This window comes from Bufo bufo, chromosome 3 (genome assembly GCF_905171765.1).
Source record: "Bufo bufo chromosome 3, aBufBuf1.1, whole genome shotgun sequence".
In the NCBI taxonomy this organism is placed as follows: domain Eukaryota; kingdom Metazoa; phylum Chordata; class Amphibia; order Anura; family Bufonidae; genus Bufo; species Bufo bufo.
In genome coordinates, this window is record NC_053391.1 from 599,827,429 (window position 1) to 600,086,007 (window position 258,579).

The 258,579-nt window shown below is 44.8% G+C and overlaps 2 protein-coding genes across 2 annotated transcripts; one reads left to right on the top strand and one right to left on the bottom strand.

Moving 5' to 3' along the window:
- Nucleotides 1-15,123: 15,123 nt before the first annotated feature.
- On the top strand, nt 15,124-137,481 carry POU6F1 (POU class 6 homeobox 1). Its single transcript, XM_040425920.1, has 12 exons — nt 15,124-15,514; nt 52,331-52,420; nt 53,455-53,542; nt 55,940-56,120; nt 57,028-57,137; nt 84,311-84,536; nt 91,459-91,709; nt 99,403-99,531; nt 101,809-102,027; nt 109,000-109,141; nt 110,310-110,478; nt 136,460-137,481. Exons 3-12 carry the CDS (start codon nt 53,456-53,458, stop codon nt 136,803-136,805), a joined length of 1,860 nt encoding a protein of 619 aa, XP_040281854.1. The 5' UTR covers nt 15,124-15,514; nt 52,331-52,420; nt 53,455; the 3' UTR covers nt 136,806-137,481.
- A 7,210-nt stretch (nt 137,482-144,691) lies between these two features.
- Nucleotides 144,692-146,381, bottom strand: LOC120996167 (histone-binding protein N1/N2-like). The gene is made up of 2 exons (XM_040425921.1): nt 145,489-146,381; nt 144,692-145,458 (listed from the first exon to the last, which is right to left on the bottom strand). Exons 1-2 carry the CDS (start codon nt 146,206-146,208, stop codon nt 145,294-145,296), a joined length of 885 nt encoding a protein of 294 aa, XP_040281855.1. The 5' UTR covers nt 146,209-146,381; the 3' UTR covers nt 144,692-145,293.
- Nucleotides 146,382-258,579: the final 112,198 nt, after the last annotated feature.

Sequence of the window (258,579 nt, forward strand, 5' to 3'; positions counted from 1 at the left end):
GTCCAAAACTGTTTTGCGTTCCGCAAATCATGGACACCGTCCATGTGCGGACCGCACATGGCCAGCACTATAATAGAAATGCCTTTTCTTGTCTGTGTCTGCGGGGCCGCGGAACGGAAGTGCGGATGCGGACAGCACACTGTGTGCTGTCCGCATCTTTTGCGGCCCCATTGAAAATTAATGGTACGCTTCCATTCCGCAAAATTGCGGAACGGATGCGGACCCATTTTGCGGGTCCCTTAGAGCAAAAGCATGCGTTTATTTGGGAAAATCAAATAACTGAAAGGAGGCTCTAGTTTCCTGTTGGGCCGAATGTAGCCTGGATAGAAGATGAGATATGGTTGGTCATGGAGGCATTCAAGCAGGGCTGTATTTACAAGGCACATGCCTAGGATGTCGGGAAGGAAAGGGGGTGGCACTTCACAGAGAAAAGTTATGATTTATGTTGATTTTTTCACTTGCTTCTCATGTCTAGCTATCACTAACTGTTATTGTAGCTACAAGTCAGGAGAGTTACCTCTCACACTGATTACCTACAGCTAACATAACAGGTATCTCTTCAGGAAGGCTGTGTAAGACCTCTTGCACACGAACGTTGTGTATCCGTTCCATGCATTGGGGACCGCAATTTGCAACGTCCGTGCGACGGCCAGGACGGATCGAGACCCATTCAACTTGAATAGGTCCGTGATCTGTCCGCACCACAAAAACTTTTTTGCTGTGTGGAGGCACGGACAGAAACACTCCGAAAGCAATCCGTAGTGCTTCTGTGGGGTTCCGATCCACACAACGTTCGTGTGCAAGAGGCCTAAGGATTAAATCCCCGGGCTTGGTGCTGTAGTTAACAAAGGTGATAAGGAGAAAGATGAAGTCAGTATATGACCCATATGTACACTGCCAACTAGCAGAGAGGAATTCTCTGCCTGTCACATAACAGATCATTCGATAATCCACTCACTGACACAAAAATAGTAAAACTCCTCAGTATAAAAACAAACTATGACATAGTGGGAATAACTGAGACATATGACATAGTGGGAATATGACATAGTGGGAATAACTGAGACATGGCTGGATGATAGCTATGACTGGGCAGTTAATGCACAAGGTTACAGTCTGTTTAGAAAGGATCGTCAAAACCGGAGAGGGGGAGGGGTTTGCCTTTATGTAAAGTCTTGTCTAAAGCCCACACTCCGTGAAGATATAAGTGAGGGACATGAACATGTGGAGTCACTGTGGGTAGAGATACATGGAGCTAAAAACAACAATAAATTACTAATAGGAGTTTACTATAAACCACCTAATATACCAGTCCACAGAAAATCTACTACTAAACGAGATTGACGAGGCGGCAAATCATAATGAGGTGGTCATTATGGGGGACTTCAACTACCCAGATAAAGACTGGGAAACTGAATCTTGTATATCTCATAAGGGAAACAGGTTCTTGGCAATAACCAAAGACAAATACCTCACCCAACTGGTTCAGGACCCGACTAGAGGGACGGCCATACTGGACTTAGTATTAACCAATAGGCCTGACAGAACAACAGACGTGCAGGTTGGTGGACACCTGGGAAATAGTGACCATAAAGTAATAACCTTCCAATTATCATTCAAAAGAGCGTTTCTACAGGGAGGAACAAAAATACCAAACTTCAAAAAAGCTAAATTTAGCCAACTAAGAGAGGCCATAGGCCTAACTAACTGGGACAAAGTCCTCAAAAATAAAAATACAGCCACAAAATGGGATATCTTTAAAAACATCCTAAAATCTCATTGTGAGAGGTACATACCGTATGGGAATAAAAGGTTAAGGAACAAAAAGAAACCAATGTGGATAAATAGAACTGTAAAGAAAGAAATAAATGACAAAAAGAAAGCATATAAATCACTAAAACAGGAGGGTAGCACGGGAGCACTGAAAAACTATAAGGAAAAAAATTGAACATGTAAAAAACAAATAAAAGCGGCCAAACTAGAGACCGAGAGATTAATTGCCAAAGAGAGTAAAACTAACCCTAAAATGTTCTTCAATTATATAAATGTTACAAAGTATAAATCTGAAGGTGTCGGCCCTTTAAAGAGTGATGAGGAGGTAGTCGCAGAGAGCGACAAGGAGAAAGCAAAGCTGTAAAATATTTTTTTCTCCAATGTATTCACTGATGAAAATAAACTGGCAGATGACATGGAGAATGTAAAAATAAATTCCCCATTAAAAGTGTCCTGTCTGACCCAGGAAGAAGTACATCAGCGACTTAAAAAGATTAAAATAGACAAATCGCCAGGACCGGATGGCATACACCCCCGTATCCTAAGGGAATTAAGTAATGTCATAGCCAGACCCTTATTTCTGATATTTGCGGACTCTATACTGACAGGGAATGTTCCACAGGATTAGCGCATGGCAAATGTGGTGGCAATATTCAAAAAGGGTCCAAAAACAGAGCCTGGAAACTATAGGCCGGTAAGTTTAACATCTGTTGTGGGTAAACTGTTTGAAGGTTTTCTGAGAGATGCCATCTTAGAGCATCTCAACGGAAATAAGCAAATAACGCCATATCAGCATGGCTTCGTGAGGGATCGGTCATGCCAAACTAATTTAATCAGTTTCTATGAGGAGGTAAGTTCTAGACTTGACAGCGGCGAATCAATGGATGTCGTATATCTGGACTTCTCCAAAGCATTTGACACAACCACATAAAAGGTTAGTATATAAAATGAGAATGCTCGGACTGGGAGAAAACGTCTGTATGTGGGTGAGTAACTGGCTCAATGATAGAAAACAGATGGTGGTTATTAACGGTACACACTCAGATTGGGTCACTGTCACTAGTGGGGTACCTCAGGGGTCAGTATTGGGCCCTATTCTCTTCAATATATTTATTAATGATCTTGTAGAAGGCTTGCATAGTAAAGTATCAATTTTCGCAGATGACACTAAACTGTGTAAAGTAGAACAATATACTACTACAGAGGGATCTGGATAGATTGGATGCTTGGGCAGATAAGTGGCAGATGAGGTTTAACACTGACAAATGTAAAGTTATGCACATGGGAAGGAATAATGCAAGTCACCCGTACATACTAAATGATAAAACACTCGGTAACACTGACATGGAAAAGGATCTAGGAATTTTAATAAACAGCAAACTAAGCTGCAAAAAACAGTGTCAGGCAGCTGCTGCCAAGGCCAATAAGATAATGGGTGGCATCAGAAGGGGCATAGATGCCCGTGATAAGAACATAGTCCTACCACTTTACAAATCGCTAGTCAGACCACACATGGAGTACTGTGTACAGTTCTGGGCTCCTGTAAACAAGCCAGACATAGCAGAGCTGGAGAGGGTCCAGAGGAGGGCAACTAAAGTAATAACTGGAATGGGGCAACTACAGTACCCTGAAAGATTATCAAAATTAGGGTTATTCACTTTAGAAAAAAGACGACTGAGGGGAGATCTAATTAATATGTATAAATACACTCACCTAAAGAATTATTAGGAACATCTGTTCTATTTCTCATTAATGCAATTATCTAGTCAACCAATCACATGGCAGTTGCTTCAATGCATTTAGGGGTGTGGTCCTGGTCAAGACAATCTCCTGAACTCCAAACTGAATGTCAGAATGGGAAAGAAAGGTGATTTAAGCAATTTTGAGCGTAGCATGGTTGTTGGTGCCAGACGGGCCGGTCTGAGTATTTCACAATCTGCTCAGTTACTGGGATTTTCACGCAAAACCATTTCTAGGGTTTACAAAGAATGGTGTGAAAAGGGAAAAACATCCAGTATGCGGCAGTCCTGCGGGCAAAAATGCCTTGTGGATGCTAGAGGTCAGAGGAGAATGGGCTGACTGATTCAAGCTGATAGAAGAGCAACGTTGACTGAAATAACCACTCGTTACAACCGAGGTATGCAGCAAAGCATTTGTGAAGCCACAACACGCACAACCTTGAGGCGGATGGGCTACAACAGCAGAAGACCCCACCGGGTACCACTCATCTCCACTACAAATAGGAAAAAGAGGCTACAATTTGCACGAGCTCACCAAAATTGGACTGTTGAAGACTGGAAAAATGTTGCCTGGTCTGATGAGTCTCGATTTCTGTTGAGACATTCAAATGGTAGAGTCCGAATTTGGCGTAAACAGAATGAGAACATGTATCCATCCTCTGATGGCTACTTCCAGCAGGATAATGCACCATGTCACAAAGCTCGAATCATTTCAAATTGGTTTCTTGAACATGACAATGAGTTCACTGTACTAAAATGGCCCCCACAGTCACCAGATCTCAACCCAATAGAGCATCTTTGGGATGTGGTGGAACGGGAGCTTCGTGCCCTGGATGTGCATCCCTCAAATCTCCATCAACTGCAAGATGCTATCCTATCAATATGGGCCAACATTTCTAAAGAATGCTATCAGCACCTTGTTGAATCAATGCCACGTAGAATTAAGGCAGTTCTGAAGGCAAAAGGGGGTCCAACACCGTATTAGTATGGCGTTCCTAATAATTCTTTAGGTGAGTGTATATCAGGGGTCAGTATAGAGATCTATCCCATCATCTATTTATTCCCAGAACTGTGACTGTGACGAGGGGACATCCTCTGCGTCTGGAGGAAAGAAGGTTTGTACACAAACATAGAAAAGGATTCTTTACGGTAAGAGCAGTGAGACTATGGAACTCTCTGCCTGAGGAGGTGGTGATGGTGAGTACAATAAAGGAATTCAAGAGGGGCCTGGATGTATTTCTGGAGTGTAATAATATTACAGGCTATAGCTACTAGAGAGGGGTCGTTGATCCAGGGAGTTATTCTGATTGCCTGATTGGAGTCGGGAAGGAATTTTTTATTCCCCTAAAGTGGGGAAAATTGGCTTCTACCTCACAGGGTTTTTTTTTGCCTTCCTCTGGATCAACTTGCAGGATAACAGGCCGAACTGGATGGACAAATGTCTTTTTTCGGCCTTATGTACTGTGGCGAAACCGACCTCGCCACTGGGTTTTCGAGAGGACTGGCTGCTGGCCTCTTGCCCCAGGATTATGGGCCATATACTAACTTTTAAACCCCTGAACCGATTCAAGTGAATTTTGGATAGGTTTGTCCCCAAGTTATACTGTTTAAATTGATGTAAGTTATATGTATGGCCAATGTAAACTCACAAAGTTGTAACAATTTATAATAAGTGTAACTTGTCAGCTTGGGAGGAAAATGCTGGGTGTGTTTCTATTGTGCCATTGTCCCATTGTGTGTTTAAAGGGTGATGTCTGTCCTATTGTCTGCACATGTGTATTGGTGACTTCTCTTTGTCTTGAGAGATAATTGGATTACGCCTCGGTTGTCTCCGGGACAGAGGGGAGGAAACCATGATGCATTGTGGGGATATGTTGTATCATTGTATGTGTTGTAAATTACTGATTGGTTATATTTCAAACCCCTGTGGGCAGTACTATGTTTGTGGTTTATGAATAAAAGAGGCTGTACGTGAAGTACAGTCAGACCACTGCTTGACCCTCAACACGGAGCCTTGTCTCGTTATTGGGGGGATTCACTGTATGCTGTTACAGACTGATTGCTAGGAGTGTAAGCTGATTCCTGTTCGTCTGCTAGCAGCTATTCGTGAGGTTCCAGTTTGGAGTGCTACTTTGTATCCAGTTCGGGAGGTTGGTGTCCTGCAGTAGCTGTGCCTGTCTCTCAGAAAAGGGGCATATCGCCTAAACTGATTTTAACCCCTTGTCTGCTGAAACGGTCCGTTACATGTACTATGTTACTATGTTACACCTAACAAAAATTAGGGCTCATTCAGATAAGTGAAGGTCAACTAATTTGTGCTCTGCGCCCTCTGAACATGGACACATTTTTATACAAACCACTCACAGATGATGTCTCATCCTGTTTTTCACTTGTGTGAATGAATCTTGAGGGGCTTGTTGGTTCATGCTATGATTTTTCCAAATAAAACTTGAAGGGGTATTACCAACTGAAATACTGTATTTATGACATATTGAACATAATGTTTATATCATAAATGTCTAGTTACACTTCTAGTACTCCCATCTAATGGAAAAATACATGAAAGATACATGTGAGCAGCCACAAGATATACATGTCTGTTAGTAGATGGTTGGGGGCCACACAGAATGTCAGGATCCCGAAAAGAAATATGAAGGGATCCTCATGGGATTATAATCATCCCAGAGTTCTTACATTTAGGAGTTTTGGCGGGACCTATGGAATCACGTTGCCAGGCAGAATGTAGTAGGGATGCCCGGCAACAGGTATAGGATTGGGTGGGAGTTCTGGGCTGGGACCAGGCTAGGGTTATAAGTAGCGGTGTCTGTTACCCGTGTGCTGCCAGACGAGTACCTGAGGAAAGATTGCTGCCCGTTTCTGCCTGCTGCTCTCTCCCTGTGAAGGATTGGTGTCTGTTCCTGCCTGCTGCTCTTTACCTGATGGAGTATTTCGTCGCGGAACTTAGGAGGCGTGCTGGAGATGGCGACACAGCGTTATGGCTTGAGTCCTGCCTGGCTGAGATGTCTTCCCCTTCAGCGGCCCCTGCAGTGGTCGTCGATTCTAGTGCGGTTTCTGAACAGTCAGCGGTGGTGGCTGACGATCCGGGTGCTCCCTTCATGTTGCCTGCGCTGCGCTCTTCTGGAAGGGAGAAGAGGCAGCGCACACGTTTTTCTCCTTCCCCACGCAGGTCCGGTCAGGAGAGGAAGAGGCTTGAGAGACGCGGTTCCTCTACAAATGAGTGCGCCGGAAGCAGCAGCAGCTTGATGACGTCGGTGGTGCGTCTGGAATTGGTGTCCCCGGAAATCTCGGTCCAGATTTTCAGTTCCTCCTGCGATCCTCAGCGTTCGGGTTCGGCTCCAGAGATATCTTCGGCAGGGAGAGCTTCCACTGATGCCACCAACGTTCCGGTCCAGTCAAGGAGGCGAGGAAGGCGCAGAGATGGAAGGCGGCCTGTGCAGCATTCCTTCCAGCAGCTCCACTTAGGTGTTGAGCGCCAGGGCAGTGCGTGCCTGGAAGATGGACCACAGCTACTGGACTTCCGTAGATCCTCTGCAGGTGTCCAGGCTTCTGCTTCTGAGGGTGGTGAGTGCACCAGTGGTCTGAGTACTGTCATTGCCTCTTTGTCTTCTGTACTTTCTTCCTTAAAGAACTTTGTCGTCCCCCCTCCGCCTCCTCCTGAGCCGGCTGGTGTGGCAGGTGATTTTTTTGGACGCTTGGCGGTTTTTCGGTCAGGAGGTGGGTAGGGATTCAGATAGTGAGGAATCTCTCCCCAGGCCAGTGGTTGCGAAACGCAAAGGTGTTTCCGAAATGTGTTATAAAGAAATGTTGCCATGTGAATTATCTCCTTTAGGTTTTCATCTCTCCATGTCGGTGAAAGAGAAGATATGGAGAAATGAATTTGTAGATATGTTATCTCTTCTTCCCGCTTCTAAGGATTTTGTTACAAAACTAGAGAAGCAGGAAGATAAGTCTGAGGAAGACAGAAGATGTCCTATTCCCCGGACTTTTAATAATTGGCTCCAAGCATACTGTATTTTTTGTAGCGTGATGGGAGAGAAATTTCCTATGAAGTGTTCTGGCCTTTTTCAGCATTTAGATAATGTGTTAGAAACATATGAAAATTTTTGGGGAATTCGATGGTTTGTATATGATGAAGGTTTCAGGCAAAGGCTGTCGGTGTACCCCAGCATGTGTTGGGGCGCAAAGGATGTTGGTCTGTGGCTGAACTTATTGTTACCGCAGCGTTCATCCTTTGCTGCTGCAAGGCAACAGTCAACTCCGTCAGCCTCGCATTCGCAGTTATTTAAGAAAGGCACTTGCTTTGCATTTAATGAATCGCAGTGCAGATGGCCTGCATCTTGCAAGTACCGTCATGAGTGTGCTTTTTGTGGAGGTAGCCATCCGCTGGTTCGGTGTTATAAAAGAGCTAACATGCCGACCCAGCCTTCCACAAAAGAGTATGTGGCTAAGAGCTTGGACGCCAGTAAATCTGGAGAACATGTGTCCTTGGCTCGAGCGATACCCAAATTTCATGATGGCGGAGTTGCTTCTGGATAGTTTTGCTTTTGGTTTTCGGTTACCGTTATTTTCTGGTTTGGGTTGTAATTGGGTTAATAATTTGTCTTCTGTTGATTAGTTCCCTTCAGTTGTTCAATCCAAATTAGCAAAGGAATTGGCTTTAGGTAGGATTACAGGTCCTTTTTCCTCTCCTCCTTTTGCTAATTTTCGCCTTTCTCTATTAGGGGTGGTCCCTAAAAAGGAGCCTAATGCTTATCGTTTAATTCACCACTTGTCCTTTCCTCATGGGGCATCATTGAATGATGAAATCGATAAGGCATTAAGCTCTGTTAAATATGCCACCTTTGATTCTGCTGTAGATTTTGTGCGGAGCTGTGGCAAAGGCGCTTTAATGGCGAAAGCGGACATTCAGTCCGCGTTTCGCTTGATGCCGGTTCATCCTTCATGTTTTAATTCTTTAGGTTTTCATTTTAACGGTTTATTTTAGTTTGATAGATGTCTCCCTATGGGATGTTCTTTATCATGTTTTTATTTTGAAGTTTTTTCCTCTTTTCTTGAATGGACGGTATCGATAAAGTGTATGCGAGGAGCAGTGACGCATTATTTGGATGATTTTTTGTTCATTGGTCCGGCAGGCTCTTCGGTGTGTTCTGAATTGTTGGAGTCTTTCTTTGCAGTATGTTCTGAGTTTGGTGTTCCGCTGGCAGAGGATAAGACTGTTTGCCCTGTTAATCGTTTAGAGTAATGGGAATAGTCATTGATTCCAAAAAGGGTGTGTGTTATCTCCCATTGCAAAAGGTTACCAAGATATGCGCGGTTTTGTCTGATTTGTTGAAAAGGCGTAAAGCTACGGTGAGAGAGATTCAGTCGATTTAAGGCATGTTAGTCTTTGCTAGTAGAGTAATGCCGATGGGGCGAGTATTTTGCAGGAGGTTGTCTTCAAAAATTTCAGGCATTAGGAATCCAGCTTTTCATATTCGTTTGTGCAGAGAGGTTAAAGAAGATTTTGTGGTTTGGTTGGAATTTTTTCAGCAGTATAATGGTAGGTCGTATTGGCAGGATGATTTTGTTGTGGCTTCATCCTTGGATTTATTTACTGATGCTGCCGGTTCGTGTGGTTTCGGTGCATATTGGAATGGGCATTGGTGTGCTGCAGAGTGGCATCCGGCATGGGTGTCGAATGGGGTCACTAAGAATATTGTTCTATTGGAGCTGTTCCCTGTAGTGGTAGCTTTAGTTTTGTGGGGTAGTATTTTCTCTAATAAAAGGATTATTTTGCATTCTGATAATAAGGGTGTTTTGTTTGCAGTTAATTGTTTGTCTTCTAAGTGTCCGTTGGTAGTTAAGTTGTTACGTCATTTAGTTCTTTTGTGTTTGAAGTTAAATATTTGGCTGAAGGCTCGTCATGTTCCTGGAATAGATAACTCCATTGCTGATTCATTGTCCCGTTTTCAGTTTCAGAGATTTCATCGGCTAGCGGAAAGGGCCGACCCGGAGGGGGAGCTATGCCCCGAGCATCTGTGGAATCTGATTTGGTCCTAGGCATGTCGTACTTGCAGTCGTCGGTGGCTCCTGCAACGTGGTTGGATTACGTTCGGTCTTGGGGTCGTTGGTGTCGCTTTGCTGCTGGTAGAGGTTGGTCCCCTTATGTCTGTGGCGAGGTTTCGGCTTTAGCTTTTTGCTTAACGTTATTTCAGGATGGTTTGGCTTATGCTACAGTTTTGAGAGTTTTGTCTGGGATTTCCTTTTTTCTTCGAATTTAATGTTCCCCTTTCGTTTAGATTATTTCTTGATCAAGCAGGTTTTGAAAGGATACAGGCGAGGTAAATGTTTTCCTGACAGTAGGTGTCCTATTTCGCCGGTGTTGTTGGGGGCATTATGTCACGCTACTTCTAAGGTTTGCTTGGATGATTTCGAAGCATTGCTTTTTTCCACTGCGTTTTGTTGTATGTTTTGTGGTGCGTTTAGAATTGGTGAGTTGTTTCCTAAGAATGGCAGGTCAAGTTTAGGCTTGGAGTCTCAGCACGTTCATATTCATGTTAACTATGTTTTAATTTTTCTTCCATCATCCAAAGTGGATCAATCAGGTAAGGGTACCTGGATTCGTATGGACAAGGTCAGGTCGGGTTCTATTTGTCTGGTGAGTATGTTATCTCGGTATGGGCATGTCAGACCGGTGGGTGGTAGCAGGTTTTTTATTCATGCGAATGCTTCTCCATTGACACAGTATCAGTTCAGGTCTGTTCTTTCAAGATGTTTAAGGGATTTGGGACTTGATGGTTTTCGCCTCACGTCGCATTCCTTTCGGATCGGTGCTGCCACGTCGGCAGCGGAGTCTGGTTTGAGTACGTCCGTAATAAAGAGTATTGGTAGATGGTCATTTAATCGTTTTAAACTATATATTCGTCCTGATTTTACAGTTGTTTAATTCTCTTTTGTTTATAGCTTTCACAGGGCTCACCGTATGGATCATCGGCCATTCTTTCGTGCATTGGGCCCATAGAAGAGCTTTGGAAAGATCGTACGGTGACAATCTGTCCTGGTCTACAGACATATTTAGAGTATATTGGAATGGAGTTAGGGGTTTGCGATGGGAGGGTTTATTGGATATACACTCACCTAAAGAATTATTAGGAACACCTGTTCTATTTCTCATTAATGCGATTATCTAGTCAACCAATCACATGGCAGTTGCTTCAATGCATGTAGGGTTGTGGTCCTGGTCAAGACAATCTCCTGAACTCCAAACTGAATGTCAGAATGGGAAAGAAAGGTGATTTAAGCAATTTTGAGCGTGGCATGGTTGTTGGTGCCAGACGGGCCGGTCTGAGTATTTCACAATCTGCTCAGTTACTGGGATTTTCACGCACAACCATTTCTAGGGTTTACAAAGAATGGTGTGAAAAGGGAAAAACATCCAGTATGCGGCAGTCCTGTGGGCGAAAATGCCTTGTTGATGCTAGAGGTCAGAGGAGAATGGGCCGACTGATTCAAGCTGATAGAAGAGCAACGTTGACTGAAATAACCACTCATTACAACCGAGGTATGCAGCAAAGCATTTGTGAAGCCACAACACGCACAACCTTGAGGCGGATGGGCTACAACAGCAGAAGACCCCACCGGGTACCACTCATCTCCACTACAAATAGGAAAAAGAGGTTACAATTTGCACGAGCTCACCAAAATTGGACTGTTGAAGACTGGAAAAATGGTTTCTTGAACATGACAATGAGTTCACTGTACTAAAATGGCCCCCACAGTCACCAGATCTCAACCCAATAGAGCATCTTTGGGATATGGTAGAACGGGAGCTTCGTGCCCTGGATGTGCATCCCTCAAATCTCCATCGACTGCAAGATGCTATCCTATCAATATGGGCCAACATTTCTAAAGAATGCTATCAGCACCTTGTTGAATCAATGCCACGTAGAATTAAGGCAGTTCTGAAGGCAAAAGGGGGTCCAACACCGTATTAGTATGGTGTTCCTAATAATTCTTTAGGTGAGTGTAGTTTTAGAGATGTGTTCGTTATACCCAGACCCTGATGTTATTATTTTTCATGCAGGAGCCAATGATGTGGGCAAGTTCAGAACCATTGAGTTGGCCTTTTGTATGAAGAGTACTATGGTCAGAACAAGGCGGTTGTTTCCTGACGCCAGTCTTGTTTTTTCCGAAATAATTCCTCGTTTGCTATGGTTGTCTTATCCAAACTTTAAGTACTTGGATAGGATTAGGATTCGAATTAATAGGATTATGGCTCGTTTTATGCCGCTAGTCTGGGGATTCTCTTTTCGTCACGTGGACCTTGAAGGTGGTTTGCCCGGCCTTTATTTTTCGGATAAAATCCATTTGTCAGCAATTGGTTTGGATATTTTTTATTTAAACTTGCAGACGATGATTGAGTTAGCAGTTGGTGGGGTGGGGCCCATGCCGCCTGTTTAGTCGGCATGTTCCGGTGGGTAAAAGTCGCTCACTGATAAGGTGAGTGGACGAGTTGAGTCAGTAGTTTAGGCCGAGCTTATGGCTGGTCTAATTATTGGTTTGTTAATAAGATATTGATGATGAGTTAATTCATTGATGATTTATTTTTATGATGATTTATTGTTAATTAACTTTAAGCTAATCTTTAATAAAGATGGCCGTGGCCTTATTTATTCCACCCATTTAAGGTGTCCACGTGTATTTTGTATTCATTAAGCTATTGGGTATTTGGTTATAGGGTTTGGGTATGATTTATAATCCCATGTCAGAATCCCGAAAAGAAATATGGAGGGATCCTCATGGGATTACAATCATCCCAGAGTTCTTACATTTAGGAGTTTTGGCGGGAGACCGGGCAGAGTAGCAGAGGTAATTGATTGGGTCAGGGAGGGACCTATGGAATCACGTTGCCGGGCAGAATGGAGTAGGGATGCCCGGCAACAGGTATAGGATTGGGTGGGAGTCCTGGGCTAGGACCAGGCTAGGGTTATAAGTAGCGGTGTCTGCCAGCCGTGTGCTGCCAGACGAGTACCTGGGGAAAGATTGCTGCCCCTGCCCGCCCTTCCCTCTTTATTTTTGTCACGGCTGCTTTATTAGAAGGAGGGTAAAAGTCGCTCACTGATAAGGTGAGCGGACGAGTTGAGTCAGTAGTTTAGGCCGAGCTTATGGCTGGTCTAATTATTGGTTTGTTAATAAGATATTGATGATGAGTTAATTCATTGATGATTTATTTTTATGATGAATTATTGTTAATTAACTTTAAGCTAAACTTTAATAAAGATGGCCGTGGCCTTTTTTATTCCACCCATTTAAGGTGTCCACGTGTATTTTGTATTCATTAAGCTATTGGGTATTTGGTTATAGGGTTTAAGTATGATTTATAATCCCATGGTATCGAGGGCTGCAGGTTGTGCATCCCTGCTATATAGCAAAGGCAGGATTAAAGTGCTCATCACAAGGCCTCCATATTCCAACCAGACCATAGTGGGATCCCAACCAGAACCTCGATAAGCGCTTGAAAATGGTAGAGACAGGGGGGTGTAATGAAGGTGCCATCTGTGTATGGATGGTGGACAACAAAATTGTGAGAGCTGCTCGTGTTTGTTGGCGAATCAAACGATCCTCTGTGCTGTTGGTCTATTTAGGCCGCCCGAAGCCTGTTCACGGTCTGTGCAGTGATGGAACCAGTGCTCCCAACACCTCCTATCAACCAGGTCAGAACGACCCTGTGATGGCTAACCTCCGGCACTCCCTCTGTGGTAAAACTACAACTCCCAAGATGTACACTTGCTTGGCTGTTCTCAGAACTCCATAGAAATGAATGGTGCATGCTGGGAGTCGTAGTTTGACCCCAGCTGGAGTGCCAGAGGTTAGCCATTAATTTGTTGAAATGACCATCCTGCTTCTCTCAGTTCAGTGATGCCCCCTCTCATAATCTATCAAATGGGCAAAATGTCTTCGGGTGCATCGTAGAGGCATGTCTAGCTGACAACAATCTCTCACCCAGAGGTACACTACCCAAAAGTAGCCTCTGAGAGGCTTTTTACACTTTTACACCCTCTTGTGGTAAGACCCAGTGTCTAACAGAGCACACCCGTAATCATTTACATATCTGCCGGAGACATAACGGCATGCCGCGTTTTGCAGCAATCTGACCTTTCTATCTGCACACGTTAGTTAGGGTACTTTCACAATTCCGGCAGGCAGTTCAGTCGTCGCTGGAACTGCCTGCCGGATCAGTTCCGGCGACGATGGAACTGCCTGCGGGAATCGTGAAAGTACCCTAATGGCAATCCGGACGCAAACGGATGGCATTTGTCAGACGGATCTGTCTGACAAATGCATTGAAATACCGGATCCGTCTGCCTGGTGTCATCCGGAAAAACGGATCCGGTATTTATTTTTTTCACAGATTTAAAGGTCTGCGCATGCGTGGACCAGAATAATGGATCAGTTTTGCCGAAACACTTGGGGTCTGCATTTCAATGGAAGTTAGTGCCGTATCCGACAAGTGATCAGTATTTCTGGCCGGAGAGAAAACTGCAGCATGCTGCAGTATTTTTTCCGTCCAAAAAACGTAAGAGGGACTGAACTGGAATGTTCTCCATTCAGAATGCATTAGGATAAAACTGATCAGTTCTTTTCCGGTATTGAGCCCCTAGGACGGAACTCAGTGCCGGAAAAGAAAAACGGTAGTGTGAAAGTACCCTTATTTACTTGTGAGGCAGCGAGTGCACTCCTTCCTGCTGGTTGCACCTCTGACTTTGGCTAAAAAACCTGCCTCAAAACATCTACCAAAAAAACTTGGCTGGGTTTTTTTTCTGCACGCACTTTCACCTGCAAATTACACACCAGCACCAACAAGCATTTGAGATTTGCAGTCTGAAGGCATGTCGGGGTAGTTTATGGCAGCAGTACAGCCCCCACTTGTGCACCTATCTTTCTTCAGGAACACTCTCTAAATGGAGAGGCTTCTGTCACACTGTCTCCTGCACCTGTCTTCTGCAGGAACACTCTATAAGGAAGAGAGGTTTCTGTCACACGGTCTCCTGCACCTATCTTTTTCAGGAACACTCTCTAAATTGAGAGGTTTCTGTCACACTGTCTCCTGCACCTATCTTCTGCAGGAACACTCTATAAGGAAGAGAGGTTTCTGTCACACTGTGTCCTGCACCTATCTTCTGGAAGGAACACTCTAAATGGAGAGGCTTCTGTCACACTGTCTCCTGCACCTATCTTCTTCAGGAACACTCTCTAAATGGAGAGGTTTCTGTCACACGGTCTCCTGCAGGAACACTCTCTAAATGGAGAGGTTTCTGTCACACTGTCTCCTGCACCTATCTTCTTCAGGAACACTCTATAAGGAAGAGAGGTTTCTGTCACACTGTCTCCTGCACCTATCTTCTGGAAGGAACACTCTAAATGGAGAGGCTTCTGTCACACGGTCTCCTGCAGGAACACTCTCTAAATGGAGAGGCTTCTGTCACACTGTCTCCTGCACCTATCTTCTGCAGGAACACTCTAAATGGAGAGGCTTCTGTCACACCATACCTCAGCAGTCCAGAAAAAGGAGCCGTGGCTCTTTAAGAGAAGCAGCACTCCCCCTAGCTCCTCACTCCATATTCAGCCTCAGTATGCAGCGCTCGTCGTCCTGCATATATTATGTTCATGACGCAGCTGCAAAAAAAATGTTCATGTAAAAACTGCATTCAACTTTATAAGACGAGACGGCGGATTTGTGTAGTTCCTTGTGTAACATTACACGGCATGAGCCTCCCGCCGCCGGTGTCCGCCGCGCAAGTCGGGGGCAGCGGATGATTACATATTAATAAGCGGTGTCCCTGCTCCGCACCGAGCCCTCGTTATTCATGCAAATGGGCCCATTGTGCGGAGCCCCGGCTACAAGTGGGGAATTTATAATGAGCCGTCCCGGGTCACCGGAGCCGTGAGACCGCCACAAAGACGGACGAATGTAAATCCCGCCGCCCGGAGCCGCCAGACCGGTGAGTAACAGTCCGCTCCTAGCTGAACGGCCTTTACGGCTTATTACCTGTGACTAGGAAGAAAAAAAAGGTCGAGGGAGAAAAAAAAAACCGTCTAGTTTTTTTTTTTTTGTTATTTTATTTTTTTATTAATATGCAATGTTGTTAATTAGCATAATTTATATATTTATGATAAGGGGATGGGGCGGGGAGCACAGGCCGCCGTTTTGCATGGGTCGTGTTGTGACTGCAGGACACGGGGGAGAAGTGATGAGGGAGGGGGCGGGGGATAGAATACAAGCACTGTGGAAAAAAAAAAAAAAGTAGCGCCCGGCAGCCGTCGCGCGGAGGGATACCTGCGTTATGTGGTCGCGCTATTTTCTCTCTCACCTAAGCGATGCGCTGTGGCATGGATGGCATTAAAGTACTAAATGCTGCAGAGCAGTTACTCAGGGTGGGGTCTTATTACAGTGCTGTTTTAACTCTTTCTCTTCCTGAGCATAGAGTCCAGTTATTTTAGTTGCGCTTTGTAGGATAATGGATAGGTGACCGAACACCAGTGATCCAAAGACAGTATAGGGACCTTAGGGTGTGAGCCCTATTGGGGACAGTTGGATGCTAATGTCTGTAAAGTGCTGTGGGATATAGTAGCGCTATATAAGTGCATATAATAATAATAATATATAAATGTGTTACTTAGGCCTCTTTCACACTTGCGTTGTTGGGATCCGGCATGCACTTCCGTTGCCGGAGGTGCCTGCTGGATCCGTAACAACGCAAGTGTACTGAAAGCATTTGAAGACGGAACCGTCTTCCAAATGCTTTCAGTGTTACTATGGCACCCAGGACGCTATTAAAGTCCTGGTTGCCATAGTAGGAGCGGGGAGCGGTATACTTACAGTCCGTGCGGCTCCCCGGGCGCTCCAGAATGACGTCAGAGCGCCCCATGCGCATGGATGACGTGATCCATGTGATCACGTGATCCATGCGCTTGGGGCGCCCTGACGTCACTCTGGAGCGCCCGGGGAGCCGCACGGACGGTAAGTATGCTGCTCCCCCGCTCCCCGCTACACTTTACCATGGCTGTCAGGACTTTAGCGTCCCGGTAGCCATGGTAACTATTCAGAAAAAGCTAAACGTCGGGTCCGGCAATGCGCCGAAACGACGTTTAGCTTAAGGCCGGATCCGGATCAATGCCTTTCAATGGGCATTGATCCCGGATCCGGCCTTGCGGCAAGTCTTCAGGATTTTTGGCCGGAGCAAAAAGCGCAGCATGCTGCGGTATTTTCTCCGGCCAAAAAACGTTCCGTACCGGAACTGAAGACATCCTGATGCATCCTGAACGGATTACTCTCCATTCAGAATGCATTAGGATAATCCTGATCAGTATGCTTCCGGCATAGAGTCCCGACGACGGAACTCTATGCCGGAAGACAATAACGCAAGTGTGAAAGAGCCCTAAGTGCATCGGCATTTGGCGGCGGACTGCAACTTGCGCAAAGTGGACGCTTCCATGGTGACGGCGCGACTCTCCCGACAATATTATGGAAGCCTCTGGTTTTTGGACTGGAGGGAGAAGCACGACTACCCATGAAAACCCACGGGAGAGCGTATATTTATGGCGCCACAAGAATTCTAGCCTCTAGGCCCTAATGTACAGCGTGTATGGGAAGAAAAATACTCCTTCCGATCTTTTACTCTGGGCATCAGGCGCCTCACTTCTCTCCGTAGCCCCTTCCTGAGGGTGAGCGCTAGTTGTCACCCTCCTATGTTGAGTAGTGTGCGGGGAAGCAGGAGTTAATGCTGAGGGGGAGTGGTGGTGGAGGATGCGGGGAGAGGTCTGCAAAGCCAGCTATAAATTATGAGCTCCTGGGCGGTTGGGGGGGGTGAGAGGAGTCCTGCGCTGCACGGCTCAGGTCTGATTATGTATTCCTGAAGGGCTGAGCTATCATTAGCATGCTACTTACACTGGAGCCAACAGCTCGGAGTCTGCCCCATAAAATGCTGATGTGCGACGGGGCGTGCCCCCCTCGCACTGAGATCACAGCACATTTCGACGTTGCCGAATGGGTTGTCTAAAACCATGTTAGATGTTTACAAGCCCCATTACAGGTCATGGCAGCCCAGGCTTTTTCTGCGTCTGTGCGCTCTGGATTAACTGTAGCTTTTGTACGAGGCAATAAGGACGTTTCGGCTCTTTCTCCTTTAAGTATTAAGGTTCATAGTCGTGGCGTGAATGGCAAACCAGTTCTCGTTGTCTGTGGAAGTCTTAGACCTTTTATTACAGCAGATTCTGATTGAAAAATATGGCAGAAGTGAGATGTCGGTGACCGCTGACATGCCATAATTAAAGGGGTTGTGCCTCAGAAAATATGCTACATTTTTCAAACCAGCACCTGGATGTGAATACTTTTGTAATTGCATGTCATTGAAAATTTAGTATAGCCACTGAGTTATTCACTGAAGCCTGTGTGTATAGCGCCACCTGCTGTTTGCACTTTCTCTGATTTCTCTGTCCAGCTCACTGAGGTGGTCGCACATGCTCAGTTCCACCCTCCAACTGCCACCAGCTGCAGCAGAAAGGACACACCCTCTAAGAAAGTACACGGCCCCTAAACTGCCAGCTTGAAAAAAATCTCTTAGAGCAATGAATGAGGAGATCTCCGGATCCATGTGAGGTACAGGGCTGGTTCTAGCTTTGTTAGAAAGAGATTGTCGTGTAGTATAGGGTATTGTTCTTTCATTTTTTTACATTGATTATGGAATAACCACTATAAATAATTCTGCAGACTGTTTGATATTACAGGAAATGTATCATCAGAAAATGACATTGTTTAAAAAAAATGTAAGTTTATTTTTCTTCTGATGTTTGATATTGATAACCTATTCTCAGCATAGGTCATCAATATCTGATTGGTGGGGGTCCGACACCCGGCACCCCCGCCAATTAGCTGTTTTAAAGAGGTGCCAACTCTCCTTGAAGACTAGGGCGAGTTTACTTTTCCGTTCTTCCGATCTGTTAGAAGAACAGAAAAATAACAAATCCTGAGTAGGGATGAGCGAATCGACTTTGGATGCTTCATCCGAAGTCGATTCACATAAAACGTTGTTGTAATACTGTACAGAGCAGGAGCATTTCATGCGATGAAGCATCCGAAGTTGATTCGCTCATCCCTAGTCCTGAGCATCACTTATGCTCATGTGGTATCCGTTTTAGGCATTTCCGTCTGTCGCCATATAGCCCTAGCCTAAAAACAAAGGTTTTGGCGGGTTTGCTGGTCTGGAACATTCAGGTGTTTGTTAACACAATGTCAAGGAGGAGGAACATCAGCAATGATCTTAGAGAAACAATTGTTGCTGCCCATCAATCTGGGAAGGGTTGTCAGGACATTTCCAAACCATCTGAAGTCCATCATTCTACAGTGAGAAAGATGATTTACAAGTGGAAAACATTCAAGACCTCTGACAAAAGAACATGGCAACACTGCTTAAGGGTTTTCCATTATTTTATAACTGATCTCCTCGGAATAGCTCATCAGAATATGATCAGTGGGGGTCCAACACCAGAGGGTCATCAGTAGTAAAAACGTCGGAAAACCCCTTTTAAGTTTGCAGAGTTGAATCTGAACAAACCACAAGACTTCTGGGGCATCTTTTATTACAGGCTTCAATTACTTGAAATCAGGAGAAGGATGGTTGATCCAGGGAGTTATTCTGACTGGAGTCAGGAAGGAATTTTCCCCGCAAAATGAGGAAAATTGGCTTCTACCTCCGAAGTTATTTTTTATTTTTCTTCCTCTGGATGAACTTTGCAGGATAAGAGGCTGAACCTATGTCTTTTTTCAGCCTATGTTTCTGTTATCATCTTTTGGACAGACAAGACCAGAGTGGAAATATTTGACCACATTTGGCGATTACCAAACGCAGCATATCAGCAAATACACCTCATACCAGCTGTCCAGCACAAAGGTGATGATTTGGGCTTCTTTTGTAACCACGTAACCTGGGCATCTTGTAGTCATTGACGATAACTCTTCTATAACCAGAGTATTCTAAAGTCAAATGTGAGGCCATCTATCCAACGGCTAAAGCTGGACCGAAACTTGGTCATGTAACAACAATGATCCCAAGCACCCGCAAATTTACAACAGAATGGCTGAAAAAGAAAAGAATCAAGGTGTTGCAATGGCCAAGTCAAAGTCCAGACTAAATTGAAATGCAGTGGCTGAACCTTAAAGAGGTTGTCTGGGTTCAGAGCTGAACCCGGACATACCCATATTTTCACGCAGGCAGCCCCACTAAGATCACTATCGGAGCATTTCATGGTCCGATGCTCTCCTTTGCCCTGCGCTGAATCTTGCAGGGCAAAGGCATTTTCAGGAGATCCAGTGATGTAACGGGCTCCCCATAGGGCTGCCTGGCGGAGGCTTCCACCCAGCAGCGAGCCCGCCCCCGTGACGTCACCGGCACTGATGGACGGGCTTTAATGCTGCCCTAGCCTGTAAAGCAGCTAGGGCAGCTCTAAAGCCCGCCCATCAGAGTCTGTGACGTCACCGGGCTCACTGCTGGGCGGAAGCCTCCACCCAGCAGTGTGTTGTAGTAAATAGAAGAGCCCTTGCCCTGTGGGATCCAGCGCAGGGCAAGGTAGAGCATCGGAGCATGAACTGCTCCGAAGCTAAGATCGGGGGGGGCTGCCTGGGTGAAATACTGGGTATGTTCGGGTTCAGCTCTGAACCCAGACAACCCCTTTAAGAGAGCTATGCCCACAAACCTCAATGAACTAGAGTAATATTGTAAAGACTAGTTGGCCAGAATTCCTGCAGAATGATGTGAGAGACATACAGAAAACGATGACTTCAAATTATTGCTGCTAAAGGTGGTTCTACAAGATATTGATTCATGGGGTGTACTTAGTTTGTGACACATGGTTTTATATTGTGGTTTTAGTCTTGTTAAATAAGTAGTGAAACTATGGAATCTGTAGTGTGTTGTTCATCTGAGGTTGTATTTCCCTAATTTTAAGACATTCTAAGGACAGGATTTTCTAATGACCTGATACATAAAATCATAGAATTCAAAGAGGGTGTTTTTTTTTCATGACTAAGAAAAACACAACTATTTTAGTTTTCACACTTTGTTCTGGCACATTCTTGTTTTCTGCAGCTCGCTAGTCAGCTTTGCTGTGTAGCCTGGGTCATCCCATTACAATTTGAGGGTGTGGGATTAAAGACTTGTAACAGCTTTATTGTACTACTGAATGCCTATATAAGGCAGGATAGCCACACTGTACAAACAGATAAAGCTATGTTTACATCTTCTCTTCTATAGGCCGAGCTCTGGGAGAGAGGGCTGTACCTAAAAGGGTTTTCCAGATGATTTATCCTCAAAATAGGTCACTATATCTGATTGGTGGGGGTCCGACACCTGGGACACCTGCCAGTCTGCTGTTTTAAGAAGTCAACGGCACTCCCATCCCGCTCTCCGTGCTTACCAAGCACAGTGTCGTACATTGTATTGCATCTGTGCTTGGTATCGCACTCAGTCCCATTGAAGTGAATGGGGCTGAGCTGCTCCTAGGCCACGTGACAAATGAACGTTTCATCACTCAGCCTAGGAAAAGCAGAGAGAAGGCCGCTGCGCTCACATGAGTGCCAGTGCCTTCTCAAACAGGTGATCGGCGGGGGTCCTGGGTGTTGGACCCCACCGATCAGTATAAAAATCTTGGAAAACCCATTTAATTTCTTCCTGCAGACTGTATGAATTAAAGGGAAGAACTTCTGGGTGCTGCTCATGTTGAACATTTATAGCATATCCTGTGGATATGCCATATATGTCCAAATGGGAATAACTAGGGCTGGGCAATTTGGGCAAAAAAAAAAAAAATCTCCATTATTTCAACTTTTTGGCCGATTATCAATTTATAATCTCGATTATTATTTTTTCTTGTTATATTAACTGAAAAAACTTCCAACTAGCCTGGCTACAGTCAAGGTTGCCACTTTCATAACCCAAAAAAAGGAGGACATTACATCTCCAAAAGGAGGACATCTTACCCAGGTCACCCAGTGGGTGACGATACAACACACAGAATGGAAACCATAATCTATATAACAGCGGCAGACAAATTAAAGTAGAAATCTACTATATAAATTATTGTTTTTGTAATGACCGGCGTCACGCACAGGGAGGGAAAAGGGAAAGCCCTGCCCAAGGGAGAGGGAAAGGTGGTGACCCCTGACTCACCTTGCGGCTGGCACCTGACTGCCCTGACGTCCCTAGACAGGTTCCTCACCCGTGCGGCGATCACGTGCCTAAACCCTGGCTTTCCCTAGAATGAGCCCTAGATAGTGAACGGGCCGGTGGGATCGCTAGTCTGCACCACTGACACTAAGAGGGAAACACCAGGGAGAGGACAGACAATACAGACAAACACATACACCCAGGTGGGCGACCACAGCAGACCACAAAGGTCCAACAGGGATCCGGAGGGTAGCGTTCTGGACCAACTACCAGAGAACGCAGCAACACAGCTCCAGAGGGTCAGAATAGATGTCCAGGCAGGAAGTTCTATATCTGGCAACCAGAGAAGTGAGAGAGGGGAATATAAGGAGGTTGGGAGTGCTGGACAAGGAACAGCTGAGGAGAAGGAGCTACGGATCCCTGAGTGAGCCAAAAAGGGTTGCAAAGCAAACCCAGAAAGCTACCATAAGGAAACAGCCCTATCTTAAATAGAGCGCGCAGCCGACTGCTGTGACTTCCTGACCCCGGGTATAACGGAGTCAGGCGTGGGTCTTGACACCCTCGTAACAGTTTTACTAACCAAACTTGGTGCCTCCTGTGACATTTAATTCCTTTCCTTGCTGCCTCCAAGACATTGCTACTAGACATTACAGAAATGGCTGGTATTATACGCAGAGAACATTACAAGGAGGAGGTATAAGTGGAGAGAACTACAACTCCCAACATGTCCAGACTGTTATTATGTGATACCAGAGGACATTACAGGGAGGAAGTATAAAAGGAACTACAACTCCCAGTATTTCCTTGGCTCTCACACCGAATCCATAACTTCTCTGGCCCTCATGTCACATGACATCATCACAGGTCCTTCCCCACCACTTCTCCAGTCCACTTCAGAGCTCCGCCCCTCCTGTACTGATTGCATGATGAGGTCATCACAGGTCCTTCAGCTCTTGTGCAGCACTATACCAGTGCAGCCTGTGCAGGGTCTCTTCAGTCCCTGCTGCCTTCACCAGGATTATAATTATACGAGTATGTCAATAGTGATAGAGGCTCACCCGTATGGTAGCGTGGATACGGTGCTCTTGCCGTATTGACTCACCCAGTCAAAGAAAGAAACAAATGAAAATTAAAAAGGTACGACAGGCACTCGCCATCTGAGACCACCCAGAGATGGAGAGTTAATATTTATTAACGCCTAATAGCAACATACAATAAAATTAAAAAATTACAGACCATTGATTAAAAAGTACAGTGAATAATGGAATAATAAATTAAAACATGAAAAGAATGAATGAAAAAAGACTGGCGTTTCTTATTGACAGTTTTCTGCACGAGATTGTGTATATTGTATGTACGTGGGCCCACCAACAATTAGATAGCCATCGGCCATACAGTTCACACTCACACTAGTTAGGTTCTTCCCTAAGGCTGGGTTCAGACCTGAGCGTTCGGGATGGAGCGCTCTGTATGCGCGATTGTACCAGCGTTTACAATCGCGCATACAGAGACAAGCGAACGCCCATTGTCGCGCGTTCCCGAAAGTCTATGTACGGGAACGCGCGACAAAACGCCCCAAAGAAGCTCAAAAACTTTTTTGAGCGTCGGGCGTTTTACAGCGCGATCGTACACGCTGTAAAACGCTCAGGTGAGAACCCTTCCCATAGGGAAACATTGGTTCTTGCCTGTTGAGCGTTTTACAGCGCGTAGGAACGCGCTGTAAAACGCTCAGGTGTGACCCCAGCCTAAGTCCATCGCAATGTGAAACCGTAAGTGACCTTATATCCTCAATACATAAATAAAATTCACAGTACCATCTTAATGTAATGTCATAACTGCATGAGTAAAATTGTTACCACCGCCCTATTCACTTCTATAGGGCTTACGGCTTAACAGCCGGACAGTCCCATAGAAATGAATGGAGGTCAGCCTCGCATGTGCGGTGCACATATCAGACACTGGGAGCATATCCTAGAGATATGACCCCAATGTCCCAGATGGGAAACCCCCTGTATTTTCCAGAGCATCTCCTGTCAGTGGTCAGCAAAAAACAGACCAAATACAGATGCCATCCAAGTTGTGTCAGTGATTTTTGATGGACCCATAGACTATAATGAGTCGGCATCACGGACTAAAATAGTGCATGTCTCAGATTTTTTTTCACTAACCAAAATATACTGATATGTGAATAGACACATTTAGGCCTCTTTCACACGGGCGTGTCCGGATTAGGCCCGGATGCGTCCCGGTGCATTGTGGCAAACCCGCGCGAGTAGGTACGCAATTGCAGTCAGTTTTGACTGCGATTGCGTTCCGATGTTCAGTTTTTATCGCGCTGGTGCAATGTGTTTTGCACGCGCGTGATAAAAAGCCGACTGTGGTACCCAGACCCGAACTTCTTCACAAAAGTTCAGGTTTGGGTTAGTTGTAGTGTAGATTGTATTATTTCCCCTTATAACATGGTTATAAGGGAAAATAATAGCATTCTGAATACAGAATGCATAGTACAATAGGGCTGGGGGGGGTTAAAAAAATAAAAATAATAATTTAACTCACCTTAATCCACTTGTTCGCGCAGCCGGCATCTCTTCTATCTTCATCTGTGAGGAAAAGGTCCTTTGATGACGTCACTACGCTCATCACATGATCCATCACCATGGTGATGGATCATGTGACGGACCATGTGATGAACGCAGTGACGTCATCAAAGGTCCTATTGCTCACAGATGAAGACAGAAGAGATGCCGGCTGCGCGAACAAGTGGATTAAGGTGAGTTAAAAATTGTTTTTTTTGTTTTTGTTTTTTTTAACCCCTCCAGCCCTATTTTACTTGCTTGCGGATGCTCACGCAACACCATTAATTTCTATGGGGCCTGCGTTACGTAAAAAACACACAAAGAGGAGCATGCTGCGATTTTCACGCAACGCACAAGTGATGCGTGAAAATCACCGCTCATGTGCACTGCCCCATAGAAATGAATGGGTCCGGATTCAGGGCGGGTGCAATGCGTTCACCTCACGCATTGCACCCGCGCGGAAAACTCGCCCGTGTGAAAGGGGACTAAGGCCTCCTGCAGACGAACATGTGCACCCCATGGTCGTGCTGCGTGCCACAATACACGAACACCGAACTTGGGGCAGCCGCAGCGGATTGTGGACCCATTCACTTTAATAGGTCCACGATCTGCTAGTTCTGCAAAAAGATAGGACATGTTCTATCTTTTTGCGGAACGGAAGTACGGGACGAAACCCCACGGAAGCACTCCGTAGTGCTTCCGTAGGGTTCTGTTCCGTGCCGCACCATTCCGCATCTCCGGATTTGCGGACCCATTGAAGTGAATGGGTCCGCATCAGTGATGCGTAATGCCCACCGAACGGCACCAGTGTATTGCGGATCCGCAAATGCGGTCCGCAATACGGCAATGGGCAGCACATGTTCGTGTGCAGGAGGCTTAAGGGCTCATGCACACAAACGTATTTTCTTTCCGTGTCCATTCCGTTTTTTTGCGGACCGTATACGGAACCATTCATTTCAATGTGTCTGCAAAGAAAATGGAAGTTACTCCGTGTGCATTCAGTTTCCGTATGTCCGTTCCGCAAAAAAAATAGAACATGTCCTATTATTGTCCGCATTACGGACAAGGATAGTACTGTTCTATTAGGGGCCAGCTGTTCTGTTCCGCAAAATACGGAATGCACACGGACGTCATCCGATTTTTTGCGGATCCATTTTTTGCGGACTGCAAAATACATACGGTCGTGTGCATGAGGCCTAAAATCAATGGGTACGTGTGCTATCCACAGAAAAGCTATATGTGACAATACCGTTAAAATGGGGGTTGTCCACTATTTTTATATTGATGGCCTATCCTCAAGATAGGCACTTCAGCTGTGGTAAAACTACAACTGCCAAGATGCACACTTGCTTGATGTTCTCAGAACTCCATAGAAATGAATTGAGCATGCTGGGAGTCGTAGTTTCACCAGAGCTGGAGTGCCGGGGGTTAGCCATCACTGAGATAGGCCATCAGTATCTGATCGGGGTGGCCCTGGTGCCAGAAGTAGCTACACGGCTCTTTCCATTGTGTCATGGAGCTGATAACTGCATTCACCTCAGTGGGAGCAGCGCTGCAGTTACACACTGCGCAGGGCGCTGGGGTTTTGGTACCGACTTCTGACACCATAGCTACTGCAGAACAGCTGATCGGTGGGGTCCCGGGTGTCAGACCTACACCTGTCGGATATTGTTGGCCTGTCCTGAGAGTAGACCGTCAGTAATGAAATCCTGGAAAATAAATTCCTGGAGAATCCATTTCACACGCGGGAAAATATTTATCTGAGCTTGTGAGACAGCATTTGAAGAAGTCTTTATCCTGCAGGATAATAGACCGGTACTGCAGTCCTGCAATGAAATAAACACTCATATATTTAGTATGTAAAAGACAGCACTTCCCTGCAGGTTGCAGATACGCCTGGGAGCTCTATATGATGCAAAGAGACTAATTAGAGGAGACGTCTTTCGGCAGGCATTTTCTAAGGTCATGCAATAAAATTTAATTGTGCTCCAAGATTTATCTTGGGAGTCATCTCTGCAAAGTTCTGGCGCTCCATTTGATCTCATTTTTGTTCCTAAATATATGTGCACTGTTCATTTCCTATACTCTGCTTCCAGGGAAAGAACTATTGAATCCAGGACTGATTGGGCCATACCATTTTTTTTTTTATAAGAAAGGATGTAAATAGTTAGTATTGTAAAAACAGAGGTTTAAAGTGGACCCGTCAGCACTCCGGACCTGTACTCTCCATAAAATAACAATCCTGAAGCATCTTTTCTTAGGCTACTTTCACACTTGTGGCAGAGTAATCCGGCAAGCAGTTCAGTCGCCGGATCAGGCAATCTGCATGCAAACAGACAGCATTTGTAGACTGATCCGGATGGTGATCTGTCTCACAAATGCATTGCAAGAACGGATCAGTTTCTATTTTATTTTTACCGGTCTGCGCATGCGCAGACCTGGAAGGACAGATCCGACATTGCGGTATTTTTTATTTCAATGTAAATAAATGCCGGATCGGGCATTCTGGCAACTGATCCGGAATTTTGGACGGAGATAATACCGCAGCATGCTGCGGTATTTCCTCCGTCCAAAACGCCATTCAGTGACTGAACTGATGCATCCTGAACAGGTTTCTCTCCATTCAGAATGCATTAGAATAAAACTGATCATTTTTTCCCCGGTATTGAGCCCCTGTGACGGAACTCAGTGCCGGAAAAGAAAACCGCTAGTGTGAAAGTACCCTTACAACTCTGCATTGTGCCGTTCCTCTGTTATTCCTCTTAGAAATTTATGAATACATTGACAACTGAGAGTCAATACCAATGTGACCCAACACAGTCCGACTTTGTCAGCATGGAGTGGACAATGTCATTTTGCAGGGATATGCCCTCAACTGGTATCAAGCAGATGTCAATTCAGACTAGGGCTACACAACGACTTTTGGGTGTGGGATGCGGACAGAGATCACAATGTTTTGTGTGGGCATGACGACCTGTTAGTTGGCAGACATCCGGCAGGTTTGGATATCTGGAGACTAATGTGTCATTGCAACTTGCATTTAATTTCCTTGTGTTGTGATGTAGCATTTGATACTGGGATCATTTTATGTGGCCAAAGTGTACACACAGCCATAGGCCTCATGCACACGGTCCGCAAAAAATATGGATGGTGTCAGTGTGCATTCTGTATTTTGCGAAACGAATAGGACATGTTATAATTTTTTGCGGAACAGAAATATGGACATACGGAAATGTAATGCACACGGAGTACAAGGAAAGAAAATATGTTTGTGTGCATGAGCCCTTAAGCCTGATTCATGCATTCTAGGAGTAATAACAGAGGATCATCACAGCACTTATAAGAAAAGAGGCTCTAGAATTGTTGTGCTGTGTATACATAAACAGATTGTTAGGATGGAAAACAGGTCCCCTGCAGGATATGTCCACACAGGACGTCCACAACAAAGGTTACATGGAGATTTTGTAGATATAGCTGCAGATTTGCCACAGATTTCCCCTTTTGCATTGCAACATAAATTTACATTTTGCAGATTTCAAATCAACACCCCTTCAGTTTCTGTCTGACTTTTTACATGCCCACTTAGCTGCTGCAGTAAAATGCTGCAGACACTGCATGTTAGGGATCATACACACGACCGTAGCCTATTTTACGGTCCCCAAATTGAGAGCCTGCAGATATTCTTTTCACTCCTTCACAAATGTCCTGTCCTTGTCCACAAAACGGATAAGAATAAGACATGTTCTATCCTCTTTGCTGGGCCACAGAACGGACATACTGTTGTGGACTGGACAGCACACAGTATGCTGTCCGCATTTTTTGCGGCCCCATTGAAGTGAATGGGTCCACATCTGACCCCCAAAAAAATTTGCATTGCACTTAAAGGGAACCTGTCACCGGGATTTTGTGTATAGAGCTGAGGACATAGGTTGCTGGATGGCCGCTAGCACATCCGCAATATCCAGTCCCCATAGCTCTGTGTGCTTTTATTGTGTAAAAAAAACGATTTGATACATATGCAAATTAATCTGAGATGAGTCCAGCGTGAAGGAGCCCAGGAGTGCCCACATCCTCAGAATCTCCTCCTTGCTCCCTGACATCAGAAAGCTAGAACGCCGTAATCTCGCGATGCGCAGTTCGTTCCCTGAGGCTGATGCCAGCACAGGGAAGGAACACTATGACGACACTGTGCATGCGCTAGCTCGCGCATCGAGAGATTACGTCGGGGAGCAAGAAGGAGATTCTGAGGATGCTGGGCTCCTTCACGCTGGACTCATCTCAGGTAAATTTGCATATGTATCAAATATATATTTTTTTTTACACAATAAAAGCACACAGAGCTATGGGTACTGGGTATTGCGAATGTGCTAGCGGCCATCTAGCAACCCATGTCCTCAGCTCTATACACAAAATCCCGGTGACAGGTTCCCTTTAACCTGTTGCGGACACATGACGTAGCGGTACGGCATGATGTCCCGGTACTTAAGGACACATGACGTACCAGTACGTCATGTGTAGTCCCGATCACCGCCGCCCGGCGGGCGGGCGGTGATCGGAACAAGGTGCCTGCTCAAATCATTAAGCAGGCACCCGGGGACAATGCGCGGGGGGGGGGGGGGGGGGGGGGGGTCCAGGCACTGCGATTTGCGGCTGTATGAGTAATACACACTATTACTTATATAGCTAATGCATTCCAATACAGAAGTATTGGAATGCATTGTAAAGGGGATTAGATCCCTAAAAGTTGAAGTCCCAAAGTGGAACAAAAGATAGATTGAAAAAAAAGTTGAAAAAATAAAGTTTCAAGTAAAAATAAACAAAAATGTCATTTTCCCCAAATAAAAGAAAAAAATTTTGGGTAAAAATTAGAAAAAAATGTATAAAGTTGACATATTAGGTATCACCGCGTCCGTATCGACCGGCTCTATAAACATATCACATGACCTAACCCCTCAGATGAACACCTTAAAAAATAAAAACTGTGCTAAAATAAACCATTTTTTTTGTCACCTTACATCAAAAAAAGTACAACAGCAAGCGATCAAAAAGGCGTATGCCCACCAAAATAGTACCAATCTAACAGTCACCTCATCCCGCAAAAAATGAGCCCCTACCTGAGACAATCGCCCAAAAAATAAAAAACTATGGCTCTCAGACTATGGAGACACTAAAACATGATTTTTTTTGTTTCAAAAATGAAATCAGTGTAAAACTTACATAAATAAAAAAAATAGTATACATATTAGGTATCGCCGCGTCCGTGACAACCTGGTCTATAAAAATACCACATGATCTAACCTGTCAGATAAATGTTGTAAACAAAAAATTAAAACGGTGCCAAAAACAGCTATTTCTTGTTACCTTGCCTCACAAAAAGTGTAATATAGAGCAGCCAAAAATCATATGTACCCTAAACTAGTACCAACAATACTGCCACCCTATCCCGTAGTTTCTAAAATGGGGTCACTTTTTTGGAGTTTCTACTCTAGGGGTGCATCAGGGGGGGCTTCAAATGGGACATGGTGTCAAAAAACCAGTCCAGCAAAATCTGCCTTGCAAAAACCGTATGGCATTCCTTTACTTCTGCGCCCTGCCGTGTGCCCGTACAGCAGTTTACGACCACATATAGGGCGTTTCTGTAAACTGTAGAATCAGAGCCATATTGAGTTTAGTTTGGCTGTTAACCCTTGCTTTGTAACGGGAATTTTTTCCATTAATTCTTGTGGAACACCTAAAGGGTTAACGACGTTTGTAAAATCAGTTTTGAATACCTTGAGGGGTGTAGTTTCTAGAATGGGGTCATTTTTGGGTGGTTTCTATTATGTGAGCCTCACAAAGTGACTTCAGACCTGAACTGGTCCCTAACCGCCTCCGGACCGCTTAACGCAGGATTGCGTTCCGGAGGCGGTCGATTCATTCCTTTTCGAACCGCCGGCGCGTCATCTCACGAGACGCGAGATTTCCTGTGAACGCGCGCACACAGGAGCGCGTGTTCACAGGGACTGCAGGTAAACAAGCTGATCTACAGCCTGCCAGCGGCGATCATTCGCTGGCAGGCTGTAGATGCGATTGTTTTAACCCCTGAAAGGTATATTAGACGCTGTTTTGGTGGTCCTAGTCCTCTGGTGGTCCCTTTTGCTTGGATCGACCACCAGAGGACACAGGCAGCTCTGTAAAGTAGCACCAAACACCACTACACCCCCCCCCCCCCCCCGTCACTTATTAACCCCTTATTAACCCCTGATCACCCCATATTAGACTCCCTGATCACCCCCGTCATTGATCACCCCCCTGTAAGGCTCCATTCAGACGTCCGTATGTGTTTTGCGGATCCACGGACCGGATCCGCAAAACACATACGGACGTCTGAATGGAGCCTCACAGGGGGGTGATCAATGACAGGGGGGTGATCACCCCATATAGACTCCCTGATCACCCCCCTGTAAGGCTTCATTCAGACGCCCGTATGTGATTTGCGGATCCGCAAAACACGGACACCGGCAATGTGCTTTCCGCATTTTGCGGATCCGCACATTGCCAGAACTATATAGAAAATGCCTTTTCTTGTCCGCAATTGTGGACAAGAATAGGACATGTTCTATAGGCTCTACAAAAAACGCAGTGTTCGCCCGATCAGGCCTGATCTTGTGCGCACACTTGCGTTCAGACCGCCCCACCGCAGTGACAGAAATAATTTATTTATTTTTTTTCTCACAAAGTCTCCCTTTCCGCTAACTTGTGACAAAAAGTTCAATCTTTCATGGACTCAATATGCCCCTCAGCGAATACCTTGGGGTGTCTACTTTCCGAAATGGGGTCATTTGTGGGGTGTGTTTACTGTTCTGGCATTTTGGGCGGGGCTAAATTGTGAGCAACCCTGTAAAGCCTAAAGGTACTCGTTAGACTTTCGGCCCCTTTGCGCACCTAGGCTGCAAAAAAGTGTCACACATGTGGTTTCGCCGTACTCAGGAGAAGTAGGGCAATGTGTTTTGGGGTGTCTTTTTACATATACCCATGCTGGGTGAGAGAAATATCTCTGTAAAATGACAACTTTGTATAAAAAAATGGGAAAAGTTGCCTTTTACAGAAATATTAATCACACAGTATGGGTATATGTAAAAATACACCCCAAAACACATTGTCCTACTTCTCCTGAGTACGGCGATACCACGTGTGTGACACTTTTTTGCAGCCTAGGTGCGCAAAGGGGCCCAAATTCCAAAGAGTATCTTTACAATTTCACAGGGCATTTTTTAGGCATTTGGATTCCAGACTTCTTCTCACGCTTTAGGTCCCCTAAAATGCGAGGGCAGTATAAATACCCCACAAGTGACCCCATTTTGGAAAGAAGACACCCCAAGGTATTTCGTGATGCGCATAGTGAGTTCATGGAAGTTTTTATTTTTTGTCACAAGTTAGTGGAATATGAGACTTTGTAAGAAAAAAAAAAAAATAATCATTTTCCGCTAACTTGTGACAAAAAATAAAAACTTCTATGAACTCACTATGCCCATCAGCGAATACCTTAGGGTGTCTACTTTCCGAAATGGGGTCATTTGTGGGGTGTTTTTACTTTCTGGGCATTGTAGAACCTCAGGAAACATGACAGGTGCTCAGAAAGTCAGAGCTGCTTCAAAATGCGGAAATTCACATTTTTGTACCATAGTTTGTAAACGCTATAACTTTTGCACAAACCAATAAATATACACTTATTGCATTTTTTTATCAAAGACATGTAGAACAATAAATTTAGAGAAAAAATTATATAGAAATGTAGTTTTATTTGAAAAATTTACAACTAAAAAGTGAAAAATATAATTTTTTTGCAAAAATTTCGGTCAATTTCGATTAATAACAAAAAAGTAAAAATGTCAGCAGCAATGAAATACCACCAAATGAAAGCTCTATTAGTGAGAAGAAAAGGAGGTAAAATTAATTTGGGTGGTAAGTTGTATGACCGCGCAATAAACTGTGAAACTAGTGTAGTGCAGAATTGTAAAAAGTGGTCTGGTCATTAAGGGGGTTTAAGCTAGGGGAGCTGAGGTGGTTAAAAAGTTGTTTTTTGAAAATTTCTGAGAAATTTCAAGATTTGCTTCTAAACTTCTAAGCCTTGTAAAATGTCATTCCCAAAATGATCCTAACATGAAGTAGACATATGTAATGTAGAATGTAAAGTAATAACTATTTTTGGAGGTATTACTATTAGGGATCGACCGATTATCGGTTTTACCGATATTATCGGCCGATATTGAGGATTTTGACAGTTATCGGTATCGGCATCTATTTTGCCGATATTCCGATAACGTATTGGGAACACAGAACGCGCTGCTCTCAGCGCTCTCCGTGTTCCCTCCGCAGCACAGGGAAGAGGGAAGCAGTGTCTCCCTCCCCCTGTGCTGCTGCTGCCGCCAATTAGAGGAGGGAGGACAAGAGGAGGGGCGGGGCTGTGGCCACCGCTCCACCAATGAAGATAACTCTTTCATTAATTCATATACAGGAGGCGGGAGCTGGCTGCAGAATCACATAGCCGTCTCCCGACCTCTATGAGCGGTAGCTGCGATCTGCGGTAGTTAACCCCTTAGGTGCCGCGGATCGCAGCTACCGCTCATAGAGGTCGGGAGCCGGCTATGTGATTCTGCAGCCAGCTCCCGCCTCCTGTATATGCATTAATGAGAGATTTCTCTTCATTGGTTGCGCAGTGCGCCCCCCCAAGCCCCCCAGTATTAATCATTGGTGGCGCAGTGCGCCCCCCAGTATTAATCATTGGTGGCAGTGGCCACAGGATCCCCTCTCCCCTGCTCCTCCAATTGGAGCCCCAGCAGTGTAATCCTGGGGCTCCGATCGGTTACCATGGCAGCCAGGACGCTATTGAAGCCCTGGCTGCCATAGTCTGCTCCCTGCTGCTGTGTGCACAAAGCACAGAGCAGTAGGGACAGTGTGAGATCCTATTCACCCTGATAGATCTCTATCAGGGTGAATAGGACAAGGGTTCTAGTCCCTAAGGGGGCTAAAAGTTAGTAAAAAAAATAAATAAATATTAAGTATAAATGAAAAAGAAAGATTTACAAAAAAATAAAATAAATACACGTTAACAATAAACATATTAATTTTCAGCAGATTTGTGTAGGAAATATTTTTTTTCCAAAAATGAAAATTCCCAGAATATCGGTATAAATTATCGGCTATCGGCCTGAAAGTTCACAAATTATCGGTATCGGCCCTAAAAAATCTATATCGGTCGATCCCTGATTACTATGTATTATAGAAGTAGAGAAATTGAAACTTGGAAATGTGCAAATTTTTCCAAATTTGGTATTTTTTTTATAAATAAAAATGATTGTTTTTGACTCAATTTTACCAGTGTCATGAAGTACAATATGTGACGAAAAAAACTATCGCAGAATGGCCTGGATAAGTCAGAGTTTTAAAGTTATCACCACATAAAGTGACACTGGTCAGATTTGCAAAAAATGGCCTGGTCCTTAAGGTGAAAATGAGCCCGGTCCCTAAGGGGTTAAAGGGGTTATGAAAATCATACATCATACAGTACATGACAATGTCTTTCTAACAAAGCTAGAACCTGCCCTGTACCTCACATGGATCCAGAGATCTCCACATTCATTGCTCCAATTGCTCTGCTAGATTCTCTTCAGCCTCACAGCTCAGGGGTGTGCCCTTTCTGCTGCAGCTCTCTAACTGTACTGCACAGCTTCTAACAGACCATATGGCTGGTGACAGTTGACAAGATTTAAACTGAGTATGCTCGACCAGCTCAGTGAGACAGACAAAAAATAAGGAAAAGAACAAACAGCAGGGGGCGCTATACAGATACATTTTATTGAATAGCTCAGTGGTTATACTAATGCAATTACAAAAGTATTCAGACCCAGGTGCTGGTTTGAAAAATGTACACTAGGTTTTGTGACACATCCCCTATAATGCTGACATCTAATGGAAAGGGGTATGTGAATCATGGTGAAATGGGTACAGTGATGACTCTGCAAGGCTTTAGCACCACCCTGATCTGCATACAGAATGCTGTTCTTTTATTGCAAAAAGGTCAATGAGGACATGGCTGGAATACTATTTAAATATAATTCCTATAAAGTCCTTCAGCACCAAGCCATCCATAAAGGCACATTCAGACTACCGTAGGTGTTTTGCAGTATGCAAATTGCAGATCTGCAAAACACGGATACCAGCCATGTGCATTCCACATTTTGCGTAAAGGAACGGCCAGCCCTATGATAGCACACATCCTATTCTAGTCCGCAATTGCGGACAAGAATAGGACGTGTTCTATCTTTTTTGTGGGGCCACGAAGCAGAAGTATCTTTTGTGCAGAACGGATGCGGACTCAAATATACGTTTGTGTGAATGAGTCCTAAAGATGAAAATTCTGATAACGTTTACCCCCACCCCTGCCAATCGGCTGTCCTGCAGTAGGATGGAACTGGTTACCGCAGCTCTGCTTCCATTTATTTCAGTGGGAGCAGCACTACAATAACCAGTAATATCCACTACACCAGAGATGCCCAACCTGCGGCCCCTTCAGCTGTTGCAAAACTACAACTTCCAGCATGCCCGGACAGTCTACAGCTATCATCCTACAGCAGGGCATGATAGATGGGAGTTGTAGTTTTACAACAGCTGGAGGGCCGCAGGTTGAGCATCCCTGCCCTACACCATGGACAGAAGAAGTAGTAGTAGTAGTACCAGTAGGTGAAAGCACAGCAGTTTGCTGCAGATTGCCAGGGTTTCTTGGCAAGAGCAGGTGAAGCACATAACATGTACCTCACCTGTCCTCATCGAGAAAGGGGTTTTGCCACGCAGCACACCAGCACTCCGTGAACGCTACCTGAAAACCCAGCCTGTAGCTTAGGCCCGGTTCACAGTTGCGTTTGGAATCTAGTAGCCGGATCCGGCTGAGGCTCACCAGATCTGGCATTGCTGGATACGACCATGTACTGCAAGATCCCTGTTGACTATAATGGGATCCGGCTGCTCCCTGGTCGCTGCACACAATGATTTTTGTCCAGCTGATCCCTGGAATATATGCCGGAAAGTGGCTGGATCCCATTAAAGAATGAAGTATTAAAAGGTCGGCGGCTCTACCTGAATCCCAGATAAATGGACTGGTGCACACCTCACGGTTTTATCATTGTTTGATGTGATATACTAATTTGATATTTTTATTATGGTTTGATGTGCTATATTGATTTGATATTTTTATTCATTTTAAACAATTAAAGGGTTTTATATACACTGCTCAAAAAAATAAAGGGAACACTTAAACAACACAATGTAACTCCAAGTCAATCACACTTCTGTGAAATCAAACTGTCCACTTAGGAAGCAACACTGAGTGACAATCAATTTCACATGCTGTTGTGCAAAAGGGATAGACAACAGGTGGAAATTATAGGAAATTAGCAAGACACCCCCAAAAAAGGAGTGGTTCTGCAGGTGGTTACCACAGACCACTTCTCAGTTCCTATGCTTCCTGGCTGATGTTTTGGTCACTTTTGAATGCTGGCGGTGCTTTCACTCTAGTGGTAGCATGAGACGGAGTCTACAACCCACACAAGTGGCTCAGGTAGTGCAGCTTATCCAGGATGGCACATTAATGCGAGCTGTGGCAAGAAGGTTTGCTGTGTCTGTCAGCGTAGTGTCCAGAGCATGGAGGCGCTACCAGGAGACAGGCCAGTACATCAGGAGACGTGGAGGAGGCCGTAGGAGGGCAACAACCCAGCAGCAGGACCGGTACCTCCGCCTTTGTGCAAGGAGGAACAGGTGGAGCACTGCTAGAGCCCTGCAAAATGACCTCCAGCAGGCCACAAATGTGCATGTGTCTGCTCAAATGGTCAGAAACAGACTCCATGAGGGCCCGACGTCCATAGGTGGGGGTTGTGCTTACAGCCCAACACCGTGCAGGACGTTTGGCATTTGCCAGAGAACACCAAGATTGCCAAATTCGCCACTGGCGCCCTGTGCTCTTCACAGATGAAAGCAGGTTCACACTGAGCACATGTGACAGATGTGACAGAGTCTGGAGACGCCGTGGAGAACGTTCTGCTGCCTGCAACATCCTCCAGCATGACCGGTTTGGCATTGGGTCAGTAATGGTGTGGGGTGGCATTTCTTTTGGAGGGCCGCACAGCCCTCCATGAGCTCGCCAGAGGTAGCCTGACTGCCATTAGGTACCGAGATGAGATCCTCAGACCCCTTGTGAGACCATATGCTGGTGCGGTTGGCCCTGGGTTCCTCCTAATGCAAGACAATGCTAGACCTCATGTGGCTGGAGTGTGTCAGCAGTTCCTGCAAGACGAAGGCATTGATGCTATGGACTGGCCCGCCCGTTCCCCAGACCTGAATCCAATTGAGCACATCTGGGACATCATGTCTCGCTCTATCCACCAACGTCACGTTGCACCACAGACTGTCCAGGAGTTGGCAGATGCTTTAGTCCAGGTCTGGGAGGAGATCCCTCAGGAGACCGTCCGCCACCTCATCAGGAGCATGCACAGGCGTTGTAGGGAGGTCATACAGGCACGTGGAGGCCACACACACTACTGAGCCTCATTTTGACTTGTTTTAAGGACATTACATCAAAGTTGGATCAGCCTGTAGTGTGTTTTTCCACTTTAATTTTGAGTGTGACTCCAAATCCAGACCTCCATGGGTTAAAAATTTGATTTCCATTTTTTTTATTTTTGTGTGATTTTGTTGTCAGCACATTCAACTATGTAAAGAACAAAGTATTTCTGAAGAATTTTTAATTAACTCAGATCTAGGATGTGTTATTTTTGTGTTCCCTTTATTTTTTTGAGCAGTGTAGTTGATTTTTGCTTAGGTCCATGCACTTCTAGTTACAGAGTGCCCCTCAGTTTACCATTTAATTACTCACTTTTTTTACGGATCCCATTATAGTCAATGGGGATGCAGCGGTACACAGTCTTATCTGGCAATGCTGCATCCGGTGATCTCCAGTAGCCTGATCCGGCTGCAAATCTGAATGGGGTCTAAGTTTGATTTAACTCTTTCTATAACACAGTTGATCAGAGGAAATGTTAGGAAAGTCTTACTTCTGTAACTGCACCTCAGAAATGAATATTATGCCTGAAAATTGTTTTTGGGCAGTCATTAACAGATGGCACATTTCTGTTTTGTGCTCCGGCAGTATGATAGAAGATAAACACCCTTTTCTCTCATATATACTGGGGAAATGTAGCATCCTTTCGAGCAGTTCCCTAGGTAACGTTGTACATGCACTGCTAAAATATACAATAGGTGAAATGTATGCATGCAATAATTAGGATCTGAATGTCATCCAAGCTGGTGATTCAGGATGCCAAAGAAGTAAAAATAACACAAGGGCAGCTCTAATGGAATTAACAGCTTCAGCAACCAGAAAACTGAAGCCGAGCAGACCGCAGACAATAAAAGTGACGCTTCAGGCGGGAAGTACTGGATGTGAGGCAATACACATTTCTAAACACTTATTCACTATTGTGTAAGAATGAGCATTATAGATGTAGCAAATGACTGACTATCACTGCCGAGGTCACACGATGATTGCTTAGGGTGCTGTCACACAACGCAGTTGTGATGCAGTTGAAAACTACGTTCATTTGACTGCATTCATCCCGTAGTCGAGCACGACGAAAAAAATTGTCTAAGACATGAGATACAACATTTTGCACCAAAATTGCAGACAGAATAGAGGCGTGGAGTCATTAGTGAATATGGCCCACATTTGCAGTCAGTTGAATCAAGAAACATGCATTCAAAGCGCAGTGAGGGGATGTTTACATGACGGCTTTTACCGCACAGCCACGCCAAAATTCCACCGATAACCAACCAGTGGGTGCATCCTTTCTGCCTCCCATACATCTCAATGGGAGGCAGCACTAAGGATCAATGTATCCGACATAGCCGGATAAGGCCGTGAACTGCTTGACCCCAATGACTATAATAGGACCTGCAGGGATTTAGCCGGATTCAGTGAGGAAATGATCCAGATCCCCGCTGGATCACATTATAGCCAATGGGCTCAGGTGATAAACGGCTGTATCCAGCTAGGTGGAAACTAGACAAAAAAAAAAAAATCACTGAAAAAACTAAGATAAAAACATCCTGCACGGTATGATATATAAATGTGCGGATGTCCCTGGCCATATTATTGAAGAAAATCACAGAAATAAGATAATAATGCACTTAGTGGACAAAGTATTCACTCTGATATGATAATATCTGAGACACTTAGCCAATATATTTTGATCAAAACACATCTGAGCCCGCCTACCAAGCGCCAAGGTGGTCTCAGGTCAGGCGGGTCCTACGCTAAACCTACCTAATCCATTGGGCTTCTATGTTCAGGAGCGCAGACGCCGCACATATGGTGTGCCGCTCCTAGTCACCTCCATGTGCATCAAGCAACCGATGGGGGGAGGAGGAGCAAGCACACCCATATGTACCACCTAATCACGGCGCTCTATTGGATAGGAAGGGCAAAAGTGCAGAGGAATGCTACTCCCAAGATAAAATAGGTGGAAACTAGCCTTAGACTGCCTGAAATTCGTGCAGGACAAGCTCCGACGGATGATAAACACATCCATCAGCACTCGTTTGCTCTGGCCTCTACAGAAGCCGTTGCAAAGTGAATGTGGGAGGAACTATTGCTACCGCAGTCATTTCACCCTCATTCAGTTCTGCCAATTGTCGACAGCACATCCCTGATTACACGGAGATGTGCTGCCTATAAGCGAGCATCTTTCATCCTGATGAATGATGCCCATCAACCGACAAACGACTGTTTGCTTGTTCATCGGCTGCATGATTTTACGAGCCAGCTATCAGACACTTATTCACAATAATTGGCCCGAATATACTTCAGTCTAATAGGGAAGGTAGGTAAACCTATAAACGAACACTGAGAATTGATGAGCTATAAAAGTATTATTTTATTGAAGTACATGATTAAAACATACAAAGGGAGATGACAGACAAATCCATAATTGAAAAAGTGCGGTACAATCCTGGGAGAATTTATAGAGTGGATATAGAGTAATAAATCCACAGGAAGACCGCACACCCCAACGCGCGTTTCGGTAGAAACCTTCCTCTGGGGGTACCCCCAGAGGAAGGTTTCTACCGAAACGCGTGTTGGGGTGTGCGGTCTTCCTGTGGATTTATTACCTTTAAAACTACGGTATGTGACCTTTTCTGCTTATCTGGTATACACCATTTTTGTTGAGCCTTTTTGAATAAGTCTTTACCATGCTTTTATGCCACTTGGTTGTGGCCTGCACATGCACTTTATTATGGTATCTGCTGCACTTGACTAAATAGATGTCTGTTCAATCAATGATTTATGTACTTGCAGAGCTGCTATTTCTTACTGCTTATACCGCAGTTTGCACTTGCACTTTATAATTATTGGCACCTTTACTCTCATTGATTGAGACATCTATATGTACATACAATTTTTATGCAGCAGTATTTGGTCTGTAGGCTCCATTGTTTAGGTCACTTGTTTTATCCTACCTTTGTACTCTATAAATTGTCCCAGGATTGTACCGCACTTTTTCAATTATGGATTTGTCTGTCATCTCCCTTTGTATGTTTTAATCATGTACTTCAATAAAATAATACTTTTATAGCTCATCAATTCTCAGTGTTCGTTTATAGGTTTCTCTAGTTATCTCTGAGTTAGCTCTCTTTGTTGAGGGGCTCCTTTTGCTACGTTGTTGCTTTACGCACTTCTTTACGTAACCTATTTTGTATATAACTAGGGAAGGTAGGTGCAGAGTAGTTGGATTAGATAGTTTGATAGGCCTACCTAAAAAGTTGTATGTTGCTGATGTCATCTTCCTGGCTGCAGCAGTGCTGTTCCATAAATTGGCCTGTTTCTAAGAACTTTCACCTTCTGTGAATCAACAATTGTAAGCTAAATTTCTTCTTTTCAACATCACTCTTTTTTCCCTGGTTGTACCTTACATGTCAGTGTCCATAGGCATGTGGTTGTACTTGGTGCTTCAGCCTCTATACTTGAATGGGCTCAGCTCCAGTACCAGGCACAGTTGCAGCCTTATAAATATCAGTGTCAGGTATTGCAGTCATGGGGTTGTGCCACTCCAGAATGAGCCATCATTGGAAAATTCTATAAAGCCAGTATTGCAAGAACAAAACATATTAAAGGGGTTGTCTCGCTTCAGCAAATATCATTTATCATGTAGAGAAAGTTTATACAAGACACTTACTAATGTATTGTTATTATCCATATTGCTTCCTTTGCTGGCTGGATTCATTTTTCCATCACTGCTTGTTTCCATAGGCTAAAAGCACTAGCCTATGTGCGGTCCCACGGTCTCTGTCACCAGAGAGGCTGTTGCTTTTTCCTATTGTGTGCAAGCACGACCACCACTGATGGATTGCAGGGTGGTCATAACCATGAAAATGAGCAGTGTATAATGTGATGGAAAAATGAATTCAGCCAGCAAAGGAGACAATATGGACAATCACAATATATTAGTAAGTTGTCAGGGATATTAAGCAAATGCTTTATATAAAAGAAAGGCTCAAAGGGAATTGATCCTAGAGGTGGACATATGAAACACCTCAAAAATAGTTTATCGTTAAAGGGGTTGTCCGGAATCAAACTTATTTTTTTTTAAAACAGCTTACTCACCGTTAAGCCGAGTCTATGTTTCTCAGATGTTTTTATGTAGCTTTTATACTGCAGCATGGCTCCTACAGTCCCCAACAGATATCTGTTTATCTGTGCGATCACTTCCTGCCGCACTCCACTGTGGGTCCCAGCGCGGCATCTCCCATTTTCTATATTCTAACATCGCATCCCTGCACCCGCCCCCCTCATACATATTCATGCCTCATGCACATTACATGGGAGGAGTTTTCTATGCTAACTAGCATAGTGATCTGCCTCCATTCATTATAAAGCTCCATGCCCGGTGAGGTCACCGGAGGGGCAGGGCTTAGCGCGATGTCGGCCGGCCTAGTTACCGCCCCTCCATCCACTCTGCATAATTACTTAGGCTGTCAGTGACGTCACCAGGCTCCCTGAGCAGCAGAAGAGGAGGCTTTGCTCGCCTGCAAGTGACCTGGTACGTCAATGAGTACAAGAACACAGTCACTTCCGGCCAAGAATTAACTGGATAAAAACGGGGCTTGAGAAATATGTGCAAAAGGTAGTACATGCATGTTTGTAATGTGTAAGGCAGTCTAGTACTATTAGACCAATGTCCCCAATCCCAGACAACCACTTTAATTTAATTATATTGTGCAATCAGTAAAACCTGGTACAAGCGTCGATGAAAAAATATAAATGATTTATTATACAATAACTTATAATACAATCAAAGCTTAATCAATATAAAATTCTATAATATGCAATAGCACGCAGTAATATGTAGTGCCCTAAATTTGCCACTAGATGGCTCTAACACAAAATGCTTATTCCTTATTACCTCTCAAACATAAAAGGTAATACAACCGTCTCAACCACAATTATGAGATATACTCTCAGTTGACACAGTATACCCAATAGTGATTAGGGTAGATACGAACCTTTGCTCTGCTCAAACTATGACCAATCTTGGATATCTGGTAGTATTGGGACACAACTTATAAATTATCAGGCCTGATATTGACTATGGAATGTGAATATTCCAATCAGAGAGTTTCTCCGATATAAATTTTCGATCTTTTATGTAGTAATATGCATCTTTACTGAATAGTGATAATATTGATGTAGCACTTTTAACATTATACATTCACACTAAAGTGAGAAGTTACTAAATATCAGGCCAATTAATTCAATCAGTACTACACATAATAAAGTTATACGTTACCCGAGAATGCAGATGATATGCAGAGTCTAAGGGAAGTCAGCTCTAAAGTCCGTTCTGATCATTGGGATTTTTCTCCTGGGGTCTCTCCTTTCTTTTATTCTCTTTGTGTGTGTTTTATTATCAAAAACATATCAGTTAGACACACCATCCCAACTTGGAGTTTTCCAATCATTGTCGGTTAGGCGTGTACATATGATAATGACTGTTATGTCACTGTATCACCCAGAATCCATTTCTGTTGTTAGTGTAATATTTATACCTAGGTGGCACTATTGCATAAGCTATTAGCATCATTACCAGTAAGGGTTGAATGTCCAGGTCTGACTTCATCTTACATTCCATACACATAACATATGGAATCCTAAATCAATATAAAATACATATGTCCTATTGATTATCTTATACTAAAAAAACTAAGGTTCATTATATGTGCATACAGACACTACAGATTTTCTGCTTCACCAATAGACATCAACTTGAGGGGTAATTAGTACCAGATATGTCTAGAGAATATCCTTATCTCAGTCATAAATCTATAAGGAGACAAGAATGACTTCTGAGACTGGTACATCTATTGAAGAAACCTTATGAACAGGGTCCTTTTCATGAACCTCTCTCGGCCGACTTTAAAATACACACAATGGTGAATATATCACAGTATGGCCTCATATATAATCAAATCCACTATAATTATGATATTTAGATATAAATGTTATATACCTATGACAAAGCACAGCAAAGTGTCTTGTATTAACTTTCTCTACATGATAAATACCACTTGCTGAAGGGAGACACCCCCTTTAATTATTCCATAGTCCTGATCAAAAGTTTAAGACCACTTGAAAAATGGCAAAAAATCATATTTTACATTGTTGGATCTTAACAAGGTTCCAAGTACAGCTTCAACATGCAACAAGAAGAAATGAGAGTGAGACAAAACATTTTTTGAGCATTATTGAAAATAATGATTAAACTGAAACAGGCTGTTTTTCAGCTGAAAGTTAGGACCACATGCCTTTAAAAGGCCAAATCTGTGCAAAGATGTGGATTCATTGTCATTTTCTGTCAGGTAGTCACACGTTGTGATGGCAAAGGCCAAAAACCTCCCTTTTTGAACGTGGTCGGGTTGTTGAACTGCATAAGCAGGGTCTCTCACAGCTCACCATTGCTGCTGAGGTGGGACGCAGTAATTTCAGTTGGAATTTCTTAAATGATCCTGAGGGTTATGGAACAAAAAAGTAAAGTGGAAGACCCCAAAAAATTTCATCAGCACTGAGCCGGAGGATCCAATTGGCTGTCCGTCAAGACACTGGGCGATCCTCGACCCAAATTAAGTGTCACGGCCATGGCTATGACCGTGACTCCTGAACCGCATGCGGTTGTCAGCGGTTTTCATTGGTGTTCAATCACAGGTGAGGGCTGTGGTATTGGCCTCACCTGTGGTTGCCGCTGGCAACAGTATGTATGTGGCAGCGTAGCAGGCTGAGCTGTGCCATGCAGCTCGCTACGCTGCGCATGCGGTTTTGTGTGTGATGTGTGGATGTGTGCACTGTGTTTTATGTTATTGTGTGCACGTTCCCTTTAAGTGGTGTTTTCCCTTCCCTGGTGTTGGAAGGGTTAATCCCCTTCCTAGTGTGTGTGTGCACTGGGTGTGTCCGACTGTGGGGTGTGGCTTCTTGGCCTATAAAGCCTCACTGCTTTTGCAGGCCTTCAGGTTGCTTCAGCCATGCTTAGCTGAGAGCAGCCTCATGTATTTATTACCTGCCAGTAAGAGCCACCCCTGTGGTCATAAACCTTAATGTCATAACCATATTGTGCTTTAGTTATTTCCAGTTATGTGTGATGTCCGTGTGATGTTTTATATGTGATTTTGTGCAGCTATGGATCTGGGTCCCTGTGTAGGGATGCGCTTGTGATCTGCACCCTGCTAACACAGGGATCCAGTCAGCAAGGCTGTGGCAGGTAGGTGGAACTCTTTGTTCACCTGCCATATCCATAGAGCTGTTTATGTCTCCCCTTTTCCTGCAGCTTGGCCGTTGAGACTCCTGCTCCTCCGTGTCTAGGAGGAGTGGGCTTGTCTTACTCAGCTCCTAGGTGAGGGTCATCTTGAGGGCTAGCAGGGACCTTTAGGTTCCGGAGCATGGGCCCTCCTACCATCAAGGTTGGCTCATGTAGCTAGGAGCCAGGGTCAGGTTAGGGATGCGTTTAGGAGGTGACCTGCTCCCTAATCCTGTCTTCATGGCCAAGCAGCCGTAACATCACCGGGCTCCTCACGGCTGAGGATTTCCCCCATCCTCAGCCATGACAGTATGACCACAGTCGCTTCTTACGTGGCGCTCCCTCGAAAGAGGGTAAAGCATGCACCGCTATCTGCGGATGGGGTGCATGCGCGTTCTCCGGAGGGAGAGCGTTATGGGGCTCACCATTTACGGCACGGTGAGTGGCATTCCCCGCCATTCCCAGCTCACCGTTGTCCGTGTTGGTGTCCCCTTTTTGTTTGTCTTTCCCCTCCCCCCCTCCCACTGTTTTTTATGCCTCACCAACTTTCCCCTTTTGTTGTTGGGAGGGGCTTTGAGGGGTGGGAGTATGCATTCCCTCGAAAGAGGGTGAAGCATGTACCGCCGTCTGCGGAAGGGGTACATGCGCGCTCTTCGGAGGGAGAGCGTTCTGGGGGTTTCGCCTCTGACGGCGCGGTGAGTGGCGTTTCCCCGCAATCATCGTTGCCTCGTTTGGCGTTCCCCCTGATTTTAGTTACACGTGGTGTGTGTCTGGTATGCGGTATGCATACCTTCGAAAGAGGGTGCAGCATGCAGTGCCATATCCTTGTGGCCTGCATGCGCGTTCTCCGGAGGGAGAGCGTTCCTGGGGGTTCTCCGTTAACGGCACGGTTGGTGGCGTATTCCCCGCCACCTCACCTTCCGTGTCCGTGTTGGGGATCCCTCGTCCCTCTCCATGTTCCCATCTCTGGTCGTTTGCTGGCAGCACTCCGTAAGTAGTCCAGCTGCGTGCTGGTTAGGGGTGTCTGCTGGCAGCGACTGGAGTGGGGACGTGAGTGGAGAGTCCCCTCGTCCATCTCTCAGTGGTTCTTTTCTCTTTGTTGCTGGTGCGGGCTGCAGTCCTCGTCGGACTGGCTAGTGTGAGCCGGGAGAGGATGCAGCTGACAGCGACCCCTTTTTAGAACCGGCACTGAGAGTGGACGTCCCCTTCTCCTATCCCCTTGTCTGAGTCCCTCACGTGTCTTTTTTTGGTGGGGGGGCTTTGAGGGGTGGGAGTGTCACGGCCATGGCTATGACCGTGACTCCTGAACCGCATGCGGTTGTCAGCGGTTTTCATTGGTGTTCAATCACAGGTGAGGGCTGTGGTATTGGCCTCACCTGTGGTTGCCGCTGGCAACAGTATGTATGTGGCAGCGTAGCAGGCTGAGCTGTGCCATGCAGCTCGCTACGCTGCGCATGCGGTTTTGTGTGTGATGTGTGGATGTGTGCACTGTGTTTTATGTTATTGTGTGCACGTTCCCTTTAAGTGGTGTTTTCCCTTCCCTGGTGTTGGAAGGGTTAATCCCCTTCCTAGTGTGTGTGTGCACTGGGTGTGTCCGACTGTGGGGTGTGGCTTCTTGGCCTATAAAGCCTCACTGCTTTTGCAGGCCTTCAGGTTGCTTCAGCCATGCTTAGCTGAGAGCAGCCTCATGTATTTATTACCTGCCAGTAAGAGCCACCCCTGTGGTCATAAACCTTAATGTCATAACCATATTGTGCTTTAGTTATTTCCAGTTATGTGTGATGTCCGTGTGATGTTTTATATGTGATTTTGTGCAGCTATGGATCTGGGTCCCTGTGTAGGGATGCGCTTGTGATCTGCACCCTGCTAACACAGGGATCCAGTCAGCAAGGCTGTGGCAGGTAGGTGGAACTCTTTGTTCACCTGCCATATCCATAGAGCTGTTTATGTCTCCCCTTTTCCTGCAGCTTGGCCGTTGAGACTCCTGCTCCTCTGTGTCTAGGAGGAGTGGGCTTGTCTTACTTAGCTCCTAGGTGAGGGTCATCTTGAGGGCTAGCAGGGACTTTTAGGTTCCGGAGCATGGGCCCTCCTACCATCAAGGTTGGCCCATGCAGCTAGGAGCTAGGGTCAGGTTAGGGATGCCTTAGGAGGTGACCTGCTCCCTAATCCTGTCTTCATGGCCAAGCAGCCGAAACATCACCGGGCTCCTCACGGCTGAGGATTTCCCCCATCCTCAGCCGTGACATTAAGGCCCTTACTGGTGCTGACTGCAGCCCCATAACCATCAGACGGCATCTGAGACTGAAGGGCTTCAAAAACAAAAAACATCTTCAAAGACCTCGTCTCCTTGAACGCCACAGAACTGCTCATTTGGACTTTGCAAGAGATCACCAAACATGGGACATTCAAAGGTGGAAGAAAGTTGTATTCTCTGATGAGAATTTTTTTTAACCTTGATGGTCCTGATGGTTTCCAATGTTACTGGCATGACAAGCAGATCCCACCTGAGATTTTTTCTACACGCCACAGTGGAGGGGGCGCCATAATGGTCTGGCGTGCTTTTTCCTTCAGTGGAACAATGGAGCTTCAGGAAGTGCAGGGGCGTCAAACGGCCGCTGGCTATGTCCAGATGTTGCAGAGAGCATTGCTCATGACTGAGGGCCCTCGTCTGTGTGGTAACGACTGGGTTTTTCAACTGGACAACACTACAGTACACAATGCCCGCAGGACAAGGGACTTCTTCCAGGAGAATAACATCACTCTTTTGGCCCATCCTGCGTGTTCCCCTGATCTAAATCCAATTGAGAACCTTTGGGGATGGATGGCAAGGGAAGTTTACAAAAATGGACAACAGTTCCAGACAGTAGATGGCCTTCGTGCGGCCGTCTTCACCACTTGAAGAAATGTTCCCACTCACCTCATGGAAACACTTGCATCAAGCATGCCGAAACAAATTTTTGAAGTGATAAACAATAACGGCGGAGCTACTCATTACGGAGTTCATGTTTGGAAGTTGGATTTCTGTTTTTGGGGGGGGGGGGGTTCGGTTTTCTTTTGGAGGTGTGGTCCTAAACTTTTGATCAGCTGAAAAACGGTCTGTTTCAGTTTATTCGTTGTTTTCATTAAATTGAATGCTCAAAAAATGTTTTGTCTCACTCCCATTTCTTCTTGTTGCATGTTGAAGCTCTACTTGGAACCTTGTTAAGATCCAGCCATGCTAAATATGATTTTTTGCAATTTTTCAAGTGGTCTTAAACTTTTGATCAGGACTGTATTATATGTCCAAAGGCGTAAAAAAAGAGGGGAGGTGGCTGCACTTGCGAGGTGCACTTCCCATTCATTTCTATTGAACTTCCAAAAATAGCCAAGCATGCCGCTCAGCTATTTTCGGGATTCCAATAGAAATTAATGGAAACTGTTCTAAAAAGGAGGATAGTCGACTACCACAAAATTTCTACTTTGTCACAAAAGTGTTGAATAAGGGCTCATGCACACCCATTGAGGTGAATGGTTCCGCATACAATCCACACAAAAAACGGAACGGACACTGAAATAAAATGCGATCGTGTGCATGAGCCCTAAAGGTGGTGCCATGGATATCTCCTATCTAGATAGCAGCAAAGCCTTTCATACAGCCCCACATAAAGATCTGATACGTTATTAAAAACTGTATTTAATCCCTGGACAGTTCAGTGGATTTTCAGTTGTATATTTATGATTGTCATTATTGGTGGGCACTCTGAAGAGACACTAGTGGAGTACCACAGGGGTCTGGGCCCTGTTCTCTTTAAAATGTTTGTAAGGAGAGGGTTAAAGCTGCCATATTCAGCACAGTGAGATCATAGAAGCCACACAGCCAAAATAAATTGCGGTAATCAGGGCTGGATGATTATGACGAAAAGCGTGATTAATTGGACATTTTACATAAATTACGATTAATGAACAATTATTTCTCTTTTGTTTTGTTTTTTGTCCTCCACAGCAGAATTCTGTGCGGAAAATCCACAGCATTGGAAGTAGCAGCATGTAGATGTGATTTTCAGAAATTACATCCACATGTTCCAGAGAAAACCGCAGCGTAAACTGACTTTTGCTGCAGTTTTTAATCTGCAGAATATCAGTTTATGCTTTGGGTTTACCTGCAGCTTCCAACCTTTTGGGCAAAGTCTAACTTCTGTGATCCCACCAATAATGCAGTCTTTTGCCTAAATCTGCTGCCTAAGCATGGCTCTTCACTCCACCTGTTACTTGTCCTCCTCAATGTGCTTGTGACCTGCCCTCTTCTCACTACACACCTTTACTGGAGGAGATCATGCAGGTTTAGGAAAGAGATGAGAGCTGATTCTGCCCTAATCACGGACTTTGGTGAGCGTGGCCTCTTGGATGGCTGCAGTGATAACACCCGATAAAAAAAGGAGGCAACTGATGCACCATTTCATGGGCTTTCATGGCTCCTCCTGTCATTCAAAAAATTGTATTGTTAGTTTCTTGTACCCACTGGAAATGTTCGGGTCTAGTAGACAGCTGCGAACCACACAGCAGGGGTTTGCCAGTCTCATGTGGCTCGCAAGTTATGGCCTAGGAGAGTGGTGGCGAACCGCTTAGAGGCTGAGTGTCCAACTGCAACCCAAAACCCACTTATTTAGCACAAAGTGCCAACACAGCAATTTACCCTGAATACTACAGTCCAATATAGTATATCTTCCATGTACCTTATCATTTAGCTATAATAGCCTGCCTGTATTCAGTGCGCTGCCTGTGCTGTTCATAGTGCGCCCTGCGCTGATAAATGGCAGTCTAAGGCATATTGGTACACCACAGACTTTTTCCAGGGCATGGGTGCCCTCAGAGGGCTCTGAGTGCCACCTCTGGCACCCGTGCCATAGGTTCGCCACCACTGGCCTAGGAGAAAGGGGGGACATGATCCAAACCCTTAAATACGTTGGGTTAAACAGGTATTTGTAATGAGAAAGTAGACTGCAGAACAATGGAACACAATCTAAAATTCATTGCGGGAAGATGGGAAGCAATGTTAGATAAACTTCCATCAGACTTGGATGGAAATTAATGAATGTGAACCTGTCTTAGATATATACATACACTACTGTGTAGATGCTCCCTGGCCCATGCAAGATGATGACGCCTGTGCCTGTTGGTGTGGCCAGGTACCCTTGCAGTTCATCTATCACGCAGACCACGCTGATGTAAATGGTTTCGAATGGTCTGCCGAAACACTTGGGTGCCTCTCGCCTCCTTTAAATGTGCCTAGTGTGGCATTCATCATCCGGTTCCGCAGGTGTTTTTTCACAATGAAGCGGTCATCAGTGTGGGATGTGGCCAAAGGACGTCCACTTCTATGCCTTTCTGTGACTCTCCTAGTCTCTGTATCTCTGATACAACCTGCTGATGACACTCTGACACTCTAAGCTCAGTTGCCTCTTCTGTCTTAGAGCATCCTGCTTGAAACCTCGCAATGGGGAGGTACTGTTGATCAATTGTTAGGTTTCATCTTGGTCTCATGATGTCAATGTGAACAGCATGATGAGGAGGAATGTTTAAATACCAATTCTAATTGAACCAGGAAATGTATTGGGCGATTCATGGATCAAACACCTGTTGTGAATTTTGCCGTTAAGCTCCTTGTTAGAGAACAGCAAGTTGTGCAAAAAGTACTGAAACATTGAACAGTTAGACATGTGCATTCAAAAGTTTAGAGAAGGTCACTAAGTTCACCTGTAAAGGTTAGGGTCCATTTTACATTCATCCTGAAATTTCACCCACAAGTCAAATATCCCTAACTTTTTGTGAGTAGCATATATCTATCCTAAGATAAAAATGAAATGGAAATCCTATAAGGACAGACTAGATTGATGATGTGCTCTTTTTTCTGCTGACATTCTTATATGTTACTAGTAAAATACAAAAAAATACATACAGTATATATAAAAACAAAAATATATACATAAAGCCAAACATTTAAAGGGGTTCTCTGGGAATTTTAGGAAATCAGTCCTCTGTACTGTCCTGTGGAAGAAGGATCATTTAGTTAGTATTTACCCATCCCTTGCTCTGCCGATGCTGCCGTCTCCACTGCACTCACACAGGCTGGTGACAGATTCCTCTTAAATGCGCCAGAATTATTATAGAAGCTTAGTTTGGATGATAAATATGGTGTATCTCTAGATTACCTGTCTAAAAGTCTTACTTTCTTTCAGGTTTTTCCAAGAAATTTTGGCAAAAAAGTTGCCTTTTTGCCACGCCTTCTTTCCAATTAATACCCCCTAGTCGAGAATGACAAAAAATGGTCTAAAACATGTCATGTGACCAACACCCTGACAAAGCGTCTTGTGTGGACAGGAAGTCTTTTTTTCGGTTTGTTCCTATTGGAGCCTTGATGTCATAGGAATAAATTGTGCACCTGACTTCCTGTCCACACGTAAGACGTTAGTTGGAGAGTCAGGGTGTCTGTCACATGACACAGCTGAGGACCAGAAGGCAGTGGATAACTCACAGCTACAGCCTCCATCAAGAAGACTACCTTCGGCACAATTTACATCATGTAGTTTTCTAACGAGACAGAAAATAAAAAACAAATTGTGCTGATGCTTCTCTAAGATTACTGAATAAGGGTACATTCACACAAGCACATGTATTTTGTGCAAACCGCAGATCTTCAAAAATGGATATCCATGTGGCATCTGCATTTTTGTGGACCCATTGACTTCAAAGGGACCTTGGTCCGCATTTTGCGGACATATTCTGTCTTTTTGTGGAACGGACATACTCATGCGGAAAGCGCACGGATGATCCATATACTTTGTGCATCCCTACTGTATGTACGTTCCATAGAACATGTCCTATTCTTGGTCACAAATGCGGTCCACGGACTGATTGTGGGTACACAAAAAATGCGGATGCCACTGTTAAATATCGTCCAGCATTTCTTAATCTTGTAAGAAATGCTTAAGAAGGAGCCCAACAAAATATGAAGAATTCTTGATGAAAGATAAAAGGATTTAATTTGCATAAAAAGAAAAAAGGTCAAAAAATTTGGGAAGAGAAAGATAAATGAAGCTTAACAAAAGAATCTCCAAAAAGAAACAAGCAAACAATCAAATTAGAATGAGTGAAAGAAAAATTCCTGAAATAAAAGTGTATGTGTGAATGTGTATGTAGAGAGCAACAGGTGCTCTCCCAATGCCATGAGGCGAAGCCTTTTTAAAGTCTGAATATCCATAGAGTTACATTGTATCCTATATTTAACATCCTAACATACGTATATAGTTAACAAGTAAAACCCCTTACATCATGATTTTCTAAGTGATCCTTATATGTGAAGCTAATAACGATATGCTGAGGTAGGAGGGTTCCTAACCTTTCAAATACTATTGACGTCTCAAGATCTGTCAAAGGTTGACAATCAACACAAGTGCTGGCCTCACATGGTCCTTAAAATAAACCTAGCTTACTAAAAAGTGTTAGGGTCCATTCACACGTCAGTATTTGTTTTGCGAATCCGCAAAACACGGACATCGCCGGCACTTAATAGAAAATGCCTATTCTTGTCCGCAATTGCGGACAAGAATAGAACATGTTCTATTTTTTTCGGGATCGAAATTGCGGACCCGCAATTCTGGATCCGGCCAGCACATCATGCTGCCCCATAGAAATGAATGGGTCCGCAATTCCGTTCTGCAAAATGCGGAACGAAATTGCGGACGTGTGAATGGACCCTTAGTATGTTATTTTACAGCCACACGGACAGTATCCATATTTTTCTGATCTGCAGTTGGGTGGGTGAATGTACCCTACACAACTTAGGGTACTTTCACACTTTTAGCAGAGGATTGTTCCAGTGCAATCCGGACGCAATTGGATGCATTTGTGAGACAGATCTGGATGCGGAGCCGTCTGACAAATGCATTGAAAAAAGACATTTGTCCATCCAGTTGCCTGTTATCTTGCAAGTTGATCCAGAGGAAGGCAAAAAAAAACCCTGTGAGGTAGAAGCCAATTTTCCTCATTTTGGGGGAAAAAAAAATTCCTTCCTGACTCCATCAGGCAGTCAAAATAACTCCCTGGATCAACGACCCCTCTCTAGTAACTATAACCTATTTAATGACCTTTTTATTTGTATTTTTTTTTTGCAGTAGTTAAATTCAGTTCTTTGCGGTGAAATGGATATTACAGCGCATCAAGAGAAAAATATAGAAGTCATATCAAGCACTGAGAATCACTAGGTAAGTACTGAATAAAACAAAATGATACTAAGGAGGAGATTTAGCAAAGACCAGTGTTTTACCTCGGTCTGCTGGACGATGCACTTAATTTATGAAGCATCATCCAGCAGGCCGTGCACCAGAATTAAAGAGGACTTTTCATGGGTTTGTAGTAAGTGAGCTAAATATCTGTACCTGCGGGGCATCTGTACCTGATGAAAATAGAGAAGGTGATGCCCACAGAGAGAGACTGAGTCTCCTCCCCATTGCTCCGATACTCACTATTAGCATACTGAGCGCAAAATTTGCGGGGGGGCCATAACTGGGCACAGGAGCGCTATTTTAAAAAAACAGGCATGGTGGCAGCACAGGGTGGGGGGCGGTGGGTACGCCGCAGGTGCAGATATTTATCTCACTTACTACAAACCCATGAAAGGTCCTCTTTAAATATATGGCAGCTCGGAGCTGTCGTAGATTTCTGTTTTCATTTGCACCTACTTCCCTCTATGTCAAGTCCATTTGGAAACGTAAATGGTGTCTTGGAAGAGCTGTGAAGTGTTCTGGATATTTGCTTCATACATGCACTCTCGGGTCATGTATCCTAGTTTCATCGGTCATAACCCTGCCAGGTTTAAAACTGCTGTTTTTTGAGGCTCAGTTAGTGGATAGTGGAACACCCTCTCTGAAAAGGGCAACCCTATTGACACTATGTATTACCTACCACTGAGAAATCAAAGCCCTGAACATCTAGTTAGTGGGTTTTGCTATGTAAATCTAATTGTGTGGTATATTTCTGTATCAGACACTGCTGTCATTCCCTACCTCTCTTTTTTCTACAAAATGTATGTAACTAATGGAAAGGGCTTCAGAATTCTTAGGCCCAGCTAAGAAGTTGAATCTGTGGAACACTGGTATTGTACACCCTTCAAGTGACAGATAATTGGGGGGACGCATGGCAAATATACAGTTTTTTTTCTAAATGTACAGGGTTTTGAGCACACTAGGTTAATATAGCTTGGTTCACTGATTGATACATACATTTTCTTGTTTCTCAGCATGCAGGAGGGGCGAGGGACACCATTAGACACTATGGATACTGGTACTGTCAAAAAACATAATTCGTCACTTACAGTCAACGAACAGGTATTAACATTTCATTATTAATAATGTCATCATCATTTAACATCTATCTTGTTCACAAATAGTCCCAAATGATTATTAACACGGAGGTAAAATTCTGCATTCTGCTTCCAGTTTGTTATGTACATATACGTATTTATATAGTTACTACTAGAAATTATTGGTAATACTTAGCGTTTAAAATGTTTTTTCCTCAGGACAGGTCATCGATATCAGATTGGTGGGGGTCTGACTCTCGGGGACCCCACGCCAATCAGCTGTTTAAGGGGGCTGCAGCGCTCATATGAGTCCCGTGGCTTGATCTTGTTCACGTGAATGCAACAACGCTGCAATATACTGCACCGCCACTACTAACCAGACATCGTGCAGGTAGATGGGCAATGAAGCGTACACATAGCTCACACCATGCCCCTGCAAGCAGCTAATCGCCAGGTGTATCTGTGGTCAGAAGTCCACCCATCTGATGTTGGCCAGTCCAGACGATGGGCAATCAGTATTCGGATACCACTTCTAAACCACTATGTCACTGCCGCAAAAATAACTTATGTTTAATCTAATATTATAAGATTAATGGGTTATAATTATATACTTAATAAACCTATATACGTAATTCTAAAAATAGTGCACAGCATTTATTCACATTAGTTTAGAAAAGTGGTGGGGCTTCCCTCAGCTTCCCTGGATTTACTATAATGTACATAATAAACTGATGCAAGTTATAGCTCAGATCTGCTCCAACCTCTGGCTGGTGTAGATTTCAGATTCTGGCGCACAGAGGGCCAGAGATGCACCCAATTTATTAAAAGGCACCTGGCATTTCACTCCGGCGCACAGGGGATGAAGACTAGTGTATGGGAACGCCAGCCTTGATAAATCGCCCCATAGTTTATTTTTTCTAATAGATCTAAACTGATCTGATGTTCAGTTGGATTAGTTTAATAGAAATCGAATTGGCCCACATTTATTTTTCAGTTTACCCCTGATTTTGGGGGAAAAGTTAAAAAGTAAAATCCAAAACACATATTTAAAGGGGTTGTCCCATCTGCACATTTCAATATATGCCTGGAATGGCCAGTAAGTGAGGTCCCATGTCTGGTTCCACACATGTGAGCTGCCACTCCATTCAACTCTATTGACTGCCAGAGACAGTCAAGCAATGTAGTCGGCTTCTCTTCGGCAGTTCCATGAAGTTGAATAGAGTGGCCATGCTCATGTATGAATGCTGCTGCATTAACTCCTTCTAGTGATTGCTGGAGGCCCCAGCAGATGTACATCCACCGATCAGAAGCTGATTCGCCATCTTGTAGATGCTGGCTTGATTAATTTTTCCATCACATTATACGCTGCTCGTTTCCAGTGGTTATGACCACCCTGCAATCCAGCAGCGGTGGTCGTGCTTGCACACTATAGGAAAAAGCACTAGCCTCTCTGGTGACCGGGACCGTGGGAATGCACACAGGCACCCATGTGCAGTAGCTCCAGTCCCGGCCACCACATATCTGCGCTGCAGAGGTAGCCGTAACCCCTGGATATGAGCAGTGTATAATGTGATGGAAAAATGAATCCAGCCAGCAAAGGAGGCGATATGGACAATCACAATACATTAGTAAGCGCCTTGTATTAACTTTTTTTACATTGAAAAATGCCATTTGCTGAAGTGAGACAATCTCTAACAAATTTGACAGAAAAGGACCAATCATTGACTAATATTATTTTGGAGATGATTCATAGGGATTTAGAAAATTGTATGCTTTCAGCTTTGGGGGAAGATCCATTCCTGCCTTAGCATGACTGTGCTGAAGGTTGATGGGGTGATCCGAGTAATGGCCAGCAATACTGCATGTGGAGGGGGGAGGGGGGGGGGTGACAGAATGCATTTCAGACACAGCACCCCTCTTGTATATAGGTGTTTTGTCTGGTGTTACATTTATTGCCAATTGGGCATTGGGAACCAGCTAGGATGCCAGCTTCAGCAGCCTACAAGTGTGCAGGATCTACAGGTGCAACTACTGTTGGTTAAGTTGCTGCAGGATACCTAACAGAACCTGTAGGCCTCCATGTCCAGCCGTATCTCATCCTGTATCCAGGCCAAAGCCGGCCCAACAGGGGACTAGAGCCGCCTTTTAATTGTACAGTTTTCACTTACATCTATCATCATGACATTCACACATAGAAAGTTTCATTTGATTCCAACAACTTCTTCCTGGTGCATTGTTTTTTTGTCAGTGAGTGTACAAGCTTATGTTGGAACAACACTTTTAAGGTTTGTGAATGCACTAGACTTGAGATTTCTGGAAGGCGGTCTGGATACTGTATGTGAATTATTCCATTACTAATGGTTTCTTGCATTATATTATGTCTTCTTGGGAATCTCTCCACATACGTGTTCTTGTCTTACAGGTGATTGTGATGTCTGGTCATGAGACTATTCGGGTGTTAGAAGTAGGTGTGGATACGCCAACAAACCCTGAAGAGTCTGGAAAGTCTGTGGATCCTCCAGTAACTGAAGCTTCAGTTACTAATAATTCAACAAGGGACACAGTGCTGTGCCAAGTGGAGAATTCAAGTGTAGAGTCTGTAGGTATGGACATGATGAAAGTGGATGTAAACCATCTATCCGAAGAACATTGGGGCACATTAATTAAGACCAGCGTTTTAGACGCAGGTCTTAATAAAGGCCCATCGCTGGCCTAAGTGTAAGAAAGCTTCCTTGCACTCTTACATTTTAGACCATTTTCTACACCTAAAACAGCCATAGAAAATGATGAATGAGACGGGCCTGCTGGAGCTTCCCCGCCCACAATTTTATAACCGTTGTGCCGCCATCTGCTCCTGAAATACGCCTAATTTAGGCGTTTTCAGATTAGTAAATGACCATCATTTTTACAGTTCTATATAATAGCTATATACTACATGATGGTTGGAGGTCTGATTGCTTTCACCACTAGCAATCCTGAGAATGAAGGAGCCACATTGCTAGTTAACTGCTTCTGCACAGATGTCACTGCTGTTAACCCCAAGGTCCCACTCACACAAAAAGCAAGGAGGCTGATATGGTGAGATGTTTGTGGAGACCTGATGCCGGAGAGCTGCTTTTACTGTGTCTGCCTGTGACATGGAGGAAAAACTATATGTAGCGGATATTATCTATCCCAACTTACTATATAACTGCTCTGCAGGGTCAAATCTAGATTTTTTGAGACTTGGCAAAGCAATTTTGTTCCTCCATGTAACATGGAGACCCAGGAGCATATCTCAGTATCATGAGGACCTGCTAGTGGGACAATGTAGGAAAGTCATATGGGGGCAACAGTTACTCCAGATTTATTTTTCTGATTTTGACTGAAGTTAACCTTTGAAATTCATCAAATTTTTGTTTAGCAGATATGACGTTTTTCCCCATTTTCTATTCACAACTCAGTCGCTCACTAGACTGATTATGTTTTCTTTCCCCTTTTTCATTATATTTTTGCTCTTTGGATGAAAAGTGAAATCTTCAGCTGGACTAGTCTCCCCGTCTCTGCCATCTTTTTTCACTCATGCCTCAAACCATCCTCAAGCGACCCTTGCGTCTTTCGCTTTACAGACTGCCCCCCAGGTAAGGCTTTGACCCTTTTCCCCTGTGTAGGTTGTAAATGGACATTTATTGGTAATATATGCTAGTGAGATTTTCAAGTAAATTGTGTCCATGCATTACATGAAATATTTGGATGTTTACTATCTTACATTTTTGAATGTTCATAAATGTTATAATTGTATATAGTTATTTTCTTTAAAAAATAAACAACGTTACAGGTAACATACCGCAAGTAAACCTCGTGACACTCTGCTTACTCTTCCTGGGAGTCGGGTTCCCACCCCGGATGTATATATAAACGAGAAACTCCCAGAATTTTGATGAAAACTTGTGAAACTTTATTTGGAAATGCGGCTATATAAATCCGGTGTAACGTTTCGCCCTCACTCGGCCTTTATCAAACTACAGCAAAGCATCAGAAAACATAATGTCAATGAGTGTGAAATAAACCACGGCAGTGTGTTACAATACAATGCATACAACAATGGTGTCTACAAGATATCACATGAAATCAATCGCACAGTGTGATCTGAAGACATCTCCATTATACAATAATGGTCTATGGGACGGTCCCGTTCCTTCATTGTATATGGAGATGGTGCTGTACCGCTGAATAGATGGGACCTGGTAGGGAATAGAAGATCATAAGGAATATTTGGATCAGAGGGTGGTCATGCGGATTGCATGGCTAGTACACCCCCGGGTTAATGTGATAAATAGCATATTGTAACGGTCGCGTACACACACACACAGGGGGGGAGGGAAGTGACCACTGCGCTCCACCCTTACCCCTGGCCCTGCCTACTTGCCTCGCGAGTCCTAGTGACAGGGGACAACTGGACGGCAATCCCTAACTTGGAATAAGTGCAGGGATGACAGACAGACAAACAACAGGACGTGAACGGACCGAGTCAATACCAGGAAAGCTACAAAGTACAAAGGATTAAGCAAAGAATGGTCAGGAGAAGCCGGGTTCAAATACCAGGAGAGCAGAGAAGTACAAGAGGAGTCCTAAGAGAGTAGTCAGGTGGGAGCCGAGGTCACAATACCAGGACGGATGCGCAGTACAGGAGGATCATGCAAAAGGATGGTCAAGGAACAGGATCAGGTAAGTATTCAGCAGTCCAACAAATAGCCAGGAACCTAGAAATTAACAGGCAACCTGTAGCCAGCAGGCTGCCTGTATTTATAGTGGGGAGTGAGGGTCATGTGACGTGGCCAGCGTCACATGACCGACAGACCAACCAGTCGAGCACCGAGTGATCAGCTCGGCGCTCAAGGCAGACTTAGGAGCAGGGAGCCACCCAGCTAGTAAAGCCGCCCTGGGAATGAGGTCAAACACAGATCCTCATTCCCAAAGCTAAGCAACAGTTCTGCGGGCGATGGGGGACCGAGTGCACCTTCGGAACCCCGTGACACATATATTCCTAAGGTACACAAGAAGAATACTTAACGAGAAGTGCCATAAATCCTGGGGTGACCTTGGTAATACAAATGACTGTAGTAATACACATGACTCTGGTAATACAAATGACTCCATCTTCTACCCTAGCAAAATACATGATTTGGATAAATGAAGATCCTATGCATGTGACAGTCCATCGTTAGATAACAGGGCTATGGTATGAGAGGTATATGTATATAAGCAAGTTATCTGGTGCCGCTGATAAGTTTATGTGCAGAGCTGCGCTGAAGGAATAGTGCCGTTGCACAGTTAGGAGATGCGCCACGTGGAGCGGATCGCGCACCCTTTAAAAAGGATCCGTCGGCTGTGGAGATAGTGTTGCGCATGCGCAGTGGCACCCAAGCGTGTCAAGCCTCGCTCTGAGGGAAGCCAGGGCCGATACATTCCTGCAGGGATGCTGAAAGTAACTAGAAGTGGATGGTGTCAGTATAGTGGAGGTGGTATTGGGATTGCATTGTAATATTGATCATATATAACAAGTCAGTGTGTGCTATATGCGAATTAAAGGATAACTGTCACACTTAGACCCTAATTTCAATTTTTATATATGTAGTTACTAATAACATGATATTCCAGAATCAGTTACTATTAGACTGACTTACCCCATATTTAATAAGATTCAGCCCTTAGCAACTAGTCTGCATAAAACTGCAATTTCACTATTCAGTTAAGATGGCCGCCACTGCCCTCACCCTGAGGCTAATCCCGCCTGCCCTCACTAGCCAGTAACAATAGCCCCCCAAAAGTGTCAGTAACCAGAGCCCTCCCCCCCTAAAGGGTTAATCTCCTGCAGCACAAAGGGGTCCTCTTACCACATGTTGCTTTCATTTATACACTGAGCAGACGGCAGATCTCCCTTCCCTGCTCTGCGCTGCTCCAACTCTACTTCTCCTGATCTGCTGAGTGAGGGAGCGTCTGCCAAGTGCAGGGACAGGGAGAAGTGCACACAGCCCAGGCACTGTTATCAGCTGCTGGGGAGGACCTGGCTTTAATCATTTACTTACAGTCCCTGGCTGTCAGTAATCTGACCTTGCACGCAGCCTGCTTCTGCGTCCCCCGTCCTGAAGGACGGACCATGCCTAGCAACCCTATTTTAACCACAGGTAAAAGTAGGCAGTACAGGGAACAAAAATGTGGAATTAAGGGGAAATTGAATACACAGTGAAAAGTTTAAATAGGGCCACCAAGGAGATATCACCACAATCCAGTACTCAAAAAAATAAAATAAAAATATGACAGTTATAATTTAAAACTGTAGAGATAATGGAGATATTGAACAAAGAAATAATGAATAAAATAATAGAACCAAATTGTACACTAGCATCTAGTTATTTTCTATATGGGGAGTGAATGACTATAAAGGATACTATAGGCTATACCTGGTGACAATGGGGTTCCCCCATTATATCTGTAAAAGAGAAAACATTATAGCATATTAAAATTAGGATTATGTACCATGGTAGAGAAACATGTACATTATATACATTCAACAATTTCATAGAGGAACCTGCCCATTGGATACTTTAGACAAGGATCGTATTCGTATAATGTCCCCAGTGTGGACCTATCGCAATGTCAGCGGCACGCTATTATCATGTTAGAGTTGGGAACATATACATGAGTGGAGGATCATGTATATAGAGAATCATAGACATTGTCAATAACATTATATGGCTAAAGCCATAGGGGGGACGCCCCAGACGCCAGCTCTACAACTAATACCCAGTTCTCAGGGAGACTCTAGGTATATTCAGATCTGATGAGCCGTCCCATTGACTGCAAACATATGATTGATACTGATCACTGCTTTGACACTTTGTCACTTTTTCTGACCATCTCGACATTTTGTATATATTTTTTTGGCACTGATTTGCGATATATTTTTTCACATTTGTGGGATTAGACTTTTGGAACACTTATACGTATTGTTCATATTTGTTGTACTATAGTTGTATATCATACATACTATTTTTCTTTGATAAGGAGCACAATATGTTGTTTATCACTTAATCATATTACTTTTTATAATATTAGTTTTTTATAATATATCTTCCAACCTAATATTGCAGCAATCCAGCAAAAAGAAATCAGGGGTTCATACTATATACTATTTATTTTATTATATTTATTTAATAAGATATTTTAATTCTCATACCAGATGGTGAGTGCTTGTTCTTATTTTGCATATATGTTACATCATGTTTGCGATCAACAGGTATTAGATTAGACCATGAATCTTGTATTCTCTGTTCATTCCTATTGGTTCCAAACTGTCCAGTTTATGGATCCAAAAGTCTTCCCTAGTTTTGAGTTGTCTGATTTTGTCACCACCTCTCCTGCTCGTTTTTATCTGTTCAATTAGTTGAAATTTCAATTGTGCTAGGTTGTGTCCTGCTGTGGCAAAGTGCGCTGGTACAGGTTGGAGAAGATTCTTTCGTCTGATATTGGACCTTTGTTGACATATTGTAGAATAACGTCCTGCATTTCTCTATTTTTCAAGAAATGCTTTAGAAGGAGCCCAACAAAATGTGCAAAGTTCGTGATGAAAGATAAAATTAGAAGGATTTAATTCTCATAAAAAGAAAGTTACAAAGTTTAGAAAGAGAAAAATATAGCACAGCAATAAGTCTTGAAAGGTTACAAGCAAGCAATAAAACAATTAAAATAAGTGAAAAAGCTTATTTCCCCAAAATAACGTGTATGTGTGAATCTGTGTGTGTGTGTGTAGAGAGCAACAGGTGTCCGTGCAAGAATGCTCTGCCTATGTCATGAAACAAAGCCATTTTATAGGTTGACTCTTCATAGAGTTACATTGTATCCTAAATTTACCATTCTAACAGACATATATGGTTAACAAGTAAATTCCCTTGCATCATGGTTTTCTATGTATACCTTATTTGTAAAGCTAATAATAATATGCTGAAGTAGGAGAATTCCTAACCTTCCCAAATGCTATTGTCGTCTCAACCTGTCAAAATTGACACTTCAACACAAGTGCTGCCCTTGCATGGTCCTTGAAATAACCCTATCCTACTAAAAAAGTGTTAGTTTTATTATTTTACATTTCCCCCTGATTATGATTTGAAATATAAATCTTCAATCATAACCTCCTAATCTAATGCAATTACTCATCATTTGTATCTCATTCGTATCACATTCACTCATTGACCATGTTATAGCACTTGGTTGTTTGATCCATTTTTGATTCAGTATTCCATATAGAATTGGTATACTGAGTTCTTTTTAACATTTCTTTCAAAATGTTATCTCCTTTGTTAATTTCTTTCTTTATATTACTATATGTTTTCTTGATCCTATACATAACAAAAACTTGATAGATAATACACAAAAATATAATAATAAATATAATAATAATAGGATGGGATAACGTATTCTCAACTGCTGTTTGTGTAGAAGATTTTGACCACATATTTACAGATTTCTTCAATTTTCCCCACCAAGATGTTCCGGACATGATATTCCATTCATGTTCTATTTCTGATAATTGTCCTTGTTTATGATTAAATGCAATTTCTGCTTCTTTTATTTGTTCACTTAATATTTTTAAAAGACCTTTATCTTTTTTAATTTCTTTAGTCCACTCATCCCACGGAAATTTGTCAATTTGAGTGAGATTAAATTTCATTGGAAGGATTTTCAATTGGGTTGTATTTATGGAAGAAATATTGAGTCTTCCTAAATTCATAGAGATTGCTCTCCAGTCTCCTTCCAAACAATATAAACCCTTGGTTAAATTCTCGTGATGTACACAAGAAGAAAAGAATGCTACAACCTTTTCTTTCTCAGACATCACTTGTACACAAACTTTGTTTGGACCAACTTGAGTTACCAAATCATGAATTGAGTATACATTCTCAATTCGTGCATGGCAAGAAGTTTGATTATGGAAACAAGAATGATAAATCTCCTTATCTTGTTCCGGTAAACAGATTATTTTAGAAACAAAGTGTAAACATGAAGAAAGATCCAATTGTTCTATATGAGTACCATCATATGCAAATTCCGTATATTGCAATTGATAAAAAATCAACTGTGTTTCACTCACGGGAACTCCTAAAACAGTTACTGGAACTACCATTTGTTCTCTTCCAGCTACTGGAATCAATGAGGTAGCTATACATGTGTTCTTATTACATCCTAACCACTTACTTACCCATAAATCTATATGTCTCATACTATCTCCAATTTTCCACCCAATTTTCATCAACTTTTCCTGTTATGGGAAAAATTTATGAATCCATTCTTTTTACATAATTCTGGGTTTGAAACCAAATTCCCTCTCGAGATTTTCCCACTTTTCCTAATGCTATCTTATCATTTGTGAGATCTCCGGACCATGTAGCTGACTCATTTCCTTTTATCACAATACTCCAGTATAATACATCTATTGATGTACATTCCCATGAACCAGTTCTATTATCATGTATGAATGTTCCTTGTAATTGTGTGAACTTTGGTTTGGGTCCTGCTGTTGCATGTAATTCAATGTGTGTATCATGTCTGAAGTGTATTTCAATACAACAGTTAACGCCATAACCCATACAAAGACTTCCGGAAATGTCTCTGGAATTGTCCTGAATTTGTTCTTCCAGAAAATCCTCAAGACGAAATCCTCTTCTTCTTCGTGCAAGGATTGAAGTCTATTTGTCATGATTACTCTTTTTATCATCAAGGAATTGTGCGAACGTAGCAGTTGTAAATATCATCATCAACAATGACATTCCCATCATGAAACAGCTTTTCCGAAGATATTCTTGTTTGTTGTGGATTGTGTATAACGTGAAGATTTTCATTCCCTGTGAAGAAAAGCAGTATCATTATTTTGGTACATACAATTTACACTGATCAACATGTACCCACAGTTTTTGTTGTCTGCGAGTATTCTTTGAAGCATTTGGTGCTCTTTGAACCAAAATCATTACTTGTCCCCTAGTGTCAATTATTTCGAAGGGACCTTCCCAATTGCTTTCCCAAGGTCCACTCTTCCTGAAGGTCTTAATCATTACAAAAGCACCTTTTACAAATTTAGAAGAGTGAGGTGGTATCATGCGTTGCATTTTAGATGCAGCATATGGAAGAATTGTACTTAAATTCTCCTGCAATAACTGTAACCACCTGGACCTTGCTATTGCATCTTTTTGAGGTGTAGACAAGAATGGATCGTTTGGGAATATTAATGGCATTGTTCTTCCCGTCATTAATTCAAATGGAGTATACTGTGTTGTAGAGGAAACGGTTCCTCTTATACTCATAAGAACAAAGGGTACTGCATCAACCCATGTATTTCCTTTATCTAATAACATTTTTGCAATTCTTGTCTTAATTGTTCGGTTCATTCTTTCCACAATGCCTGCTGATTGTGGGTGATACGCTACATGGAACTGTTGTTGTACTCCTAGAATAGTACAAACAGTTTGCATGATTTTTCCTGTAAAATGACTTCCTCTGTCAGAGGTAATCATTCTTGGGATCCCCCAAGTACAAAACACATGATTTACCAATGCCCTTGCTGTAGACAGAGCATCATCTTTCCTGACAGGTAAGATCTCTACCCATTTTGAAAATACATCCACCACCACTAATGCATACCTGAGTCCATGTTTACCTGAAGGTAGAGGACCAATGTAGTCTATCTGTAATGTAGACCAAGGACCATCAGCAGGTGCAATTCGTAAAAGTGGAGGTTTTTGTCCTTTAGGTCGTGGGTTGACTTGAGCACAAATGAGACATGACTGAACAACATCTTGAACAGTCCTCTCCATTTTGTCCCAATAAAATTTCTCTTTGAGAACTCCTAACAATTTTTCCTGACCCAAATGACCTAAACTCTCATGATTGTATTTGGTGAATTCCATTTGTAAATGTTTTGGGACAACAGGACGCAATTCCCCCTGACAGTCATGACACAAAACCCCGTTTTCACAAACAAAGGGAGGTTTTGGATCAACCTGAGAAGCAGCAAGGGACGAATCCTTCGCTTGTTCTTCTGCAAAAGAAGGAAAATGCGTGTCTGTTTTCCTCACTGGTAAAGCTTTCAAAGATTCAATTTCTTCCTTCAATTCTCCTGTCATAGCTGCTTCCTTAGCCAATGTGTCTACAGTGTTGTTTCCAATAACTAACTCATGTTTGCCTTTCCTATGTGCTGGGACTTTGACTATAGCATAGCTATTAGGATGTTTTGAAGCTATTTTGAATATGTCCTTGAGTGTATCACTATGCACTAGGACCTTGTTAGAGGAATCTACAAATCCTCTCCTCTCCCACACTGGCAAATAGTCTGTCAGTGATCTCACGACATATGAGCTGTCACTATAAATGACCAATGGATTCTTGTTTTCTTTCTCATCCATTGTCAGTACAGTCTTGACTGCTTCTAACTCTGCTCTCTGAGCTGAATAGTGTCCTGGCAGTCTATGCTGAACTGCATATCCTCTTTCAGGATACAAGATAGCATAACCTGTATAATACTTTCCCCCTGAACAAAATCTTGAACCATCAACAAATACTGGTTCATCACTGTTCTCTGCATCTCTCCTAAACAAGCTAGGATAGGATTCATAAAATGTTTCTGAACATTCATGAGTTTTCCCTTCATACTGCATTAATTGAGGAAGTACATACTTGGCCTTGTGATCAATCTCAATTTGTTTTGATGATAAGGACAACAACCAATGTGCAAATCTTTGATTTGACACACCTGGGAGGTTTTTCTCAAGGAGAAGTTTTAGTGTGGAGTGAGGAGTCTGCAGAATGATTTTGTTAAATCCAACAATGTGTTCTGTTGCCTTAACAGCAAAATAAACACCCACCAAATGTTTTGCACAAATTTCAAACCCTTTTTCCACAGGTGTGAGAAGCTTAGAGAAATAGCCCAAAATCCGCCATTCTCCCCCCTGCAACTGCAAGAGTACAGCTGACACAGCCGTGTCTGAGGTGTGAACCTGCAAAGCAAAAGGTGCCTGAGTCATTGCTGTTGACAATGCTGGAGACTTTTGCATACTTCGCTTTAGAAGTTCAAATGCCTTCTGTTGTTCCTCTTCCCATGGTCCAAAAGAGTCATCATCATTATTTTTCAAGAGATCATAAAGAGGTTTAGCTTTTTCTGCAAAGCCTTCTATGAATTCTCTGGAAAAGTTTACCAGACCCAAGAAATGTCTCAGAGCCTTGTGTGATGTTGGAATGGGAAGAGAAGCAATAGCCTCAATCCTATCTTGAAGTGGCTGTCTCTTTCCATGACTGATTAACACTCCAAGATATCTCACTTCAGTCTGTAAAAGTTTGACTTTCTTGGTGTTCAATTTCAAACCTGCTTCGTGCATCAACGAAAATAATTCTGCTAAGAGAGATAAATGCAACTCTCTATCCTCAGTGGCTAAAAGAATATCATCAACATATTGCAACAGACAATCGGGTCTTGAAAATTTGGACAATACTTTTGCAACTGCCTGATGAAATATGCTAGGTGATAAATGTGCTCCTTGAGGTAATCTGCAAAATACATATTGTTCATCCATGAAACAAAATGCAAATTTGTACTGACAGCTCTTTGCAAGAGAAATGCTGAAAAAACCATTACTGATGTCTAAAACAGAGAAAAACTTTGCCTTAGCATTCAGTCGTGCCATTATGTCATGAGTATCTGCAACAATGGGTGCCACATTTGGGGTATACTTATTCAGCAATCTTAGGTCCAATAACATTCGGTATGAACCATCAGACTTCACAGTACACCACAGTGGATTGTTTGTTACTGAATTTGCCTTTCTAATGACACCTTGATCAAGCAGTTCCTGTATGATTTTAGACATGGGACCAATTGATTCAGGTGGCAATTTGTACTGCTTTTGGGGAGGAGGGTCTCTCCCCTCCACATTGACTAATACATCTTTCATTGTGCCCACATCATTCCTGAATTGTGCCCACAAAGAAGGAGTATATTGTACAATTTCTTTTAGAACTTCATCATCACCAGTTTCTGGCCACAAATGTTCAGAAGAAACAACTTCGGTTAGGCAAACAGTACCAACATGACTGTATTCAGTGGGATCAATGACTACAGGTTTAGATCCATCAACATCTTTCCAGATCACCTTATTTCCTAAGTCAATGACCCAACCCCATTTTTTCATTAGGTCAGTTCCTATGATGTTTTCAGAATTAGTACTATGCCAAATGTCTATTTTAGATTTCAGATAGCCTGGTATTTCTAAATTAACATTCTGTGCTAAAATTGCCTTAGTGCCGCTTTTCCTACTAAAACCAACAATTGTACAAACAGGTGCATTTGGAGTTAGAGGCAAATCCTCTTTAGTCACACTTAATTGAGCTCCTGTGTCAATGAGAAATGTCACCTCTTGGCCCTGTAAAGATCCCCTTACAAATGGTCTCCCACACTCATCTAATGAAACTGGAGCTACTAATTCCAAAGGACGAGAGGTCATAGTTCGTCCTAGTCATGGGGAAGGTAACAAACCAGCTGTCTCCTCAATTTTATTACCATAAGATTTCCCCTTGTACGAATTATTCAATGTTAATTCTCTAATTTGTCTTATTAAAGGTGCATATGGTGATTGTGACTGATCCTGCTCTGGAGAAGGAGCAGTTGGCACAAAACCATTTTCTTTCCCTGCATTCTGTGACTCATTTAGGAATTTCCTACATTGCCATTTTAAATGTCCTATTTTACCACAATAATAACAAGTAACTTGTCCTCTTTGAAATGACACCTTTCCTTTCTGTTTATATTGGTCTCTTTTCATGGGAGGGTTTGATTTAGGACGATTTGAATTTGTTACCTGATTTTCATCCTTTTTTTGGACTGCAGCAACTTTGACCCTTATACTACTTTGTTTTATGGATCTCCTTATTTGATCAATAAATGTTGCCGCTTCCTGTAACGTAGGCTTTCCTAGTGCTAACTCCCTGGAGACTGGATCAAGATATTTGAACCGTTTTACAAATGACTTTATCATTGCAGTGGGTTCAGAATCATCCTCAATTTCCATGACCATTCTATACGCCTGTTCAAATTTTATCAAGAACGCAAATGGATCATCCTGTAAAGTGGGCTTTAACATGTCAAGGATTTCAAATGTAGGAGTAGATTCTCCAGTAGTAAATAAAAGTAGTTGCCTCAATCGATCTGCTGGGGAACTATGTATTATTTCACGTTCATCATTTACTCTTGGTGTAGTCTCTAATCTCCTTGCCATATATGAGGGAAGCCATAATTTAAATACTTTGTTTTTCTGTTCATTATTTAGATTGAACTTATCAGCATTAGATTCAAAGATATCAGCATTGTGAAATGCATCCATCTTATCCGTATAAGCTGGGATATCTTTACAAATTTTTATCAACTGATCATGTATTTTTAAATTTAACTTGGCTGTCCTGTCATGTAATTTCCTCCTCCTGACTTCCTCAGTCTCTATGTTTTCATTTACATCAGCTGGACTAGTGTCTGGAATGTAGGACGCACCCGTATCTATGCCACTTTTTGTAATAATAGAAACTTTTTTCGTACGATGGCATAATTTTGATATGAGCTGTGTCCTAATTTCCATCTGATCCTCCAAATCTTCTATGTGTTGTGCCAAAATTTGACACTTTGGACAATCATTAAAATCATCCTCTTCTATGTGTTCCTGAGTGTCTGTATCATGTGTGTCCTTATTATTCACACATATACTATGTGTCTGAGTCTGTGGCTGCCTGTCTTCAAGAACTAATGTATTGAATATTTTCACCATATGTAATACATTCCTGAGCTTCTTCTGCAATTTATCCATACACAACAACTTTTTGTCAATTGTTATGTTTTCTTCTTCACATTGACTATATAAACTTGCCCATAATTGTGCATTAGTATGACTACTTACAACTTTAAACTCCAATTTACTTTTATCTGAATAAGAATTAAGAAATTCCATTACTTACTCAGGTACCGTATCCTTGATGTCTCCTTCTTACGTCTTCTTCCCACAGTCAATGGAAGGATCTCTGTGTAGTTTCTTCACAAGCCTCCGTCTGTAATACGTCTGGGAAGTGACACTTGCAACAGATGTATGGCTCAACTTCTTCTTTCTTTAGATTCGTTGTTGTTGTTTTCCTGAAGCTTGTAATAATAGTAATTACTCTCTTGGGCCCACCTCTTTACAAACTGAAGGAATTCAACAAAAATCCGCTGGCTCGCCAATGTAGAATAACGTCCTGCATTTCTCTATTTTTCAAGAAATGCTTTAGAAGGAGCCCAACAAAATGTGCAAAGTTCGTGATGAAAGATAAAATTAGAAGGATTTAATTCTCATAAAAAGAAAGTTACAAAGTTTAGAAAGAGAAAAATATAGCACAGCAATAAGTCTTGAAAGGTTACAAGCAAGCAATAAAACAATTAAAATAAGTGAAAAAGCTTATTTCCCCAAAATAACGTGTATGTGTGAATCTGTGTGTGTGTGTGTAGAGAGCAACAGGTGTCCGTGCAAGAATGCTCTGCCTATGTCATGAAACAAAGCCATTTTATAGGTTGACTCTTCATAGAGTTACATTGTATCCTAAATTTACCATTCTAACAGACATATATGGTTAACAAGTAAATTCCCTTGCATCATGGTTTTCTATGTATACCTTATTTGTAAAGCTAATAATAATATGCTGAAGTAGGAGAATTCCTAACCTTCCCAAATGCTATTGTCGTCTCAACCTGTCAAAATTGACACTTCAACACAAGTGCTGCCCTTGCATGGTCCTTGAAATAACCCTATCCTACTAAAAAAGTGTTAGTTTTATTATTTTACACATATCCGATCTCGGAGATATATGACAAATGAGAAGTCACAAGTGAAAAAAACTTGGATCGGGAAGCTTTTACCTGATTGGGGATAGTAGAAATGGGACCCCTTCATGACGTTTGAGCATTGCATGCAATGTATGCAAGGAAATATGCCTCTTTTTTGTATGCTAAGGAACGTCTGTGTTGGGGTAGTTCTGACCGACCCAATATCTGCTCACACTAGTAGGTCCCGTAGGTTTTTAGGGCGACGTGTACATGCTAGTATAGGGTTTTTGAACTCTGCTACTTCAGGGTAGGCCTTTTGTAAAATAGGCCATTTGATTCCTGATGCTATTCAGAACCTTGTTAGTACTCGGATGGAATGTGTGTACGAACAGAATTCGTGCTGTTTTCTGTTTAGGTTTGGAGTTACGTGGTGTGTCTGAAACATCAAGAAGGCGTTGTGGGTAGCCTCTTTCTAAGAAGCGTTGTCTCATTTCGGAGAGTCTGTTCTGTCTGAGGTCTGTTTTAACAATCCGGCGGATTCGTTCGTATTGACTGTAGGGGAGGGACCTTTTCGTATTATGTGGATGGAAACTTGAAGTGTAAAAGATTATTCCGGTCCGTGGATTTTTTGTATAAGTTATTCCTGAGTGTGCCCGATTGGACTTTGATCACCATAGTGTCTAGGAAACTGATTGTGTTGGGATCATGGTGAACTGAAGTTCAGGATAAATGGAATTGAGAAATGTGTTAAATTCTAGTGAGGATCAGTTCTAGCAACTTCATATAGAAGTCGATATGTGTTGGTTCCATGTTCGTGGACCAGCGACACACAAAGGGCAGAAGGGGACAGAGGGGAGGCCCTATGACGCAAGCCTCCACACAGATGTCCACAAGATCCCAGGTACAATCACAGTGAACATCTCATCATACACATTAAGCCCAGCCTAGATAACTTTACTAGAGAAGGGACTCTCTTTCTGTCCATCCGGTCAGCTGGACACCGTTCAACTTTACCTGGATTTACAGACACTATTTAGGAATATCCGTCTGAAAGTACATTTCTCCATAAACTCTGACACCATTAACAATAGGGTGGTACACCTTAGTTCTCTAATCTCAAACGTCACGAAAGGGTCCCATTTCTACCATCCCCAATCAGATAAAAGCTTCCCGATCCAAGGTTTTTTCCCTTGTGACTCCTCATTTGTCATATATCTCCTAAAATGCCCTTGTGGCAAAATTTACAAGGGCGAAACACAGAAGATTTGAGATCGTATATGTCAACATAAGTCCAAGACAAAAGAATCTTCTCCAACCTGTACCAGCGCACTTTGCCACAGCAGGACACAACCTTGCACAATTGAAATTTCAAGTAATTGAACAGATAAAAACGAGCAGGAGAGGTGGCGACAAAATCCGACAACTCAGAACTAGGGAAGCCTTATGGATCCATAAACTGGACAGTTTGGAACCAATAGGAATGAACAGAGAATACAAGATTCAGGGTCTCATCTAATACCTGTTGATCGGAAACATGATGTAACATATACAGTGAGAGTTTATCGCTACGTTTTACGAGAACAGTGGGGAAAAATAAGTCATATGTTGTATACAATGAATAGGATCCTCGCTTTAGCCATATAATGTTATTGACAAGGTCTATGATTCTCTATATACAGTCGTGGCCAAAAGTTTTGAGAATGACAAAAATATTGGAAATTGGAAAAGTTGCTGCTTAAGTTTTTATAATAGCAATTTGCATATATTCCAGAATGTTATGAAGAGTGATGATCAGATGAATTGCATAGTCCTTTGCCATGAAAATTAACTTAATCCCAAAATAAACTTTCCACTGCATTTCATTGCTGTCATTAAAGGACCTGCTGAGATCATTTCAGTAATCGTCTTGTTAACTCAGGTGAGAATGTTGACGAGCACAAGGCTGGAGATTATTATGTCAGGCTGATTGGGTTAAAATGGCAGACTTGACATGTTAAAAGGAGGATGATGCTTGAAATCATTGTTCTTCCATTGTTAACCATGGTGACCTGCAAAGAAACACGTGCAGCCATCATTGCGTTGCATAAAAATGGCTTCACAGGCAAGGATATTGTGGCTACTAAGATTGCACCTCAATCAACAATTTATAGGATCATCAAGAACTTCAAGGAAAGAGGTTTAATTCTTGTTAAGAAGGCTTCAGGGCATCCAAGAAAGTCCAGCAAGCGCCAGGATCGTCTCCTAAAGAGGATTCAGCTGCGGGATCGGAGTGCCACCAGTGCAGAGCTTGCTCAGAAATGGCAGCAGGCAGGTGTGAGCGCATCTGCACGCACAGTGAGGCGAAGACTTTTGGAAGATGGCCTGGTGTCAAGAAGGGCAGCAAAGAAGCCACTTCTCTCCAAAAAAAACATCAGGGACAGATTGATCTTCTGCAGAAAGTATGGTGAATGGACTGCTGAGGACTGGGGCAAAGTCATATTCTCCGATGAAGCCTCTTTCCCATTGTTTGGGGCATCTGGAAAAAGGCTTGTCCGGAGAAGAAAAGGTGAGCGTTACCATCAGTCCTGTGTCATGCCAACAGTAAAGCATCCTGAGACCATTCATGTGTGGGGTTGCTTCTCATCCAAGGGAGTGGGCTCACTCACAATTTTGCCCAAAAACACAGCCATGAATAAAGAATGGTACCAAAACACCCTCCAACAGCAACTTCTTCCAACAATCCAACAACAGTTTGGTGAAGAACAATGCATTTTCCAGCACGATGGAGCACCGTGCCATAAGGCAAAAGTGATAACTAAGTGGCTTGGGGACCAGAACGTTGACATTTTGGGGCCATGGCCTGGAAACTCCCCAGATCTTAATCCCATTGAGAACTTGTGGTCAATTCTCAAGAGGCGGGTGGACAAACAAAAACCCACTAATTCTGACAAACTCCAAGAAGTGATTATGAAAGAGTGGGTTGCTATCAGTCAGGAATTGGCCCAGAAGTTGATTGAGAGCATGCCCAGTCGAATTGCAGAGGTCCTGAAAAAGAAGGGCCAACACTGCAAATACTGACTCTTTGCATAAATGTCATGTAATTGTCGATAAAAGCCTTTGAAACGTATGAAGTGCGTGTAATTATATTTCACTACATCACAGAAACAACTGAAACAAAGATCTAAAAGCAGTTTAGCAGCAAACTTTGTGAATACTAATATTTTTGTCATTCTCAAAACTTTTGGCCACGACTGTACATGATCTTCCACTCATGTATACAGGGAGTGCAGAATTATTAGGCAAGTTGTATTTTTGAGGATTAATTTTATTATTGAACAACAACCATGTTCTCAATGAACCCAAAAAACTGTGCATAATTATTAGGCAACTTAACAAAAAACAAATATATACCCATTGCAATTATTTATTTTTACCAGTGAAACCAATATAACATCTCAACATTCACAAATATACATTTCTGACATTCAAAAACAAAACAAAAACAAATCAGTGACCAATATAGCCACCTTTCTTTGCAAGGACACTCAAAAGCCTGCCATCCATGGATTCTGTCAGTGTTTTGATCTGTTCACCATCAACATTGCGTGCAGCAGCAACCACAGCCTCCCAGACACTGTTCAGAGAGGTGTACTGTTTTCCCTCCTTGTAAATCTCACATTTGATGATGGACCACAGGTTCTCAATGGGGTTCAGATCAGGTGAACAAGGAGGCCATGTCATTAGATTTTCTTCTTTTATACCCTTTCTTGCCAGCCACGCTGTGGAGTACTTGGACGCGTGTGATGGAGCATTGTCCTGCATGAAAATCATGTTTTTCTTGAAGGATACAGACTTCTTCCTGTACTACTGCTTGAAGAAGGTGTCTTCCAGAAACTGGCAGTCGGACTGGGAGTTAAGCTTGACTCCATCCTCAACCCGAAAAGGCCCCACAAGCTCATCTTTGATGATACCAGCCCAAACCAGTACTCCACCTCCACCTTGCTGGCGTCTGAGTCGGACTGGAGCTCTCTGCCCTTTACCAATCCAGCCACGGGCCCATCCATCTGGCCCATCAAGACTCACTCTCATTTCATCAGTCCATAAAACCTTAGAAAAATCAGTCATGAGATATTTCTTGGCCCAGTCTTGACGTTTCAGCTTGTGTGTCTTGTTCAGTGGTGGTCGTCTTTCAGCCTTTCTTACCTTGGCCATGTCTCTGAGTATTGCACACCTTGTGCTTTTGGGCACTCCAGTGATGTTGCAGCTCTGAAATATGGCCAAACTGGTGGCAAGTGGCATCTTGGCAGCTGCACGCTTGACTTTTCTCAGTTCATGGGCAGTTATTTTGCGCCTTGGTTTTTCCACACGCTTCTTGCGACCCTGTTGACTATTTTGAATGAAACGCTTGATTGTTCGATGATCACGCTTCAGAAGCTTTGCAATTTTAAGAGTGCTGCATCCCTCTGCAAGATATCTCACTATTTTTTACTTTTCTGAGCCTGTCAAGTCCTTCTTTTGACCCATTTTGCCAAAGGAAAGGAAGTTGCCTAATAATTATGCACACCTAATATAGGGTGTTGATGTCATTAGACCACACCCCTTCTCATTACAGAGATGCACATCACCTAATATGCTTAATTGGTAGTAGGCTTTCGAGCCTATACAGCTTGGAGTAAGACAACATGCATAAAGAGGATGATGTGGTCAAAATACTCATTTGCCTAATAATTCTGCACGCAGTGTATGTTCCCAACTCTAACATGATAATAGCGTGCCGCTGACATTGCGATAGGTCCACACTGGGGACATTGTACGAATACGATCTTTGTCCAAAGTATCCAATGGGCAGGTTCCTCTATGAAATTGTTGAATGTATATAATGTACATGATTCTCTACCATGGTACATAATCCTAATTTTGATATGCTATAATGTTTTCTCTTTTACAGATATAATGGGGAACCCTATTGTCACCAGGTATAGCCTATAGTATCCGTTATAGTCATTCACTCCCCATATAGAAAATAACTAGATGCTAGTGTACAATTTGGCTCTATTATTTTATTCAGTATTTCTTTGATGTTCAATATCTCCGTTATCTCTAAAGTTTTAATCCGCATTTAGCACACACTGACTTGTTATATATGATCAATATTACAATGCAATCCCAATACCACCTCCACTATACTGACGCCATCCACTTCTGGTTACTTTCAGCATCCCTGCAGGAATGTATCGGCCCTGGCTTCCCTCAGAGCGAGGCTTGACACGCTTGGGTGCCACTCTGCATGTGCAACACGATCTCCACAGCAAGCGCATCCTTTTTAAAGGGCGCGCTTCCTGCTCCACGTGGCGCATATCATAACTGTGCAACGGCACTATTTCTTCAGCGCAGCTCTGCACATAAACTTATCAGCGGCACCAGCTAACTTGCTTATATACATATACCTCTCATACCATAGCCCTGTTATCTAACAATGGACTGTCACATATATAGGATCTTCATTTATCCAAATCATGTATTTAGCTAGGGTAGAAGATGGAGTCATTTGTATTACCAGAGTCATGTGTATTACTACAGTCATTTGTATTACCAAGGTCACCCCAGGATTTATGGCACTTCTCGTTAAGTATTCTTTGTGTACCTTTGGAATATATGCTATTTATCACATTAACATTCCTTATGATCTTATATTCCTTACCAGGTCGCATATATTCAGCCTACAGCACCATCTCCATATACAATGAAGGAACGGGACCGTCCCATAGACCATTATTGTATAATGGAGATGTCTTCAGATCACACTGTGCGATTGATTTCATGTGATATTTTGTAGACACTATTGTTGTATGGATTGTATTGTAACACACTGCCGTGGTTTATTTCACACTCATTGACATTATGTTTTCTGATGCTTTGCTGTAGTTTGATAAAGGCCGAGTGAGGGCGAAATGTTACACTGGAATTATACAGCCGCATTTCCAAATAAAGTTTCACAAGTTTTCATCAAAATTCCGGGAGTTTCTCGGTTATATACAGGTAACATACCTTCACAAATTGTCTCTGGCAGCGGGACTAATATACGACATGTATTAAACCTGTAATACTATTACATATCCCTTGTATCAGCCATTGTAGGGAAAGTGGGGCACATTTACTAAGACTGGCTTGTTATGCCGGTTTTAGTTTTCCCCTCTGTGCTGCCGTAAGGTGTGTGCCTTATCATAAATTTGGTGCATCTGCCGGCAGTCCGTGCACCTAGAGTAAAAACTACACCAACACGTGTGTCGGTTGTGCTGTGCACTGGGGCCCACAAATTGCAATCCTTAATGCACAGGCACCGTCCGTGTGGCCTGCACTGGCGGATGCAAACACATTCAACCGCAATCAATCCGCACCGCAAGAAATCGTGCATGTTCTATTTTTTGCGGTGCAGAGGCAGAGACCGAAATGCCACAAATGGACTCCGTATTGCTTCCATGGCCTTACGATCAGTATCTTCCAGATTGCACAATTGGCACACGTTTGTGTGCATAAGCCCTTAGATTGTGGATTTTGGTGCAGATTGCTCTGGTCTTGGCCTCTGAAGTGTGAATATTACCCTATTGATATGTTTAACATACCCAATAAAAAACGAATTGATGTAATGTGAACAGGGCCTAACTGACTGTAAAGATCCAACAGCCAACATAGCCCTGTGCTCTGCATCCTGGACATCCATAGCAAACAGCAAGCCTCCCTGTGCTGATACCATAGTAAGGGTACTTTCACACTAGCGTTATTCTTTTCCGGTATTCTGTCACAGGGGCTCAATAGCGTAAAAAAAACGCTTCAGTTTTGTCCTAATGCATTCTGAATGGAAAGCATTCCGTTCAGTATGCATCAGGATGTCTTCAGTTTAGTCCCTTTATGGTATTTGGCCAGCGAAAATACCGCAGCATGCTGCGGTATTTTCTCCGGCCAAAATTCCGGAAAATATGCCGGATCCGGCATTAATTACCATTGAAATGTACTAATGCCGAATCCGGTACCAAGTTGTCACGATCAGTGTGGGGGAAAAACTCCACAATAAACACAGGAGAGAAGGGGAACAGTAACTGGGCCTGGAAACTAGGGAAGGAACAGGTCACCTCCTAAACAACCCTAATCCGGGCCCTAACTACCTATCAATATGAATAGATCTTGAAGGTAGGAATATTCATATGCTGTATACCTAGGCCCTTATATCCCTAAAAGGCCCTGGAATGAGGTTAGGACCAGAGACAACCCATTCCTACCTAGATGGACGAATGGAAGTCTCTGTCTCAGGCCCAGATACAAACAACAGGGAATATAACACACACAAAACAATAAGAAAATACAAGACTTATCTGAAAGTAGAAAACTGGCAACTCCAGAAGCATCACAGAGTACAACCAACCAGCTAGTTAGAAGGCAGGAAGAAAATCTATAGACTGCTCCTCCAAGAGTGAGAAACGGCTACTTATGGGAAAAGTAAATTACCAACAAGCAACACCTGAAGCAAGAGGTGTGGCATTCACCAAAACACAGACACAATAAGATCCACAGTGAACTTGTCAATTTAACCAACAAGTTGCCAGTCTCTCCAGTCTCCTGGTACCTGCCACAGGAACGTCCGTGACACAAGTCTGCATGCGCAGACCTTTAAAAATGCGGAAAAAAAAATACTGGATCCGTTTTTCCAGATGACACCGGAGAGACAGATACGGAATTTCAATGCATTTGTCAGATGGATCCGAAACCGTCTACAAATGCTATCCGTTTGCATACGGATTTCCGGATCCGGCAGGCAGTTCCGGAGACGGAACTGCCTGCCGGATCCTGACAACACAAGTGTGAAAGTACCCTAATGAATATGATCTTTGACCCTTCGGTGCTGCTGGAACTTTACTGTCAGTTAGGGCTCATGCACATGACCTGCAAAAAACAGATACCAATTGTGTGCATTTTGCAGAACAGGACTTTCTGGCCTCTATAGAACCGTCCTATCCTTGTCCGCAAAACGAACAAGAATAGGACATGCTCTATTTTCTGCAGGTGTCACAGAACGGACATACAGATGTCGACAGCACATGGCGGGCTGTCTGCATCTTTTGCAGCCCCATTGAAGTGAATGGGTCCGCATCCGACCCACACAAAATGCGGATTGGATGCGGAAAAAAAAAAATGTTGGTGTGCATGAGCCTTTACAGGAGGGTACAGTCTGGGTTTCTGTGCGGCTGGAGCTCAGAAAGGAGAACTTTGCTAATGGGTTACATTGCAAGCTCATAGTAAGTACTGAAGCAAATGATTTTTCATAACTTCACCGGTACTTTAAAGGGTCATCCGCATCAAAAGACGTTCATTCCCTATAATTGCCTGCTCGTCAGGGACTTCAAGTCTGACACATTTACTAATTGCCCCAGTTGGGCAGTTAGGCTTATCTACAGGCATATTTATGGGCGTCACAAAAACAGCCAAGTAATTGTCACTACCAGAGTTTTGAGACGTTCTCACAGCTCTGTTTCTCCACCCCTGTGATGATGTCACTACTAGAGCTTGGAGGAGTCCTCCCAGCTGTTCCTCCTGCGTTTGATTTCCCTCCCTTTAAATCACCCCTCCTCCTTTCTAGGCTGTGGATTATAGTTCTCATTTGAGTTGTAGCTCTTGCTTGAGTATCTTCACTTGTTAGCTTTCATTTCACTGGACCTGTGTTCTGCTGCAGCAAGCACTCCGGATATTGCCAGCTGTCTTTGGATCCGTCTTCTCTGCGGCTGCAGCCCCTTCAGCTAAGTGTGCAGACATTATTGTGTACCTGTTTATTTTCTGACTGGATCTGAGGCGGCCACGGTTCCCTCCATATACTGAGCAGGGCACCGGTGGCCGTGCCCCTTCCACTATTGTAGGGGTTACAGTGGTCATCAGTCTTAGGTACGTGGGCATGCCCCGTTCCACCTTTTGGATCCGGGCATGTGCTTTAGCAGCATAGGGAGAGCTTTGAGGGTCTGACAGGGGTCACCCTTTATCCTCCCTAATTTGGGTCCGGTTAGTAGCTCTATTAACTGTGTATGCTCTTGTTGCTCACATACAGCCGTGACATTATAATCCACCAAAACCGTCCTTTTTGACATGGATCCGCTTTCTGGCCTGGTTGACCGCATGCAGGGTCTTTCTTTTGAAGTAGCGGATCTCCGTCAATCTATGTCTCAGCTTCAAGCATTGGGCTCTGCTCCGGCTCATGGAGTCTGTTGCGAGCCAAAGGTCTCACTTCCGGAAACGTTCTCCGGGGGCAGTGAGAATTTTGTTCGCTTCAGAGAGGCATGCAAACTCCATTTTTGCTTGTGTCCCCACTCCTCTGGTAATGAAGAGCAGAGGGTGAGGATTGTCATCTCCCTGCTCAGGGGTAATGCTCAGACTTGGGCTTTTTCGCTGCCATCAGGGGATCCCTCCCTTCGATCCGTGGAAAGATTTTTTGTGGCCCTGGGGCAGATATATGATGACCCGGATCGTGTTGCTCCGGCCGAATCTAACTTACGTGTTTTATGCCAGAACAAACTGTCTGCGGAGCGTTATTGTTCTGAATTTCGGAGATGGGCAGCTGATTCAGGTTGGAATGATGCTGCGCTCCGGAGTCAGTTCTGTCATGGTCTCTCAGAGAGATTGAAAGATGCGTTTGCTTTCCATGAGAGACCAACGTCCTTAGAGTCTGCCATGTCATTGGCGGTACGCCTTGACAGGCGTCTAAGAGAAAGAAACGAGACCTCTCTGTCCAGCCATTGTCAGTCTAGGGGCAGTGGTGCGGACTCATTCAGTGTGCAGAGGCCTCATCCTGTCTCGGTCCCCTCTGAGGAGGAGCCCATGCAGCTAGGTCGGCTTGCCCCTGATAAAAGAGGATTTAGTCCTCAGAGTATGGTGTGTTTTTGTTGTGGGGGCATAGCTCATTTGGCAAATGTTTGTCCGTCTAGGAGATTCTTGAACTGTACTAAGAGCAATAATAAGAGAAATACCTCAAAAGGTAAATCATCAAATTCTGCTTCATCTGCTACTTTGGGCAAAGTTGATGTAGAAATTGATGCTTTTCCTCTGACCTGCAGTTCCCGTTTTCTCCTGTCTGCCAGGGTGGCGCTAGAGAGCAAAGTCATTTCTTGTGAGATTTTTGTCGATAGTGGAGCGGCCGTCAATCTTATTGACACTCAATTTGTAGCCATGCATGGTTTTCAGGTTTGCACATTAGAAAAGGATATACCTGTTTTTGCTATTGACTCTGCTCCACTCTCACAGAGATCCCTGAAGGGCATTGTTCACAATATCCGGCTAGCTGTAGGTGACACTCATGTGGAGGATATATCTTGTTTTGTCCTTAACGGATTGCCTTCTCCTCTAGTTTTGGGGTTACCCTGGCTCACTAGACATAACCCCACTATTGATTGGCAAGGAAGGCAAATAAATGAGTGGAGTGACTTTTGTAGAGAAAATTGTCTCACAGCAACTTTTGCAGAGGTGTCTACTAAAACTGTGCCATCATTTCTCTCTGATTTCTCGGACGTGTTTTCCGAGAGCGGTGTTCAGGAGCTACCTCCTCACCGGGAGTTTGACTGTCCCATTAACCTCATTCCCGGCGCCAAGCTGCCAAAAGCACACCTCTACAATCTCTCACAACCGGAAAGAATCGCAATGCGAACCTATATCTCCGAGAGTCTCGATAAGGGGCATATTCGTCCCTCAAAATCACCTGTTGCCGCGGGTTTTTTTTTTGTTAAAAAAAAAGATGGCTCTCTGAGACCTTGCCTAGATTTTAGGGAGCTGAACCGTATCACGATTCGTGATCCCTATCCCCTTCCTCTGATCCCGGACCTCTTCAACCAAATTGTTGGGGCCAAGGTTTTTTCCAAATTGGATTTAAGAGGCGCGTACAACCTGGTCAGGGTCAGGGAGGGGGATGAATGGAAAACGGCCTTTAATACTCCTAACGGGCATTTCGAGAATCTCGTTATGCCTTTCGGCCTGATGAATGCTCCGGCCGTCTTTCAGCATTTTGTTAATAGTATTTTCTACCATTTAATGGGGAAATTTGTATTGGTGTATCTTGATGATATTTTGATTTTTTCCCCTGATGTTCAGACCCATCAGGATCATCTTTTTCAGGTTCTGCAGATTCTGCGGGGAAATAAATTGTACGCCAAGCTGGAGAAATGTCTTTTTATGGTATCGGAGATTCAATTTCTGGGTTTTCTCCTCTCTGCTTCTGGTTTTCGCATGGATCCGGAGAAGGTCCGTGCTGTACTTGAGTGGGAGCTTCCTGAGAATCAGAAGGCATTGATGCGCTTTCTGGGTTTTGCGAACTATTACAGAAAGTTCATTTTGAATTATTCCTCTGTTGTCAAACCCCTTACTGACATGACAAAAAAGGGGGCGGATTTTTCCTCTTGGTCAGAGGAGGCGCTTGCAGCTTTTTCTAAGATTAAAGAGAGTTTTGCGTCTGCTCCCGTCTTGGTGCATCCCGATGTTTCCTTACCTTTTATTGTTGAGGTGGATGCTTCCGAGGTGGGTGTGGGTGCGGTTTTGTCCCAGGGCCCTTCTCCTGCCAAATGGCTACCCTGTGCCTTTTTCTCTAAAAAACTCTCCCCGGCAGAGAGAAACTATGATGTGGGAGATAGGGAGTTGTTGGCCATCAAGTTGGCTTTCGAGGAATGGCGCCATTGGTTGGAGGGGGCCAGGCACCCTATCACCGTTTTTACAGACCATAAGAATCTGGCATACTTGGAGTCGGCCAGGCGTATGAATCCGAGACAGGCCAGATGGTCTCTGTTCTTCTCCAGATTCAATTTTGTCGTTACATTCCGCCCTGGGATCAAAAATGTGAAGGCTGATGCTCTCTCTCGCTGTTTTCCGGGAGGAGGAAACTCCGAGGACCCGGGTCCCATTTTGGCGGAGGGGGTAGTTGTTTCTGCTCTATATTCCAATTTGGAGGCCGAGGTCCAGGCTGCCCAGACTGAGGCACCTGCCCGTTGTCCTTCTGGGAAGTTGTTTGTGCCTCCTGAGCTACGTCACAAACTCTTCAAGGAGCATCATGATACTGTTCTTGCTGGTCACCCCGGGAGTAGAGACACGGTAGATCTCATTGCTCGAAGATTTTGGTGGCCGGCTCTTCGTAAGTCGGTGGAGGGTTTAGTGGCTGCTTGTGAGACGTGCGCTCGCGCTAAGGTCCCTCGTTCACGGCCTTCAGGTTCCCTTCTCCCGTTACCCATACCTTCCCGTCCTTGGACACACCTGTCCATGGACTTTATCACAGATCTTCCTCGTTCCTCAGGGAAGTCGGTGATCCTGGTGGTGGTGGACCATTTTAGCAAGATGGCTCATTTCGTACCTTTCCCTGGTTTACCCAATGCTAAAACGTTGGCGCAAGCTTTTGTCGACCATATTGTTAAATTGCACTGCATTCCCTCTGATATTGTTTCCGATAGAGGCACGCAGTTTGTGTCCAGGTTCTGGAAGGCTTTCTGTTCTCGCCTGGGGGTTCGGCTGTCCTTCTCTTCTGCTTTTCACCCGCAGTCGAATGGTCAGACTGAGCGCCTCAATCAGAATCTGGAGACATATTTGCGCTGTTTTGTGGCAGAGAACCAGGAGGATTGGTGTTCATTTCTCCCTCTTGCTGAGTTTGCTCTGAACAACCGTCGTCAGGAATCTTCTGATAAGTCACCATTCTTTGGTGCATATGGGTTCCATCCGCAGTTTGGGACATTCTCGGGAGGGGCTCTTTCTGGTTTACCTGAGGAGGAGAGATTTTCCTCGTCTTTGTCTACCATTTGGCAAAAGATTCAGAGTAATCTTAGAAAGATGAGTGAGAAGTATAAGCGTGTGGCTAATAAGAGACGTGTGCCTGGTCCGGACCTGAATGTTGGTGATCAGGTGTGGTTGTCTACAAGAAATATTAAACTGAAGGTTCCCTCCTGGAAATTGGGTCCCAAGTTTATTGGGCCTTATAAAATCTTGTCAGTCATCAATCCTGTTGCCTTCCGTCTTGATCTTCCACGGGTTTGGAAGATACATAATGTATTTCACAGATCTCTCTTAAAACCATATGTCCAGCCCACGGTACCCTCCTCTTTGCCTCCTCCTCCGATTTTGGTTGATGGCAATCTGGAGTTTGAGGTTTCCAGAATTGTGGACTCTCGCATTGTCCGCGGTTCTCTTCAGTACCTCGTTCATTGGAAGGGTTATGGTCCTGAGGAGAGGATGTGGGTTCCGGTGTCGGACATTAAAGCCACTCGCCTCATCAGGGCATTTCATAGGGCTCATCCTGAGAAGGTGGGTCCTGGGGGTCCGGAGTCCACTTGTAGAGGGGGGGGGTACTGTCACTACCAGAGTTTTGAGACGTTCTCACAGCTCTGTTTCTCCACCCCTGTGATGATGTCACTACTAGAGCTTGGAGGAGTCCTCCCAGCTGTTCCTCCTGCGTTTGATTTCCCTCCCTTTTAATCACCCCTCCTCCTTTCTAGGCTGTGGATTATAGTTCTAATTTGAGTTGTAGCTCTTGCTTGAGTATCTTCACTTGTTAGATTTCATTTCACTGGACCTGTGTTCTGCTGCAGCAAGCACTCCAGATATTGCCAGCTGTCTTTGGATCCGTCTTCTCTGCGGCTGCAGCCCCTTCAGCTAAGTGTGCAGACATTGTTGTGTACCTGTTTATTTTCTGACTGGATCTGAGGCGGCCACGGTTCCCTCCATATACTGAGCAGGGCACCGGTGGCCGTGCCCCTTCCACTATTGTAGGGGTTACAGTGGTCATCAGTCTTAGGTACGTGGGCATGCCCCGTTCCACCTTTTGGATCCGGGCATGTGCTTTAGCAGCATAGGGAGAGCTTTGAGGGTCTGACAGGGGTCACCCTTTATCCTCCCTAGTTTGGGTCCGGTTAGTAGCTCTATTAACTGTGTATGCTCTTGTTGCTCACATACAGCCGTGACAGTAATGTCCTCAGGGACCTGCCACTTTCAGATGCGGATGTGCTATAAATGTTTATGATGGAATAACCCTTTCCAGGCGTAAATGTAACCAAATTTAGAAGGGCCCCCCCCCCCCCTCCCCCATTCCGCCCAGCTGCGGAGTACGGCATGAAACTATCCATGCAACTAAATATTGTCGCACGGCTGATTCAAAAGGGACCCCCGACAATTTTTTTTGACTAAAATAGTTGCAAGTCCCTTAATAAATGACCCCAGTGTATCTTCGTTGTGGTACGCATGGTGGTAGAGCAGACCTTTACCCTCATTTTTGGATGAAGTATATAAACTATGTGTATGTCCAGCTTGGTGTACTTTGCACCAAATTTACCAAATTTACCAAATGTTGTTTGTTAAATTTGGAACAACCTTTAGGCTTTTGTCACGTAACATATTTTATAATGCTAGTCTATGGTGTCGCCCTATGACATACTGCGGATGTTTTTTTTCCGACTGCCGTGTCGCAGTGCAACACCATAGACTAGCATTTTAAAATATGTTGCACTACATTACTGCAACTAATAGTCGTGTGACAAATGTCATTGTGTAGCCCTAGCTTAACCTAACATTTTTGTCTAGAAATGCTACTCCAGTTTTCTACACCGCCTCCTACCGGAGTGAGCTTGCTATTCTTTTTGGAGAAAAGCTTATTAACATGGCTAAACCACATCCACTTTTCACAAATTTTTCAAAACAGGAGTGAGTGTTGAAGATATATAAAAAAGGCGCTAACTTTTTGAGTGACTTTTTTAAGACAGAATTCTGGAGGGTAACGTGTGAGAAATTCCCCCCTGAGTATTTTAAATGCATGACTTATATTTCTAGGCAACATTGTTCTAGCAGGAAATACTGCTAGAACAATGTTGAACGATGAACTATAATAGTAATGAACCACACCTTCAGCAAAGTTTTTTTTTAAATTCAATGTAAAATGAAACTTTTTGTTTTCAGGTCTTGACTCAGGAAAACTTAACAACGCTTTTCACAGGGGTAATGGCTCCCACAGGAGCGGTAAGTCAACCTGTTCTTATCCCCATCACTATTCCTGGTCAAGTGGCAGGTCAGCAGGGTCTGGCTGTTTGGAACTTCCCCACTGCAACGCTAGCCACCATTCCTGGATTAGCAGCTACTCCCCCTGCTGGTGGAATGTTTAAACTGCCTCTAGCAAACCTGCAAGGTAAGATGACTATGAAACCTATTGGGGGTCATTTACTAATGCCAGTTTGGTGTAAAAAAATAAAAATAAATCACAAGTCCACTTTTTCCAACTGTGGAGTGGTGGGGCCGGGCCATTGGCTTTGGCAAATTCACTTAACAATTATGTCTGGAAAAAGGCATAAATGATGTCAGAAATGTACTCCAGTCTAGGACTGAAATAGAGTTCATTTCAGGTGCATTGACTGCCGGAGAATGCGCCTGTGTCTTGTCATCCTCCAGCAGCACAGGGGTATCTAAGACCAGGGTAAAACGGCAGTCTTTGATAAATTTTTCTTGCTCATATTCATTGGGGGACACAGGAACCGTGGGTATAGCCATGTCCTCTAGGAGGCGTTGACACTAGTAAAAGCTGTTAGCTCCTCCCCCGGCAGCTATACCCCCTCCAGCCTGGAGAGAGAGCTTCAGTTTTTTCTAGTGTCAATAGGAGGCAAGACCTCCCTGCTCTGCAGGGATCTCCTGAAGATTTTTTATTTTAGTTAATTTTTTCCCTTCTTTTTCAGATGGGAAAACAGTGGACGCCTCGCCTCCCTGTTCTCCCGGGGTCGAGTTGCGCCAGTGCTAGTCACCCGCACTGCTGCCTCCCCCACAGAAGACAAGGTGGACCAGGGCAGCCTCGCTCCCCTGCATCCCACCAGCCAAGGGGTCACCCATCCAAGCCCCCTTTTCCAGCGTCCTGCCACTACGGTGCCAGTAGCTGAAGGGGTGACCCTGCTGGACCAGAGGAGGGGTGAAGATGGCAACAGGGAAGTGAAGAGAGGTGAGGTCGCTCCCTCCCTCTCTACCTGGTGGCAGTAATACAGAGGTTAACAGGGCACATTGCTTCAATAGCCCAGCACCCTGCAGCCATTCCCTTCTTCCCCCTCTGGCAGTTTTTATTCATTGCCTAGCAGGACAAGAAATTACCAGGTGCATACTTCGGCACATAGGGGGTTAATATAGGTGGAACCAACTGGCAGGCATTTTTCTATGGCGGGAGTCCGAGCACACGGCCGGACGTGCTGTGCTCTCAATGCAGTGGATGTGGAGCGATTCACTAATCGAACTATGGACCTTACCGCCATGACCAGAGTTCCAGAGCGGACGCTGAGCGCGCCGCTCCAGAAGGGGTTAACAGCATCAGGAACAATTCGGCCGTGCCCGCGGGGTGGAGCCTCCGTCCGTTGAGGGGGCGTGGCAACAGCCAGGGCGGGCTCATATCGCGGTGCTTGGTCCCTCTGCGGTCCGGCCGATGCACTATTCGGCTGTGCGCAGGGGCCTTGGATTGCCGTCTTGCGGCTTGCTGAAGGGCCGCACTTCATCCCCCTGGGGGGGGATGTGCTCTCCGGCGCGAAAACTTCGTGCCCTTCTTCCCCCTCCCCAGAAACCTGCTAGCTCTGCCCCCGGTCATGAAGATGACCTTAACCCTTCCTGGCCGGCCGTGGCCGGCATATCTGAAGAAAGATAGAGTTCTAAGGGGGCATGGCACTCCCAGTGCAATGTTCCTCATGTGGAGGAATTTAACCCTTCCTGCCTCTTGTCATTGAGGCTATCATCTTAGTTAAAAAAAAGAGATGTGCGTCAATACGGCCCTCTCCACACCCCTCATTACCGCAAGACCATCCTGTCTGCGCGGTACCACACTAGGCCCGTGTCCTATCTCAGATAACGAGCACCTCTCATAGTTCCCAATCCGCCCTCCGAGCCCTTTGGTTGATAATTCTCCTCATCTGCAAATCCCGTGGAGGACAGCTGATGTTCCCAATCAACCCTTCGGGTCGTTTGGTTGATAATTCCACCTGCGCAATTTAGTGCTGGACCTCTGAAGGATTCCAATCCATCCTCTGTGGCCGTTGATGATTCTCACCTCCGCATTACAGTGGAGAGCCCTCCGGGTCGATTGGTTGATAATTCTGCGCCTGCGGAATTCAATAGCGGGCCTCTGACATTCCCAATTTACTCTCCGGGGTCGTTTGGTTGATAATTCTCCACCAGCGCATTCAATAAAGGACCCCTGACATTCCCAATCTACCCTCCGGGGTCGCTGGGTTGATAATTCTTCACCAGCGCATTCAGTAAGGGACCTCTGACTTCCCAATCCACCCTCCTGGGTCGTTTGGTTGATAATTCCCCACCTGCGTAATCCAGTAGGGGTCCGCTGGGACTCCCAGTCCACCCTCTGGGGTCATTTGGTTGATAATTCCTCGCCGGCGCCATTCAATTAAGGACCTCTGACCTTCCCAATCCACCCTCCCGGGTCGTTTGGGGGATAATTCTCCACCTATGCAATCTACCTCCGGAGTCGCTTGATTGATACTACACCGCCTGCGCAATCTGGAAGACGGACCTCTACAAGCTCCCATCCCACCCCCTGGGTAGTTTGGTTGATAAGTCCCCACCTACGCAGTCCACAACTGCCAGGGGCGAGATTCTGAGGAGTAGACCTACGCGCGAGCGGAACACAGCGCATCTTTTCTCCTCGCAACCCCACCCTCCCTCCCTGTGTTTTACGCTCAGACACACCCTCCCTCACAGGGGAGGGTCCGTCCGGAGAGGAGGGGGGGAAAGAGAATCACTGATTCAGACCCTGACATGAGTCCGAAGCAATCTCCTAAGATTGCGTCTAAGGTGGCCAGTAGTACTTGTCATATGCATTAACCCTTCCTTAGGTGGAGTAATTGCACTACTTCGGGATACAGCACCTGCCTTATACATTATCCCCTGCCATAGGCGGACTAAGTACAATGACATGGGGTTCGGGACCTGCCATATGCAGATCCATTCATGGCACGATGACATTATCACTGGTTACAATGTGTGCTGTATGCATTACCCCCGTACTTAGGTGCAACAATTGCACTCCCACGGGGTACAGGACTCGCCATATGCACTACTTCTCGCCGTGTGCATTCGCCTCGTGGGGTATTCTCCCTACGACTGGCTAGTACTTGCCGTATGCTTACACCTTCCTTAGGTAGCTAATTGCACTACCATTGAATACGGTTCCGACTGTCGCACTATCCGTCCATAGGCGTGCTTCTGTTGCATTACCCCCTTCCGCAAGTGATCCAATAGCGGGGAATAACTAAACATCTTCGGATGCTGCAATTCTGCGGCACCACGGCTCTTGGTCCCTTCGCTTATTTCCAAGGGGGCGTGGCAACAGTCGGTACTCGCAGGTGCCTGGCACTCTTACCCTGGTGCTATATGGGTGCCACCAGTGGACACGGTGGCTATTCCTTCCTTTGGTGCTGGTTTCGCGCATGATTATAACATCCTCTGTCTTCTCAGTGGGTTCCTAGCATCACTTTATGTCCTAGAGATCCCCCATCTCCATGGGCCTCCGTTGTTCCAGTCGGTCATGGTTTTGTCCGCATCAATACGTAGTGCATACACCATTGCACATATACGGGAAGTACGTTCCAGCGAATCGAGTGTTTTCACTGACTCCGTATTCTCTATCCACCACTCCCCTTTCCCTGGGAAAGTGCTTATGCTGGCACTCAGGTTTAGCTCCTACAGCTTGTTCTACTCCACAGGTGCAGCTTTTCTAATGCTCGAGTTCGTGGTCGCTCCAGTGGGACATCCCCCTCAGGTAGGGGTCCTACCCTGGCGCTTGCTTGGCAGTTGCGCCTGTTCTGCGCCCTTCCAGGTAGAGTTTTAAGGTTAGCTCTACTTAACTGGGGCAGTATGGTACGTGGCTTCTACAGATAGTCTCAGGCCTCCCCCTCAGTTTTGTGCTGACGGGGCAAGCGCTGGCTACTACTGTGGGAGCGGTGTTGCTCACAGCTCTGCACAGCTCTTTCGTCAGGCGGTGGACTCTCTTAACACTGAATTCGGTGGCCTCTGCGGGTGACCCCCTCCTCTGCGGGGGTATGGGGCTAGCAATACAGTGTGACTCCCCTTGCCTGGCTTCCTCCTCAGGCGGAGTTTTTTTGCACAGCCCCTTAATCCTTGGCTACTTTTGTATAGCGCCGGTCTCAGACGGGGAATGGGCTTAAACCTAGCCTATTCTTCTCCTGTCTTTTCCTCCTCTGGCTCAAGGTTCATAGCCATTACGCATGACTTGGTAGTTCCTACGTTGCTACCTTCCCTCATCTGCATTTGCACAGGGTATTAGTTTGGTGGCCTTCCATTCCAGGCACGATCCGGTCCGACTGGTGGGCTGTGGCACCCTCCACATTCCTTCTTCTACAGAGACTCTTCCATTGGTCTGGGTGTGCTAACGATATTTACACGAAAGCTTCCCACCTTTCTCTCCAGAGCCAGAGTTCCGGAAGCATGCGACGTAGACCCCCTGATTCTTCTTGGAGGGAGTTCTCCCCCCTTACGTGTTTCTTCTCCTCCTTCCCAGGGTTCTACGGAGGATCCGGATGGAGGACATTCCGACAAATCCTAGTCGCTCCGAGTTGACCCCGTCGCGCGTGGTATGCTGACCTCGTTCTCCTTTCTGGAGACGTCCCTTGGTCACTGCCACTCAGAGACGACCTTCTTTCGGGGTCCGGTCTTACATCAACTGTTGATGACGGTGTGGCTATTAAAACCTCCATTCTGACGTGGAGAGGCTTTTCAGCGGATGTCTTCCGCACTATGATTCGGGCCAGGAAGTCTGCATCGCCCAGGATCTATTGTGGGACCTGGAGGTCCTTCCTGGGCTCTGTGAAAGCCGGGACATCCCCTCCTTTCCTGTTTTTTCGCTCCCCACGGTCCTATCCTTCTACATTCAGGGTTGGACCTTGGTTTAGCCTTAGTTCCTTGATGGGTCAGGTGTTGGCGCTTCTGTCCTGGGGCAGCTTCCAGTGTACTCTGGTTTCCCTGGTGCCCATGGGGACCTTCCTTCTGGGAGGGGCACATACGGTTCCTTTGTACCGTCCTTACAGCCTTGGGGTCTGTATGTGGTTCTCTCAGCCTTTCCAGTCTTCTCCACTTGAGCCCTTGCGGGAGTTCTTACTCCGGCTCCTGTCCTAGCGGTAGTTTTTTTTGTGGCTATCACATCCATCAGGCGGTTGTCTAAGTTGGGTGTGCTCTCTTGCAAGATTCCCTTCCTGGTTCTTCTCAATGATACAGCAGTTCTCCGGCTCATTCCTTCTTCCGAAGGTGGTCTCTGACTTCCATATCAATGACGAAATTGTCCTTCCTTCACTGTCCCTTCCTTCGCACCCTACGGAAGGGAGTTACATTATGGACGTGGTCAGAGCTCTACTCATTGTTAGCAGCCTCCAGTCCCTCTCGGCGTACGGACCCCCTTTTCCTTCCGGAAGGTCCTCGCTAGGGATTGACGGCCTCCAATGGGCGATTGCATGTTAGATTCGGTCTGCAAGTGCTGACTCATACCGCGCCCGGAGCAGGGTTCCACCCTTAGGTGTCACGGCTCGCTCTCCCAGAGCGGTGAGCGCTTCTTGGGCTAGGCGGAATCGCACTTTGGCTGCACAGTTGTGTAAGGCGGTTCCGGTCCTCCTTACACATGTTCACAAGAAATTACCAGGTGCATACTTATGCATCGACGGTCGCTGCGTGGGTCGCGGGTTTTGCAGGCGACAGTTCTTAGATGCCTGCAGGGACGATTGCTTCCATGGGTCTGTGGCTTTTTCCCTTCCTGTGGACTGCTTTCGGACGTCCCACGGTTCCTGTGTCCCCCAATGAATATGGGCAAGAAAAGGAGATTTTTGTATAACTTATCAGTAAAATCTCTTTCTCGCTCTTCATTGGGGCACACAGCACCCACCCAATATTGTTGTCCGGCCACAGTTGTAGCTGTTGCTGGTTTGGACCCAGTTGGGTCCTTTGGCATGGTTGGTGTTCCATGTTTTCTCTTTGGTTGGCTTGCTTCTCTTACGGCTTGTACACAAACTGAAGCTCTCTCTCCAGGCTGGAGGGGGTATAGCTGCCGGGGGAGGAGCTAACAGCTTTTACTAGTGTCAACGCCTCCTAGAGGACATGGCTATACCCATGGTTCTCGTGTCCCCCAATGAAGAGCGAGAAAGAGATTTTACTGGTAAGTTATACAAAAATCTCCTTTTTTTGATTAAGCTGAATATATGTTAAAAAAACAACAAGATAATTATCTTGCAAATCATCCTCCATACCAATAGTTCCCTGGTCCTCTACAATCTTTGCTTACACCACTGCATGAATGATGACTTGTTCCGACATTTCACTGCAGCAGTCAATCCCTGTCCTCAGCAGTCAGTAAAGTCAACAGATTAACCTTTCTCGACACAGATTGGCATCCGTGGTTTTTGTTATTTGACCACATATCCAGCTTATTTGAAAATGTCTAAAAATCCTGGAAAATCACAATTAGGGCTCATGCACTTGAACGTAATTTTTGTCCATTCTGTTTTTTTGCAGCCCTTATACGGAACCATTCATTTTAATGGGGCCGCAAAAAACAGAAATGACTCTGTGTGCCATGTCCACATGTCCGTTCTGCAAAAAAATAGAACATGTCCTATTCTTGTCTGTTCTGCGGACAAAAACAGGCATTGTTACAATGGATCCGCAAAAAAAAAAAAAAAAAACGGATGCAACATGGACGTCACACTGATGTCATTCGTTATTTTTTTTTGCAGATCCGTGTTTTGCGGACCGCAAAATCCATACGGTCGTGTGCATGAGCCCTTAGAGGCATGTTCCCATTCATAGTCTCTGCCTATTAGAGTTGCATTAAGTTATTGACCTCCTGCTGGGCAGGAGAGTACGCCTGGCAGTACAGTTTAGGCTGGGCAGGAGAGTACACCTGGCAGTACAGTTTAGGCTGGGCAGGAGAGTACGCCTGGCAGTACAGTTTAGGCTGGGCAGGAGAGTACACCTTGCAATACAGTTTACAAATGCAATGGTCTTTTGTGCTATCTTAAGTGGCATAAACTTCTGTATTATTATTAATTTTATATTAATTTTTATAGCAGCATCAGTCTTGAATACTGCCCTACAAACCCCGGTTCAGGCAGCTCCAGCCATCCAGACCGTTTATCAGGCACAGCCAGCAGTTCAGACGCAAGCTGCGCTACAGGCCGCTGTACAGCCACAGGCGGCACTGCAGGTCCCAACAGCTCTACAGGCCCAAACAGCCATGGTGTCCAGTAATGTAGCCAAAGCAGAACCTCAGACACATCTCACTGTCCAGCCAGCAAGTTTCACTTTCAATCCAGCTATTGTAAGTATGTTATGAATATCAGTGCGTATAGTAATTACACATTAAAATAATGGAACAGGTGTAAAACTTCGGGTTGGCTCTGATAACTTTAGTGATTTCCCTAAAATGATAACAGAACTGCTCCATTTGACATTGAGGGCATTCAAATAATACATATATAAAGGCCCGCTTTACATGGGCTAACACAGAAAGCAAATCTCGGGACCAAACAGTTGGTTCCTGATAATTGCCTGCTTGTCAAAAGAGGTGAGAGCTGCATTCTCATGCCGCAATCATTTTCTCGGTATGGAGACTAGTGATCGCTCACCCCTATACAAATCCATTGTTTTTAGGCATCAGAAACAGTGATCTAGGTGTCTGCATGAGCAGTGCTTTCATCTGATGAATGAGCGGTGATCAGCGTCACTTTTACAAGGGGCAATTATTGGTAACAAACATTCCTCAATTGTTAGCCTCCCTAAAAGGGCCATAAAGACACCTTTCCTGACATGTCTGTTTCAGTAAATACGAATATTCTCCATAAAATTCTGGAGCATCTTCTTTTATAACTCTATGTTGTTCCCTTCCTCTATTATTGTTCCTAGAAATGTATAAATAGATTGCCAAGTAGATGTCAGCAGGTGGGGATGTTTCATTGCACAGTCTCACACTGTCCAATCAGTACTGCCAGTGTAGGAACACATCCCTACACTGGCAATTTAGACATAATTTTCTAGGAGAAATAACAGAGGAACAGCACAACTCAGAGTTAAAGGAAAAGATCTTCTGAATTGTTATTATATGGGGAAGATGAATATTCAGTAAAACAGAAATGTTAGAAATTGTGGCAGATCTTCTTTGAGCCTGGTTGGATTATGATAGGCTACAGTACATAGGAGGGCCTTGCACCTATCTCTAGAACGGAGCCCGCAAAGTGAAGGAAAGCTGACCATGCATGCGCAGCCGGCCAACATTAATTTCTATGGGATTGCTGAAATAGCTGGGCCAGCTATTTCTTTCAGCCCCATAGAAGTGAATGGAGCAGTGGCCGTGCTTGCACAGTTCGCTTCCCATTCATTTCGATGGGGCTTCTGAAAATAGCCGAGCGTGCCGCTAGCGATATGCCACCAGTTTATGAGATGACACAACTCCTTTAAGCTGGCCATACACATTAGATAGAAGTTGGTTGATGGTTGAACATCAGTTGAACAAACATCCGGTGAAAGATCTGTTCCAAGAAACGGCCATACACATTTTAGTCCACATTGGACATTACTGTTCAGACAGGCCATACATGTTCAATGAAGTCAAGAGATGGACGAAAGATCTTTTGGGAACACTCTTTCAAAGAAAGATCTTTCATCTAATCTTTTCTTGAAGGAAATATCTTTAGTTTGGCTGTACTTTTAGTCTCACTGCTCTTACAGTAAAGAATGTATGTGGGTGTAGAGACTTTGTTTCCTCTGTATGAATTGGATGCTATTGTTCTAGTTACAGACCATGGTTTATGTACTGTCTATTGATATTATATATCATATTATACATATTGATGAGATCACCCACGAGCCATATTTCCAAGATAATTAACCACAATTTTTCTGGGAACAAAGTTTTATCTAATTATAACCAGAAAAAATGGTTTCTACACCAGGATAGATGGAGATTCTTTACTGTAAGAGCAGTGAGACTAAGGACCTCTCTGCCAGAGGATGCTGTTTTATTTAAAGGGGTTTCCCAGGAGTAGAGTAGGATAGGTCATCAATATCTGATTGGTGGGGGTCTGACTCCTGATCTGTTTGAACAGTCATGTTCACAAATGTCACGTTCATTAATCACATGCATGGGTGTAGGAACCCCCAAAAATCTGGGGGGGACAGCATTTTTGCTCGCCGGGTATATTCTTATTCAGTAAACGGCGAGTTGTTTATATCGTTAAATTTTAAGTGTGTGTGTGTGCGCGTGTGTGAAAAACCTCACAACAAAAAAATATGCAAAATGAACAGTTCTTTGTTTATCAGGTATATATTTCAGTTATTCCGGGGTACTTTCTCTGCCCCCCCCCCCCCCCCCCCCCGCCAAAACAATAATCTCCCCTTATATATAATTTACTTACAGTTCTGAAGACTCAGGGGTGCTGGCTGGCTTGGCCGGGCAGAAGGAGTGTGGGAGACTGTGAGGCCTTTTTCTCCAAGCTGCTCTGGATCAGTGCTCTGGGCAGCTGGGCTCCGGGCTGGAAGTGGGCACAATAAGAAAAAAATATTTTTCATTACACCTCAGGTCAGACCACCAATCAGACCCCCAGTGTTTATCAGACCTCAGCTAACAGCCCCAATAAGATCCCCAATGTTAATAAGACCTCAGATCACACTTCAGCTCAGACCCCAATATGAATGACCCCCAATCAGACCTCAGATAAGAGCCCCATGCCTCATAGCACCCCCTAGTGCCTCTCCAGCAGCCCCCAGTGCCTCTCATCAGCCCCCCAGTGCCTCTCATCAGCCCCCCCAGCGCCTCTCATCAGACAGTAATAACAGCCCCCCCAATCATGTGCCAGTAATAACAGGCCCCCCCCCCATTATGTGCCAGTAATAACAGGCCCCCCCCAATCATGTGCCAGTAATAACAGGGCCCCCCCCCCCATTATGTGCCAGTAATAACAGGGCCCCCCCAATCATGTGGCAGTAATAACAGGGCCCCCCCAATCATGTGCCAGTAATAACAGCCCCCCCAATCATGTGCCAGTAATAACAGCCCCCCCCATTATGTGCCAGTAATAACAGTGCCCCCCCCCCCCCATTATGTGCCAGTAATAACAGGCCCCCCCCAATCATGTGCCAGTAATAACAGGCCCCCCCCCCCCCCATTATGTGCCAGTAATAACAGGGCCCCCCCAATCATGTGGCAGTAATAACAGGGCCCCCCCAATCATGTGCCAGTAATAACAGCCCCCCCAATCATGTGCCAGTAATAACAGCCCCCCCCCATTATGTGCCAGTAATAACAGGCCCCCCCCAATCATGTGCCAGTAATAACAGGCCCCCCCCCCATTATGTGCCAGTAATAACAGGGCCCCCCCAATCATGTGCCAGTAATAACAGGCCCCCCCATTATGTGCCAGTAATAACAGGGCCCCCCCCCCCCAATCATGTGCCAGTAATAACAGGGCCCCCCGCCCCCCCCATTATGTGCCAGTAATACCAGGCCCCCCCCATTATGTGCCAGTAAGTATTGTATATATTTGAAAAAAAATGAACACTTATACTTACCTCTTTGGAGCGATGCGATGCAGGCCTCTTCCGGCCTGTGTCTCGACTCCAGCGCTGTACGGCTCAGGCTGCCTAGTAGTGCCGGCAGCCTATCAGAGGAACAGGAAAGGGACACACCTCCCTGCCCTGCTCCTCCGCACAGCCTTCTGTTTGTATCGCTGTCCTGAGGACAGCGATACAAACAGATCACTATGGAGATGAGCGCTTCGCTTCCACAATGGAAGCGCTCATCTCAGTGCCTGCCCCGCCGCACACATTGCCCCGCGGCCGCTGGGGGGGATTTGACCATACCTGTCCTTCCCCATCCCCCGCATTATTTCCTGGGGGGGATCCGTGTCCCCTGTCCTTCCCGCTTCCTACACCCATGATCACATGGTCTGTTACAACCACAGGCGCTATATAATGTACTGCACTGTGCTTGCTATGCTGTGAGGAGGCCGCAGCTCTTATAGTAACAGTGGTCTCCTCAAACAGTGGAGCGGCAGTGCTGAGAGTCAGGCTCCTACCAATCAGATATTTCTACTCCTTGAAAACCCCCTTAAAGGAAATCTATCATCAGATACCTTCTTATAAATCCATCTGCCGTGCAAGATGCGTGCTTGTTATGACGTTCATTTGATCCTAGTTCGATCTGTGTCCCCATTGTGGAGAAATTATCCTTTTTATTTTATGTAAATTAGCCATTGGGTGCAAGGAGGGCATTGCCATTGGACCTGAGGCTCTGCTTCTTTTCACTCCGCCCCTTCATCATTTTCACTGATAACCAGGCAGTGAAGACGTACTCACACCTGGCCCTGAAGTCTTGCAGCAGCGTGTTTAGCGTACGCACTGTACATGGCTGGAGATCAACAGACAGAGATTCCATTTGCCCTCCCATCTGTAGCCTGTACTGCGTGTGTGCTGAATGCACTGCTGTGCCAGGTATGAGTAAGTCTTCACAAAATTATGGGAGTGCAGCCTTGAATAAAACCTGAGCCTCGGGTGCAAGGAGGTGCAATGGCAACGGCCTCCTTGCACCCAGGGGCTAATTTGCATAAAATAGAAAGACTAATTTTTCCACAATGGGGCATGGATCAATAGAGGACCAAGAGTGTTTGAATGTCGTGACAAGCACGCATCTCTCATGGCCGATGGATTTATAACAAGGTGTTGCTCACAGATTCCCGTTAATTAAAGGCTATGTACACTTTTTCGAGGCAATTATTGTTTATGATTGCATTTCACTCATTTTTGGCTAAAAATCATATTTTCAATTGGCCTTTAAAAATATTGAGCCGTTCTGTCACAAAAGGGTTGACTGTTTTTCTAACTGTGTGACTGGTACTTTCACTTTCACTTTGCGCTGGTCATCTAATAACCCTTATCTGTAAACTCCTAAGAGATCATAAACGCTTATTTAAGCCACATTCTTATCAGTAAGATAAGGATTGAGATTTAATGAGTGTTTTTTTATGTCAGAGAGCAGAGATAAGGAGCCCGTCAGCTCCCCAACTGATGGAAAAGACAGAAAATCCACAGGCTGCCACTGCACCATGTCGCTATGTACACAAAAAAGGACTTTATATTTTTAATAAAGACCAATTGAAAAAAATGACTTTTAGTGCAAAATAAGTACAATGCAATAATAAAAAAGTTGCCCCCAAAGGTGTAAAAAAAGTCATTTTTTTAGCCTTTATTTGGAAGGGTTTAAAAGGGACCTGGACACCTTTCTTGAGAGTAACAATAGTGTAAGGCTACTTTCACACCTGCGTTAGGTGCGGATCCGTCTGGTATCTGCACAGACGGATCCGCACCTATAATGCAAACGCTTAGATCCGTTCAGAACGGATCCGTTTGCATTACCATGAACAAAAAAAAAATAAAAAAATTTTTTTTTTGTTCATGATAATGCAAACGGATCCGTTTTGACTTTACATTGAAAGTCAATGGGGGACGGATCCGTTTGAAAATTGAGCCATATTGTGTCATCTTCAAACGGATCCGTCCCCATTGACTTACATTGTAAGTGTGGACGGATCCGTTTGCCTCCGCACGGCCAGGCGGACACCCGAACGCTGCAAGCTGCGTTCAGGTGTCCGCCTGCTGAGCAGAGCGGAGGACAAACGGTGCCAGACTGAGGCATTCTGAGCGGATCCGCATCCACTCAGAATGCATTAGGGCTGGACGGATCCGTTCGGGGCCGCTTGTGAGAGCCTTCAAACGGAGCTCACAAGCGGAGCCCCAAACGCTAGTGTGAAAGTAGCCTTAGATGTACTAGATTAGGGTACTTTCACACTAGTGTTATTCTTTTCCGGTATTGAGTTCCGTCCTAGGGGCTCAATACTGGGAAAAAACTGATCAGTTTTATCCTAATGCATTCTGAATGGAGAGTAATCCGTTCAGTATGCATCAGGATGTCTTCAGTTCAGTCACTCTTACGGTATTTTCTCCGTCCAAAATTCCGGAACACTTGCCGGAAAGCCGGATCCAGCATTATTTTTCATTGAAATGCAATAATGCCGGATCCGGCACCAAGTGTTCCGGCAAAACGGATCCGGTTTTCTGGTCTGCGCATGTACAGACCTTTAAAAATGCTGAAAAAATTCATACCGGATCCGTTTTTCCGGATGACACCGGAGAGACGGATCCGGTGTTTCAATGCATTTGTTAGACAGATCCGCACACGGATTTCCGGATCCGGCAGGCAGTTCCGGCGACGGAACTGCCGCCCGGGTCTTCACAACGCAAGTGTGAAAGTACCTTTACTGAGATCATTGATTCAGTTACTATATGTTATTGTGGTCCATACATGGCACTGGTTGCTACAGTTCAGTATCTAGTCCTTTTCTATGTCTGTTTACTGTGTAGTGTTCCATAACCTTAAATTTATCTGTGTTAAACTTTATTTTCCACCGCTTTGTCATCTACTGTGTTCAATACCGTACACACCATTGTATCATCGGCATACATTTATATTGTGCAGCTGAAACGTGTATATGTTGTGACATTTTCATAATCTCCTCCTATGTAAATGTCGCTGCAGTTGCCATGTTTACTGATTGAAGTCATATGGTTAGCACAATCCAAGGAAAACATATCATTGACTTAGGCCTCATGCACACGACTGTTGTGTGTTTTGCAGTCCGCAAATTGCGGATCCGTAAAACACGGATGGCGTTCGTGTGCGTTCCGCAATTTGCGGTACGGCACGGACAGCCATTGATATAACTGTCTATTCTTGTCCGCAAAATGGACAAGAATAGGACAGGTTATATTTTTTTTTGCGTACCACGGAACGGAGCAACGGATGTGGACAGCACACAGAGTGCTGTCCGCATCTTTTGCGGCCCCATTGAAGTGAATGGGTCCAAACAACGGTCGTGTGCATGAGGCCTTACAATGAGCGACTTGCCATTCTTATAGCTGATCCTTCAACTATTTTTTTCATAATCCTCTACACAAATCCCAGTGCTCCCAGTGGTAATTGTCAGATATAACTTTGGTCTCTTTCACCCAAATGTATTTGCAGTCTGTGTATGGCGCGTATTTTGTTTATCAGAATCCGCTGCTAATGTTAATGAATAGGGGTATTCACATGGGCGTATAATTTCCATCAGTATTTGAAATCCACACCATGTCCGAGTTTTGTGCTTCCAAATCCTCCCATTATAGTCTATGGGAGGTTCATCATGAATGCAGGAAGGAAGGAATACGCATTAAATCCGGATGAATTACTGAAGCAATACTGATGATAATCTGGATGGTATTTCATCCAGGATCTGTATATTGCAGAGCAGGGTTATGGATGGATTTTGATAATACTCGTGTGAAAGTGGCCTTTCTCTCTTATCACCTATCCACAAGGGCCCCTGTTGTTGTGATCAGTTGGAACCCTAAGGCTGGGTTCACACTTGAGCGTTTTACAGCGCGTTCAAACGCGCTGTAAAACGCTCAACACATGAAAACCAATGCTTCCCTATGGCCCTGGTTCTCACTTGAGCGTTTTACAGCGCGTTTGAACGCGCTGAAAAACGCCCTTCGCTCAAACAAGTTCTTGAGCTTCTTTGGGGCGTTTTGACGCGCGTTTGTGGCCATAGGACACTGCAGTCAATCACACAAACGCGCGTCAAACGCGCATTTACTATTGCAAAAAACTCGCATAAAAACGCGCGACAAAAACGCGCGTTAAACGCGCATATCAAATACGCTCAGGTCTGAACCCAGCCTAAATTATCAGACATTTATCTACCACCGTGTCGGTACGAGGTGATAAGTGTTGATCATAGGAAAATCACTTTAACAAGCCAAATGACCAAACCAGTAACCCCTTTAAAGAGGCCCTGCCAGTGAACCGATGCTTACTGCGCATGCGCCGTTGCACTGTGTGCATTTTTACCAGGTGAGAGAAATGTGATTTTTGTGAAAATTTGTGTTATTTCTTCTATTATTATCATGTTTTACTTTTCCAGATCAGCGCAGCGTCAATAGGAGGTCAAACCCAGTTACTGAACTCTCTGGCTGCAGCTCCTATTATTGCTAATGCTATTCCTGGAGTACAAGGCATCACTAGCCAGATTATAACTAATGCTCAGGGTCAGGCAAGTACTGCCTTCACTTTTACTATTTCAGTTCATTTTGTATTAATTTGTTTGCAAAGGTTAGTGCTAATATGGTAGATACACAAACCTACAAAAATTACCAGACCACACGCAATTTACAAAAATTGGGGTTTACAAAAAATGTGACATCATTGGAGGAAGAGGGACGCAGACAGGACTGGCAATATTAGCTGTATGCATGTATGTAAAACAGAGATTTGCTTATGCACATAAAAGGCTAATCATAAAGTGCAGAAGCCTAATAAAATGATCTGCAAGTGTTTATACCAAATCAAATATAGTTCAAAAGAGAGCCATTACCCATACTCCAAGATGGCGCCTTCTTTTTTTTAAACTCGTTTTATTGAAAAAGAGTAACAAGGCATGTTTGTGGTACATTCAGATGAACATAAAACAATAGTATGCAGTATACAATGTCAAACAGTACAAGAATATCGTCTGTACTTAGGCAATTCAAGGCAAGAAGCAAATAAAAGTTTCCTTGCATATACGGTGAGAATACAATAAATTGAGCCAAAACAGTGAAATCTTGTGAGGTTTGTGTATCCTGACACCTTTAAGGATCAATGGAGACCGCGGATCTAGCTGAAGTGGTTAAATGTGATTCACACCAGAGACTCCATACTTTCTGGAGTTTGTCAGGGCATTTCCTATTTATATAGATCACATTTTCAAAAGGTATTACTTGATTCACTAGCCTTTTACAGACCCCTATTGTAGGTAGATCATCCGCCATCCATTTAAGAGCGATTACCTTTCGGGCTAGAAACAGAGTTTCGCTCAGGAATATTTTATTGTCGTGAGGCCAACCGTCATTATCCAGAATACCCAATAAGCATACCTTGGGACATAATGGTATTGGATCTATACCCAAAGATGAAAGTACCCCTAGCACTTCCTGCCAATAAGATCTAATGTGCGTGCATTCCCACATCATGTGCCAAAAATCAGCGCTAATATGAGAGCACCTTAGGCAACTGGGTTGGGGCAATCTCCCCATCTTGTGCAGTCTAGATGGCACCTTCTTAGAGTAGGCGCCATCTTGGAGTATGGGTTTTGTAGGTTTGTGCATGTAATCATAACCATAGGCACGAATCATTGTGTGGCCTAAAAGGAATAATGCAAAATATGGTATAGTTTGTTGTTGTTTTTGGTTTATGTAAGAATCTTTCTAATATAGTAGATGTTCTCTAAGTAGATGTTCTCTAATTACTTCTATTGGTGCACTTAAAGTTTTATAGACTACAACTGTAGGTCCATTACTGTTGTCAGGATCATAACTAGAAAAGACTGGGTCCCAAAGCAAATTTTTTAATGGCCCACCATCCACAAAGCAACTTCCCTGTAACACCCCTTACCCCTCCTGTGGCTAGTCAAGACCACCCACACGCCATATAACCCCCACCCACACAGTAGTTACGTCCCCTTAGTGCACACACAGTAGTTATGCCTCCTTAGTGCCCCAACATAGTAATATTGCCCCTTCACAGTAGATTTGCTCCCACACAATAGTGCTCCCCTTCAGTGTCCCCACACAGTAATACTCCCCTTCAGTGTCCACACACAGTAATGCTCCCCTTCAGTGTCCCCACACAGTAATGCTCCCCTTCAGTGTCCCCACACAGTAATGCTCCCCCTTAGTGCCCCTACACAATAGTGCTCCCCTTCAGTGTCCCCACACAGTAATGCTCCCCCTTAGTGTCCCCACACAGTAATGCTCCCCCTTAGTGCCCCTACACAATAGTGCTCCCCTTCAGTGTCCCCACACAGTAATGCTCCCCTTAGTGTCCCCACACAGTAATGCTCCCCCTTAGTGCCCCCACACAATAGTGCTCCCCTTCAGTGTCCCCACACAGTAATGCTCCCCCTCAGTGCCCCCACACAATAGTGCTCCCCTTCAGTGTCCACACAGAGTAATTCTCCCCTTCAGTGTCCCCACACAGTAATGCTCCCCTTCAGTGTCCCCACACAGTAATGCTCCCCCTTAATGCCACCTTGTATTAGTGAAGCCCTGTATCGTTAATACTCATCATGCAAGCCGGGGAGGGCACAGGACAGGAAATGAGGCCTGGGCTGTAATGGATGGCAGACATCCATGATTGTCCGGTTCCCCCTTGCCACTGTGGGTCCCATAGCTGCTACAGTGGTAGTTCCACCCCTGACTCTTCTATAGCTAGACAGGCATGCAAAAAATGTTGTTAATTGGTTCTAACATTATATGACACTCCTCTATTAATTTTTTCATCTGTGTCATAGGTTATTGGCGCACTCCCATGGTTGTTGAACTCACCAGGGATCACCGCAGGTGCTGCGGCAGCTGCCATATCCGCCCCAAATTTTGTGCAAGCTGTAACTCCCCAGCTTCTATTAAACGCCCAAGGACAGATAATTGCCACTCTGGCTAGCAGTGCCATCCAGCAAGCAGCAGTACGGAAGCAAGCATCCCAGGACGTACCGGCTAAGACAGAGCATCAGGTAATATTGTATGTGAGGATGCAAGTAATCTAGTAGTAACTGTAAGGCATGTGGACATGTCAGAACAGGTTAGAATAGATCAGGTACACACGTGATGGATACACAGCAGATTTTTCATTGCGGACTTTCGTGTGGTAAATCCACAGCATTGTACAGTTTCAGCAATGTGGGTGAGATTTTAAAGGGAATGTGTCATCAGAAAATGACCCATTGTTTAAATCATATTTTTATGTTAAACATAAATATTTTTAGAATTTTTACATTTTTTTTAATATTTCATGTCACTATCGTTAAAGAAAAATGATATACCGATTGGCCATAGACCCTACAGGGAAATTTCCTGATGGGCCGATGCTTGGAGGGCCACCCAAGCCCTCCTCACGGCTGCCAGCTGGGTTCATAATGATCCAAATCTCTCTTATGTACCTGGTCAGCAGCCGCAGGTGTCCACCTGAGTTCAACTGTATTGATGTCCTCGGGACAGCGATAAAGTTGATTACTGTGGCGGAGAGCGGAGGTGGCAGTATTTTCTATATTGCTCTGCACTAATGTGTTGCCGGCCCTGCCTACTTCTGTTGTCCTGCCTTCTGTCATTTTGGACCCACCTACAACATGGGGCAACTTTTACCTTTTTTTCCACAGCCACTTTTAGTTCCCAGTCCGCCCCTGTATAATCCTGCAGTTTTCACACTGGTCACTAGGCCTAAAATATGTAAAGACTTCCTGTCTTTGAGAGCAGCTACATGGGCCACAAACACAATGGACAGGAGTTGACCCCCATCAACTTTTATGGGATATTTTCTAGGCACGCTCTGTGACCTGTGCAGAGGTCAGGAGGGAGCAGATAAGCTGTGATATTCCCTACTGGGAATGCTGGATCCTGTGTTATCTATATAGGTGTTACTTGTCATTGTAATTCTGCCTGCAGAGATGATGACTACTGAGACGTTACCTGCAGAACAGGAAATCATGACAAAGTATTAGACCTAATGGCCAGTGTGAAAACTGCAAGATTATATATGTTTTTGAAATATACTGTTGATAGTGAAATGGAAAATAAACAAAAAAAAGTTATTCAAAAATTCAAAAAAATATATAAATTGTTTAGCATAAAAATGTGATTTAAACTATAGGAGGGAGATTTATCAAAACTGGTGTAAAGTAGAACTGGCTTAGTTGCCCATAGCAACCAATCAGATTCCACCTTTCATTTTCCAAAGGAGCTCTGAAAAATGAAAGGTGGAATCTGATTGCTTACTATGAGCAGTCAGTTTTCTTCTTCTTTTTTTATTACACATTCCCTTTAAAGTCAATGGGAAAACTGTTGGCGGAGTTTTGAATGTAGATTTAGCAGTGGGATACACCGGTTTTCCGCTGTTGAATCAGTAACGGATATTAGCTGTGTGAACATACCCTAACAGTGTATGAGCGCATAATTTGCATAATCAAGAACAATCATAGCAAGTGCATATTAAAGATTACTGCTGATATTACAGTCAGAAATATTGAGACAGCAACAATCCAGTGGTCCAGCCAAATATACTAAACATCTGCAATCTACACAATCTGGTCATAGACTAAAAAGGGGTTATTAATATGTGACAACTCATACACACAAGCGTGTGTGCCCCGTGCCCGTATTGCGGACCGCAAACAGTGGGTCTGCAATATACTGGCACCGTCACTGTACATTTCGTATCTGGAATGTGGACCCATTGATTTGAATGGGTTCAGAATCCCCAAGATATGGAGAGGAAATCCACGGATGCACTAAAAAGCGCATCCATGGGACATGTCCTATTTTTTGCGGTGCGGACCATCTCTTGCGGATGCGGACCCATTGACCTGAATGGGTCCGTGATCCAGAAGTGGTGTGCACAGGGATAGTGCCGTGCATTGCGGACCGCACACGCTTGTGTGCATGGGCCCTAATAGGGGTGGTCCTATTTCTCAAGAAATCATTGTGGCACATTTACTAGTGTTTCCGTCTGTTTTTAGTCTAAAAAATACTGTTTTAGACATTCTTATTTTTTTTTTTGTCACAATTACTACGAAAAATAGCGTCAGTTTTGCAGGATTTTGCGGCTTATTCGCCTATTTTGATTTTCAAGACTACAGGTGGAACTCGAAAAATGTGAATATCGTGCAAAGTTCATTTATTTCAGTAATGTAACTTAAAAGGTAAAACTAACATATGAGATAGACTCTTTACATGCAAAGCGGGATATTTCAAGCCTATATTTGTTATAATTAGGATGATTATGGCTTATAGCTTATGAAACCCCAAAGTCACAATCTCAGGTACCCTTTGCTCAGGGATATGGATTATTTAGCTGACTAGAGTGTGACACTTTGAGCCTAGAATATTGAACCTTTTCACAAAATTCTAATTTTAAGCTGCATTAATGCAATTTCTTTTAATGTGCATTACTAAAATAAATGGACTTTTGCACGATATTCTAATTTTTCGAGTTTCACCTGTAATTCAGAAGTTTTCTAACTTCTGCAACATTTTTCCGACCGATTTATGTAGGTGCGCCTTTTTTGTCACAAAACCAGTCTAATTTCTACTCCACTCGAGGGCTGTTGTACTTGTCTTCGTTTGTTTTCAGTGGTAAAGTGCAATTTATAATTTTTTGGGCATTGAAAGTTTCTGCTTATTTTCCGAGAGACACGTGACTTTTCTTCACAAAGATGCAACTTTTTTCCTGTGCAAATAAATTAGACCAGTCTAAGTGAATATGAACCTGTCTAACCAAAAAACGATGGTAAGGTGTGTCTTTTTGCTGATGACACAAAGATTTGTAACAGGGTTGATGTTCCTGTAGGGATACACCAAATGGAAAAGGATTTAGGAAAACTAGAGGAATGGTGAAAAATCTGGCAACTAAAATGTAATGTTGATAAGTGCAAGATAATGCACCTGGGGCGTAAAAACCCAAGAGCAGAATATAAAATCTCTGAGGAACGGGATTTAGGGGTCATTATTTAAGAAGACTTAAAGGTAGGCAGACAATGTCATAGAGCAGCAGGAAATGCTAGCAGAATGCTTGGCTGTATAGGGAGAGGAATTACTAGTAGAAAGAGGGAGGTGCTCATGCCGCTCTACAGAGCACTAGTGAGACCTCATTTGGAGTATTGTGCGCAGTACTGGAGACCATATCTCCAGAAGGATATTGATACTTTGGAGAGAGTTCAGAGAAGAGCTACTAAACTAGTACATGGATTGCAGGATAAAACTTACCAGGAAAGATTAAAGGACCTTAACATGTATAGCTTGGAAGAAAGACGAGACAGAGGGGATATGATAGAAACTTTTAAATACATAAAGGGAATCAACAAGGTAAAAGAGGAGAGAATATTTAAAAGAAGAAAAAAATGCTACAAGAGGACATAGTTTTAAATTAGAGGGGCAAAGGTTTAAAAGTAATATCAGGAAGTATTACTTTACTGAGAGAGTAGTGGATGCATGGAATAGCCTTCCTGCAGAAGTGGTAGCTGCAAATACAGTGAAGGAGTTTAGGCATGCATGGGATAGGCATAAGTCCATCCTTCACATAAGATAGGGCCAGGGGCTTTTCATAGTATTCAGTATATTGGGCAGACTAGATGGGCCAAATGGTTCTTATCTGCCGACACATTCTATGTTTCTATGTAAACAACCACCAGAGGTCAGACTAAGGCCCCTTTCACAAGGGCGAGTTTTCTGTGCGGGTGTGATGCGTCAAGTGAAAGCATAGCACCCGCACTGAATCCTGACTAATACATTTTTTTTTTTCCACGCATCAGTTCTGCATTGCTTGAGAATCGCAGCATGTTCTATATTCCGCGTTTTTCATGCAGCCCTGGCCCCATAGAAGTGAAAGGGGCTTTAGTGAAAAACATATTGCATCCGGATGCAGTCCGGGTGCAATGCGTTTTTGACTGATGGTTGCTAGAAGATGTTGTTTGTAAACGTGCGTGAAAACTGCATCAGAACGCATTGCACCCGCACAGAAAAAACTGAATGCAATTGCAGACAAAACTGACTGAACTTCTGAACTTGCTTGCATAATTGTGCGATTTTCACTGAACTCATCCCGAGAGAATCCGTATCGTTCGTGTGAAAGAGGCCTAATAGCAATACGCCAAGTCTAATTCATCAACAGTAAGACTTTTAATAAATACTGCAAAAGAAAGACAGCTGAATGAAATACTTATGTCTAATTTTATGGCCAAAAACAGCCAAGCTTGTTTAAGGTCCCCCGTTGACTTCAAAATGTGAACGGTAATGAGCGGGGAGTTGCAGAGAGCGATGAGAAGAAAGCAAAGCTATTAAATAAACTGTCATTTGAAATGCAGAATGTAAAAATGTAGAATGTAATCCTGTCTGACCCAGGATGAAGTACAGAGGCGTCTTAAAAAGATTAAAATAGACAAATCGCCAGGACCAGATGGCATACAACCCCGTATCCTAAGAGAATTAGGTAATGTCATAGCCAGACCCTTATTTATGATATTTAAGGACTCTATACTGACAGGGAGTGTTCCACGGGATTGGTGCATAGCAAATGTAGTGCCAATATTCAAAAAGGGTAAAAAAACAGAGCCCGGAAACTATAGGCCAGTAAGTTTAACACCTGTCATGGGTAAACTGTTTGAAGGTTTTCTAAGAGATGCTATCTTGGAGTACCTCAAGGAAAATAAGCAAATAACGCCATATCAGCATGGCTTCATGAGGGATTGGTCATGTCAAACTAATTTAATCAGTTTCTATGAGGAGGTAAGTTCTAGACTTGACAGCCGCGAATCAATGGATGTCGTATATCTGGGCTTCTCCAAAGCATTTGACACTGTACCGCATAAAAGGTTAGTATATAAAATGAGAATGCTCGGACTGGGAGAAAACGTCTGTATGTGGGTAAGTAACTCAATGATAGAAAACAGAGGGTGGTTATTAACAGTACACATTCAGATTGGGTCACTGTCACTAGTGGAGTACCTCAGGGGTCAGAATTGGACCCTATTCTCTTCAATATATTTATTAATGATCTTGTAGAAGGCTTGCACAGTAAAATATCAGTTTTTGCAGATGACACTAAACTGTGTAAAGTAATTGACATGGAAGAGGACAGTATACTGCTACAAATGGATCTGGATAGATTGGCTGCAAATGTAAGATTATGCACATAGGAAGTAATAATGCAAGTCACCCGTATATACTAAATGGTAAAACACTGGGTAACACTGACATGGAAAAGGACCTAGGAATTTTAGTGAACAGCAAACAAATAGAGCTGTAGAAACCAGTGTCAGGCAGCTGCTGCCAAGGCCAATAAGCTAATGAGTTGCATCAAAAGGGGCATATATGCCCGTGATGAGAACATAGTCGTACCACTTTACGAATGACTAGTCAAACCACACATGGAGTACTGTGTACAGTTGTGGTCTCCTGTGAACACACAGACATAGCAGAGCTGGAGAGGGTACAGAGGAGGGCAACTAAAGGAATAACTGGAATGGGAGGACTACAGTACCCTAAAAGATTATCAACATTAGGGTTATTCACTTTAGAAAAAAGACGACTGAGGGGAGATCTAATTACTATGTATAAATATATCAGGGGTCAGTACAGAGATCTCTCCCATCATCTATTTATCCCCAGGACTGTGACGAGGGGACATCCTCTGCGTCTGGAGGAAAGAAGGTTTGTACACAAACATCGAAGAGGATTCTTTACGGTAAGAGCAGTGAGACTATAGAACTCTCTGCCTGAGGAGGTGGTGATGGTGAGTACAATAAAGGAATTCAAGAGGGGCCTGGATGTATTTCTGGAGTGTAATAATATTACAGGCTATAGCTACTAGAGAGGGGTCGTTGATCCAGGGAGTTATTCTGATTGGAGTCGGGAAGGAATTTTTTTCCCCTTAAGTGGGAGAAATTGCCTTCTACCTCAAAGGGTTTTTTGCCTTCCTCTGGATCAACTTGCAGGATAACAGGCCGAACTGGATGGACAAATGTCTTTTTTCGGCCTTATATACTATGTTACTATGTAAAGAAGCTGGCTGCAAAAATAACAGGGGACCCCTAATTAGTCACAAAATCTGCTCATAGAAATCAGTGAGACTTCAGGTGGCTGCTGTAAAGCAAATCTCTGAATGCTGTTAACAGCAGATAAGATGGCCCCCACAATCATGTACAGAAAACAAAATCAAAAATCTACAATAAGAAAATAAAAGCAGATTATCAGTAGCTGATTTTAATTAGTAAAATAAATAGATACACTTGATACATCCCGTTGGAATGGATTGTCTCTGCTTGCTATCAGTGAATGGAAGCATTCTAGGACAATAATCGGTGTCAGTGTAAGTAACCGCTTATTATCCTAGAGTTCAGGACAGAAGAGATGTGATGGGTTGCTCAGAGAGGATACGGATAGCATACCTGTGCTGGTGCACGGTCATTTAGCTGGGAACAGCCAAATCAATGTCTCAGAATGTCCCCATTCACTCACAGCAAGTGACTGAAAATAGTCCATATGAGCAATGTAGGCTGCAGAAGGCTGCAGTTTTTTATGAAACCTGTTAAAGGCCCTACAGTAAGACCTAATCACCTATCGACACGATAGGGGATAAGGATCTGATAGAAATGGAGCCGGAGTCCCCAGAGCCAGCCACGCATGCATGCTGACGCTCCATTCGACTTTATGGGCTTGCAGAAGGTAGCTGAGCTCTTTAATCGGCTTCTCTTCGGCAGTCCCACGCAGTTGAATGGAACGGCAGCGCACACGCGAGTCCATTGCTCCACTCAGTTCAGGGACTCTGCCACCTCATTCTTGTGATTGGTGGAGTCCCAGTGGTCCGACTCCCACTGATGAGATGCTTATTTCCTAGCCTTAAAGTTCTTATGGTGGGACGACTCCGTTAGTGAATATGTCAGCCCATGAGTTCTTTGACCAGGAACAGGTTTTCCTTTCTTTCTTCTCATATCCAGCCTGTCCAGCAAATCCAACCTGCTCCTACTATAACACAGCCATCAGTGGTTGTCACAAATCCTTCTCCAGCCAACACATCTACTTCTACGCAAGTCCATGTCAGCTGTCCAGAGCCCCCAACTGTAGGCCAGCTTGTGTCAAGTAAGTACACTACATTATCTACCAAAGTGCATGCTACATAATTTAGGTCTAATCATCTGTACATACTTAGCCCCTGCCTGCCCTGCACCATGCTTTAAATGGGTTCTGTCATCAGATACATTGCAATAAAACCGTCTCACAGGGATCCAGTGAAGAAATTGGCAGAGAGGGAGGCAGAGGAGAAACGAGGGGAAAGGTGGATTAGTTGGGCAGCAGAGTTGAGAATAGATTAGAGGGGAGCAAGATTGTTAGAGGGGAGTCCACAGAGGAGAATGTTGCAGTAGTCCAGGCAGGAATTGATGAGTGCATGCACCAGCATTTTTGTTGACTTAGCGGTGAGAAAGGAGTGAATATGAAAGATGTTCTTTAAAAGTGGCAGGTGGCTTAAAGTACAGGGCAGAATCAAATGTTATCCTCAGGCAATGGACCTGCAAGACTGGAGAAGGCGTTGTGCTATTATCTGTAATGGATAGGTCAGGTAGGGGTGCTGAGTGACATGGGGGAAAGGTAATGAATTAAGTTTTCTACATGTTGAGTTTTAGGAAGCGGGAGAAGAAGAATGAACATATTCCCAACATACATGCTGAGATTCTGGATAGCAGGGAAGTGAAATCTGGGCCAGAGAGGTAGATTTAGGTGTCATGAGCATAGAGGTAGTCTTTCAAGCCATGGAACTCAATGAGCTGTCCCAGGCCAAATGTATAAATGGAGAAAGGTGGGGGACCCAGGACAGAGCCTTAAGGAACACCAACAGAGAGGGGATGTGATGAGGAGGTGGTGTATGAATGTGAAACACTGAAGGTTCTGTTGATGAGATACGAGGAGATCCACGAGACGGACAGATCTTTGATGCCAAGGGAAGAAAGGATTTGTAACAAGAGAGAGTGGTCAACTGTATCAAAGGAAGAAGACAGGTCAAGGAAGAGTAGCACAGAATAGTGATTTTTAGCTTTGGAAGTTAGCAGATCGCTGGCGACTTTGGTTAGGGCAGTTTTAGTGGAGTGATTGGGTCTGAAGCCAGGTTGCAGCTTATCAAAAAGTGAGTGGGATCAGAGGTGGGAGGATGGTTTGAGATGGATACATATTAGCATCACAATAAACTACGGTGAACAGTGTATGGCTTTGCAGCAGCACCGCATTTTAAATATTATTATTTTTCAATGTTTAGAGTCACACTCTGGAACCTACGACGAGGATGGCATAAACTTGGAAGAAATCCGTGAATTTGCTAAGGATTTTAAGATCCGACGTTTATCCCTTGGTCTGACGCAGACACAGGTGGGTCAAGCACTGACTGCCACAGAAGGACCAGCATACAGTCAGTCTGCCATCTGCCGGTAAGATTGAAGTTTCACCAATTAACTTGCGCTAGTTTTGATGAGTTACAGTACAATGCCTGCTGATATAGTGAATGGAATACAGTGAAGAAGGTATACAAATGAGCTCTTAGAAAGCACTGCCTCTAATGCCATCAGATGTAAGGTAACTATCCTATATGTCAATGTTTGACCATTTTAACAGGCCTTGAGATATGACTTGGATTCCAGAAGACTGTTGCCTGGCCTATAAGACTCCTCCATAAGGGGATATAGTATCTCCCAAATATTGACTTAGGTCTCTCACCCAGTTTAGCCAGTACTCTCTGCTCTGCGCTGATGACGGGCAATCACCCCGAAACAGCTGTCTGCAGATGAGATGCTGGCTTATTTATTATCCAAGTCATTTCTAGAAGGTCAAACATCAACTTTTAAGATATCTGCCTTACATCTGGTGGCATCAGAGGCATAGCTTGCTAAGAGTTCATTTGCATTATCTCTTCACAGAATTCCAGAGGAACGTTTCCTGGCCTATAAGACTCATTATGTGCTCTCCATAAAGAGATATAGTATCCCCCTAAAGTGTTAGAGTATAATCGATACAATTGAAACAGCATGTGCTCTATCTGCTCAGTGTACTGTAATTTTACATAATAAACTTTAATTCTCCACACAAGAACACTAAAGTAGGTAGGTACCATGGATAATATCCCTATTGGTTACATAGTTAATACGGTTGAAAAAAGACATAATTAGGGGTACTGTCCCTAACTAGTTTAGATACTGTCCCTAATTGTTGTGGATATTGCATCTAATTAGTGTAGATAGTGTCGCTAACTAGCTGTCCATGACAATTGGGGACAGAATTGAGGCTAGTTATGGACACTATACCATGTGCTTCTTTGCCTTAGGGTTAGGGTTTGTTGTGTGGAGAGTTAAAGAGTTGTGCAGTGTGATGATATTGATAGGTCATGAATGTCACGGGTGAAGTTGCAGAGAGCTGGAACTAATAAATAAATGACTGACTGGCTTGATCCCAAACTATGGAGCATATAGGTGAGCCCTATAAAACCCTAAGAGCTCTCCCTGACTCCTATGCACATGAAAGGGTCTCAATGGTAGACGATTGCATGCCCACGTACCTAAGACTGTGTGACACCTGAAAACCCTATAATAGTGAGGAGATACGACCACCGGCTCCCTGCACTTAATACGGACTGAGTCAGGGTCACCTAGAATCAAGCCAGCAAGGAAACACAATAAAGGAAAAGACTTATCTGAGCAAACAGCAGTAGCAGCCTCCAGCAGTGAAGAGAAATAATGGAAAGATTCAGACTCCAGCACTCACTTTTTTGAAGTGTCAAGTTCTCCGTCTTTATTTAGCAATTGTGCACAGACAATACAGGACTCAAATTCTCTCTGGTGTAGGCTGTTGACGCATTTCGAAAGATTCTTATTCGTAACAGTGGTGTGCGTCTGATGTTCTCAGGTATAAGTAGGAGCTCAAATGTGTGTAATTAGCGCTGTAGTCACTCCCACCTATGACTGTGCAGAGGGTGGAGAGAGAGAATAGCATGGGGCAATTGAAATTCCTCCCCTTTGCGCAACACATGTCTCAAATAGTTATCACCTGGAGCATCAGAATCATTCCATTGGAATATCTGACATGCAGAGATTTACATAATGTTACTTTAAAAACAAGCTTGTTTCTATACATACAGATTATCTCTTCTAACATAGTAAAAGTTACATAACAACAAATAAAATGGAAAAATGGGAAAAGAAGAGGGACAAATGCGGAAAAAACTCTGCTAGCAAATCCGCTGCATTAGATAGGTATCCATTCACATTATGTTCGCGTTACTTCTCAGTTTGATTTTTGGTTTTTCAGAGAGTGTTGCTGGATATTTTGATAGAAAATATACATAATTATTCGGCATACGTGCCATGAACAAACAGGGAAAATTGTAGAAACTATAAAGCAACATTTAATAAAAATGCATAATTTCCCTTCTCAGATTTAAACCCTTTGGATATCTTGTCTCCAGTTTAAATATCCAGCAGTGAACACTTCATCCAGGAACTAGTATAAACCGCAAAGTGAGGCAGTATGGGAGGGAATATAAAGGAAGACGATTAGTCTAAATAAGTGACACCTGGCAGAAGGAAAAGAGATGACAAAGTTAAACCAAAACAAAGAACATCATACAAGAGGTAGAGAAGAACGTCTGTCAGACCTTCTCACAGAACTGGCGGTGAGAGTACTCCTCCCTCTACAGGTGGACTCCGGACACTCAGAGCCCACCTTCTCAGGATGAGACCTATGGAAAGCCCTGATGAGACGAGTGGCCTTAATGTCCGCCACTGGGACCCACATCCTCTCCTCAGGACCATAACCCTCCCAATGAACGAGGTACTGAAGAGAACCGCGGATAATGCGAGAATCCACAATCCTAGAGACCTGAAATTCAAGATTACATCAACAAAAATCGGAGGAGGAGGCAAAGAGTACAGTGGGTTGGACATAAGGTTTTAATAGGGACCTGTGTAAAACATTATGGATCTTCCAAGTCTGAGGAAGATCAAGACAGAAGACAACGGGATTGATGACGGACAAGATCTTGTAAGACCTAATAAACTTAGGACCCAACTTCCAGGAGGGAACCTTCAATTTGATATTCTTTGTAGACAACCACACCAGATCACCCACATTCAGGTCCGGAACAGGCACACGTCTCTTATCCGCCACACGCTTATTTCTCTCACTCATTCTTTTCAGATTACCCAGAATCTTTTGCCAAATAAATGGTAAAGACGAGGAAAATCTCTCCTCATCAGGTAAACCAGAAGACCCCTCTCCAGAGAATGTCCCAAACTGCGGATGAAACCCATATGCACCAAAAAATTGTGACTTATAAGAGGACTCCTGGTGACGGTTATTTAAAGCAAACTCAGCAAGGGACAAAAAAGAATACCAATCCTCCTGATTCTCCGCCACAAAACAGCGCAGATATGTCTCCAGATTCTGATTGACGCGTTCGGTCTGACAATTCGACTGCGGGTGAATAGCAGAAGAGAACGACAACCGAACCCCCAAGCGAGAAAAGAAGGCCTTCCAGAAACGATGTCTGCAATTTAACAATGTGATCAACAAACGCTTGCGCCAGCGTCTTAGCATTGGGTAACCCAAGAAAGGGAATGAAATGCGCCATTTTGCTAAAACGGTCAACTACCACCAGAATCACAGTCTTCCCCGAGGAACGAGGCAGGTCCGTAATGAAGTCCATGGACAGATGCGTCTAAGGACGGGAAGGAATGGGTAACAGGATGAGAGAACCCGATGGCCGTGAATGAGGGACCTTGGCACGAGCGCAGGTCTCGCAGGCTGCCACAAAACCCTCAACCGTCTTACGAAGAGCCGGCCACCAGAATCTCCGAGCAATGAGATCCACTGTGGCTCTACTCCCCGGGTGCCCAGCAAGGACAGTATCGTGGTGCTCCTTAAAAACCTTGTGTCGTAAAGCGGGAGGCACAAACAACCTCCCAGGAGGACAAAGATCAGGAGCCTCTGCCTGGGCTGCCTGAACCTCTGCCTCCAAATCAGGATAAAGAGCAGAGACAACCACCCCATCAGCCAAAATGGGACCTGGATCTTCAAAGTTCCCCCCTCCCGGAAAACAACAAGACAGGGCATCTGCCTTCACATTTTTAACCCCAGGGCGGAACGTAACAACAAAATTAAACCTAGAAAATAACAAAGACCATCTGGCCTGTCTCGGGTTTAGACGATTGGACGATTCCAAGTAGGCCAGATTCTTATGGTCGGTAAACACGGTAATCGGGTGTCTGGCTCCCTTTAACCAATGGCGCCATTCCTCAAAAGCTAATTTGATGGCCAACAACTCCCTATCTCCCACATCGTAATTTCTCTCTGCAGAGGGGAGTTTCCTTGAAAAAGGCACACGGTCGCCATTTGGCAGGAGACGGACCCTGAGAAAAGACTGCACCCAACACCCACCTCAGAAGCATCCACCTCAACAATAAAAGGTAGATAGACATCAGGTTGTACCAAAATGGGAGCGGAAGCAAAACTCTCTTTGATACTAGAAAAGGCCCTAAGCGCATCTACCGACCACGAGGAAAAATCCACCCCCTTTTTAGTCATATCAGTGAGTGGCTTAACAACAGAGGAATAATTCTAAAATGAACTTTCTGTAATAATTGGCAAAACCCAAAAACTGCATCAGCGCCTTCTGATTCTCAGGAAGCTCCCAATCAAGCACAGCGTGGACCTTCTCAGGGTCCATCCGAAACCCAGAAGCGGAGAGAAGAAAACCCAAGAAATTGAATCTCCGGAACCGCAAACACACATTTTTCCAGTTTAGCGTACAATTTATTCTCCCGCAGAATGAGCAAGACCTGACGTAGGTGGTCCCGATGAGTCTTGAAATCAGGAGAAAAAATCTAAATGTCATCTAGATACACCAGTACAAATTTCCCCATTAAATGATAAAAAATGCTGTTCACAAAATGTTGGAAGACGGCCGGAGCATTCATCAAACCAAAGGGCATAACCAAATTCTCGAAATGACCCTCAGGAGTATTGAAGGGCATCTTCCATTCGTCCCCTTCCCTGACCCTGACTAGGTTGTATGCCCCTCTTAAATCCAACTTAGAAAAAACTTTAGCCCCAACAATCTGGTTAACCACTTCCCATCTGGGCCCTTTGCCCCCTTCCTGACCAGGCCAAATTTTGCAAAACTGACATATCTCACTTTATGTGGTAATAACTTTGGAACGCCTTTATTTATCCAAGTCATTCAGAGATTGTTTTCTCGTGACACATTGTACTTCATGATAGTCATAAATTTGAGTCAAAATATTTCACCTTTATTTATGAAAAAATCCCAAATTTACCCAAAAATTTGAAAAATTCGCAATTTTCTAAATTTCAATTTCTCTGCTTTTAAAACGGAAAGTGATACCTCATAAAATATTTATTATTTAACATTCCCCATATGTCTACTTTATGTTGGCATCATTTTGGAAATGTCATTTTATTTTTTTAGGACGTTAGAAGGCTTAGAAGTTTAGAAGGAATTCTTCAAATTTTTAAGAAAATTGCCAAAATCCACTTTATAAGGACCAGTTCAGGTCTGAAGTCACTTTGTGGGGCCTACATAGTGGATACCCCCATAAATGACCCCATTGTAGAAACTACACCCCTCAAGGTATTCAAAACCGATTTTACAAACTTTGTTAACTCTTTAGGCGTTCCACAAGAATTAAAGGAAAATGGAGATCAAATTTTTAAATTTCACTTTTTTGGCAGATTTTCCATTTGAATCAATTTTTTTCTTTAACACATCGATGGTTAACAGCCAAACAAAACTCAATATTTATTACCCAGATTCTGCGGTTTACAGAAACACCCCATATGTGGTCATAAACTGCTGTATGGGCACACGGCAGGGCGCAGAAGAAAAGGAACTCCACATGGTTTTTAGATGCCATGTCCCATTTGAAGCCCCCTGATGCACCCTTACAGTAGAAACTCCCAAGAAGTGACCCCATTTTGGAAACTAGGGGATAAGGTGCCAGTTTTATTAGTACTATTTTTGGGTACATATGATTTTTTGATCATTCATTATAACACTTTATGGGGCAAGGTGACCAAAAAATTGGTTGTTTTAGCACAGTTTCTATTTATTTATTTTTACAGCGTTCACCTGAGGGGTTCAGTCAAGTGACATTTTTATAGAGCAGATTGTTACGGACGTGGCGATACCTAATATGTATACTTTTTCTCATTTATTAAAGTTTTACACAATAATAGCATTTTTGAAACAAAAAAATTATGTTTTAATGTGTCCATGTTCTGAGAGCTATAGTTTTTTTATTTTTTGAGAGATTTTCTTATGTAGGGGCTCATTTTTTGCGGGATGAGGTGACGGTTTTATTGGTACTATTTTGTGGGACATACGCGTTTTTGATCACTTGGTGTTGCACCTTTTGTGATGCAAGGTGACAAAAATTGCTTGTTTTGACACAGTTTTTTTTTTTTTTTTTTTTTTTTTTTTTTTACGGTGTTCACCGGAGGGGTTAGGTCATGTGATATTTTTATAGAGCTGGTTTTTACGGACGCGGCGATACCTAATATGTATACTTTTTTTTATTTTTTCTATTTTTAACTTTTTTTTTTCATTCCTTACTTGGGGACTTTTTTTTTTTTACATGTGAAACTTTTTTTTATTTTTTTATTTTCAACCTTTTATTTTTATTTTTTTTATTTTACACTTTTCGTCCCCCATAAGGTCATACAAGACCTCTGGGGGACATTTACTTCACTTTTTCTTTTTTTTTTCACTGTTGATTTCTCCTGTAACTGGGGCTGACATAGTAGCCCCAGTTACAGGACAAATGCACCCCTATAGAGGCTGTACAGCAGCAATCCAGCGCTGTACAGCCTCAGAGCAGGGCTGATCGAGGTCTCTGAGAGACCTCACACAGCCCCTGCACTCTCCGGTCATGGCGGTCACAGCGCTTCCTTCTCTGCAGACACAGCGCTCGGTGAGCGCTGTGTCTGCAGCGATCGTGAAGGCAGGGACACCTGGGAACTGTCCCTGCCTTGTCTTAGGGTTGCCCTGCTGTCACTGACAGCGGGCAACCCGATCAGCAGCTGCACGATTAGCGTGCAGCTGCTATTTCTGACAGGACGTTTTAAAACGTGCTGTCAGAAATAGACGTCCACCCATAGGACGTTTATAGTCTATGGGCGGACGTGAGGCGGTTAAACAGGTCCGGGATCAGAGGAAGCGGATATGGGTCACGAATCGTGATACGGTTAAGCTCCCTGAAATCCAGACAAGGTCTTAAAGAAGCATCTTTTTTCTTAACAAAAAAAACCCCAGCGGCAACAGCTGACTTCGAGGGTCGTATGTGTCCCTTTCTCAGGCTCTCAGAGATATAAGTACGCATAGCGACTCTTTCAGGTTGGGAGAGATTGTATAATCGTGATTTTGGCAGCTTGGCGCCTGGGATGAGATTAATAGGGCAGTCGTACTCCCGGTGAGGGGGCAACTCCTGGACACCACTCTCGGAAAACACATCAGAAAATTCAGAGAGTAAAGATGGTACAGTCTTGGTAGAAACCTCTGAAAGAGACGCTGTGAGGCAATTCTCTCTGCAAAACTCACTCCAACCATTTATTTGCCTTGCTTGCCAATCAATGGTGGGGTTATGTTTAGTGAGCCAGGGTAGCCCCAACACTAGAGGAGTAGGTAATCCGCTTAAGACGAAACATGACATATTCTCAACATGAGCGTCACCCACAGTCTAACGGATATTGTGAACTATGCCCTTTAACGATCTTTGAGAAAGTGGAGCGGAATCGATAGCAAAAACAGGTATATCCTTTTCCAAAGTGCATACCTGGAAACCATGCGTTGTTGCAAATTGATTATCAATGAGATTGACAGCTGCTCCACTATCTACAAAAATCTCACAAACAATGTTCTTGCTGTCTAGCGCCACCCTGGCAGGTAGGAGAAAACGGGAACTACAAGCAAATGGCAAACCTTCAATTTCCGCATCAACATTGCCAATAGTAGCAAATGGAAAGTTTTTAGAGTTTTTTTTATTACCCTCAGAAAACTCCCTGAACCTCCTAGAGGGGCAAACATTAGCCAAATAATTTATACCCCCACAACAAGAACAAACCCTCCTCTGAGAGCTGAATCCTCTACTATCAGAGGCAAGCAAACCCAGCTGCATGGCCTCCTCCTCAGAGGGGATTGAGACAGACTGAGACCCCTGCGCACTGAATGAGACAGCCCCACTGTCCTTGGTTTTAATAGTGCAGGCACATACAGGCTCACACACATAAGCTGTGTGCATAGCATAGCTTGTCAGAAGTGAGAGTAGTGAAGATGGACACTTTATGACTGCAGAGTTTTTCTAAATGTCCTATATGTCAAAATTTGCTTAGTATCTAGGAGGCAGACGTAAGCAAAGACTAGAATGAACTGTTTCATGCACACGGCTCTAAGGCCAGTTTACATTGATCTTAATTGAACTTTTATCTTTTCAGCAGTTAAAAAAAATAATAGCTATGCGCTGGTTGGTTACTATGGACAATACAAGTCCATTTTTAGACAGTTTTTCTGGTATTAAAGCTACTTGTGCTAATTCAGAAAGCCCTCAATTACATGCTGATGTGAAATCCACAGACACCAATCAGTTGAACAATGTAAAGTAAAAGCTAACGTCCTCACAGTTACTATGGTTATCACTATATTAATTTGCTGACTCATTTTCCTCCTTCTTCCTGGATGTGATTATGTATAATTACTCCCACATACAATAGATGAGTTTATGGCTACACTGCCCAGCAGATAATAAAGCTCAGTATGATGTTGTTAAAGCAGTGGGACTGATGTCAAATGAGCACTAGCCACTGCTTATTTATGTACACTAAACCCTTGCTAATACACTACTCACAAAAAGTTTGGGATATATAGGATAGATGCATGCTTTCGGGTGAAATTTATGGAAAAAGTAAAATGTTCACGCTACATGGATATTATATCATGAAAGTAGAAGCATGCAGTGGTGATTTCCTCATCTCAAACAATTTATTGAAATAAAATCCAACAACAGTGGTGTTTATATCCCCACCAAAAATGGCATTGTCTCAAAAACTTGTCATGTGGCCTTAAGCATCAATTACAGCTTGACAACAACGTATCATGCTGTTCACAGGTGGACTTATCGTCTGCTGAGGCATGGCACCCTACTGTTCTTGAAGGGCGGCCCTCAGGTCATTGAGGTTCTGGGGTACAGAGTTACGAGCCTCTACACAGCGACTCTGCTGATCCCATAGGTTTTCAATGGGATACAGCTCTGGAAAAAGTGCAGGCCACTACATTTGAGGTACCCCAGTCTTCAGCAGCCGTTCCCTAATGATGCGACCTCAATCAGTTGGTGCTTTGTCATCAATGAAGAAGCACATTGACTGGATTAATGATGTTATTCAAGTAGTATGGGCTTGTCCTGTACCAATCACAAAGTGTAGGGCAGTTCTGTATTGCCTAGACACACCTGCCGACACTGTAACACCACCACCAAAGGCAAACAGTGGCTGATGCATAACGCTCTCCTTGACGTCTCCAACATTGTTGGCGGCCATCATTTCTGCTCAGTGTGAATCGGCTTTCATCAGTGAACAGTACTGAGGCCCACTGGTACCTCTTCCAGCGTAGAACTCCCTGGCGATGACGATGACGCCTCTGCCTGGTGGTGTGGTCAGGTACCCTTGCAGGTCGTTTAGCACACAGACCACGCTGATGTAAACAGTTTCAAATGGTCTGACGTTACACTTGGGTGCCTCTCACCCCCCTTAAATGTGCCTGGAGTTGTGTGGCATTCATCATCCGGTAACGCAGGGCATTGTTCACAATGAAGCGGTCACCAGAAAGGACGTCCCCTTCTATACCTTTCTGTGACTCTTCCAGTCTCTCTGTATCTCTGTTGCAACCTGCTGATGACACTACGTGACACTCCAAGCTAGGGCTGCAACGATTAATCAAAGTTTTCGATGACGGGATTCGTTGTCAACAAATCCCGTTATCGAATAATCGGCCGATTCGTTGCTGAGCGGGCGGTTTACTTTAACTTTAAATCAACACATCTTTATTACCTTACAATGAAGCTCCAGTAACAGGCAGAGTGGGCGGCGGCGTAACGTCACTTACTAACCTGACGCGCCTGCTCCGCCTACTTCATTCATAAAGTGGGCGGAGCAGGCGCGTAACGTGAGTGAGTGACGTTACGCCGCCGCCCCCTCTGCCTGTTACCGGAGCTTCATTGTAAGGTAATAAAGATGCGCTGAACCTGATTTAAAGTTAAAGTAAAAGTTACTGCCAGGCCGGGGCTGTTATGGGGCGGGGGATCTATGGATGGCACTGTTATGGGGGGGATCTGTGGATAGCGCTGTTATGGGGGGATCTGTGGATGGCACTGTTATGGGGGGGGATCTGTGGATGGCGCTGTTATGGGGGGATCTGTGGATGGCGCTGTTATGGGGAGGGGGATCTGTGGATGGCGCTGTTATGGGGGATCTGTGGATGGTGCTGTTATGGGGGGGATCTGTGGATGACACATATAGCATAAGATGCTATATAGTGTCATCCATAGATCCCCCCATAGCATGGTCATCCACAGATCCCCTCCATAACAGTGTCATCCACAGGTCCCCCTCCCCATAACAGTGTCATCCACAGGTCCCCCTCCCATAACAGTGTCATCCAAAGATCCCCCTCCCCATAACAGTGCCATCCACAGATCCCCCTCCATAACAGTGCCATCCACAGATCCCCCTCCCCATAACAGTGCCATCCACAGATCCCCCTCCCCATAACAGTGCCATCCACAGATCCCCTCCATAACAGTGTCATCCACAGATCCCCCATAACAGTGTCATCCACAGATCCCCCATAACAGTGTCATCCACAGGTCCCCCATAACAGTGTCATCCACAGATCCCCCATAACAGTGTCATCCACAGATCCCCCATAACAGTGTCATCCACAGATCCCCCATAACAGTGTCATCCACAGATCCCCCATAACAGTGTTATTCACAGATCCCCCATAAGTGTCATCCACAGATCCCCCATAACAGTGTCATCCACAGATCCCCCCCCATAACAGCACCATCCACAGATCCCCCATAACAGTGCCATCCACAGATCCCCTCCATAACAGCGCCATCCACAGATCCCCCTCCCATAACAGCACCATCCACAGATCCCCCATAACCGTGTCATCCACAGATCCCCATAATAGTGTGTCATCCACAGATTCCCCATAACAGTGTCATCCACAATTTGTTTTAATATGGCCTTTGAACATAATCTTTTAAGTATAATCATATAAACCCCTTTATTTAATGCAGAGTGTGTGCATTATATACACACACACTCTGCATTAAATACAGGGAGCCATCCACAGATCTCCCCCCTAACAGTGTCATCCACAATTTGTTTTAATATGGCCTTTGAACATAATCTTTTAAGTATAATCATATAAACCCCTTTATTTGTCATTTTGGTGTTTTTTCCCGATTAATCGATGAAATTATCGACAACTAATCGATTATTCAAATAATTGTTAGCTGCAGCCCTACTCTAAGCTCAGTGGCCACTTCCATCTGAGAACATCCTGCTTGAAGCCTCGCAATAGCAAGGTACTGTTGATTAATTGTTAGGTGTCATCTTGGTCTCATGATGTCAAGATGTGAACAGCATGATGAGGAGGACTGTTTAAATACCAATTCTAATTGAACCAGGACATGCCATGCAGGTAATCTGCTGTGTGAAAGAGTGCCAAGCCCCGTTCCGGACAGCAGAGACACGGAGCATTAACGTGATTAATAATGCCCCATGCCTCTCTGTGACCTTTTTACTACAAAATCACAGTGAGATAAAGTTGTCACTGTGATTTTGTAGTAAAAAGGTCACAGAGAGGCAAAGAGCATTATCAATCATGTTAATGGTCCGTGTCTCTGCTGTCCGAAACGGGGCTTGGCACTTTTTCACGCACTGGATCCCACGCACGGGATCCGCTCGTGTGAAAGAGCCCTTATGGGGGGGATTCCTGGATCAAACACCTGTTGTGAATTTCGCCATTAAGCTCCTTGTTAGAGAACGGCTAGTTGTGCAAAAAGTACTGAAACACTGAACAGTTGGACATGTGCATTCAGAAGTTTAGAGAAGGTCACATTAAGTTCACCTGTAAAGGTTAGAGTGCATTCTGAAATTTCACCCACAAGCAAAATATCCCTTTTTGGGAGTAGTGTATATAGTATACAGCAGGAAGCCAGCTGCCACGCAGGCGAATATTGGGTTCCTGGCAGTCAGAGACCCTGGAGAGAAGGCTGAAGCGTTATGAACAAGCCATAAAAATAAAAAGGAAAGCATTTTTTTAAACTGTAAGCTTAAAAACTCAAAAAAAGGTAAAGTGATGTGAATAAAAATGATAAAAACCCACTCTGCTCATTAAGAAAAGCCACAGAAATATAAAGAAATAAAAAAAGTTATAGCCACCAAGCTAACATGATAAAACGGCTAAACTAAAAACCACTAAATACCCTGGACCTGAACTGGTTTATGGGAACATTTTGTTGGTCATGTACGAAGTTCTATACCAGTTTTTTGGCACAGAAAATTCGGACATTTTATCACAAGTGCTGTTTTGCAGACACCGCTGCCACTTTTCCAAAAAGTGTGAGAGGTGTGGGACAGCAGAAGACGCAACAAATTTATTAAGAGGCATTCACTACTTAAATCGTCCGGATCTTCTGTCAGCAAGGTTTTTAAGTAGACCGCCGTGTAAAATGCAAGTCTTTAGTAAATGACTCCCCTTATAGTTTTTTTTGCCTTTGAGGGACTATTTAGAAAATATCGGGAACATCATAATAGGCTTAGGCTAGGTTCACATCATGTTTTTGCCATATGTTTAACATATACAAAAACAGATGCCTCAGACAATTGCCGTACAGTATATCCATCACCATAGCATTCCACTGTAAAAAAATATAAAAAAGTATACATTAAAGGGATTGTCCAACAAAAAATATTCTACAGTTTCCAAACCAGCATCTGGATCTGAATACTTTTGTTATTACATGTAATTAAAAATTTACCATAGCCACTGAGTTATTTAATAAAATGTATCTGTATAGCGCCACCTGCTGTTTGTTACATAGTTAATACGGTTGAAAAAAGACATACCGTATATACTCGAGTATAAGCAGACCCGAGTATAAGCCGAGGCCCCTAATTTTACCCCAAAAAAATGGGAAAAATTATTGACTCGAGTATAAGACTAGGGTGGGAAATGCAGCTATAATGCAGAGTGTATGTGTATATAATGCACACACTCTACATTATATACACACATCTGCAAGAGGGTGACTCCCTGTATTTAATGCAGAGTGTGTGCATTATATACACACACACTCTGCATTAAATACAGGGAGCCATCCACAGATCTCCCCCCTAAACAGTGCCATCCACAGATCTCCCCCCTAAACAGTGCCATCCACAGATCCCCCCCTAAACAGTGCCATCCACAGATCCCCCCTAAACAGTGCCATCCACAGATCCCCCCTCCCCTAAACAGTGCCATGATGGCACTGTTTAGGGGAGGGGGGATCTGTGGATGGCACTGTAGGGGGATCTGTGGATGGCACTGCCATCCACAGATCCCCCTACAGTGCCATCCACAGATCCCCCTACAGTGCCATCCACAGATCCCCCTACAGTGCCATCCACAGATCCCCCTACAGTGCCATCCACAGATCCCCCTACAGTGCCATCCACAGATCCCCCTCCCCGACGCTCACAGCAGTATATTTAAACTAATCAGTAACCTTTAACTTTGGATATCTTACTTTGTCTTTGCTCCGGTAATAGCAGGCAGTGCGGGGAGCGGCGCTCACTCACTGACGTCACGCGCCTGCTCCCACTAGGCGGCGCAGGCGCGTGACGTCAGTGAGTGAGCGCCGCCCCCCGCACTGCCTGCTATTACCGGAGCTAAGACCTAGACTCGAGTATAAGACGAGGGGGCTTTTTGAGCACAAAAATATGTGCCAATAAACTCGTCTTATACTCGAGTATATACGGTAAGTCCATCAAGTTCAACCAAGGGATGGGTGGGGACGCGAATCCCAGAAGGAAGTGAGACTCAGATTTCTACACATTTTCATAAGCATTAATGTCATTTACTTTTAAGAATTCATCTAAACCCTTTTTAAAACTGTCCACTGTTCCTGCTGTGACCACGTCCTGAGGTAGTCTATTCCACAGATTCACAGTTCTTACAGTAAAGAAGCTTTGCCGCTTCTGGAGACCTGAACTTTTTCTTCTCCAGTTAGAGGCAGTGCCCCCTTGTCTTTTGAGGACATTTTACATGGAACAGTTTTTCACCGTATTTTTTGTATGGCCCATGTATATATTTGTATAGGTTTATCATGTCCCCCCTTAGACGTCTCTTCTCAAGACTAAGTAAATTCAATTCTTATAATCTTTTTTCATAACTAAGACTCTCCATGCCCCTTATCAGTTTAGTCGCTCTCCTTTGTACTTTTTCCGGCTGCAGAGCGTTCTTTTTATGAACTGGTGCCCAGAACTGAGCTGCATATTCCAGCTGAGGCTGCACCAACGCTTTGTAAAGTGGTAATATTACATCCCTGCCCCGCTAGTCCATGCCTCGTTTAATGCACAATAATATCCTGGTAGCCTTAGAAGCAGCTGATTGACATTGTGCTGTTATTTAATCTACCATCTACAAGGACACCCAAATCCTTCTCTATAAGTGACTCTCCCAGTGTTACATCCCCTAGGACATATGAAGCACAGAGATTATTACTACCAAGATGCATAACTTTACATTTATCCACATTGAACCTACTTTGCCAAATTGATGCCCAATAACTCAGAGTGTTCAAGTCAGCTTGTAGTTTATGGACATCCTCCATAGACTGCACAGTTCTACATAGCTTAGTGTCATCTGCAAAAATAGAAATGGTGCTATTAATCCTGTCCTCGATATCATTAATAAATAAATCAAATAATAGAGGACCCAGCACTGAACCTTGGGGTACACCACTTATAACTCGGGACCATTCTGAATAGGAATCATTGACCACAACTCTCTGGACATGGTCCTTCAGCCAGTTTTCAATCCAATTACAAACGATACTTTCCAAGCTTATAGGTCTATAATTACCTGTGGAGGACCTAGATCCTTTTTTTTATTTTTTATTTCAATATACTTTATTAAGAGTTTTCAAGAAAATAGTTTACAAATAGGCATTTACACATGACTATATAAAGTATCATAAACATTACACATCCACATAGACTTGTCAGGAGAGTGTCCAGACCCTCCCCTGCCCACATATTTGAAGGTTCCGATGTAAGTGTGAAACATGAAGTATTTCCTGCTTACAATCATTTATGAATCTTTATTACAAAAGTAAGCAAGGTCTACGTGAAGTGTGAGATGAAGATGAGCAGCATTGTAAAATGTACAATAATAAACACAAACTAAACAGACAAACAAACAATAGGTCTCAGGTGCCCCTATAGATGTAGATCCGATAGGGTGGGGTTGGTTGAAGAAAAGTGTGATAACCACGAGCCCCATCGAAGTGTAAATTTGTCTATATTATGCTCCTTATATGCTAGGACTTTTTCATAAGAACTAGTGGTATGGACACTCGACAGAATCTCTGCTACTGTAAGGATTGTAGTAGATTTCCAATATCTAGTGATCGCTCATTTAGTCGTTAGAAACCGGAATGCTACTGGGATCCGGTTACGTGCAGGTAAAGTATTGATATCTTTAAAGAAAAGGGCCTTATTTGGGGACCCTTCGAATACTATGTCACTGAATTTTGAGGCTATTCCAAAGATCTCCTCCCATAGATGTGTTAAGAGAGGGCACGCCCATAAAACATGTAAGAGGGTACCCCTTCCACCACAACCCCGCCAGCAGAGATGTGAAGCTCCAGGATATATCCTGCTTAGTTTGTCAGGGGTAAAGTACCATCTTAAACAAGTCTTGATGGCTGCTTCTAAAAGAGAGGTACTGCGAAAAGTAGATGTTATAAATTTAAATGTTAACAGCCATTCCGAATCTGGGATTGTACACTGGAGCTCTCTGTTCCATGCAATGAGGGGGGAGGATTTTGAAAAGGTAGATTTTTTTTCCCTAGAGTTGGATATAGAGGTTTGATGCCTCGCTTAGAAGGAGAATGAGTTAGGGCTGTCCACATTTCTAGAGTGTCTGTATTAGCGATCACCTGATAGGGGGCTTTAGAGGTCAAAAGGTGGCGTACTTGCAAGTACTTAAAGATGTCTTCCCTAGGTATCTTCTTTTTGAAGCTGTAGGAAAGATTTTAGATTACCTTTTATTTAGAGTCCCTCCATGTACCTAGCTCCGTTTCTCGGAGGTGTAATTCCAAAAGCTGGATAGGAGAGGTACTCAATAGAGATACAGAGGTATGGGTGCTTTTTTGATGGAATGTACGGTAGTGAAATACTGCGGCGTCCATTAGAGCAGGGAGTTTAGGGGTTTCTATTGGCGACTTGCTGATAGTGTTTATCAGTAAAGACCTGAGATATTTGGTGGGGGCTTGTATGGTCTCTTTTTGAACCCAGGGGGTTGTAATCACTGGTGACCACCAATTTCTTTAATCTTGGGCTCTCCTAAAGAACTGGTTGGGGATTTTAATTGGGACCGTTCTGAATATGAACAAGAGTTTCGGCAGTATTAGGATCTGAAAAGACGCAATGCGGCCAATCCAAGAGATCTCAAACTTGTTATAGTCAATAGTGTCCCGTCTGATCGTATCCAACAGGGGAATATAATTAAGCTGGGAAAGGCGAGAAATAGATGGGGAATATGTATTCCCAAATATTGGATGCTCTCCCATCTCCAGTCCAAGGGGAAGTCATGTTTTAAAGAAGACAATACTTGGCTTGGGATATTCAATGGCAAGATTTGGGACTTAGCCTCATTGACTTTATAGAACGACACAAGGCTGTATTCCTCAATCACCGAAAATGCAGCAGGTAAAGCTCTCTGGGGGGAGGATAAAGATAAAAGTACGTCATCTGCATACAGCGATATGCAATGGTTCTTACCTCCAATTTGAATACCCGTTATGTCCGGGTGCAGTCTAATGGCCTGAGCTAACGGCTCTATGGCCATAATAAATATTAAAGGTGCTTAGATCCGTTAGTTAGCTTGAATGTCGATGACAGAGCCCGATTTATAATTACCTTGGCAGAAGGTTTAAAATAAAGTGCTTGAACTGCAGTCACAAATGCTGTCCCTAGGCCCATTGTACGCAACACCGAGAATGCAAATTACCAATTCAGGCGGTCAAACGCCACTAGTAGGGTCTGTTCCTTCCTACGATTAACATAATCTATCAAATTCAGGACCCTACGAGTATTGTCTGTAATTTGCCTACTTTTAACGAATCCCGTTTGATCTGAGTCAATTAGGAGGGGGAGAACATTTGATAACCTATTAGCCACGATTTTAGCATACAGTTTTAGATCGGTGTTCAAAAGGGAAATGGGCCTGTAATTTTGGGGTTTATCTGTAGGTTTACCGGGCTTCTGTAACGCCACAATTGTGGCCGAAGGCATTTCCTCTGGGAATGAGCCCTCCTGGAAAGCTTTATTGAACACTCTGTTTAGGTATGGTGAGGGTAGATCTTGAAAGGTCTTGTAGTAAAGGTTAGATAGTCCGTCTGGGCCCGGTGACTTATGCAAAGGAAGGGAGGCTATGGTCTTTCTGAGTTTTAATTGGGTGATAGGTGAGGACAATGCTTCCCTCTGACTGGGAGTCCGGGACGGGAGGTTAATTTTATTCAAAAATGCATCGATATCAGATGGGGTGGCAATATGAGTGCCAGGAGAGTCTTTAAGGTTATATAAGGCTGAATAATAATCCGCAAATTGATCAGCTATGGCTTTCGGGTCATATATTTTGGAAAAGTTAGTTGGGTGCATCAATGAATGGGGAGAGCTGTGTCTTTTGTTCCCTCTGTTTTTTAGCTTGGTGGCCTAGTTTGATAAATGTGCCTCGAAGAACCGTCTTGTGCGCATTCCACAGACTATACGAACAGGAGACAGAAAGATCATTCAATGAGAAATATTCCAAAATAGTCTTACCTTATTCTTTTCTATAGGTTGGATTGGATATGATATACGGGCTACACCGCCAAAGGGTATCTCTGCGATTAAAAGATTCTCTGATTAAGAGAGTAATGGCGGCGTGATCGGACCACTTGATCACTCCAATGGTGAAATGGGTAGCCAGTTGGAGAAGTGATCTGCTAACAAGAAATAGATCGTTGCGTGAGTAGGTGTTATGTAACTGCAAATAAAAAGTAATATCGCGTTCAGATGCATGGTGCAGTCTCCAAATGTCATACAGCTCTTCGCATAACAATAGGGGATGCATAGTGGGATAAAGGCCATAGAATCTGCTGCAGCCTCAGGTACGATATTGAAATCCCCAAAGATAATAAGGTGACCTTTTTTCACCTTGTTCACTTTGGCTAATACCTTGTTAAAAAAAATTATTTGATGTTTGTTGGGAGCGTATAGCGCCACCACTGTATATTCAATATTGTTCACTGAACATACTTGGATAATAAACCTTTCATTGGGATGAATGATTGAAGTGCTAGGAGTAAAGGTGTCAGGGGTATAAGTTCAGTTTCAAACCATATTTTTAACGTGTGCTCCCATGCACATAGAACAGAGAGTAGTATTCAGTGTTTCTTACCCCTTTTGGCTCCAACAGTATGCCATTTAGAAGACAGGGGTTGTAGTCGAGATGAATCGTTCGTCTCCACGGCCAGTACAGGGATATTCCAAGATTGCAATAAGCGACGACCCTCTTCTATTGATGCGATGACATGCATCTTGTCTTGGTGGGTGAGCAAAAGTTTGAACGGGAAGCCCCATTTGTAGGCTATCTTGTGGTCTCTCAAAGCTGAGGTAATTGGAGCAAGTGAGCGCCTTTGGCGTAATGTGATAGCTGAGAGATCAGCGTAGAGGAGTTTCATCTCTTGATAAGGTGCTGGCAGTTCCGAAAGATGGCGCACAGCTGCCAGGGCAACCTCTTTAGTTTGGAAAAAATGTATTCGGGGCAGGGTATCTCTTGGGGCAGTCTCACGTAGATGCTTGGGCCTGGGAATTCTATGTGCCCGGACAATTGTCAGGTGTCTGGCAGCGCTAGATGGTAAAAGCTTCTGTAAGAGGGCCTGGATATACTCCATAAGGTCAGAGGGTCTAATGTCCTCCGGTATGCCCCGGAATTTAATATTGTTTCGCCTGGAGCGATCCTCTAGGTCAGTGATGGCTAACCTTGGCACTCCAGCTGTGGTTAAACTACGACTCCCAGCATGCTCCATTTATTTCTATAGAGTTCTGAGAGCAGCCAAGCAAGGGGGGCATCTTGGGAGTTGTAGTTTTACCACAGCTGGAGTGCCAAGGTTAGCCATCACTGCTCTAGGTTGTTCAGTTTGGCTTTAATTCTTTCAATATCAGAGGACAGGACTTCATGACTGTCTATTAGTTGATTGTGAGATGTAGCAAATTCCCCCATTTTCGTTTCTACATGTAGGACCCTACTATTTAGGCCCGTAATGGAGGCTTGGAGAGGTGCCACTAGAGAAGAGAAGTCCTTATGTAAGGCAGCGCTGGAGGCAATCAGCATGTCTTTGAGGAGATTCCCTGAGGCCGGCTGATCTGAGGTGGGAAACCCCTGTAAGATAGCAGAAGTGGGGAAGGCTGCTGGGGGCCCTGGGCTCACCTCTCCTGTTGCAGCAGGAATCAGCTTGGGCCTCTGCTTGTCGGGACTCGTGCCCGGGGAAGATGGCGCCTGTGTTTCCACCAGATCCAGTGATGACCGCCCTGTTGAGGTCAGATGCGGGGATCTGCACGTGGAGAGGATCTGGTGCGCTGCTGTAGCGGCGGGGAGGAGGAAGCCGCTTCTGAAGATGGCGGGGAAGAAGAAGTTTCCTCCAGGGTCTGCTGTGTGCCGTCCATTTCTGTTTCGAAATAGAAATCCAGCTTTCCCTGCTTAACGTTGGCTCTTTTGCTTCTGGGCATCGTAGGTGCTGTGAAGGCGGCACTTTCGTGAGTGCAGGTTGCTAAGGAAGGGGGTAAAACACGCTGTGCTAGTCGCCAAGTGCTGGAGCTGAGCGATCAAGCGGCCATCATGCTCGGCAGCCAAGCCACGCCCCGACCTAGATCCTTTTTTGAATATGGGTTCCACATTTGCCTTGTGCCAATCACTTAGCACTGTACCAGTACCTAGAGAATCTTTAAAAATTATAAACAGGGGTACAGCAATGACTGAACTGAGCTCTTTAAGCACTCTTACGTGTAATCCATCTGGACTCGGAGACTTGTTCACATTTACCTTATTTAACTTAACTTGGACCATATCTACAGTTAGCCAATTGAGTATATTACTGGATGTACTAACAGCCCCAGCACCACAGATATCAGCTCCTTTCTCTTCTTTTGTATAAAATTTTGTTTCTTATTTCTTTGTCCTGCTTCTGAGATGGCCGCACATGCTCAGTTTCATCCTTTAACTGCCTCCTGAGCTGTAATAGGTAGAGCATGGACACGCCCCCTTAGCTGCAGCAGAAAAGACACTCCCCTTGAGCTGTTAGATTGATATAAATCCAGCAGAGCAATGAATGGGGAGATCTTTGGATCCATGTGAGGTACAGGGCTGGTTCTAGCTTTGTTAGAAAGAGACTGTCGTGTACTATCTGATTTTAATTTTTTACATGGGATAACCCCTTTAACATATACATTTTTTGCAGGACTTTGCAGAATGGAAAAGCGTAGTGTACCACACTTTTCCATCCTGTAAAGTCCAGCATAAACATGTACACATTTTTTTAGATGATGGAACTCTATGGCAACGGAGGCTTCAATTAACATATACATTTTGTATATGTTAAACATATGACAGAAACATGATGTGCACCTAGCCTTATCATTGTAGCAATAAAGGAAATCTGAAAATAGAGTAGAGCAGCCTTGTATGTGAAAAAATCCTTACTATTGGCTGCTTGACAGTCTGTACGTCACTTGGCATTCACAGACTGGCTAAGCACTTAAATTATCACTTGTGGTCAGCAGATTGTGCTGTCTAAACAGCACTCTGCAGCTGGCAAACAATGATTCTCTAGGGGACAAGCAATGGCATTAGCGATCGCTCCTCCCCATACTGTGGAGGAGATCTTTCATGGAAATGCAGTGCTTCACCTCCACTGACGAGCAGGTGATTGTCTGCTCCATTGCGCAGAGCAAATGGGTGGATTGGCCATAAACCTTGCAGGGAAATTTGGGGTGATATAATGTGTTGGGGTGATATAATGTGCCACAATATGGTATTACTGGCCCTGCCTTCCATCAATTTTGACCCAACTACAAAACAGACACTTTTAGTATTTTTTCCAGGGCCACTTTAACTTTCCAGTCCACCCCTGATTACAGTGTACAGTACAATACGCTCTGCTGGATCATAAAGGAAGGAGTCAGGGAGGTCTGACACTGCTAGCGCACCCTGGCTGCAATCTATAAGACGCTGGCACTTTTAAGCAAGTTTTTTCCTGCTAAAAAGTGAGTCTTGTCCAAAAAATACTACTCCCTCTCTCTGTATAATTTCCTCTGCACAAGACACAGGGCATTCCTAGAAAACTCATAGATGTCAAGGGAGCATCTTCAGTCTATTGTGCCCACAGTGGCTCAAGCAGGAGGGCTTCCCCTATAACAGAATATTAACAACTTACCGTCACACTAACGCCGAAAGGCGTCATTTCTGCGGCGCTCCCAGGTCACACTAACGCCGATTGGCGTCATCTCGCGTGAGCCGAGATTTCCTGTGAACGCGCGCACACAGGCGCGCGCGTTCACAGGAACGGAAGGTAAGAGAGTGGATCTCCAGCCTAACAGCGGCGATCGTTCGCTGGCAGGCTGGAGATGTGATTTTTTTTTAACCCCTAACAGGTATATTAGACGCTGTTATGATAACAGCGTCTAATATACCTGCTACCTGGTCCTCTGGTGGTCCCCTTTGTTTGGATCGACCACCAGAGGACACAGGTAGCTCAGTAAAGTAGCACCAAGCACCACTACACTACACTACACCCCCCCCCCGTCACTTATTAACCCCTTATTAGCCCCTGATCACCCCATATAGACTCCCTGATCACCCCCCTGTCATTGATTACCCCCATGTCATTGATCACCCCCCTGTAAAGCTCCATTCAGACGTCCGCATGATTTTTACGGATCCACTGATAGATGGATCGGATCCGCAAAACGCACACTGACGTCTGAATGGAGCCTTACAGGGGCGTGATCAATGACTGTGTTGATCACCCTATATAGACTCCCTCATCACCCCCCTGTCATTGATCACACCCCTGTAAAGCTCCATTCAGACGTCCGCATGATTTTTTCGGATCCGCAAAACGCACACGGACGTCTGAATGGAGCCTTACAGGGGCGTGATCAATGACTGTGGTGATCACCCCATATAGACTCCCTGATCACCCCCCTGTCATTGATTACCCCCCTGTCATTGATCACACCCCTGTAAAGCTCCATTCAGACGTCCGCATGATTTTTACGGATCCACTGATAGATGAATCGGATCCGCAAAACGCACACGGACGTCTAAAGGGAGCCTTACAGGGGCGTGATCAATGACTGTGGTGATCACCCCATATAGACTCCCTGATCACCCCCCTGTCATTGATTACCCCCCTGTCATTGATCACACCCCTGTAAAGCTCCATTCAGACGTCCGCATGATTTTTACGGATCCACTGATGGATCGGATCCTCAAAACACATACAGGCGTCTCCCTGGAGCCTTCCAGGGGGGGTGATCACCCCATATAGACTCCCTGATCACCCCCCTGTCATTGATCACTGCCCCTGTCATTGATCACCCCCCCCCCTGTCAGGCTGCATTCAGATGTCCGTATGATTTTTACGGATCCACGGATACATGGATCGGATCCGCAAAACACATACGGACATCTGAATGGAGCCTTATAGGGGGGTGATCAATGACAGGGGGGTGATCACCCCATATAGACTCCCTGATCACCCCCCTGTCATTGATCACCCCCCTGTCATTGATCACCCCCCTGTCATTGATCACCCCCCTGTCATTGATCACCCCCCTGTAAGGCTCCATTCAGACATTTTTTTGGCCCAAGTTAGCGGAAATTATTATTTTTTTCTTACAAAGTCTCATATTCCACTAACTTGTGTCAAAAAATTAAATCTCACATGAACTCACCGTACCCCTCACGGAATCCAAATGCGTAAAATTTTTTAGACATTTATATTCCAGACTTCTTCTCACGCTTTAGGGCCCCTAGAATGCCAGGGCAGTATAAATACCCCACATGTGACCCCATTTCGGAAAGAAGACACCCCCAGGTATTCCGTGAGGGGCATATTGAGTCCATGAAAGATTGAAATTTTTGTCCCAAGTTAGCGGAAAGGGAGACTTTGTGAGAAAAAAATAAAAAATATCAATTTCCGCTAACTTGTGCCAAAAAAAAAAAATTCTATGAACTCGCCATGCCCCTCATTGAATACCTTGGGGTGTCTTCTTTCCAAAATGGGGTCACATGTGGGGTATTTATACTGCCCTGGTATTCTAGGGGCCCCAAAGCGTGAGAAGAAGTCTGGTATCCAAATGTCTAAAAATGCCCTCCTAAAAGGAATTTGGGCACCTTTGCGCATCTAGGCTGCAAAAAAAGTGTCACACATCTGGTATCGCCGTACTCAGGAGAAGTTGGGGAATGTGTTTTGGGGTGTCATTTTACATATACCCATGCTGGGTGAGAGAAATATCTTGGTCAAATGCCAACTTTGTATAAAAAAATGGGAAAAGTTGTCTTTTGCCAAGATATTTCTCTCACCCAGCATGGGTATATGTAAAATGACACCCCAAAACACATTCCCCAACTTCTCCTGAATACGGCGATACCACATGTGTGACACTTTTTTGCAGCCTAGGTGGGCAAAGGGGCCCATATTCCAAAGAGCACCTTTCGGATTTCACTGGCCATTTTTTACAGAATTTGATTTCAAACTCCTTACCACACATTTGGGCCCCTAGAATGCCAGGGCAGTATAACTACCCCACAAGTGACCCCATTTTGGAAAGAAGAGACCCCAAGGTATTCGCTGATGGGCATAGTGAGTTCATGGAAGTTTTTATTTTTTGTCAAAAGTTAGTGGAAAATGATGATTTTTTATTTATTTTTTTCTTACAAAGTCTCATATTCCACTAACTTGTGACAAAAAATAAAAACTTCCATGAACTCACTATGCCCATCAGCGAATACCTTGGGGTGTCTTCTTTCCAAAATGGGGTCACTTGTGGGGTAGTTATACTGCCCTGGCATTCTAGCGCCCCAAATGTGTGGTAAGGAGTTTGAAATCAAATTCTGTAAAAAATGACCAGTGAAATCCGAAAGGTGCTCTTTGGAATATGGGCCCCTTTGCCCACCTAGGCTGCAAAAAAGTGTCACACATGTGGTATCTCCGTATTCAGGAGAAGTTGGGGAATGTGTTTTGGGGTGTCATTTTACATATTCCCATGCTGGGTGAGAGAAATATCTTGGCAAAAGACAACTTTTACCATTTTTTTATACAAAGTTGTCTTTTGCCAAGATATTTCTCTCACCCAGCATGGGTATATGTAAAATGACACCCCAAAACACATTCCCCAACTTCTCCTGAATACGGAGATACCACATGTGTGACACTTTTTTGCAGCCTAGGTGGGCAAAGGGGCCCATATTCCAAAGAGCACCTTTCGGATTTCACTGGTCATTTTTTACAGAATTTGATTTCAAACTCCTTACCACACATTTGGGCCCCTAGAATGCCAGGGCAGTATAACTACCCCACAAGTGACCCCATTTTGGAAAGAAGACATCCCAAGGTATTCGCTGATGGGCATAGTGAGTTCATGGAAGCTTTTATTTTTTGTCACAAGTTAGTGGAATATGAGACTTTGCAAGAAAAAAAAAAAAATCATAATTTTCCGCTAACTTGTGACAAAAAATAAAAAGTTCTATGAACTCACTATGCCCATCAGCGAATACCTTAGGGTGTCTACTTTCCGAAATGGGGTCATTTGTGGGGTGTTTGTACTGTCTGGGCATTGTAGAACCTCAGGAAACATGACAGGTGCTCAGAAAGTCAGAGCTGCTTCAAAAAGCGGAAATTCACATTTTTGTACAATAGTTTGTAAACGCTATAACTTTTACCCAAACCATTTTTTTTTTACCCAAACATTTTTTTTTATCAAAGACATGTAGAACAATAAATTTAGAGCAAAATTTATATATGGATGTCGAGCAATAAACAGCTAAAGTTGTGGAGTGCCGATTTGTAAAAAAGGGCCTGGTCTTTAGGGGGGTATAAACCTGTGGTCCTTAAGTGGTTAAAGGGCTTCTGTCAGCCCACTAAACAGTTTTTTTTTTTTTTGTTTATTAATAATCCCTACACTGCGAGCTCTGCATACATAAGTTAAATAATAATTTTTGTTCAGTAGAATTTGATAAAAAGCGATTTTTAAAATATGCAAATTACCTTGCTACCAGCAAGTAGGGCGGCTACTTGCTGGTAGCAGCCGCATCCTCCGACCCTAATGACGCCCCCTCCGCATTGTGATTGACAGGGCCAGGGAACAGAATCGTTCTCTGCTGGCCCTGCCTGTTAGCATTCAAAATCTGGCGCCTGCGCTGCGGCCGTACGTATCTTCAATTTGCGCAGGCGCACTGAGAGGCGGCCGCTCTCTCCTCAATGCGCCTGCGCCGGGTGTAGATGTGACATCATCGGCGCAGGCGCATTGAGGATGGAGCGGCCGAGCGAGTGGGCCTGCGCCTGCGCCTTAGTGCGCCTGCGCAGATTGAAGATAGGTACGGCCGCGGCGCAGGCGCCAGATTTTGAATGCTAACAAGCAGGGCCAGCAGAGAACGATTCCGTTCCCTGGCCCTGTCAATCACAATGCGGAGGGGGCGTCATTAGGGTCGGAGGATGCGGCTGCTACCAGCAAGTAGCCGCCCTACTTGCTGGTAGCAAGGTAATTTGCATATTTTAAAAATCGCTTTTTATCAAATTCTACTGAACAAAAATGATTATTTAACTTATGTATGCAGAGCTCGCAGTGTGGGGATTATTAGTAAACAAAAAAAATGGTTTAGTGGGCTGACATAAGCCCTTTAAATCTACAATCAGAAAATAAAATAGAAAAAAGTGTCATTGTCTTGTTTTAATTCGTTTAAAAAAAAGATCATCCCTTTTAAAAATATAAACTTTTTTGATTTGTTTTTTCAAATTCCTTCCACAGGTTTGAAAAGCTGGACATAACACCGAAGAGTGCCCAGAAACTGAAACCAGTCCTAGAGAAATGGTTAAATGAGGCAGAAATGAGAAACCAGGAGGGACAACAAAATTTGATGGAATTTGTAGGTGGTGAACCATCAAAGAAGCGGAAAAGGCGCACATCTTTTACACCTCAAGCTGTGGAGGCCCTAAACACTTACTTTGAGAAGAATGCCCTGCCCACTGGCCAGGAGATCACAGATATTGCTAAGGAGTTGAACTATGACCGTGAAGTGGTGAGGGTATGGTTTTGTAACAGACGCCAGACTCTCAAAAACACCAGCAAGCTTAACATCTTTCAGATCCCCTAAGGGAGATGACGACCTCTACCACCACTATGTCGGCAGTACTTCATCCTCCCCACATATGGTTGTGACATTCATCTGCGAAGCACTTTTGTGGCTGTATATATGCTTTATCCATACTATGGGCAGCCGTTCTACTTCCCTTGCCCCATGTTTTTATATGACAGAAGCCTAATGTGGTAAAAGCCATCACAGCCCAGTCTATCTTTTGACATGTTACACACGTTTGATACCATAAAGCCAGATTGATTCCCTATACAGTGAGACAGGAATTGTGGACGTCTTTTACAAACTTACCCATAATTGTTGCTGAAGTTGATGTGTGATTATGTGGAGTGCCACATTCAGCTTTGTGTATGTACAGTATATTCCTGATCCAAGTCCTGGGACGCTAACAAACATTTTTTTTAATACCAGAAACCTTTGATTTACCCGTTTACTCATTTACATATTGACATCATCATGCTGTGGATTTCATTCTATTGCATCATTTTGTTTTATGTATTATTCTATGTATTTATTACTTTTTAATATTTTTTTTAACTGCAGCATATTCAACTTAAAAGGGTTGGCCGGGACTTAACGTATTTTTCACCCTATAAGACGCACCGGCCTATAAGACGCACCTAGGTTTTAAAGGAAGACAATAAGAAAAAAAGATTTTTCATTAGACCTCAGGTCAGACCCCCAATGTTAATCAGACCTCAGCTGACAGCCCCAATGTTAATGACCCCCAATCAGACCTCAGAAAAGAGCTCCATGCCTCTCATCAGCCCCCATTTCCTCATATCAGCCCCCATGCCTCTCATAAGCTTCCATTCCTCTCATCAGCCCCCATGCCTCCCATCAGCTTCCATATTCGCCCCCATGTCTCTCATCAGCCCCCATATAAGCCCCCATGTCTCTCATTAGCCCCCATATGAGCCTCCATGCCTCTCATCAGCTTCCATATCAGCCCCATATGAGCACCCATGCCTCTCATCAGCCCCCATGCCACAGAAAACATAAAATAAAAAAACACTAACATCTCCTGCTCCGGACACCGCCGCTGCTCACCTCCAGCGCTCTCTTCTTCTTCCTGCTGTCGGCTGTGCTGTGAACTGGCGCGTACACTTGCAGGATAACAGGTGAACTGGATGGACAGATGTATTTCCAGCCCTATAAACTATGTTACACTGTGCGCAGCCACAGCACAGCTGACAGCCGAGGACCAGGAAGCGATGAGTACAGAGCCTTCACCGCTTCCTGGTCCTCTGGTACTAATGAGCGCTTCCATAATGGAAGCGCTCATTAGTATTCGCCCCATAAGACGCTGGGGCATTATTCCCCAACTTTTCGGAATATTGCTACATTAGTCTTATATCGCTTCACCCTTGTTTTGATACATATACATACGCTTATGCTGTTGGTATATACTAGGTTTGAGCCTTGAATGCTTAAAGGGGTTGTCTCACTTCAGCAAATAGCATTTATTATGTAGCGGAAGTTAATACAAGGCACTTACTAATGTATTGTGAGTGTTTTTTTTTTTTTTTCAAAAATCTCTTTATTGGATTGAGAAATCAGTTGTACAGCATTGGGTATAGAAACAATACAATACAGGAAATTTGCATCAAAGCACAGTTGTGCAAGCAGTTTGGAAAATAAGATTTCTCAATACACATTTTACCATAATATTCCCCAACTCCCCTCCCCCCCTCAACCTCCCGCCCCCCTCCCTACCCCTGAACACCAATCTAAGCTTTTTGGACTTGAAGTGGTTCACCCGCAGTACCCCCTCCTCCGCCCTGGATGATTCCCTCGCCTACCAGTCGAACTAATGGGCCAATCTCCCCAGCCTATCTGCCAGCTGAGCCTCTAGATACCACCCTGTGAGTTTAAATGGGGCCATAAGTTCCTGAATTTCAATAACCGAAAGTTGTTTCTCTATGAACCCCCTCCATTTTTTAATAAACTTCTCGACCAAGCGTTCTTTATCTTGTTCTACCTCCAGCCTTTCTAAGTAAAGAACATTCTTCATCACCCCTATGACCTCCTCCCACACTGGAACTTCCTTTTCTAGCCAGTGTCGTAGGAGAGACTTTTTAACCGACATCAACAGAAGATGTACACCTGGCTTCGCAACCAGCGATCCCATTTCCTCCTCCTGATTTTTAGGTATGTAATGGAATACGCACTGTTGTGGTGTGGTACCCACCGTATCACCCCAAATGTCATCAATAGCTTCTATGGCCTGTTTCCACAACGGTTGCACTTTCGGGCACTCCCAAATGGCATGTAATAGACCCGCCTTCTGAAGGCTACACTTCGGACACTCACGAAGATAATGGGCAGGGGCGTCACGATAGGACAAATTGAAAGCATACGTCGCTCGATGCATGAGTCTTAATTGTGTCTCTCTCCACTGCTCATTATATGTCGCCCGTCTGACCAATTCCATGCCTTCCCTCATCTTTTTTGTTATGTTCGGGTCAGATAGCTCTCTCTCCCAGGGCTTGTAGGCCCCTTTTACCAGGCCGATCGTCTGGATACTATGAAGCCTGCGTTGTAATTCAGAGAGGGGCATGTGAGAGCCATCCTTGCCTAGCAAGGCCACAAACCATGCTAACCTATCAGCATCCCCAACAGAAGATGCCTGGGCACTACAATAGCTTTTTATTTGCTGGTAGGGAAGATAGTGGGCATCCTGAAAATCAAATTGTACCTTAACCTGATCCCAATCTAACCAGTGGAGACCAGAAGTATGAAGCAGGTCTTCAAGTCTCAGTATATTTTTCTCCCTCCATGCCTGAAACATACTATTCTCCCTACCTTGGGGGAACGCCGGTAGCGACCATAATGGTAATCTGGGTGACAGGTAACAAGGTAGGCCATAGATTTTCCTGATCGCCTTCCACGCCATTATGGTGTCTTTCAAAAGAATGCACTGCCTTATTGACACCGGTATGTCTTTTATCCTGGTATGTAATAGGGCCTCCAAGTTTTCTCCATCAGCTAACTCCCTTTCGAATGTAATAGCCCGTGCCCCACACCCAGTCCCGCACATGCCTGAAGAGCGCCGCCAAGTTATAGTGGCGAATATTCGGCAATTGCAACCCCCCTTCATATTTCAGCATCGTTAATTTAGCATAAGCGATGCGAGGTCTCTTAGTTTTCCAGAGGAAACGGTTAAACGCCCTTTGCATCCTAACCACATCCACGTGTTTTATCAATAATGGAATTGTCTGAAGCGGGTAGAGAAGCTTTGGGAAGCTCACCATTTTGATTAAGTGAGCCCTCCCACACACTGACAAGGGCAAGTCCTGCCATTTCTCCAATTCATTCTCTATTTTAAGGAAGAGAGGGGGGTAATTCAGAGTGTATAATGACGCTGGAGTGCGGCCTATCTTGATGCCCAAATAGGTCAGGTAATCCCTCCGGACCTCCACACTATTCTGTAGATGTTTAGCTGCCGGAGACTGATGATCAAGAAACAGTAACTGGCTTTTTTCCACGTTGACCCTATACCCTGTGGCCCTGCCGTAGATATTCAAGGCCTCAAGAGTCCTTTCCAAGTGGAGCTCCGGGGACCCAAAATATAGTAGCATGTCATCTGCGAAGCAACTAACCTTCAGCACTTTGCCCCCTATCCTAACCCCTTCAAACGTTTCCGACTTAACTAGCCATCTTGCCAAGGGCTCCATTGCTAAGTTGAAAAGCAACGGAGACAAGGGACAACCCTGTCTCGTGCCCTTCTCCAGCGTAATTGGTTTGGATAGAAAGCCCGGTACATTCACCCGTGCCTGGGGGTTGGTATAGAGTGCGGTCAAGAAATTCCGGAAGCGTCCCGTAATGTTAACCCTGTCCAGTACCCTACCCAACCATTGCCAATTGACATTATCGAATGCCTTCTCGGCATCCACTGCCAACAACGCCGGAGAAGGCTTACCTTTGGGGTCTCTATATCTGCTAAGAACGGTTAGAACCTTGCGCACATTAGTCACTGCTGATCTACCCTTCATGAACCCTACCTGATGTGAACCAATGAGATTCGGTATGCAAATGGCTAACCTATTGGCTAAAAGCTTTGCCAGAATTTTAATATCTTGATTGATCAGGGAGATCGGTCTATACGCGCTGGGTTGAGTCAAATCTCTGCCCATTTTCGGGAGAATTTTAATGTATGCCATCTTGCCCGAGTCCGGTAAACTACCCCCGGCCATTATGTTGTTGAACAGACTAGTCAGCGTCGGGGAGAGATCTGGGATCATGGCCTTGTAAAACTCCGCCGGGAATCCGTCGGGTCCCGGGGCTTTACAATTTGATAGCGACTTAATTGTTGTCCCTAACTCCTAATCACTAACGTCTTGACATAACGTTTCCACCGCCTCAGTGGAAAGGCGCGGTAAATCCACCCTGTCTAAAAGGTCCCTTGCCTCCTGGGGGCGGGGGGGATCCCCTGAATATAATGTTTGGAAATATTCTCTTAATATCTCCACTATGTCCTTCGGCTGAGAGCACAAATTTCCCGACCTATCCTTCAGGGGATGCAAGGCCGTTTGTTTCACAAATGGGCGCGTTAGATTTGCTAAAAGCCGGCCCGCCTTATTGCCTACACGAAAAAGCTTAGCCTTTTGGTAGTCTCCAAACCACTTTTCCTTTCCTTCCTGACAGTAGTCAAAACTATGTTTGGCCGTGACCCATAGAACCTTATTGGGAACTGAGGGGTTTTGCAGGAATTGAGTGTACATCTCCCGCACCTTTTGGGTAGCTTCCTCAAACTTTTTACTCGCTTCCCTCTTCTTCCCTATCGAATATGATATTATTCGACCCCGCAGGACCGCCTTGGCCGCGTCCCAAAATAAATTCTGGTTCGATGCCTGTTCCACATTATCCTGGGAGTATTCCCACCACCACCCTTTTAGCTTATCCAGAAATTCCTTATCTTTGAGTAAGTGTTGCGGCATTCTCCACGTAACATCCGGCCCCCTGGGGACTGAGTCCATCATTTCCATAACCACTGGGGCATGATCCGAGATTAACAAGTCCAGTATTTCTACTAGCTTGACTTTTGACAACATTCTCTGAGATGTCAGGAGGTAGTCAATCCGGGACCATGACCCCCGGGCATGAGAAAAATGAGTATATTCGCGTTCCACTGGATGGTGGTATCTCCAGGAATCACAAAGACCTGTATTGCGTATCAAAGGGAGCAGCGTCTGGGTCTGTCTTTGCGGGGTAACGTTTTCCAAAGCCCCTCTCTTCCTATCTTCCTGCTCGTTATGTACCCTATTAAAATCACCCCCCACCAGCAGCATCTGTGAGTCTTCTTCCAAAATGTCTTTCTCCAACGACCTGTAAAAGTCAGTCTGAGCGGTGTTTGGGGCATAGACATTTTGTAGAACTATCTGACCAACCGGAGAGTCCATGTTTATTCGCATCCACCTCCCCTGAGTGTCAATGGACATGGAGCGAATCTCGTATTGCAAGCGTTTGTGAAACAAGACCATAACACCCGCCTTTTTGCCAACTGAGGGTGAACCTATTACTTGTCCCACCCATAGTCTGCGCATCCGGAAAAAATCAGCCTCTTCTAAGTGGGTCTCCTGCAGGAGCGCCACATCTACTTTTAATTTTTTAAGATGTCGCAACACCGCCATACGTTTAGTAGGGGATCGTAGGCCCTTGACATTCCACGTGATTACACGCATAGTAATTTCACTATGTGTTCGCCCTCTGCAGGAGAAGCCACCAAGAACTGGTCAACACAGAATATCACAGATTGGTACCAAGGTATCTGCATCCTAACCACATACAATTTAGTGTTCACTCCCCTCCCTCCCCCCCACCCATGACCCCCCAACCCGCCCCACAACTTAGATAAAACAAATGTCGACTTCACTTTTTTCGCGCATCTAACAGTGTAGTAGTTGTCACTACCTTCTTCAAGCATCATTAGCTATCCCTAAACATAAACCGTTCCCCGGCCCATAGTACTCGGCATAATCAATGCGTTTTAACATGTTAACATAAATGAACACAAAGTCCAATGCTATCTCACGTGACTCTCCAGGATGGCCTACTCATATTCCAACGATACCCGGTGCTGTCCATATTCAACCTGGAGTCGCCCCCAGGTGTTCTGGCTCTGCAGATCTGGACCCCCCTCTCCCCGACTTCTGGGTAGCTCCTCTCCCTCTGACCGAGGAAGTTGATCGCTGGGAAGATGTATGCATCAAATCAGAGAATAGGGGATCCGAGTCCAGCGAACCCAAAGCTTCTCCCGGCGAAAGGAACGTGTCAACCGTCCCGTCTGGACGAAAAATCCGCAGGGTTGCAGGGTAAAGTAAGGCGAACTTGACCTTGTTGCGAGCAAGAGCCGAGCACACTTGCGAAAATTCCCTCCTGCGCTTAGCCACTTCTGCTGAGTAGTCGCTGAATAGGAGGATCTTGTTGCCCCTAATCGTCAGCGGCCTCCCATTGCGCCGAAATTTTGCTAGTATTGCTTCTTTGGCGGCATAGTTCAAATATTTGGCTATGGCTGCTCTAGGCTTCATGTTGTTGGAGCGTGAACTTGCTGGCAACGACGGCCCCAAACGGTGCGCCCTCTCCACTGTACAATTGCCGCGCAGCCCCAGTGCTTGTGGGATCTCTACCTCACAGATGTCCATCAATTGGGTCGGCGAAATCGACTCCGGAAGGCCGATGATCCGCAGATTGCTTCTCCTGGATCGGTTCTCCAGGTCGTCTAACTTCTCCTTCAGGTACTGGTTATCTCGCAGGAGGTCACTGATACTCCTCTGGGCACTCCCCAGATCCTCTTCCACCACTACCACTCTTTGTTCCACCTCAGCTATCTGTGATGTATGTTGCGCCACATCAGACTGCAGTTGTTGCAGGGCCGTGGAGACCGTGGCTTCCAGGGAGGCTTTTATGTCTGGTGCCAGCAGTTTAGCCACTTCTATGGCCATAGATTTACAAGAGGCTGTTAATTCATCAGCCGATGTTAGACAGCTCTCTCCCTCTTCCTCCTCTGACCCCGATGCCTCCGCACTCCTCTGGGTTGATTGCGAGGACGAACGGGTAAGTCTGTGCCGCTTCTCAGCCGCCGGCGCCATTTTGCCCCTGGCCTTCAGGTCTTCACCTGCCGAGAGTGGTGTCCGCGGTTCTTTCTGGGAGCCGCCTCTGACTACGAACTTTTCCATGGGCGCTCCCTACAGTACACGGGAGGACTGAGGGTACCTTTCGGACCCGGGATGCGGCGGCTCTCTAGGTTATCGGGCCGATCGAACGGAGAGCCTCTCACTCGCGCCTCTCCATGCGCGCGCCGGAACCGGAAGTGTATTGTGAGTGTTGTTGTGAGGGTTCACTCTCTCCCAGGGGGTCGCACTCACAGACGTCTTCATGGACACCAGGTTTAAGGTCCAAACTTGTGCTTTATTGAGGCACATCAACACAAAACACAGCACTCCAAACAGAACCAAAATAAACACCTGCCTGTCTAGGCACTACCTAAACAAATAACGTCCCTACCTCACTTGTACAGCCCTGTTCACACGTTCAAGTACCGTAGGTCCGGCTTTGCACAGCAAAACGGTCCACACACAGGGAAGGAATCAGGCATCACACAGCCTTGTGGCCCCTCAGCCCACGTGACTGAGACCAAACAGAGCCTCCACAGGTCTCTGTATCACAATCCTCTCCTCCCCTTGACTGACACACTGAGGGTGGATTTATGCCAGACTGATTACAGCAGGCTTCACCTGCGATATCCTCAGGTTAGGGAAAACCATGCCCTGGAATGAGGTGGATTGGGAAGGTCCCACTACCAAACCTACCTTCCCAATCCAAATAAAATCCACCCCTTGATTTACTAAAGAAAATTAGCTCCAGCAACTCCCCCTTCTCCATACCGGAGGTCTGGGCATTTTTCCACATTGTACTATGCACTCTGGAAGATGTGGCCAATGTCACCTTTTTTCCTTTATTTTGCCATACCCAGGCCAGCAGAGCTCGGTTTGTTACAAACACAGATTTTCTACCCAGTAGATAATATCTAACGGACTCTAGTGCCCCTCCAATGGCCAGATACACTGTTTTTATTCTTTCACGAACTACGATAATATGCTCTCGCACTCTCTGATCTCGCTCTTTTTGTTTCTTTATTTCATCAAAAGATAGCATCTTTTTATTTTACTCTCAGCGTTTCGATCTTGGCCTCTGGATCCTTTTCCAGGAGATATTTTTTTCCAACCGACAGGCTTTCTCTTTAACTTTTCTGGCTCTCGCACATGCTCAGGTCCTTTCTTGGACTGCTGCAGCTCTTGACTGAACTGTTCACACAGTTGTTCCCAGTCATGGTTGTGTCCAGACCCTATCTCTCTTGCTTTGCAGAGCTCTTTCAGCAGAGCATGCTTGTCGCCGCTCGCTCCTTTGAAGCGCATCTGGTTCACTTCTTCCTTGGCAACTCGCCGTTTCCTTTCCAGGGACCTCCATTTTGTCGCCACTTCTTTTTTTACAGTTTTTTCAGCATTTCTGCTTCTAGATTTGCTCGTTCTGGAACGATCATGAGTTCCATCTCAACTCTCTTCGCTCTCTTCAGCAGTGGTTTCCTCAGATTTGGCAGCAGTTTCAGAGACCTCTGCTTCTTCAGTGGCTTTTTCCACTTCGGCAGGCTCTCCTTCAGGCTCTTCTTTGATCTCGGCAGTGTCTCCCACTCCAACTCATCGGCCTTAACTTCTTCAGCCTTTGTCTCTTTGGAGTCTCCAATCTCTTTGCTAGCCTTCTCATCCTTCTCAGACATGGCATCATATACTGGCACTCTTAACTCCTCCTCCTCTTTCTCATCGAGGTTGGAGGCACTGGGGTCTTTAACAGACTCTTCTTCTGGCATTCCCTCCTGATTGTCAGCCAGGGCCTTGTTCTCCATTCGTGCAAGCTCCAGGAGAGCCCTCCCACCGTAGTAGACAGAATCTGCATGATGGTCGTCTGTCTCCTCGTATTTCTTCCCCAGAAGGCTGCCGGCTTCCTGGAAAGCGTTGACGACGGAGCACATTTTTTTCACGGCCAGGTCCTGGCTACTCACTGCCATGAATCCTTTGGCTTCTGCATCCAAATCAGCCCCATCAACTTGTTCAGAAGAGACATCTTCCATCTTCTTTGCCTCTGCCGTTACCGCAGCGCCACCATCTCCAGAACCATTTATAACAGGTTCTGGCTTGTACTTCTTGGCATCTTTCAGAGGATTCTCCCCTTCAGGTTTCTCATTTTCCTTTGATTGAGCAAATATGTCATCTCGAGAAGCTCTTGCCTCTATCTCTTCAAGCAGAGTCCTCATTTCTTCCACCGGCTGCTCGAGAGTACGCTTAGACTTCTCCAACTCATGGACGTTCTTCTCAACGTCATCCTTTGAGCTCATGAGATCCTCCATCTCTGCTCTAAGTTGCTTGTTCAGCCTCTCCAATTCATCTCAAGCCTCAAGCACTTCTTCAGGGGCCCTAGTCAGAGAGAGGGCCTTAGTCTCCTTCTCCTGAACATTGGCAGACACAGGAGTACCCACATTTTCTTTTGGCAACCCTGTGGGAGTTCCACTCAGGGACTCTTCAAGCCCTTTGTCGATGTAGTCCTTTGTGTTTTCCTGGAGTCTTTACTCTTCTCCTGGACATCAGGCAGTAGACCATTCAGTTCACTCATCTCTTTCTGGGTCTCCTCCTTTGACCCCTCTGAAGCCTCCCTCAGTTGCTCGTGTGGAGAGAGGGAAATCTTCCTCCTGATTGTAGCTGTACTGACATGTCAGGTCACCTATCACTGCCTGGGCATGGGTCTCAGACACTAGGCTGACGTCTCCCCACTTAACTCTTATCTCATCAGATATAACTGTCATCTGGTCGCTACTAGTAACCACCTTAGTTTCACAGGACCTTGACATGGTAGCTTAACTCTCTGAGTTGCTATCGGTCACAGCACATACGTCACATTTACCGCTCGTGTCATTATTAATCCTGACCTCTAGGGGCACAGATGAGCTAATCCCCACCTGGGACATTTCCTTATTAAACATAGAACACTAGAGAGACTGCACACTCTCCTTTGGTACGTGTGGTACATACGCTAGCACTGCCCCACTTTCCCACACATATATCACAGTGGGTTCCCTCAGCTGTGTGCCCATAACATTTATCAGCATTTCTACATCATTTGCATTTTTACCAGCAGGGGGAGCTTCTTCCCCAATCACAGCCTGCAAGGGAAAAGGCATGTCATCATCATCACACATTGCACATAAATCCACATTGTCATTATGTATTTCAGACAACTTTGCATATTCACTTTGCATCGTATCGGCACCACTGTTTCCAATGGTCACTTCACTTAAAAGGATCAGTACATGTTCTGCAGGAGTTTCGTCACTGGCTGCAGAAGTGTCTCCACTTCCCCACAACTTCCATAATAAGGGTAAATCACGGCCCAGCATTTCATCATGCATGAGCGTATTTGTAACATCGAGTTCATAAGTCCCAGTTCTCACGGGAGTCTCACACTCAGTGAGAGGCCCCGGATAGTCCTTGATATCTGCACGAGTGTCCCGCACCCTTAATATTTTGTCCATCACACAATCCCCAGCTACCAAGCTGGCAGGCACCTGGCTCCCTGCGTCCACCAATGCTGGGACTGGACTGCCCTTCACCATAATGTTGCACACTGTTGGCGCAGTCTCTAGTCCTACTGGCCTCACAACTTGAAACGCTTTCTCCACTCCACAGCTGCCAAAATAACGGAATGTCCTTGCCCAGCACACATTCCACTCTCAGGGTCTCACATTTAAAGATCTCCCATTGTAAAGAGCCATAGTCCGTTGCAAAGGTCAGTCACGGTGGTATCTGTCTCTGACTCCCCCTTTATGAACTCGAGGACCTCTGGCATGACACGAGAAACTTGCTGGCGGGAATCTACAATGACCCCCCAGTGGTAGTCCTCCAATCATCAAGTCGCAGTGTCTTTCATATATTTTGTTAACTCTCCTGGCCAACCACTCATTCATGTCACAGTCCTCCAGTTGGCAACCTTCCCACCAATACATGGTAGCACCTGGTGGATTCCCCTCCACTTGCTGGGGTTCAGCCACAGCAGACTCTTTATTCTGTGCAGTGGCCTGCATCAGCTGCTCGGCGAGATCCTCAAACCACCTCATAGCAACAGGCAGTCTGGTAACAACACGGTTCACGTTAATTTGGGCTCCTAGCCCTTTCAATCACCGCACAGCAACACAGCAGTATTCAGCAGCACCTGCTCTTTCTGTCTTGTCGTTGCCCTTAGCAGCACTTTGTGTCCTTTATGCATGTACATTTCCTGGTGCACGCATTCTCCACCAATTGTGAGGGATTGCTCTCTCCCAGGGGGTCGCACTCACAGACGTCTTCACGGACACCAGGTTTAAGGTCCAAACTTGTGCTTTCTTCAGGCACATCAACACAAAACACAGCACTCCAAACAGAACCAAAATAAACACCTGCCTGTCTAGGCACTACCTAAACAAATAACATCCCTACCTCACTTGTAGAGCCCTGTTCACACCAAGTAGGTATGGATTTGTACAGCCAAACAGTCCACACACAGGGAAGGTATCAGGCGTCACATAGCCTTGTGGCCCCTCAGCCCACGTGACTGAGACCAAACAGAGCCTCCACAGGTCTCTGTTTCACAATCCTCTCCTCCAATTGACTGACACACTGAGGGTGGATTTATGCCAGACTGATTACAGCAGGCTTCACCTGCGATATCCTCAGGTTAGGGAAAACCATGCCCTGGAATGTGGTGGATTGGGAAGGTCTCACTACCAAACCTACCTTCCCAATCCAAATAAAATCCAGCCCTTGATGTACTAAAGAAAATTAGCTTCAGCAACTATGTTCACTGAAGCCAGCACCATCCTGGATCTTACTAATCTCACCCAGTTGAGGAACCTGGATAAGATATACACCCCTTCCAGGACTTTTCTCATACATTTTACTGTTCATCTTACCACAGTGTCCATATTGTCTCATTTGCTGGCTTGTTTAATTTTTCCATCCCAATATATACTGCTTGTTTCCATGGTTATGACCACCCTGCAATCCAGCAGCGCTAGCCGTGCTTGCACACTATAGGAAAAAGCATCAGCCTATGGGCAGTCCCACAGTCCCGGTCGCCAGAGAGGCTGGCGCTTTTTCTTATAGTGTGCAAGCACGACTACTGCTCATGGATTAGAAGGTGGTCGTAACCCCTCAAAAAGAGCAGTGTATAATATGATGGAAAAATGAATCTACCAGCAAAGAAAGCAATATGGATAATAACAATACATTAGTAAGTGCCCTGTATTAACTTTCTCTACATGATAAACCCCTTTAGACTGACTGATGTTCGGGCAGATTATTGCTAACAAGCGTTCATACGAACAATAACCTGCCAGTATAAAGGTGCCCCCGATGAACAAGCAAAATGCTCATTCATCGGGTAATAGATTATTGGCGCGGTCACCTTAATCATAATTTGCTGGAAGCAGATCATACCCTTTAAACAATGATTCAGTATGGGGACGAGCGATACTGTGGAGAAGATCGCTGCATGTAAATACAGCAGTCTCCTTCACTGGCGAGCAGGCGATTGTTAGTTTGTTAGATTGATAGTTCACTTAAATTAACCAGTGGTATTTGCTTGCTGTGCAACTGCTTGAAATCAGCAATTTTTGCACAACTTCATATAGTAGTTAATTATATAGATTGTAATTATGTAGTTACTGGCCAACCCCTTTAAGAGACGCCACGAGATATCTATCTTTTTACTGTTATTACATACACCGCTCCTATTTATTTTTATACATTATCCAAACCAATGTCTTTTTAAATGGTCTGGCATATATAGAAGATAACATTGTTTGTAGTGTTAAATCAAGTATTTATTCTGAAAGTCCTGAAACATTTTTCCAATGCAGCATAAGAGTAGCCTGCCTCTGTATCTTAGTACAATAATTCCGTTAGATTTACAATATGTGGTGTCCTGTGCAGCAAAAGCAGGTGAAGCGTTATCCACTAGCATTTAGCACGGCTCTGTATTTTTATATATATATATATATATATATATATATAAAAAAGGACCCCGCTTCCCTTGTGTGGTTTGTACAGGATAATGCTAATCGTACTTCATTCATTAAGGGTACTTTCACACTATCGTTAGAAGAATCCGGCAGGCAGTTCCGTTGCCGGTACTGCCTGCCTGATCCAGAAATCCGTATGCAAACTGATATCATTTGTTTCCGGATCCGAATGCGGATCCGTCTGACAATTGCATTACAATACCGGATCCGTCTCTCCGGTGTCATCCGGAAAAACGGATTCGATTCAGTGCAGGGCAAAGAGGAGCATCGGTGCATGAAATGCTCATCAGGGGGGCTGCCTGGGTGAAAATATGGGTATGTCCGGGTTCGTACGGTTTTTGATGCCCATCGCAACCAATCAGGCCCATCGTATCCTCGTAGTGTTGTGTGAGTGGGTCCAGGATGCTGTATTTGATTCAACAATGAATTGTGATAGTGGAGGCACACACAGGCTCATTCAATGAAACACAGACTGTTTTGCTGGTCATTTTCTGGATCTTCTAGATCCAGAAAAAAGCAGTATACATAGTTCGGTGCAAAAGTGGTGTAACACAGGATCTGTGTCCGATGGCAAAAAAAAAAAATTGACAACCACATGTCCGGACAGCCAGGAGAGGATTATAAGTAAGCCCGAGGAAATCAATGTGAACTGTGTATGTGTACTGAAACTGCTTCACCTGAAGCCATACCGAGTGAGTAGGGGAGAGACAGAACGTGTGGCGTATTGTCAGTGACTAATGGATCTGATCGTAGACGGACACGTGGACCCCCAGAAATACATCTTGTATGATGAAGTGTGGTTCCATCTAACCAGGTTTTTAATTAGCAGAATAAGGCTACATGCACGTTGTTTGTTTCCGTGTTCGTTCTGTTTTTTTTACGGATAGGATGCGGACCCGTTCATTTCAATGGCAAAAAATGCGGACATCACACCGTGTGCTGTCCGCATCAGTATGTCCGTTCCGTAGCCCCGCAAAAAAAATAGAACATGTCCTATTCTTGTCCGTTTTAGGCATTGTTACAATGGATCCGCAATAAAAAAACAGATGGCATATGGATGTCATCCTTTTTTTTTTTTTTGCGGACCACAAAACACATACGGTCGTGTGCATGTAGCCTTATAGAGACTGGCACACAGAAAATTCACATGAACTGCACCAAAAGCCAATTCATGATCTAAAAATCAGCATTTAGTGAATAGCTATGATTATGCAGATTGTGGGTCAAATATTTGTTGATGAAAATGTGAACGCAGCCGTGTACATGAACATCTGTGACCGATTCCTTACAGTTAACTGATTCCGAATGTGAGTATTGTTTCTTCCAGCAAGACTTGCCGTACGTTGCTCATGTCCCTGTGCCAAGTACATGCAACATTCACAAATGTGCGGTCAACAAAGTAAGCCCGACACAAGACCTAACGATATGCAACGTTTATATGTGGGGTTACCTGAAGGGTAGGGTTCTGAAAGTTATCACTAGACTATGCCTGAAAGAGAAAATTTTAATTTGTGTCCAGAATATAGAAAGTGTGGTGTGGCAGAAGGTGTTCCTGAACATAAGATGGGCACAACTTTATATAGTCGCTGTCAGGAAGCACTTCCAGCATCTTCTGTTATCCTGTACAAACCACATAAAGGAAACAGGCCTCTAGTTTTCATGGCCCACCCTCTACAAATATGTATGTGTGTGTGTATATATATATATATATATATATATATATATATATATATATATAATGCATTTGGAAAGTCTTCAGACCGTTCCACTTTTTTCACATTTCCCCCATCATTCTGCACTCAATATCCCATAATGAGAAAGTGATAACAGAATGTTCGAAATTTTTGTTAATTTATTGAACAGGAAAAACTAAAATCTTGCATTGACATAAGTGTTCAGACCCTTTACTCAGGACTTAGTTGAAGCAGTGATTACAGCCTCCAGTCTTCTTGGGTATGATGCCACATGGTTTGCATTTGAATTTCTGCCATTCTTATCTTCAGATCCTCTAAAGCTCTGTCAGGTTGGATGGGGCCTGTCATTGGGCAGCCATTTTCACGTTTCTCCAGAGATGCTTTATGGGTTTCTAGTCAGGTCGCTGGCTGGGCAAGAGTGGTCCCTAAGCCACGTCTGTGTTTTCTTGGCTGTGTGCATTTGTCATTGTCTGAGGTCCAGAGCACTCCGGATCAGGATTTCATTTTAATTCATTCAATTATGGACGCCATTGTGCTCTTGGGAACTTTCAGTGCAGCAGAATTTTTTTGGTACCCTTCTCCAGATCTGTGTCTCCACACAATCCTGTCTCCGAACTCTACAGGCAGTACTTGCCTCGTTATGGTTTGGTTTTTGCTCTGATATGCATTGTCAGCTGTGAGGCCCTATATATACAGGGCTGCATCTTTACAAATCATGTCCATGATGCCTCATTCATTCATCAGTGTTTGGTCAGTGATTTCAATTATTTGAAAACCAAGTGCGGCTCTAAACACAGGACATGTGCAGATCTTTCCCTTATACCTTATGTCTGTGGAGGCTCCAATCCTGGTTTTGGCTAACAATCACTGATGGAAATCACTGACATGTGAATGAGGCTTTAAACTGAATTTACCACCGATGGACTCAATCAAGGTGTAGAAACATCTCAAGGATGATCAGATAAATTGTTGGCTATCAGAGCTAAATTTCAAGTGTCATAGCAAAGGGTCTGAATACTTATGTCCATGTGAAATGTGTCTTTTTCCTCTATAATAAATTAGCAAGAACTTCTAAAATTCTGTTTTCACTTTGTCATTATGGAGTATTAAGTGTAGATTAATGGAGGAATATGTAATGACTTAGACAATATGTATAGGAAATTACCTAAAGGGTACCAGCCATCAATTCCCATTTACATTTCTGAATCCAGAGCATGTGACTATACAATATGTTTACATTTCCAGCATGCTATGGCTGCACAATTTCTTTAATATTTAAACGTATTGCATAACATCATGATATTAACCCTTTATTTTCGGTCACCTTTAATGATGAGCATCAGACAGTAATCAGCCCATTTACTGACCAGAGCACATCACTGTGCACGTAAGAGACTTTTACTATCATTCAGTGGCTATTTTGCAATGTCTTGAGAACTCGTACATTTACCAACATGTAATTGAAATAATGTTTTATAAAAACAAAAAGATGATGCAACTTTATAGCTGTTTCTTTCATTTATAGTTTTACTTGGATTTATTCTATGACTTTTTACACCAGTATGCTGTAACACAGAAACATTTTACTCCAACCAGTTTAGTATTTGTACTGCTTGTTTTATTAGAAAGTTGACACATTTAAAATATATATTGGTATCCGTTATACACTGTTGCAACCAAGTGTAATTACTGCAGAGCAACTAAAGTCTGTATTACACCGGCCGATAATTAGCGATCATCTTGCAGTGTAATACTGTTCATCGGGCAAATCTGATTATTAAAGAGGACCTTTCACCTGAAAATGCAAGTTAAACTAAATATATACCCTTACTTGCCGGCCCCCAGTGGTGCTTATTCAGTTCTTCATTTTGCACTCAGTGCCCTCGTTTGTCCGCGGTGCCCCCCACAATATTTCCTGCCTTCTATGCTAATGAGCCATCCGGCTCAACTGGGCGGGCCTGCAAAAGTTCTCCCGGGCGTGTCTTTCTTCTCCCTGGCACGGAGCGCATCCAATCAGCGCGCTCCGCTCTTAGCCAGGGAGAAGAAGCTCCAGTTCACGCGAGATTCGCGAGAACTGGAGCGATTTCATCCATCCTGAGCCGCCGCCTCCAACACTGCTCTAATGCTCTCCGCGGGAATCCAAGATGGCGCCGGCTCAGGATGGATGAAATCGCTCCAGTTCTAGCGAATCTCGCGAGAACTGGAGCTTCTTCTCTCTGGCTAAGAGTGGAGCGCGCTGATTGGATGCGCTCCGTGCCAGGGAGAAGAAAGACACGCCCAAGAGAACTTTTGCAGGCCCGCCCAGTTGAGCCGGATGGCTCATTAGCATAGAAGGCAGAAAATATTGCAGGGGGCACCGCGGACAAACGGGGGCACTGAGTGCAAAATGAAGAACTGAATAAGCACCACTGGGGGCCGGCAAGTAAGGGTATATATTTAGTTTAACTTGCATTTTCAGGTGAAAGGTCCTCTTTAATAATCAGATTTGCCCGATGAACAATATTACACTGCAAGATGATCGCTAATTATCGGCCGTTGTAATACAGACTTTAGTTGCTCTGCAGTAATTACACTTGGTTGCAACAGTGTATAACGGATACCAATATATATATTTTAAATGTGTCAACTTTCTAATAAAACAAGCAGTACAAATACTAAATGTTTCTGTGTTACAGCATACTGGGGGGCACCGCGGACAAACGGGGGCACTGAGTGCAAAATGAAGAACTGAATAAGCACCACTGGGGGCCGGCAAGTAAGGGTATATCTTTAGTTTAAATTTCATTTTCAGGTGAAAGGTCCTCTATAACCATGCTTAAAAATCAGAACTTGCCGGCAGCAAATCATACTGCCTAATAGCGATCTGCCGCCGGGAAACCACTAGACAGTATGGGGATGAGCGATGACATAGTGATCACTCCTTCCCATGCAGTTACATTATTGGTTGCAAAATAGTAAATGGCCTTTAAATGTAAAGAATTCGATTTCCTAACCAAGTATTATAATTGAAAACATGTAAACTAACATATATATCATATATATATATATATATATATATAGAAGATTATGCTTTTCTGGATAAGCCTTGACACAACAGATAGCAGTGAAATCGACAATATTTCTAATAATTTGAATGCATTGAGTGAAATATGTGTGTAATTTTCTCCATTGAGTTTCTGTAATTTTTTATGAGAACTTGCCACTGGGTGCTCAGGGTAATATGTTTGCTTTAGGCCTCTTTCCCACGGCCGTGTGCGCCCTGTGGTCGTGCTGCGGCCTGCAAAATGCGGGCCGCAATGCACGAGCACAGTCCGTGGGGCAGCCGCAGCGGATCGCGGACCTATTCTCTTGAATGGGTCCGCGATCCGGCCGTTCCGCAAAAAGATAGGACATGTTCTATCTTTTTGCGGAACGGAAGTACGGGACGAAACCCCACGGAAGCACTCAGTAGTGCTTCCGTAGGGTTTCGTTCCGCACCATTCCGCATCTCCTGATTTGCTGACCCATTGAAGTGAATGGGTCCGCATCCGTGATGCGAAATGCCCACGGAACGGCGCCAGTGTATTGCGGATACGCAAATGCGATCCACAATACGCCAACGGTGCGCACACGCCTGTGGGAAAGAGGCCTTACAAATAGCATGTATATTGAAGTATGTGTAATGCGAACACTATCTCTTTAGAAAAGACTTTGGCTACATGCATCAGAATCTGTCAGTTGTTACTACCATAAAGTGGATTTTTAAACTATTATAATATGTACTATAAACAATATTTAGCCTGTACCAACCAGGACGATCAATTTTCCTCAAGGTTACGTCTTTATTACTGTTGAGCGTGCACTTTACACTGGAGAAGTACAGTATTAAAGGATAACTGTCATTTTTATTTATTTTTTTGCTAGTTTATTAGAGCTGGGCATGTATACCTGAGTTAGTCTGTCAATGATTGCCAAAAGATCTGTAATTACCTTATAATAACAGCTTTCATTAATGTTTCCTGTCCCTTTCCACTGCTCCCTTAAAAGACCGTTGCTATGGCTCATGTCTCTGGCTAGGAAGACAGAGGGGCGGTCCTTCACACTGCATGCCTGCATTAGGCTTCAGAGTGAGGAGGTGTGTCTCTCAGTAATCCAATCTGATTGGGTGGCAGGAAGCTGCTGGCTATATATAGCAAGTTTGTATGTGACCTGAGGGAAGGCAGTTTTGGCCTCAGAGAATTTGCAGAAGAGCCATCTTGAGAAGGTCCTCATAATGTAGGATCAGGGGGGGCTCTATAATAAGGCAGACCAAGCGGCTGCTTGAGGGCGCAGAGAAGGGGGGGTGCGGCGCCTGGGCGGAATTAAAAAAAAATAAAAATTCTTTTTTAAATGCATAACTTGCGGACTTGCCTCGCCAGGACCGGCCACCCGCCGCAGCCTGCAGGTGTGCCGTGCAGCCCCGGCCCTCATTTCCTCACAGAGCAGCATGCAGGCTCAGCAGCAGCACGGCATCAGCAACTCAGACAGTCACGGGGTCAGGGGGGTATGACTGTCGAGTGGCGCTGCGGCGGCGGGCAGCAGGCAGCAGCAACTGGTGTAGACTGGGGAGTGGAGATCTGGAGACTGGAGGTGGAGCTGTTGGTGGTGAGTAACTGTGTGGACAAATGTCTCTAAGTAGTCTGTCTGTGCGGCCCGCAGGGAGAAATGTATGTGGCATGGGGGGGTGAAATGGACATGATGGAGGGGGGAGAAATGTGACAACATGGATGGAGGGGGAGAGAAATGTGACAACATGGATGGAAGGAGGGAAATATGGCAACATGGATGGAGGGGGAGAAATGGGACATGGAGGGGGAGAAATGTGACAACATGGATGGAGGGGGAGAGAAATGTGACAACATGGATGGAAGGGGGGAAATATGGCAACCTGGATGGAGGGGGAGAAATGTGGCAACATGGATGGAGGGGAGAGAAATGTGACAACATGGATGGAAGGGGGGAAATATGGCAACATGGATGGAGGGGGAGAAATGTGGCAACATGGATGGAGGGGAGAGAAATGTGACAACAAGGATGGTGGGGGAGAAATGTGGCAACATGGATGTAGGGGGGAGAAATGTGAGGGCTAATGTGACATAGGTGATTTGACATATGCTAAAGTAGATTTTTTGATGAAAATATGGCAGTTATCTATTGAAGGGGGAGAAATGTGACATGGAGGGCTTGAGGGGGAGAAATGTGACATGGGGGGGTGATGGGTGACATGGGGGGGGTGATGGCTGACATGGGGGCATGATGGCTGACATGGGGGCATAATGGCTGACATGGGGGCTGATGGCTGACATGGGGGGCTGATGGCTGACATGGGGGTCTGATCTGAGGCATTGGAGGTCTGATCTGAGGTCTGAATTACATTGGGGGTCTGATTGCTGGTCTGACCTGAGGTGTAATGGAAAAAAAAAATATCTTATTATCCTCCTCTAAAACTACAGGGAGTGCAGAATTATTAGGCAAGTTGTATTTTTGAGGATTAATTTTATTATTGAACAACAACCATGTTCTCAATGAACCCAAAAAACTCATTAATATCAAAGCTGAATATTTTTGGAAGTAGTTTTTAGTTTGTTTTTAGTTTTAGCTATTTTAGGGGGATATCTGTGTGTGCAGGTGACTATTACTGTGCATAATTATTAGGCAACTTAACAAAAAACAAATATATACCCATTTCAATTATTTATTTTTACCAGTGAAACCAATATAACATCTCAACATTCACAAATATACATTTCTGACATTCAAAAACAAAACAAATCAGTGACCAATATAGCCACCTTTCTTTGCAAGGACACTCAAAAGCCTGCCATCCATGGATTCTGTCAGTGTTTTGATCTGTTCACCATCAACATTGCGTGCAGCAGCAACCACAGCCTCCCAGACACTGTTCAGAGAGGTGTACTGTTTTCCCTCCTTGTAAATCTCACATTTGATGATGGACCACAGGTTCTCAATGGGGTTCAGATCAGGTGAACAAGGAGGCCATGTCATTAGATTTTCTTCTTTTATACCCTTTCTTGCCAGCAACGCTGTGGAGTACTTGGACGCGTGTGATGGAGCATTGTCCTGCATGAAAATCATGTTTTTCTTGAAGGATGCAGACTTCTTCCTGTACCACTGCTTGAAGAAGGTGTCTTCCAGAAACTGGCAGTAGGACTGGGAGTTGAGCTTGACTCCATCCTCAACCCGAAAAGGCCCCACAAGCTCATCTTTGATGATACCAGCCCAAACCAGTACTCCACCTCCACCTTGCTGGTGTCTGAGTCGGACTGGAGCTCTCTGCCCTTTACCAATCCAGCCACGGGCCCATCCATCTGGCCCATCAAGACTCACTCTCATTTCATCAGTCCATAAAACCTTAGAAAAATCAGTCTTGAGATATTTCTTGGCCCAGTCTTGACGTTTCAGCTTGTGTGTCTTGTTCAGTGGTGGTCGTCTTTCAGCCTTTCTTACCTTGGCCATGTCTCTGAGTATTGCACACCTTGTGCTTTTGGGCACTCCAGTGATGTTGCAGCTCTGAAATATGGCCAAACTGGTGGCAAGTGGCATCTTGGCAGCTGCACGCTTGACTTTTCTCAGTTCATGGGCAGTTATTTTGCGCCTTGGTTTTTCCACACGCTTCTTGCGACCCTGTTGACTATTTTGAATGAAACGCTTGATTGTTCGATGATCACGCTTCAGAAGCTTTGCAATTTTAAGAGTGCTGCATCCCTCTGCAAGATATCTCACTATTTTTGACTTTTCTGAGCCTGTCAAGTCCTTCTTTTGACCCATTTTTCCAAAGGAAAGGAAGTTGCCTAATAATTATGCACACCTAATATAGGGTGTTGATGTCATTAGACCACACCCCTTCTCATTACAGAGATGCACATCACCTAATATGCTTAATTGGTAGTAGGCTTTCGAGCCTATACAGCTTGGAGTAAGACAACATGCATAAAGAGGATGATGTGGTCAAAATACTCATTTGCCTAATAATTCTGCACGCAGTGTAGGTGCGTCTTATGGGCCTGTGTGTCTTATAGGGTGAAAAATCCGGTCCTCAAACCAGCGATTGTCTGAAGCAGAGCGAAGATACCAGGACCACACAGAGGAGAAGCCAGCTGATGCAGACGGGATCAGGGCTGAGCTGTGGGGGGGGCGCCAAAATGCAGCTTCGCTTGTGTTGGCAAAAATCCTTGCACCGGCCCTGTGTAGGATTCAAAACAGCCGTAACTAAGGGTGAAAACTCAAGGAAAACCGTGGTAAGTGAAGAAACTAAAGATTGCTTTATGCATAATGCTGCTGCAGAAGTAACTTATGCTAAAGTAGATTTTTTGATGAAAATATGACAGTTGTCCTTTAAGGCTATCTAAAGGGAACCTATCGCGTTGAACATAGTTTGTGATTTGCCAGCAACATGTTATAGAGCAAGAGAAGCTGAGCAGATTGAGATATATATATATATATACATTTTTTTTTTTTTATGGGGAAATATTCTGTATAACTCTTATTTTATTCATTTAAAAGGACACGTCTGGTGGCAGCTTATCTTCTGGTTCGCCCGATTCTTCTCTCCTCCAACATCATCTATCAGGGGAGAGTTGGGAGCTTACCTTACACATTAAACGGCTTGACAGACAATAACTTATGTTTCTTCTTATGCTTGAGTCCAGTGGTGGTCCTGGAATCCTAAGCATAGAAAGAGAAGAGATTTGAATGCATCAAATACAAGTTAGCTCTCAGTCACACGACCATATGAATGGGTCTGCATCAGTTCCACAATTTTACGGGTGCGGACCCATTCATTTCATTGGGGCCCCAAAAGATGCGGACATTTCTATAATGGGCCGCCCATTCCATTCCGCAAATTCTGGAATGCACACGGATGGCATCCGTGTTTTGTGGACCGCAAAACACGGTGCGGTCGTGTGAATGCGCCTTTACAGTCAATAACCCCTTAAGGATCTACGCCGTATATGTACGCCAGAAGTCCGGTCCCCAAACATGGCGCCCGCTCGCGCAGGCGCCATAGCCGCGGGTTTCTGCTATTTTAAATAGAAGAGACCCACGGCACATGTATGTGGTCAGTCATAAGGCTGATCGCATACATTTTCCCCTTCCGATGCCGTGGTCAAATGTGACCACGGCATCTGATCAGCTTCCGCTCCGGTAACAGCGTTCCCCGACTGACATCAGGGAACCTGTTACATGCCTGAAATAGACCGAAGCCTGCTTGAGGCTTCGGTTTCTATTTCAGGAATACACCAATACAGGCCACTAGGTGGCAGCATTGTATTGGTATAGTGCAAATGATGTTTTCAATGATGGCTATTTAGCCATCAATGAACACAATGGGCAATCTAATGATTGCCAGTTATTGTCACCCAAGGTAACTTAAAAAAAGTTTTTACAAATATAAAAAAAAAAAGTTCAAATCACCCCCCTTTCCTTAAAATAAAAATAAGTAAACAATAAAAAAAATAAACTTCATTGGCATCGCCGAATGCGAAAAAATGCCCATACAATTAAAATATAACAATATTAATGGAATACGGCAAATGGCGTAACGGGAAAAAATATAAAACAGCCAATTTGCAATTTTTTGTCACTTCAACTACCCAATAATTTTTTTTATAAAAAGTGATCAAAAAGTCGCACACACTTCAAATTGGTATCACTGAAAAGAGCCGATCGTCCCGCAAAAAATGAGCTCCGTACACATAACTACACATCACACAGCCCCGTACACATAACTACAAAAAAGTTATAGGGGTCAGAATATGGTCTTTAAGGGCTCTTTCACACCTGCGTTATTGTCTTCCGGCATAGAGTTCCGTCGTCGGGGCTCTATGCCGGAAGAATCCTGATCAGGATTATCCTAATGCATTCTGAATGGAGAGTAATCCGTTCAGGATGCATCAGGATGTCTTCAGTTCCGGTACGGAACGTTTGTTGGCCGGAGAAAATACAGCAGCATGCTGCGCTTTTTGCTCCGGCCAAAAATCCGGAACACTTGCCGCAAGGCCGGATCCGGAATTAATGCCCATTGGAAGGCATTGATCCGGATCCGGCCTTAAGCTAAACGTCGTTTCGGCGCATTGCCGGAGCCGACATTTAGCTTTTTCAGAGTGGTTACCATGGCTGCCGGGACGCTAAAGTCCTGACAGCCATGGTAAGTGTAGCGGGGAGCGGGGGAGCAGTGTACTTACCGTCCGTGCGGCTCCCCGGGCGCTCCAGAGTGACGTCAGGGCGCCCCAAGCGCATGGATCACGTGATCGCATGGATCACGTCATCCATGCGCATGGGGCGCTCTGACGTCATTCTGGAGCGCCCCGGGAGCCGCACGGACTGTAAGTATACCGCTCCCCCGCTCCCCACTACTACTATGGCAACCAGGACTTTAATAGCGTCCTGGGTGCCATAGTAACACTGAAAGCATTTGGAAGACGGTTCCGTCTTCAAATGCTTTCAGTACACTTGCGTTTTTCCGGATCCGGAGTGTAATTCCGGCAAGTGGAGTACACGCCGGATCCGGACAACGCAAGTGTGAAAGAGGCCTTAATCAGTATTAAAACGAAAGAAAAATTATACAAGTATGGTATCATTGTAACCGAGTTATGGCTCAAGGAAGATATGGAAGAAAAATTTAAATGAAAAAATGAAAAAACCTGGTATACCAAGGGTTAAATGATTCCTAGTTTTCATAACAATAAATTATATGTCTGAATGGGCCTTTAGTGATACTAGTTCCTAGACATCCCTCTGGACATGTGCTGCATATACTGTAGGAGAGGACTTAATTTTTGCTTACAGAGAATAAAGTGCAAAGCAAAATGACTGAACTCTGAATCAACAGGGTCAATTCTTTTTAATGTTAAAAATATATTCCCGTTACAGGAATAATAATAGATACAGATAAGGCTACTCATGCTTACTCTCCATTGCAATAAAACGGAGTTCCCTTAGGCCCCTTTCACACGAGCAAGTTTTTCGGCGCGGGTGCAATGCGTGACGAGAACGCATAGCACCCGCACTGAATCCTGACGCATTCATTTCAATGGGTCTGTGTACATGAGCGTAGTTTCTCACGCATCACTTGTGCGTTGCACGAAAATTGCAGCATGTTCTATATTCTGTGTTTTTCACCCAGCCCTGGCCCCATAGAACTGAATGGGGCTGTGTGAAAAATGCATTGCATCTGGATGCACTGCGTTGCTTTGTAAACGCAAGTAACTTAGCAACAGTGAAGGGATTTAGGACAGGAAGTTGCGTTTCACAGCGTGTGGCTCCAGGCAGTGTATGAGAGAGGAGTGTTTGGTGAAGTTTATAATGCCCTTGCGGAGCTATTTGGATTATGCTGAAGGCACCCAAAGCCATGGATGTGGAGAGGCTCATTCTCCTTGTCCAGGAGAGGCCCTGCATTTGGGACACAAGGTCGGGGGATTACCATGACCGCTACAAGAAGGAGGCAGCATGGGTGGACATAGCTCAGGAGTTGTTCACAGCTATGTGGGAGAACACTAAAGGCCAGAATCGCCAGAGTTTGGGTAAGTGGCCAATCTATACGTGTGTGATCCTTGCTGTCCTCTCTAGAATAGCACAAGTCATACGTTGTCCTCTGTAGGATTGTATTGTTTGGTAACATTTTGTTTCTTGTATTTTTATTACAAAGTTGATGAAGTCAAGAATCGTTGGCGGAGCTGGAGGGACCAGTTCCGGAAGGAAATGCAGCATCAAGGCCACAGTGGGTAGGGCCCATCCAAGAAAAGGACCTATATGTTTAGCGACCAGCTGATGTTCCTGCGTCAGTACATGGAACTGCGTCCGTAAGTTATTAATAAACAATGACCACTACATGTTTATCAATACACACTGTATGTTGACTATGTGGGTAATGTAATTTGTAACAATGTGTAAATGAGAAATGTCATAGTTGGCGATAGCAACCAAGCCGAATCCTCCTTTTATTTGCAAAAGTAGGTGAACAACATTACATCGGATTATCTGCTATGGCCAGCTATGCCACTTCTATTTTCCCTAATGTTGCTACATGACCACATATGTAATATGTAGGTTAGTTAAAGAAGACCTGTCAACACTCCTGACATGTCTGTTTTAATAGTTTCATGAATTCCCCATGTAATAACAAATATGGAGCATCTATTCTTATAACTCTATGTTGTGCTGTTCCTTTATTATTCCTGCTAGAAGTTATAATGGAATTACTATTTGCCTACAATGAGCGTACAGAGGGGTGGTAACAATTTTGGGGGGGAAGGTGTACCTGCACAGACTCCTTCAATCCAAACAGTGCTGCTTTGTTTATGTGTGCAGGTAGGTGTCCCCCCCCCCCCACTTTTCAAAACCCCTCTGTATCCTTACTTACTGAAGGCTATTAGCACTTCATTCATAACTTCTAGTAGAAATAATAAAGGAAGGGCACAACATAGAGCCATAATACATGAAGTAATTTAAGAAGACATGTCAGGAGTGGTGAAAGGTCCTCTTTAATGTAGTACTATATGATAATTGTCTTTTGCTGATGATAATATGTGACTTGACTATTTAAAAAAAAAAAAAGTGTGTTCATATAATTTACATGTCTGTTTGGTCAATAGCCAGGTCCTGGACTATTTGGCTAGAGCCCGGAAGGAGGACCATTTGGATTTATATGCCAGAAGTCTGGCCCATCATTTGTGGAGTCTGCCTCCAGAACGATTGCTGAGAACCAAAGGGCTCTCGGAATCGTTCTGGATGCAGCCGCTCCATCAAATGATCCCACCGAAATGTTTGTGGCCCTGGAAAATTGGTGCACCCATGGGCACATGTCTGGCCCCTGCCCAATGCCAATTCCCCAGGGTTCACAGGGTCCGCCACATTTTCCGAGTACAAAGGAACATTATAGCCAACCAAGTCGGCCATATGGCCAACCATATCAGGGGGAAAGTTCCTATGGCCAACCTGTCCCCTCCTCATCCCAAGCTGGGCCATCTCTGCACTCTGGCCCCCATTCACAAACCTCCTACCATGGCCCTCAGTTTCAGGGTCTCCCATTGCCACCTGGGCGTTTCTTTAATTTGTAATTTTTCTTTTGTATAATTTATTTATGTTATTAGTGATTAAAAAAAAGGTCCAGTTGACTCATCTATGTTTGAATAAACAGAGTTTTATTTTCATGAATTTTATTGTTTGTTCTCTTTATTATATATAGTGCATAATGATATCTATGTAGCACAAACATATAGACCACATTAATAATTGTAAATATTTAATTTACATTAATATAACCCAAATACACTTACTATATAAACATGATTTCTCTAACATTTACACACAATAATATTAATTTGGTTATAAACTATATCAACAAATTTAAACACTTTATTCAATATATTTTTATTAATAATGCATATCTTCAAAAAATTTAAAAACAGATATAATGCCCATTATGCACACAATAGTAAACACAATACAGATGGAGTTTAGTGACATGGCACATGTAATAATAGTTTTTATTAGGTCATAATGAGGCCAACTACAACTTTATTAATGATGGTGAAACATGCATACATTTAGTGCGAAAAATTTCATGTTAAATTATTGAGGTATTAGTACATATTTCCTAGACCGTGTTCTAAACAATATATGTAAGCAAAATATGTAAGCTCGCAACCCACGTCAAGGGTCCTCATTATCTTGCGAGTCCCTAACTATCTAAAAAATCCAAAAACAAAACTCACAAAACAGCCAAACTACCAAATCCCCCTAAAAAATTGAGCTGTGCAAAAAACCAATGCATGCTGGGGGTATTTATATGTGTTTGCAGTAACAGGTAAATCTAGAGGATGGATCAGTTTTTTTCACGCGTGTTAAAAACGCATGCAATCCGCATGTCACCCTCGTGGGAAAAAAACGCAATAACGCAACGCAATCACATACAAAACTGACTGCACACGCAAGCAAAATCGTGTGATTATCACTAAACGCACCCTGAACGCATCCGGACCTAATCTGTCACGCTCGTGTGAAAGAGGCCTTAGCCACACTTGCTTACTGCATGGGCACTTCTCTTTTGATGACAAGCAAGTAATCAGAAGGTAGACCTCCACCAATTTTTGTCCTATTGAAAAGTCATATATTTTATATCACTGCTAATGAGCTGCAACCTGATGTACCGAATAAAGGAAAGATATTGAAGACACTGCTGTTGCCATCATAGTCGTCAGAAACTCTGGATATGAATGTATTCAATATATTGACACTGTACATAAAGCCATGATTGGGTGAGTTTGGTATGGAAGAACCTGACTGGCCACACAGAGCCCTGACCTCAATCCCCTCCAACACCTTTAGGATGACCTAGAACAGGGACTGCAAGCCAGGTCTTCAGGTCATCTAATGAGTGTCTGATCTCAGAAATGCTCTTCTGAAAGAATGGGCAAAAATTTCTCCAGACACACTCCAAAATCTTGTAGAAAGTTTTCCCAGAAGAGTGGAGGCTCTTAAGCTTTAAAGTTGGGAGTCAACTCCAGATTAATGTCTATGGATAATTATAAGGGATATACAGAGCTCCAAATCCAATGATTACTGTAATGGCAGTTGGTGTAAAACCACTATGTCAACAAACAGATTTGGCTTTGGACTACCCCCTTGTCACGAACCAGCAGGTGTGAACCCACTGTGCCACGTGTCCTACCTCCTCTAAGGGCGTTGTCTAAGTAAACCCTTTGTTCTTCACAGTACAGCTGATGGTGGGGATAGACTTTCCCAAGGGGAACGCCAGGTTGCTACCTCTTGAGGAGGATTGGCACACAAGGCTGCTGGTCCAGACGGACCAGGAGGTACCTGAGCAGCTGGAGTTCTGGAGGTTGCTGAACCCCTAAGGCCCCTTGCAGATGAGCGTGAGCAGAATAGGTCCGGATGCGTTGCGAATGTGTTCAGTGAAAAATGCGCAATTTCGCAAACAAGTTCATTCAGTTTTGTATGCGATCGCTTTCAGTTCAGTTTTTATCGCGCAGGTGCAATGCTTTTTAATGCGTTTTGCACGAGCGTGATAAAATACTGAAGTTATACAAACAACATCTCTTAGCAACCATCCGTTAAAATCGCATCCGCACTTGCTTGCAGATGCGATGCGATTTTCGCGCAGCCCCATTCACTTTTATGGGGCCAGCGTTGCGTGAAAACCTCAGAATATAGAACATGCTGAGATTTTGAAAACCAACGCTCATGTACACAGCCCCATTGAAATGAATGGGTCCAGATTCCGTGCGGGCGCAATGCGTTCGCATCACGCATTGCACCTGTGGGTGCCTGTATTGTGTCCGAGTATCGCAGTGCAGCAGGACTGCCATAGAATTGAATGGGGTGGCAACCCGACTTGCACGTTTGCTGCTACCGCGACACAAAAAATCCAGCAGTATTGGATTTTTTGTGATCCTCTGCAAACATGCAATTCGCACTGCAAGCCCATTCATTCCTATGGGATACCTCTACACTGCAATACTTGGGCGCGGCACGTGTTACGCCTAAAATAGCTCTGTAGCTGTGGCCTTACAAGAGTCTATTCACACTGCAGTAACTATTCAATGTATTTGCTGGGAAAAGTGCCTGGCACCTATGCAGAACATATCCATAGGACCCTATTCACCTGACAAACTCCTTATTTTCAAATGTATGGAATAGCATAGACGACTCTGCTATTCCATATAAAGGCACCCTGAAAAAAAATGCTTTTAAAATGTATTTCTTGCTTGATTATTTTTATTAGTAAAAAATTGTTCCTGCCAGTGTCCTAACAAAGCTTTCTAAATGCCAGCTGTACTGCATGATTGTACAGACTCTGAGAAGTCAAAGGCTCTTTACTGTCAATTGTTTATGGAAGTGGAATGAATTTACAACAAATCTCCATAAACCATGTCCCTAATCCAATGCATCATGCAGGACATGAATGGTTATGACTATGTTCCCACAACTGCAGTGTCAGTTCCATCACATCACAACAAGAATAGCCCAGCATACCAGAAACCACTATGACCTCATTATAAGTCAAGGTGATCCATTAGACTTATATGACAGATCTGGTACTTGGTACTGTCCACTATAGTTTATTTTTGCTGTGATCTGAAGATAAAATCTGACAATAAAATCCAACCATGACTTTTGGGTTGGCCCAACTTAGACACTCATGACATATTGCTTGTCACATGGGTGCAGTTCCAATCTCTGGACCCGCTCCTATCTCCAGAACAGCATGTGCGGTCACCCTCAGTTTACTGCTACGAGACTTCCAAAAACTGCTGAGCAAGCTATTTTGGAACTCCCATTGCGATAAGTGGAGAGGACGGTCTCCTTTCCTTCACTTTGGGGCTCCGTTTGCACCTATCTGACGTTGATGGTCTATCCTAGTGAGGAGTTGAGTTGTGTCAGGACACAGAGCTTGATACCGGTATAACTTACTGCAGAGGTCCGCAAACATTGCCACTCCAGATTTTGTGAAACTACTACTCCCAGCATGCATACTTGATTGGCTCTCTTTCTACAAGTCCATAGAAGTGAATGGAGCATACTGGGAGCAGTAGTTTGACAATAGCTGTTCTGGAGGTTGCTGACCCCAGAGATGCCCCTGAGATAGACCAACTGTTCTGCCTGCGCTATAACCTATGGTTACCCCTGACACAGTGATGTTATTGGAACATAACAAATAAGGGCAAAAGTAGTAAAACATGGAAAAAATATCTAAATTTGGTATCATTGTAATTGTTGGTAGAAAAATTCAAAAAAATGAAAAGATGCAAAAAAAAAATTGCTATATCCTAAAGGGGTTAAAATGAATAACAAAAGTTATTACTCAAGTTGGAGATTATTACTAATGTAGAAAACATGTTATTCCTATCAATCTATGGAAATAATTGACCTGAGTCCACGTTCCATAGGGCAGCAGCTACAGGCTCAGTTTTCTATGGATTCAAGCTTCAATCAAGATGTAAAGAATTTTTAACCAAAAGAAAATGATTTTCTTGAATGACCAGTCCTTCCTGATTTCTCAGCTTTGAAGAAACAGAAACCTGAATGATCTACTGATAAAGTTCATGTATCTGCTGATGCATCTGGACAACGTCTGCACGTGACTACTAGTGCTATGCTGTGACTATAGGGGGTGCAGTGACTGTAGTCAGACCCGGCCCAAGTGCCTGTTAGAACAGAAAGGCCCCTATTCCACATGATTTAGTTTTTGTTCTACCCACATCTTCTTGCTTCAAAGGCACTGGTGTGAACAGGTCCTAAGAAGAGCCAAGAGAGCTCCTTCTGCCTGCTCATATTGCATACTATACAGTCATTCTCTCCTCCCGTTCCCAGTTGTAAGTTCAGAGGCCATTATTGGATAAAGTGCAATGACTGAAAGATTAAGGCTAGGTCTACACGACGACATTTGTCAAGCAACATTTTGTTGCACCAATGTCATGCGACAATTTTTATAATGGCAGTCTATGGTGTCGCACTGCAACATGCGACATGCTGCGACGCAACAGTCGCAGAAAATCCATTCGAGATGGATTTTTCTGCGACTATCGCAGTCGCAGCATGTCGCATGTTGCAGTGCGACACCATAGACTGCCATTATAAAAATTGTCGCACGACATTGGTGCAACAAAATGTCGCGCGACAAATGTTGCAGTGTAGTTGTGCCCTATCTGTCGTGCGACAAATGTCGTCGTGTAGACCTAGCCTAAAAGGCTACAAGCAACTAAACCAGCAGTGAGAAGAAGTAAATTAATAGAAAACTGCTGTACATATGAGCCTCAGTAAGGGATTGTCCAAGTGTTTTATACTGATGACCTATCCTCAGGATAGGTCCTCAGTATGTGATCAGTGGGGATGATGCCTGACATCCCCACTCATCAGTTGTTTGAAGAGACTGAGTGCTGTGGCCTCCTCCTAGGCTGGCGACTTTAGGGTCCATTCACACGTCCGTAGTGTATTGTGGATCCGCAATACACCCGGCCAGCACTCCCCATAGAACTGCCTATTCTTGTCTGCAATTGCGGACAAGGATAGGATATGTTCTATTATTTTTTTGCGGGGCCAAAGCCCGAAAGTTCGGGGCCGCACTCCGGAAATGCAGATGCGGAGAGCACATAGTGTGCTCTCCGCATCTCTTCCGGCCCCGTAGAGAATTAATGGGTCCGCACCCGTTCCCTGATATTGCGGAACAGATACGGACCCATTTGCGGACGTGTGAATGAACCCTTAAAGGGGTTGTCTCACTTCATTAAGTGGCATTTATCATGTAGAGGAAGTTATTACAAGCCACTTACTAATGTATTGTGATTGTCCATATTGCTTCCTTTGCTGGCTGGATTCATTTTTCCATTACATTATACACTGTTCGTTTCCATGGTTACAGACCACTCTGCAATCCATCAGTGGTGGTCGTGATTGCACATTATAGGAAAAAGCATTAGCCTATGTGCACTCCTGTGGTCCCCGCCACCAGAGAGGGCAGCGCTTTTTCATATAGTGTGCAAGCACGACCACCACTGATGATTTACAGGGTGGTCTGTAACCATGGAAACGAGCAGTGTATAATGTAATGGAAAAATAAATCCAGCCAGCAAAGGAAGCAATATGGACAATCACAATACATTAGTAAGTGGTTTGTATTAACTTTCTCTACATGATAAATGCCATTTGCTGAAGTGAGACAGCCACTTTAAGTTTATCGGTCACATGACTTAGGCCCAGCTCAGTCCCATTCAAGTGAGCACAGCTCTGTGCTTTGTAAGCTGCAAGGAGGCCTCTTCAAACAGCTGATGGGCAGAGGTGCCAGGTGTCAGGCCCCATTGACCACATACTAATGACCTATCCTGTGGATACGGGATTGGTATAAAACACTCAGAAAACACCTTTGAAGGGGTTGTCTGAGATTTTGATATTGATAACCTATCCTTACCTGTTTAAAAGAGGCCACAGCGCTCCAGCGAGCTCTGCAGCCTCTCCCTAGGCCAGCTTCCTAATGGACCTGAGCTGCAATACCAAGCAATACCAAGCACAGCAACTATCCAATGGTGCGCTGCAGCCTCCTCAGACAGGTCTTCTGGCATTTGCCAAACCCAGATTCGTCCATCAGGCTGCCTAGTAGATAAGCGTGTTTCATCACTCCACAGAACATGTTTCCACTGCTCCAGAGTCCAGAGCTGGCATGCTTTACACCACTCCATCTGATGCCTGCCATTGTGTTTGGTGATGTAAGACTTGCATGCAGCTGCTCGGCCATGGAAACCCGTGCCATGGAGCTCCCGACACATAGTCTTTGTGCTGCTGATGTTGAAACCAGGGAAGGTCTGCGGGTATGGAGGCAGCAGATAGTTGGCTTCTTTCATGCACTATGTACCTCAGCACTTGATGACCCTGCCCTGTAACTTTACGTGGTCTCCACTTCATGGATGAGTTGCTGTGGTTCCTAAGCTCTTCCGCTTTACAATAATATCATTCTCAGTTGATGGTGGAATATCTAGGAAGGAAGAAATTTCCTGAACTGACTTGTTACAATGGAATTCACGGAGCTCTGTAGAAAGAGCCATTCTTTCACAAATGTTTGTAAAAGCAGACAGCATGGCGAGGAGCTGGATTTTATACACCTGTGGCAATGGGACTGAATGTAACACCTGAACTCAATGATTAATACTTTTGTCCATATAGCGTATATGTAATAAGCATTAACTTGGCACCAACAGATAGCACCCTATAGGGCCATATTATTCTTGTTTATGTCCCATATTTCATAAGTCTTTCTGCCAGATTCCTTATAAATGCAGCATAAAATAATAGTACAGTACTAGATTTAGTACTAGATTTTTTTTCTGGAAGCATTGCTATTGGGGTTCATGCTCATGAACATATTTTCTATCCGCATTCAGATCCGCATTTTTTGCGGGTCGGATGTGGACCTATTCACTTCAGCAGGCCGCAAAAGATGCAAACAGCACACGGTGTGCTGTCCGCATCCGTATGTCTGTTCTGTGCCATCAGCAAAAATATAGAACATGTCCTATTCTTGTCCGTATTACGGACGTTCCATTCTGCAAATTGTGGAACATACACGGCCAGTATCAGTGTTTTGCAGACCACAAAACAACCTACGGCCGTGTGTATAAGTACTTAGGGGGGAAATAAACCTGCACTAGAGCACAGTTTGAAGTACAATATAGTAGCACATGGAGTGCAGACTACTTCACACTGATAAATGTTGCACTGTGTGACACAGTGAGGGGTTGTGTCTGGCAAGGCAGGTATTTTCCTCCCAGCATGTGCGGCTGGGCTGGTTTCCAGCCAGGTGAGGTCAAATACCGGACCAGAGTTTAAGTGCCGGTCCGGGTTTTGGCAGCACTTGGCTGTCCTTAAATAGGCAGCTGGGCTCAGTAGAGATGTCTCTCAGTTTTTGGGATCTGAGGCTTTATGCCGTGCTGGAGGTCTGAGAGCCGCATGCTGGGGAAACAGGCACCTAAAGCCTGCTGTGGACTACTGGAGGCAGAACTGCCAGCAAGGTGACTTGTGTTATACATGAACTTTCCATTGTGTGTGAATTAACACCAAGACTGCAAAGTTACGTGCTGTTTTGTGCAATTGCCTCAAGTGTAAATAAACACTGACATTTTGAGTTAAGAACTTGTATTTTGCCGCTGTACTGCGCCCGCTTGTCCAGAGCGAAACCCCACAATTGGTGGAGGATGCGGGCAAGAGCAGTGAGGCTGGCGTGAACGCAGATATTTTTGGTTTCTGCCTTTTTCAGGCACGGTTGTATGTCGTACATTAAACTAGCTGTATTACAACCAGTGGCCCACCACAAAATGGAGGCTGTTGCCAGTGGCGTACCGCCAATATAGGCAGACCACCCATCTGCTATGGGGTCCATGCTGAGGGGGGGCCCGGAGTGGATAGAAGACCCCGCCCCCTACAATGTCTCCAGTTGTGTGTTATGCCATTGCCACAGCCCTATCTGCGGTTCAGACGAGCCCTGCTTCCCTCTCTGCTCGAGCCCCCCTCCTCCCTTACATACATTGTGTGCACAACACAGTGCACAGACAGCGATGTCCCTGACAGCCAGCCCTGCAGCCAGGTGAGCGCTCGCTCTCCTCTGTCTGCTGGGGACTGCACTGGCCAATCAGCATTTAGCAGGGCTAAGCTCCTGCTGCTGATTGGCCAATGTATCGCAGCAGCAGACAGAACTGAGTGGGCGGGACACGGCACTCTGCAATGTGATACTGCACTGCCTTGCTCAGTGAAGCCACTGCACTCCAGCACCCAGTGTCGCCGGCAAGTTTCACTGCGTGCCACAAAGTGAGTTGTGAGAAATGAGTGCCTTTATGTTTAAAAAAAAGTAAGTGGGTGGATGGTTAGTGTGGGGAAGTGGTGGCTCTGCTGGGGCAGAAGCAAGCAGAGTTCCTGAGCGGGGGTAGGGGGGGTTGGTCACTCTGTTCTGTATAAAAGGCTTATCATATAAAGAACAGTGTGTCCCTCCCTCCAAGAACTCTGCTTGCCGTTCATACTCATATGGAGGACAGTGTGCCATAGGGCAGTCTCCCCTCACCATGAACTGTGTGGGGGTGGGGGGCTGGTGCACACTAGTATCAGCAGCAAAAATCTTCAGATGTGGGGGGATGGTCTATGTCAGGCTTTAGCACAGTGGGCACAGGCAGGAGGAGCGATGTGTATGCGGGCCCCTGGGCCCTGCACTCGCTCAGCTGTGCTCGCATACATATGGCTCCCTGTGCCCACTCTGCTAAAACCTGACATAGCCCATCTTATGCCGGGGTTCTGCCAGATTTCTATACCTTGCCAAAATGCTATACCGGAAGTGACGCGGCCGCACAGGAATCAGCTGGAGGAGGGTGTGTGCGGCGCTGCGCAAGCGCACATCCTCTGGATTAGCAAAAAATCATTGCAGCGCCACGGGAGAAGGACCTCATGCGCATGCGCGAAACCGTACACTGCGCGTGCGCACTTAGGGGTAGGTAGATTTTCCAACGCAAAATGTTCCATCAGATCTCCCTAACCCTGAGTGCGCACATGCGCGCACAAATCATAAGGAGCAGTTCATCCTTACCGCAGAGCTGAGTGCAGAATATCGAGGTCACCACATAGCAGAGCTGAGTGCGGGATATTGGGGTAATCCAGTGGATGTGCGCTTGTGCAGCGCCGTACACACCCTTCTCCAGCTGATTCCTGTGCGGTCACGTCACTTCCGGTATAGCATTTTGGCAAGGTATAGAAATCTGGCAGAACACCGGTTCTACCAAAGCAGACAGGCAGGAGCAGTGATGTGTGCAGTACATGGCTCACTGCACCCCAGTGAGATCCTTACTCCCATACACCAGTGTAATATCAGTGGTTTATGAGACTACGGATTATAAAGCGTTATACGCACCTGAATTCAGCGCCTATTTCACATAGAGAAAAAAATTGTTAGAAAATGTCTTACAACAAAAGGCACTTACAATAGGGTTTAATAAACTGTATTTAAAAGTTTAAATACATTTTGTCAGGGATACCCAACCCCCAGCTGGTGCAAAACTAAACCTTCTTGCCTGCACTCCCTTGTAGTTGCAATAGCTGGAGGGCCGTAGGTTGGATATTCCCGCTTTAAAGGGGTAGTCCAGTTGTTTGAAGTTATCCCCTAGCCACTGGAAAAAGAGGGTGTGGCGGGGGAGGAGCCAGGGCAGTTACTGGGATGGGCAAAAGGTGGTGGTGGGCGGAGCTGGGGGCCCAAATCAGACTCTTGCTATAGGGCCCAATGATTTCTATGTACGCCCCTGGCTGTTGCTCTCATGGAAGCTAATTTGCAGAAGCGATAGACAAACCTGCAGCAAAGTGAGGCTAATAAGCAGCAGCAGGAGACTAACCAGTTGCTGCTACAACACGTGATGGCTTTGCAGACAGCAGGAGCAACCCCGATCATCCACGATGCCCGGAAAGCAGTCCGTGCCACGATTCCTAAGATGACCCCCACAGACGACATCGAAACCTACCTACTGTAGCAATGTACGAGAAAGTGACTATCAGGGAAAAGCTACCCCGTTACCAGTGGTCTGAGGTCGTCTTATTTAGACTTGCCGGACGATCAAGCGTCCGACTACCAAAAAGTAAAGAGTGAGATTTTGCCAAGACTGGGGGGGAATGTGTTGGTCCAGGCCCAGCGCGTACATCAGTGGGGGTTTAAGCCGGCTGAGCCACCTCTTGCAAAAATGGCTACAGCCTGATGTAGTCCCAAGGCTATGCTGGATAGACTATTGGCTGATATGTTCTGGAGAGCTCTGCCACCCCCTCTCCAGCACTGGATCGACCAGGTGTCTCCTGGCAATGCCCTAGAAATGGTGGACCTGGTGGAGAGCTACGAGGCTACTAAGACTGTTACAGGGGGTTCTTTTGGGAGGGGGCAGTCAACCCTGTAAATCTCCATCCCAGACCCAGGGACTTGTACCAACCAAACCCATCCGGGGTGTACCCTCTATGGACCTGGCTCCGATAGTCTGCTGGCGGTGTCAGGAGCTGGGCCATGTAAGAGCTGACTGTCCCCATCAGGTAGAACCTATGGATACTAAATATGGCTACTGTCAGTTGCTATATGCCAGGAAGCTGTGTGCAGCAGGTACCCCAAAAACTCTAAACCACCTGTGCCAGGTGGAGGTAGGAGACACTCCAGAAGAGGCTCTGCTGGACTAGTAAGGGCTCCCCTGGTACGTTCAGCGGAGTATACTGGCCGGAAAGTCGGGGTCATGTGCATCCATAGAGACTTAAAAGACTATCCCACCGCCCTGGTGTCTCTAATCACAGGGGCTGGCAGATGGACTCACGAAGTGGCAGTTGCCCCAAATTTACACTACGAACTTATACTAGGGAGAGACTTCCCGGGCTTCCCAGCACTGTGGCCGGCTATGAGAGTGACTGATACCCATGAGACAGGGGTAACCCTAGTAGAGTGGCCCGGCTCATGGGGGAGAACAGAACCCTGGGAACCTGGGACCGAATGGCCAGTGGTAGGGGTGACCGCCACTTCGGTGGAAGAGGGGGAGACAACCCCGCTAAGTGTGATGGTGGGAGACGTGGAGGACTTGCCGCCGGGTCCTGAATTGGCAGACCTCAATGTCTCCCGGGATAATTTTGGTACCGCCCAACGTCGGGACCCAACCTTATCCGGCACCTGGGAAAATGTGTTATTAGTAGATGGTGAACCACAACAACCTGGGACAGAGTCAGTGTGTTTCCCCGTTTTGTGCTTCTTCAGGAGTTGTATTGGGTAAACCAACTACGGGGTGAGCCTATTGAACAGTTGGTGGTCCCTAAGGCTAATCGCAAGCTTGTGTTAGATCTAGCCCACCAACACATTCTCGGGGGTCACCTGGGGCTGCATAAAACCTCAGGATCGTATTCTACAGCGGTTTTACTGGCCCAGCATATTCAAAGAAGTCGAAGAGTTTTGTAAGTCTTGCCCGACCTGCCAGATATCTAGCCCCCAGCCACATTTCCGTAGTCCCCTAGTACCTCTCCCGATTATCGAAGTACCATTTGACCGAATAGCTATGGACCTCATAGTCCCAGTACCGAAGTCCGCCAGAGGGCATCAACACATCTTAGTCATTCTAGACTACGCCACTCGGTACCCGGAGGCTGTGCCACTGTGACATACCTTGGCCAAACTCATAGTTAAGGAGTCAATGGAGATGTTTTCCCGAGTGGGACTACCTAAGGAGGTTCTGACCGACCAAGGGACCCCTTTTATGTCCAAGGTGATGAGGGAACTCTGTAAGTTGCTGCACATAAAACAACTACGGACATCTGTTTACCATCCGCAAATGGACGGTCTGGTAGAACGGTTTAACCAAACATTAAAAAATATGTTGAAAAAGGTAGTGTCTAAAAATTGGAAGGACTGGGACCTCCTTCTGCCCTATCTCATGTTCGCACTGTGAGAAGTACCCCAGGCCTCTACTGGGTTCTCGTCCTTCGAACTGCTATATGGCAGACACCCTCACGGACTCTTGGACGTGGCCAAAGAGGCGTGGGAACAACAACCCACTCCACATAAAAGTGTCATTGAGTACGTTACCCAGATGCAAGATCGGATAGAGACAGTGTTGCCTCTTGTTAGGGAGCATATGGAGGCAGCTCAGCGAGCCCAGTCGGGTCTATAATCGGCAGGCTTGGGTCCGGATCTTTAACCCGGGTGATCGGGTTTTGGTTCTGGTGCCGACTGTTTCTAGCTAGGTGGCAGGGCCCCTACGAGGTACTCGAGAAAATTGGAGATGTAAACTACAAGGTACACTAGCCAAGGCGGCGAAAGCCGGAGCAGGTTTACCATGTGAATTTACTCAAACCGTGGAAACATAGGGAAACCTGTACAGAATACAGCCCGCGGCCGGGTTTTCTAGGGGAAGAGGTTCCAGCAGCTCTGTCTGATGCAAGAGAGACCGCTGCCACTGTAAAAATTGGTGACAACCTCTCCTTTAAACAGACTCAGGAGGCCAGGGAGTTCATTAGTCGGAACACGGATGTGTTCTTGGACCTCCCTGGACGCACTTCCATAATCCAGCATGACATTGTCACTGAGCCTCAGGCAAAAGTCCAATTAAAACCATACCGGGTCCCCGAGGAGCGGCGACAAGCCATATTGGAGGAGGTGCAGCTAAGGTAGCAGCTAGACGTCATTGAGGAGTCAAAAAGTGAGTGGGTCAGTCCTACAGTATTGATACTCAAGCCGGACGGGATGTTGCAGTTTTTTTGTAATGACTTTAGAAAACTTAACAAGGTTTTCAAATTCGATGCGTATCCCATGCCTCGGGTGGATGAGCTCATCGAGAGATTAGGACAAGCACGGTATTTTTCTGTTTTGGACCTCACCAAAGGGAACTGGCAGGTGACCTTAACGAAGGCTGCCAAAAATTAAAACTGCCTTCATCACACCTGAGGGGCTGTATCATTATAAGGTGTTACCATTTGGTCTGCATGGCGCCCCCGCCACTTTTCAGCGACTAATGGACATTGTGCTTCGTCCACATTGTCGGTACGCTTCGGCTTACCTGGTCGATATTGTAATCCACAGTACCGACTGGGAAAGTCACCTACCCAAAGTTCAGGCTGTAGTGGACTCCCTTCGGAAAGCTGGCCTAACCGCTAACCCAAAAAAATGTGCGATAGGGTTAAAGAGACTAAGTACCTGGGGTATGTAATTGGGCGCGGAGTCTTCAAACCCCAAGTGAACAAAATGGAAGTGATACGGAATTGGCACCGACCTGTCACCAATAGGCAAATAAAGTCATTCCTGGGATTGGTGGGCTATTACATGAGGTTTGTTCACCACTTTGCTACTCTAGCTGCACCCTTGACAGGGCTCTTGAAGGGATGAAAATCAGTGATGGTTCGCTGGGATGATCGGGCGGAAGAGGCTTTTGCTGCTTTGAAGTCGGCCCTGTGTGGGTCACTGGTTTTGGTGATGCCCGACTTCAAGAGGGATTTCGGGGTACAAATGGATGCCTCCGAAGTAGGCCTCGGTCCTGTACTGTTTCAGGAAGTCAACGGGGAGGAGCATCTTGTTGTCTTCCTAAGCCGCAAGCTTACCCCAGCCGAAATCAGGTACAGTATAGTGGAGAGAGATTGCCTGGCTATCAAGTGGGCACTTGAGTCTCTCCGCTGCTATTTGTTGGGGAGAAAGTTCCGCCTGGTGACCGACCACTCCCCTCTCAAGTGGATGAGCCAGGCCAAAGACAGGAATGCCCTCGTCACCAGATGGTTTTTGTCTCTGCAGAACTTTAAGTTCTTTGTAGAACACAGAGCAGGCCGCTTGCAGGGAAACGCGGATGCCCTGTCCCGGGTGCATTGTCTGGCGTGTGTCCACCCCCTCAGGGTTGAACAAGGGGGGGTATGTGACACAGTGAGGGGTTGTGTCTGGCAAGGCAGGTATTTTCCTCCCAGCATGTGCGGCTGGGCTGGTTTCCAGCCAGGTGAGGTCAAATACCGGACCGGATTTTAAGTGCCGGTCCGGGTATTGGCAGCACCTGGCTGTCCTTAAATAGGCAGCTGGGCTCAGCAGAGATGTCTCTCTGTTTTTGGGATCTGAGGCTTTGTGCCGTGCTGGAGGGCTGAGAGCCGCATGCTGGGGAAACAGGCCCCCTAAAGCCTGCTGTGGACTACTGGAGGCAGAACTGCCAGCAAGGTGACTTGTGTTATACATGAACTTTCCATTGTGTGTGAATTAACACCAAGACTGCAAAGTTACGTGCTGTTTTGTGCAATTGCCTCAAGTGTGAATAAACACTGACATTTTGAGTTAAGAACTTGTATTTTGCCTCAATACTGTGCCCGCTTGTCCTGTCTACAAGAGCGAAACCCCACAACTGATAGTGATGCATCACATCACAATTGTTGACATGGGACAGCATCACAACTGCCAAAACTTGCAGTTGACAATATGTAATGACATCACACTATGTGCTCCACTGCTTTTTGACACTACCACAGAATGTAAATGGAGCAGTTAAAAGCACGCTGTACTGCCACGCCAATTAAACTCCTCCTTCTTGCCATAATGCTGTTGGGGGTTTGAATATCTCAAAAGTCAGACCCCCAATAAATCTAACATTTATCACCTATCTAGTGAATACTGGTGTGGGGACTGGAGGTTAGTTTCTATGCAAGCCTCTGAGAGGCTCAATGTGAATGTCACAGACATACGGACAGATCAGCTTTCAATCCTCGCAGAAGACGCTGTATGATTCATGTAGTCTGTGTCCAGGTCATGTGAGGTAATGGTAGACTCAAACGCTGCTTTAATTATGCAATTAAAGGGATATTCCGGTAATTTCAAGTTATCCCCTATCCACAGGGAACAAGGAACTCGCCATGCCCCTCACGGAATACCTTGGGGTGTCTTCTTTCCAAAATTGGGTCACTTGTGGAGTATTTATACTGCCCTGGCATTTTAGGGGCCCTAATGCGTGAGAAGTAGTTTGAAATCCAAATGTGTTAAAAATGCCCTGTGAAATCCTAAAGGTGCTCTTTAGAATTTGGGCCCCTTTGCCCACCTAGGCTGCAAAAAAGTGTCACACATGTGGTATTGCCGTACTCAGAAGAAGTAGGGCAATGTGTTTTGGGGTGTCTTTTTACATATACCCATGCTGGGTGAGAGAAATACAAAGTTGTCATTTGACAGAGATATTTATCTCACCCAGCATGGGTATATGTAAAAATACAACCCAAAACACATTGCCCTACTTCTCCTGAGTACGGAAATACCACATGTGTGACACTTTTTTGCAGCCTAGGTGCGCAAAGGGGCCCAAATTCTAAAGAGCACCTTTAGGATTTCACAGGGCATTTTTTACACATTTGGGATTTAAACTACTTCTCATGCATTAGGGCCCCTAAAATGCCAGGGCAGTATAACTACCCCACAAGTGACCCCATTTTGGAAAGAAGACACCCCAAGGTATTTCGTGATGGGCATAAGGAAAAAAAAATAAAAAATCATCATTTTCCGCTAACTTGTCACAAAAAATTTAAAGTTCTATGAACTCACTATGCCCATCAGCGAATACCTTAGGGTGTCTACTTTCCGAAATGGGGTCATTTGTGGGGGTTTTCTACTGTCTGGGTATTGTAGAACCTCAGGAAACATGACAGGTGCTCAGAAAGTCAGAACTGCTTCAAAATGCAGAAATTCACATTTTTATACCATAGTTTGTAAACGCTATAACTTTTACCCAAACCAATTAATATACACTTATTGTATTTTTTTTTTATCAAAGACATGTAGAACAATAAATTTTGAGAAAAATGTATATAGAAATGTAGTTTTTTTTGCAAAATTTTACAACTGAAAGTGAAAAATGTCATTTATTTGCAAAAATTTGGGTAAATTTCGATTAATAACAAAAAAAGTTAAAATGTCAGCAGCAAGGAAATACCACCAAATGAAATCTCTATTAGTGAGAAGAAAAGGAGGTAAAATTCATTTGGGTGGTAAGTTGTATGACCGCGCAATAAACCGTGAAAGTAGTGTAGTGCAGAATTGTAAAAAGTGGTCTGGTCATTAAGGGTGTTTAAGCTAGGGGAGCTGAGGTGGTTAAAACCTTAAAGAGGACCTTTCACTAGTTTAAAAACTAAAAACTAACTATATCAGTGGGCAGAGCGGCGCCCAGGGGTCCCCCTGCACTTACTAGTATGTCTGGGCGCCGCTCCGTTCGCCCGGTATAGGCTCCGGTGTCTGCAGCTTCCTCTGTTGTACTGGGCGGAGTTTTTGTATTAGGGTTGTCCCTTGCTGCAGCGCTGGCCAATCGTAGCGCACAGCTCATAGCCTGGGAGTCCATCTTCCAAAAGTCTTTGCCTCACTGTGCGTGCAGATGCGCTCACACCTGCCTGCTGCCATTACTGAGTAAGCTCTGCACTGGTGGCACTCCGATCCCGCAGCTGAATCCTCTTTAGGAGACGATCCTGGCGCTTTCTGGACTTTCTTGGACGCCCTGAAGCCTTCTTAACAAGAATTGAACCTCTGTCCTTGAAGTTCTTGATGATCCTATGAATTGTTGATTGAGGTGCAATCTTAGTAGCCACAATATCCTTGCCTGTGAAGCCATTTTTATGCAACACAATGATGGCTGCACGCGTTTCTTTGCAGGTCACCATGGTTAACAATGGAAGAACAATGATTTCAAGCATCACCCTCCTTTTAACATGTCAAGTCTGCCATTTTAACCCAATCAGCCTGACATAATGATCTCCAGCCTTGTGCTCGTCAACATTCTCACCTGAGTTAACAAGACGAATGATCTCAGCAGGTCCTTTAATGACAGCAATGAAATGCAGTGGAAAGGTTTTTTTTTGGGATTAGGTTAATTTTCATGGCAAAGAAGGACTATGCAATTCATCTGATCACTCTTCATAACATTCTGGAGTATATGCAAATTGCTATTATAAAACATTAAAGGGCTTCTGTCAGCCCACTAAACCGTTTTTTTTTTTTTTGCTTAATAATAACCCCTACACTGCGATTTATCCATACATAAGTAAAATAATAATTTTGGTTCAGTAGAATTTGCTAAAACCCTATTTTTATAATATGTAAATTACCTTGCTACCAGCAAGTAGGGCGGCTACTTGCTGGTAGCAGCCGCATCCTCCGATGGTAATGACGCCCCCTCTGCTTGTTGATTGACAGGGCCAGCGGACGGGATCTTTCTCCGCTGGCCCTGCCTGTTTTCATTCAATATCTGGCGCCTGCGCCGCGGCCGTACCTATCTTCAATCGGCGCAGGCGCACTGAGAGGCGGCCGCTCACTCGGCCGCTTCATCCTCAATGCGCCTGCGCCGATGACATCACATCTACACCCGGCGCAGGCGCATTGAGGATGAAGCGGCCGAGTGAGCGGCCGCCTCTCAGTGCGCCTGCGCCGATTGAAGATAGGTACGGCCGCGGCGCAGGCGCCAGATATTGAATGAAAACAGGCAGGGCCAGCGGAGAAAGATCCCGTCCGCTGGCCCTGTCAATCAACAAGCAGAGGGGGCGTCATTACCATCGGAGGATGCGGCTGCTACCAGCAAGTAGCCGCCCTACTTGCTGGTAGCAAGGTAATTTACATATTATAAAAATAGGGTTTTAGCAAATTCTACTGAACCAAAATTATTATTTTACTTATGTATGGATAAATCGCAGTGTAGGGGTTATTATTAAGCAAAAAAAAAAAAAACGGTTTAGTGGGCTGACAGAAGCCCTTTAACCACCTCCGGACCGCCTAACGCAGATTCGCGTTCCGGAGGTGGCAGCCCTGCGCAGAGTCACGCATATGGCGTCATCTCGCGCGAGCCGAGACTTCCTGTGAACGCGCGCACGCTCACAGGAACGGAAGGTAAGAGAGTGGATCTCCAGCCTGCCAGCGGCGATCGTTCGCTGGCAGGCTGGAGATGTGTTTTTTTTTAACCCCTAACAGGTATACTAGACGCTGTTTTGATAACAGCGTCTAATATACCTGCTACCTGGTCCTCTGGTGGTCCCCTTTGTTTTGAACGACCACCAGAGGACACAGGTAGCTCAGTAAAGTAGCACCAAGCACCACTACACTACACTACACCCCCCCCCCATCACTTATTAACCCCTTATTAGCCCCTGATCACCCCTGATCACCCCATATAGACTTCCTGATCACCCCCCTGTCATTGATTACACCCCTGTCATTGATCAACCCATGTCATTGATCAACCCCCTGTAAAGCTCCATTCAGATGTCCGCATGATTTTTACGGATCCACTGATAGATGGATCGGATCCGCAAAACGCATACGGACGTCTGAATGAAGCCTTACAGGGGCGTGATCAATGACTGTGGTTATCACCCCATATAGACTCCCTGATCACCCCCCTGTCATTGATTACACCCCTGTCATTGATCAACCCCCTGTAAAGCTCCATTCAGATGTCCGCATGATTTTTACGGATCCACTGATAGATGGATCGGATCCGCAAAACGCATACGGACGTCTGAATGAAGCCTTACAGGGGCGTGATCAATGACTGTGGTTATCACCCCATATAGACTCCCTGATCACCCCCCTGTCATTGATTACACCCCTGTCATTGATCAACCCCCTGTAAAGCTCCATTCAGATGTCCGCATGATTTTTACGCATCCACTGATAGATGGATCGGATCCGCAAAACGCATACGGACGTCTGAATGAAGCCTTACAGGGGCGTGATCAATGACTGTGGTTATCACCCCATATAGACTCCCTGATCACCCCCCTGTCATTGATTACACCCCTGTCATTGATCACCCCCCTGTAAAGCTCCATTCAGATGTCCGCATGATTTTTACGGATCCACTGATAGATGGATCGGATCCGCAAAACGCATACGGACGTCTGAATGAAGCCTTACAGGGGCGTGATCAATGACTGTGGTTATCACCCTATATAGACTCTCTGATCACCCCCCTGTCATTGATTACACCCCTGTCATTGATCACTCCCCCTGTCATTGATCACCCCCCTGTCATTGATCACCCTCTGTAAGGCTCCATTCAGACATTTTTTTGGCCCAAGTTAGCGGAATTATTTTTTTTTTTCTTACAAAGTCTCATATTCCACTAACTTGTGTCAAAAAATAAAATCTCACATGAACTCACCATACCCCTCACGGAATCCAAATGCGTAAAAATTTTTAGACATTTATATTCCAGACTTCTTCTCACGCTTTAGGGCCCCTAGAATGCCAGGGCAGTATAAATACCCCACATGTGACCCCATTTCGGAAAGAAGACACCCCCAGGTATTCCGTGAGGGGCATATTGAGTCCATGAAAGATTGAAATTTTTGTCCCAAGTTAGCGGAACGGGAGACTTTGTGAGAAAAAAATAAAAAATATCAATTTCCGCTAACTTGTGCCAAAAAAATAAAAATTCTATGAACTCGCCATGCCCCTCATTGAATACCTTGGGGTGTCTTCTTTCCAAAATGGGGTCACATGTGGGGTATTTATACTGCCCTGGCATTCTAGGGGCCCCAAAGCGTGAGAAGAAGTCTGGTATCCAAATGTCTAAAAATGCCCTCCTAAAAGGAATTTGGGCACCTTTGCGCATCTAGGCTGCAAAAAAGTGTCACACATCTGGTATCGCCGTACTCAGGAGAAGTTGGGGAATGTGTTTTGGGGTGTCATTTTACATATACCCATGCTGGGTGAGAGAAATATCTTGGTCAAATGCCAACTTTGTATAAAAAAATGGAAAAAGTTGTCTTTTGCCAAGATATTTCTCTCACCCAGCATGGGTATATGTAAAATGACACCCCAAAACACATTCCCCAACTTCTCCTGAATACGGCGATACCACATGTGTGACACTTTTTTGCAGCCTAGGTGGGCAAAGGGGCCCATATTCCAAAGAGCACCTTTAGGATTTCACAGGTCATTTACCTACTTACCACACATTAGGGCCCATGGAAAATGCCAGGGCAGTATAACTACCCCACAAGTGACCCCATTTTGGAAAGAAGACACCCCAAGGTATTCCGTGAGGGGCATGGCGAGTTCCTAGAATTTTTTATTTTTTGTCACAAGTTAGTGGAAAATGATGATTTTATTTTTTTATTTTTTTCATACAAAGTCTCATATTCCACTAACTTGTGACAAAAAATAAAAACTTCCATGAACTCACTATGCCCATCAGCAAATACCTTGGGGTCTCTTCTTTCTAAAATGGGGTCACTTGTGGGGTAGTTATACTGCCCTGGCATTCTAGGGGCCCAAATGTGTGGTAAGGAGTTTGAAATCAAATTCTGTAAAAAATGACCTGTGAAATCCGAAAGGTGCTCTTTGGAATATGGGCCCCTTTGCCCACCTAGGCTGCAAAAAAGTGTCACACATCTGGTATCTCCGTACTCAGGAGAAGTTGGGGAATGTGTTTTGGGGTGTCATTTTACATATACCCATGCTGGGTGAGAGAAATATCTTGGCAAAAGAAAACTTTTCCCATTTTTTTATACAAAGTTGTCTTTTGCCAAGATATTTCTCTCACCCAGCATGGGTATATGTAAAATGACACCCCAAAACACATTCCCCAACTTCTCCTGAGTACGGAGATACCAGATGTGTGACACTTTTTTGCAGCCTAGGTGGGCAAAGGGGCCCATATTCCAAAGAGCACCTTTCGGATTTCACAGGTCATTTTTTACAGAATTTGATTTCAAACTCCTTACCATACATTTGGGCCCCTAGAATGCCAGGGCAGTATAACTACCCCACAAGTGACCCCATTTTGGAAAGAAGACACCCCAAGGTATTTCGTGATGGGCATAGTGAGTTCATAGAACTTTTTATTTTTTGTCACAAGTTAGTGGAATATGAGACTTTGTAAGAAAAAAAAAAAAATCATCATTTTCCGCTAACTTGTGACAAAAAATAAAAAGTTCTATGAACTCACTATGCCCATCAGCGAATACCTTAGGGTGTGTACTTTCCGAAATGGGGTCATTTGTGGGGTGTTTGTACTGTCTGGGCATTGTAGAACCTCAGGAAACATGACAGGTGCTCAGAAAGTCAGAGCTGCTTCAAAAAGCGGAAATTCACATTTTTGTACTATAGTTTGTAAACGCTATAACTTTTACCCAAACCATTTTTTTTTTACCCAAACATTTTTTTTTTATCAAAGACATGTAGAACAATAAATTTAGAGCAAAATTTATATATAGATCTCGTTTTTTTTTGCAAAATTTTACAACTGAAAGTGAAAAATGTCATTTTTTTGCAAAAAAATCGTTAAATTTCGATTAATAACAAAAAAAGTAAAAATGTCAGCAGCAATGAAATACCACCAAATGAAAGCTCTATTAGTGAGAAGAAAAGGAGGTAAAATTCATTTGGGTGGTAAGTTGCATGACCGAGCAATAAACGGTGAAAGTAGTGTAGGTCAGAAGTGTAAAAAGTGGCCTGGTCTTTCAGGGTGTTTAAGCACTGGGGGGCTGAGGTGGTTAAGCAGCAACTTTTCCAATTTCCAATATTTATGTAATTCTTAAAACTTTTGGCCACGACTGTATATTTTGGTTTTAAACAATAAAAGCATTTTTGAAACAATAAAATTATGTTTTTATGTCTCTATTTTCTGAAAGCCATATCTTTTTTTTTTTTTGGCGATTGTATTGCCTTTTTGCGGGATGAGATGACTGTTTAATTGGTACTATTTTCGGGTACATACAGTGGCGTCGCCAAGGGGGGCCAGAGGGGGCTACGGTCCCCCCTACATCACGCTGTGCCCCCCATCTGAACTGCCCCCCCAACTGAGCAGCTCGGGGGCGGAAGGGGGAGGCGACCGCCGCAGTGCACAGGGAGATGAGCGCTTCCATTGCGCTCATCTCCATAGTCATCTGTATCGCCGTACTTAGGACAGCGATACAGATGCCTGTGCTAGTGCGGTGGGGTAGGGGAGGGAGAGGCGTGTCCCTTCCCCTTCCTCTGATAGGCTGCCGGCCTAGTGCCTGCAGCCTATCAGAGGCCGGCGCAGGCGGCGCGATGACTTCATTGCGCCGCCTGAGCCATACAGCGCGGGACACAAGCCGGAAGAGGCCTGCGTCGCATCGCTGACCTGGAGGTAAGTATTAGTGTTTTTTTTGTTTTTTTTATACACTCACCTAAAGAATTATTAGGAACACCATACTAATATGGTGTTGGACCCCCTTTTGCCTTCAGAACTGCCTTAATTCTACGTGGCATTGATTCAACAAGGTGCTGATAGCATTCTTTAGAAATGTTGGCCCATATTGATAGGATAGCATCTTGCAGTTGATGGAGATTTGAGGGATGCACATCCAGGGCACGAAGCTCCCGTTCCACCACATCCCAAAGATGCTCTATTGGGTTGAGATCTGGTGACTGTGGGGGCCATTTTAGTACAGTGAACTCATTGTCATCTTCAAGAAACCAATTTGAAATGATTCGAGCTTTGTGACATGGTGCATTATCCTGCTGGAAGTAGCCATCAGAGGATGGATACATGTTCTCATTCTGTTTACACCAAATTCGGACTCTACCATTTGAATGTCTCAACAGAAATCGAGACTCATCAGACCAGGCAACATTTTTCCAGTCTTCTTCAATTTTGGTGAGCTCGTGCAAATTGCAGCCCTTTTTTCCTATTTGTAGTGGAGATGAGTGGTACCCGGTGGGGTCTTCTGCTGTTGTAGCCCATCCGCCTCAAGGTTGTGCGTGTTGTGGCTTCACAAATGCTTTGCTGCATACCTCGGTTGTAACGAGTGGTTATTTCAGTCAACGTTGCTCTTCTATCAGCTTGAATCAGTCGGCCCATTCTCTTCTGACCTCTAGCATCCACAAGGCATTTTTGCCCACAGGACTGCCGCATACTGGATGTTTTTCCCTTTTCACACCATTCTTTGTAAACCCTAGAAATGGTTGTGCGTGAAAATCCCAGTAACTGAGCAGATTGTGAAATACTCAGACCGGCCCGTCTGGCACCAACAACCATGCCACGCTCAAAATTGCTTAAATCACCTTTCTTTCCCATTCTGACATTCAGTTTTGAGTTCAGGAGATTGTCTTGACCAGGACCACACCCCTAAATGCATTGAAGCAACTGCCATGTGATTGGTTGCCTAGATAATTGCATTAATGAGAAATAGAACAGGTGTTCCTAATAATTCTTTAGGTGAGTGTATGTACAATAGTTTTACAGGCACATCAGGGGGGCTCTTGTTACTGGCACATGGGGGGGGGGGGGCTCTAATCTCTTGTTACTGGGCTGGAACATGATGGGGGGCTCTTACTGGCACATGGGGGGCTCTTGTTACTGGCACATGATGGGGGGCTTCTACTGGAACATAGGGGCTCTTGTTACTGGCACATGGGGGGGCCTTGTTACTGGCACATGATGGGCGGGCTCTTATTACTGGCACATGATGGGCTTATTACTGGCACATGATGGGGGGGCTCTTATTACTGGCACATGATGGGCTTATTACTGGCACATGATGGGGGGCTCTTGTTTTTGGCACATGATGGGGCTTATTACTGGCACATGATGGGGGGCTTATTACTGGCACATGATGGGGGGTTTATTACTGGCACATGATGGGGGTCTTATTACTGGCACATGATGGGGGGGCTTATTACTAGCACATGATGGGGGCTTATTACTGGCACATGATGGGGGGGCTTATTACTGGCACATGATGAGGGGGCTCTTGTTTCTGGCACATTGGGTGCTCTTATTACTGGCACATGATGGGGGGGCTCTTGTTACTGGAACATGATGGGGGCTCTTACTGGCACATGGGGGGCTCTTGTAACTGGCACATGATGGGGGGCTTATTACTGGCACATGATGGGGGGCTTATTACTGGCCTATGATGGGGGGGCTCTTGTTACTGGCACATGATGGGGGTCTCTTACTGGCACATGATGGGGGTCTTATTACTGGCATATGATGGGGGGGCCTATTACTGGCACATGATGGGGGCTTATTACTGGCACATTATGGGGGGCTTATCACTGGCACATGATGGGGGGCTTATTATTGGCACATAATAGGGGGGCTCTGGTTACTGGCACATGATGGGGGCTTATTACTGGCACATGATGGGGGGCTTATTACTGGCACATGGTGGGGGGCTCTTGTTTCTGGCACATTGGGGGGCTTATCACTGGCACATGATGGGGGGCTTATTACTGGCACATAATAGGGGGGCTCTGGTTACTGGCACATGATGGGGGCTTATTACTGGCACATGATGGGGGGCTTATTACTGGCACATGGTGGGGGGCTCTTGTTACTGGCACATGATGGGAGGCTCTTACTGGCACATGGGGGCTCTTGTTACCTGCACATGGGGGGCTCTTGTTACTGGCACATGATGGGGGGCTTATTACTGGCACATGATGGGAGCTTATTACTGGCACATGATGGGGGGGCTCTTGTTACTGGCACACTGGGGGGGCTCTTATTACTGGCACACGATGGGGGGGCTCTTGTTACTGGCACATTATGGGGGGGCTTATTACTGGCATATGATGGGGGGCTTATTACTGGCACATGATGGGGGGGGCTCTTGTTACTGGTACATTGGGGGGGGCTCTTATTACTGGCACATGATGGGGGGCTTATTACTGGCACATGATGGGGGGCACTATAGGGGCATCTACTGAGGCCACAAAGAAGGGGTATTTTATATGGTATTGATCATTTGGTATTACATTTTTTGTGATATAATGTGACAAAAAATGGATTTTTTGGCACAGTTTTTTATTTATTTTTTACGGTGTTGACCAGACGGGGTGGATCATGTGAAATTTTTATAGGGCAGGTTGTTATGCACGCGGCGATACCTAATATGTCTGTTTTTTGTTTGTTTTTGTTGTTTTTTTACAATTTTATATGTCTCTTTTTACGGAAAAGGGGCTTTTTTTTAAATTGAAACTTTAATTTTTTTATTGTTAAAAACACTTTTATAATTTTTTACTCTTGTCCCACTGTGGGACTTCAACATTACAGGGTCTGATCCCTGTTTCAATGCAGCAAAATACATCTATCTGTACGGCATAGGCCTCCGTAGCTTCCGGGCCCCAAGGCCTTTGAATGGCTTGGGGCTGCCATGGCAACCATTGGGTCCCCACCACCGCAGTGCGGGGACCCAATGTATGAGGAGAGGGAGCACAAACCTGAGGGGTTAATCCACCGACATCAGCGTTATCACAGCACCGCACGTGGGGTGCCCCTAGTCATAGCACCATCATCTCTGCCAGACCTCTATCTTCTGGATTCCCCCGACCATGACTTACTCCAAACTCCCTCGCCCCTTAGGCCTCTTTCACACGGGCGTCCCGGATTTGGGCTGGATAGGATGCGGGTGCGTCGCAGGAAAAATGCGCGATTTTTCCGCGCCAGTGCAAAGCATTTTAATGCACTAATGGGATGCACTAATGGGGGCATTATTCTTACTGGGGGGCAGTAATGGGGGCATTATTCTTACTGGGGGCACTATTTTTTCTGGGGGGGCACTAATGGGCCACCATATCCAGATCACTTTTATTATCAATTCTGCCATAAATGCCATTTCATAGTTAGCGCGACTCCACATTAGTGGTCGCGCATTTGACAGGAGTCGGCAAGAGTGTCCCAGTCGCCAGGCAACCAGGTCATGAGGATCTTGCGGTAACTGACGAGATCAGGACGTAGTGATGTCATCATACTCATTAGCGTCCGCCCAGTGTCTTCGTGTCACCAGCCAAGCCTCATTCTAAGGCCGGCGTTTTAAATGGGGGCGGTGTTTACCGCCGCCATAGACTACATCAGGTCTTTGCGCTATTACTCTTGTAGAATGAGGGGGGCCTATATCTGTTGTCCTCTTCCCTTCCCATTGCCAATATGTCCAATTGAAGCCTTATCAGGGCTCTGGACATATCATACTGGTATCCAGGTGACACGGTTGTTATCCTTTTCTGTGTGCCCTGGTTAACCAAGTAGCCCTAAGCTCCCTTGTGTTTCCCCTGATGAGCTTTACACTTATCTCAAAGCGAAACGTGCATGTAGGGATCAGGCAGGAGAGGGCTCAGTAGGGCGCAACAATTCTAGGGTTAGGTTCCTGATTGCACCCGGTCACGGGGCTCCGTGACTAGGACATTAGGACTAGTGCAGTTATCTTGCAGGGCATCCTTAGGGCACATTAGCTAGTTATCCTAACCCTTCTCTGCAACTTTTTCTAGCCTCGGTGGACTGCAATCATCTATCATCGTCGAGACAATCGTTGCACAAGGAACGTTTCCATTGGAGCGGTAGGACCATCGGTTTACACTTTTGGTGCCGCCAAGCACTTTCCTTATTCATCTAGAGTGTTTTTAGCCACCCAGTGTTACTATAAATTGTGAGGTGACCTACCTATGCTCCAATGTTGTATTATGTGGTGAAATTTTGATCGTCAATTTTTGGGCCCAATTTTTCTTATTAGATAGTTATTAAAGGTTAAGTTTTATATTGATCATCCTACTTTCCTTGTACAATTAAGGTGGTCTATTTAGATTATCTAGCTATCTCTGCTGTGTATTTGTATAACATTTATATCAAAATATCCTAATTATAGTGGATTTGATATATAATAGGCCATGTGTGTTATATTCACCATTGTGTATGTATTTTAAAGTAGGCCGAAAGAGGTTCATGGAAAGGACGCAGTTCATATAATTTTTTTTGTAGATGTACTGATGAAGCAGAAAATCTGTGATGTATATGTATAATGAACATTAAGTTTTAGTATAAGATAATAAATATTACATATGTATTGTTTTATATTGTTGAATATTATGAAGGACTTCAATGCATCTATTATCTTATATATATTTATATTTCTCACTAGGAACGCATACACTCCTAAAGCATGAATTTAAAGTGTAGACTTTGTTAATGAGTCCTCATTTAGGGAAGATGGTGTTATTTTAACTAACAATCAATCATCCGTTGGAGTAACTGAGAAGACACACATATCTGTGAGAGTACAAGGTCTATTGTATTATTATCGGTACCATAAATTTAGTAGCTTGGGAAAGTGTCTCAAATGGTACCCAAACATCTGTGTTTTAGTTGGTTTTTGTGTTAAAAATAATCCCATAACTCTGATTTAGGATTCCATATTTTATGTGTATAGAATGTAAGAGAAATCAGACCTGGACAGTTAACCCTTAATAGTGATGATGCTAATAGCTTATGCAATAGTGACACCTAGGTATGAATAGGTAACATTGCACCAACAGCTGAAATGCATTCTGGGTGAAATATGTGACATCACAGTCATTATCATATGTACACGCCTAACCAACGATGATTGGAAAACTCCAAGTTAGGAAGGTGTGTCTAACTGATAAGTTTGTGATCATAAACCACACACACATGAGGGGGAAAGGAGAACAACAACAGGGAGTAACAGAAGACACAGAAACACAGAGAAACAAAGAAACAAACGAGAGACCACAGGAGAAAAATCCCAATGATCAGAACGGACTTTAGAGCTGACTTCCCATAGACTCTGCCATTCATTCGCATTCTCGGGTAACGTATAACTTGATTATGTGTTGTATTGATTGAATTATTAGCCTGATATTTAGTTAGTCCCTGCTTTATTGCGGATGTGTAATATTAAAAAGTATTATATCAATATTATCACTATTCAGTAAAGATGCATATTACTGAATAAAAGATCCAATATTGATATCAAGAGAGACTCTCTGATTGGAATATTTCAATTCCATAGTCATATCAGGCTTGGTCATTTATAGTTTATGTAGCAATACTACCCGATATCCAAGATTAGTCATAGTTTGAAAAGAGCAAGGGTTCATATCTGTCCTAATCATTGTTTACGTTTACTGCATATTATCATCTGATAAGTATCTCATAATTGTGGTATTAAATTTTTATGTTTGAGAAGTGTTATGGAACGCTGGTAATCGTGTTTGGTAATGCATATCACTGTGTGTTATTGCAAATATTATTGACTTTTATATTCATTAAGTTTTGATTGTATTCTGAATTATATAATAAATCATTTATATTTTTGCATAGATAGACGCTTGTACCTTATTTTACTGATTGCACAATATAATTAAATTAACAATTATCTCTTTTTTAGGTGTTTTGTCCACCTTTAGGATCAATTCCCTTTGAAATTTTTCCTTTGATCCTTTCTTTTATATAAAGCATTTGCTTTATATCCACAACACCTGACAACAGCCTCAGCGAATGAAGCACGCATGCGCCAGCTGTCTGTGCACTTCGTTTGACTCGGAAATCCCTGACAGGCAGAGGAGCGAGGTTCAGGAGAGGAGGCACGCAACAGAGCCAGCCACTGAGGAGGCAATTTTGCAAACATACAAAAAAAAAAGGTACAAGTTACACAGTTCTTTAACTGTAGAGGAATACTCATTACATAGATCGAGTAAGGAAAGGCCATAATGGGGGTCATTCATCCAAAATAAATCATCAAGGACTTTGAAACAAATTCAGGGCAGGTGATCATGTACACCATAAAAGATTGGGGGCACCTGGAACAATACAACTTTGTGCACAAGAGGGGTTGTGTCATCTGTCACTTTGACATGCATCAAAGTTTTGGGGGCAATGCCACATGGACTCTGGTGGTGGCACAGAGACATGCATCAATGTAACGAGGCGCTGAAGGCGCACTCGGTCTCCCATCAGCCGCAGACCTGCTGCTTAGCTTCGGGAGCGAGGATCTGTGTTTGGCCTCCCAGGGCGGCTTTGCTAGATGGGAGGCTCCCTGCTCCTAGGTCTGCCTTGAGCGCCGAGCTGAGCACTCGATGCTCGACTTGTCTGTCTGTCGGTCATGTGACGCTGGCCACGTCACATGACCCTCACTCCCCACTATAAATACAAGTGGCTTGCTGGCTACAGGTTGCCTGTGATTTTCGTCTCTAGGGCTGTGTGTACTATTATTATTGCTTTCTACTTGACCTCTGGTATTGATCTTGTTTGTTTCCTGACCTCGCTTTGCCCGCTCCCTTGGTACCTACTAGAGTTGAGCGAACACCTGGATGTTCGGGTTCGAGAAGTTCGGCCGAACTTCCCGGAAATGTTCGGGTTCGGGATCCGAACCCGACCCGAACTTCGTCCCGAACCCGAACCCCATTGAAGTCAATGGGGACCCGAAATTTTCGGCACTAAAAAGGCTGTAAAACAGCCCAGGAAAGAGCTAGAGGGCTGCAAAAGGCAGCAACATGTAGGTAAATCCCCTGCAAACAAATGTGGATAGGGAAATGAATTAAAATAAAAATAAAATATATAAAAAAAAACAATATCAATTGGAGAGAGGTCCCATAACAGAGATTCAGGCTTCATGTCAGCAGAGAATCAGTCTTCATGTCATAGCAGAGAATCAGGCTTCACATCACCCACCACTGGAACAGGCCACTGTCACATATTTAGGCCCAGGCACCCAGGCAGAGGAGAGAGGTCCCATAACAGAGAATCAGTCTTCATGTCATAGCAGAGAATCAGGCTTCACGTCACCCACCACTGGAACAGGCCACTGTCACATATTTAGGCCCAGGCACCCAGACAGAGGAGAGAGGTCCCGTAACAGAGAATCTGGCTTCATGTCAGCACAGAATCAGTCTTCATGTCATAGCAGAGAATCAGGCTTCACGTCACCCACCACTGGAACAGGCCACTGTCACATATTTAGGCCCAGGCACCCAGGCAGAGGAGAGAGGTCCCATAACAGAGATTCAGGCTTCATGTCAGCAGAGAATCAGTCTTCATGTCATAGCAGAGAATCAGGCTTCACGTCACCCACCACTGGAACAGGCCACTGTCACATATTTAGGCCCAGGCACCCAGACAGAGGAGAGAGGTCCCGTAACAGAGAATCTGGCTTCATGTCAGCACAGAATCAGTCTTCATGTCATAGCAGAGAATCAGGCTTCACTTCACCCACCACTGGAACAGTCCATTGTCATATATTTAGGCCCCGGCACCCAGGCAGAGGAGAGAGGTCCCGTAACAGAGAATCTGGCTTCATGTCAGCAGAGAATCAGTCTGCATGTCATAGCAGAGAATCAGGCTTTACGTCACCCAACACTGGAACAGTCCATTGTCAGATATTTAGGGCCAGGCACCCAGACAGAGGAGAGAGGTCCCGTAACAGAGAATCTGGCTTCATGTCAGCACAGAATCCGTCTGCATGTCATAGCAGAGAATCAGGCTTCACGTCACCCACCACTGGAACAGGCCACTGTCACATATTTAGGCCCAGGCACCCAGGCAGAGGAGAGAGGTCCCATAACAGAGATTCAGGCTTCATGTCAGCAGAGAATCAGTCTTCATGTCATAGCAGAGAATCAGGCTTCACGTCACCCACCACTGGAACAGGCCACTGTCACATATTTAGGCCCAGGCACCCAGACAGAGGAGAGAGGTCCCGTAACAGAGAATCTGGCTTCATGTCAGCACAGAATCAGTCTTCATGTCATAGCAGAGAATCAGGCTTCACGTCACCCACCACTGGAACAGGCCACTGACACATATTTAGGCCCACTGGTTAAATCCGATGTAGGTGGCCAGTCACCGATACAAAAACTTTTTGCACCGCGCAAAAACGGGACTTATCCATGTTTATCTTGCTGTAATTGTGGTAACGTTCTCAAAGGTGAATACTTCTCCCACCCTTACAGTGGGAAAAAATATAAAATCAAGGGCTACTATACTTGCAGGTCACGGGATGTGATTTATGCCATCCAGTGCCCCTGCAGCCTTATTTATGTGGGAGAGACCACCATGGAGATTAGAGAACGTATTAACAAACACAAGAGTACCATACGCAAGATGAACATGGATAAGCCCGTTGCGAAACATTTCGTGGAGGCGGGGCATTCTGTTAACCAGCTTCGCTTTAGAGTTATTGACAGTGTGGGTCCCTTACGGAGAGGGGGTGATAGGGACGCGATATTAAGGAAGAAGGAACTCAAGTGGATCTACACACTGAAATCCCTACAGCCATTTGGTCTAAATCTAGAGTTCAATGTGGCTGGTATCAGCTAAGTTCTGGATTTAATCAAGAAATGTTCTTTATATGGCTGATTTCATATTTCTCCTCTGTTAAAGTATTTTTTGCTTTGTGTTTTTTTAATTTTGTGCCTTAATCACACCGCTCTACAGCATTATGATGATTACTGTGGTTTCTTCCACACACACCTATGTATGATATATCACTTATCAATGGGAACCTGTGCATAGTGGAAACACTTTCTGTCATCAATATTTAGTGATCTCTGTTTTTTTATGCCTGCTGTTCCTATGCGATACCTATATATATATATGTTTTTTCATATCTCCCTATTCCTTCCTTGCACTAGTATTAATGCCAGTGCGCTGTTTATGCTTTATTGCTGCTATCCTTGGTGAGCGTTTTTTTGCACACTGTTTAGTCATTGCAGTGGTGCGATCGCCCCCCATGCACAGCCCCACTTGAGTCCTCATGCATATTCTAGTCCGTTACGCCAGGTGGGAGTGGCCTTGTGACGTCAGTCGGCCGCCGCCTGATGATGTTAGTGGTCCGGCGTTGACTATGCATTCGGATTCACTTGGGCACGTCACACGTGCGCTGCCTCGTGGTGGCGCATGTGATGACGTATGCAGACATGCGCACTGCCGACCATGGGACGCTGGAGGGACGGAGGAGCTCTATATGTGATGGCCCTATATAGGTACGTTCTGTTACAACTGGCTAATCTATTTCAGCATATTGGTTCCCATTGCTTTCATACACAGGTGTGTTATACATAAATTTGTATCTTATTGGCTGCTTAGCGGTGTGGGTGGACCTATCATGTGCTACTTATATGCTGTGATTTTAACTTGTTAACATGCTTGACAAAGGCTACTTGTAGCCGAAACGTTGCTGCTGTAAATTACTTTTTATATGCCTTGTGGAAAGGAGTGTTCCTGAATAAAGAAGTTTTCTGGTGAGACGCTGCTGTGGCCCTCCATTCTTTCTACATATTTAGGCCCAGGCACCCAGGCAGAGGAGAGAGGTCCCATAACAGAGATTCAGGCTTCATGTCAGCAGAGAATCAGTCTTCATGTCATAGCAGAGAATCAGGCTTCACGTCACCCACCACTGGAACAGGCCACTGTCACATATTTAGGCCCAGGCACCCAGGCAGAGGAGAGAGGTCCCATAACAGAGATTCAGGCTTCATGTCAGCAGAGAATCAGTCTTCATGTCATAGCAGAGAATCAGGCTTCACGTCACCCACCACTGGAACAGGCCACTGTCACATATTTAGGCCCAGGCACCCAGACAGAGGAGAGAGGTCCCGTAACAGAGAATCTGGCTTCATGTCAGCACAGAATCAGTCTTCATGTCATAGCAGAGAATCAGGCTTCACGTCACCCACCACTGGAACAGGCCACTGTCACATATTTAGGCCCAGGCACCCAGGCAGAGGAGAGAGGTCCCATAACAGAGATTCAGGCTTCATGTCAGCAGAGAATCAGTCTTCATGTCATAGCAGAGAATCAGGCTTCACGTCACCCACCACTGGAACAGGCCACTGTCACATATTTAGGCCCAGGCACCCACACACAGGAGAGAGGTCCCGTAACAGAGAATCTGGCTTCATGTCAGCACAGAATCAGTCTTCATGTCATAGCAGAGAATCAGGCTTCACGTCACCCACCACTGGAACAGGCCACTGTCACATATTTAGGCCCAGGCAGAGGAGAGAGGTCCCACAACAGAGATTCAGGCTTCATGTCAGCAGAGAATCAGTCTTCATGTCATAGCAGAGAATCAGGCTTCACGTCACCCACCACTGGAACAGGCCACTGTCACATATTTAGGCCCAGGCACCCAGACAGAGGAGAGAGGTCCCATAACAGAGATTCAGGCTTCATGTCAGCAGAGAATCAGTCTTCATGTCATAGCAGAGAATCAGGCTTCACGTCACCCACCACTGGAACAGGCCACTGCCACATATTTAGGCCCAGGCACCTAGACAGAGGAGAGAGGTCCCGTAACAGAGAATCTGGCTTCATGTCAGCACAGAATCAGTCTTCATGTCATAGCAGAGAATCAGGCTTCACGTCACCCACCACTGGAACAGGCCACTGTCACATATTTAGGCCCAGGCACCCAGACAGAGGAGAGAGGTCCCGTAACAGAGAATCTGGCTTCATGTCAGCACAGAATCAGTCTTCATGTCATAGCAGAGAATCAGGCTTCACGTCACCCACCACTGGAACAGGCCACTGTCACATATTTAGGCCCAGGCACCCAGGCTGAGGAGAGAGGTCCCATAACAGAGATTCAAGCTTCATGTCAGCAGAGAATCAGTCTTCATGTCATAGCAGAGAATCAGGCTTCACATCACCCACCACTGGAACAGGCCACTGTCACATATTTAGGCCCAGGCACCCAGGCAGAGGAGAGAGGTCCCATAACAGAGATTCAGGCTTCATGTCAGCAGAGAATCAGTCTTCATGTCATAGCAGAGAATCAGGCTTCACGTCACCCACCACTGGAACAGGCCACTGTCACATATTTAGGCCCAGGCACCCAGACAGAGGAGAGAGGTCCCGTAACAGAGAATCTGGCTTCATGTCAGCACAGAATCAGTCTTCATGTCATAGCAGAGAATCAGGCTTCACGTCACCCACCACTGGAACAGGCCACTGTCACACATTTAGGCCCTGGCACCCAGACAGAGGAGAGAGGTCCCGTAACAGAGAATCTGGCTTCATGTCAGCACAGAATCAGTCTTCATGTCATAGCAGAGAATCAGGCTTCACTTCACCCACCACTGGAACAGTCCATTGTCATATATTTAGGCCCAGGCACCCAGGCAGAGGAGAGAGGTCCCATAACAGAGATTCAGGCTTCATGTCAGCAGAGAATCAGTCTTCATGTCATAGCAGAGAATCAGGCTTCACGTCACCCACCACTGGAACAGGCCACTGTCACATATTTAGGCCCAGGCACCCAGACAGAGGAGAGAGGTCCCGTAACAGAGAATCTGGCTTCATGTCAGCACAGAATCAGTCTTCATGTCATAGCAGAGAATCAGGCTTCACGTCACCCACCACTGGAACAGGCCACTGTCACATATTTAGGCCCAGGCACCCAGGCAGAGGAGAGAGGTCCCATAACAGAGATTCAGGCTTCATGTCAGCAGAGAATCAGTCTTCATGTCATAGCAGAGAATCAGGCTTCACGTCACCCACCACTGGAACAGGCCACTGTCACATATTTTGGCCCAGGCACCCAGACACAGGAGAGAGGTCCCGTAACAGAGAATCTGGCTTCATGTCAGCACAGAATCAGTCTTCATGTCATAGCAGAGAATCAGGCTTCACGTCACCCACCACTGGAACAGGCCACTGTCACATATTTAGGCCCAGGCGCCCAGGCAGAGGAGAGAGGTCCCATAACAGAGATTCAGGCTTCATGTCAGCAGAGAATCAGTCTTCATGTCATAGCAGAGAATCAGGCTTCACGTCACCCACCACTGGAACAGGCCACTGTCACATATTTAGGCCCAGGCACCCAGGCAGAGGAGAGAGGTCCCATAACAGAGATTCAGGCTTCATGTCAGCAGAGAATCAGTCTTCATGTCATAGCAGAGAATCAGGCTTCACGTCACCCACCACTGGAACAGGCCACTGCCACATATTTAGGCCCAGGCACCCAGACAGAGGAGAGAGGTCCCGTAACAGAGAATCTGGCTTCATGTCAGCACAGAATCAGTCTTCATGTCATAGCAGAGAATCAGGCTTCACGTCACCCACCACTGGAACAGGCCACTGTCACATATTTAGGCCCAGGCACCCAGGCTGAGGAGAGAGGTCCCATAACAGAGATTCAAGCTTCATGTCAGCAGAGAATCAGTCTACATGTCATAGCAGAGAATCAGGCTTCACATCACCCACCACTGGAACAGGCCACTGTCACATATTTAGGCCCAGGCACCCAGGCAGAGGAGAGAGGTCCCATAACAGAGATTCAGGCTTCATGTCAGCAGAGAATCAGTCTTCATGTCATAGCAGAGAATCAGGCTTCACGTCACCCACCACTGGAACAGGCCACTGTCACATATTTAGGCCCAGGCACCCAGACAGAGGAGAGAGGTCCCGTAACAGAGAATCTGGCTTCATGTCAGCACAGAATCAGTCTTCATGTCATAGCAGAGAATCAGGCTTCACGTCACCCACCACTGGAACAGGCCACTGTCACACATTTAGGCCCTGGCACCCAGACAGAGGAGAGAGGTCCCGTAACAGAGAATCTGGCTTCATGTCAGCAGAGAATCAGTCTTCATGTCATAGCAGAGAATCAGGCTTCACGTCACCCACCACTGGAACAGGCCACTGTCACATATTTAGGCCCCGGCACCCAGACAGAGGAGAGAGGTCCCGTAACAGAGAATCTGGCTTCATGTCAGCACAGAATCATGTCATAGCAGAGAATCAGGCTTCACGTCACCCACCACTGGAACAGGCCACTGCCACATATTTAGGCCCAGGCACCCAGGCAGAGGAGAGAGGTCCCATAACAGAGATTCAGGCTTCATGTCAGCAGAGAATCAGTCTTCATGTCATAGCAGAGAATCAGGCTTCACGTCACCCACCACTGGAACAGGCCACTGTCACATATTTAGGCCCTGGCACCCAGACAGAGGAGAGAGGTCCCGTAACAGAGAATCTGGCTTCATGTCAGCAGAGAATCAGTCTTCATGTCATAGCAGAGAATCAGGCTTCACGTCACCCACCACTGGAACAGGCCACTGTCACATATTTAGGCCCCGGCACCCAGACAGAGGAGAAAGGTCCCGTAACAGAGAATCTGGCTTCATGTCAGCACAGAATCAGTCTTCATGTCATAGCAGAGAATCAGGCTTCACGTCACCCACCACTGGAACAGGCCACTGTCACATATTTAGGCCCAGGCACCCAGGCAGAGGAGAGAGGTCCCATAACAGAGATTCAGGCTTCATGCCAGCACAGAATCAGTGTTCATGTCATAGCAGAGAATCAGGCTTCACGTCACCCACCACTGGAACAGGCCACTGTCACATATTTAGGCCCCGGCACCCAGACAGAGGAGAGAGGTCCCGTAACAGAGAATCTGGCTTCATGTCAGCACAGAATCAGTCTTCATGTCATAGCAGAGAATCAGGCTTCACGTCACCCACCACTGGAACAGGCCACTGTCACATATTTAGGCCCAGGCACCCAGACAGAGGAGAGAGGTCCCGTAACAGAGAATCTGGCTTCATGTCAGCACAGAATCAGTTTTTATGTCATAGCAGAGAATCAGGCTTCACGTCACCCACCACTGGAACAGGCCACTGTCACATATTTAGGCCCAGGCACCCAGGCAGAGGAGAGAGGTCGCGTAACAGAGAATCTGGCTTCATGTCAGCACAGAATCAGTCTTCATGTCATAGCAGAGAATCAGGCTTCACGTCACCCACCACTGGAACAGGCCACTGTCACACATTTAGGCCCCGGCACCCAGACAGAGGAGAGGTTCATTCAACTTTGGGTTGCCCCGCAATATAATGGTAAAATGAAAATAAAAATAGGATTGAATGAGGAGGTGCCCTGGAGTACAATAATATATTGTTAAGGGAAGGTAGTTAATGTCTAATCTGCACAAGGGATGGACAGGTCCTGTGGGATCCATGCCTGGTTCATTTTTATGAACGTCAGCTTGTCCACATTGGCTGTAGACAGGCGGCTGCGTTTGTCTGTAATGACGCCCCCTGCCGTGCTGAATACACGTTCAGCCACCGGGCAGGCCAGCACCTCCAAGGCATAAAAGGCTAGCTCTGGCCACGTGGACAATTTGGAGACCCAGAAGTTGAATGGGGCCGAACCATCAGTCAGTACGTGGAGGGGTGTGCACAGGTACTGTTCCACCATGTTAGTGAAATGTTGCCTCCTGCTAACACGTTCCGTATCAGGTGGTGGTGCAGTTAGCTGTGGCGTGGTGACAAAACTTTTCCACATCTCTGCCATGCTAACCCTGCCCTCAGAGGAGCTGGCCATGACACAGCTGCGTTGGTGACCTCTTGCTCCTCCTCTGCCTTCGCCTTGGGCTTCCACTGGTTCCCCTGTGACATTTGGGAATGCTCTCAGTAGCGCGTCTACCAACGTGCGCTTGTACTCGCGCATCTTCCTATCACGCTCCAGTGTAGGAAGTAAGGTGGGCACATTGTCTTTGTACCGGGGATCCAGCAGGGTGGCAACCCAGTAGTCCGCACACGTTAAAATGTGGGCAACTCTGCTGTCGTTGCGCAGGCACTGCAGCATGTAGTCGCTCATGTGTGCCAGGCTGCCCAGGTAAGGACAAGCTGTCCTCTGTGGGAGGCGTATCGTCATCGTCCTGTGTTTCCCCCCAGCCACGCACCAGTGATGGGCCCGAGCTGCTTTGGGTGCCACCCCGCTGTGAACATGCTTCATCCTCATCCTCCTCATCCTCGTCCTCCTCGTCCTCCAGTAGTGGGCCCTGTCTGGCCACATTTGTACCTGGCCTCTGGTGTTGCAAAAAACCTCCCTCTGAGTCACTTCGAAGAGACTGGCCTGAAAGTGCTAAAAATGACCCCTCTTCCTCCTCGGCCACCTCCTCTTCCATCATCGCCCTAAGTGTTTTCTCAAGGAGACATAGAAGTGGTAACGCTGATAACGGCGTCATCGCCACTGGCCATGTTGGTGGAGTACTCGAAACAGCGCAACAGGGCACACAGGTCTCGCATGTAAGCCCAGTCATTGGTGGTGAAGTGGTGCTGTTCCGCAGTGCGACTGACCCGTGCGTGCTGCAGCTGAAACTCCACTATGGCCTGCTGCTGCTCGCACAGTCTGTCCAGCATGTGCAAGGTGGAGTTCCACCTGGTGGGCACATCGCATATGAGGCGGTGAGCGGGAAGGCCGAAGTTACGCTGTAGCGCAGACAGGCGTGCAGCAGCAGGGTGTGAATGCCGGAAGCGCGAACAGACGGCCCGCACTTTATGCAGCAGCTCTGACATGTCGGGGTAGTTGCGAATGAACTTCTGCACCACCAAATTCAGCACATGCGCCAGGCAAGGGATGTGCGTCAAACCGGCTAGTCCCAGAGCTGCAACGAGATTTCGCCCATTATCGCACACCACCAGGCCGGGCTTGAGGCTCACCGGCAGCAACCACTCGTTGGTCTGTTGTTCTATACCCCGCCACAACTCCTGTGCGGTGTGGGGCCTGTCCCCCAAACATATGAGTTTCAGAACGGCCTGCTGACGTTTACCCCGGGCTGTGCTGAAGTTGGTGGTGAAGGTGTGTGGCTGACTGGATGAGCAGGTGGAAGAAGAGGAGGAGGAAGCTGAGTAGGAGGAGGAGACAGGAGGCAAAGAATGTTGCCCTGCGATCCTTGGCGGCGGAAGGACGTGCGCCAAACAGCTCTCCGCCTGGGGCTGTCACGAGGGTATCAAGAGCCACGTCTGACTCCGTTATACCCGGGGTCAGGAGGTCGCAGCGGGTGGCTGCGCGCTCTATATCTAAAGATCACGTTGTTTCTTAGTGATTGTTTTCTGTGTTTGCCTTGCTATCCTTTTTGTCTCAATCAGGGATCCGTAGCTTCTCCTCCTCAGCTGTTTCTTGTCTGCCACTCCCAACCTCCTTATATTCTCCCCTCACTCTTCTCTAGTTGCCAGTTATAGAGCTTCCTGCCTGGACATCTATACTGACCCACTGGAGTTGTGAATCCTGGTTGTCGTTCCAGAGTGCTTCCCTCTGGATCCCTGTTGGGCTTCTTGTTGTCTCCTGTTGTCGCCCACCTGGGATTATATGTTGAGTTTGTATTGTCTGTCCTTTCCTTGGTGTTTTCCTTTAGAGCTAGTGGTGCGGACTAGTGTTCCCACCGCCCTGTTCACTATCTAGGGCTCAGCTTAGGGAAAGCCAGGGCTTTAGGCACGTGATCGGCGTACGGGTGAGGAACCCGTCTAGGGACGTCAGGGCAGCCAGGAGCCAGCCGCTAGGTGAGTCAGGGGTTACCACCTTCCCTCTAACTTGGGCAGGGCCTTCCTTGTTCCCTCCCTCTGTGTCACATATGTGATAGTCACGCCGACCGTGATATTATAACTGGCCTTTACTTTTTGAGAAAAAAAAATAAAATAAATTTTTTTTTTCTTTTTGTTGTTTTTTTTTTCTCTACTTAGAATCCAATATGGATCCTATTGCTGCCTTGGCAAAACAGCTTCAAGGCCTGTCTTTGGAGGTGGCAGGATTGAAGGCGTCTGTCCTCCAACAACAGCAGCAAATGCAGCAGACCGCACCCCCAGCGGTTGCTATGGGTAACCAGGTTGTTACAGAACCCAAGGTTGTTCTTCCTGACAGATTTTCTGGTGGAAGGGACAAATTTGCGACGTTCCGTGAGGCCTGCAAATTATACTTTAAGTTGCGCCCTTACTCCTCAGGTAATGAAGAACAGCGGGTTGGGATTGTCATTTCCCTGCTTCAGGGGGACCCACAATCCTGGGCGTTCTCGTTACCCCCTGGTTCCCAGGCTCTCCGGTCAGTGGAGGGATTTTTTGGGGCTTTGGGTCTCATATATGATGACCCTGACCGAGTCGCCCTGGCTGAGTCGAAGTTATGGAGACTCCTACAGGGAGATCGGTCAGCAGAGGAATATTGCTCAGAGTTCCGTAGGTGGGCTACGGATACTCAGTTGAACGACCCGGCTCTCAGGAGTCAGTTCTGCTCTGGGTTATCTGAAAGGGTTAAGGATGCACTGGCGCTGTATGAGACCCCCCTTTCCCTTGATGCTGTTATGTCCCTCTCTATCAGAATAGATAGGCGTCTTAGGGAGAGATCGAAAATTCCTGAGCAATTGGTTACCTCTCCCAAGCAACAATTAGTCTGTACTGACTTAGATGAGCCTATGCAGCTAGGCGGAACTTCTCGTCAGGTCCGTCCTCCTGAGGTTCGCCGTAGGGGGGGGGCTTGTTTTTTCTGTGGGGGGAAGGGTCATTTCATTAATGTCTGTCCCTCCTTTCTCAAAAACAAAAGACCGTCGGAAAACTATTAACCCCAGGCTGTGCGGAGGATGTCAGCCGGGGGGTATACGTTTCCTCCATACGAACATCTCAATTTGTGTTACCAGCGGTTATTGTTTTTGGTGTTAAGACGGAGTCTATTTCTTTTTTTCTAGACAGTGGAGCAGGGGTAAATTTGATAGATGCCCATTTTGCCCGCACTATGGGTTTGTCTCTCTGTACGCTGCAGAGACCTATTCCCGTATTCGCTATAGATTCGGCTCCTCTGTCTCAGAGAAACCTCACCCACATTGTTCATAATTTACACCTTCGGGTAGGGGACCACCATAATGAGTGTCTTTCATGTTACGTTCTGGAGGGCCTTCCCTCTCCTGTGGTATTGGGTCTTCCCTGGTTGGTAGCGCACAATCCAGTGGTGGATTGGCAGGCCAGGGAGATATTGGAGTGCAGTGAGCATTGCAGAGAGAATTGCTTAAATAACAATTGCTTAATCGCCTCCATAGCTTCCCTACCTACATTTATTTCGGACTTTGAGGACGTTTTTTCTGAAAAGGGTTGTCAGAAGCTACCACCTCATCGTCCTTATGATTGCCCGGTTAACCTGATTCCCGGTGCAAAATTACCCAAGTCCAGGTTGTATAATCTTTCGGGTCCCGAGAGACAAGCCATGAAAGATTATATCTCCGAGAGTCTGGCTAAGGGACACATCAGACCCTCTTCTTCACCCGTGGCTGCAGGGTTTTTCTTTGTTAAAAAGAAAGGTGGGGGCCTGCGTCCTTGCCTAGATTTCCGTGAGCTAAACCAGATAACCATCCGAGACCCATACCCTCTTCCTCTCATTCCTGACCTTTTTAATCAGATTGCGGGTGCTAGGTGGTTCTCCAAACTTGATCTTAGGGGGGCCTACAATCTGATTCATATCAGGGAAGGGGATGAGTGGAAGACAGCTTTTAACACCCCTGAGGGGCATTATGAAAATCTAGTTATGCCTTTCGGTCTGACCAATGCCACCGCTGTCTTCCAACATTTCGTTAATGATATTTTTAGTCATCTCATCGGGAGGTTTGTAGTCATATACCTAGATGATATCTTAATTTATTCGGCTGATCTGAAAACACATGAGGTGCATGTCAGGCAAGTACTGCAGGTCCTACGGACGAATAAATTATATGCGAAAATTGAAAAATGTGTCTTCGCCGTTCAGGAAATACAGTTCCTGGGATATCTATTATCTGCTTCAGGTTTCCGTATGGATCCTCGGAGGGTCCAGGCAATTTTAGATTGGGATCTTCCTGAGAACCTTAAAGCCCTACAACGGTTTTTGGGTTTCGCAAATTTCTATAGAAAGTTCATTAAAAATTATTCAGTGATCGTTAAACCCCTTACCGACATGACTAGGAAGGGGACTGATTTTTCTAAATGGTCTGACGCCGCTAAAAATGCATTTTCCTCTCTAAAAGAGAGGTTTACCTCGGCACCTGTTCTAATTCAACCTGATGTCTCCCAGCCTTTTATTGTTGAGGTAGATGCGTCAGAGGTGGGAGTGGGGGCTGTATTGTCTCAGGGTCCGTCTCCTGGCAAATGGCGCCCTTGCGCTTTCTTTTCCAAAAAATTATCTTCTGCAGAGAAGAACTATGATGTTGGAAATAGGGAACTGTTGGCGATTAAGCTGGCGCTTGAAGAGTGGCGTCACTTCTTAGAGGGAGCAATCCACCCCATCACGGTGATTACGGATCACAAAAACCTTCTGTACCTAGAATCGGCTAAGCGTCTCACCCCTAGACAAGCTAGGTGGTCGCTATTCTTTACCAGATTTAACTTTGTAATCACCTATCGTCCTGGGGCAAAAAATACCAAGGCAGACGCGTTATCTCGTAGTTTCCCTGGAGGGGGTAATGCTAGTGATCCGGTACCTATTTTACAAAGAGGAGTGGTTGTCTCTGCTGTACACTCTGTTCTAGAGGGAAAGGTGTTAGAGGCCCAGGGGGACGCCCCGGCCTCTTGCCCCTCAGAGAAATTGTTTGTACCGTTAAACCTGCGTCTTGAATTATTAAAAGAACATCATAATTCGGCACTTGCTGGGCACCCGGGTAGTAAAGCAACCTTGGAGCTATTATCTCGTCGTTTTTGGTGGCCAAGGTTGCGTCAGGATGTAATGGATTTCGTGTCTACTTGCTCTACTTGTGCACGCGCGAAAGTCTCTCATACACGTCCAGCAGGGTCTTTATTGCCTCTTTTTATCCCCAATAGGCCATGGACACATCTGTCAATGGATTTCATCACTGACTTACCGTTGTCTGCGGGTAAAACAGTTATTTTGGTAGTAGTAGACAGGTTTAGCAAAATAGTACACTTTATTGCGCTACCCGCACTTCCTAATGCTAAAACTCTTGCTCAGGTGTTTATCAGTGAAATCGTGAAGCTTCACGGGGTCCCTTCCGATGTGGTTTCGGATCGGGGAACCCAGTTTATTTCTAAGTTTTGGAAAGCTTTTTGTTCCCGTTTGGCGGTACACTTGTCCTTTTCCTCAGCTTTCCATCCTCAGTCGAATGGACAGACTGAGCGTACCAACCAAAACCTAGAAACATATTTAAGGTGTTTTGTGTCTGAAAACCAAGAGTTGTGGTCATCATATTTACCGTTAGCTGAGTTTGCCATAAATAATCATTATCAGGAGTCCACTGGCAAGTCACCATTCCTTGGTGCATACGGTTTTCATCCCCAATTTTGTACTTTCAAAGAGGGGGGGTCTTCTGGGGTTCCCGAAGAGGAAAGGTTTTCTTCATCTCTTTCTTCGGTATGGCAGAAGGTGCAAGTTAACTTGAAAAAGATGAGTGGTAAATATAAATGCATGGCCGATAAGAAACGGTCGCCAGGTCCAGACCTAGGGGTGAATGACTATGTGTGGTTGTCTACTAGGAATATTAAGTTGAAGGTTCCCTCTTGGAAACTGGGCCCTAGGTTCATTGGTCCTTATAAAATAGTAGCCGTCATTAACCCTGTGGCTTTTCGCCTGGAGCTACCTCAGACTTTTAAGATCCATAACGTCTTCCATAAATCGTTACTCAAGAAGTATGTTCCACCTCTAGAACCATCACCGCTGCCACCTCCTCCTGTTATTGTGGATGGTAATCTGGAGTTTCAAATAGCCAGAATTGTTGATTCTCGTCGGGTCCGCCGCTCTCTTCAGTATCTGGTGCATTGGAGGGGTTACGGTCCCGAGGAAAGAATGTGGGTTCCAGCGTCAGAGGTAAACGCAACAGGTTAATTCAGGCTTTCCATGCCTCTCATCCGGAGAGACCTGGTCCTGAGTGTCCAGAGGCCCCTCGTGAAAGGGGGGGTACTGTCACGAGGGTATCAAGAGCCACGTCTGACTCCGTTATACCCGGGGTCAGGAGGTCGCAGCGGGTGGCTGCGCGCTCTATATCTAAAGATCACGTTGTTTCTTAGTGATTGTTTTCTGTGTTTGCCTTGCTATCCTTTTTGTCTCAATCAGGGATCCGTAGCTTCTCCTCCTCAGCTGTTTCTTGTCTGCCACTCCCAACCTCCTTATATTCTCCCCTCACTCTTCTCTAGTTGCCAGTTATAGAGCTTCCTGCCTGGACATCTATACTGACCCACTGGAGTTGTGAATCCTGGTTGTCGTTCCAGAGTGCTTCCCTCCGGATCCCTGTTGGGCTTCTTGTTGTCTCCTGTTGTCGCCCACCTGGGATTATATGTTGAGTTTGTATTGTCTGTCCTTCCCTTGGTGTTTTCCTTTAGAGCTAGTGGTGCGGACTAGTGTTCCCACCGCCCTGTTCACTATCTAGGGCTCAGCTTAGGGAAAGCCAGGGCTTTAGGCACGTGATCGGCGTACGGGTGAGGAACCCGTCTAGGGACGTCAGGGCAGCCAGGAGCCAGCCGCTAGGTGAGTCAGGGGTTACCACCTTCCCTCTCACTTGGGCAGGGCCTTCCTTGTTCCCTCCCTCTGTGTCACGTATGTGATAGTCACGCCGACCGTGATAGGGGCCCAGCCGCCACTACATTTACCCAGTGTGCAGTTAGGGAGATATAGCGTCCCTGGCCGTGCTTACTGGTCCACGTATCTGTGGTTAGGTGGACCTTGCCAAAGATGGCGTTGCGCAGTGCACACTTGATTTTATCGGACACTTGGTTGTGCAGGGAAGGCACGGCTCTCTTGGAGAAGTAGTGCCGGCTGGGAACAACATACTGTGGGACAGCAAGCGACATGAGCTGTTTGAAGCTGTCTGTGTCCACCAGCCTAAATTACAGCATTTCATAGGCCAGTAGTTTAGAAATGCTGGCATTCAGGGCCAGGGATCGAGGGTGGCTAGGTGGGAATTTACGCTTTCTCTCAAATGTTTGTGAGATGGAGAGCTGAACGCTGCCATGTGACATGGTTAAGATGCTTGGTGACGCAGGTGGTGGTGTTGGTGGTACATCCCATGTTTGCTGGGCGGCAGGTGCCAACGTTCCTCCAGAGGCGTTGGAAGAGGCCGAGGCGGCGGCAGCAGCAGAAGAGGCCGAGGCGGCAGCAGCAGAAGAGGTAGCAGGGGGAGCCTGAGTGACTTCTTTGTTTTTAAGGTGTTTACTCCACTGCAGTTCATGCTTTGCATGCAGGTGCCTGGTCATGCAGGTTGTGCTAAGGTTCAGAACGTTAATGCCTCGCTTCAGGCTCTGATGGCACAGCGTGCAAACCACTCGGGTCTTGTCGTCAGCACATTGTTTAAAGAAGTGCCATGCCAGGGAACTCCTTGAAGCTGCCTTTGGGGTGCTCGGTCCCAGATGGCGGCGGTCAGTAGAAGGCGGAGTCTCTTGGTGGCGGGTGTTCTGATTTTGCCCACTGCTCCCTCTTTGTCTTTTGCTACGCTGTTGGCTCGGTCTCACCACTGCCTCTTCCTCCGAACTGTGAAAGTCAGTGGCACGACCTTCATTCCATGTGGGGTCTAGGACCTCATCAACCCCTGCATCGTCTTCCACCCAGTCTTGATCCCTGACCTCCTGTTCAGTCTGCACACTGCAGAAAGACGCAGCAGTTGGCACCTGTGTTTCGTCATCATCAGAGACGTGCTGAGGTGGTATTCCCATGTCCTCATCATCAGGAAACATAAGTGGTTGTGCGTTAGTGCATTCTATCTCTTCCACCCCTGGGGAAGGGCTAGGTGGATGCCCTTGGGAAACCCTGGCAGCAGAGTCTTCAAACAGCATAAGAGACTGCTGCATAACTTGAGGCTCAGACAGTTTCCCTGATATGCATGGGGGTGATGTGACAGACTGATGGGCTTGGTTTTCATGCGCCATCTGTGCGCTTTCTGCAGAAGACTGGGTGGGAGATAATGTGAACGTGCTGGATGCACTGTCGGCCACCCAATTGACTAAGGCCTGTACCTGCTCAGGCCTTACCATCCTTAGAACGGCATTGGGCCCCACCAAATATCCCTGTAAATTCTGGCGGCTACTGGGACCTGAGGTAGTTGGTACACTAGGACGTGTGGCTGTGGCAGAACGGCCACGACCTCTCCCAGCACCAGAGGGTCCACTAACACCACCACGACCATGTCCACGTCCGCGTCCCTTACTAGTTGTTTTCCTCATTGTTACCGTTCACCACAATAAGAAAAATATTATTCGGGCCAATGTATTGAATTAAAATTCAGGCCTTTTTTTACAGACACCTAACACTGTCTGGCTATCTATTTAGGTACCGTATTACACTAATACAGGCACACAAGTAATGACAGATTTGGTTGAATATAAATGTGAGGCCTATTTTTTACGCGCTGTGTGACAGATATACCTTTAATCACAGAATTAGACTTGTATCTGCACTGTAGCGTGTGTGTTAAGTTTTTCAGAATGACACTATCAGCACCTTCAATCTAAGATATCCTTTTTGGGATAGATTTAAAGTAGGCCTGATATAGCAGAAACTACTAAATTTGAGAATGGCAAATTTGGGAATAGTTTTTCAACCCAGAACAAAAACTGTGCTTTTACGGTCACTACAAATAATTTGACCAGCTAAAACAGTACAGATTTGGTTGAATATAAATGTGAGGCCTATTTTTTACGCGCTGTGTGACAGATATACCTTTAATCACAGAATTAGACTTGTATCTGCACTGTAGCGTGTGTGTTAAGTTTTTCAGAATGACACTATGAGCACCTTCAATCTAAGATATCCTTTTTGGGATAGATTTAAAGTTGGCCTGATATAGCAGAAACTACTAATTTTGAGAATGGCAAATTTGGGAATAGTTTTTCAACCCAGAACAAAAACTGTGCTTTTACGGTCACTACAAATAACTTGACCAGCTAAAACAGTACTGATTTGGAGGAATATAAATGTCAGGGCTATTTTTTAGGCGCTGGGTGACAGGCTCAACTTGCCCCTGATGTAGTATATGGCCAAAAAATAACCACACTATTGATGGTTAAATTCACTTGGGTGACACAGGCTCAGCCTGCACCCGATGTAGTATATGGCCAAAAAATAACCACACTGTTGATGGTTAAATGCACTTGGGTGACACAGGCTCAGCCTGCACCTGATGTAGTATATGGCCAAAAAATAACCACACTGTTGATGGTTAAATGCACTTGGGTGACACAGGCTCAGCCTGCACCTGATGTAGGATATAGCAAAAAATAACCACACTATTGATGGTTAAATGCACTTGGTGGTAGCTTGTGGCCGCCGATCACCCCAGAAAAAAAGTGATATAAAAACGCTCTGGGCAGCCTAAAAAAAGTGAGCAATTCAAAATCAGCACTTCAATGATCCACAGCTGCAGATCGATCAAAGAATGAAGTCTTTTGGAGGAGTTAATCTGCCTAATCTCGCCCTAACGTCGCAGCAGCAACCTCTCCCTATGCTTGAATCAGCAGAGTGACGTGCAGCGCTACGTGACCCAAGCTTATATAGAGGCTGGGTCACATGCTGCACTGGCCAATCACAGCCATGCCAATAGTAGGCAGGCTGTGATGGCCTCTTGGTGCAAGTAGTATGACGCTTGTTGATTGGCTGCTTTGCAGCCTTTCAAAAAGCGCCAAGAAAGCGCCGAACACCGAACCCGAACCCAGACTTATACGAACTATACTAGTACCTACGCTATCTCTCAGATTTGACCTCGGCTCATTCTCGGATTTCGTCTCCTGCCTCATCCCTTGTATTGACGTGACCTCCCGGACCGACCTCGGCTAGTTGACCCGCCATTGCCTTTCCCATCACTGGGTACTGTTGTCTTATCTACCTCCCTGTGTATCCGTTTGCCTTAGTCTTGTGTACCGCCTTCTGCCTTGGCTGTCTGTTCCTCTCTTTCTCTGTTCACTCTGCTCTACACTTACGTACAGTACAGACCAAAAGTTTGGACACACCTTCTCATTCAAAGAGTTTTCTTTATTTTCATGACTATGAAGGCATCAAAACTATAAATTAACACATGTGGAATTATATACATAACAAATAAGTGTGAAACAACTGAAAATATGTCATATTCTAGGTTCTTCAAAGTAGCCACCTTTTGCTTTGATTACTGCTTTGCACACTCTTCGCATTCTCTTGATGAGCTTCAAGAGGTAGTCCCCTGAAATGGTCTTCCAACAGTATTGAAGGAGTTCCCAGAGATGCTTAGCACTTGTTGGCCCTTTTGCCTTCACTCTGCGGTCCAGCTCACCCCAAACCATCTCGATTGGGTTCAGGTCCGGTAACTGTGGAGGCCAGGTCCTCTGGCGCAGCACCCCATCACTCTCCTTCATGGTCAAATAGCCCTTAGGCTACTTTCACACTAGCGTTCGGGGCTCCGCTTGTGAGTTCCGTTTGAAGGCTCTCACAAGCGGCCCCGAACGGATCCGTCCAGCCCTAATGCATTCTGAGTGGATGCGGATCCGCTCAGAATGCATCAGTTTGGCACCGTTTGTCCTCCGCTCCGCTCAGCAGGCGGACACCTGAACGCAGCTTGCAGCGTTCGGGTGTCCACCTGGCCGTGCGGAGGCAAACGGATCTGTCCAGACTTACAATGTAAGGCTACTTTCACACTAGCGTTCGGAGCGGATCCGTCTGATGTTTCATCAGACGGATCCGCTCCGATAATGAAGACGTTCGCATCCGTTCAGAATGGATGCGTCTGCATTAAAACTTGGAAAATTTTCTAAGTGTGAAAGTTGTCTGAGCGGATCCGTTCAGACTTTACATTGAAAGTCAATGGGGAACGGATCCGCTTGAAGATTGAGCCATATTGTGTCATCTTCAAGCGGATCCGTCCCCATTGACTTACATTGTAAGTCTGGACGGATCCGCTCGCCTCCGCACGGCCAGGCGGACACCCGAACGCTGCAAGCAGCGTTCAGGTGTCCGCTCACTGAGCGGAGGCTGAACGCTGGCAGGCGGATGCATTCTCAGTGGATCCGCCTCCACTGAGAATGCATTGGGGCCAGACGGATGCGTTCGGGGCTGCTCGTGAGCCCCTTCAAACGGTGCGCACGAGCGGACACCCGAACGCTAGTGTGAAAGTAGCCTAAGTCAATGGGGACGGATCCGTTTGAAGTTGACACAATATGGCTCAATTTTCAAACGGATCCGTCCCCCATTGACTTTCAATGTAAAGTCAAAACGGATCCGTTTGCATCAGCATGAAAAAAAAACAAAAAAAAAAAACATTTTTTTTTTTTTTTTGTTCATGGTAATGCAAACGGATCCGTTCTGAACGGATCTAAGCGTTTGCATTATAGGTGCGGATCCGTCTGTGCAGATACCAGACGGATCCGCACCTAACGCAGGTGTGAAAGTAGCCTTACTTTCAAAGTTTTCCCAAATTTTCAGCTGACTGACTGACCTTCATTTCTTAAAGTAATGATGGCCACTCGTTTTTCTTTACTTAGCTGCTTTTTTCTTGCCATAATACAAATTCTAACAGTCTATTCAGTAGGACTATCAGCTGTGTATCCACCTGACTTCTCCTCAACGCAACTGATGGTCCCAACCCCATTTATAAGGCAATAAATCCCACTTATTAAACCTGACAGGGCACACCTGTGAAGTGAAAACCATTTCAGGGGACTACCTCTTAAAGCTCATCAAGAGAATGCCAAGAGTGTGCAAAGCAGTAATCAAAGAAAAAGGTGGCTACTTTGAAGAACCTAGAATATGACATATTTTCAGTTGTTTCACACTTGTTTGTTATGTATATAATTCCACATGTGTTAATTCATAGTTTTGATGCCTTCAGTGTGAATCTACAATTTTCATAGTCATGAAAATAAAGAAAACTCTTTGAATGAGCAGGTGTGTCCAAACTTTTGGTCTGTACTGTAGGTCAGGGACAGTCGGACAGTTGCGCCCCGTCACCTAGGGCGGGTGGTGCAAGTAGGCAGGGACAGGGTTGAGGGTGTCAATTTAGGGGGTGCACTTCCTCTCTACCTTCCTTACCCATGACACATCAAGGTGTTTGGGCATTGTCACATAGTCTATGTGGAAGGTGGTGGTGGGTGTACAGAGACAAGGAACATATGGAAGCACACTGAAACAGAGCAGGGAGGAGCACACTGAAATCAATGGAGGGGGCCACTGTCCACTTAGTGTGTGTGGGCTGAGAGCTATTTTAATATACCAAAAAGTGCTATAAATATATATATATTTTTTAAATATATGTTCTATATAGCCTAACTCAATGCAATCTTTATTTTTTCAAGGTACGATACAAAAAAAAATGTCTGAGGCGGAGGACATGAAACCATATACTTCAGTAAAGCTACAATCTGTAAGGGATTTCAATAAATGTTCTACTTTACAGTTATGGGTGCATATTTCTCTACAGTGGCATATTTAAACTATTGCACATCTATGCTCTCCACACAGTGGCTTTACAAGCTCCTAATATATGAGGGATATAGATGAAGTATTGTAATCAAATTGGCCCATATATTTGCTGAACTTGGCACCTATGAAGTGTAATGGACAATCGGTGTGCGATACAGAAATAATATATTAATGGAGTTTACATCAGTGGTAGCATATCCTGCTGCCTATATTGGCAGGGGAACAGTCTTCTGGAACTGTCAAAGAAGCGCACCTTGTTGAATCAATGTCACGTAGAATTAAGGCAAAAGGGGGTCCAACACCGTATTAGTATGGTGTTCCTAATAATTCTTTAGGTGAGTGTATAGAATGACAAATTATTATCTTTTTCAATAGGAACTATTTGAATATGAATATATGATGACACCAACAGCAACACTAATGCGTTGCGTGAAAACCACAGCCAGCTCTATATTGTGCGTTTTTCACGCAACACAGGCCCCATAGAAGTGAATGGGGCTGCGTGAAAATCGCAAGCATCCGCATGCAAGTGCGGATGCGGTGAGATTTTCGCGCATGGTTGCTAGGTGACGATCGGGATGGGGACCCGATCTTTATTATTTTCTCTTATTACATGGTTATAAGGGAAAATAATAGCATTCTTAATCCAGAATGCTAAGTAAATTAGGGATGAAGGGGTTAAAAAAAAAATCTGCTTGTCTTCTTTCTTCTTCTTTGAGGACCTGGGAGAAAAGGACCTTTGGTGACGTCACTGCGCTCATCACATGGTCCATCACCATGGTGATGGGTCATGTGATGGACCATGTGATGAGCGCAGTGACGTCACCAAAGGTCCTTTTCTCCTAGGTCCTCAAAGAAGAAGAAAGAAGACATGCCAGGCTGCGCGAACAAGTGGATGAGGTGAGTTAAAAAAAAAAAAATGCAAAATGCATTGCACTCGCGCGGAAAAAAAACTGAAGAACGCAACGCAATCGCATACAATACTCACCTCTCTCGCAGGCAAAATCGCACGATTTTCCCGCGACGCACCCGCATCCTATCCGGCCATCACACGCCACGCCCTTGGGAAAGAGGCCTAATTGTAACCAACCATCATTATTGCAAAACATTGCAACTCCAAATGTTGGCGCACAAAGAAGTGAAACGGATGAGGAGGTAATTTAACACTTACACAAACCAAGGCTAAAATATGCTAGTGATGCTTCTGACATAGAATGTTTGATCAAATCCACTATTGAGACAGAATTCCAATTACATTATGCTTCCCTGCCATTGCCACTGCCTATGCTTTACCATGCATTTTCTGTCTTTAGCGCTCTGTAATCCAAGTAAACGCTCAATTCTGTTCTTTGGACTCACTGCTATCATATCATAACCGCTAAATTGCACAGGTAACGTATTAGGGCAGGTTTACACTTGCGTTACATTATTCCGTTATAGGTTCTGTTTATAACGGAATATAATGACTTCCCTGATAGAATGCAAAACGTAAGCCTTTTTGAGACATTCCGTTTTGATCTAACATAATTGAATTCTATGGGCAAGCATAACAGGTCCGTCTGTTTTCCATTATGCTAGAGGGAAAACAGAGTCCTGTCGGCAGAAACCAGAATGATCCATTATGCTGCCCATATGCTTCTATCAGACGGATGGAAACGGAATGCCTCTTGAAGGCTTCCGTTTTGCATTCCGTCTTTGAATTTCGTTATAAACAAAACCGATAACGGAATGACCTAATGCAAGCACAAACTGGCATTGTTTGCAAGGAGATTGGGGAAGGACGGTGGAGCTGACAGGGGGTGCAGTTAGAGCGTGGAGGCAGTTCATCAGCTTGTGGGCTGCAGAACTGCCTAGGGAAAGAGTTAACGCAGACAAACAGTGCAGGTGGAGAGACCATGCGTAGGGTTTTTGTTTGGTGCTGATGGGACCCTGCTAGTAGCTGTTATAAAGGGTGAGGGGAGTTATGCATCTTTAAAAAAATCATTATGATTACAAATTAAATTTTATAATGGTCATAGTGGTGTCAACATCCCTCCTTTGTTTGGATGATTCCACACACAATATTCTTTTCTCTTTTTTTTATAGACTTCAAAGAAAGGCAGCGTACAGGTCATTCACAGCCTGGATACATGGATACTTGGGGATTGGCAACCGGCGTCCAATTCCATCATGCGTTGTGAAAACAGTACGGAATAGTTTTCCAGACCCAGACCAGGAATACATCCCGACAGCCCTGCCAAGTTCATGGCCTTCGAATGAGACAAAACCTTTTTAATTGCTTTCTTGCATTTTGGCTCTTTCAATTGAGCAAATCACTTGCGGGAATCCTGCTCCATGTTTATGAAGCCAGTTTATTGAATGCTGGAGCCAAAGGCAGTTTAATGATTTATAATGCTTTGTGACTCTGCTTGACCTTATGTATACTGAAAGTCAAGATAAAAATAAAAAAAAGTGAGTTGCGGTGGCAGTGCTTGCTTACCTATATCCCGTATTATAGCACGATAGGATAATGCGTCTCTGTTGCGGGCCTCCTCTCACACTACTAGCGGTGCTCAAGCACAGGGATAAACTTGTATTATTTCTAAATAGAAAACAAGGAGGCACTCAACATCGTAGTGAACAATCTTCGTTTAATACATCCTAAAATTACAAACTGGATGACAAGGCTGTGGCGGACAAACCTGCATAACAAAGGCAGCTGCAGCATGTGTTGTATGTACGTTCGGCAACCGCAGCCTTGTCATTCAGTTTGTATTTTATGAATGGAATAAACAAGTATTGTCCTCTACGATGCTGAATGCCTCCTTGTTTTCTATGTAAGAATACACGGAATCATACTGACATAAATTTGTTATTTTGATGTTCGAAATCATGATAATAGCTTTTGCTCATTCAAGACGAGCAGTGTCCAGAGATGAGGATTATGCTCATAAATGTCTCCTGATTCCCAAAAGGGACTTGTTCATATGAAAAAGCCATCCAGGATAGCACTTACCGTATTTTTCGCCCTATAAGACGCACCGGCCTATAAGACGCACCTAGGTTTTTGAGGAGGAAAATAAGAAAAAAATAATTTGAACCAAAAGGTGTGCTTTTGGTGGGTTTTGAATTAATGGTGGTCTGTGCATGACACTATTATGGGGGATCTGTGGATGACGCACTGTCATGTGGGGGATCTGTGGATGGCACTGTTATGGGGGATCTGTGGATGGCACTGTTATGGGGGATCTGTGGATGGCACTGTTATGGGGGATCTGTGGATGGTACTGCTATGGGGTGGGAGATCTGTGGATGGCATTGTTATGGGGTGGGGGGATCTGTGGATGGCACTGTTATGGGGTGGGGGGATCTGTGGATGGTACTGCTATGGGGTGGGAGATCTGTGGATGGCATTGTTATGGGGTGGGGGGATCTGTGGATGGAACTGTTATGGGGTGGGGGGATCTGTGGATTGTACTGCTATGGGGTGGTGGATCTGTGGATGGAACTGTTATGGGGGGGGATCTGTGGATGACACTGCTATATGTCATCCACAGATCCCCCTCATAACAGTGTCCCCCAAAATACACCGGCCCTCTGTTCGCCGAATTATCTATAAACATGATTCCTTATTCTGTTATTAAGTTTAACTAATGCTGCGCTCTCCCATGTCCCCCCTGTATCCCCACAGCACTTACGAACACACTTCCATAGCAGGCAGAGCGGACGGCAGCAGTAACGTCACTCACTGACGTCGCGCTCCTTCTCCGCCTGCTTCATTCATAAAGTGGGAGGAGCAGGAGCGCGACGTCAGTGAGTGACGTTACTGGTGCCGTCCGCTCTGCCTGCTATGGAAGTGTGTTCGTAAGTGCTGTGGGGATACAGGGGCGACATGGGAACAGGGGAGAGCGCGGCGTTAGATAAACTTACTAACAGGATAAGGAATCATGTTTTTAAATACTGCGGTGAGCGCAGTGACTGCACCGGGCCCCGCCCCTAGTTACGGACGCCAGCCCCTCCTCTCTCCCGGCTCATACAGCGCAGTCTGTGATGCTCCAGCGTCGCAGACTGCGATGTAAAATGGAAGCATTCGCCCCATAAGACGCAGAGGCATTTTCCCCCCACTTTTGGGGGGGAAAAAGTGCGTCTTATGGGGCGAAAAATACGGTATATTGGAAAACCGTTAAAAGCACATCTTCATTTGTACTTATTAAAGGATATTTCTTTTTTGGAGTATTGGATTGTGGTGATTAATATCACCTTGGTGGCCCTATTTAAACTTTTCAATGTGTATTCAATTACCCCTTAATTCCACATTTTTGTTCCCTGTACTGCCTATTTTTACCTGTGCTTAAAATAGGGTTGCCAGGCATGGTCCGTCTATCTGTTGATAGACGGAGCACGCTGCGTGCAGGGTCACATTACTGACAGCCAGGGACTGTAAGTAAATGATTAAAGCCAGGTCCTCCCCAGCAGCTGATAACAGTGCCTGGGCTGTGTGCACTTCTCCCTGTTCCTGCACTTGGCAGACGCTCCCTCACTCAGCAGAGCTGGAGAATGCAGAGTTGGAGCAGCGCACAACAGGGAAGGGAGATCTGCCATCTGCTCAGTGTATAAATGATAGCAACATGTGGTAAGAGGACCCCTTTGTGCTGCAGGAGATTAACCCTTTAGTGGGAGGGCTCTGGTTACTGACACTTTTGGGGGGCTATTGTTACTGGCTAGTGCATGTGAGGAGCTCAATGCATTGTGGGTAGTGAGGGCAGGCGGGATTAGCCTCAGGATGAGGGCAGTGGTGGCCATCTTAACTGAATAATGAAATTGCAGTTTTATGCAGACTGGTTGCTAAGGGCTGAATCTTATTAAATATGGGGTAAGTCAGTCTAATAGTAACTTATTCTGGAATATCATGTTATTAGTAACTACATATATGAAAATTTAAATTAGGGTCTAAATGTGACAGTTATCCTTTAATGTCTTTGACACATGTTTTTGTAAACATAATGATAAATTGAATCGGGCACCTCCCAAAGGCATATTAAACTATCTGCGTAACCGTTTTTTTCAGATGGCAAGTGATTATAAAGTCAATTGGGTCTATAATGTCTAAAGTTCCAAGCTCCCCCTTTACTCAACCATCATTAGTTGATTGGAAAGTTCATTTTCACAATGTCAGACACTGGAATGTCGGTGCAGTGTACACACCATCCCTCCCACTGCTAATTTATGGATTACGCAGTGAGATACTTTTCTGTGAATCGATGCATAGGGTCACCAGTAAACTTTCACACGCCTGTACGTCTTGGCGAGCACAAATGTTTATTAGTGAGCTCGTGCACCCAATCCGGCGGTTTCAAAAGCAGAAGAGTAGATCACAGCGTAATGCGAAAATACTCAAGCGGGGGAAAGGTTTCGACACTGCACATACTTTCTGACATCCATTAGTGAGACAATAAACTCTTCTCTAAAGATAGACACAAAAAAGTATTGAATCATGGATCAGTCAAATTAAAGGTTAAGCAGACAGTTTTATATGTCTTTTGGAGTTGACATAATCTATAAAAGTCTGTTAATCTATTGTAGTTCAAAGTTATTACTCTAAGTTATGTTTCCCCTCCACAACTATCCACCTCTGACTTATGTGCTAGAAAGCCAGCTGACATTGAATTTTGTTTAAGCTGCGCCTATGCCTTGTCAACATTTTTCAATCTGACATAGAAAGAGCAGATCCAAGGTGGGCTTTATGGAATTTTGCACGTGAGCTACACTAACTCCCAAAACAGCATACTGTTGTAAGTCAAGGATGTCCCAACTGACATTGTATCTTTGTTTTCATTATATTTGATCACATATTCAAAGTACCTTTGTTTACATCTAACAACAAGAAATAAAGAGTCAAGAGTCTAAACTAGTGTTGAATCAAATTTTTTTATTTTAATTTTGTTTATAAATCAAATGCCACTCTCCTAAATAGTCACTGAAAAAGTATGAATTCTGAAATTTTAGTTAAAGGTGTTGTCCGTATATATTTATGCTCCGATGCTAAAATCAGTGTGGCTGTATGGGCGAAAATATATGTATGTCCGGGTTCAGCTCTGAATCCGAACAAACCCCTTCAATTTTGTATTAGGCTGTGAAAATCATGCCAGTAAATATTTTATGACGTATAAAAAATAAAAAAACTTTAATAACTACACTATCACATCGATTTAAGCTAATAATAGCCTTTTTTAAATTTTACTGATAGCCATGACATCACATCAGTGATTGGGTCATCGATCGCCATTACGGATTATGAGACAGGACAATATTTGGAGGCTACACTGATATAGGGTACAAAAAACTATCTACAATTGTTGTTCCTTTTAACCTAAACCTAGATTTGGCACATATTTATTGATGGTAACCACTAAAAAATAAATTTTTATATATGGCCTAATCGAATCTGCTTGACTTTTCCATTACTTCCTTAGACTTAACATATTTTGCATTGTCAAAAAAAAATTGAGAAATATAGCTGGTTTTGGTTGCTTAGAAATAGTTAATTTATACATACATATTATAAAAATTATGCCTTAGGACATTTGAAAATTTTCATAAACCGATAAAAAACCCGAAAATATAAATGCAACGAAAACTATGTTATAATAAATATTTTATATTACATGTACCAATATTAGCTATTATAATGTTTTTATACTTTTAAAAATATCAGTTAATGCAGTCCAGTATTACCTTATATTTGAGGTGATTCTACTCTACCTTTCTATTTATCTATTATTAGATTTATGTCACGAGAAGGGGGTGGGAAAAAATGCAAAACTGACTCCACCCACACCTCTGTCCCTACCTACTTGCACTTACCCGTCCTAGGTAACGGAGCGCAACTGGGTGGCGATCCCTAACCTGAATAAGTGCGGGAAAGACAAACAAGACAGACAAACAAACAGTAGTCAATCAAGCAAGGTCAAAACCAGGAGGTCAAGGCGGTACCAGGGAGCAAGCTAAAGAAAAGTCAAAGCACTAACTAGGAGTAAATACCAGGAGAAGCAACTTAGACACAGGGAGCAAACGAGGGCGAAGTCAAAACCCGAGCCGAGATCCAAAAGACCAAAAACAGGACAATCACAGTGGAATACACACAAAATATAGGACCTAAATCACAGGCAACCTGTGGCCAGCAGGCTGCCTGTTAAATAGGGGAGAGAAGGAGTCATGTGACGTGGCCAGCGTCACATGACCCATCCCCCTGCATACAACTGAGAGCCGAGTGCCCAGTTCGGCGCTCAGACTCCTCACAGTAACCATGGGTCCTCCCCGCCCCCTGTTGCTCTGGAGACGAGGACGCAACGCACGTCCTCGCTTCGAACTTATCGCAGGGCGTCAGAGGCACAGAAGGGAAGGAGCCCTGTGACAATTTATTGCTATTTTGTTGATAAAATTGTACCTCTTTAACCACTTAAGGACCACAGGTTTATACCCCCCTAAAGACCAGGCCCTTTTTTACAAATCGGCACTACACTACTTTCACCGTTTATTGCTCGGTCATGCAACTTACCACCCAAATGAATTTTACCTCCTTTTCTTCTCACTAATAGAGCTTTCATTTGGTGGTATTTCATTGCTGCTGACATTTTTTCTTTTTTTGTTATTAATCGAAATTTAACGATTTTTTTGCAAAAAAATGACATTTTTCACTTTCAGTTGTAAAATTTTGCAAAAAAAAACGAGATCCATATAGAAATTTTGCTCTAAATTTATAGTTCTACATGTCTTTGATAAAAAAAAAATGTTTGGGTAAAAAAAAAATGGTTTGGGTAAAAGTTATAGCGTTTACAAACTATGGTACAAAAATGTGAATTTCCGCTTTTTGAAGCAGCTCTGACTTTCTGAGCATCTGTCATGTTTCCTGAGGTTCTACAATGGCCAGACAGTACAAACACCCCACAAATGACCCCATTTCGGAAAGTACACACCCTAAGGTATTCGCTGATGGGCATAGTGAGTTCATAGAACTTTTTATTTTTTGTCACAAGTTAGCGGAAAATGATGATTTTTTTTTTTTTTTCTTACAAAGTCTCATATTCCACTAACTTGTGACAAAAAATAAAAACTTCTATGAACTGACTATGCCCATCACGAAATACCTTGGGGTCTCTTCTTTCCAAAATGGGGTCACTTGTGGGGTAGTTATACTGCCCTGGCATTCTAGGGGCCCAAATGTGTGGTAAGGAGTTTGAAATCAAATTCTGTAAAAAATGACCTGTGAAATCCGAAAGGTGCTCTTTGGAATATGGGCCCCTTTGCCCACCTAGGCTGCAAAAAAGTGTCACACATCTGGTATCTCTGTATTCAGGAGAAGTTGAGGAATGTGTTTTGGGGTGTCATTTTACATATACCCATGCTGGGTGAGATAAATATCTTGGTCAAATGCCAACTTTGTATAAAAAAATGGGAAAAGTTGTCTTTTGCCAAGATATTTCTCTCACCCAGCAGGGGTATATGTAAAATGACACCCCAAAACACATTCCCCACCTTCTCCTGAGTACGGGGATACCAGATGTGTGACACTTTTTTGCAGCCTAGGTGGGCAAAGGGGCCCATATTCCAAAGAGCACCTTTCGGATTTCACAGGTCATTTTTTACAGAATTTGATTTCAAACTCCTTACCACACATTTGGGCCCCTAGAATGCCAGGGCAGTATAACTACCCCACAAGTGACCCCATTTTGGAAAGAAGAGACCCCAAGGTATTCGCTGATGGGCATGGTGAGTTCATGGAAGTTTTTATTTTTTGTCACAAGTTAGTGGAATATGAGACTTTGTATGAAAAAAAAAATAGATAAAAAAATCAGCATTTTCCACTAACTTGTGACAAAAAATAAAAAATTCTAGGAACTCGCCATGCCCCTCACGGAATACCTTGGGGTGTCTTCTTTCCAAAATGGGGTCACTTGTGGGGTAGTTATACTGCCCTGGCATTTTCCAGGGGCCCTAATGTGTGGTAAGTAGGTAAATGACCTGTGAAATCCTAAAGGTGCTCTTTGGAATATGGGCCCCTTTGCCCACCTAGGCTGCAAAAAAGTGTCACACATGTGGTATCGCCGTATTCTGGAGAAGTTGGGGAATGTGTTTTGGGGTGTCATTTTACATATACCCTTGCTGGGTGAGAGAAATATCTTGGCAAAAGACAACTTTTCCCATTTTTTTATACAAAGTTGGCATTTGACCAAGATATTTCTCTCACCCAGCATGGGTATATGTAAAATGACACCCCAAAACACATTCCCCAACTTCTCCTGAGTACGGCGATACCAGATGTGTGACACTTTTTTGCAGCCTAGATGCGCAAAGGTGCCCAAATTCCTTTTAGGAGGGCATTTTTAGACATTTGGATACCAGACTTCTTCTCACGCTTTGGGGCCCCTAGAATGCCAGGGCAGTATAAATACCCCACATGTGACCCCATTTTGGAAAGAAGACACCCCAAGGTATTCAATGAGGGGCATGGCGAGTTCATCGAAAAAAATTTTTTTTGGCACAAGTTAGCGGAAATTGATATTTTTCATTTTTTTCTCACAAAGTCTCCCGTTCCGCTAACTTGGGACAAAAATTTCAATCTTTCATGGACTCAATATGCCCCTCACGGAATACCTGGGGGTGTCTTCTTTCCGAAATGGGGTCACATGTGGGGTATTTATACTGCCCTGGCATTCTAGGGGCCCTAAAGCGTGAGAAGAAGTCTGGAATATAAATGTCTAAAAAATTTTACGCATTTGGATTCCGTGAGGGGTATGGTGAGTTCATGTGAGATTTTATTTTTTGACACAAGTTAGTGGAATATGAGACTTTGTAAGAAAAAAATAATAATAATTCCGCTAACTTGGGCCAAAAAAATGTCTGAATGGAGCCTTACAGAGGGGTGATCAATGACAGGGAGGTGATCAATGACAGGGGGGTGATCAATGACAGGGGGGTGATCAGGGAGTCTATATGGGGTGATCACCACAGTCATTGATCATGCCCCTGTAAGGCTTCATTCAGACGTCCGGATGCGTTTTGCGGATCCGATCCATCTATCAGTGGATCCGTAAAAATCATGCGGACGTCTGAATGGAGCTTTACAGGGGGGTAATCAATGACAGGGGGTAATCAATGACAGGGGGGTGATCAGGGAGTCTATATGGGGTGATCACCACAGTCATTGATCACGCCCCTGTAAGGCTTCATTCAGACGTCCGGATGCGTTTTGCGGATCCGATCCATCTATTAGTGGATCCGTAAAAATCATGCGGACGTCTGAATGGAGCTTTACAGGGGGGTAATCAATGACAGGGGGGTAATCAATGACAGGGGGGTGATCAGGGAGTCTATATGGGGTGATCACCACAGTCATTGATCACGCCCCTGTAAGGCTTCATTCAGACGTCCGGATGCGTTTTGCGGATCCGATCCATCTATCAGTGCATCCGTAAAAATCATGCGGACATCTGAATGGAGCTTTACAGGGGGGTGATCAGGGAGTCTATATGGGGTGATCACCACAGTCATTGATCATGCCCCTGTAAGGCTTCATTCAGACGTCCGGATGCGTTTTGCGGATCCGATCCATCTATCAGTGGATCCGTAAAAATCATGCGGACGTCTGAATGGAGCTTTACAGGGGGGTGATCAATGACAGGGGGGTAATCAATGACAGGGGGGTGATCAGGGAGTCTATATGGGGTGATCAGGGGCTAATAAGGGGTTAATAAGTGACGGGGGGGGGTGTAGTGTAGTGTAGTGGTGCTTGGTGCTACTTTACTGAGCTACCTGTGTCCTCTGGTGGTCGATCCAAACAAAGGGGACCACCAGAGGACCAGGTAGCAGGTATATTAGACGCTGTTATCAAAACAGCGTCTAATATACCTGTTAGGGGTTAAAAAAAAAAACATCTCCAGCCTGCCAGCGAACGATCGCCGCTGGCAGGCTGGAGATCAACTCTCTTACCTTCCGTTCCTGTGAGCGCGCGCGCCTGTGTGCGCGCGTTCACAGGAAATCTCGGCTCACGCGAGATGACGCCTATTGGCGTTAGCGTAGCCTGGGGGAGCCGCCGCAATGACGCCTTTCGGCGTTACAGTTGCGGGAAGTGGTTAAACTGAGTAAATTTAAAGTTTATGAACCAAAAGAAAACAGGCTGGTAAATAAATCTCAGAACATCATTAGAAATAATCTGGACCTCTTTCGGCATCCTGTTAAAAGAAAAAAAAAAAATATATATATATTAATACACAAAGATCAAATCAATTCTGCAACTGTTGAGAAATATCTTTAGAAAACTTACCAAATTATTTCCTTAGACTGTCTGGCTAGCAGAATATCATCAATAAATAACTGTTATTATTCTTCAACTAAATGGTTATATTTACAAATGCCTGTAAAGGCAATAGAAACCTATCTTGGCCCAAGTGCAAAATAATAATACTTCACTAGGAGTGTTAATTAGCAACTAGCACTAAGATGTGACTGGAACACACTATATATACTTCCGGTATCGTAGTCCATTCATCGCTGCCCGTTACCCCTGAGGAAGCCAGAGATACTGGCGAAACATGTCGGGGGGCAGATTTAGGTTTTAACTAGCAGCTATGTTTCCCACTGTTAGTGAGAGTTAGTGGCTCTGATGTTATATTGTGACCTGTCTGGCACCACCAGCAGGCTGCACACTTAGGAGGACATCAGTGTTACCAGTCCCGTTTGTACTACCGGCACCTGCCTGGCACCACAAGCAGTCTGTACGTTTATTAAGTTAGCAGTGTTGCCAGCCCTGAATGCACTGATGTGACCTGTCTGGCACCACCACTTTCAGGTGGCCAACAATGCAGCCACTGCCTGCATCTTAGTGCTAGTTGCTAATTAACACTCCTAGTTGTGTAGAGGGTTGATGCAACAAATCCCCTTTCATAACTAATTGGCAACAATCTTTAATTCAGTCCCTTGCTGAGGACCAGCTTGAGTAGGCACCAGCATTTATAGATGTGGCAACTCACCCTGGTAGTAACAAACAGGGGTTGGGCTGTTTCACTGTTACCTTAACATAACACTTGCGGGACGCGTTAACACAATTTGTAGTTCTCACATTTTTTGGAGAGAGCGGTTCAAGCACATCGCCTCCAACCGGTTATATCCACTATCTCTCACAGTGGGTCGTAGTCTGTGTTTTTAACACCTTAGTAGGTTATTCTGTATGTTTGTCTGTGTTCTATCATATGTGAATCACACCAATCAGTGACACTTTTTAATGAACAATTTAATAAAAGTGAAGTATTATTATTTTGCACTTGGGCCAAGATAGGTTTCTATTGCCTTTACAGGCATTTGTAAATATAGTTGTGATTAACCTTGCCCAGGTCAGGTCCTGAATTTATGGATCAACTAAATGGTTAGGCTAAAAAAGAAAATGGAAAAGAAACACACATAACAGGGTAAAATTACAGCTAGAACATTAAAAACTGAGAGATGAAATGGATTACACTTATCTTAAAAGTTACACTGTTGGGGTAGCAGTCGCTCGATATCGACTAATTTGTTGCCTCTTTATACAGTCAGGTCCATAAATATTGGGACAGACACAATTCTAACATTTTGGGCTCTATACACCACCACAATGGATTTGAAATGAAACAAACAAGATGTGCTTTAACTGCAGACTGTCAGCTTTAATTTAAGGGTATTTACATCCAAATCAGGTGAACGGTGTAGGAATTACAACAGTTTGCATATGTGCCTCCCACTTGTTAAGAAACCAAAAGTAATGGGACAATTGGCTTCTCAGCTGTTCCATGGCCAGGTGTGTGTTATTTCCTTATTATCCCAATTACAATGAGCAGATAAAAGGTCCAGAGTTCATTTCAAGTGTGCTATTTGCATTTGGAATCTGATGCTGTCAACTCTCAAAATGAAATCCAAAGAGCTGTCACTATCAGTGAAGCAAGCCATCATTAGGCAGAAAAAAACAAAACAAACCCATAAGAGAGATAGCAAAAACATTAGGCGTGGCCAAAACAACTGTTGTGAGCTAAGCAACACCAAAAGACCCGGAAGACCACAGAAAACAACTGTGGTGGATGACCGAAGAATTCTTTCCCTGGTGAAGAAAACACCCTTCACAACAGTTGGCCAGATCAAAAACAATCTCCAGGAGGTAGGTGTATGTGTGTCAAAATCAACAATCAAGAGAAGACTTCACCAGAGTGAATACAGAGGGTTCACCACAAGATGTAAACCATTGGTGAGCCTCAAAAACAGGAAGGCCAGATTATAGTTTGCCAAACGACATCTAACAAAGCCTTCACAGTTCTGGAACAACATCTTATGGACAGATGAGACCAAGATCAACTTGTACCAGAGTGATGGGAAGAGAAGAGTATGGAGAAGGAAAGGAACTGCTCATGATCCTAAGCATACCACCTCATCAGTGAAGCATGGTGGTAGTATCATGGCGTGTGCATGTATGGCTGCCAATGGAACTGGTTCTCATGTATTTATTGATGATGTGACTGCTGACAAAAGCAGCAGGATGAATTCTGAAGTGTTTCGGGCAATATTATCTGCTCATATTCAGCCAAATGCTTCAGAACTCATTGGACAGCGCTTCACAGTGCAGATGGACAATGACCCAAAGCATACTGCAAAAGCAACCAATGAGTTTTTTAAGGGAAAGAAGTGGAATGTTATGCAATGGCCAAGTCAATCACCTGACCTGAATCCGATTGAGCATGCATTTCACTTGCTGAAGACAAAACTGAAGGAAAAATGCCCCAAGAGCAAGCAGGAACTAAAGACAGTTGCAGTAGAGGCCTGGCAGAGCATCACCAAGGATGAAACCCAGTGTCTGGTGATGTCTATGCGTTCCAGACTTCAGGCTGTCATTGACTGCAAAGGAATTGCAACCAAGTATTAAAAAGTGAAAGTTTGATTTATGATTATTATTATGTTCCATTACTTTTGGTCCCTTAACAAGTGGGAGGAACATATACAAACTGTTGTAATTCCTACACCGTTCACCTGATTTGGATGTAAATACCCTCAAATTAAAGCTGACAGTCTACAGTTAAAGCACATCTTGTTTGTTTCATTTCAAATCCATTGTGGTGGTGTATAGAGCCAAAAATGTTAGAATTGTGTTGATGTCCCAATATTTATGGACCTGACTGTATCTTCCTTGTTTTTCCATGTTTGCTATATTGTGTGGGAGGTTGGGAGCTCGTGACTTCCAATCTGATTTCAATGATCCTTTGTAGATTTTAAGCACATCCACACAAATGCCTTCAAGAAATGTCACCTTTTCATATATGTTGCAAATGATCGAACGGGAATTCCCTTTTGAAAGAAGGACTATAGTACGCTTTAATCCCATTGTTTCTGCATTTCTTCGGGACACATGGACAATTGCTTGCTGTCTTCCAGCATTGTGGTTATGAGATAGTGCAGCAAGTTTAGTTCTGGCCTCCATTGCATTAATTCCAAAATGGATGCACTTTGATCGGAATTTCAGTGCCAGACTATGGTAGTTCTTTAACCCCTTAAGGACTCGGCCCTATTTCACCTTAAGGACTTGGCCATTTTTTGCAAATCTGACCACTGTCACTTTAAGTGCTGATAACTTTAAAACGCTTTGACTTACCCAGGCCGTTCTGAGATTGTTTTTTCGTCACATATTGTACTTCATGACACTGCTAAAATTGGGTCAAAAAAGTTAATTTTTTTGCATAAAAAAATACAATTTTTACCAAAAATTTTGAAAAATTAGCAAATTTCAAACTTTCAGTTTCTCTACTTCTGTAATACATAGTAATACCCCCAAAAATTGTGATGATTTTACATTCCCCATATGTCTACTTTATGTTTGTAGCATTTTGGGAATGATATTTTATTTTTTGGGGATGTTACAAGGCTTAGAAGTTTAGAAGCAAATTTTGAAATTTTCTGAAATCTTCAAAATCCCACTTTTTATGGACCAGTTCAGGTTTGAAGTCATATTGTGAGGCTTAGATAATAGAAACCTCCCAAAAATGACCCCATTCTAGAAACTACACCCCTCAAGGTATTCAAAACTGTTTTTTCAAACTTTATTTACCCTTTAGGTCTTCCACAAGAGTTAATGGCAGATGGAGAAACAATTTTGAAATTTATATTTTTTGGAAAATTTTCCAATATAATCAATTTTTTCCAGTAGTAAAACAAGGGTTAACTGCCTAACAAAACTCAAAATGGGTTGCCCCGATTCTGTAGTTTGCAGAAACACCCCATATGTGGTCGTAAACTACTGTTTGGCCGAACGGGAGCACATAGAAGGAGGGGAACACCATATGGGTTTTGGAAGGCAGATTTTGCAGGACTGGTTTTGTTTATACCATGTCCCATTTGAAGCCCCCTGTTGCACCCCTAGAATAGAAATTTCAAAAAAGTGACTCCATCTAAGAAAGTACACCCCTCAAGGTATTCAAAACTGGGTTTACAAACTTTGTTAACCCTTTAGGTGTTCCACAAGAGTTGATGGCAGATGGAGAAACAATTTTGAAATTTCTATTTTTTGGAAAATTTTCCAATATAATCAATTTTTTCCAGGAGTAAAACAAGGGTTAACTGCCAAACAAAACTCAAAATGGGTTGCCCTGATTCTGTAGTTTGCAGAAACACCCCATATGTGGTCGTAAACTACTGTTTGGCCGAACGGGAGCACATAGAAGGAGGGGAACACCATATGGGTTTTGGAAGGCAGATTTTGCAGGACTGGTTTTGTTTATACCATGTCCCATTTGAAGCCCCCTGTTGCACCCCTAGAATAGAAATTTCAAAAAAGTGACTCCATCTAAGAAAGTACACCCCTCAAGGTATTCAAAACTGGGTTTACAAACTTTGTTAACCCTTTAGGTGTTCCACAAGAGTTGATGGCAGATGGAGAAACAATTTAGAAATTTCTATTTTTTGGAAAATTTTCCAATATAATCAATTTTTTCAGGAGTAAAACAAGGGTTAACTGCCAAACAAAACTCAAAATGGGTTGCCCCGATTCTGTAGTTTGCAGAAACACCCCATATGTGGTCGTAAACTACTGTTTGGCCGAACGGGAGCACATAGAAGGAGGGGAACACCATATGGGTTTTGGAAGGCAGATTTTGCAGGACTGGTTTTGTTTATACCATGTCTCATTTGAAGCCCCCTGTTGCACCCCTAGAATAGAAATTTCAAAAAAGTGACTCCATCTAAGAAAGTACACCCCTCAAGGTATTCAAAACTGGGTTTACAAACTTTGTTAACCCTTTAGGTGTTCCACAAGAGTTGATGGCAGATGGAGAAACAATTTTGAAATTTCTATTTTTTGGAAAATTTTCCAATATAATCAAATTTTTTCCAGGAGTAAAACAAGGGTTAACTGCCAAACAAAACTCAAAATGGGTTGCCCCGATTCTGTAGTTTGCAGAAACACCCCATATGTGGTCGTAAACTACTGTTTGGCCGAACGGGAGCACATAGAAGGAGGGGAACACCATATGGGTTTTGGAAGGCAGATTTTGCAGGACTGGTTTTGTTTATACCATGTCCCATTTGAAGCCCCCTGTTGCACCCCTAGAATAGAAATTTCAAAAAAGTGACTCCATCTAAGAAAGTACACCCCTCAAGGTATTCAAAACTGGGTTTACAAACTTTGTTAACCCTTTAGGTGTTCCACAAGAGTTGATGGCAGATGGAGAAACAATTTTGAAATTTCTATTTTTTGGAAAATTTTCCAAAATAATCAATTTTTTCCAGGAGTAAAACAAGGGTTAACTGCCAAACAAAACTCAAAATGGGTTGCCCCGATTCTGTAGTTTGCAGAAACACCCCATATGTGGTCGTAAACTACTATTTGGCTAAACGGCAGGACATAGAAGAAGGGGAACGTCATATGGTTTTTGGAAGGCAGATTTTGCTGGACTGGTTTATTTACACCATGTACCCTTTCAAGCCCCCTGATGCACCCCTAGAGTAGAAACTCCACAAAAGTGACCCCATCTAGGAAACTACGGGATAAGGTGGTTGTTGTTTTGGGACTATTTTAGGGGTAAATATGATTTTTGGTTGCTCTATATTACTCTTTTTTGAGGCAATGTAACAAAAAAAAAATTCTAAAATTGTTTCTACATTCGCTATTTAGTTTTGTGGAACACCTAAAGGGTTAACATAGTTTGTAAAGTAACTTTTGAATACCTTGAGGGGTGTAGTTTCTTAGATGGGGTCACTTTTTTGGAGTTTCTAGTCTAGGCTACATCAGGGGGGGCTTCTAATGGGACATGGTGTCAAAAAAAAAACTGTCCATCAAAATCTGCCTTCTAGAAACCATATGGAGTTCCCTTCGTTCTATGCCCTGCCGTGCGGCTATATAGCCATTTACGACCACATATGGGGTGTTTCTGCAAACTACAGAATCAGGGCCATAAATATTGAGTTTTGTTTGGCGGTTAACCCTTGCTTTATTACCGGCAAAAAGGATTCAAATGGAAATTTTGCCCAAAAATGAGTGTTTTGGCACCGTTTTTACTTTATATTTTTAACACCGTTCATCCGAGGCGTTTGGGCAAAAGTTATTTTTATAGCGACGACTTTTACGCACGCGACGATGCCCAATATGTATGGTTCTCAGACTTTGGAGACACTAAGCAGGCATCCTAAAAACTGCGGCCCTCCAGATGTTGTAAAACTACAATTCCCACCATGCCCTGCTGATGGCTGTAGGTTGTCTGGGCATGCTGGGAGTTATAGTTTTACAACATCTGGAGGGCCGCAGTTTGAGGATGCCTGCACTAAAACTAATATTTTTTTGGGAAAAAAAAAATGTTTCCGTGTCTCCAAAGTCTGAGAGCCATAGTTTTTTATGTTCTCTAGTGGACTGTTGGGGATTATAAAAATTTAGTACTCCATGGAAGTGTGATACTCCCTGAAGCAATCGATAACGCAGAGGCCCGGATGATCGGGGCAAGTGTCGCACTGAGTGGTGGTGTCCTTCCGTATCCCCCTCCTGCGACACACTCTGCACTTTTTTTGGGTTCGTCCCTTCTTTCCAGTATGGGGGACCACACCTGGAAAGTGTTGGCCAGGGACGATCCGGGCGCCTCCAATTCCCGAGGTACTCCGGCCTGCTCTTTCCCGGTCCGAAAAGATCAGGTCCTTGAGGACTGCCTCATAGAATTGGAGGAATGTCCCTGTGCTGCCAGCGCTTCGGGATAGTACAAAAGAGTTGTACATGGCAACCTGCACCAAGTAGACCGCAACTTTTTTGTACCATGCCCGGGTTTTGCGCATGGCGTTATATGGCTTGAGGACTTGATCCGAGAGATCAACTCCTCCCATATACCGATTGTAGGCGACGATACAATCGGGCTTGAGGACCGTTGCCGCGGTACCTCGCACAGGGACTGGGGTGATGCCGTTACCGTGGATTGTGGACAGCATAAGGACATCCCTCTTGTCCTTATACCTGACCAGCAACAGGTTTCCACTGGTAAGTGCACGGGTCTCACCCCTGGGGATAGGTACCTGGAGGGGGTAGGCAGGGAGGCCGCGTTGATTTTTCCGCACGGTCCCACAAGCGAACGTGGATCTGGCGGCAAGGGACCTGAACAAGGGAATGCTGGTATAAAAGTTGTCCACGTACAAGTGGTAACCCTTATCCAGCAGTGGGTACATAAGGTCCCACACGAGTTTCCCGGTAACACCCAGAGTGGGGGGACATTCTGGGGGTTGAATCCGGGAATCTCGCCCCTCGTACACACGAAATTTGTAAGTGTACCCTGAGGTACTCTCACAAATTTTGTATAGCTTCACGCCATACCTCGCCCGCTTTGTGGGAATATATTGGCGGAAACTGAGTCTCCCCTTGAACGCAACGAGAGACTCATCAACCGCGACCTCCCTTCCAGGTACGTAGGCCTGCTGAAATGTGGCCCCAAAGTGATCGATGACCGGCCGTATCTTGTACAGCCGGTCATAGGCAGGATCACTTCGGGGGGGACATGCTGCATTATCGGAATAATGCAGACATTTCCGGATGGCCTCAAACCGGGGACGTGTCATGACCATACTGTACAGTGGGGTCTGGTATAGGACGTCCCCACTCCAGTATTGCCTGACACTGGGTTTTTGGACTAGACCCATATGCAGCACGAGGCCCCAAAATGTCCTCATCTCGGCTGCACTGACCGGCGTCCAGCCACCGGGTCTAGCCAAAAATGAGCCTGGGTTTTGAGCGACGAACTGTTGGGCGTACAGATTCGTCTGCTCCACCATCAGATTCACCAGTGGGTTACTGAAAAAAAAACTAAAATAGTCTATTTCAGTAAACCCCACTGTGGGAATCTGGATTCCAGGATTGCCAGCAAAATCCGGAATCTCAGGCTCAAAGTCCACTGGGGGACACCAGCTAAGTTCATCGGCAGGGGGCTCCGGTGGACTTATTTGGTGGGCCGGGAAACCAGTACGAACCCCAGGGCGGCTCGTACTAGGGTGGGCCACAGGATCCCTAGCATGTGGGGCCCCTGGCTCCGCCTGGTGGCGTCTCCGCCGCCTTGGTGGCTCATCGTCATCAGATGATGATGAGGAGGATGCGGATGATAAAAGGAACGTGGGGTCATCCTCATCCTCACTGGGGCTCTCAGAGTCGGAGGCAATCTGGGCGTATGCCTCCTCGGCCGAGAACATCCGGCGGGCCATGGGTGTGTGTGCATGTATGTGTGCGTGTGTGGAAACCTTTATTATATGTGCGTGTGTGTGGGGGCAACGGGTGTTCGCGTACTAAAAAAGGCAAAAAAAGAAAGGGCAAGTGTTAGGAAAAAAAGGTGGTGGGGAAGGGGGGTGGGGTGGGGGTCTGGTGGTGGGGGGGTCTGGTGGGGGGGGCAAGTGGCAGGGGGGATCTGGGGTCTGATGGATGGATCAAAGAAAGTTTGGAAATAAAAGTTTTTTTTTTTTTTTTTTTTCTAACTAACTTTTCCCTTCTTTCCCTGCCTAACGGTGCCTCTCCCTCACTGACCCTAACCTACCTGGGTGGCGATGGGTGCAGGAGGGTGATGGATGCCGATTGTGGGGACACAGGAGCTCGTTCTGGACGGTGCTGCACGGTCAGGGTGCTGGACAGGAAGAGGAGGGGAGAGAGGAGCGCAGGAAGTTTGAATCTCGCGCCTCTCTCCCCTGCTCCAATCAGCACCCTGGACAGCGGCGTTCAGCACCAGGGCCAGCACCGCCTCTCCAAATCCTCGGACTGCGATAGGTGGTGTAAAATTACGCCACCGATCGCAGTCTTTTTCCGGTTCATCGGGTCACAGGACACCCGAATGGACCGGAAACGCAGAAAACCGCAGGTCTGAATTGACCTGCGGTTTTCTGCGATCGTCGATGCGGGGGGGTCAAATGACCCCCCCCCCTGCATTGTTACGGGATGCCGGCTGAATGATTTCAGCCGAAATCCCGTTCCGATTAACCCCTGGGGCGCCGGAATGCCGATTTCAAGTTAGGACGTACCGGTACGCCCTGAGTCCTTAAGGACTCGGGAAATAGGGCGTACCGATACGCCCTGCGTCCTTAAGGGGTTAATAGGCCGGTGTGGCAGTTGTGAATTAAATGAGGCAAGTCCTTTAGTAGAACATCACATCAAAAGTCATGGTGACTATCTTCGTTATATTTTTATACAATGGTTTTTCTTTTGACAGCCAAAAGATTTTGTCTTCATCCCTTTGTTCATGGGGACTGTGCTTGCACTCACTATAAAGTCTTCCATCCCTCTGGTGCTCGTCAACGATGTGATATAGCAGGGAAGGCCATTTTTCGCAGATCTTCACACACCACCAAAAGTGTAGTACAATTTTATCCACCCATGGTGTGATCTCTTTACAGAACTTCAGTTTACTGGCATTATGATGCTTCTTCTTGATGGATTTAGCAAAGTGCCACAGATCAAATTGATGGTTTATCGTTGAGTAGTCTGTACGCATAAAGGTCTGAAGCAAAGTTCTTTATTTAACCCAAGGCGATTATTCTGTCCGTTACAGTCTCAAATCCCAATTTTTCCATTGTGACGGAAGATGCACAATGTGTTCTTTGAATCACTTAAAAGTCGATGATTTTGTCATTGTGTTCATCATGGTGTAAACGCAATACTTTGCACTGTGATCGGGGCTGTCATACTGTTCGTCTCCTGCAATACACAATGGTCTGCTTTGCAAGGATGCTTGCATTGCTTCTTTTTTTGGTTGTCCAAGCCTTATCTATAGCTAGACTTTGCTATCTATAGTAAGTTTTTTCACTGATACTTACCATGCCCAGTATATTTAAAAGAATTGCTGCTGCGGTTAGAACATTACTGGCACAATACTTACCAACTCTTGGCTGACTCTCGAAGATAATAAATGTGTGGCCTTGATAATATTTTCTGGTAATTTTACAGTTCGTTCCTTCTATTGTTTTCTTGAAGCTGTGGACCATAAAATTGCAATCTTCTTTATGTTGACACTTAACTTTTAGGATGAGATTGTCCAAACACGACTCAACATCGAGACTCCTCATTTGATAAACCATCTCTTACTATGAATAATTTTTCTGCTCTTACACGTTTTTCTGTTATTGTAAAGGAGGATCTCCTGGAAGCTTCGTAAACCTATCCGAGAAGAATTATTGTCGAGGGGACCTTTCGAGAAATCTCTCAAAGAGATTTTCCTCGAGAAATTCGAGAAGTCTCCAAAGAAATTTGGAGATTTTGAAAAAATGTCCCTTCTAAAAAATTTTTGGGGCGAAAAATGCCCTAGGACTTGGATCATGCTATCTCCCTAGAACCACTTCGAAACATAGCTAAGGCAGTCTGGAATGATGTTATGGGGATTTTACATCAATTTAAAAAATAAACTCATATGCGTCTTCCATGTGTGTAATGACCGGCGTCACGCACAGGGAGGGAAAAGGGAAAGCCCTGCCCAAGGGAGAGGGAAAGGTGGTGACCCCTGACTCACCTTGAGGCTGGCACCTGACTGCCCTGACGTCCCTAGACGGGTTCCTCACCCGTGCGGCGATCACGTGCCTAAACCCTGGCTTTCCCTAAAATGAGCCCTAGATAGTGAACGGGCCGGTGGGATTGCTAGTCCGCACCACTGACACTAAGAGGGAAACACCAGGGAGAGGACAGACAATACAGACAAACACATACACCCAGGTGGGCGACCACAGCAGACCACAAAGGTCCAACAGGGATCCGGAGGGTAACGTTCTGGACCAACAACCAGAGAACGCAGCAACACAGCTCCAGAGGGTCAGAATAGAAGTCCAGGCAGGAAGCTCTATATCTGGCAACCAGAGAAGTGTGAGAGGGGAATATAAGGAGGTTGGGAGTGCTGGACAAGGAACAGCTGAGGAGAAGGAGCTACGGATCCCTGAGTGAGCCAAAAAGGGTTGCAAAGCAAACCCAGAAAGCTACCATAAGGAAACAGCCCTATCTTACATAGAGCGCGCAGCCAACCGCTGCGACTTCCTGACCCCGGGTATAACGGAGTCAGGCGTGGTTCTTGACACCCTCGTGACAGTACCCCCCTCTCTACGAGGGGCCCCAGGACACTCAGGACCAGGTCTCTCAGGATGAGCGGCATGAAAAGCCCGAACTAGCCTGTCGGCGTTTACCTCAGACGCAGGAACCCACATTCTTTCCTCGGGACCGTAACCTCTCCAAATGCACCAGATATTGAAGAGAGCGGCGGACCCGACGAGAATTAACAATTTTGGATATTCTAAACTCTAGATTGCCATCCACAACAACAGGAGGGGGTGGCAGCGGTGACGGTTCTAGAGGTGGAACATATTTTTTGAGTAACGACTTATGAAAGACGTTATGGATTTTAAAAGTCTGAGGTAGCTCCAGGCGAAAAGCCACGGGGTTGATGATGGCTACAATTTTGTAAGGACCAATAAACCTAGGACCCAGTTTCCAAGAGGGAACCTTCAATTTAATATTCCTAGTAGACAACCACACAGTCATTCACTCCTAGGTCCGGACCTGGCGACCGTCTCTTATCAGCCATGCATTTGTATTTACCTCCCATATTTTTCAAGTTAGCTTGCACCTTCTGCCATATCGATGAAAGAGATGACGAAAACCGTTCCTCTTCGGGAACCCCAGAAGACCCCCCCTCTTTGAAAGTACAGAATTGGGGATGAAAACCATATGCACCAAGAAATGGTGACTTGCCAGTGGATTCCTGACGACGATTATTTATGGCAAATTCAGCTAACGGTAAATATGATGACCACAACTCTTGGTTTTCAGACACAAAACATCTTAGATTTGTCTCCAGGTTTTGGTTGGTACGCTCAGTCTGTCCATTCGACTGAGGATGGAAAGCTGAGGAAAAGGACAAGTGTACCCCCAAACGGGAACAAAAAGCTTTCCAAAATTTAGAAATAAACTGGGTACCCCGATCCGAAACAACATCGGAAGGGACCCCGTGAAGCTTCACGATTTCACTGACGAATACCTGAGCAAGAGTCTTAGCATTAGGTAGTGCGGGTAACGCAATGAAGTGTACCATTTTGCTAAACCTGTCCACTACTACCAAAATAACTGTTTTACCCGCAGACAAAGGTAAGTCAGTGATGAAATCCATTGACAGATGTGTCCATGGTCTATTGGGAATGAGTGATAATAGAGACCCTGCAGGACGTGTATGCGAAACTTTTGCGCGCGCACAGGTAGAACAAGAAGACACAAAATCCAATACATCCTGACGCAACCTTGGCCACCAAAAACGACGAGACAATAGCTCCAAGGTTGCTTTACTACCCGGGTGCCCAGCAAGTGCCGAATTATGATGTTCCTTTAATAATTCGAAATGCAGGTTCAACGGTACAAACAATTTCTCTGAGGGGCAAGGGACCGGGGCGTTCCCCTGGGCCTCTAACACCTTCCCCTCCAGAGCAGAGTGTACCGCAGAAACAACCACTCCTCTTTGAAGAATGGGTACCGGATCACTCACATTACCTCCTCCAGGTAAACAACGAGATAGTGCATCAGCCTTGGTATTCTTTGCCCCAGGACGATAGGTAATAACAAAGTTAAACCTGGTAAAAAATAGCGACCACCTAGCTTGTCTAGGGGTGAGACGCTTAGCTGATTCGAGATACAGAAGATTTTAGTGGTCCGTAATCACAGTGACGGGGTGAACTGCCCCCTCTAAAAAGTGACGCCATTCCTCAAACGCTAGTTTAATAGCTAATAGTTCCCTATTGCCAATATCGTAGTTTTTTTCTGCTGCAGATCAAAATCAGTCCCCTTCCTAGTCATGTCAGTAAGGGGTTTTACAATAACTGAATAATTTTTAATAAATTTCCTATAGAAATTCGCGAAGCCCAAGAACCGTTGCAGTGCTTTGAGGTTCTCAGGAAGATCCCAATCTAAAATTGCCTGGACCTTCCTAGGATCTATACGGAAACCTGAAGCAGATAGAAAATAACCTAGGAATTGTATCTCCTGAACGGCGAAGACACATTTTTCAATTTTAGCATATAATTTATTCGTCCGTAGGACCTGCAGTACTTGTCTGACATGCACTTCATGTGTTCTCAGATCAGACGAATAAATTAAAATATCATCTAGGTATATTACCACAAACCTGCCGATTAGATGACTAAAAATGTCATTAACGAAATGTTGAAAGACGGCAGGAGCATTGGTCAGACCGAAAGGCATAACTAGATTTTCATAATGCCCCTCAGGGGTGTTAAAAGCTGTCTTCCACTCATCCCCCTCCTTGATACGAATCAGATTGTAGGCCCCCCCTAAGATCAAGTTTGGAGAACCACCTAGCACCCGCAATCTAGTTAAACAGGTCAGGAATGAGAGGAAGAGGGTATGGGTCTAGGATGGTTATTCGATTTAATTCGCGAAAATCTAGGCAAGGACGCAGGCCCCCATCTTTCTTTTTAACGAAGAAAAACCCTGCAGCCACGGGTGAAGAAGAGGGTCTGATGTGTCCCTTAGCCAAGCTCTCGGAGATATAATCTTTCATGGCTTGTCTCTCTGGACCCGAAAGATTATATAACCTGGTCTTGGGTAATTTTGCGTCGGGAATAAGGTTAACCGGGCAATCATAAGGACGGTGAGGGGGTAACTTCTGACAACCCTTTTCAGAAAAAACGTCCTCAAAATCCGAAATAAATATAGGTAGGGTAGTTATGGAGGCGACTAAGCAATTGCTATTTAAGCAATTTTCTCTGCAATGCTCACTCCACTCCGATATCTCCCTGGCCTGCCAATCCACCACTGGATTGTGCGCTATCAACCAGGGAAGGCCCAGCACTACCGGAGTGGGAAGCCCCTCCAGAACATAACATGAAAGCATCTCGTTATGGTGGTGCCCTACCCGAAGGTGTAAATTATGAACAATGTGGGTGAGGTTTCTCTGAGACAGAGGAACAGAATCAATAGCGAATATGGGAATAGGTCTCTGTAGCGTACAGAGAGACAAACCCATAGTGCGGGCAAAATGGGCATCTATCAAATTTACCCCTGCTCCACTGTCTAGAAAGAAAGAAAGAAATAGTCTCCGTCTTAACACCAAAAACAATAACCGCTGGCAACACAAATTGCGATGTACGTATGGAGGAAACATATACCCCCCGGCTGACATCCTCCACACAGCCTGGGGTTAGTAGTTTTCCGACAGTCTTTTGGTTCTGAGGAAAGAAGGACAGACATTAATGAAATGACCCCTCTCGCCTACGGCGAGCCTCAGGAGGACGGACCTGACGAGTAGTTCCTCCTAGCTGCATAGGCTCGTCTAAGTCCGTACAGACTAACTGCTGCTTGGGAGGGGTTACCAATTGCTCTGGTTTTTTCAACCTGTCCCTAAGGCGTCTATCTATTCGGATAGAAAGGGACATAACCGCATCAAGGGAAAAGGGGGTCTCATATAATGCAAGTGCATCCTTAACCCTTTCGGATAACCCAGAGCAGAACTGACTCCTGAGAGCCGGGTCATTCTATTGGGTATCCGTAGCCCACCTACGGAATTCAGAGCAATACTCCTCTACCGGCCACTCTCCTTGTAGGAGTCTCCGTAATTTTGATTCAGCCAGTGCGACTCGGTCAGGGTCGTCATATATGAGACCCAAGGCCCCGAAAAACTCATCCACTGACCGGAGAGCCTGGGAATCAGTGGGTAAAGAGAACGCCCAGGATTGCGGGTCCCCCTGCAGCAGGGAAATAACAACCCCCACCCGCTGTTCTTCATTACCAGAGGAGTAAGGGCGCAGTTTAAAATATAATTTACAGGCCTCACGGAATGTCAAAAACTTGTCCCTTCCCCCAGAAAATCTGTCAGGGAGAGGGACCTTGGGTTCCGCAACAACCTGGTTACCAGTAGCAACCGCTGGGCTTGCGGTCAGTTGTAATTGCTGCTGTTGCTGGAGGACCGACGCCTTCAATCCTGCCACCTCCAAAGACAGGCCATGAAATTGTTTGGACAGCGCAGCAATTGGATCCATACTGGATTCTAAGTAGGTAAAAAAAAAAATTATTTTTTTTACCTACACAAAATAAGGGCCAGATATAATGTAGTGACCGGCGTCACGCACAGGGAGGGAAAAGGGAAAGCCCTGCCCAAGGGAGAGGGAAAGGTGGTGACCCCTGACTCACCTTGCGGCTGGCACCTGACTGCCCTGACGTCCCTAGACGGGTTCCTCACCCGTGCGGTGATCACGTGCCTAAACCCTGGCTTTCCCTAAAATGAGCCCTAGATAGTGAACGGGCCGGTGGGATTGCTAGTCCACACCACTGACACTAAGAGGGAAACACCAGGGAGAGGACAGACAATACAGACAAACACATACACCCAGGTGGGCGACCACAGCAGACCACAAAGGTCCAACAGGGATCCGGAGGGTAACGTTCTGGACCAACAACCAGAGAACGCAGCAACACAGCTCCAGAGGGTCAGAATAGAAGTCCAGGCAGGAAGCTCTATATCTGGCAACCAGAGAAGTGTGAGAGGGGAATATAAGGAGGTTGGGAGTGCTGGACAAGGAACAGCTGAGGAGAAGGAGCTACGGATCCCTGAGTGAGCCAAAAAGGTTTGCAAAGCAAACTCAGAAAGCTACCATAAGGAAACAGCCCTATCTTGCATAGAGCGCGCAGCCAACCGCTGCGACTTCCTGACCCCGGGTATAACGGAGTCAGGCGTGGTTCTTGACACCCTCGTGACAATGCATTTTTACGCGAATATATGTTATTTCTGATTGATATTGAAGCTCTCTTTGGATACCTTATCACTTTTTATGATAATATGTTGGTGACTGGGAAGATTTAAACATTTTGAGCTAAAATGTCCTGAGGAAATAGCTAGAAGAAATTTCTTTATATATAATATTTTTTTCTCCTAACTATCAATGCTTATTGGAGCAACGAATCCCTACTATGTCATACATTGGGGAACAACATGAACATCCCCTTCAAATTGCTATGTTTATAATGATGGGATATAAGTGACATAATAACCGCATAGATACCGTATGTATATCTGTTGATGCGATTTCCTTTGCTATCATTGCACTATACCCCCTTCTTGTAACATTTTGAATACCATCTTGATTAAACACCTGTGTTCTAAATCTCGATTGATGAAAAAAGAAGATTTGCACCATAGAGCAGCTGAAACCACTCCTAATTAAACCATGACCAATGGGTGACTTAACCCCACCTCCTTAACATCATATAAAATACAGACTGGAAAAGGATCTAGGAATTTTAATAAACAGCAAGCTAAGCTGCAAAAACCAGTGTCAGGCAGCTGCTGCCAAGGCCAATAAGATAATGGGTTGCATCAGAAGGGGCATAGATGCCCGTGATGAGAACATAGTCCTACCACTTTACAAATCGCTAGTCAGACCACACATGGAGTACTGTGTACAGTTCTGGTCTCCTGTAAACAAGGCAGACATAGCAGAGCTGGAGAAGGTCCAGAGGAGGGCAACTAAAGTAATAACTGGAATGGGGCAACTACAGTACCCTGAAAGATTATCAAAATTAGGGTTATTCACTTTAGAAAAAAGACGACTGAGGGGAGATCTAATTAATATGTATAAATATATCAGGGGTCAGTACAGAGATCTCTCCCATCATCTATTTATCCCCAGGACTGTGACTGTGACGAGGGGACATCCTCTGCGTCTGGAGGAAAGAAGGTTTGTACACAAACATAGAAAAGGATTCTTTACGGTAAGAGCAGTGAGACTATGGAACTCTCTGCCTGAGGAGGTGGTGATGGTGAGTACAATAAAGGAATTCAAGAGGGGCCTGGATGTATTTCTGGAGCGTAATAATATTATAGGCTATAGCTACTAGAGAGGGGTCGTTGATCCAGGGAGTTATTCTGATTGCCTGATTGGAGTCGGGAAGGAATTTTTTATTCCCCTAAAGTGGGGAAAATTGGCTTCTACCTCACAGGTTTTTTCTTTGCCTTCCTCTGGATCAACTTGCAGGATGATAGGCTGAACTGGATGGACAAATGTCTTTTTTCGGCCTTATGTACTATGTTACTAATAGAGATCTACAATAGCCACTGAGGAAGAGGTTTGACACCTTGAAACGCGTATGGCAACTTATGGCATCCCAACAATAGAAATCTACGGATGAGAAACAGCGCGCTGTATTTCTGAAAAAGGTGATGTATAAAAATCATGTGAGACGCCACTAAACACGTGATCAACACATGTCGGAAGTTTCAATTCAGCTTCGATTCAAGCGCAATACGCCAACAGAGTACGAATCCTTTCTGGACCATTGTTGCTGGCACAGGAAAAGAAATCTTCGCCGACCAGGCGTGCGGTCTGCCCAACTGAATAACCATCGGGAGGTGGTGAGGATACGGTAAAGAGACTGCTTTTACTTTGTATATCCTTTACCTCCTGTCTATTGGACTGCCGGCTATACCAAAGGTTCGTACATAAGAGTTTCATATGTTGATCATATCAAGCCAACAGTGGTCACATACCCTACTGTTGAGTATATAAGTGACTCTATATGTTACCACTGGAAATAGAATCTGGAGGACTTTTAACATCTATGTGGTTTTTGATTATGTATATCAATCAACTTTAAATTATTCATTCGATCCATCCATTCGATCTATCTGACTTTTGTCCGATCATTCACCTGATTTTCTGGTATATTAACCCCTTAGGGACTTAGGGCGTATCGGTACACCCTGTTTCCCGAGTCCTTAAGGACCCAGGGCGTACCGGTACGTCCTAACTTTAAAACGCGATTGCGGGGGTTAATCGGAACAGGATGTCCGCTGAAATCATTTAGCGGGCATCCTGTCACAACGCCGGGGAGGGTCATGTGACCCCCCCGCATCGGTGATCGCAGCAAACCGCAGGTCAATTCAGACCTGCGGTTTGCTGCGTTTCTGGTCCATTCGGGTCTCCGGTGACCCGATGAACCGGAAAAGGACGGTGATCGGTGGTGTGATTACACACCACCAATCACAGTCCGAGCATTTGGGGAAGGCAGTGCTGGCCGCGGTGCTGATGGGTGCTGTCCATGGTGCTGATTGGTGCTGGAGAGAGGCGGGAGATTCAAACTCCCGGCGCTCCTCTCCCTGCTGCTGCACCTGCACCGTCCTCACCAGCTCTTGCGATACCCCCGTCGGCACCCATCACCCTCCTGCACCCATCACCCTCCAGGTAGGTTAGGGTCAGTGAGGGAGAGGCACCATTAGGCAGGGATAGAAGGGAAAATTTAGTTAGGGAAAAAAAAAAACACTATATCAGATTTTTTGTTTCTGGTGGTTGGGGTCCACAGCACTTAGCTGTGAGACCCTAGACCCACCCCTGCCACTTGCCCCCCCCCCCCCTCCAATTCCGAGAGCCCCAGTGAGGATGAGGATGACCCCACGTTCCTCTTGTCATCCGCATCCTCCTCATCATCATCTGATGCTGTTGAGCCCCCAAGGTGGCGGCGTTGCCGCCAGGCGGAGCTAGGGGCCCCACGTGCTAGGGACCCTGTGGCCCACCCTAGTACGAGCCGCCCTGGGGCTCGTACTGGTTTCCCGGCCCACCAAATAAGCCCACCAGAGCCCCCTACCGGTGAACTTAGCTGGTGTCCCCCAGTGGATTTTTAGCCCGAGATTCCGGATTCTGTTGGCAATCCAGATTCCCACAGTGGGCTTCACTGAAATTGACTTTTTTTGTTTTTTTTTCAGTGACCCATTTGTGAATCTGATGGTGGAGCAGACGAACCTGTACGCCCAACAGTTCGTTAATCAGCACCCGGGCTCCTTTTTGGCTAGACCCGGTGGCTGGACGCCAGTCAGTGCAGCCGAGATGAGGACATTTTGGGGCCTCGTGCTGCACATGGGTCTAGTGCAAAAACCCAGTGTCAGGCAATACTGGAGTGGGGACATCCTCTACCAGACCCCAATCTACAGTATGGCCATGACACGCCCCTGGTTTGAGGCCATCCGGAAATGTCTGCATTATTCAGATAATGCAGCATGTCTGTCCCCCCCCCCCCCCCCCGAGGTGATCCTGCCCATAACCGTCTGTATAAGATACGGCCGGTCATCGATCACTTCGGGGCCAAATTTGCGCAGGCCTACGTACCTGGAAGGGAGGTCGCGGTTAAAGAGTCTCTCGTTGCGTTCAAGGGGAGACTCAGTTTCCGCCAATAATACATTCCCACTAAGCGGGCGAGGTATGGCGTGAAAATGTACAAAATTTGTGAGAGTACCTCAGGGTACACTTACAAATTTCATGTGTACGAGGGGCGAGATTCCCGTATTAAACCCCCAGAATGTCCCCCCACTCTGGGTGTTAGCGGGAAACTTGTGTGGGACCTTATGCACCCACTGCTAGATAAGGGTTACCACCTGTACGTGGGTACATTTTATACTAGTATCCCCTTGTTAAGGTCCCTTGCCGCTAGATCCACGTCCGCTTGTGGGACCGTGCGTAAAAATCAACACGGCCTCCCTGCCCACCCCCTCCAGATACCCATCCCCAGGGGTGAGACCCATGCCCTTCCCAGTGGAAACCTGTTGCTGGTCAGGTATAAGGACAAGAGGGATGTCCTTATACTGTCCACAATCCACGGTAACAGCATCACCCCTGTCCCCGTGCGAGGTACCGCGGCAACGGTCCTCAAGCCCGATTTTATCGTCGACGACAATTGGTATAAGGGAGGAGTTGATCTCTCTGATCAAGTCCTCAAGCCATATAATGCCATGCGCAAAACCTGGGCATGGTACAAAAAAGTTGCGGTCTACTTGGTGCAGGTTGCCTTGTACAACTCTTTTGTACTATCCCAAAGCGCTGGCAGCACAGGGACATTCCTCCAATTCTATAAGGCAGTCCTCAAGGACCTGATCTTTTTGGACTGGGAAAGAGCAGGCCGGAGTACCTCGGGAATTGGAGGCGCCCGGATCGTCCCTGGCCAACATTTTCCACGTGTGGTCCCCCATACTGGAAAGAAGGGACGAACCCAAAAAAAGTGCAGAGTGTGTCGCAGGAGGGGGATACGGAAGGACACCACCACTCAATGTGACACGTGCCCTGATAATCCGGGCCTCTGCGTTATCGATTGCTTCAGGGAGTATCACACTTTCATGGAGTACTAAATTTTTATAATCCCCAACAGTCCCCTAGAGAACATAAAAAACTATGGCTCTCAGACTTTGGAGACACGGAAACAATTTTTTTTTCAAAAAATATTAGTTTTAGTGCAAGCATCCTCAAACTTCGGCCCTCCAGATGTTGTAAAACTATAACTCCCAGCATGCCCGGACAACCTACAGCTATTAGCAGGGCATGGTGGGAATTGTAGTTTTACATCTGGAGGGCCGCAGTTTGAGGATGCCTGCTTAGTGTCTCCAAAGTCTGAGAGCCATACATATTGGGTATCGCCGCCTCCGTAAAAATCCCCCCCGGATGAACAGCGTTAAAAAAAAAAAAGTGTAAAAAAAGCCATTTTTTGTCACCTAACATCACAAAAAGTGTAATAGCGAGCGATCAAAATGTCATATGCACCCCCAATTAGTGCCAATAAAACCGCCATCTCATCCCGCAAAAAATTAGCCCCTACATTAGATAGTCGCCCAACAACAAAAAAAACCCAGTAGCTCCCAGGCTATGGAGATACTAAAATATATATTTTTTGTTCCTAAAATGATAATATAGTGTAAAATCTAAATACATTTTAAAATGTAGACATATTAGTTATCACCGCGTCCGTAAAAATCTGCCCTATAAAAATAACATTTGACCAAACCCCTTGGATGAACAGCGTTAAAAATATAAAATAAAAACGGTGCCAAAACACCAATTTTTGGGCAAAATTTTCATTTGAATCCTTTTTTTCCGGTAATAAAGCAAGGGTTAACAGCCAAACAAAACTAAATATTTATTGCCCTGATTCTGTAGTTTGCAGAAACACCCCATATGTGGTTGCAAATGGCTATACAGCCACACGCCAGGGCATAGAACGAAGGGAACGCCATATGGTTTCTGGAAGACAGATTTTGATGGACTGGTTTATTTACACCATGTCCCATTAGAAGCCCCCCTGATGTAGCCTAGACTAGAAACTCCAAAAAAGTGACCCCATCTAATAAACTACACCCCTCAAGGTATTCAAAAGTTACTTTACAAACTTTGTTAACCCTTTAGGTGTTCCACAAAACGTAATAGCGAATGTAGAAACAATTTTAGAATTTAAATTTTTTGTTACCTTGCCTCAAAAAGTGTAATATAGAGCAACCAAAAATCATATTTACCCTAAAATAGTCCCAAAACAACAACCACCTTATCCCGAAGTTTCCTAGATGGGGTCACTTTTATGGAGTTTCTATTCTAGGGGTGCATCAGGGGGGCTTGAAAGGGTACATGGTGTAAATAAACCAGTCCAGCAAAATCTGCCTTCAAAAAACCATATGGCGTTCCCCTTCTTCTATGTCCTGCCGTTTAGCCAAATAGTAGTTTACGACCACATATGGTGTATTTCTGCAAACTACAGAATCAGGGAAACCCATATTGAGTTTTGTTTAGCTGTTAACCCATTTTTTCCAGTAATAAAGTAAGGGTTAAAATGGAAAATTTTTCAAAAAATAGAAATTCCAAAATTGTTTCTCCATCTGCCATTAACTCTTGTGGAACACCTAAAGGGTTAACGAAGTTTGTAAACCCAGTTTTTAATACCTTGAGGGGTGTACTTTCTTAGATGGAGTCACTTTTTTGGAATTTCTATTCTAGGGGTGCAATGGGGGGGGGGGGGGGGCTTGAAATGGGACATGGTATAAACAAAACCAGTCCTGCAAAATCTGCCTTCCAAAACCCATATGGTGTTCCCCTCCTTCTATGTGCTCCCGTTTGGCCAAACAGTAGTTTACGACCACATATGGGGTGTTTTTGCAAACTACAGAATCAGGGCAACACATATTGAGTTTTGTTTGGCTGTTAACCCATTTTTTCCAGTAATAAAGTAAGGGTTAAAATGGAAAATTTTCCAAAAAATAGAAATTTTGAAATTGTTTCTCCATCTGCCATTAACTCTTGTGGAACACCTAAAGGGTTAACAAAGTTTGTAAACCCAGTTTTGAATACCTTGAGGGGTGTACTTTTTTAGATGGAGTCACTTTTTTGGAATTTCTATTCTAGGGGTGCAACGGGGGGCTTGAAATGGGACATGGTATAAACAAAACCAGTCCAGCAAAATCTGCCTTGCAAAAACCATATGGCGTTCCCCTCCTTCTATGTCCCTCCTTCTATGTGGTCTTAAACAGTAGTTTAAGACCACATATGGGGTGTTTCTGCAAACAACAGAATCAGGGCAACCCATATTGAGTTTTGTTTGGCAGTTAACCCTTGCTTTGTTCCTGTAAAAAATTGATTATATTGGAAAATGTTCCAACAAATCGAAATTCTTAAATTTTATGTCCATTTGCCATGAAGTTTGTAAAATCAGTTTTGAATACCTTGAGGGGTGTAGTTTATAAAATGGGGTCATTTTTGTGTGGTTTCTATTATGTAAGCCTCACAAAGTGACTTCAGACCTAGACTGGTCCATAAAAAGTGGGATTTGGAAAATTTCAGAAAAATTTCTAAATTTGCTTCTAAACTTCTAAGCTATGTAACATCCCCAAAAAATAAAATGGAATTCCCAAAATGATACAAACATGAAGTAGACATTTGGGGAATGTAAAGTCATCACAAATTTTGGGGGTATTACTATGTATTACAGAAGTAAAGAAACTGAAACTTTGAAAGTTGCAAATTTTTCCAAATTTTTGGTAAATTTGGTATTTTTCATGCAAAAAAATTTACTTTTTTGACCCAATTTTAGCAGTGTCATGAAGTACAATATGTGACGAAAGAACAATCTCAGAACGGCCTGGGTAAGTCAAAGCGTTTTAAAGTTATCAGCACTTAAAGTGACACTGGTCAGATTTGCAAAAAATGGCCAAGTCCTTAAGGTGAAATAGGGCTGAGTCCTTAAAGAAGACCTTTCACCTTGAAAAACATTGTGAACTAAGTATGCTGCCATGGAGAGCGGCGCCCGGGGATCTCACTCCACTTGCTATTATCCCTGGGCGCCGCTACGTTCTCCCGTTATCCCCTCCGGTATCTTTACTCACTAAGTTATAGTAGGCGGTGTCTGCCCTTGTCCTGTGGGCGTCTCCTTCTCCTAGGCTGCAGCGCTGGCCAATCTCAGCGCACAGCTCACAGCCTGGGAGAAAAAAAACAGCGCTGCAGCCTAGGAGGGGGAGACGCCCACAGGACAAGGGCAGACACCGCCTACTATAACTTAGTGAGTAAAGATACCGGAGGGGATAACGGGAGAACGTAGCGGCGCCCAGGGATAATAGTAAGTGCAGTGAGATCCCCGGGCGCCGCTCTCCATGGCAGCATACTTAGTTCACAATGTTTTTCAAGGTGAAAGGTCCTCTTTAAGGGGTTAACCATCCATACTGGTATATCAACCATCCAGGTTTATACTTGATTTTCTGGTATATTTACCATCTGATTATTCACTTGATTTTCTGGTACATCAACCATCCGGGACTGTCATATTATTAGTTTTTAATGTCATATGTTTTAGTATGAAGGTTTTATGTTTAATAAATGTAACAATTTGATGCAACTCCCTATGCTTTGAGTGCCCATTACACACACATATTTGTTTTGCATTTATTTACAGGGGTAAACATACACGTGAGCACCTTACTCCATTTAGGTTGTAGGTGAGCTGCCTGTCTACTCTTTGCCATTATGTTGACACTTAACTTTTAGGATTAGGTTGTCCAAACACGACTCAAAGAACAGGAATTTTCTATCACTGACAATGGTGAGTTCGTCGTTTGTTTCGAAAGATAACGGTGGCAGCTTCATGAGCTCGGGAAAAAGTGAAACACAATCATGGAGGTGCGAAGTATCCATACTAGGCATCTCTAGAGCGTAGCTTTCATCATCTTTATCCGTTAGAATTACTGAACCATGTTGGGCTGAGTCTTTAGAATTATTTTCTTCAACGATTTGGTTGTAAGTGATTGGAGAAAGTGGCTCAATTCCTTCTATAGGAAGTTCTTCGTCATGAGTAGCTAATCCAATAGTCAGATGTGGTCTTTTTTTTGAGTGAAGAATCAAAAAAGTTCTTGTTAGTTTAACTGGTTGGTATCATCTTTTTCCAGTGGTGTTGATTGCATAGGTTTTTTATAGTACTTACCTGGGATTTCAAATTGTTCACTAAGATTATGAAGGATTATTTCACCATCATTCACAATAACAACTACATTGAGTAGTGACAATTCTGTTTGGGTACCAGAATCCACAAACTGTGTGATTGTATGCTGTTCACAAATGTCTTCAGCCACACTAGGGATATTTTCTTCAAAGTCAATAACTGTTGTGTTTTTTTTTTTAAAAGGACGCTTGCGTGTCAAGGGTCGAATTTTTTTGTAAGTTTTCCTGTATTGTTTTTTCTCTTTCTTCAGCCAGTGGAAATATAGTTGGAACAGCTTCAGGCCTCAGAGTTCGGCCACCCACATTGATAATATAAGATTCAGTGGTAAAGTGCTTAGAGCAAATACAATATTTGTTTTGAAAGGTTCCTTTGAATATCCTCTGTGCCAAACTAAGAAGATCTTCAAATGTTTGATTCATACTTTGTAACCACAAAGTTATCCTTGCAAGACCTTTTGGAAAACGGTGTAATTGGATATCTTCATCTTGACCTCTTTTTCCAGATTTGCCAAGACACATATATTATGCACAACAGCATTTTCTACCTAAAAAAAGGGAAAATAAACTTAAATTAAAAAAAAATTCCTTAAACGTGAATTAAACTATAATGTAGACTGTGGACCACTGAGGAAGGAGTCACTGCCAACTCCGAAACGCGTCTGGTGTACACAAGTCTCGAGTAAAGAAAGAAACCGCAGCCTACAACCTGCGCACCACCTTCGACTCTTTGGAAGTGCTTCTGCACAGCTGATAGGAAGAAACATAAGTCTCGCTGTGTCTGGATTAAAAGACACAAAGTAACGCCGAATATCAAACCGGGTCTTAACTACCTATTGACCCCCGGCGTCTAAACGGACAGTTTTTTCCTGCCTTGGTATCCTACTCACCTATACAAAAGAGCGGACCGGAGCTCAGCCCATCGATGCTGCAACACGTGGGACGCCACGCCAAGCACGAGTGATCGGTCACTCCACCGCTTCAAAACAGTGAGTAGTGTGTTAAAACTAGGGATGTCCCAATACCGATACCAGTATCGTTATCGGGGCCGATACCGGACATTTGCACGCGTACTTGTACTCGTGCAAATGTCGCCGATACCACGGCCGATACCTTAAGGGCCCAGATCAGCGGTGGTGGCGGCTTGTCCCATCTTCTTCCGGGCGGCGGTGGCGCTGCTCCCAGCTGATCGGCGTGTGGGCGGGACTTCTTTGCGGCAGTGTTTTAAGTTCCATGCGGTTTCATGTCGACTACGCACAGACCTGGGGATGGCAGCGGATATTATCCACCTGGGGACGTGCTGGCTTGGCAGCGGCAGGAGGAGGCCGCCTCTGGCTGGGGTTCTGGATATTACCCTCAGGGAGGCAGGGGACTGCAAGAAGCTGGGACGGAGGTGGAGAGGTGGCAGGAGCTGCCAGAGCCCAGGTACTGCAGTCCATTCTTTTGTCTGCCAGCCGCATCTGATTCTGAGAAAGCTGGGTGACAGCCAATATGGCCGCCTCTCATAAGCGGAGCCATCCAGAGCAGGAGTGGGAGGAGCTGGCATTGAGAACTTCAGGGAAAGTGGGTGACAAGCCCTGTGACTGCTGTGGTTGTCACCAAGGATCTACCAAACTGGGAGCACTCCTACAGTCTGTGACTACTCAGTCACCTTCATTATGCTAGCGTCGGATCTGCCTGCCGGATCCGTCAAAACGTATACCAACTGATGGCATTTGTCAGATGGATCAGGATCCTGATCCGTCTTACAAATGCATTGAAATGCCGGATCCGCCTTTCCGGTGTCATCCGGAAAAACGGATCTGGCATTTCTTTTTTTTTCTAATTTTTTGCGGTCTGACCGCAATGCCGGATCCGTTTTGCCGGAACACTGGCACTGGGAAGAAGTTAAAGCCACTTTCTCCCAGGTGCAGTGGGTACAGTGCATGAAATGGAGGAGAAATTCTGTTATTTTCTCTCCATTTTATGTTAAAACAGACAAACAATGAATAATAAAATAAGGTTGGGGGGGGGGGGGGGGTGGGCATGTAATAGTGATCCCCAAACATTGTGCCTCGAGCTGTTGCAAAACTACACCTCCCAGCATGCCCGCACAGCCAAAGGCTGTCCGGGCATGCTGGGAGTTGTAGTTTTGTCCCTTTTGCAACAGCTGGAGGCATGCTGGTTGGGAAACACTGGCCCATTCTCTCCCTTCATGTGCCCATTCCCCTCCTTATATGCCAGTGTTTCCCAACCAATGTGCCTCCAGCTGTTGCAAAACTACACCTCCCAGCATGCCCGGATAGCCTTTGGCTGGGAGTTGTAGTTTTGCAACAGCTGGAGGCCCATTGGTTGGGAAACACTGTTATATGCCCATTTATTAACCCTTGCACAAAAGGAAAAGTAAAGCAGTTGTCTATAGCAACCAAATTCCAGCTTTATTTTTTTTCATTGCTATCAGCAACTGCGCCGCTGTTTCTTTGTACAAGGTTTGTAAATTAAATTTGAATTTGCTGTAAAAACATTACCACACCATAATTGGTATCGGTAATTGGTATCGTTGAGTACTTAAATAAAAGTATCGGTACTCGTACTCGGTCTTAAAAAAATGGTATTGGGACATCCCTAGTTAAAACACAGTACGGTTTAGCAGCAGAGCAATTTGATATATGCTGTGAAGATAACCAACATAAAAGGCTGTATATGCACTTGTAAATTACTGGCCACAGTCGGAACTTTCATATTATACATCAGCAGAGACATTGCGCATCAGACTTTGTACAAAAGATAAACAGTTACGATCCAGTTATTATAAAGTAACAACCAACCAGTGATCTTGCTACATATTATAGCACCAACTGCCCATAGATTGGTTATATTTTATGTTTTTTAAGTAAATCTGCATGTTTAATGTGATTACATTGAGGAACCTCACCTGATTTTATTTTTAGTATTAATAAATAGTTTTACAAACGTATTGGCTGGTGCTCCATGTGATTTTTAGATGCAGGTGTGCCCCTCTTATCTATCTAGTTAATTTATTTCATCCTAAAAGATTGGGGTTATCAGGGGGAGCACCCATTCCTTGTTCTTTGGAGGGTGAGCCATTCCAATTATTCAAGTTCATAATGTAGACTGTACCTTCCGATTATGGCAATTGTATAGATGAAATCTTCTTTTCCGTCATTACCGCTCTTCACCAAACGGAATCCATTATTACATTTTGCTGCAAACTTGGTTGTAACGGAGGAAACTTTTACTTACCCCAATCTAGTGTTTATAGGGGACAGAGAAAAAAATAACAGATGTATAATCCCTTTCATGTCAACCTGAATGATATATAAAATAATAGATTTTAGATGAACAATCCCACTAAACCAAAAATAACATAGGAAGCTTTAATTTGTTTTTTCCCGTTTTTTTATTTAAGTTACCGTTTTCAAAACCATCTATCAAGATGAAATTCAAAAATAAAAAAAATCTATAATATGACAATTAAAAGTTGTTTTGTCAAGCTTTCTGAAACTATAATGATTTTTTTAATAAAATATATTGTTTTTCAATAGTTGTTGTCTGACCCACTTTACCATCTCAAACTTTGAAGACACTCTCTAAGTACTGTAAAAGCTCCTTGATCCATGTCTCTGTGACACCGCCACCACCACACTACAGTCCATGTGACATTGCCCCAACACTTTGATGCATGTCTCTATGTCACCCCCAGAGTACTTGTGACATTGCCCAAAAACCTTGATGCATGTTTCTGTGCCACCACCAGAGTCCATGTGGCATTGCCCCCCCAGACCTTGATGCACGTCTGAGTGACAGATGGTGCCACCCCTCTTGTCACTTTGATCTGTGACTTGATTTTACAGTAGCCTATATGCAGCACAGAGTGCACAAAGTTGTATTGTTCCAGGTGCCCCCAATCTTTTATGGTGTACACGATCACCTGCCCTGAATGTGTTTCAAAGGCCTTGATGATTATTTTTGGATGAATGACCCCCATTATGGCCATTCTTGACTCCATCTATGTAATGAGTGTTCCTCTGTAGTTGAAGAACTGTGTACCTTGTACCTTATTTTTTATTTTATTTTTTGTAGGGTTGCAAATTTGCCTCCTCAGAAATGACCCATGGCAGTAAGTATATATTAAACTAAATCGAGGGGACTGATGTGTTGATGCGAAAAAGCTCTATCGCTAAAACCCTGATGACAGAATCCCTTTAACGCCTGTGTTAACCACCTCCGGACCGCCTAACGCAGGATCGCGTTCCGGAGGTGGCAGCGCTGCGCACAGTCACGCATATACGCGTCATCTCGCGAGACGCGAGACTTCCTGTGAACGCGCGCACACAGGCGCGCGCGCTCACAGGAACGGAAGGTAAGAGAGTTGATCTCCAGCCTGCCAGCGGCGATCGTTCGCTGGCAGGCTGGAGATGTGTTTTTTTTAACCCCTAACAGGTATATTAGACGCTGTTTTGATAACAGCGTCTAATATACCTGCTACCTGGTCCTCTGGTGGCCCCCTTTGTTTGGATCGACCACCAGAGGACACAGGTAGCTCAGTAAAGTAGCACCAAGCACCACTACACTACACTACACCCCCCCCCCCGTCACTTATTAACCCCTTATTAGCCCCTGATCACCCCTAATCACCCCATATAGACTCCCTGATCACCCCCCTGTCATTGATCAACCCCCTGTAAAGCTCCATTCAGACGTCCGCATGATTTTTACGGATCCACTGATAGATGGATCGGATCCGCAAAACGCATCCGGACGTCTGAATGAAGCCTTACAGGGGCGTGATCAATGACTGTGGTGATCACCCCATATAGACTCCCTGATCACCCCCCTGTCATTGATTACCCCCCTGTCATTGATTACCCCCCTGTAAAGCTCCATTCAGATGTCCGCATGATTTTTACGGATGCACTGATACATAGATCGGATCCGCAAAACGCATCCGGTCGTCTGAATGAAGCCTTACAGGGGCATGATCAATGACTGTGGTGATCACCCCCCTGTCATTGATTACCCCCCTGTAAAGCTCCATTCAGATGTCCGCATGATTTTTACGGATGCACTGATAGATGGATCGGATCCGCAAAACGCATCCGGACGTCTGAATGAAGCCTTACAGGGGCATGATCAATGACTGTGGTGATCACCCCATATAGACTCCCTGATCACCCCCCTGTCATTGATTACCCCCCTGTAAAGCTCCATTCAGATGTCCGCATGATTTTTACGGATGCACTGATAGATGGATCGGATCCGCAAAACGCATCCGGACGTCTGAATGAAGCCTTACAGGGGCATGATCAATGACTGTGGTGATCACCCCATATAGACTCCCTGATCACCCCCCTGTAAAGCTCCATTCAGATGTCCGCATGATTTTTACGGATGCACTGATACATGGATCGGATCCGCAAAACGCATCCGGTCGTCTGAATGAAGCCTTACAGGAGCATGATCAATGACTGTGGTGATCACCCCCCTGTCATTGATTACCCCCCTGTAAAGCTCCATTCAGATGTCCGCATGATTTTTACGGATGCACTGATAGATGGATCGGATCCGCAAAACGCATCCGGACGTCTGAATGAAGCCTTACAGGGGCATGATCAATGACTGTGGTGATCACCCCATATAGACTCCCTGATCACCCCCCTGTCATTGATTACCCCCCTGTCATTGATTACCCCCCTGTAAAGCTCCATTCAGATGTCCGCATGATTTTTACGGATGCACTGATAGATGGATCGGATCCGCAAAACGCATCCGGACGTCTGAATGAAGCCTTACAGGGGCATGATCAATGACTGTGGTGATCACCCCATATAGACTCCCTGATCACCCCCCTGTCATTGATCACCCCCCTGTCATTGATCACCCCCCTGTCATTGATCACCCCTCTGTAAGGCTCCATTCAGATATTTTTTTGGCCCAAGTTAGCGGAATTTATTTTTTTTTTTCTTACAAAGTCTCATATTCCACTAACTTGTGTCAAAAAATAAAATCTCACATGAACTCACCATACCCCTCACGGAATCCAAATGCGTAAAATTTTTTAGACGTTTATATTCCAGACTTCTTCTCACGCTTTAGGGCCCCTAGAATGCCAGGGCAGTATAAATACCCCACATGTGACCCCATTTCGGAAAGAAGACACCCCCAGGTATTCCGTGAGGGGCATATTGAGTCCATGAAAGATTGAAATTTTTGTCCCAAGTTAGCGGAACGGGAGACTTTGTGAGAAAAAAATTAAAAATATCAATTTCCGCTAACTTGTGCCAAAAAAAAAAAATTTCTATGAACTCGCCATGCCCCTCATTGAATACCTTGGGGTGTCTTCTTTCCAAAATGGGGTCACGTGTGGGGTATTTATACTTCCCTGGCATTCTAGGGGCCCCAAAGCGTGAGAAGAAGTCTGGTATCCAAATGTCTAAAAATGCCCTCCTAAAAGGAATTTGGGCCCCTTTGCGCATCTAGGCTGCAAAAAAGTGTCACACATCTGGTATCGCCGTACTCAGGAGAAGTTGGGGAATGTGTTTTGGGGTGTCATTTTACATATACCCATGCTGGGTGAGAGAAATATCTTGGTCAAATGCCAACTTTGTATAAAAAAATGGGAAAAGTTGTCTTTTGCCAAGATATTTCTCTCACCCAGCATGGGTATATGTAAAATGACACCCCAAAACACATTCCCCAACTTCTCCTGAATACGGCGATACCACATGTGTGACACTTTTTTGCAGCCTAGGTGGGCAAAGGGGCCCATATTCCAAAGAGCACCTTTAGGATTTCACAGGTCATTTACCTACTTACCACACATTAGGGCCCCTGGAAAATGCCAGGGCAGTATAACTACCCCACAAGTGACCCCATTTTGGAAAGAAGACACCCCAAGGTATTCCGTGAGGGGCATGGCGAGTTCCTAGAATTTTTTATTTTTTGTCACAAGTTAGTGGAAAATGCTTATTTTTTTTTTTTTTTTCATACAAAGTCTCATATTCCACTAACTTGTGACAAAAAATAAAAACTTCCATGAACTCACTATGCCCATCAGCGAATACCTTGGGGTCTCTTCTTTCCAAAATGGGGTCACTTGTGGGGTAGTTATACTGCCCTGGCATTCTAGGGGCCCAAATGTGTGGTAAGGAGTTTGAAATCAAATTCTGTAAAAAATGACCTGTGAAATCCGAAAGGTGCTCTTTTGAATATGGGCCCCTTTGCCCACCTCGGCTGCAAAAAAGTGTCACACATCTGGTATCTCCGTAATCGGGAGAAGTTGGGGAATGTGTTTTGGGGTGTCATTTTACATATACCCATGCTGGGTGAGAGAAATATCTTGGCAAAAGACAACTTTTCCCATTTTTTTATACAAAGTTGGCATTTGACCAAGATATTTATCTCACCCAGCATGGGTATATGTAAAAAGACACCCCAAAACACATTCCTCAACTTCTCCTGAATACAGAGATACCAGATATGTGACACTTTTTTGCAGCCTAGGTGGGCAAAGGGGCCCACATTCCAAAGAGCACCTTTCGGATTTCACAGGTCATTTACCTACTTACCACACATTTGGGCCCCTAGAATGCCAGGGCAGTATAACTACCCCACAAGTGACCCCATTTTGGAAAGAAGAGACCCCAAGGTATTCGCTGATGGGCATAGTGAGTTCATGGAAGTTTTTATTTTTTGTCACAAGTTTGTGGAATATGAGACTTTGTATGAAAAAAAAAAAAAAAAAAAAAAAATCATCATTTTCCACTAACTTGTGACAAAAAATAAAAAATTCTAGGAACTCGCCATGCCCCTCACGGAATACCTTGGGGTGTCTTCTTTCCAAAATGGGGTCACTTGTGGGGTAGTTATACTGCCCTGGTATTCTAGGGGCCCAAATGTGTGGTAAGGAGTTTGAAATCAAATTCAGGAAAAAATGAGGAGTGAAATCCGAAAGGTGCTCTTTGGAATATGGGCCCCTTTGCCCACCTAGGCTGCAAAAAAGTGTCACACATCTGGTATCCCCGTACTCAGGAGAAGTTGAGGAATGTGTTTTGGGGTGTCTTTTTACATATACCCATGCTGGGTGAGATAAATATCTTGGTCAAATGACAACTTTGTATAAAAAATGGGAAAAGTTGTCTTTTGCCAAGATATTTCTCTCACCCAGCATGGGTATATATAAAATGACACCCCAAAACACATTCCCCACCTTCTCCTGAGTACGGAGATACCAGATGTGTGACACTTTTTTGCAGCCTAGGTGGGCAAAGGGGCCCATATTCCAAAGAGCACCTTTCGGATTTCACAGGTCATTTTTTACAGAATTTGATTTCAAACTCCTTACCACACATTTGGGCCCCTAGAATGCCAGGGCAGTATAACTACCCCACAAGTGACCCCATTTTGGAAAGAAGAGACCCCAAGGTATTCGCTGATGGGCATAGTGAGTTCATAGAACTTTTTATTTTTTGTCACAAGTTAGTGGAATATGAGACTTTGTAAGAAAAAAAAAAAAAAAAAAAATCATCATTTTCCGCTAACTTGTGACAAAAAATAAAAAGTTCTATGAACTCACTATGCCCATCAGCGAATACCTTAGGGTGTGTACTTTCAGAAATGGGGTCATTTGTGGGGTGTTTGTACTGTCTGGGCATTGCAGAACCTCAGGAAACATGACAGGTGCTCAGAAAGTCAGAGCTGCTTCAAAAAGCAGAAATTCACATTTTTGTACCATAGTTTGTAAACGCTATAACTTTTACCCAAACCATTTTTTTTTTACCCAAACATTTTTTTTTATCAAAGACATGTAGAACTATAAATTTAGAGCAAAATTTCTATATGGATGTCGTTTTTTTTTGCAAAATTTTACAACTGAAAGTGAAAAATGTCATTTTTTTGCAAAAAAAATCGTTAAATTTCGATTAATAACAAAAAAAGTAAAAATGTCAGCAGCAATGAAATACCACCAAATGAAAGCTCTATTAGTGAGAAGAAAAGGAGGTAAAATTCATTTGGGTGGTAAGTTGCATGACCGAGCAATAAACGGTGAAAGTAGTGTAGGTCAGAAGTGTAAAAAGTGGCCTGGTCTTTCAGGGTGTTTAAGCACTGGGGGCTGAGGTGGTTAACCCACGCCCATAACCCATTTGGGGTGTGGCTTAACTTGGTCGGTATTTTTTGTTGCCACGCCAGCTTCAGTTTTCATAGGCTGCATTACTCTCCTTATTTTCATCTCACTTTCTCCTCATTTATATGAACCGTCATCAAGCACCAAACAGCCAGCGTCCTGCAGTAACCCCTTGCCTGCCCCC

Coding starts and splice junctions, on each gene's coding strand:
- POU6F1 (XM_040425920.1), top strand. CDS start 53,456: ATGCAGGAGGGGCGAGGGACACCATTAGACACTATGGATACTGGTACT. Junction 99,532..101,808: donor TAACTAATGCTCAGGGTCAG/GCAAGTACTGCC, acceptor TCTGTGTCATAG/GTTATTGGCGCACTCCCATG. Junction 102,028..108,999: donor CGGCTAAGACAGAGCATCAG/GTAATATTGTAT, acceptor TCTCATATCCAG/CCTGTCCAGCAAATCCAACC.
- LOC120996167 (XM_040425921.1), bottom strand. CDS start 146,208: ATGGAGGATCTCATGAGCTCAAAGGATGACGTTGAGAAGAACGTCCAT. Junction 145,459..145,488: donor CCGATGAGTTGGAGTGGGAG/ACACTGCCGAGA, acceptor AAGAGCCTGAAG/GAGAGCCTGCCGAAGTGGAA.